The following is a 284,817-nucleotide window of genomic DNA, read 5'->3' as shown; positions in this document are numbered from 1 at the left end:
CAGAGCCGTCCGCAGGCTCTCGGCTCCGAACAGCAGCTCTGATAAAAAATAGAGCAGCTTTTCAGTGGTTTCAATTTTAATTACCAGCATCAAGGCAGCTCGCATTCTCACCAGGCTGCTTCGCACTAATTAAAGTGAGGAGGAGTTTATGGAAGGGACACCAACTCCACCTCACTCCCTCATCTATTATTTACAGACAGTAATACAAATAATTTCCAATTTAAACAGTCTGAGCTGGCCAGCAAAGAGGAGGGAGAGCGAGAGGCAAGGAGAAACTCAAATAAAGAGCAGAAACTAACAGGATCAGAGGGAAAATCGACCCTTAGTGCCCCCTAGTGGGATAGGAATCCCCAGGTCAGAGGTGCATATGTGCTAGGAAGGCCAATGAAATGTCAGACATTTATGTCTTTCAGTGACCTGGCCTGACCTGACCAATGACACCTTGACCTTTTAGTGATGGGACTGACCAGCAGCGAAAGACCATTATGAAAAATTCTACCGTATACTACCATAATTGCCTAAGACACTGCAGCGTTGCTCTTATGAGCTGTGGTGGTTTGGACCATCATTGCAGCATGCTACGGTACTTTGTCTTCTATAGGGGGAGGCACAAAATGATGACACAGACTCGGAAATTCTGACACGATGGAGCCAATAACTCCAGGTTGAAAGGGACACACAGAGCATTCACAAACAGATCCTGCCCCTACACCTTTGCCATTACCAGGTTTTACCTGAAAAAATACATGCAAATACCAGATGTTCAGCATGGCTTCACAGCTATCAATGATTTATGCCAGCAAGCAAACAAAGACAGACCCTTTCCTTCTAGCAGTACCAGTGTGGAAGGGCGGGAATCCAGCTAACTAAAGGGGAGGCTAAGAGGCAATGGGAAGACATCGCCTATGTGTTTAGACAATTTATGATGCCATCAGGGTCTCCTGGCTGGGGTTGTATCATAAGTAGGTGAACTGGACACCTCTGAGTTTGATTGTGGTCATGTGTTTGACTAGTGGTAGAGCGGTTGTTGAAACAGCGGAGTATCAATTGCTCAAAAGCTCTGTTGCCACAATGCATCCAGTTCACTGAACACACAAAAGTCCTCATTCCAAAACCAGGCAGAAGCACTGCCCTGAGTTAATCAAATATCACGAACCTTAAAAAAACAAACAGCAACAACAAACCTTTGAAAGTAGAACCTGTTTCTGAAAATGATAGCACCTGGAGATGGTCCTGAGCACCACATGAAGGAACAGACCCAAATTGCCCCAAAGTCTAGGGGTTCAGCTCTAGGGTTCTGCTTTGGGCCCTTTTATCTTTCAATGGCACTTGCTATAAAAGAGGGTCTGGAGAGATGTACCACTTTTTATAGGCTACATAAGACTGAGCCTTGTAGCACAACACAAGGCGACTGGTGTCACCTAATGGGATGTGAAACAATGGGAATGTTTAGCTACCGATTTAGAAAAATGGCTTTCTGGATACTGCATTAAAACCACCTTTCATATGCTCCCAAAATGCTGGGCTAGCCAGACAGATGTTCAGGTCACAAATTCAATCCCAACAACTCCACAGAGTCTAGACCCAGAAAGTTTCCCAAGAATAGCTGGGGTATATTCCTGTTTTGCTTCCTTCTTCTCCACCTCTTCAGTAGCAGGCAATGAGCATCACTAATCCAGAATGGTCTTTGTGTCCCCCTCTTCCCATGATACATATGTAACATATGGTGAGCCTGGAAGCTTTATGAACATGCTGTAGAATAGAAACATCTAACACTGGCCAGTGCTGGGCTAGATGGATCTTTGTTCTTTTCCAATAAAATAGCTCATAGGCTACTTCAAACAGAGAACATTTAGTATTGCTTTGCACAGTAGATGGTACCATGTCAAGGAATTATAACACAATAGTGTCTCAGTTATGTTGTTTGGTTGGGTCTTGCCAGTGTAGATGGGACCAACCAATATTACTGAACTTTTGTTATAGATCTTGTCTTAACAGGGCCCTTAAAGTTTGCCATCTGTTGGCCACTCTCTGATCCCAGTGCTATGGATGACAACAGAGTTATTCTGGATTTTTACCAGGCTTAGTGAAATCAGAATCTGACCCAGTAACTACAGGGGAAACAACTTCTGTGTAAATGAGCTTACTACAGAAAAGCATCTTCACAGTAGCACAGGTGTTGAATGTTTAATCACACAAGGCCTGATCCAACATCCATGTAAATCAATAGCAAAATTCCCATTTACTTCAATGGGAGCAGGATTAGACCCATTGCAGGTCAGTGACTGGTTCTCCTTTCACTTACACTAGCTTTACACATGTGTAATGCCTGTGACTGCATATGAAGATATTCCTGATTTATGCTGGTGTGAGTGAGAGGAGAATCAGGCCCTTAATTTCAGTTTATTGGGTGGCTCAAGGGACTACTAATGGAATACAGAGCCATTCACCTCTAGGTCACTATTTCAAATCTGGGCCAGATTGGTGGTGAGTGAAAGTCATTATCACCTGCCAGCTGCTTGGTGGCCTTTGTGAAATGAGTTGGTGGTCTCACTGTTATGAAAAAAACATATCATGCCATGAAAACACCAGACATTTTGCAGAGTCCTGGGCAACTTGCAAAGTGAATCAATTGTCACTTTCCTTTTATTAAAACAAAAATTTCATTGTGAAAATGTTGAGAATTCACTTTTGCAAAACGTGATTTTGTATCCATTGTGAACTCTCGTTCCAGGGGCAGAAATGCGGAGATCATAGTCCAGACTCAAGCACTGGAAGGGTGATCATTGGATTTGTTTGCAAAGTCTGCCTTTTCCTTTAGTGCATATCACAAAAAGCACCATCACCACTGGCCGGAATTGACACCCTTTTTGGCAATCTCAGTAGAGAAGCCGAGGACTGAACAGACATGGGGACAAACTCTCTCACCCTAACAGCAGGTCCCAACAGGTCAGGGTTGAATCCTGTTCGTTGTGGGAACCTGCACTCCTGCTGTCTGAGGTCTATGTGACAGAAGACTTCCCCTCCCAGTGCTGCCACCTTCACCAGGACTAAATAAAAAACTAGAGACACATTAGTTTCGCTGTAAACCAGGCCCCAGATTGATGGTTTCATATTACACACTGACACAAGGCAGCATAACTTCTCCTTTGCTGCCTTAGTCTCATCGACCATGGCGATTTGCACCTTGTGCACTGTACAGAGCACGCTGCTCACAGTGCCTTTGATATCGCTGAGTTAAGGGTGGCGTTCTTGGGTTTGTCAATTTCCATCACAACCGAAACTTTGTTTTAACGTGTGTGTAAGATATTATCGGAGAAATTCCATGCTAAGTGAGTGCTACTGAAATAGCAAACGTATATTAAAAGGATGGCAGTGTATGGCAAAAGGGAGAGGTTATGGGGCGCACACCCTTTGCTTTTATGGTTAGTCCAATTCAACTCACAAAAGTAAGGGTTATAGGATCGGGCCCATACTCTGCACGGGAGAGTAGTACTAACACTCACAAATGAATGAGAGCTCATGTGGTTGTATGTTTATGAGACTGTAAGTGCTGAGCACTGATAAGTTCCTCTGACTTCAACTGGAGTTGTTGGTGCTCAGCACTTCTAAAAATCAGGCCTGATTCTATAACTTTAGCTGTACTGATCTCTCAGTCAGTTCAGGGATGTGAGACTATGTGGGTGGCTTTGTGCAGTAAAACCCTGCACAGATTTACTCTCTGTGGCACTTCCGTGGTGCAGCACAGGGTACAGATTTGCACAGACTCTGGCCAAATATATAAGAGGTGAACACGTGTTTGAATTCGGCCGCATGCACAAATGCATGGTGTGTTTACGCCTGCATGTTTGTGTGCTCAAAGGAACGTCTCTGTACAGCTCTGTCGTGGGTGGCTAAATAAACACTGACATTTTTAAAAAAATTAAATGGGATGGATTGCTCATTTTTGTCTGTATTAATGGGAGATGGATTTTGTTACTTTCCATGTGGTGAAAAACGGACAAATGCAATGGCAAGCAAACACTGCCACATTGGCCCAAATCTGATGATCTCCAGAAATATTATTTAATTGTATTTTTAGATTTTTGTTCTGGTTATAAAATGTGCCTACCAATTCTCACCTAGGCACATATACAGCAAAACCAATAACAAAACAAACTTAAACACAATCTGCCAGCTAAGCCAATGTTAATGAATGCAGACGAAACATAGTCCTCCAAACTTAGTGCAAACAACTCATCTGGCCCAAGCCTGGAAAGGAAGATCAGCCAAAGTGAAAAGGTGTTTTACAACAGTTCTTGGGAAGAAATAAAAGTGCCCCTGTAGTTAGTGACTAAATGGCTTTTCACCAGAGCTCGCAGAGAGACTGAGAACTCGTCTGTGGTGCTGAAAGGTCTTTACACCAGGCCTCACACACATAGACAGAAAGTGTCTCTCTGAAGAGAAAAAGGGTTTTCTAATTTATTGCTTTTATGGGATTGTTCCTCCACAGAGGCACAAATAGCAGCGTATCAATAAAGCCAGTCGTTTGAAGTTGGATATTTCCACCTCTGTCACAGCAAAATAATTAAAAAAGGATTCACAGGATCATAAATTGCACGCCACCAAGGACGCAGCCTCTTTAACCCTTAGAGCGCCACACCATGCCCACATCTGGCCTATGCTACTCAAAGGAAAGAAACCTGTTATCATCAGCCGCTCATCCTCAAGGGGGGTTTCTTGCCTGAGAAGAGACGCACAATGGACCTGCCTACACTGTGAATGAGCTATGCTAGCTACCACATAGCTGTAGTTGGCATGGTTTTGGCCCACGTTCAGGACTGCGTGTGCGTGTGGAGTTGTCTTAAATGCGAGCAAAAGCCATGCTATAGACTAGGCTTGTTAGCAAATGTCTAGCGTGTAACTATGTTGGCGTGTGGTCAAAACGTGTTGCAACCATGTCAGCCATTACGGTGTTTGGGAAAACAGTTTCAAACACGGTTAAGAGCTGTGGCGTGGAGAGAGACCAAAAGGGCTCAGCGTCAGTCACCGGACCTCTGGCTCCATCGACACTATGGAAAGCTAGGGAGTCCAGGCTGTGTGGAGGTGGCTAGATTCTGGAATAACCAGCTTGAAAAAAACACATTAATACAAAAGCATGTTTTTCAAAACAACTAGATTTGGGTCAAAACAGTGGCCCACAAAGTTGCGTTGTAATCACACTATTCTAATTTACTCCACAGTCCAGGTTAGCAACTCTTAGTACATTTGGTGGGTCAGAGGAACTCCACTGAAGGGATTCATGATATAAAGCTCCAGTTCCAAGCCCCAACAGGTCACGGGATATTGAACCTGTCCAGTTATGTGACATGAGTGCTATAGACACACAAGACAGAATGTTGAGCCTTAGGCCTGGATGCGTGTGGGGATACATTTGCGGGTGGAAGGAAGAAAACATTTGTGTGGCAGGTTGTTGTGGTTTTTTAGTTGGGGGGGGTTGTTTTGTTTTGGTTTTTAAAGGGCTGCTCTGTTTTGCAGCTTTCGTAACATTAGAGCAAGTCCCAACGGAGATGAATTCCTGGGTAGAAAGCAAAGGAGATGAGTGCAATTTAGCACAGGGTTCTTCATTTTATTACATGGTGCTGTAATGTATCCCATGTAGCTATGCACCACATACTGTACAAGAAGGGTGGTGTGTGTGTGGGGGGGGGATGTGTCAGTCTGTCTATCGGTGACATAACACAGAATTTGCTAGAAGTCTACAGTCTTCTGACCCAATCCCCAGACAGCACCCCTGGCCTTTCTGATACCTCCGTTTAGATCCAAGGGGTGGGGGTGGAATTTGTCCAACTGAAGGCTCTTATGTAAACTCCCTTGAGGACAGTGAAGAAAAAGCCTCCAGGCGCCCCATTGAGGTGATGCAGTCACCGGGTTATTCTGAACTTCCGCTCCCCTTTTTTCTGACTACCAAGAATTCAAAACACAGATGCCATCCCTGGAGGAAGGATTATGGCAATATTCTGAGCAATGGGAGTGGACATACTAGAACTCAGTTTCCTAATGGAATAGATGTGGGGATTTATGTCTTTCTTAAAGACACATGCCTGTGAACTTGGGCCTGCATAGGTAGCTGCACATGCACCAAAGTCTTTTGGGCCTGGTTCTCTCGTGCCAGTTTTACACTGCTGAAACGCCAGTTCAGGGGGGCTACTGCTGATTTACACTAGTGCAAGTGACATCAGGATTAGCCCCATGAGTAGACAAGGGAAGATGTATTACGCTGAAATCCCAAGGTAGATGATCAAATATACTCAGGCATCCTCCTGCAAACGAATGAAGATTTGCAGGGCATGTGAGAACTATATAATCAAATAAATAAATAGTATTGGAAAACCCATGGTATAAGGGACATAACTAAGCCTAACTGGGTGCAAAGCAGTCCAATGGAGCCAAATTATGATCTCTGTTACATAACTGTCAACCCAGAGTAACTCAGCTGAAGTTGTTACATCAGATTTCTACCACTGTGACAGAGATCAGGGACTGACTCAGTGAAGGTAATTTAAACCTTAAACCCAGCGGTATCATTAGAAGGTAGAGCATAAAGGGGTGGGGCGATGCCCTACTTTAACATATCCCTTCTCACATTCTCCTAGTAATGCCCTCAGAGCGTAAGTTACACTAACAGACTCCATTAGACTGGGAGGCGAGGGTGTGTAAGTTACACATCAGTAAGTGGGCCTGAGCCTAAGGGAGTCCAGGCTAATATCAATTTAGCTGCAGATGGGGTGGGAAGAAGATGCGCATTACACCAAATAGAAACCATCAGACACAGAGACTGTGAACCAGGCCGACAAGACTGAATGGCCCCTCGGTGCAGGAGGAGAAGTGGGTTTGGAGGAGAAGGGGATAGTGAGGGGTACAGAACTCCATTCCAATCAAACACAAGCTGCAAGGTCCCAGAGCAGAAGGAATAAATAAGGAGCAAGGCAGCAGCTGAGCCATACTATGTAGCTCCCCAGAGGCAGGTGCCAGATTAAAAAAACGAGGCATGGGCTGAACAGCCCTGTCAGTCCTGGTAAACAGAAGGAATAGAGGGAAGCAATGGAAATGTCCGACCCTATGCCTCTGGCTCTCAGTTACACTGACACCCCTCTGCATGGCTCTGACAAGGACCTGAATGTGAGTGTCACTGTGACCTTACTGTAACTGAGCATCCAGGCCTAGGAAAACCCTGGCAAACACAAGGGCAACTTGAGTAAAGGAGGGGAAAGGAACAGAATGATAAAAGAAAGAAGCAGACAAGTGCAGAAGAGGAAAGGGGAGAGCAAAAGGGGATGTGGGGAGTAGTGCCCAGTGTAAGAGCATCCAGTCCTGTCCCAGCATCTTGTCTGCCTGAGCAAATGAAGGCAAAGGCTGGAGATTGGCAACAAAATTCAGAACACAGTTCAACCTCTGTATCAATCTCAGTTTTTGTGTTTCATTTCAGTTTTTCCAAAAGGTCCCATTTCATAGACTGTTGTCATTTTTCCACTAGAAAAATAGCCCAATTCTCCTATGAAAACAAGCCCATTTTCACTCAGAACAGTCCTTCTCAGAAACAAAATTTCCTGACTTTGGAAGTTTTCCTTTGGACAGGAAAAATCACTTTGTCTTGCCAATATGAAGAATTTGAAATTGTGCATGTTTTTGACGTCATTTCATGAAACAAATGGAGAGCTTTTTTCTGTATCTGTTTACAACCAGTTTTACAATCAGCATAATTCTACTGACTCTTGCGTGAGCTCAGAATCAAGACTTATGGGAATGATTTTCAAAATCTGTCTAAGGGTTTAGGAGCACACATCCTGCTGACTTTCAATGGAACTTGCATGCCAAAGTGGTGAACATTTTAATGTGAAATTTCTCAGAATGGTCATCTTGTTTTGCCCAGCTCCATCACTGATTAAAATCCGAGCAAGGAAGGACCCAAGAAAGGAACACAAGAAGCAAAAAGTGACCCAATTGCCCATGCTGCGAGGCTGGAGCAGAAAAGGGGGTCCAAGTGATGACACAATAGACGGATAATGGCTAACAGGCAGGAAGGCAATAACAGCCAGAGAGGAGGTGCTGAATATAAAATCTATAAAGAATAAGAGGAGCAGAGGATTCCAAATTCCAGCCTAAAATTGCAGTAACCAGTCATCTACGTATTAATAATAATGAACAGTAAAGCATTAACAGGAACGGAGAAGCATTTGTATGAGCGACAACCTCCACTGAATAGAAAATGGGAAAAAGTAGCCCCCAGGAAACAACCACGGTATAATCAAGCTTCGCTCCCTAAAGTTGTCTATCTACCCCCTTCTCTGCTCCAGAGATGTGGGTAGATAGACAAGCACTAGTTCTGCTCAGGCTAGCATGCTAAAAACAGCCGCGTGGCCACAGTGGCATGGGTTGGGTCTTGGGCTAGCCGCCCGAGTATCTAACCAGGAGGTCAGGCAGGACTGTGCTGCCACTGCCATATTGCTATTTTTAGTGCACTCACTCAAGCAGAGCTAGCGCCTGTCTGTCTACCCATGCTGGGAAGCGTACTCCCAGCTGCTGTGTAGATCTATCCAATGGCTTTAGCTATACAGTGGGGGCTGACCAGCCTGGACATGAAGGTCTCCTGGTGATTTTAGCCAGAAGAGGGAATGCAGGATTTCTTCGCTGGCCCAACCCTAAACTTCTTTCTCTCACTGAAGTTCATGGTCATTTTGCCCAAGTGTGGGAATTCAGGATTGATTCCCTAAAGTTCAAGGCAGCTGTGAGCTAAGCCTGGGTGTGTCATGGCAGCTACATTTCCCTCCACAGTCATTATCCTACCAGTACCTAACCTTTGAGTTTACCGGAGTGTGCCCCATGTTATGCAAACCCAACTCCTGTGTTTCTTTATCCTCCTCCTAGACAGCAGGAAGAACAACTGCTGAACCGCACAGTTGCTTGGGTAGTCCCTTTACCCCACAGTGTATACCAATCAAGGGAGTCTACATAAGGCAGAAGGAAATGACCCTATAGGTTTAGCTACAATAGCAGTTTGGAGGGTGCTGAGAGATGGAATATTCTGTCTTGTTATGAGAGGTGCAGGTGTGAAGTTTGCCACCAGCTCAGAAGGGCTGAGATGACCTAGCAACCAGCTGAGGTAACTAAAGCCTTAGTGTCACCCCTAATCTATCTGACTAAGGAATTTACAGGGCCCCATCACTGTAGTATCTGAGCACCTCATAGTCTTTAATGTATTTATCTGCACAGCACTCCTGTGAGGTACGGAAGTGCTGTTATCCCCTTAGCATCAGAACAATCAGTTTCTCTGCCTTGTAAGCAACAGCTGAGGAGGTTCTTGTGGCCAGTGGTGGGTAAAGATCCTTATGTTCAGTGCAGCTCAACCCAAAAGGCTGGATGCTGATCTGGGCTATCCACAGGTCTTGGATCTGAAAACCTGGACTGGAAATCTCACAAGAACAGCTTTAGATGGCCGCTTCCAATAGTGCCGGAAACACCAAGAGAATGAAGGCATTTTGGCATTGCTGGTTCTGGTCTGAGAAAGAACCTGCCAGTGAATAAGTTGAAAAATAATGGGGTGAGGGAGAAGAGGGAAACCACCTTTGCCCCTACTTCCTCCCTGAGAGGTTCTGTTTGACTTCAGTATGAGTCTGGGGCAGTGGCATGCTGGAAGGGGAAAGTGCTAATTTTTCCAACCCACTTCATCCACTGCCACTCATGACTTTGACCAGCCGGGAGATTATTGCTATTATAATTTGTATTGCCACAGCACCTGGGCACCCAGGTTCCAGACCAGGGTCCCATTGTGCTAGGCTCAGTACAAACATGAGGACATACAGTCAGAGTTAAGGGGATGCTACTGGCCTGCATGACACTCATAGTGGTCTCCAGCCAACACAGGAAGACCTTCAAGTTTGTCAGAGCAGAAGTGGGCGAGCCACCCCATCCATCTTCTGCAGAAGCCAATGGAGTCCCAAGGCCAAATCCTCTATGAACCGGATTTCTTGAGCTGGGGATTCCCCTGATGTGCCAGAGTGTGCAGCTGATGGAGTGTTGGCACAGCTGTCTCCTCTTTGACCTCCCTACAGCCCCCATATAGGGAGTGTTTCAGGGGCCCGGCCAGAGTGCTCCTGCGCTCCAGCAATCCCCAGCCGGCAGATGGCCCCAAGGAGCCACTATCAATGGACATGCCTCACAAATGCATACAGATGAGCACCTGCCTAAGGATTTCCTCTCAAAAATTAGTCACATGAGCCAGTCCTCAACCGAGCACATTATAGTGTGTCAGACATCCACTGGACTCTACAAACTACCCCCTTTCTAAGACGGATGGCTAGCAGGTGGGGAAATGTACAGCATCCTGTTTCATGAAGGATCTGTAAAAGGCCCAGTCCTGCTCCCATCGAAGCCAACAGCCAAACTCCCATTGCCTTGCAGAGATGCAAAAGGAGGCACCAGACCATCTCTCATTCCCATACCCTAACCATCCAAACTTGGCGCCTGAATGGAGATAGAGAAAAACAAAGGGAAAGAATAGGGGGGAAATTAATTCCAGGCGCTTGAGTGGGTTCCCTGCTCAGTCTCAGTTCGGAGCAGGTACACATAATAACAACTTTTTAATAATAATTTAATTTATAATGGGGCCCCCTACCAAGGCACTCAAAGCGCTATGCAAACAATTAAAATATGCTTACAATAAATAAACAACAATAATTAAAACATAATAAAACAGACAATATGAGAGCCAAGCCATATGCTAAACAGGAAAACAAAGCAGCATCTTTGGAGGAGAGGGATTCTCACACAATTCATCTTCCAAATCTCCTGTTGATGTTAGATTGAAATTCTCCCGTGAAGCTGTTTCTACATCTGCAAAGATTTTGGCAGCATCACAGTCATTTTAAAAAAATGGATTTTACACTGCCATAAATTAACCAGGGTTTCGCGAGGATGCAATAATCTAAGATTCACTTTAATCAGAATAAATTTCTGTCTGGAGCAATGGTGTCAGGCTTGTGTCATCAGCTCTGACTTGGGGAAAAACACACATCGTTAGTTTTGGTTTTACATTGTGCAATGTGCCTAATGAGCAAAACTTGAAGCACAAGTGCCAAATTTGAAAGAAAAAATTAAAAAGCAGAGAGGGCCAAATTCAGCCTGGGTGTATGTCCCTTGGAGTCAATGGACTGACAGCAAAGATTGGCTTGACTCAGTTTGCACAACACTGAACCAAAAAATTCTTCCCCTGGAGCAAACTAAATTCCAACTCACCAGCCCCCCCATCATAGGCAAAAGCCATAGTGAAATGATGGGCCTTTCATGGAGTGCTAATGGTTAACAGAGCCAGGCTCGTCAGAGCGAGGTGGAAGTGAAATCCAGGCTAGAGGACCCTCTTCTGAGAAAGTCTGGCTACCAGCCCCCAGAGTGTTAAACCTAGGCTCTCTTCGCTGGAGTCCCCTAGCTAATATCAACTGTTGTGGCAGCACATGAAGGGAAAATCAGCCTCTCGAACTCAAATCAGACAAGACTTTCTCCATATTAGTAAAAACATGTTTGTTGTAAGACCAAGCCAGGTACTTTTGCTACCCAGGGACCACGGGACCATTTTCTTTGGTCTGACACACCTGAGTCTGATCTCCCAGGTTTTGCTTTGAGCTTCAGGTTCAAGCAGAGCCAAAAAGTCCAAGGAAACTTCAGTTGAAAGTATGTGGCTTTGACACAAATCCTTAATCTGGCCTGAGTTCACTCAGAACTAGGCCTGGGATTTTTCACCTGGCCTAAGTTTCCTATTTGTAATGAAAGACAATACGAGGTGAGATCTATGCAGTCTGGGGCTTTGTTGCCAACATCTGGCACATAACAGCTCTTCACGTCTGCTTCCATTTTCGACTTCCAGGAGGCTCTCATTCAAGAATGGAACAAGCCAAGAATATCTGCATTCAGAACTACCTCAAGAAGAGCTTAAACCTTAGCTCCAAGTGTCCGTTGTAAAGCCCTCTCCCAGTACTTACAGGCAGAGAACTGATTCCAAGGAGGGGATGGTGCTATCTACTTGAGCACAGAATCCCAAATTACCGCATTTGGGCATTGGGTTTCCTCCCCCATCCCATCTTGGATATAAAACAGCAACTCAGAATTTCCGCTTTGCACAAAAGTTCCACCACCGTCTCTAGTGAGATTCCTCCCTTTATTTTTTCCTGCCCAAGAGGAATTCCTCTCGGACATCAGCATTGTGAGTTATTTTTCCAACTGTTCCATATGTCTCTGCAACATGGTACTTTCTTTAATCAGCGTTCCTGTAGCTGCACTGAGCCTTTCCACTCCTGGAGAGCAGTAGCTATGGAAAGTTTAACCTTCTCCTCCATAGATGTGAATGTGAGTTCCAAATCCTTGGTCTGTTGCATGTATACAGTAGGTCTATGTTTTCCTCCAGGAGCCTTAATAGCCTGCAATAATGTTTTCAGAGTAATTGAAGAGCCGCTGTCTCCCAGCGGAATTTTTTCTTATTTTGCTCAGTGGTTGAGGTGTATTCAGACTCAGGAAAGCACCTCTTGGCCTTCAGCTCTGCCTCACCTTGCGCCACTCAGAGCTAAGAGGAAAATAATCCCACCCCATTTTACGGCTGCCCTTCCCAAAAGCTTCCCTTTGCTTCCTTTCCACCAGCATGGCACATGGGTTGGAAAAGCAATTATGCAATGGACAGAACAAGCTTTGTGTCAAGCAACATCACATCACCAGTCCTTCCCCCAGAAGAGAAGAAAGGAATTGCGACAGGGTAGCCACAGATCTTCACAGAGATGGAATTAAACCAGAAGTTATCCCCAAGTAATCCTCTTCCCACATAATGAGAAACCTCCCCTGGTCATCATGATAGCAGCATTTGCTATCCCCCCAACAAGGGAGGAAATGACCCCTACATGAAACCACTCTGACACCAAATCCTACACTCTAAAATAAGGTCAGAGGAAGGACGATCCAGTGGTTATGATGCTGGCTTGAGACTCAGAGGATCTACCTTCAATCCCTTGCTCTACTCACAGGCTTCCTGTGTGACCTCAAGCAAGCCACTTCATCTCTCTGTACTGCCATTCTCCATGGGGCTAACAACATCACCAACTTCCCCAGTGTTCTGAGGGTAAATACGTTAAAGATTGTAAGGTGCTCAAACATTACACTGATGGGGCCATATAAGCATGTATATAGCCTTTCTTCCCAGGTTCTCTTGACATCCCAAATGGGACTTTTAGCCCAAGTTTGGGAAGACTCATGGTTCTTGCTGTGGAAAAATTTCATCAAATGAGAAAAAAAAAAAACCCTGGTAGAGATGGCAAAATCTGGCTGTGAGTAAAATTACAAAACTCTGTCAAATGCACCTGACATTCCATGAGCAAATGGTTAGGTTTGGAAAGTTCTTCTGGAGTCAGGATCACCAGTCCTTCCTCTCCAAGTTGCAGTGACTGGGGTCATCATGTGTGGGACAGTCCATTAGCCAGACAGGATGGTGGCTGTAATGTCACAGGACCATCTTCTAGAAATCACAGCCAGAGAGCTTCCGGCAGTGTACTTGAAAAAAGGGGTGATGCCAACACAGTGAGGGAATTTTTTCCAACTCCCAGTGAGCCAGACTCCTGAGATAGACTCACAATGGTGTCACCAGCTCCTCTTCACGGAAGTAAAACCCCAGGAGGTGTTGGAAATGTAAACACCTCTCTGTGCACTGGCATCTCTGCAATCAGCCCTCAGTTGCCCAAGAAAAGTGCTAGAATCCCAGCTGGTTAGAGACATTCAGAACCAGGCTGAACAAAGCACTCATGAGCAGCCCATCGGGAACACTCCGCATTGGGTGGGGCACAGATACATGTCTTATCCATGAGCTACTTTCTATGGGTCAGTTGCTTCCAGCTTTCGCACTCCATTCACAGGCAAAACAGGAAAGCGCCCCACAGATTCTACAAACTGCCTTGTTCACCAATCTCTGCTTCCAAGCCACTCTCCCTCCCTCCTCTCCCACTGGACTGCAGTAGCCTCAGTTTCTTAGGGAAGCAAATTGAACCCAACCACCTACACTAGCGGTCAAGGCCAGTGGCTGTCTGTCAACTTTTGGATGTTCTACCTCACTACCTCAGCTAGTGACAGGATGCAGGAGGCATCTCAGATGTTCTGAAACCTTGTCGGTTGCTTGGGGTGCAAGTGAGAAAAGGGGAAGATGCAGCAGGAGCAAGGAGAGGTGCTGGAAGCAACAGCTGCAGAACCTATTCACGCCTGGTAATATAAACGGGAAGCTAAAGGTGGTAGAATTTATTTTATGACAAATCCTAAAGGGAAATTATGCAAAGTAATAAAATAAAGAAGAATTATAAATGAGGAAGAGGAATGAGTGGAAATCGTGAATGACTTATGGGAAGGAGAGAAGGTGCAAGAGGAGAACTGAAGCAGAAGTACTGAGTTAAAAGGATAAGTCTCAGAAATTGGCTGGTGGACCAAAGAGAACTGATGGGCGGGGGGACTCTAGCCTGGGCACTAGCAAATAAGACACCCCACTAGGTCTGCTGGGTGATAGGCGCACAGGTTTGTTTGGTGAAGTTAGTAAACACTGTCACATAAGACTTCAAACTACCAAGGGGTGTGGGGCGGATGCTCTGTTCTTTTCTTGGTGGCGAGTGGCCAGAGATTTTGGGACATGTTTCCTCCTTCTTTGGCCCATAAATTCCCATCAAAGCAAGCATGAGCACTGGAACAAAAGGCCCGAGCTCCTGAACCCCCAATGGACAGTGCTTCCTGAGGAGTCAGTCCCAAAACAGCCAGGGGCAGCCTCTCTGCCTGCCCCTTACATCACCCTTCCAGCCCCCACCTGGATCCTACCCATTGCCTATTCCTGATAATGAGACCATTTCACAACTCCCATCTGTGCCTTGCAAAGCACTTTAAAAGCCGTTCTGTCCCCGGCGTAAATGCTTTTCGTCTCTGCTCCAGGGAATGCTTTAAAGAGCCTATGACCACAGAAGAACAATTTCAGTACTGCTCATAAAGTTTATCCAGAGAGAGTGAGAAAGAACAGGGCTGCTCTCGGTTTTGTTTCTGGAGAATCCTTCAGAGAGTTCATTAGCCTCAGGTGCAGGTGCAAGAGAAAGAGGAAGAGGGAAGCCCCTTGTTTAAGCCAGGGACTCTCGCAGGGTGCAGCCGATGGCAGGAGAAGCTGGTCCCAGGCCCACGGCCCCAGCTGTCAGTCTGAGCGATGAATTACATGCTATAAGAAGGTGTTGACAGGAGCAGCTGGACATCAGAGAGTGATGAAAAGAGAACAAAATTCATTCGGAGTTCAGACAGACTGGCTCGTTAGGGGCAGGGGAAGCAGAGGCCAGAGCAGGAGCACTGCTCCACCTTCTGGACAACAGGGGAGGAAGCATCTCCCAACTACTCCAGAAATCCCTTCACTTCCATCCGCTGAGGTCAGTTTCTCCGACTCAGATCCTGGGTCTGAAGAGGAGCTCTGTGTAAGCTCAAAAGCTTGTCTTTCACATCAACAGAATTCAGTGCAATAAAAGATATTACCTCTCAGATCCTGGATGTTACTTCTGTGAGGAGTAAGGTCCTTCCTAAGACGCTCAGAGGTCTGAGAAGTTAAAGATGGAACAGATGTATCATACCACACTTCATTCTTTCCCCTGCACGAGGCAAGGCAGAATTGTTATCCTTCATCCAGTCTAGCCTTGTCCTAAGCCATGGACAGGAGTTAAATTCTAGATATCTCCAAAACAAATCCAATTAAAGGGTTTTTTATCCCTCTTAGTTAAGGATGTAACTTGCAGAAATGAGAGAAATTGGGGAAATATAATTTTGATTCAAAACAATTAGCTCCGTTTTAATGCAAACTAAATGATGTGCTAAAGAGGAATTGTTTCACATCTGCTTTACATATGTACAGCAAGTGAACATGAAAAACATACAGCTAATAATTAACTGGCTTGACAATGTCCTTGTGCTGTTGAATACACTAACTGTCCCCTTATATTTAATGTATGGAGAAGTTTGGGAGCAAAGAAGTCCCATCTGAGATTACTCCTAAAACTGAAAATAACAAAAAAGAGATTTTTTTAAAGCCAAGCTACTTCTTGGCATCCAGTGAAGTTGGCAGGGAGAAAAAAGTACTAAAATTTCTCCCTCCTCTACCATCCCTCCCTCTCTCCCCCCTACTTCTTCTTTCTGCCTCTGGAAAATATAAAGCCAAATTCAGAGAAAATTTCATTGAGGTTATTCAAAGAGTTTTCATGGAGTATTTACACAAGTGCTGTTCAAACAGCCTTTGTCTGTACATCCCTTGAAATCTGCACCCAATCTTTTCAGATTCAAAGCAACTCGCTCATGAGAGACAAAGGGGCAATGCTGACATGGCCCTCCCTGGAAAGTAAATTAGCGATTTCGGACTAAACGCAGGGGGGTTTCAGGATCACAGGTTTCCTTTCAGGCGCTCACATAAATACCAGCCTGGAGCCAGGCAGAGGAGCCAGGCAAGCTTTCTAGCTGTACCTCCGACCCCTCTGAGTGCAGCAGCACTGCCCCCATTCACAACCATAGAAGAAACACCACTGCCTCCTAGCTGGAGCAGGGAAAACACAGTTCATGCCACAGTTGCTAAAGGAATATTACTTAATAACCCTAGATCCTAATAAGTGGCAGAATCCTAAATCACATGCAGCAATGGTATCGCCACTCAGCCCCAATGCACTGACTCCTGTGAGTCCTAACAACAGGATAATAGCACCAGCGTCTAAATCAGAACAGTCAGAAGCAGGGCTCTCAAAGCAGACAGAGCACAGTGCTGCCCGCTAACCAAGGGGAGTGATCACAGCAATGTCCTAACGCACCAGAGTAACAGCACTGACCCCTACAGTGCAAACTCTCATCTCACCCACATCTTCTGAGGGGCCGGGCTTTGCCCTTTACAGAAAGTAAGGGCAATTAAATATCTCCCCCTAATATCCTTCCTGTGGAGGAGGAGGAGGAGAGGCTATAAGGACCTTGGTAACATTCCCTCCGTTGATATACAATTTTCTCCCACTGGCAACCACCAGCATATTGAAAATGGACATCATGTCCCTATGTGGTACTTGACAGGAGATGCACCACTCATTTAATTAGTAAAAAGCTTTGGACACATCAACAAAACCAAGGTGGGGAAGGCCCTACCTGTCAGACATTAACTTAGGGGAGCTTTTGCCATTCATTGTGGATGATGCTTTCGGATACACAAGACATGTTTCTTCTTCAGGAGCCATTCTCTGTTGGACAGCTCCCCTCAGTGATGCTGAGCATAGCAAAAGGAACATCCACTGCTAGGCAAAGCAGGCTGGACCCTTGCATTCAGGCCTGTTTATTACAGACCCTATGGAAGTAGGACAGCAGAGGTGGGCAGCTTTCTCTTGTCTCTATGTTTGTCTCAATGTACTGAGCTTCCAGCCTAGAAGAGGGGATGGCTCACGACAGTTCACGTCACATTCTGTGTGGCAAAGAGCTGTGAATGGAGAGGGACTTTATTCGCAACGATGGGGCTACGGTACATCAGAGAACAGTTCATTTGCACCTTTCTAACCAATGTCAAACTTCAGTGACATACCAGGGCTTTCTGGTATCCTCATCAAAATGTTTATATTGTAGACAAACAGATGTCCATCACCCAACTTTTGTGACTCTCCTAAACTCCTAGTGATAGAATACTATACTGAGAAAGCTTCCACAAGAGTCCCCTCTAATGTCTGTTTGAACGAGTATTCTCCCAGCATTTTCAAATGCATGGACAATTCCCCTTGGAGTGATCACAGGAAATACATGAATTGTCAGACTGGGTCAGACCAGTGGCCCATCCAGTCCAGTAGCCTGTTTCTGACAGTGGCCACCAGATGCTTGAGAAGACAGTACAAGAAACTCTTCAGCAGGCAGCTGTGGGGTAACTCCCACTGCGGAAAAGTTTTCCCTCTTAACCTGCAATAGTCAGAGGTTGGCTAAACCCTAAAGCATGACGGTTTATATCCCTTTCAAAATGCTTGGGAGGTTCATTGGTTCTTTTTAAGTAGCCTGTGGCAATGAGTTCCATAAGCTAACTGGGCAATAGGTGAACAAGTGTTTTCTTTTATTGGCTTTGAATTTGCCACTTTTCAGTTTCCTTCTGATGGGTTTGTCATGGATCATTTAAATTTCTCTGCTTAGAGGAGTGACTTCATCTCCAGGAGTTAGTGGAAAGAGAGTCTACTATGAGGCTGCCTTGTTCCTCTTTGAGTCCCACAATCTTGGAGTCTTATTGAATTATCTCCTTTAATTCTGCTGGAGTGATTTTGTTTGTAAGTCACCTTTAGTGCAGAAGGAGTAGCCTCCCCTAGTGAGAAGATTAAAATCCCCTTACTTGGTATTCATGTGTTATTTAATGATATTTTTTCCATTATGTATTTATTTTAAAGTTGCTTGCACTGAATATAGAGTTTATGTTTTTAATATTTATTGTAGATTCCAGTTTGTTTTTCTAATTGGAATGAATTAAAAAGACAGTGGAATTTTTTAATGGGTGTTTTTATACATAGGCATTCAAAAAACCACAGCCTCATCATTTGAATTGCACAGGATAGTGGCAAGCAAGCAGCATTTTCACCACAGGGTGTATAGGAATTGCTGTCAAAGACAACCCTACCTGCAACTCATGTTCCAGGCTGTCTCTTGAAGCACCCCTATAATCTCCTTGGTAATGACTTACCATCCAGGCTAGGCTGAAAACTCCTCTTCCTTCATACAAAGCTACCCTTCATCCCAGGGACAGTTGAAATGTCTCCGTTCCACTCTGCATAGATATCAAAGCAGCCAAAGCCACAGATTGCAGTAATACTTTACCCACCCAACAGACAACAGTGACCTGCCATCTTGCAGTGAATTTGGTTCTCTGCAGAACGCTCTCCCTACGGAGTGCTGTGCTTCAACCCTTGTCCAGAGACAGCTGCAATGCTGGAGCTGTGGTGGTTGGGTGGGGTGGGGGTAAATAGGGAATGATGCCCTACGCTTACTTCTCATTGCTGCTGGCTGGAAAAACGAGACTGTTAGGAGGGGAAGAATGTGATGAAAAGGTTCCAGTGTGGCATCAATTTTTGAAGGAGGCATTCCATCACTCTCGGCCCACCTGCTGTTTCTGATCCACTCACGGGACACTCTGAGGATGTGGTTCTAAATCCTCACCCCTAGACTTCGATCCTGTGGTCCCACAGAGTACCGCCCACTCCTCAGGATCCTTCATGTGAGGGGCTCCAGATAATGCCAAGGGGGCTGAAACAATACATTAGATCAGTGGCTTTCAACCTTTTTTCATTTACAGGCCCCCCAAAAATTTCCAAATGGAGGTGCTGATTCCTTTGGAAATCTTAGACATAATCTGCAAACCCCAGATTGAAAACCACTGATGCATGCAGGGCTTAATTTGTGCTGGGACTTGCTGGGGCTGAGTTCTCAGCTTGGCAGTTCATAGCCCCAGCACCTCTGGGCTCACTCTCCGGCTGCCCAGCTCTGAAGGCAGCGCCGCCGCCAGCAGCAGCGCCGAAGTAAGGGCGGCAATACACCATACCATGCCATCCTTACTTCGGCGCTGCTGCTGGCAGCAGCACTGCCTTCAGAGCTGGGTGCCCGGCCAGCAGCCGCCGCTCTCTGGCCACCCTGCCAGAGCTTAATTTGTGCCGGGGCTTGCTCGGGCTGAGCCCTGGCACCTCTTTCTTTACAAATTAAGCACTGGATATATGGTAACAACAACATTCCATGGACCCCTTAGACACAGTCTGCAGACCCCAGGGATCTGCAGACCACGGCTGGAAAACGATTCCATTAGAAACACGGACATTACTGCTGAGATAAAGAGAGGAATGGAAGGGAGTGACGAAAGGAGGAGGTGGACTGGATAGAGTGTGTGAGAGAGCTGGAAGAAGCAGAAGGGGAAGGAGAGACAGGAGGAAAGAGGTGGAAAGAAGAAAGTAAAACACGGAGATGGAGAAGAGAGTGATTCAGAGGGGAAGAGGGAGAGGGGAGGGGGCAGGAGAGAGCGAGCAAGGAGTCAAATGAGAGAGTTGGAGGGGAACGAATTACAGAGCGAAGTGGGAGAGAGCAAACAGGTAAGTGGGACAGTGAGCCGGAAGAGGAACAGAAGGATACAAAGGTGGCAGTGGGTGAGCTGGATGGGGGAAGCCAGATGGCAAAAGAGGAGAAAAGGCCAGCAGGGAAGGAGAAAAAGACAAAGGGAGAGAGAAAGAGAAGATTTTGCCAAACTCTGCTGCAGCACCCCCTGAAGCACTGGGATGCATTTAACAGGGGGCTGGAGGAATCTTCATTCATCAGGAATTCAATTAAGTGGAATAGTCATTATTAATTTTATGGGAATTATTTGTACGGGGGAGGCTGGAGTGCGGAAAGGAATCCAGGAACCATTTCTTCTGTCAACGCCCCAGGTCAGGTAGGCTCAGGCAGCGCGATCTCACCAGTTGAGATATTAATGAGATGCCTCTAGGTGCAAATGATAGTTTAATAGGTGTTACTTAACGGGAGTGCCCCTCATCCACACACGCCAGCCTGCACAGCTCCCGAAGAATTGGTCACCTTGTTAGAATAAGTAATTAGAATGTAGGAACACTTGCTTTGACACTTTAATAAAGTGTCAGTCGTCAGCAATTTAGTATTTAATAAAAATAAAATTAAACATTTATTACTTTTTTACAGCATTGTATTTAAAATATATATTCTGCAAATTTTCAGGATTTAAAATGAACTTCTCGGTAGGACTGTGGTCCCGAAAATGGGCCCTATGAGTTATTTTTGTTTTGTTTAGCTGAGTGGGGAGGGATTTGGCTTTGAATTACAAGAGAGACAGAGAATAGGGGTGGTGGGGCTATTGGATTATGGGCTTCTGTGGGGGTCTTGAAGAGGTTCCCTCCTCCATCTCCTTAGCATTCCTTGCATTTTTCCTGGGCTCCGAGCATGGTTTTGAGCAACCCCCCCTGGTACCCTGACAGTGCATATGGGCTAGGCCCATTGACAAGATGTGCATGCCATCCAGTGCAATCATCTAGGAAGGCACCATGCAGCTGAAGGAAGGGGAACTCCCTCAAACACTGAGAAGAAATAAGAAACCTAGGACCAGCACCAAAGCTGCAACACCATAGGGCTGCAGGCCTGGCAGGATGACAAGAGTGTGTTCCACCCAAGCCTTTTGCCCTGCATTGAACCAGCTGCTAATTTAGGTGCAGGTGAGGTGATGTACTCCTGAAACCGTGCCTATGTAGGTGAAGTGCTCAGAAGCAGAGGGAAAAGATGGGAGGGGACAGAGGACCCGAGATGTGGAAAGAGTGTGGCAGGGAACTGGATACAGATGGGACTGCACTGGGTGAGAGTAAGGAGTCACAGAGCGTGCTGAGCTCAGGTGGAATTGCCGCACTGAGGAGACCGATGGGTTGAGTGCTTGGGGCGGGGGGCGGGCAGTGGGCTCAAATGGGATCATGCTAGTGACCCTGGGCAGAAGTCAAGGGAACTGGGGACCAGATCCAAAGCCCACTGAAGTCACTGGGAGTCTTTCGATCAACCTCAGTAGACCATGGAGCAGGCCCTAAGCATTCATACACAGTGGGCACAGGCAGGATGTTTATTCTTTTCTCAGCTCTCCACCTATCCATAACACGCGCAACACCAAGGTTACTGTGTGGCTCCAAAAAGCCCCAATAACATGATGCCCCTGGCACCAAACTGCAGTTGCCTCCCCGGGGAGGCTCCCAGTGAGGCAGGTGAGAGATGGGAACTGGCCCCCAACAGTTCTGAATAGGTCTTTGTGGCCCAGCTGGATGACCAGTGAGTCCTGTCTCAGCCTGCCTTTCCCATGCCATGAGAGTGGGAAGGACACCAGCAGGGTTCTCCCCCAAGTGCTGCCCAAGTACTCTGAACTGCAATGAGGGGAAATGGGGTCATGCGAACTCCTGAGCTCAGCCTCCTCCCCACCCCCACATGCCCTGCTGCCCCCCTCCCTCGGCCCAGAGCAGAGAGCCCAGCCAGTGCAGGGGAAAGGGGCAGCTTTGAAACAAGTGAAATTCATGCTCAGATCACCCTGACTTTCTTCCACTGGCCCTTATCTCAGCTGAAACAGGACAGGGGAAATAGCAGATGCTGGAAAGGAACAGGCAAGGCAAACCACCCTCTCCCCTGCCTGTCCCCCTCCAGCTGCTGAAACAAAGAGCAGGGAAGTCAGACCCTGCCCACACCCCCTCCACGGCAACAAAGGCAAGCGGCCGCTCCTGGCAGTGGCCTTGTGGGGGTGGGTGTGTGTGTGTGAGAGAGAGAGAGAGAGACATCATCTCTGTATCGAACAAGCCTGGAAAGAAGAGCCTAAGTCCCGCTCCACTCCCACATGTGCCACCTCCCCCACCCGCCCCCCGGACACACAGATAAGTGGCCTGGGCCAGTTCTGCAGGGGCCCAGCAAACACACTGCCTATATTGTGAAAAACAAGATTCGGCAAGTGAGAAAGAACAGGAGGTGCAGGAACTCCCTCTGGTTTAGGTGCCTTGGCAACATAGGGGAGGGACATTCCCTGGATATCAGCCCTACTAACAAGGGACTCCTGTCTTGGAGACTAATGAGGTCATCAACGGAAACCTAGGCAACAATTATTTAAATCTAAGCTCAACTCCTCCTGCCGGTGTGGGGCGGGGGGGTTAGGGAAGAGCCTTGGTGACATCTCCCCTATAGACGCTCCCGTGGAGTCTGTTGGAGGGGCAGAGGAGAATGTCTCAAGTCAGGGAACACCAAATCCTTCCAGAGAGGCAGGCAAATGCCAATGACTAACTGAATGGAAACTCCTGGGGTCAGGATCCCACGGAAATCAGTTTCCACAGCCCTTCGCACCCACAACCTTGCTGATAAAGATAATAAATAACATGTCAGTGATACATGCTGATGAGCAAACAGATCTTCCAAGCCAAAGACAAGGGTCCGATAGGAATTGTCATACTGAGTAAGACCAGGGGTCATCTGGTCTTGTATCCTTGTGTGTTAGATCCCTTTCCGCTATGCTTCATCCATCCTCGCTCATTAGACTACAAGCTCTTTGGAAGAGTTGTCCATGTTTGGACACTGCCTAGCATAATGGAGTCAAGCTAGCACTTTGAAAGTAGCCGGGTGGATGTCACAGCTTGGCCTCTCAAGCCCATGGGTCAGGTGGGCTTGTGAGCTTGAGCTCCAGCCCAAACCACAACGTCCACATGGCTATTTTCACAGCCCTCGCTCAAGCCCTGGTAGCAGGAGTCTGTCTAGCTGGACTGGGAGGTTGGTTCTCAGCTGTGATGTAGACATACCTTATTTGATTTGTGGCAGAGCTGAGAACAGAAGCCAGGTCTCCCAAGTCCCAGGCTAGTGCTCTAACCACTGTACCATCCTTCCTTTCTGTGCTTGACTCCATCCTTGACTTCAGTGGGAGTTTTGTACAAAATCTGTGCTTGTAGAATTCACCAACCCAACTGGTAAGGACCAACTTTTTCATAAGACACTGACATCTGATACAATCTATAATAATACTTTCCAGTTGTAGAGCTCTTTTCATACAAGGGGATCAAAGCATTTTGGAAGCATAAATTAATTAAGCCAAACAATCCCCTTCCCCACCCTGCAACAACAAAGGCAAGGTGGGTATAACAACATTGGCCCGGTAAATTGATACACTGACTCAGACTTGATGCACCCAAGGTCACACAGCAAACCAGTGACAGGGCCAGGCGCAGAATCCAAGCGCCTCAGCTCCCAGGGTCCTGTTGTAATCTTTAGAAACAACAATGCCTTCCTTTGACAATTACCCCTTTCTGTCTCTCTGTGCGCGCTTCTGCAGTCAAACGCTGGAAGTGGGCAACACCCCATCTAAGCCGTGTTCCTGCTTAAACATTTCCCAAGTTCTGAGGAGAGAAAATGTCCCCTCGGTCTGAGCTCTCAGGATGGTCCAGACGGGCTCTAAACATAGAGCTGGTTTCTGAGTCAGAGGATGCTGCTGACTGGCCAGAGAAGCCCTACGTTGAAAGAAGCTCTAGGCAAAACCCAAAGGGCCTGCGGATCAGGCCGAGAAGCATTATAAATAGAACACGTATAGGGACATGGGAGCCGAGCAAAGCTCCAATGAGAGACCCGGAGATGTCATTTGCATTTCCGGGCATGAGCTACGAGGTTACCAGGGCTGCAGTGGGAGCTGCATTTGACTGAGATCCAGAGGTTTTGTTTATATTGCCCACCATCGGTGAGTTGGGGTCAGCGGTCAGGGCTTGACACTAGGCTCCAGGGTCGGGCTTGGGGGGAGGTTCCCTTAATGGTAGAGACCGAAAGTGCCGTGCACTTGAAAAGGCTGCCACACTGTGGCTGTGCGAGGTCTGACAGCAGCACTGGCAGATCCCCTGGGAAAACCTCTCCCTGGTGTTTCTTTCACAACATTTTCCTCTCCTGGATTCTTCAGCATCCTTGTTAGACCATATTGGCGTCTGCTTTTTGCGGGGAAAGGGTAAGCAGGCTTCATCTGCCTTCTCACTTCTCTGCTCCCCCCTAGAGTGACCTGGTGTCCTAGGACGCTCTCTCTATTCACAGCCATCAGCACGTTTAATTCTGAGTTCTCAGGACATGGTTGGTAGGAAAGGACTGGTGGAAGGGATCCTGCACTTTCTGCCCCATCAACAGCAGTGCATGGCGCAATCTACAGTGGGGGCAAAACTTGCAGTGATCCCAGCACCAGCCAAACGAGGCTGCAGAGAGCCCTGCAGCTGTCGCACAATTGCCTCTGCAGCACCTGCAACAATTGCCAGCACCAGCCACAACCACAGCATCTCAGCACCAGCTGCAGTCACAGCAACAATAGACACAACCGGCACGACTGTGACAACTCCCCAAGCACCACCACTGACAAACGGCTGAAAAACCCACACGTAGAACCACAGAACCAGCAGCAAGCATCTGCAATACCTTCACTTATATCAGCAAGAGAAACACTCCCAGCCCTGCAACAACAAACCCACCACTGACTAGAGCTCTGTACGCTAAGACCCATATCCAGATGTGATTCTGGCCCGTAACCCCAATACAAATATGAACTACACTGAGTGTGTTTGGACCATGAGTCATTCCTCTCTCCCCTGCCACCAGCTTAACTTGGGAATGGTACGAGGCCCGCTGCTATTCAGTAGTTTTATCAATGACCTGGCAGTAAATACAAAATCACTTCTGATTGGTGATGTGATAAATAATGCTGAGAACAGGGCAGCCCCGTAGAGTGATCCAGATCGTGTGGTAACCTGGCCCGTTTCAACCAAAATGTGTTTTGGTGCAGCCAAATGTACGGTCATGCATGCAGCAACATGGGATGCAGGCCAGACCTACAGAATGCGGGATTGTATCCTAGAAAGCAGTGACGCTGAAAAGGTTTAGGGGTCAGAGTGGACAAGCAATGGAACCTAAGCTTCCAGTGCAATGCTGGGGCAAAACGGGCGAATGGATGTATAAACAGGAGTAGTGAGAAGGAGCAGGGCGGTGATTTTACTTTGTACACAGCATTGGTGAGCCCAGCACTGGAATGCTGCATACAGTTCTGGCGTCCACGTTTTTAAAAAAAGATGCTGAAAAATTGGAGAGGGTGCAGAAAAGAATTCCCAAAAATGATTTGAACACTGGAGCAAATGCCCGACAGTGAGCTGCTGAAAAAGCTCAATCTGATTTGCTTATTAAAAAGAAAATTGAGAAGTCACTTGATGCCAGTGTATAAGTGCCTTCCCTTCATGGGGAGAAAACATCAGGTCCTACAGCACCCTTTAATGTAGTGGAGAAAGACAGAGCTGGATACTGGAAGTCAAAGCCAGGCACATTGAATTTAGAAATGAGTCACAATTTTTTGTTTAACAGTCAGGGTGATTAACCATTGGAGCCAACTACCAAGGGAAGTGGTGGATTCTCCATCTCTTGATGTCTTCAGTTCCAGTTTGGATGCCTTTCTGGAAGAGCTGCTTTAGCTAAACACAAGTGACTGGGTTCAGTACCTAGGTGACAGGGTAAAATTCTGTGTCCTCTGTTACACAGGTCAGACTAGATGATCTAATGGTCCCGTGTGGTCTTAAGAATCTAGAAATCTATTAACTTAAATAGCCTCTCAAATAAATAATAAAATAAAAACTCCAGTGGCTACAGGTCAGCAATAAACTCTTCCTTCGTTTCTCCTCACACAGGCTATATCTACACCATAAGCTGGGGGTGTCATTCCCAGCTCTCACAGACAGATCTAGTGGCTAAACATCATAGTTTAGCTGCAGCAGCATGGGCAGCCTTGAGCGGTAACTAGGTTAGCCCTGCGGAGTGCAAACCCACCAGACATATGTACACAAAATGGCTAGCCCGCTGCTCATCACAGCCCACGCGACCACAGCGACACTATTTTTAGCCTGCTAGCTTGATGATTGCTCGTACAAATCTGCCTTTGGGAGCTTGGGAATGACAGCCCCAGCTTATAGAGCAAACATACCGAAAGGCAGAGTTAGGTTGGTTGCTGCCATTCCATCATTCTTCAGGCAGACCATTGAAGGTGGGATGTTCATTCTGCACAAGACCACTCAGAATGGCCATAAAACACATACTGGAAAAAATGCCCCCTTAGAGGGACTTGTGTTCCCCCTCATTGTGCTGTTTGCTGTATCACTGGGTCCTTATGGCCAAAGGCTACCTTCTGAGCCTCTGAATTAAAGAGGAGAAAGCCTTCTCTTGGAGACCTGGAATGTCCTTTTCCCACAGCTGACATGACACCATCCAGCTTCCCACCTCACTCTGCCAATCTCTGGGCCACTTCCAGGGTGCTATAGCACTTACTCAGTATCAACTAACTTCATTGAGGCCTGCTGAAATACTGAACGCTATTGGGCTTTCCTTCAAACACAGACGAGGGAATGGAGGGCCCAGTGATGAGAGCACTCGCCAGGGAATCAGGAGACTGAGGTTCAATTCCTTACTTCCCCGATGGGCTTCCTGTATGGTCTTGGGCAAGTCACTTAGGCTCAGATCTTCAAAGCTATTTTGGCACTCCCATTGATTCTGGACCTTAGGGTATGTCTACACAATGATGTAAGCCCAGGGTTCAAACTCAGGCTCAAACCTAACCTCCCTTCCATCTACATACAAATTATACTGTCCCAGGGCTTGGACCTAGGGTCCCAGGACCCCACAAGGGTGGAGGTGCTGAGGCGAAGTCAAGCCAGGACCCAGGGTGCAAGTCTTATTGCTTTGCAGTGTACACGCAGTCCTGCTAGACCCATTGTCTGGGAGTCCCTGAGCCAAAAGCATTCCACAATCCCACGGGCTGACTTTCTTTGTCCTCTGGACAATCAAGTGTGGACAGTCAAGTTTCCCCACACTGCACCACAAACAAAGGGCTAGAGCGGCCACATTTTGGGAGGGCGCTAGGAAGACTGGGATATAGTTGGTTGGACTCAGACCCATATAATGCAGAGTAAATGCTGGAGCCCCAAGTTGGGACCCAGAGATCATCCATTCCTAACCTGGGGTTACAAATGAGTGTAGATGCTCCAGTCCTAGCTTAACAAATCCAGGGTCTGCAAACTTGAGTCCTACTAACCCTGGGCTTACATTGCAATGTAGATGTACCCTTAGCCTCTCTCTGCCTTAGTTCCCCATCTGCAAAATGGGATCATAGCACTGCCATACCTCACAGGGGAACTCTGGGGGTAAATACATTAGAGACTGTGAGGTGCTCAGATACTATAGTAGTGGGCCCATATAAGTATAAGAGATAGATACATTTGTAATCAGATGGAAGGTACTGTGAGGTCTCCATGCACCCCCTTGTCTTCCAGCAGTTCAGCTTCCCTGTGTGGAGCTATCTGAAAGCATCACATAGGTGCTGGAACAAGGGGTCCTGGCTTGAAGTGATTTCCATCATACACAGGGTTTACGGTTTGGTTCAATGGCTCTCAGCATCCCCCACTCTACAAATTGTTCCAGTACCCCTGAAGCATCAGCTAAGATATAACTATGGAAGACGGCGTTAAGTGACACTAGCGTGAAGTAGAGGCATTGTGGGATATTGTATAATGTGTAGCCAATTGCTCAAGTACATTTGTGGTATAATATTAAAGATGTTCAAGAGACCAAATAACCAAGCTTAGCCAGAGTCACTAATTAGAGACACAGCAGTACTGTGCAGAAAGAAAAGAGTTAATATTTTACCAGTCCCCTAGGAAGCTTGTTTCTCATGCCGTTGACCATCCACAGAAAGTATGCTTCAAAACACCCCCACCCACTGCCAACTACCAATATTAATATCATAGCTGTTTACAAGCTAACCGCACTCAATACGTCACCCCAGGCTAAAATTTATCAATCAGCTTTTTACCTTCATTTTCAGGTACCATGATGTACCTTTCCGTATCTCTGGTTTGGATACTACATTCCAAACCAGTAAAGATACCTCCTAATGTGGGGCTGGACACAGAACAAAATGTATCTTGTCTTTGACCGGTTTCATATATTCCCAGTGCCAAAGCTGACTTCATCTTTGCAGGATGCTTTGGGATATACATCTTGACATGAGTGAACAGCATTGTGGGAAAGACCTAATATAATTTGATGAACATAACTGCCCAGGTGCTGGGTATAATACAATATTATAGTGGCATGCACTATGCTTATGTGTTGGCTAACAAGGGCCTGTTTAAGGAAATGGTCATTTTACCACAGGAGTTTAGCACAGGAGGGTAGAAGCACTGAGGATTCACAAGAACGGCAGGTAGATGAACACGTGTTCAGGCCCTAACCCTGTACACCTACAGGAGGCATTATTTCAAAGAGGAGCTTTGAGCCAGAACAGCTCAGTAGCTGCCCACTCTTGATTCGCAACACAACACGGCATCATTTGTCACTGAGAAAAGCATCCGCTTCTTGAATTGGTAATGCAGGCAGCCTTAGCACCAGTGGCTTCACAAGCAAATTTAGACACTTGCCTCACCAGCAAAAATTGCTGCAAATGCCTCTAGTCTTGTTTACATCTGCTGTGGGATCCTGTTAAATTCAGAACAAACCCTGTCAACGCTGACGTGGTCGCAATCAATAGAAAGAAAGCAGTTGGCAAAAAGAAATAGTGCTATTTTGCTACTGAAAGTTTTAACATTTTTCTTTTTTTCTTTTCTTTTTGAACACGCTGCCACCTCTTTTCATCCTTACACCGGGGCACTGCAAATGTAAAACTGTAAATTGCAAGACTGTGCAAATACCACTAGTATCATTTGCATGAAAATTGGTTGCAGAGAGCAATTAGCACTTCATTAATAATCAATGAAGTGGCAATTTACACATTGCCCAAAAGCAAATTGTAAATTCAATTTGGTCTATAATTGAGAATTTTGGTGCTTGGCAGAGATGGCTGCTCCAGCAAAGACTTGCGCAGCAGAGTTTATGAGTCAAGTCTCCAGTGAAGTCAGGTTCCTCAGTAATCTAAACAGAGCTTCTTCTCAGCCTAAACTGGGACCCTGTCCACAAATGAAATGAAGCTCTCAGATGCAAATTCGTCTCTGTACCCAGGGAAAACACTTGTGAATGTCATTGTCTCTAAATATTCACCTCCTCTGCACAAACACATTGATTACTGTCAGGCAACATTATTATTATTAATATGGCAGTGGTACTAGGATCTTTCCAAACCCAGAGGAAGCCTCTGTCTCGGCCCCAAAGAGCTCACATTCCAGTAGTAGCCATGGCACAAATGAGAGCTACAACAATAGCTGGGGAGACTAGACTGAGGTCTGGAGGAGGGGTAACAAGGAAGAGAAGTGGTCATTTGGGCACTGCAGCAGACATAAAGACACTCCATCTATTTTGTGCCATCTACAGCGTATCAGTTAATGTCCAGATGCCGCAAATACTCTTCCTTTACTTCTGATTTCTTTGCCTTGTGAGCATTCCTGACTCCTTTTCTCTTTGAATTTGAGCTGGTTCTTTCCTTAGGCAAAGCTCTGTCACCAAAAGAAAGTCGCTTTTATTTTCTCCCAGCGTTCTCCCTTAGGATGGATTGTGGCATCTGATAAACAGGTGCAGAAGAGGCCATGAACCCTCCAATGATTTTGTCCTCCATTTAATGCACACTGCAAGTCCTGCTTTGTGAAATGTGTCACTTTCCCATCTGAAGCCTAATGTTGTCTAATGAAACGCTACTTGGATCTTGTGGATCTTATGAAATGCTGGGTGACCACGTAATAGGGGCATTTTCCGTAATAATTTTATATTATGATTACAATGGCACCTTCCATCTTGGCAATGGATGTAAAGTGCATTGGTCCCCCTTCATGTTGCTGGTGAGCTGGAGAAGCATTTTTATCTTTATTGTACAGATGTAGAAAGTTGGGCAAAGGGAGGACTTGCCCCAGCCCACACAGGAAATCTCTGGCAGAGCTGGGAATAGAGCACCCGTCTCCCAGGGCTCAGCTCCATGTCTTATGCTTGAGAACGTCCTTCTTCCCAATCAGGATCAGCACTCCATTGTTCTAGGAACTGGAGATACCCTCTGCAAGGCACATGCCCTTCTGCCAAATTGCTCACCGTCAAAGGCCTTGACTTTACAATTGGATCTGGATAGGGGGACCGGATGCCCATGTAGAATCCCATTGAAGTCCATGGAGCGAGAGGTTCTGATTGCAGGACCAGAGCTCAAATGCATTTGCCAATGTGGCTCAGTTACCCTCAGTGAGTAAGTGCTGCTGTGAGGTTTGGAGTGCACTCTGAAGGAAGCTCCTTTGCACGTCCGGGGGGAGGGAGGACAGCTCTGTGATCAGTTTCCATCTGAAGTGGATGTTATTAGTTGGTGTAATTAGATCCCTGACATGGGATGTACACGACTTCTCAGCTTTCACCCAGCAACATCTCTGCACCCTTCTTCCCGCCTGCTCAATCCACCTTTACCAAGAGATTGAATTTACAATGGACTTGAACACATTTAAATCCATTTATTGCAAAATTACTTTTCGATAATTACATCACAGCACTGACTGTGTTGCATAATGAAATTAGCATGAGAGAAATTAGAAAGAATATAAAATTATAAGAAATATTGAAATACCTCTTTCCCCATCTATCTTAGCACAGTCATAGCTTAACTAGAAAACGAGCACTGCTCCTGGATGGGATTTGAATGCATCAAGTGTAATTTTATAATGTCTTTTGTATAAATTAATTATAATGGTTATTGCTGCTTTACATTATTAGATTGAAATTTGCCTCCACTTCAGCGCATTGAAAGCAAGCAGCACCCATTTTTCTCCACAACGTCCTGAAAGTTCTCGTGGCAAGGAGCCATTCTTAGCGCTTAGAAACCACCAATGTGTGTTCAGGTGAAAGGTCTGGATTAACACTGGCCTGCCCCTGGGCCCCAATCCCATAATCAGAGCCACAGGAGCAGACTCTTGTGCTTGTGTGCAGACCCTTCCACTTCAATGGGGTACCAAGCCAGTGCAAAGGCCTTGCCGCATGGATTCAGTTGTAGGACTGGGGCCTTTCTGAGGAACATGTCACTGAATGGTGTTGCCGGCAATAGAGTAGCTCTGGGGGGTTTAACCGTCACACAAGCTTCAAATCCTAAACCCATAATTTTTGCACCCCCAATCAATCATAGACACAAAACTGCAGGCAAAAAATCAATGGCCGACAAATGATATAACAGAGGAGTCTAACTACCTGCAGGCGCAATCAAATGGTTAAGCATCTATGTGTTATTGTTTGTGCCAGTAACTGATTACTGCCAAATTTGTTTGCAGGCACAAAATTGGAAGCTAAAAAGAGGCCCCTTTGAAAACGGTGCCATTTAAAAGTACTTTAGATGCAATGGTGAGGGAAGCTCTGGTGAGGAGAAAGAGAGATTTTGTTTCTGTAATTTTTTATGTCGATGGTTTTACATGCACAGTTTGTTTTATAACTATGTTGTTACCGGCGCAAACTGCATTTGTAAATAGCACGAGAGTAGTTAGGCAGTTGTGGTGGTGTACAAATCACAGTTTTTGCATATACAAAAACTTAGACACAGAGTTCCAATTTTGCTGCTGCTTACTCCTTGCTAGGAATTCTAATACTCAATTTGTGATGTTATTTCCACATTGAAGTCATCCAGAAACTAAAAGGTTAATGCATTATGGACTGTCGCACATGTACTGACATGTGCCTGCCATGCTCCTAGTGGTTAGAAGAGCCCGCTCAGAGATGAAACTTTGTATCAGCTGTTCTATCCTTTACCTGTAAAACCAAAGTAAGCCTAAATCGGGGTGTGCCTATAGCCCAGTTTGAGAATCTTTTGGGAAACTTTTCATGGTAATCAGCCTATATTTTCCTTTACTTGATTTCAGCCATTATTCCTAATTATACCCCAGAGGTCCCTTAATTTTGTATGGAAAAATCAAGGATGAGAAATGAAAAATATATGCAAATTATTGGTTGAATTGCTTCTAAATGGAATAGAATGTAAAACCTTTCACCTGAGGTGTCAGCAAGTCTTCAAGCAGAGCTGGTTAACATTTTTCAAATTTCAAAATTTCAATGAAATTTCAAAATAAAAAGCAATCGGGGAAACATTTCCATGAAATTTTCACAAAATGTCTTCCTTGGTGCTTCTGGGGCGGAGGGGGGCGTCTTTTTGTTCTGTGTTTGTACAGCACCTGGCACAATGGAGTCCCGGTCCGTGACCAGAGCGCCTAGATGTTGCCACAATAAATAATAATAAATTTGGATTTAAAAGGTTTGAAATTTAAAATTTTGAAAAAACAGGGGGAAAAACTGATTCCCCCCCACCCCCCGAATTTCTCCCCTTTTCCCCCTGACCAGTTCTGTCTTCATATTTATGGCACCAAGGTTCCTCCTGAAACTTTAGGTCTTTCTACAACAGAAGGGAGGGAAGCAAATGCATGGGTGAGAAAACCTCCCCACACGCCTTTCTGAATCACCCACAGCGTACGTCCTGTCGTAGTTGTAACAGCTTCCAACGGAAAACAGCAGCTTCCTGTAATGATTCCAAGGGACCCCATGTCTTACAGACTCTCCCAGGAGACGTAACAGAGAGGGAAGATAAAAGCCTTCTGCGCTGTATCATCAACCCCCAAAATTCACAGATCACAGCCTCGTTCATGAGCTGACACTGTTTTGGTTGAGAGAGAGCTCTATGTCAGCCCCTGGGAAACGGGATCACCGTATTTTCCAGTAAACGTCATAGGGTGACTGCCGGGAATATAGGACAATCCAATGAAAAATACAGGACCAAATCTATATCTGAGGGACAGTGCCCTGCACAGAGTTGTGTGTGTTGTCCACAATCACAATTTGTATCCAATGGATAACCCCTTTGTGTGACTGCTGCTGAAGGCTTTGGGAGAAAGTGTGTCCTGTATTGACTTCATATGGGATGTGGGCAATACAGCAGCAAATAAGGGCCATCCCGTGGACTAGGAGTTAGGTGGGCATGATGTTCACTAACACACAACAAACAAGGAGTCCGGTGGCACCTTAAAGACTAACAGATTTATTTGAGCATAAGCTTTCGTGGGTAAAAACCTCACTTCTTCAGATGCATGGAGTGAAAGTTACAGATGCAGACATAAATATACTGACACATGAAGAGAAGGGAGTTACCTCACAAGTGGAGAACCAGTGCTGACAGGGCCAATTCGATCAGGGTGGATATAGCCCACTCCCAACAATAGATGAGGTGGTGTCAATTGCAGGAAAGGCAAAGCTGCTTCTGTAATGAGCTAGCCCTTTTGATACCAGGAACTGGCTTGCTGCCTTGTTCCTAAACTGTGTCGGGGAGATCTCAGGGACCAGTGCCAGTCCAGAGACTGGTTGTTGAGAAACACTGCACTAATGTACTCTATTACAGGCCTGTGGAATTAGCCCCACATGCAGGCCCAAGCAAACTTCTCAACTGAGCAACATGCTCTCAAAGCCAGGAATTTCACAACACCGTCTTTCTGTTAAGTTTTCAGGTTCCAAAAACAAGCCATCCCCAGATCTGGACTAAGAAGAAAATAGTGAAGCCATTAACAATGAAGTACACCAAGCAAACCCAGCTCTGAACACCGAATGGCCTTTTTGGATGAATGCTAACAACATTAATCTAGGCCTTAGATTTCCCTGACTTCTCACTGCTGTTTAACCCTGTTCCTGTAATAACAGTGAGACAGATTTGCCAGTCAAGAAGATTGGAGCCCCCAAACCTCAGTTGGGGCTGGAGCCAGAAGCCCAGCAGTTTATGGAGCATAATAGAAAAAAAAGTTAATAAATCTAAACAGCACCTAATTTATTGATGAAGTAAGAAAGACCATTTAATGTGGAAAACATAAGCAAGATCAATAGGAGAGAACACAAATAAGTGAAGCTATTGACACATAAGTATTTTAAGCCTAATTGCAGGCATATGCACTTTCTAAGGGTATCTCACCTTCTAATAGCACCCAAGAGACTATGGGGTTAATTGATGCAGCTGTTTACTCCCGGCTCACGTGATCTGAATTGGAATTCCCTGGAGGATGTTATTAAACTAAAGTGTTTAATGAAGTGCTAAAGAGCGGAGTTTCTAATATTCTTCCTTTGAATAAAACTGAATAAAAAAGAACAAACTTCTCTTTCTGGGATGGAAATTTCAGTTTAGTATTAGGCTAAGCTGTCCCAACCCTCATGGTGGGGTGAGGCCGGCTGAGGGGTGCTCAAAGTGAAAGATCAGTTTAAATTTTTTATTGCGGTGAGGATTTGGTGAAACTCTCATATTGCTATTCTCAGGAAATTTCTCCTCCTCCCCCTCCACTTGAACATAGCTAGTCAGGAGGTAGAATCCTCTTCCGGAGCATCCGGGTAATTCACTCTCCATGTTTATTCAGTCCCAAGGTCCTTCAGACACTGTCCCTCCATCCCTGACCCACAGGAGCAATCCTCTCCCAGAGCAAATTCAACTTCCAAGCCCATTTGACTGTGTGGCCCCTCCAAACTGATTTACCACACACACACACACACAACATTATTACTCTTTAGTGAACATTCTCTTTGGGAGTGAAAAGGGGATTTGATCCTCAACTTCCTTCTCCAAAGAAAGAGAAAAGAAGGAGAGAGTGGAAAGTTGGATGGAAGACAGCAGCTGGGATAAAAATCAAGGGGCTGAAATGGTGTCAGCTGGAAGAGATACATAATTATTTCAGACTAACCTACACTCAACAGTGAATTAAATCACCTTTTCATACGCAACTAACAAAGGTATTGCATGTTAGATAAACTTCCAGCTGTATTAAGAGACACTGAGCCAGATGCTTCTCTCAGTCTCACTGGTGCAAATCTGGAGCAACTCCTCTGAAACATCAAACAACCTAGCCTGTGAGTTCAGTGGATTTACACCAGTGTTACAGAAACAGGAATCTGGCCCAATCTTCTTAAACCTCTCAAGCCAAATTCTCTTCCTTTACTCCAGTGTAAATCTACACTAACACCATCAGCTTCAATGGGGTTACTCTGTTATAACTGAGAGCAGAATTTGGGCCTTGCTCTTTTGTCGCTCCCATAAAAAGAAAACAATGAAAATATTTACTGGAGGAAAGTTGACAGGAAATGGGGAAAGGGGAAGCCTAAAGACTAGGAGAATTTCTGATGCCACAGGCCACATAAATATTGCTGCAAAACAAGCACCCAGTTTTTCATTTCATTTGAATTTTTTCCCAGATAACACTTCCCATATTCCCACCAGTCCTACTTAAACACGCGGTGGCAGGGCAGAGTCCATGAGGCTAACCAGCGTGCAAACACCATTTGAGTACAGCCAGGTTCATGCTGTGTTTAAGTCTGATTTAACTCATTTGTAAGGCCTTGGATACCCTAAAGATAGCCACTAGCTTCTTTACCCTGTGATACCTCACTATTGGTTAACTCCCTCCAACACCGATGATATACAGGCCACATCCACCTATCCCAATGGCGCAGAGCTCAGTTTATTGCCCCTCCCCTCTATACCCGGCACACAGAGAGTTCCCTTTCACCGTGTGACGGCCCCGATTTGGTATAGGAGGCGGAAGCAGCTACCACTTGGACACAACCCAGGAGACTGGAACAAACAGACCTTCACTGCAGCCTCTGAGCTCACACGGCCTGCACCCCAGCCAGGTCAGGGATTTATTTGACTGCCTGGTCCGTGCCACTGCTGGCTCTCTTAAAGGCAACAGCCAAGACGGTCAAAACTGGAAGCCTACAGTCAGACTCCTGAGACCAGATTTAAACACCGGCCTGATTCTGAACAGTGCTGAGTGCTCTCTCAATCCTACCGACCTTTGAAAATCAGACAGCTGCCCAAATATGGACGTAGGAGTCGGACTTTAGGCTCCAAGGATTGAAAACCTTGGCCACAGCATCCTTGCTGGACAGGCACATACCAATCTTATCCTGCCCCATATGCAGTGCTCACAGTCATCTCCCTCCCAATCTCTGGAGCATGGAGGTCTTGCCTCTCCTGTCATCTCCCCACCGCACCATCCCACCCTCCCAATATTGTAAGAGTGCTCACCTTCCTAGTCCTTGTCACATCCTCAGCCCTTGCTCTGCTATCCTCCCCCCACACCTGCTCTGTATATTGAGCTTTGACTTCTCACATTCCCACTTTCAGTCCCCCACACCTAATATCATGAGCATGGAGCTTCCAATTGCCCCCTTTCTTGATTCCCCATTCTACATGCGGAGCTCTCCGCTCCCCGGTTTCCATTCAGCAGCCCTATACTATGAACAAGGAAATGCTGGCCTGCAGTCCTTTGTGTGGAGGGACCCCGATAGGAAATTGCTTGCTCTGTTTGGATTTTGCATTCTGAAAAGGGCAAATGGACGATGAATCTGATGAGGCCATGGGATTTCCCTGGAGCCGGAGGGTCTGTCAGGGTTCAGCAATCAGGCAATGAGCTGATTTTTACATCAGATGCTTAGAAAATGAGAACAAAAGCACTGCCCTCCAACTTTAACCATGGAATCAGATTCTGTCCAGGGCTGCTCTGAAATTACCTCTGTCTCCAGAGCGAGCTCTTCTGCCACAACTTGAGAAATGCTTTAAAAAAAAATCAGTGATCTTAGGAATCAGTGTAGACACATCAGGTCAGTCACCACAAGCAAAAATCCCCTGTTTTCTCCATTCTAATTCTACCCCTGCCAGGAGGGCTTTGTCCCTTTTTAGAGCCTTCATGCTATTAAGTGCCCAGAACATGCTTCCTCAAAATAAAGATACTCTCCATCAAAGCAAATAAAACATCTGTATTGAATTCATTAGATGGGGTTTAGGAAGACTGGTCTGTCCCCTGTATCTATCCCCCGTGTGACAGAGCATGTGGATGGGAAGGGAGGGCGTATTTTCTTCCTGTTATTTAGGGATAATCTGTGACACACGCCCACACACATGCTCCTCTTAAAGCTGAACCCCGTTACAATCATTCCAAGGGATGCTGATGGCGGATCATATTGCTGCTGACTCTGTCCCAGACCCGGGCTGGCTTGAGAGCAAGGCAGCAGAACTGGGAGCAAGACACAAGACGGCAATACCAAGCAGTGGATGGGGGACCTTTTTGAAAATCCAAATTAAATAACAAGAGAATGATAGGTATTGGGGGGTCTGCCTCCTGAGGGCTCTGAGCCTCTGCTGACATTCGCGGGAGCTGCGTTTATGCAGCACCTCTCAGGAGTGGGCCTCTGAGATGGAAATGTTTTATTAGCCTGCGTAGGTCATCCTCCTGCCTGTGCAGAGAGAGGGGCCGATGGTATTTCCTAGTTCTTTTGTAACCCGCTGGTGAATGTGGGTTGCTGATCTTCAGAGGGGCTACGTTGGTATAGCTCCCACTGCACGAGGATTAATTCAGGTTGTAGCAGCTCATGGTTTTAGCTCAGGAAGTCCCTGGTTCAATCCCCCACATGTCAGCAGTCATGCTTTGTCCAGTCTTGTTTTAAATAGCCCAAACACTGGAGCTTCCACCACTTCCCCTGAATGACCAGGCCTCAGTCCAATAGATCCCATAGTCCTGATAATCAACCTGAACTTCCATGTCTAGCCTTCCTGCTTCCCCCACCCTTCTTGTGCCACCTTCAAGAATGTCTCTCTTTTTCTGGTGTTTGAATGTATAGCTGGTTATGTCCCTGCTTAGCAACCCCTTTCCTCAGAAATCTCTCCTCTGGCTCCCTAACAGCGGCCCTGACTCAGGGAAGCAGCACTTAATGCATAGGGTTCGTTTTAAGCATGTGCTTGTGTCCCTTTGACCTCTGTCCGGAGTCAGGTTGGTTGCTCTTCTCTACCCACTTTGTCTCCACCCTCGAACTCCATCCCATTTGACTCCATATTTCTAATACTGAGCTGTCTAGCACAGCCACAGCCAGATACAGAGGCACCATTATTTCCCTGCCCCCCCATGGAATTGATATCTCGGCAGATGCAGCCCCAGATTGCATTGCCCATGTTTGTGTTGGAAACTCGCGCCCAACTGGCTCATTCCTCTCACTGTCCTCACACGCGGTCTGGAATACTTGCTGCGAGATGTATTCACTGCCAGGGTTCCCTGCTGAAAACAGTTAGCTAGTCCTGCTCACATTTCTTACCGTCCTTTGCATTATTTCTCTGTCCCCAACTCCTCCCCATTTACTACCACCTGTGAATTTTATTGACAAGACATTTTCCTTCTTTTGCGGATCAATAACAAGGAGGTGAAATCCCACTGGGCCCAACACTGATTTATGCCTCGAGTCTTATCCTGTGCCTCTCGCTGTAATATCTGTGCTCCTCCAGCAGCTACAAAACCCCACTGCCAACTCAGTGCATGGTCACTGCTCATTACCCTTCATTCATGACCCAGCCACCGGACTACTAGGCCAGGTCACATCTTACTCCAGACGTTTATTTTCCAGTGTAGTTACAACTAAAATCAAACTCACCAACAAGCGATGTAGCATAGAACTAAGCAGCCTCAGTCAACCGGGGATCTGTAATCAGGGTGTCAACTTGCAATTGGAAAGGGGAATCTAGTAAGGCATTCCAGGCAATCTGTCTGCTGAAAGCACCAAGCGTCGTTATTACAAAAAATGATACCAATGAGACAAAAAAAAGTTACGGCCAAAAGCAGTGCCACAGAAAAATGAGGAGACAAGATTAGAAAATTAACTATCGAATATGAAGTCTTGATGTGCATTCATTGAAGAATATTTATTGGCCTGGTGTGTCTTGTTTGCCTTCATAACAAATATCATATTTTTAAATAACTGAAGTCTGTCTTGCTCTCACACCCTCCCTCTGTCTCGCTAGCTCTGTCTCTGCCTCTCTCATAGCAACTCTGACAAACCATGCGATTCTGATGGAAAATTCATTAGTTGTCTTTTTTTTTTCTCCCATTTTCCCAGTCAGCTTCGCGCCTGATCTGTCAGCCTCTTCCATCCTGATTATCTGGAGACGCCAATTTCAAAGAGACATCTTAATAGTGATGTCAACGAATTAATTAGATGTGTTAATGAGCTAAAAGCAACCCAAATTAAATTAATGCAGTAATAAGCACAGACAGCAAAATTAGCTCCAATTTCTGTAAATGATTCTGAACTGTACACAACATCTCATCCTGCTAGAACATCACCATCCCCCAAAGCTAATCAAAAACTCCAGTGCAATTAACTGCTTAATTACAAAACACACACACAGCTCATAGATCCAGCAGCAGGAGGGGTGTGCTCTGCTACCAGAGCAAGAGAGAGAATTCTCTGAAACAAACAACACAAACCTTCCCCTGCAGTCCTTCAGGAGGGGCTGCTCCCCCTCCTCCAATACAGGGGGTGGGGAGACAGCAGGGTATGGAAAGGAGCCTGAACTGAGTAAGGCAGATACATAGGCAGCTCCTTCTCTTCTCATCCTCTAAGCCAGGCTTTCCTAGTCTCATGCTGCTCCATAGCTGTTCAGTCCACAAGGAGCCCTCTTGCTGGATGGAACCAACTGTGGCAATAACCTGTGCAGCCAGGTGTACATCTACCTGAATCTTCTCCTGGAGGACGGGCCGGTCCCTGCAGCACCCACCTTGCTGGAGAACAGCATCCAGGGCTCAGGTTGTTTATGGTTTGTGTCAGAATCTTGAGTTCCAACTAAAAGCCTAATTGTCCAGCACTGCTGATTTCCCAAGGGAGGGGTAGGGGGGTGGGGAGCTGCTAATAGCTTTGCAGAGCAGCTCAGGTATCTGATTAGCTCTCATTGTAGCCAGAGAGGGAGAGGGAGAGACAGCCAGGGAAAGGAAAGGAACAGAGTAGTGATGGACACAGAGAAAGAGAAGGGGAGAATGGTGGCAAAAAGCCAGGGGGAATGAAAATAACCAGAAGAAAGCGATGGAGAGAGACATGAAGAGGGATAAGGAGGAGAGGGAGAATGAAAGGAAAAAAGGGGGAGGAATGAAAGGTTTACACTCAAAGAGGCATATGTGTTTTGCCAGTGCCATGTGGACGCCAGTCTGGAATGGGTACACCTATCGAAACCCCACTCAGTTCTGGCCAGTTCATTAGCCTGCTTCCCCTCCCAGTCCCCACACTGCTGGAATGCCTTGGTGATGGCACGATAAGCAAGTAGCCTTCTTATCAAAGAATGACAGTATTGATTTGGAGGTTGTAGTCATTAGCCCATTTAGTAAATGAGGAATATTTGAGATAAAGAGGAGGGTAGAAATTCACTGTGACAAACAGAATCTGTGTTGGGGTTTGAGTTTTCTTACCTTTTATTGCAATTAGTTCAGTCTGTTAATAAGCAAAGGATATTTTTAGTTAATTTCAGTTCCAGTTAATTGATTCAAAAGGGAAACCCAGCAACTGAGTTAATTGATCCATGCATCTTGCACAGTAACAGCGAGGTACTCCCTTGGCAACTGTCATCGCTGGGACTCATAAAGGGAAGATATAAACATTGGATGGGGGCCCCATAAAACTGCTGCTGGGGATTATGAAGAGACAAAGCATTGGGGTTTGGATTCCACACACTTGATCGCCAAAACTGAACCTTGGAGAACTGCTGCTCCATCACTTAGCTACAATAAATCCTGTACACGGAATATCATCGAGTCGTCTATTATTTCTGCAGACCTGGTGTCAGTACTATCTCTACAGATCCGTATGCTTGTACTCTATCTGTACATTGTAGTGTATGTATTAGCTCTATAAATCTATGCCTGTTGAATGCTTAGATCTCAGTGTCTCAACACGGATGGTCTTTCCTTTTTCTCATTAGTGAAAAACGTATTTCCTCCTTTTCTGCCTTGCTGTTTTCTATATCAGTCGTTTTCAACCTTTTTTCATTTGCAACCCCCCAAAATTTTTTGAATGAGGTGCTGACCCCTTTGGAAATCTTAGACATAGTCTGCAGACCCCTAGGGGGCCATGGACCACAGGTTGAACACCACTGTTCTACATGGTTTGTGAATGGGCATGTGTGCGCAAACACACAGTCACATGTGTAGCCAACGACATGTGCAAACACACTCTCCCACTGGGGAGGCAGCAATTTTAGAAGCCAGGGTGCTGGGCATTATGAACTTTTGTGAGACCATGACCCAGTGGAAACTCCACTTGAGCTGTATTTTGATTGGTGCCACTCTGCATGTAACACTGTACTAAATTTCTCCGTGGGTCTGTGGCTTCCTGAAAAACCAACACACGTGTGAACAGATCACAAAGTAAGCCATTTCCACTGAGGATAATGAACTCTGGAGGACACTGTCAACTTTTTTTTAAAGTGACTAATTTAAAAGTCCGACGTTCTGGGAGAGGGCTCTTGAAGTAGATATTTTTTTTTTATCCCTTTACAAATGTGAGAAGGACTTTTCTGTTCCACTGCTGGGTCTGTAAAGGTGTTTTGGACCAGCTCAAGAACACCACTGGACTTGTTCTGGCTAACCTTCCCTCCCCATTGTTAATATACACACACCTAGCAGCAGCCTCTTCCGTTTCAGCTTTGCTGCTGCTGCTGTCGTTGGTAAACACCCTCTTGCAGAGCAGTGCATGGGTGATGCAAATAACCGTCTACTGACCAGTGACGCTGACTAGAGACAAAGTGCTATCTAATGCACAAAAATATTTTTGATTTAATGTCTTTCAGTGACTGTAACTACAGTCGGTCCAGCATTTTCCATGATTCAGTACTTCAAGTTGACAGCACCCCTTTAATGCAAATAAATACATAGGAAGGCTTTTAGAGTTGTATTCAGAATTCCCAGCATTGATGCTCCTACAGCCATAGTGTACCTCTGTTTGACAGCGGTTTGCTCCAATTTCAAATGTAATAGAATGCTCTGCACACTCTTAAATCCAGGCAAAGAGACCACATCTTCTTAGAAACTTCTGATTGACTGCACCCACAGTTCTTCAGCCACAAGCCCCTGAATCTGCCATTGCAAATTACCCTTGTATGATCCAATCGATAGTTAGGTTCCTAGCTATCTGATTAGTATGTGCTTGGTGCACACTGAATGTGCATATTGATAATCTGGGTTAAAGCCCAGTGCAAATCTGGCTGCTGATGTTGTAGGTAATTTCCCCTAACGGGATCCAAGAGCTCATTTCCAATCACCATTCTGAAAAGCTTGGTGCTACATCACTAATACAAATTCTCATAATTCACTGTTTAGCGACCAATGATGCTTTTCTGAACAATTTCTTTCGGTACTCAGATGAACTCACAACCTCCAGATCATTCAAAGGGCAAACCTCTGGTGTGTATCAGCTAGAACTATCAAACATGGAAGGAATGTAATCCATAAATGGGATCCCATTGCGATGGGCACTGTGTGACACAGAGTAAAACATGGCCCATGCTCTGAGGAACTTGCGATCTTATTTGAAACAAGAGCAGCTAGTGATCATGACAACCAACAGAAAGAGACGGTGAGGTAGAAAGAGAAGGATTACCAAAGATAACCAAAATAGCATCACTCAGTTATACAGACAAGCTGTGCAGAATGGTATGGTTCAAAGTCATTGAAGGTTTTGTTAAAAAATAAATGTCTCCAACTGCTGCATCACCTGGCTGACTTCTTGTAGGCCTCACAGCAGAACCAGGAAGAAGGACGCTTAGGGCACTTGCCTTGGACTCAGGAAACCACGGTTCAATTCCCTGCTCTGCCACAGACCTCTTGTGTGACCTGGGCAAGTCACTTAGCCCTTTGTGCCTCAGTTCCCCATCTGTAAAATGAGGATACTAGAACTGTCCTACCTTCCAGGGGGCTTGTAAGGATAAATATGGTAAAAGTTGTGGGGCACTCACATACCAGGATAATAGGGACCTTCTAAATACCTTGGATAGACAGAAAAGGGTCTTGAGGTGGGAAATGGTTTTGTGGATTAATTCAGGGATGATGCTCCATGCATGAGGAGCACTGTGGAAGAAGCAGACGTTCAAGGCTGCCACCATTGGTTGAGGAAAGGAAGTGGAGGAGGTGATGTGATAAGAAACAAAGGTGGATACGGAAAGGCAGAGTTCTGCCCTGAGTAGCGGGGCTCAGGTTACAGGCCGCTTTGGCCCCACTGGGCTTGGGTTTTGCCCCCCCAGGCAGAGGGGCTTCAGTGAGCTCAGGCTTTGGTTCCCCCTCCTGGGGTCATATAGTTCTTTTTGTTGTCAGAAGGGGGTCATGGTGTAATGAAGTTTGAGAACCCATGCTTTAAACAATCAGTTTCTAGGAAATTTCTGTTTTACCCTTTGCTATGTCTTGCTTTACATAGGCCCTCTTCCCAAACCATGAAGCTGTCAGGAAAATTTGTGCTGCTTGGAATGGTATGAGGCAGATTCCCACACACATGTGAAGGCTGTTACATACCTCCTGAAATACAGAGCAGTGTGCCACTTACTAACTTCTTTTGCACTATTTCAATTTGTCTTCAAGACTATGGAAAGAAGCTCGTGAGCTCCTGTATTTCCTTTTGGTGCAGAAAACTAACATTGTTCTAAAGTGGCATATAATTGAACATACTTAAAAGACTTTTCGATTGAACAGTCACATCTGTACGCTTGGAAACCATCGCCCTTGCTTTTATTTTAACGATACTAGTTAAAATGGAATAAAAACAACAACTTACTTTCATGTGGATTTTAAACAGATTATTTCAACCTACAGAGGCTAGATACTAGGTAGACTGGAGCTAGAGAGAGGGAGAGAGCTTTACAACTGTGGTATAACTAAGGGCCTATTTAAAATTAGATTTTTCAAAAATCGCCAATTCATACACTTAGGCCCTGATTCCACAAAGCATTTAAACATGTGTTTAAAGTGAAGCACATGTTCAAATGCTTTACTGAATTGGGGTCTTAGCATGAAACTCAAAACATTAGAAGTATTTAGTTCTTTTGATGCATTTTCCCTCTCCACTCCTTTTTTCTAAGAGGACAACATGACACTTTGCCCATGTGGGAAATCAACAAAAGCCAAATTTTGTTAGATGCAGAGCACCTTCAACTCCAGTTGACTTCAATGGGCTGTGAGAGCATTCAGCATCCAGTGGGATCAGGCCCTAGTAGCTTTACTAGCCATCAATGCTAGACATGTTACCAGCAATCAAGACCCATTGCTGGTACTAATCTGATCACTGGAGGTTGGTAATGTTTCTAGTGGCACATGCTAGACCCATTGCTTGCATCTAGCATTGGACGTCCTGGGAAAAAGTTGAAGGGGAAAAGCAGAGTGCACTTAAATAATACCACAAGTTGCCCACATTTTAAAACACTGGCCCTCGATTCTGTTGCATATTTTTCAGTTATTTACAATGGTTTGGGCAGGTCTTTGTGATCTATAATGAAATACAGACAAAGCACTTTTGAAACTAATATATCTAATATAAGGAGATAATTGTGTGTGTTGAAACAAACCCACCTATTTCCTGATATACAGGATTTACAAACACAATTCCCATGAAAGCTAATGAGAAATACACATATAAATCTCTACACATCGAGAAGAAAATACACCCCACAAGTGCATTTCTTGAGGTTGTATTATCAATCTGCCATCTGGTTTTATTTATTCATGATTCCTCATTCTAGTACAATAATATTAAATAAAACTTTGGCTTATTAATATTTTTTAAATTAATATACATTTTAACTGGAATTTATTAACTTCCCCTTGGTTTGCCCTTTACCTGTTTCACCGTTCTCTCACTACGTTATACCAAGCTCACATGCATCTCACTATGGTTCACTCTTCAGGTCTTGGTTTCTGCTCAGTGTGCCTGGGGAGGCGCCATCTTGCTCTTCCAAGTGCCATGGAAGCCAGCATTTGTAAGATCCCTTTAACCAAACTGAAAATTAGTTCAAACCAATCCACTCACAGGCTAGTTTTATTTATCCCAGAGCCGTCCAGGCTGCCATGCGACTGCTCCAGTTCTCCAGAACTGTCCCAAGAAGGAGGAGCTGGGACATCTATAGCTGTTGTAAGGGACCCACCATCTCCTTCTACATCCTGTACATGCAGATACGTCACCTATCCCCTATAACCACTAGGAGGATCATTACATCCTCCAGGATGGTCAATCTTTACCATGCCGTGACCCCGTTTTTCCACACCAGCGCCCTCTGAGACCTCTCTCCCATTTAGCTAGGATCTAGCTGGTAGCTCCCATACACCCAGTTAGCAATATGGGAATAGCAGGATGGTTGCTACCTCTGACACCTGTTCACAACCTGCCTGGAGTCACAACCCACAGGCTGAGCGCTTCTGATGCAGACCGGTGGTGTCAAAAATCTTTTTGGTCATAAAGGGTATGTCTATATAGGCCGCAGCAGCGAACCTCCTGGCCTGGGTCAGCAGACTCAGGCTCACAAGGCTCATACTACTGCTCTCCATACTGCTGTGTAGACAGTGTTTTGAAGTTGTGGCTTGGGCTGGAGTTCAAGCTATGAAACCCTTCCCTCTCCGTAGGCTTCAGAGCCAGAGCTCCAGCCAGATCTGCAAGTCTATGCAGCTATTTTCAGCATGGCATCGCGAGCCCCACAAGCCCAAGTCTTTCAACCTGGGGGTGGGAGGGAGGCGCCCCAGTGCTGCAGATTGGGTAAAGATTTTTGACACCACTGGTCAAAACCCAAAGAGGGACCCTGCCCTTTATAAGGGAGCCTGCCCTTCCAAATCTCCCAGGTTTGATTCTTCTCTTCATTATATCGCCTGCTTTAAAATAGCACTTCCAGTATCAGCTGACTGAAATAAGAGAAGGCCATAATCTGAAGACCTTGCTCAGTTTTCACTCACTCCTTTCTCCGTCAAAATTCCTATTGACTTCAATGGGTATTTTGCCTGAAAAAGGACTTTAAGACTTTGTCCAGAGTCTTCTACGGGTCCAACCCTTATAAAAAGTACTGTCCTTCTACAGTATTGATCCATAACTGTACACAAAAAGCAATATTTTTGGGGGTATTACTGTAGAGTTCTGCAGTATTTTCTATAGGGTATTTGTCTCACATCCACAGTAATCTTTCTTTTTCCTCCATTTCTATTGAATGCTGTTTTGATCTTCTGCATATCCCTCCTGAGTTTATATTCCTTCTTCTTTGTGTTCAGTTCTCTGATCGTGGCTTCTCTGTCATGTCATGTGATTCATATTCTTAACTTGCAGAGTAGCAACCTGTCACATGCATAACCTCTTTGCACCAAAAATGATCTTTGATCTATGTAAACTCCAAATGATGCCGGAATGCTTGATATTAATATTTTTTGTTTGTATGTCAATGTTCTCTAGAATCTAATTAAGCAATGTTTTGAGAGCATTATAGATGTTTGAACAACTTGGCAGAGCAGACAATAAGAGCTATTGACCTGCGAAAATAAATTGTGCTTGCAAATTCTAAGAATTCACACGTCCACACTTCTTTATGCTAATTCTTCTGAAAATACACATTCAAAACAAGGCTTTATTTTGTAATCATCTTGGAAGGCTTAATTGAGTATCTTTTTATTCTCTTTACTTTTAGACACAGACACGGAAGGACAAAATAGAAGCACTGACGTGGCTAAAAGAAATGACAAAATAAAACAAAGAGCAGATCTACCCCAGCATTAGCAGCAGAATTATTCAATCACTTTGACCCTGTTATGACTGAATAGGTTAAATTGGCTTTGAATGATGTAAAGATTGACAGGGTATAGGTCATCCTCATACAGCTACTTACCCTAATTTGACTTTAGTAATCTAAACGGAGGTGTCAGATTGGAGTGATGTCGAGATATATATATATGCTGATGCCAGGTCTGCTGTGGGAGGGTAAGGAATTAATGGTCTACCACACGCCAGTTACAAGAATGAAGTCACTGCAGTCGCCTGCTCTAGCCTGGTAGAAATGGGAGGATAAGTGCTTAACACTTTTTAAGAGGATCCGCATGCCCACAATGGGAGTTGAGGGTGCTTAGTTGCTCTATGGATGCTCTGAGCCTGTTTGCTGAACTGGGCCCTCCAGGATTATAGAACAAACAAAGGAAGCTAAGCATCAGGGGAAACCAATGAAAGGTTAGATGGACTAGAAGAAAGAGTATAACGTACGAGGGTCACAGAGCTGTCACCAGTTGTGGAGTATTCACATCAGCACTGCCCATCCATTAACTACTCAGGCTAATGTTCTGTACCCAGCGCTTGACCCACTGGGGCATCAGGAGCATTGCTAATGAAGGTAAGACAATCAGTTCATATTTCGGAATATATCTCATCAACCTGGCATTTGGCCCCTAAGGAGCATCAGCCCCCAGCTGAGTACTGTCACTGATTTGTTGAGACAGAATTATTGCGTGAACTCTTGTACGTTCTGCCTTTCTCCAGTCCTTCCCACCAGAGCCACTTGCTGGTCAATGGCCACATGTCCAAAGGGGAAGGGGTATCAAGTGCAGGATAGCGCAGGGAGCTTAGTTAGGTCCAAGCTTACTATTTAACATCTTCATTAGTGGTCTGGAAGAGAGGGAAGCAGCACAGTGAGGGAATCGGCAGGTGATCTGAAATGGGGTGGAGTTGTACACAGCACTGAGGACAGAGTAATAACTCCAAGAGACCTGGAGGAGTCAGAAATATGGGCAAAAACCAATCATTGAGGAATGGTTCAAAAATATGGGAGGTTGTGGTTATGGGAAAATTAATACACTAATTACCTATTCAGCAAAATAGAGAGAGGACAGATAGATACTTAGGTATTTTATTACCTTTTATTCAATACTCCGAGAAAGTCCAATTACCTGGGGGGAAAAGCACACCTGTCCAATTTTTTTGAATATTAACATTTGCTAGACATACCTAGTCTGTTAAATATGTGTACATCAAGAGGTCACTCAATTTAATTAAATCACTAGAAACCACATAGGTGTAAAAATGCTCGCTCTGGAATGTGGTAACACCCTGCAAAATAGAAAGATCTGATGACTGTATTCCTGTAGAATGTCTTTTTTGAACAAAAGATAACTGTTGTCATGATTGTTTTCTATCTGATATTTACATGGCAAGGGTTTGTACACTTGTTAAAACTTCCTAAATAAAAAAAATAGAAGAGAAAGAACGAACGAACGAACAGTTCGGAAAAACACAAAATTTGGAGATAAATCATCCAAACATGCCAGTGTGATTCTGGTATGCATCACCCACGTATTACTGCAGGCTGCACTAGACCGTCTACCATCTCTTGGAATATTGAATGCTACACCAGACAAAGCACTAGTATCCGTGAAATAAAGAACAATCCCGCATTGATAGGGAAGGACTAGATGACCTGGTAGGACTTACCTATCTCTAACATCTATGATCCATAGGTAGCCTTACCCCATCCCTTGCCTGAATGCTCCCTGTTCTCTAAAAATGGGAAACCCACCGCTCAAAGCAGCACAGCACAGATCCCTGGGGCTGAAGACAAGCTGAAGATGATGACCATCAGCTGATTGGATTGCCTTCCCAGAGGAATCTACACTGGTTCCTGCCAGGCTGATCGACTGTGAGTGATTGATTGCAATCGATTTCTTGGGGGCAGACACAGATGCTGCACCAGGGGTGTTGCTGTGTTAGCATTTAGTTTTAGGGAGGACAGATTAGGAGCAAATTTTTCTAGCCTGGGTTTGACGCCCGCTGTCATTGGCCAGGCCTGAGCAGATGGAAGGAAGATTTTTGTATCCCAAAATGGTTTTACTGTGGCCCTTTGCATTAACAATTAACATTTCAAGTGAAACAACACACCGATGATCACATCCTGCCTTTCCTTAAAAGGGTGCATGAGACCCCCCCAAAGCACAACCGATGCAGTTCTGCATAGCGGAGAAAGGGGGACAGGCCATGGGAAGCCCACGGCCTGGGGTGCTCTGCACTTTTCCACAGGGCCACCTTCTGACTGCCATCAGGGAAACGTTTGCAGAAAAGCTAGAGAGCAGCAAACTCTGTCGATCCACTAGCCAAATTCTCTGCATCATAGCAGGCCGTGGCCCTACTTCATTCCGAAGGAGAGTAGCTGAGTTGTTCCGCTACGCCCTAGCTCCAAACTGGGGAAGAATATTCCATCCCTCACCTGCACAGGTTCCTGACACAGGGCTAGTTGCTGTCCAAGCTGTGTTAGCGAATACTGTCCTGCAATGTTGGGAGCAGACACCTCCGACTACCCAAAATGAATTGCCGAAGTAATGCATGTCATACGCCTTGTGAGTACAACCACTTCCTTGACGGTTCTGCAGCCTGCGCGACCACCACCAACACAGCCTGACCTCTCCTTACTAAAGAGCTGTCCTCATGGCCTACGGATCGTTCTGGCTGCTCTAGCTGATTTGGCTCAGTTGCATGGAGGAAAGGTAGTCACTTGTGCACGTGGTGGACAAGAAGATTCCACGCAGCACTGAAATTTCCATAATAAAGTGTTTTAAACATCCCACAGAGGGATGTTTGTAGTTTAGCCTTGCCCTGACCCACAGTAGTACTGGCTCCCCAGTGGTTCTCAACCGGGAGTTTGCGTACTCCTGGGGGTACGCAGAGGTCTTCCAGGGGGTACATCAACTCATCTAGTTATTTGCCTAGTTTCACAACAGGCTACATAAAAAGCTCTAGCGAAGTCAGTACACACTTAAATATACAGACAATGCCTTGTTTATACTGCTCTATGTACTATACGCTGAAATGTAAGTACAATATTTATATTCCAACTGATTTATTTTATGGTTATATGGTAAAAATGAGAAAGTGCATAATATTTCAGTAATAGTGTGGCTGTGACTTTTGTATTTTTATGTCCAATTTTGTAAGCAAGTAGTTTTTAAGTGAGGTGAAAATTGGGGGTACACAAGAGAACTCAGCCTCCTGAAAGGGGTACAGTCGTCTGGAAAGGCTGAGAGCCACTGCTTTCGGAAACAGCACAGTGCCATCTGTTGGCTGTCTCTCCTCCTTATCCAATGGAGCGAAACTTTCCTCAGGAGAAAGCTCTGGAAAGCAGATAAAGGCCAAGGAGAAGTGCTGCCTTTGCCCTGCAATTTCCGACCCTCCCTTTTCCAGATGACATGCGATGGGAATGTCCTTTCCTTACGCTGGCATTTCCCATTCAGTTGGCTTTCCCTAAGGACATGAATATGGGAGTCCAGCTTCCCTATCTCTTTCTGTGGCTCCATTACCTCACTTTGGGTTGATTCCGGCCCACTTTCGCATAGTTAATGTTTGGTTATGCCTAGGGAATGTGGGTTTTGTGTGCAGAGCTTGATGTAGTGTTTGGCAGCCGGGCAATTTCAGTAAAGTCTGAATCATAAACAGTAAGGTAGCATTGTCTAGTGGGCTCCTAAATTCTAACAATCCCTTCTTTACCACTCGGTGTGTGATCTGGGGCAACTCATTTCTCTTCTCTGCACCTCAGTTTCTCCAACTGTCAGAAGCACAGTGATACTTCCCATTCCCACAGGGCTCGAGTGTAGCTGGATGATGCTTGTTCTCTTCTAACAATCTTTTTAAGACATGCATGTGGCCCAGACAATGAGCATTCCTACTCTGAAGGGCTGGGCAACCTTGCTTTGTTGCTGTGTTTCACCCAAAAGTGACTGCTTTTAAGTTGTGCACAGTCTTCTCTCTGTGCATTGTTTGCATATCAGTTGAAGTGCTCTGGGATATTTCAGGATGAAAGGCTCTCTATAAATGTAGAGTGTATCACTGCTCAAGCGGGTTCCAAAATGCTATGTATTTTCTGTGTAAAATTTGTAACAGAATGAAGCATTTTTATTTCATTTGAAAATTTGTGGGTCATGTTGTGGTTTTCTTTTGATTCTTCAATAAAATAGAAACCAAAAGAAAAGTGTTTCCCCACCCCCAACCCCTTGCATCACCCATTCCCCTTCATTTTTCCCACTGGAAAAAGCAGAGGAAAAGGGATTTTTAAAAATGGGCGGAAAATTTCAGATTTTGATGAAAAAATTGGAAAATTTCAACCAAACTGAATATTTTTGTTTTGGTGAAAAAGCCACTTTTCATTGATATAACCTTCCAACTACAAAAATTTCAATCAGCTTTACAGGAGCTAATCCTAAAAGGATGATTGTGAGACTCCAAAGAGGTCGATTTGCATAGGAGTTGCAGGGGCTCAGTACAGCCTGGGGACAGCCAGAAATTCCCAAGTTCTAATCCCACTCTGTCAGACTCCTCTCTGTCTCAACTTCCCCATCTGCAAAAGGAGGATAATGTTGAAGTAAAAAGAAAACGGTACAGAGTTTAAGCATAGAAGTTTCCGGTTATCAGGGAATAAGGTACAGATTATCAAGGGGTGTGAAATTCGGTTTAGGAACAGGTGGCGTAAGGAATACATAATCTGCAATCTCCCTGATTGGGGGTAAAAGTTTAATGGGTCAAAGTACAGACATTGAGATATGGGGGTATGATGTCCATATAATGGCTATGTTCAGGTGTGGAGTATAATGAGTGGATACGATGATGATGATGGATCTACCCTCATTTGGTGGGATTTAACGTTCAGTGGGTTTATAGTTCCAGTTCATATGGTCCAATGGAAAAAGTCTCTCAGTCCCTTTCCCATAGTGGGTGCACGATGTCGTTCCAGCTCACACCTCCTGGTACTGTCGGTGGCCGGTGATGTGTTCGATGTAGATGTCCCTGGACCATCAAATGGTGTCCGAGACCATGAGGCGCCGCATGAGCCGTGCGTAGCGTCGACCGATCCCACAGGTCCACAGCACATGCCCGTTGCAGGGGTCCCAAGCGCCCAGGGCTCCGACAATCAGGGTGTCCATCTGCACCTTGTAGCCCTTCGCTCTCAGGGTGTTGGCCGGGGGGGAGGGCGTATTTTTCCAGCTTACGAGCTCAGGCTTCACGGAAGGCCAGGGTCCTGTTCTCGAAGGAGACCATGATGTCGATGAGGATGATCTTTTTCTGGGCCTCGTCAGTGACTACCACGTCAGGTCGCAGCGGGCTGTCGGTACCGGGGATGGCGCAGTTCACGGTGACCTCCCCCAGGCGCGGTGCGATGGCTTTCACCAGGCAGTTCTGGATGGTGTTGTGGCGCAACTGCCAGGCTCTGGAGTGGGGCTTGCAGCTGCACAGGACATGGGGCAGGGTCTCGTTGGAGTAGCCGCACTCCCTGCAACGCTTGTCTCGGTTCCCATGGTGGACGGCTCCGTTGAGCGGGATGCAGTTGAGCCGGGCACGGTGGATGAACCGCCGGTCAGCGAAACGGGTGAAGCCGCCGGCGGTGAGGAAGTGGTTGCTGGCGTCCCACTTGCTGGTCAATTCGAAGGCTTTACCCTGGTCTGGTTTATGCTTCAGGGTTTCCATGTCCAGTGAATGGATGGCTGCCTTCAGGGTCCTCTCCAGCATGCCCCTGGCGCTCGGGGTGACGATGGTGTTGTCGTCGGACCTGATCTGCGGCACCAGGACTCCCAGCTCCTGGCACTCCTCGCACCACTCCCAGCAGCAGCTGACGTGCTTCCCCAGGCGACGCGTGGCATTGAGAGCGCGGGACCACAGTGAAGCGATGTCGCGCCCGTCCCATCCACATTCGCCATCCAGGGAAACGCTCAGGAAGCTGGCAGTATCTTGGTTGGAGGGGGCTCTTCCAATCCGCTTCTTTGTTGCGTCATGGAGGGCGTTTGCTGCGATGTTTCTTACCATGGCGTCGGGACATGTCAGCAGGCAGAAGGCGTGGGATAGTACAGTACTTACTTACCCACCCCCATCACAGGGGAGGATGTTAATTAGTTAATGGCTGCAAATGGGCTTTGAAGTAGCAAAGTGCTCTATAAATGCTACATATTATTGTTATTACACCAAAGCAAGAAATGAGAGGAGACAGGGATACAGTTCAAATGAAGCTCTCTCTTTACTGATAAAATAGAGCGTCTTGAGCAGGAGGGCACTGGATTCTTAAGAAGTTTACAGTTTCCAGGGATAGAAACAATTACCACCTAGAGCAGTAGCACTTGCTGAATTACAATTAATTGAAATTTATACAAAAATAGAAAACCAGCTACATTTTATTTTCTGTGGTCTGACGTTGAGAGTGCTGGAGAGATCCAGAATAACATTTATAGACCAGACCCTACTCATCCTAACCCCGCTTAATCCAAAACCTCAATGTTCCAAAATTGGGTTGCATCATATGTTCCCCCATGTGTGTCACTTGCACACGGATGTTCTGTGCTGTTCTCTTTGGATAGCTGGAATTCTTTTCCACTCACAAAGAAACAGCAATGAGCTGTTTAATATAAAGAGGCTGTGAGTTTTGACCTAGAAACCTTAGTGTCGCTCATATTCTGTGGCTAAGGATGACTCTGGTTTGACTTCACAGGGACATTCCAAACCATCTCAGCAGGCTTCATCTGGATTGTATCCATCACACAATCTTACCTAGGGCCTCATCCTGCTTTCCAAAGGTTTCATTGAAACCAGTAAAAAGAAAAGGAGTACTTGTGGCACCTTAGAGACTAACAAATTTATCTGAGCATAAGCTTTCGTGAGCTACAGCTCACTTCATCGGATGCATTCAGTGGAAAATACAGTGGGGAGATTTATATACATAGAGAACATGAAACAATGGGTGTTACCATATGCATTGTAACAAGAGAGTGATCACTTAATGTGAGCTATTACCAGCAGGACAGCGGGAGGGGGACGGGGGGGGGGCGGAAACCTTTTGTAGTTATAATCAAGGTGGACCATTTCCAGCAGTTGACAAGAACGTCTGAGGAACAGTCGGGGGTGGAGGGGAGCAATAAACATGGGGAAATAGTTTTACTTTGGGTAACGACCCATCCACTCCCAGTCTCTATTCAAGCCTAAGTTAATTGTATCCAGTTTGCAAATTAATTCCAGTTCAGCAGTCTCTCATTGGAGTCTGTTTTTGAAGTTTTTTTATTGAAGAATTGCAACTTTTAGGTCTGTAATCGAGTGACCAAAGAGATTGAAGTGTTCTCCAACTGGTTTTTGAATGTTATAATTCTTGACGTCTGATTTGTGTCCATTTATTCTTTTACGTAGAGACTGTCCAGTTTGACCAATGTACATGGCAGAGGGGCATTGCTGGCACATGATGGCATATATCACATTGGTAGATGTACAGGTGAATGAGACTCTGATAGTTTGGCTGATGTGATTAGGCCCTATGATGGTGTCCCCTGAATAGATATGTGGACACAGTTGGCAATGGACTTTGTTGCAAGGATAGGTTCCTGGGTTAGTGGTTCTGTTGTGTGGTGTGTGGTTGCTGGTGAGTATTTGCTTCAGGTTGGGGGGCTGTCTGTAAGCAAAAACTGGCCTGTCTCCCAAGATCTGTGAGAGTAATGGGTCGTCCTTCAGGATAGGTTGTAGATCCTTGATAATGCGTTGGAGAGGTTTTAGTTGGGGGCTGAAGGTGATGGCTAGTGGCGTTCTGTTATTTTCTTTGTTGGGCCTGTCCTGTAGTAGGTGACTTCTGGGTACTCTTCTGGCTCTGTCAATCTGTTTCTTCACTTCAGCAGGTGGGTATTGTAGTTTTAAGAATGCTTGATAGAGATCTTGTAGGTGTTTGTCTCTGTCTGAGGGGTTGGAGCAAATGCGGTTGTATCATAGAGCTTGGCTATAGACAATGGATCGTGTGGTGTGGTCTGGATGAAAGCTGGAGGCATGTAGGTAGGAATAGCGGTCAGTAGGTTTCCGGTATAGGGTGGCGTTTATGTGACCATCGCTTATTAGCACCATAGTGTCCAGGAAGTGAATCTCTTGTGTGGACTGGTCCAGGCTGAGGTTGATGGTGGGATGGAAATTGTTGAAATCATGGTGGAATTCCTCAAGGGCTTCTTTTCCATGGGTCCAGATGATGAAGATGTCATCAATGTAGCGCAAGTAGAGTAGGGGCATTAGGGGACGAGAGCTGAGGAAGCGTTGTTCTAAGTCAGCCATAAAAATGTTGGCATACTGTGGAGCCATGCGGGTACCCATAGCAGTGCCGCTGATTTGAAGGTATACGTTGTCCCCAAATGTGAAATAGTTGTGGGTGAGGACAAAGTCACAAAGTTCAGCCACCAGGTTTGCCGTGACATTATCGGGGATACTGTTCCTGACGGCTTGTAGTCCATCTTTTTGTGGAATGTTGGTGTAGAGGGCTTCTACATCCATAGTGGCCAGGATGGTGTTTTCAGGAAGATCACCGATGGATTGTAGTTTTAGTAGTGATAGACTGCAGGATCAGGGATATATAATGCAATATAGGCCAGATACTGAGGCGTGGGTGAACCCTTTTGAAAAAAAAAATAGAGTGGTTTTAGTTGTCAATCATCCTTCACACGGAACTCTTCCAAGGAACAAAAAGTTCACCTAACTTTCTTAAAACGTAGATTTCATTTTCATGCCCATATGACCTTTCTGGCTGCATGTGGAAGTAGTAGGGGGCGGCTCTAAAATACCAAGAGGCAAGCTATTCTTGTGGCATTCTGGCCTGGAGACTGGAAGTAACGGAAATCTTTTTCTCTTAAGATTCCTCGATCAGTTTTATAGACCAAAGTTCAGAGATGCATCCAAATTTTTTGAGTGCTTATCTGACCTGAATCTCTGTTGCTGCCCAGAAGTTCAGGTTATTATAACTACAGAGATGGCACTGGTGTCTAGTAGTTAAAGCTGGGATCTGGGAATCAGGAAACCTTCCTTTTTATCCTCACTCTGAAACTGACTCCCCGAGTGACTGTGAGCAAGTTACTTAATCTTTTTGTGCCTCAGTTTTCTCTTCTGTAAGATGCAGTTAACACTTACTTACCTTTGTAAGTGCTTTGAGATCCTCAGATGACAAGATCTCTAGAAGCCATTATTAGTAATAATGATTATTATTATTATTCTTTTTGTAACTAAACCAGCAATAAAAATAATTTTTCAGAGAAACAAAGTACCCTGTCTCTCAATGACAGATTATGGTGATGGAAAAATTATTCACAATATGAATCTGTTTCCAGTCTATTTCATTTCAATAAATTATAGCACTGAACACTTTCACTTATATTTTTACCAAAAAGGAGCCCGCACATATATTCTCCCATAAACTGGGCTTGCATTTTTTGACTCTTTTGTAGTCTCTCCTGGTTATTACTTTAAACCCTTTCGCATTTCCGGATTATCTCCAAAATTAAACATATGTCCACTTTCTTGTGCAAACTGAGTAGTTAGACACACAGTCACCCCATTTGCAGGCCCAAATTGGTGTACGTGCACAATTTCAGTGTGCAACAGGCTGTGTCAATAATGCCCTTGAATTCTGCAATGCACAATCATTTGCTTGCCCAGTCAAAACTGGGCCATATCCTTTGAAGTGAAGAGCAACTCTCTTGCAAGGTAATTAGCATTTCACAAGATCAAGTCTGTAATTTGCATGCACAAATTGGATTTATGTGCACAGATAAGGTCATTAGACTTTGTATTTTGCCTGCACAAATTCCTTTTGGACCTGCAAAATGTGTTAGTTGTGTACATCTCATCTTTTAAAGGATGACTCAGCTGGTGTAAATCAGCATTGCTCCACTAAGGCTGGTGGAGCTAAGGATCTGGCCCTAAACATTTAGGTTATTTGATGGCAAGCATTCCTAGGGAACCGAATCTGTGTTTCTCTTGATCAGTTTTGTAGGGCTCCATTGCACGGCATTAACACAGCATCATTGCACTGCTGAGCAGAGAGCCGGATTTGTACTTTTAAAAAATAAATAATAAACAAATATGGAAATTGGTTGCTGCTCCCCAATTTGTTTGTGTCCCTCTTCCCCATTTCATGGTGAAAACTAGGAGCCCTTATGGGACAATTCCTACAGTATCACCGCAGCCTGTCCTTGGAGCTTGACATCTGATCACAGAGGAGTGGTTCTATTCTCCACTACAGCTGATGCAAATGTGTGCTAAGCATTTTCTTGTGGAGCGTAAAATACAGGAATCCCTTCACACCCAGGAGCTGTGCAATTGCTCTCAGGTACACACCCACTTACACATACACACACACACACACACACACACACACACACACTCTTTCCTATGGTCCTTCCTTTCCCCGCTCTTTCCTCTGGCTTTCCGTAGCTCCCATCTCTCAACCTACTCTCAACCTACTCTCCCTCTGCTAGGTCCCTTTGCTCACCAGCCTCTCCTATCAGCAATGGTCACCGGTCCCTCCATCTCTTTCTTCTCTTCACTGTTGTTTATCCATTAAATTCACTCCAGATGGGGCTGAGATTTTCCTCTTTCCTTCAAGTCAGGGCCACAAGAGCCGTGTGTGAATTCTACCCGTCGACAGGTGCAGGGCAGAGTGGAGCATATGCCATTGGTTTGGCAGGGCTTGCTGCAGAGCTAGCTTCTGTTAGTGTCTCCCAGGGCAGCACTCAGCTGGGACCTGGCACTGCTCAGAAACACCATCTGGCATTGGCAGGCCGGCACCATGGAACCATTACCCGAACAGGCAGCTAGGCAGACGGGAGCACCTCGCAGCTCAGCGCTGAAACTGCATACAGCAGCCCCCACAGGGCCCCTCTTAGCAGTATAATGTGGGTTTTCCCTACACTCAGAAGATGCTGCAACGCCGACAGGTTTACTTGGGCTGAGAGCCAAAGGAGAGGTTCCTTGCCAGGGCTCCAGTAACTCAGGGCTTTGATGGCAGCTGCAACAGTAGCCACTGGAGTGAGTGGATGTTGACCCCAGTTGTCTGACCAGGGTATTATATAGCAGTGCTTCATTCCAGTGTCTGCTGCTCATTTACAGGACAGCACATCTCCCTAGGTTCCTCTGCAACCCTTCCGCATTCCCTGGTGCGACGTCTGCTCAGACACTGGGACAGTTTCATAGGAGATGGAATCCCAAGGCCACGGGGACAAATGTGGATGCTTGTCTGGATACCACCCTCTAGAGCAGCGGTTCTCAAACTTCATTGCACCGCGACCCCCTTCTGACAACAAAAATGACTACACTACCCCAGGAGTGGGGACCGAAGCCTGAGCTTGCTGCTCTGGGTTGCGTGATCCAAAGCTCAAGCCCCAACCGCCCCAGGGGGACTTGGGCTTCAGCTTTGTCCCCAGGTGGCGGGAATCAGGCTTCAGCTTCAGACCTGGGCCCCAGCAAGTCTAATGCCAGCCCTGGTGACCCCCTTAAAACAGGGTTGTGACCCACTTTGGGGTCCCAACCCACAGTTTGAGAACCCCTGCTTTAGAGGGAGAGACTCCTGGGTCATGTGTCCTTAGCTGCTGACAACCTTCATTAGCAGGAGGAGATGGGTCCAGGACTGTAGCGTAAAAGGTTAAAACAAAGGCAGAGCTGGGCCCCTGAGCCTGATTCCTAAGCCAACGGATTTCAGGCAATAGGAAGGGGCCAAATTCAAACCCTGATTTATTGAGAGCAAAATAATAATCACGCACTCGGTAAGATCTCCCTTGGGCAACACCCAGCCATCCTCCTGCCCTGCGGGGCCACGCTCCCCTGAGTTCAGCTCTCTGCAGTACTCTCCGAAGCACGCTCCTGAGAGGAATGGGAATTCCTCATCCGAAACAGGACACTCTGCCTTCCTGTCGGAGCCCTGTTTATCCGGGACAATGGATCCCACAACAAGCTGTTCCTTACACGAATGGCCAAGACGTGGCCCTGCTCTGGAAGTGTGCAAAGGCTGCTGGGATGGCCCCCCAAAAAACCTGCACCCCTTCATTCATCACCCTGAGTCTTCTCTTCTCTAACACCCTCCGCCCACATTTCACTATATTACAGATAACTGGGGGGAAAATAGCCGGCATTGTTTTCATTTCCCGTTTTTCACTGCCATTCTGACCGCTTGTTGACCTCTGCCTTGCCTTCTCTGCCGTGTTAGTGGAATTCAGAGCCTGTGCAGTGCCATGGGGCATGGTCCGGTACGGGACCCACCTTGGAGCTAAGTTTGCCTGAGACAAGGCCTGGCTTTTACCAGGGACTTCCAATTGCTTGCATTTTATGCGGCCTTTTATTCAATTCAGGTATATGGCTCCTCTGAATGCATCACTGCTGCAGTTTTATTGGACTTAACCCTCCCCTTCTCAGGGCTAGTGCCACATCAAATGCAATGCGCCCATTGCCTGGGTGTCTGGATTAACCTGCGGGGCAAAAGCTGGGTGTATTCATCCTGCAGACTTATCGCAAGTGTGTGCCTCAAACGTGACCACTCAGATTCTAGGGACAGCACCAGCATCAGTAGGACATTCTCCCTACCTGAGTGTTTGGGTCTTGCAGCTAACGCCAGTACATTTGGGATTGGTCTTCCTGATCTCTGCATTTGCACTCTAAAAAAACCTTTCTAAAAAAACTCAGATATTCCTTCATCTCCCTTCTCCTTTATGAGATGTTCCCCTCCCAACACCCCCTTTGATTTGTTCTCAAAATACGCCATTTGTTCTCAAAATACGCCAAATCTCAAAATACGCAGACCATTGGGAAGGACTAGAAAGACCCATTGTTCCATATAATGTATCTTTCAGATCCTTTTAGATATGGGTTTGGCCTGTACAACTTGAACTAGATTTTTGTAAGGGGCCGTTGTCGGATAACACAGAAAGGCAGGAGGTACCCAGCCCACCACCCAATTTCTTAAAAAAAATAACCTGTTTTAATTGAGTTTTAGAAACGTAAAGGAAAAGTGTCTTGATTGTGTTGCTGGCAGCACTCGGCAAGCTTACCCGGGGAGTTCTTCTTGTGAGTGTGTCTCCCCTCCCACATGCATCTGACACTTAGCTTTTGAAAGCTGCTTGGAGCAATTGCCTTGCTGAAATGTGACATCATTTGTCACATACAGCAATGGAGACCGTCCAACATGAGAAAGTACAATAGCTCTCTCCAGAAATGGGCCCGACTCACCAACATGTTGCCTTCAGTAGAACAGTGAGTTCTTACCTTGTGTCAGCTAAGATGTGGTCACAAACAAGAGGTCAAACCCCAATGAAGACACAATAGTTTGTAGCATTAACATGAGTTATCAGTTCCAGGGAAACCCTGGGCTCTCCCCCGCCCCCACAGACTTTACCTTGACCTACGAGCTCAGTGATTTTCAACCTGGGGGTCCACAGACTATATCTAAGATTTTGAAAGGGGTCTGCATCTCCATTAGAAATTTTTTAGGGGCTCCACAAATGAAAAAAGGTTGAAGACCACTGAGCTAGCTCATGTGACAACTACAAACTGCCTTGTCTTCACTAGGATTTGATGTGCTGTTAGCTACCATGCATTTGCAAACACAAGGGAAGAACACACCTTCTTTCCTAGGGTGAACACAGCCAAAGTTTGAAGCTGGAATTGGATCCAAGTCTGAACAGCCCCTCTAATCAAGGGTATTTGGATCCAGGGTTTGGGTTCAGCTCAGGTGAGAGAAAGGCCGGGGCTGAGAAGTTCAGATATGGAACTGGATACACATTTCCTAACATTAGAGAATGTTCAGATCTCATGCTCGGATCCACCCCTTGTTCTCTCTCCTCCTGCTTTCCCACCAGAGCTGCAGACCTTTGTCAAAGATTCATACCACACGAGACCTGTACCAGACAACCTGCTGTGTCAGGAGGACATTTAAAACCTTCTATGATCCCGTCTAATGGCAAAGGAACTAAACCTCTGCTGCGATATCTCTAACACCTTTCAGAAGATAATGTAATAGCCTTGGTAGTTACATCCAGCTGACAATAAAAGCACTTGCAGTGCAGAATGATATATATCGCATTGGAAACTTAGTAGGAAATGAGTTTTTAGGGTTTCCCATTTTGCTATGGTCTTCACACATACCAGTTCACAGAGGTTTGACAATCTGATAATCCCACAGATTAATATCAATAGCCTTGAACGGGACTCCAAGACTGCACCTTTCGTTTCACATTGCACTCGCCTCCTCACTGAGTTTTCCTCACAGTCTAAACTGTGCTAACCTTTAGCAGAAGCCAAACAACAGCTCTGCACGTCTTTATACGGGGTCTTTGTTCTTTCCTAGAGGCTCCCCTGGCCGTACCCTGAGTTTCAGTTCATGTTCACTGGGTTATTGGGTTGCAGTTGGTCCATTTGCCTCAAACTCCCCCGCAGCCCAGAGAATAGGTTAACTGAGCACTTGTCTATTGCACTCAGTTCCTGGATGCCTGCTAGCTGTATAGGATGGTTTAGTGCCAGAGCCCAGATGGACACACAATCCCACACCACTCTGCAAAAATCTCATTCCTCTTTTAGCTATTGGCTTCCCCCGGCCCCTGCACACTGACCTTCCCTTTCTCATGTGTAGAGCATTCCCTTCGCCTGAGAGTTACCCATCCAAGTCTAGCCCTCTTGTGGCTGGCTCTGAGGAACAGGGGCACGGGGATTGGGCCAATGGTGGTCAACAGAAGCAACAGAAAAGTTTGTATAGAGACTCCAGTTAAAAATGAGAGAGCGATGAGATGAAGTAGGGCAGAAGGGGCAGGGAAGATGGGAAACAAGAAGAGGAGGACAATGGGGGGAAGTGGAGATGGCACAAGTGGCTCTGAAACACCGACGGAGTTTGGAAATGGACGGCAGTGGCAGCTGGCAGTGATTTCATAAAGGTCTGAGAAAACCCACGCTGGCGAGGTCTGTAATGCATCACTCTCCATCTCAGGGTGATAACCCCTCCCTCCATTTGGCCTCTGTGATAGCACCAACAAACTGAGAAGCTCATGAAGTTATTCCAGTCTCCTACCAGGCAGCCCAGAGTGAGCTTTAAAAGGTTATGTAACCTGATGGTCAGGGTGTGTGTGGTACATACCCCTCTTGGTGACTGATTCACAGAGGATCCACCTCGAGAGCCTGGCTCATTAGTTCAAGCTGTAGAGACTTGTCCTTTTTAGCACCACAGGTCCCTTGTGCAATCACCAGTGCTGGCCAACATGGTGACTGTCACAACGCCAGCCTCAGTCGTTTTCGTGAAGAACTAGGTTATGTCTACACTTAAAAAAGCTCGCTTCAGTGTAGACACCCACTACAGAGATGGGAGGGGTTCTCCCACTACTGTGGGTAATCCACCTCCTTGAGAGGAGGTAGGGAAGTTGACAGAAGAATTCTTCCATCGACCTAGCGCTAACACTGAGAGTTAGGTCGGTCTAGCTACGTCTTGGGGGGGGGAAGGGTTTCACACCCCTGGAAGACATGGCTTATGCCAATGTAAGTTCTCAGGCCTGGTCTATACTAAAAAGCAAGGTTGAAAAATCTACACCCCCGAGTGATGTAGTTAAGCCAACCTAACACCCGGTGTAGACAGAGCTAGGTCGATGGAAGAGCTACCACCTCTTGGGGAGGTGGGTTACCTACACCAATGAGAGAACCCCTCCCGTTGGCATAGGGAGTGTCTACGCCGACGCTCTACAGCAGCACAGCTATGCCACTGTAGCATTTCAAGAGTAGACAAGCCCTCAGTATATACCAGCCCTTAGATTTCCTCCACGTCCAACCCATGTCCAACCCACGTCCGCCATGTCCAACCCAAACGGGCTCCAGCCGCAGGCTAACTCACAGCCACGTAGCTGGACAGCACTACAAACAGCCGCTGCAGGTGACTCTTGTGCCTGGCAGGGGAGCAAAAAGCACCCAAAGCACTTGATCCCTCAGGACCGTGAAACCTGCCATCTTAAATACTAGTCACATTCACTTCTCATGAAATTGTAGAACAGTAAGAAGAGCATTTTAAATGACATTGCATAGGGTCTATTTCCTTTTAGTATGAGCAAATCCTGGTCTCAGTTACACCAGGATCCATCCAGAGAAAGTGTACATCCAATGGAGTTACTCTAGATTTACACAAGTGTAACTAAGATCAGAATCTGGTTTATTCCTCATGGGATGTTTTTGTCTAACTAAAGTATTCTATTTGTTCTTTGCCAAATCCTGCAATCCATACTTAGTCAAAACCTTAAATTCTAAGTAACAATCTAAGTACAACTGCTTTGAGCAGGGGATTGGACTAGATGACCTCCTGAGGTCTCTTCCAACCCTAAAATTCTATGATTCTATTAAAACAAAACCTTATTTCTAATATTTAGACTTGGCAGAATTCAATTTTCATTTTTTTATAATTCCAACTGATAATATTGATGTTTATTTTTAAGCATTTTTTAAATTTTTACTGATTTACATTTTCACAGTTGTGGAAATCATGGAAGGGGATTAGACAATAATTATTTAATGACAGGAGCGGTTGAGATTCAAAAAGTTATAGCTTTGTGACTGTTAAAACACAAATTGTCAACATCGCATGTCAAAATATACAAAGTAAATATCCTTAAATCGAATTTTAGTAAGTTCTCAAGCAGCACTTTTCTTACTTTAACTTTCTGTAAATTTAGATTATCATCACTGGAAATATTTTTTCATTAATTTGGGAGCGTGCGGTGAAATTGATGTTTATTGACATTTACCAATAAAAATCTAATCCTTCAAGCCTACTTATATTGCAGTAGCATCTAGGAAACCCAAGCCTATTGTCCAAGGCACTAGACAAACACAGAACAAAAGATAGTCCTTGATCTGAAGATCTTAAAATCTAAGTAACAATCTAAGTACAACTGCGGTTTAGCACTTGATGATGTGAATATTTCACTATGGCTAAATGACTGTTATTGGGTTGCTAGCTGTATCTAATGTATCTATCAAATATTCCATCGCATACATAGTACTGTGTATTATATAACCATGTGCCTTCAGTTATTTTGCATGCATCACACATGCACAGAGACATAGAATCATAGAAATGTAGGGCTAGAAGGGACTCAAGAGGTCATCAAATCCAGCCCCCTGCACTAAGGTAGGACCAAGTAGACTTAGACCATCCCTGACAGGTGCTTGTCCAACCTATTCTTACAAGTCTCCAATGATGGGGATTCCACAAGCTCCCTTAGAGGCCCATTTCACAGCTTAATTACCCTCACAGGCAGAAGGTTTTTCCTAACATCTAACCAAAATCTCCCTTTCTGCAGATTAAGCCCATCACGTCTCGTCCTACTTTCAGCGGACATGGAGAACAACTGATCCCAGTCCTAACAGCCCTTAACCTATATGAAGACTGTTACCAGATCTCCCGTCATTCTTCTTTTCTCAAGACTGCACACACTCAGATTTTGTAACCTTTCCGCAGAGGTCAGGTTTTCTAAATCCCGTATCATTTTTGTTGCTCTCTTCTGGACTCTCTCCAATTTCTCCACGTTTCCTAAAATGTGGCACCCAGAACTGTACACAGTACTCCAGCAGAGGCCTCACCAGCACAGAGTAGAGCAGGACAATTACCTCCCATGTCTTACATAAAACACTCCTGTTAATACACCCCAGAATGATATTAACCTTTTTTGCAACTGTATCACATTGTTGACTCATTCAATTTGTGACCCACTATAACTCCCAGATCCTTTTTCTGCAGGCCTACCACCTAGCCAATTATTCCCCAGTTTGTAGGCGTGCATTTGATTTTTTTCTTCCTAAGTGAAGTACTTAAACCTAAACTAAGTCCAAGCTCTTTAACACACAGGCCTCTATAATAATATACAGCAAGACACCTACGCAATACATCTCACCTGAGATAAAACTATCAAAAAGAGAAAAAAGAATCACAGATGCTCCACACGCGTATAGAAAGAAAGAAAGAAAGAAAGAAAGAAAGAAAGAAAGAAAGAAAGAAAGAAAGAAAGAAAGAAAGAAAGAAAGACCCCCCCACGCACACACACCTAGTGAGAGCTGTTTGCACTACCGTTTTTTAAATCTTTTGTGAGCTTTGAACGAGACCCAGTTTTCTCTGATAACCAGAATCCTGAAGCCAGTCTCTCTGATAAATATTTATCATGCCTGGCTCTCTAATACTTCAGATTAACCTCCATTCTTCCAACAAATATGTCCTGACCAATGCTCTGCCTGACATCCACATAGCCCCCTCCAGCCTCCTTCTCCGTATCCCCTGGGGAATACGTTTCCATTAGCTTCAGAGGGAATTTCCGCTCCTCAATCAGAACCGGATTTCTCCCATGCCATGTAAATAATTTAGAAGCACAAGCATGCTTGTGTGCAGCCCAGATCCAGTGCCAGGAATCTTGGGAAAAGGGCCCAACAATATTGTACCAGTCCAAAGTAATTAAAGTGCATCATTACATATAAATTTGTAATTAAACACTTTAACGTAATCATCCCACACAGCACGATTCCTGATGAATTAATTAAAAGAACTCCAGAAATTAATGTTTTACTTGTCACTATTGTTGTGCTAGCCTTAGCCATCTCCCTGAATATTCCTGCAGCGTGTTGTGAAGTAATTATATAATTACTGGGGAATGGAAAGGCCCAGAGTCCCAACAGAGGAGAAATGGAAACAAAGTGGAAATAACACACTGCAAAAGGAAGAGGCAGATCAGGTCACCGGGCTGGAGAAAAAGCACCCCCTTTGCCTAAGAAAATGGGGATAGGGAAGGAGGACGGGCCCTGACCTAGCAGACCCTATTTTCCCAGGGCTCGAAGAATAGGGGTTCCCTCAGCTATGTGAGAGGTGCTCAGCTGTGTGTGCAGGTACTGTTCACCTGGGTGCAGGGGTGTTGATTGGATACTCTTCCCTACTGTGTCTGTTGGCGTTTGTGTAGTGTGCTTTGCATTTCTGTAGGGCTCGGGGTACACTACAGGGTGTACTCTGCATTTCCGTAGGGTATGGGCATTTGTGCACATGCAGGGTTCTGGTGTGTTGCTAAGAGCTGTACTGACTGCAGTTGTCCTGTGTATTATTATTTTTACTACCATAGCCCCAGTCAAGATCAGGGCCCTGCCATGTTCAGCCCTGTACATTCACACGCTGAAAAGCAGTCCCTTCCTAAAGACTTTACAATCTAAATAGACAAGACAGATAAATGGTGGGAGAGGAAAGGCAGGCACAGAGAGGGGAAATGACTTGACCAAGGTCATCCAGCAGGTCAGTAGCAGAGCTGGGAATAGCCTCTAGGTGTCTTGAGTGCCAGTCCTGTGGCCTATCCATGCTGCCTCTGAATACACACAGTCTGAAGAATGCCCTGCATGGCTGGATAGTCCTTATTTATGGTTCCAAACACAGAGAATAAAATGTGTCTCTTCAGCCTAAAGTGACTTTCGAAACAAACTCCATGAGGGAGCCCAGTATGTGCATCTCCTCTGTCAACGGCTGCAGAAGCTCAGAGAACAAAACAACTGCCAACCTCTGCAGACAGGAGGAGTCTGCTCCAATACCTTTTACCGCTGTTCATGTGTGTGTTGCTTTCATCCCTGTTTGTGCAGTTGCCGTGTTGCATGTGTACTGACCGCAGTGGTGGTGCGATTCATGTCCTGACTGCTAGGGATGGGCTCCTGGAGCAGGGGAAGCAGCAGGGAAGTATCTTCTCCCTGTGCTCTGGAGACAGTTCCTGCAGGGCAGGCTCCTCTCTGCCAGCCCAAACTCACACTGATCTGCTCTGGCAGAAGCCAACATGGCCCGGTCACAAGTCTGGGTTTCTACCCAAACCAGGCACTGGGATCTCGTCATTCAATCGCAGCTCAGTTTCAATACTAGTAGTAACACGGATAAACTCAGGGAATGAACACTGCTCAGTAACCCAGATCTTTATCCCCACGCCCAGCCCGTTGGTGCTCGGGGGGGTCAGCACTCAGGAGCCACTTTTATTGACCACTATTACCCATTTGGCTGCAACATGGCAAGCCAGGAGCCCTGGGACCCTGGAGGCTAACGGGCTTACCGCAGCGGTGAAGTGGTTAAGGCTGAATTCAGATGGAATTCTCAGACGCAGCAGAATCCGCTGGGCACTCAGGACTATTTGGTGGAATCCAAATGGGAGATTTCCTAAAAGGACTGAACCAACAGTTCTAACTTTCTGTCACACTTAATTGCAAAGAAAATCCCCTCCTTCCTTCCCTGCACTGCTCTTCCCCTGGTCTCTCCCAGAACATGGCACCTATCAGTATGCATGTGAGGCTGGGCTGCACAGCTGACTCTTGTAGGTCACTCTGAGGCACACGAGGAACTCTGGGCAAGTTCTGGCAGGGCCCAGCTCGGGGAAGCTGGTGGAAGGGAGCCACATTAATTATTCCTCAGTGGGGTTCCCCTTGTTTTATTATTTTCAGCACCGCCCAGACATGCAGCTTCACATCCTTCTACATTGCCACCTGAGCTTCTCCATGCAATGGAGACTGTTTGCAGACTGCTAAGCAGCTCTTGGCATGGGTCTCATGTTTATTGTGTCTGGATCCAAAGGAGAGACATGCAGCCAGTAAAGAACCAACTCCTCCTGTCACCTGCCTCTGTTCTCCTCCCCCTTTCCAAATCGCTAGCAGGACAGGTAACAAACCTAGCTCACCAGTAGGACAGAGTATGGACATCTCAGAGCAAACACTGGCTGGGTCGCCACTTGGCAACAACATACTGGCCACTGTGCCAACTCCTTAAACAGCCATGTTGCATCCACCATACCAAAAGTGCAGCCCCTCCGGTATCTCTGCAAGGCAGCGAGTATGCTGGTAAAACTTTCCCAAAACGCGAAGTGTGCACCCTATAGAAGTTCCTGCTGCTCCCCACTAGCCTCACTGCTCCTGGGTTACTCCATGCATCTGAAAATGTTCATCCTCTTGGATCTTCCTCCCTGGTCTCTCTGAGAAATGGAAGGACTCTAGGTTTTTAGCGTGTTTAGCCCTGGTTTAATTTTAATAGAAATTTCTCCAAGCCAAGAATATTGCTCTGCCCTGGGTATATGCCAGGTCTGGCACTTGCCACACTATGGAAAAATCTAACTGGAAATCTGTCCTTATTGTAGTTAACAATTGGTAAACGTTAAAAGACTTTGTTCAGAAAAAGCATAAGGGATACCCAGTAAAGTGATATGACTAAATCAAGAAGCAAGGAGAGCCTTCATTGAATTTCCAGGAATCTCGATAACTCTTTTCTCATTAATTTACTCTCCCGCACATTTCTGTGCCTCCAGTCTCCAGTTGAAACACCATGATGAGGCTGTTCCCCCAGGAATCCATTGTCATCATTTTGCCATTGATTTCAGTGGAGGCAGGCTTTCCCCACTGGTATTTCTAGCTTAGCCAGACACAAGAAAGATCAGAAATCCCATGAGAAAACCTGTTCTCACGGAACTCCCAGCACAGTTTTGCAGACCAAAGACCAGGAGGTTCAGCTAGTTACGTAAGCAGCCAGACTTGATCACGCTGCCAGTTGGTTCCCTGAATTCAAATTCAAACCCTTGGCAGTTACCGGAGCAAGTCCTGGATCCTGTCCCAAAGAGAGACAGTCACCCCACAACAGGGTCTCACAGCTGTTATCCTGGAGCACCCCAATGGCCAGCCAGCCCCACCCCTCCTGGGTCTGCACAGGGATCTGGGCCATAGGGACGGTGAGGGGCTTCATCCCTGGGACCCTCACCCAGCTCACACAGCCCCTCAGCATCTGAGGCTGCACCACTTAGGGCCTGACAACCGTTCTCTCTGTCCCAGGATCTCGCCACCCCAGGAATGTCTTCATTGAACACCACCTTCCACTCCCACTGGGGGTTCGAGGGTCCTGACCCCAGGAAACTCCACACAGACATATAGGTTGGGACCAGGAGTGGGAGCGTGTCCACCTCCCCCCCTCATCCGGCTGACGGAGTCTATGACCTTAGGACCCAGCAAGGGAGCTAGACACCGGGGCTTTTCCGCAGGGTCCCCCTCGTTCAAATCTCCAGCCTGCTCAAAAGGCAGTGAGGTGGGCATCCACATCCCCCACCCCTTAACCAGGGGCAGCAATTTAGTCTCGAGGTTCCCTGCGGAACTGGCACCCCGGGGTCTATCCCCACTCACCCTGGGAGGTCCCCTATGCCTCTCCACTCCACCATTGCCAGTTCATGCTGCTGCTGCTTCTGCAGCTTTTTCTCGGGTTCTCGCTGTCTCTAACAGTCCTCTTGCTCTCTCAGACTCAGCTCCAATCCCGTCCGTCTCCGATCCTCCGATGGGGAACCCGATCGTGAAGACCCTCATCTGATCGGGGACAGGAGTCTTGGGGATGCCTGGCTACCACTCCAGCTGCTCCCAGATCCTGCTATAGCCCCATTTGGGGTCAGGAATCTGTTCCTTAGAGCGGTCATCCTCCTCCAGCTGCTCGATTAACTGTGCTTTGGTGAACTTTCCAATGCTCAACAATTTCTTTCTGCACAGGATTACAATGTCCTTCTTAAGGAGACGGTGACAGGCCATCACTCCGCTCTTCCCAAGTTGTTGTGGGCTCACAGGACTGTGTGCTCTCAGCTCCCCACGGTTTCCAGGGAGAACCCCTAGTGTGCCAGCCCTTCTCGAGGTCACCACCTCTTTGCCAGGGTCGAGCTGCAGACTCCTCCGCCCCTTGGACTGCTCGCTGCAATCCCCAGGGGAACCCTGTTACTGCAAAAGTCCTTCTCTCGCCCAGGGCCAAGCTGCAGGCTCCTCTGCCCCTGAAACTGCTCACCGCAGTCCCCAGGGGACCCCATTACTGCACAGTCCTTCTTGCTGGTCACGCACTCCCAGGGTTTAACCGCCACCCCGAAACCGCTCCTCTCTGAGCCTTCAGCACACCTGGTCCTCGTCAATCCCCCTTCGTTTTACTGCTCCCCCGTCACTTACTGCAGGAAGTGCCATCCATGGGGTGCAGTACATCCCACCGCTACCACCAGTTGTCACGGAGTCCCTGGGCGGTGCCCTGGAACTGTTCCCCATGAAGCCAGTCAGGACGCTGGGGCAGTCGCCTTTCTGTGAGCAGCCTGTCTGCAGGACACACAGCTCACACAGCTTCCACCTTCCTGGGTCTGACCTCGGAGCATTCAGCATCCTCTGCCCCTCCGTGCGCTTCCCACAGCGAGTCCGCTCAGGCGGGGCTCCTGGGGAAGCCAGAGGGTCCTGCACCCCAACTTCGCAGTCAGACGTGACTCTCAACCAGCCAGTAAAACAGAGGTTTATTAGATGACAGGAACATGGTCTAACACAGAGCTTGCAGGTGCAGAGAACAGGACCCCTCAGCTGGGTCCATTTTGGGGGGCAGTGAGCCAGACAACCACGTCTGCACTTCACTCCATGTCCCAGCCAGCCCCAACATCCAAGTATTTGTTTACATCACTCATGAAAAGTTATACAGAGGGTTGGTTGTGGAAAGCAAATATATCAATGAGTGAAGATTGTCCCTCAGTAATTGAGAATTTAGGGTAGGTTGTCCATTTAGAAAATACAATCCATGAGGAAAGTATTTCAGTTACTTTCCTGACTGTGCTTCTCATCGGCACTCCAGCTCATCCTTCCTGGTATTGCCGATGTCCAGTGATGTATTCTATGTAGATGTCCCTCGACCACCTGATGGTGACCGACACCATGAGTTGCCACATCAGCCGAGCGCAGCGCTGGCCAATTCCGTGTTCTCTAAACACTCGCTCGTTACTGGGGTCCCATGCTCCCAGGGCTCTGATGATCAGCATGAGCTGTTTACGTGGATGAAGTCAACGGTCCAAATTGTTCTCTGGGATATACCTGCACTGAAGTTGGCTTCAGCAAAGTTACACCAGTTGTACTCCAGGTGTTGAGAGCAGAATCTGACTTAATAGTACAACACATTGTTTTCTTAAATTTAAACTAATTTACACTGTACATACATACGCTGTATATCTATCTATCTATATATCTTGTGGAAAGAGAGCTACCAAATGCTCATGGCTGAAATGAAACACCAATGTAGTGTTGACCCAACAAATGTAGCAGTAACCACGCTTCAGGAAAGGCGAAGGAAGCTGCTTCACTCAAAGCAGATACGCTCAGAGTGGGACACTCTGGGTAATCCATTGAGCCATGCTGGGTATGCTACGGGTTTGAAGAAAGCCAGCTGTGCAATACAGTGCAGCAGCACAAGTGCAAGAATAGAGAATGCCAAAAGAACAGGATGATGGGCATCGAATAAAACCAGATTACACCTGTACATTGCCTCTTGCTACAAGCTAGCTTCAACCCTGGCATAAACTCCATTGATTTCATATGCTTACTCATGTGTGTGTATTTCTCTGTATATTCATCTGCATCAAAAAATATACATTTCAGGTATATACACAGACACACATATACACACTGAGTCCCCCTCTACTGGTATAATCACACACATAATGGAACTCCATTGACTGCAGGAAGAAATTTGACCCTACCCATCTTTGTATGATTTTTAATGCTGTTGGCCTTTTAATGCATGTGTAGGCCCATGTTTTTATTTGATTAGATGCAGAACACCGTACAGTCAGCTATGTGTGTGTGATTATCCAGGTACAGGAGAGAATTCACAAGTAGGTACAAAACTCTCTGTGTGTAAGCAAAGAGGCATACACAGGTGTACTCACAAAAACAATGTTTTGGCGGGATGTGAATACACACAGAAACACACAAAGTGTGTGGGAGAGAATGGACAGGAGTGAATGCACACAAGAGGTGAAAGGGAGCATGCAAACAAATACACAAGTGTGTATTTGCAGGTGAATATATACAATTATACACAGAAGTTTGTGTGTGGATACTGGCATGTGTGTATACACATGAATATATACACTGCGTGAAATCCTGATCCTATTTAAGTCAAATGGGACTTTTGCCATAGACTTCAACAGGGCCAGGATTTCACCCAGTATGTCCAAGTCCAGGGGCCCAGTCCTGCTCCCTGTGAAACAAATGACAAAACTCCCATTAAATTCAGAAACTGTCTGGGGCCTTGTATGTTATAAGGAATAGCCAGTATGGATTTGTCAAGAACACATCATGCCAAAACATCCCAGGGTTACTGGGTTGGTGGATGGAGGGAAGCAGTAGATGTGATATATCTTGATTTTAATAAGGCTTTTGACAGTTCTGCATGACATTCTCATAAGCAAACTATGGAAATGTGGTCTAAATGAAATTACTGTAAGGTGGGTGCACAACTGGTTGAAAGATTATTCTCAAAGAGTTGTTATCAATGGTTCACTGTCAAACTGTGTATCTGTATTTGGGATCCCAAAGGGGTCATTCCTGCGTCCGGTACTATTCAATATTGTCATTAATTACTTGGATAACAGAGTGAAGAATATGCTTATAAAATCTGCAGACACCAAGATGGAATGGGTTAGAGGATAGGATTAGAATTGAAAATGACCTGGATAACTGGAAAATTGATCTGAAATCAACAAGAAGAAATATGATGAAGACAAGTGCAAAGTATTTCACTTAGGAAGGAAAAGTCAAATGCACAGCTACAAAATGGGGAATAACTGGCTAGGCAGTAGTACTGCTGAACAGGATCTGTGGGTTATAGCGGATCACAAATTGAATAGGAGTCGACAATGTTATGCAGCTGTGAGAAAGGCTAACATCACTCTGGGGTGTATTAACAGGATGCCATATGTGTAACCCTTCTGCCCGTCAGAGTTGGCAGCAACAAGGGCCGGGTTCAATATCTAGGGGATCCATTCCAATAACACAATGCCAACCGGCTCGAGCCCCCACCCAGTGACCTGGGACAAATATATACCACCCCTGCTGGGCGCCTCCAAGGGGCAATACTTCCCCTCTCGCAAGCACATAGTCTGAGTGTAGCAAAAAGCCTTTTAATAACAGAGAGAAACAATGTGGCATTATGTTGGGGAAACACCACCAACAGGACTCATAACACAACCCATGAGCAAAAAACCCACCCCAAGCAAATTGGGGCATGCCCCTTTCCCTTTGGTTCTTGAGTCCGGCAACCCCAAAGTCCCAAAAGTCTCTGTCCCTGGTCAGGGCAGCCCCAGAGTTCGAAAGTTTATCTGTGGAGCTTTACCTCCCAACCTGGGTGGAGATGGGACGGGGGTAAGAGGCACCTTACGTGATCTGAAGCTGACCGCCCCACAGCTCCATAGGCCTCCGCTCCACTCCACTCGCCGCCCCACGAACTCCTTCGCTCAGCTCCGCGGCCCACAAGTAGCTCCCGCCATCCCACAAACTGCTCCACATCCCGCCAGCAGCTCCCGCCGTCCTACGCACTGCTCCACCAGCCTGTCCACAAGGCACTCCAGCTGTCCCGCAAACTGCTCCACACTATATCTCCAGGCTCCCCCACTACTTAACACAACGCTCAGTGATTTCAGCTCTTCGGTGAATTCAGCTTGTAGTAGGGGAGCCCCAGTGCTGGTGCACTATGAGCCCAAAGTGAGCTCAGCAGCCTGTAACTAGACTCCTAATGGAATCAAAATTAGCTCTGAGATTCCACAGTGGAGAGAGGAGGACGTGCAATTAGCATGTAAGGCCCTCACCAAGGGGCCCATGCCACCAAGTATTAATACTTGTCCCCATCCTCTCTCCATTCACAGAGTTTTAAAACCCATGACCCTTGCCTAGCGAGTGCTACTTAGTTGATGGTGAGTCCCTCCATCATAACAAAAGGCCAAGTACAGTTCCAAGCACAGTTCCCATAATCAGCGTAATAACAATTTATTCTTCCTGCCCCAATAACAGAGACACTGGGGATCCCACAGCAGCCAAAGTGACCATTTGGGCAGGTATGGCCTCATTCTAGGCGGGGTGGATGTGCCTATGCAAATGAGATCGGCAAAATGAAGTTCTTTTCCACAACTTCCCAAACCTCACCACCAGATGTCGGGGTGGAGCTCATCCTGACACTGCTTACATATGTAAGACATGGGAGGTGATTGTCCCACTCTACTCTGCACTGGTGAGACCTCAGCTGGAGTCCTGTGTCCAATTCTGGGAAAGATGTGGTTAAACTGGAGAGAGTCCAGAGGAGAGCCACAAAAATTGATAAAAGGTTTAGAAAACCTGACCTGTGATGACAAGTTACAAAAACTGGACATGTTTAGTCTGGAGAAAAGAAGACTAAGGGGGGAACCTATAACAGTCTTCAAATATGTTAATGGAAGTTAGAAAGAGGATGTTGATCAATTGTTCTCCATGCCCACTGAAGGAGGGACAAGAAGTAATGGGCTTAAACTGCAGCAAGGGACTTTGGGTTAGATATTAGGAAAATCTTTCTAACTATGAGGGTAGTTAAGCTCTGGAATGGGCTTCCAAGGGAGGTACAGGACTTCCTATCACTGAAGCTTTATAAGAACAAGTTGGACAAACACCTGTCAGGGATGGTCTAGGTGTACTTGGTTCTGCAACAGTACAGGGGGCTGAACTAGGTGACCTCTCAAGGTCCCTTCCCTCCCTACATTTCTAGGAGTCTATGTGGAACTCCAGAGCTCTGCCACAGATTTCCTGTGACTTCCTTGGGCAAGTCATTTAATCTCGGCCTCCTTTCTCCATGTGTAAAAAGGGGATAATACTACCTCCCTACCTCACAGGGGTGCCAGGAAAATGAATACATGAAAAGATTGTGAAGTGATCGGATGCTATAATAATGGAGCCCAGATAGCCAGACAGATGTTTGCTTAGGTCATGGATATGCACAGGTATGCACACAGGTTTGCATCTGGGTATGTGTTTGTTTATGTGTAAATAAGTACACCCACGGGTGCATATGAATATGTCTGGGTGCGGGTGTTTGTTATGCAAGTATGCATGGGTGTTTGATTGTGAACACTGGTATGTGTTTGCAAGGAGATGTGTTTGGGTTTGAGTACACAACAGTTCCCCAGAAAGCAGCTGTTTGGATGGAAGTGAGTTTCTGCAGGAATCCACCCCAGTGGCTGTGTGCCCAGGTGAGCGCTATGCTTGTATGCCTGCAACCCTGCCCGTATTTGAGGTTTTTGCCCTGTTTGCCAGAAGCACTTCCCATGGGAGCCACATCCCCTTGGAAGGGCGGGGAGAGCTGCTTCCAGGCCTGAACCCTGCTGTGTTGTCACACAAGGCACAGCTGAGCTGAGGGCCTAGGACACTGCTTGCACTCCAGAGCTGGGCTGCGTCTCCCCCTCCCTGCCACATGCACACCGCCTGTGAGATAAACCTTGGAACGGGTCTGAACCACAGAGACAGGGGGCCTTTCCTCACCCTTCCCCACTCCCAGTGGAACAATTTACCTTACGGAGCAGGTCCAAGATATTAATTAAGATAAATCTACCTCAATTTTGAGATTCTCTTATCATGTAATTTATCAAAATTATGTTAATTATTTCTGTAGGGCAGCAAAATTATTACCTCTTCCGTGTCTGATTTGTATTAATATTCATAATTTAATAATTCAGCATCCAAGCCATCTGGTTTGGGGAGCCACACTCCTTCCCCTCCCTCTGCCAGAGCCAAAATAGTCCATCCTCGCCGAGTCAAGAGCAACCCCAATGGCTCTGAATCAAAAATATGGCACTGGCTCCCCCCGCAGCTACCCTCGACTTTCGCCATGTAACTGCCCCTTCCCTTCCCTCCCCCTCTTCAAGTGCTGTCAGAAGGGCGTGCTCTTCACCTGCAAAGAGGAAGTGGCCCCTTTCCCTGGCGCTTGGCTGCGCCACCGTCACACGCATTCATCTCAGCCCGGCAGGTGAGCACAGCTGAATTGACATTTTCCACACTTTGTGATTTTTACACTGTAATTTGACATAATTAATGCCTACATTACTGCTGATAATTTAGCTAGTTAATTAAACTCGGAGGAGATAATTAAGGAGAGGCTACTGCTTGGACTGCTAATTGTTTTTGTCATTATTTTAGGGGCCTGACAGCTGCTGGCTGAGTCATCCTCTTTTGTCAGCTGACAGGTCAGGTGACTGTGGCGTCTCCGAGCAGAGGGCTCAGGGCCATAGGCGAGCGTCTCGAGGTTGTTAACGGAATCGACGGATCTACCTGCCTGCATCTGGAGCCGAGCCAACTCCAGCCTGACGCCTCATACATGCATAAGCAGCTAAGCCAGCCGCTCAGCGCTTTGTGCACAGATGGTAGGTAAATACCATCCGAACCGGACCCAGGATTTCTCCCTAGCCAGGTGACATCCGTAGAACGAGTCCCTCGGTTCTCAGCTGAAACGCAGCCGGACAAAGTGCAGCATGCATTTTCTTTTAACCAGAGAACAACTGCCTCGGTGAGCAAGGCCAGGAAGATCAATGGGGGGCACAGCAACGGGGGGCACAGCAAAGCAGAGAGGCCAGGGAGTATTATTTGTGTTGCAGTGGCGCCTAAAAGCTCCAGCCCCATTGTGCTAAGCTCTGTACAAACATATCATCAAAAGACTGTCTCTTCCCGGAGGGCAGCAGCTCTGGGTTCCTCCGAGCCCACTGCCATTCTGCACAAAGCAGAGAGACAGAGGCCCGGTAGTCTCTTCTACATATTCTCTATAGCAAGCAGTAAACCCAGCGACCTCTGGAGCTATCACTGTGCTAGGGAGCCAAGGCGGAGGAGAAGCGAAGACTGCAGCGAGATGCAGGAGCCAGTCAGCTCTTTACTGGCCTCTGGGTTCTCCATTAAGCCAGAGGGCCGGAGCATGGAGCTGGCGTTTTCCAGTGGCTGCTTTAATATGCCGTTCCTAAAAGACCAATATCTTGGAAGCACGTTGATCGCCATGCATAAGAGTGAAGCACATTTGTGTGCAATCTGTCTGCTCTCGTGGGATGTGAAGGCAGCACACACAGAGGGCCAGCTCTATCTAGCTGGCAGAGAGCTCAGAGACACCTCACACTCCACAACAGCCCCCACATGGCCTGGATGCCTCTTCCCAGCAGTACTTGTGGCACCTTAGAGACTAACCAATTTATTTGAGCAGAAGCTTTCGTGAGCTACAGCTCACTTCATCGGATGCATCTGATGAAGTGAGCTGTAGCTCACGAAAGCTTATGCTCAAATAAATTGGTTAGTCTCTAAGGTGCCACAAGTCCTCCTTTTCTTTTTGCGAATACAGACTAACACGGCTGTTACTCTGAAACCTTCCCAGCAGTGCCAGGGCTCTGAGGTAGCCGCTGTCTGGCAGCCTTAAAGGGACACAATAGTCAATTTATTAAGGGTGGAAATTTGATTTAACCCATGCATACCCTTGGATTTGAAAACGAGCCTGACCGGGAATTTCCTCTCCCTCTTTCTCCCTTAAGTTGGGCAGCTTTATGTTTTTGCTTGAACCAGCTTCATGTTTAATATAGATCAGAACAGAATTACCTGGGTTGCAGCAGGTGAAAACGAGCGCATGAAGTGGAAGCAAGCCCAGGTGATTACCAAAGAGATTGACATACAGAGGAGGGTGCTGCTCTGGAGCAAGATGACAAAGCGTTTGGCCCTGCTTGAGCTAATGGAGCCCTCCAACAGTCAGCAGATTCTTGCACCCTCAGCACTGACCACATGGATCCCTTTGCCTATCACCAGATCCCAAGAACTTTGTAATAAAGGCTTCAGCAAAAAGGAATCCCCCTCCCCCTAAATACCTAGCTACCCATGAAAGAAGCAGTGACTAACCTCAGTCAATGCACAACCGACCAAAAACCCATATTGCTTAATGCCCAGGGCTTTACAAAGAGGAGGGCTTGTAAAGGGATCACTCACTGAATCAAAAAAACCATCTACTCACTAGACTGCAGGCTGGGAACTTGCTGCTTTAACTGCCTCAAAACTGAGAAGTTGGGGAAAGGGGAGAACTCCCACTAACTACACAGGAAGTAATGGAGGGATGGAGCGTTGATCCAACCCATAGAGCTTTGAGTGACCCAGTTAACCCCTTGGTGACCTCTTTACTACAGAGGACTTGCTTTGCAGGTGAATTGGGCCCTTGCTAAGCGCCAGTGTGGGTGGAAGTCACCTGATGTGAGACTTACCAACTAATTTGCAACACTGTTGAACTTGTCCAATGGCTGCTGGAAGGTGAAATAAGATCTGCTGCTGGCAGTGGAAGGACGAGCCAAGCAGGAAGTGCGTGAGGGCCTTGGGAACACCTGGGGAGGCTACTAAACAACCCCCTCTGGGGGAGGGAGCATGCCACCCACCACACCCTCTCTCAGATCCCTTTTGCTGCAGGAGGAAACATAGGCCAGCAGCCACCTCCCAGTGCAGACATTCTCTACCAGCAGGGAAATGAGTCAATAGCAGCCTGACCCTGTGGCCAGAGCTGACGGTGTCTAAAGGGCATTGCTGCTGAGGGGAGGGAAGGAATGGGCTGCCAGCAGCCACCCACAACAAGCTCTGCTAGTGGGATGCCAGCAGCCATTTGCCTTCCTCCACACACACGCACACAGAGGCTCCCAGGGCCCGGAGAGTAGGTAGGGCCACCAAGGTGCTCTCCTTCACAGCCTGCCGGGGCACAGCCTGCCGGGGCACAGCCTGCCGACCAATGGCCAGCAAGACATGTATAGCAACGCCCTGGCCTGCGATGGAGGTTGGGCTCACTTTATCCCAGCCCCAACAAGTCTGACCTGGCTGTGATAATACACAGGATATAGGACTCAAGTCACATTAGCACTAGAGATTGGCAAAGCACCCAAACTCTTCCCTGCAGACCCAGCTGTTGAGCGGTTTGGTTCAAGGAGGCTCCATTCACTTCTGGGTTTCTTTAGTTGTATAAATCTCTCTCTCTCTCGTGCGCACACATACTGTTTCCCCCGGCTCTGCCCAAATCTGGAAGAGGAAGAGTCAAAACAAAGCATGAAAGACTAGCCGCCCCCTTCCTTTCTTCCTGGTCTCTGCTCCTCCTTCTAATCAAGCAGGCACCTTGTTCTCCCAGGCCCCTTCCTCTCCTCCTCCAAGTCACTTCTCAAATTACTTGTCTCTGGGAATGCCTTCAACTTGCATCAAAGTAGTGTGAGCAAATCAGTTACAATATTTATCAAAATTCACAATATGAACTACAGCATCTTCTAGACAAGCGTTAAACTCATCTGCACAGGCTCTTGGTTTCCGTTGCTGCTCACTGGACTGGATGCTGCCTATTTAGATGGTAAGGTCTTTGGGGCAAGGAACGTGGGCCCAGTTCTGATCTCAGACAGGTAGAAATCAGGAGTGACTGTATTGAAGACAATAGAGTTACACGGGTACAAGAGAGTTCAGAATCAAGCCCCTTGTTTTTATGCTTGCCTAGGCCCTCTCTGGTGCTTTATTGATAATAAGGAGGATTATACCTGGAGGCACGTACAAGATGATCATTAAATTATTTAAGATACACCTTAGTGAATGGCAGGTTCTCAGAGTGCCAGCACACACCAGCGTCAGAGATCCCTCTGCTCAGCACAAGACCTGGGAGCAGTGAGGCTGTATGCCACAGCCCAAAGGCTGCTCTAACTGACGCTGCCCGGGGAATTGCTGGAGCACAGTGCATTCCAGTCACATCCCTCCCTCACCTTCCACTGTGTCGCAGTTGGGGGGGCAGGGATTGGGGTGTGGATTTAGAACCAGCTGTGCCCACTCTGTGCCAACTGGAGATTTCCCCATGTTGGGGCCTTGGGGCAATGCTTAGTTGCCCACCTAGATCTGATGGTGCAGAGGGCCCAGAAGGGGGCCTAGGATCTGGCCCAGTACTTTTAATGTTAATAATCCAAGTCCCTTGACAATCAGCAGCCCTCCTTGCTACTTATAACCTAGCCACTTTGAGCACCGCCTGAGCTTTGGTTCCACACTCTGCCCCCGCTGAACGCCAGAGCTGTGTGCTTGGCCCTCAGTGCTGGAGCCCTGCTTGACATCTCAATTGGAAGATTAGGAGGAAGACTGGTCACTTCCCAACTCTGTTGAATTCCATTCAAATAATTTGATTAATCGTCTCATCCCCACTCTGGGCAATTGGTAGCCTCAAAAATCAAAGCTTTGGCTTCAAACGCTGAAAAACCATGAAGTTACTATAAAGGCTCAGCCAAGCATGGACCAGGCACTAAAGCAGAAGCCTGGAATCTAGAGGCTGTTTGCCGGAGAGGCTCAATAGTCTTTATAAATACCTGTAAAGCCAGCAGCCAAAACATACCAGACATGTAAAAAATTGCACAGGGGCTGTTTTCCTTCTCTAGCTGTTTGGAGTGGATTTTTTCTTTTCCTGCATTTCTATTTATCACAACTGAAAAAAACAAAGTATGCAAAAGTGGGTTTATATTTTTACTTTGCACAAAGCCATTGCAACCTTCCCAAAGATTGTAAGGATCACAGAGTAGTGCCCTTTTCATCCAAGCATCTCAAAGTGCTTTGCAAGCATTGGTCCCAATACTTCAGACACACACTTCGTCTGACACGAGTTAGTCCCATTGATTTCAATTAAACACACACGTAACTAGCTGCAGGAGCGCAGCCATTGGTTGAAGGTGTTTAGCCCCACAGTAACTGAGCACCTGAGAGAGTCCTCTAATGTTCCCAGTGCTCGTGATTTTATTGCGAATGGCACAATGGCTGATGTTTTTCTTAAAGTGCCTGGAGTCATGGGATTTACATGGGAACCTCAGCTTTCATTAAAAAACTGTTTCTAACCTTCGTGGTTGCAGAGAAATGCCTGAAGACGTGAACCCTAAAGTCTCAGGAACCAAAAGGAAAATAAAAAGAACCCCTAATTTATTATTTTTTAAATTCTTATGATTTTTAAGCCAATTTCATGATTTGGGGGCCGGGCTTAGGATTTTTTTAACACTTGAGGCTGGCAATATTGTCTATCAAATATGCCCTTAAGGATAACGCTCTGAGGTTAACAACTGTTATCTCCATTTTAGAGACATTTCAACTGAGGAACAGAAAGTGACTTGCCCCAGGTCACACCATAAATCAGTAGCAGTGCAAAGAATTAATCCCATGTGTCACAATTTCCACTCCTTTGCTCTGCCTCCTAAACAACAGTGCCTAGCAAAGTGTGTGGGAAGAGTCCTTCAGGGATGACACCAGGGATCAAAGATATGTGGCTTCTTTTGAATGAGGGGGTTTTCCACAGTGCAATCACATTTATTGGTAATATCCCGGTGCACAATTCACCAGTAGGAGAAGCAAATGGGATATCATTATTATTATTATTTGAATTATGGCAGCTTCTAGAGGCCCCACAATCTTAAATTAGAGAGAGCTCCCACCCCCAAACACCCACAATCTAAATAGACAATACAGAGGAAGGAAGGATCATCATCCCCATTGTATAGATAGGGACCTGAGGCACAGAGAGATTAAATGATTTGCCAAGAGTCACACAGGTGGACTGTAGCAGAGGCAGACTGACCTCAGCTCTGCAAATTCCCCATCCAGTGCTGTACCCACACAGCCATAATCTCTTGGTGCTAAAAGGCACTTGGCCAAGCACTTGAGTGGGTTTTTTTAACGGTAACATTTGAGAACTAGCCGTTCTGCTTCAAAAAGCAGTTCCACGAGATTGGCATGGGAGGGATGGGTGGGCAGGGGCAACATGTGGAGCTATTGTTACTCAGTCACCCCATATCCCAGGCAATCACTTTACTGAGGAAAGAGGTGTGTTTCAAACTCCCAGAACAGCACATCCTCCCAAAGATCTGAGAAGGGCCCGGGCCAAGATCTGATCATGCCCAGTGGTGCTTCCTTGGTTAGATGAGAGACGCTGGCATTCCCACCCTGTTCCAAAAGGCAGCCAGTACACACCGAGTAGGGTCACAATTCAGCACCCCTTCCTGGGGATTGGTTGGGTTAACATGAGCCCCAGCCTTCTCCCAACGACTGACCGTCCTCAAGGTTCTTCCCCCTTAGCACGGCTCAGTCCCATACCCTCGCTGCCTCATACACCTCCCTTCTAACTGTCATTAAGGCCTTCCTTCAGGGTGGAGTTAACGAACCACACCTGCCACCAGGAGACAGCAGGAGCCAAGTAGCCAACCCTTCCCAGCAGGATTCCGACATCCACCAACCTGGTGGATCAGCAGAAGTGGGTATGGAACGTATGAGGAGAGATGAATAAGACTGGGACTTTTCAGCTTGGAAAAGAGACGGCTAACGGGAGATATGATTGAGGTCTGTAAAATCATGACTGGTGTAGAGAAAGTAGATAAGGAAGTGTTGTTTACTACTTCTCAGAACACAAGAACTAGGGGTCATTAAATGAAATTAATAGGCAGCAGGTTTAAAACAAATAAATTGAAGTATTTCTTCACACAACGCACAGTCAACCTGTGGAACTCTTTGCCAGAGGATGTTGTGAAGGCCAAGACTATAACAGGGTTCAAAAGAGAACTAGATAAGTTTGTGGAGGATAGCTCCACCAGTGGCTATTAGCCAGGATGGGCAGCGATGGTGTCCATAGCCTCTGTTCGCCAGAAACTGGGAATGAGCGACAGGGGATGGATCACTTGATGATTACCTGTTCTGTTCATCCCCTCTGGGGCACCTGGCACTGGCCACTGTCAGAAGACAGGATACTGGGCTAGATGGACCTTTGGTCTGACCCAGTAGGGCCATTCTTATGTAAGTGCCCTGCTGAGTAAGGCGATAGTTCGGAGAAAGAGTTTCCCTTTAAATGAGAATAGATTTCACAGTCCCTCTCCCTTCTCTGCAAGCACAATGCCTGCTGGGACATGGGGGGGGGGCAGTTTTGTGGAGCCCCTTATTCAAATACTACCATCGCTGAGACAGCTTCCTTTCCAGTGGAGGCAGATCTGCCTTCTTGCACTTAGAGAATCCCCCCCCCAGGATAGGAGCACAGCACAGGGGGTAGCAGTGCTGCTCTAGGGAGGCCAAGCCTGGCGGGCGGGACTCAGGGGCAGTTATGCCCTCTACTGCACGAAGCACAGAGCTGCCTCTCCAGAGAGCTGCTTTCTGTTCCCAGCTCTGCCCTGGACCCACCCTATGACTTTCAGTACAGCATACGACCACTCTGTGCCTCAGTTTCCTCTTCTGTAAGCAAGGGGCCTCTGTAAAGTGCTTGGTGAGCTAAGCATGAAAGCATACTCCAGAGAAACAGTACATATTAGCAGCATGATTAACACAGAAGGAACACTGGTAGAGTCTCCAGCCATTCTTCACCCTCCCCTCAGCCCCCAATCTCTCCCAGTTATACTAATATCTCACTTCATTCCTTCCAACATCTTCATCCCAGCAGAGGCTGCAAAAGCCCTGCCTCCCCTGACCCCCTCCTCCTCCAACATTCACACAGACACAGAAGAGAAGGCCCCGAGCGCTGAAAGGGAAGGAGACGAAAAAGGAAGAGCATTAGGTGGAATGAGAGATAGCGAGAGCACAGCCATATCAGACGACTCCAGGCAAGATAACATGATAAATAATCAATCAATCCGTGCAAAATCCTTAAGTGCTTGATGTATCCTCCTGCAAATTGAATCACTTCTCCTACCAGGAAGTTCTCTCTTGTAAATAAATGAGAGCAGAAATGGCCCATATTGAAAAATAATGTTGTTAAAACCACTGATTAAGTTTTACACAAGCATATGAGAGCAAACTAAAAGGTTTTAGCTTTTTAATTTAAGAAATGAGGAATATGATATAATTTCAATTTGTGATGAGATAAGATGTTCTTGATATTGTGGCTTCAATTGGATTACATCCTAATGTACTTTTATAAAGTGTCAGGCTAGCTGCAGATTAAGGTATGTGTGTAATATTCTTTATTAACAATTTAATGGACTTGCATTCACTCTATCTGTCTTAATCAGTGTTTCCAGTCCACCTGGGAGATCTAGTTAGTGCAGAACCTGAAACGCCGACCTGATAAAAGAAGAACTCAATGATCTGTCAGTGTCAAAAACAAGAGGGAACCACTGATAAAAGAGTGTGGAGACCTATCTTTCTGCTCTTGTCAGCACAGCCAGTTCAAAAACTTCGCAATAGAACTTCTTGGAGCCACCCAAGGAGATCCAAAGCCAGGCTGTCATAGTGCCACTCCGTGATGTGATGAAAGGCCTGAAGGCCAAGGCCTTTGTGAACTACAAGGGACTCCCCAGCCAAGACTTTTCCAGTGCTAGAATATTACAGGGCCCCATGACAGCAACAGGAATCCCATGTCCAACTTTCTCGTCAGGAATTGCTAGCATTGCAGAGACTAGTAGGTAGTAAGTGGACTTCAAATCCGGATACTCTCTAGGGTTTTTTGTCTGCAGGGACTCTGCAGCTGGGTTCTCTCAAGGCTTCTAGCATTTCAGGGAAGGAGGGTGATCAGAAGATATGTGTTTTATTGCTAAAAGTATAGCCAATTGCACGACTAGTCTTGTGGTTCAATATTAAAAACGTTCAAGACACCAGATAACCCAGCTTAGCCAAGTTTATTGTCTTAAGACAAAGCTGTACAATACAGAAAGGAAAGAGTTAATACCATACCAAAGGGAAGTGGTTCGCTCTCTTTTGCCGTGCCAGTTCACCTTCCAGAGAAGGTGTGCTTTGAAATACACCCCCAAAATTACCTATATTTATATCAGAGCTGTTTACAAGCGAAAAACACTCTGTACATCACCCACGACTAAAATTTACCAGTCTTTTACCTTAGTTTTCTGGTACCATGGTGTACCTTTCTGTATCTCTGGTTTGGATACTACATTCCAAACCAGTTACCTGTGAAAGGTACCTCCCAACCTGTACCAGGACACTGAACCAATGTCCTCCCCATCTTTTCTCTGTCTTTGCTATTTGAATTACAAACTCTTCAGAGCAGGGTCTGCCTGTGTTTGTACAGCGCCTGGCACCCTGGGGCCTGCAGGGGCTACAGCACTAATAATAATGGAGGGCTATCTCCAGCAGGACTTTGGTACCACTGCTAAAGAGTTAAAAAGTTAAAAAGAACAGGGACTTCCATTCTGAGTCTAGGCCACCTGCACTAACTCCTCATCTCTTCCTCTGTGAGGTACATAGGTTAGGGTAATAAGGCCTCCCAAAGTGTTAATGATCAGCAATGGGACAGCGAGGCTGTATCACTACCTAGCTAGCCAAAGGCACCTCGCGCCCTGGTTCTCAGTACCAGTAGTATCAATGGGATAGTCTCTACCCACACAGCCCCATCTTGTTCCCATATTAACAGGGTGCAGGTCCATTACTAAGCATAGGAAACAGGAATGTTCGCAGGGAGAGGGAGCTGTAGAGAACCAGGGTTTAAAGAACACGCTCAGAGAGTTACAAAGCTGGCCATAAACAAGAGAAAGAGGCAGATAAAACCACAGGCTTATCGTAGCCTTTTCAAAGGGATGTGTGTGCCTGTCAAAACCCCTGCATCCCCTCTAGGCCAAGATGGGCCATACCCCCAGCTGTCATATCCCTTTGTCCCGCAGCCTTCCTATTCCCAGGCCCGCTGCCTGTGGTGTGGATACCCTCCTGCTTCCAAGGTCATCACCACCACTGGAGAGAACATCAACCCTCCAAGCTTTTCTATAGCCGCCCCTAACGCTGCTCTCCACCAGTCACCTGGGGCAGCCCCATTTCCCCATGTCCTTACCAAGTTACTATACCCACACCTATCCCTTACCTCCTGCTCACCAGGCACCCAGGGAGGCCGGCTGTTATCTCCACTCCCTCACGTCTTTCTGGAACCTTCCGTAGCCCTCAGCTCAGCAAAGCACGTGAGCAAATGTTTAAGTGCAATTGAAACCAATAGAACTTAGACGCGTGCTTCAGTGTTTTGCTGAATAGGGATTAGAGTGACCAGACAGCAAATGTGAAAAATCGGGACGGGGTGGGGGTGGAGGGTAATAGGAGCCTATATAAGAAAAAGACCCCAAAATTGGGACTCTCCCTATAAAATTGGGACATCTGGACACTCTAATAGGGACAGACAGCAGAACGGGGCCTATTAGCCATGCTGTGTATGTGTGACCCCCATCCCGCTCTAAGTTCTGGGTAGAACTCTCCTCTCCTGCATTCCCTTCCGCAATTAGGAGTGGGGTAGAAGATGAACCTCTGTTTGCCCTCTGCCCGGTTGGAGGTGTTTTCATGTTGCAAGGTCAGGGGAGAGGTGGGTGTCTATTTCACACACACCTTCCCCCAGCACCCTTTCGAAACCACCCCCCTCCCTCCCTTTCACAGTCTTCCCAACTACTGCTGCCGTGGTGGCATGCATGCACACAATGTGTCGATGCAAGAAGCCATGAGCCAGCAGCCTTGTAAATTTTGTGCAGCCAGGGGGGAAAAAATATCCTCCTTAAATCCCCCTGCGACGCGCATTCCCTGCCACACTACATTTCTGTGAGGGAAGCATCAGTTGGTCGTAGCTGCAGGTGCTCCTGCACGGGGGAGGAGCGCAAAAATGAAGTTGTTTGCGGCTTTTGATTCCATCCCTGGAATTATTTACAGCTGCAGGCAATATTAAACTATGTAGAGCAAGTGTCCTCATTTACATGCTAATTCATTTATACCCTCTGGATTGATTTCTCCAATTCATTTGCAGCCCACTAACTCTTCTGATATGAATTATATTATCACCTCCAGAATGGCAGTGGGGAAAGTGACTGTAGGAAGCCACCCCAGCCCTTCTGATCCCAGATGGCCCTGGCTGTTCAGATGCCACATGGCCAACCACAGCTTTGGCTACTAGCTGGTAGCACCCTCCTCTGAGAAAGGAAAACCACTGTGGCTGCTCAGAGAGTAAATACACCCAAATCTAAACACACACACCAGGGGAAGTCATAAAACACACAGGACTCACCAACTGGTGGACCTAGGGTTGGTCTCTTCAACAGAGACCGTTTCATGACTCTGAACAGGAGAAGGAGCTAACTAATTTCACAGAGCGATCTTGAGGTTGACCCACAGTCACTGACAGCAGAAATTCTGGAGGAGTGAGAAATGGAACTAATTCTAACCTTCCCAAGGATCTTTTGCCCTGGGCTGGGCTTTTAGGGCCTGCTGGACATAACATGCTCAGTCCATCACCCTTATGGTGAGAGAAGGAAAGAGAAGTTTGCTGCTGAGTGCTGGCTGATGGAAAGAAAGTGATAGAGCCAGTGAAGGGGAGGGAGGAAATCAGACAGAGGAGAGAAATCAGCCCTATATTAGTCTGTAGAAGGGAGAAAATGGCAGGCCTTTTCCTCTATCACAGTCATTGATAGATGCACATTAAAAGGCTCAGGCCCCTTGGACCAATATGAAATTCGTATTCAGAGATGAGGTTCTGAGGGAGCCCAGAGACAGTTTAAGTTAATAGACAAGGTTCCACTTTGGGACCATTTAGTTAATTCTTTTTAGAATATATTTGCTTTAGGAACAATGGTACAACAAACAATATGTTAGATAACATTTCCAGGTTGGTGTCCTGTTGGTTGAGTGTGTTGCCCCTGGCTCTGAACATAAGGCATCAACATTTCTTCCCACTATTGGACCCAGCAGTGATCAGCCAGGGTTTTGAGATACGGAAGTGGTGACAGGATGGTTTGCTGGGTAAAATACCCTCTTCCTGTCTCTTTGTACTAACTGCATTCAGTAACTACTACTTTGTGATCAAGAATACGTCCAGTCATGTAGAAGGTAGAATTTCACCTGGTTTTTATGTCTTGAATGAGCTGTTGAGGGGGACACCTCTGCTCATATCATTCTGGAAAGTGCTTCACTAGTTCATAAGCACTGGTTAAAATGCCTGCAAACCCTGATTCCAGTAGCCGACAGAGTCAGCAGTTGGTGGTCATCGTTAAGAAGAAGGTGTGAAGACAATGGACAAATTGCAATTATTTTGGCTGTCTGAACAGTTCTTTCCGACTGTGCCCATGAGAATCATTCTGTATTGGAATGAAGACTAGTGGGCATGGAGACCAAACAAGGAGGTGGCTATAAATGCAGCCGAATAGGGAATGAATAGACAGACAAGGGCACACACATACACATAAGGATTTTGTATTTTAAAGACTACACGAACCCTTTTTTCTGGGGCATCACTCTCTTTTGTTGCAGTAATCCAACCATCTCTATCTTACTATTTAAGCGAATGACATTTTTCACTATGAAACTGGATAGTCAGTGCTGTTGGGATCAAACCCTAAATGTCTGGGCGGTCTTGATACTTTCCCAAGGACTATTTCTGACCCAGACTCCTCAACAAAATGGAAGTTACAGAAAATAAAACATAAATTGAAAAATCTCTCCCACCACAATAGAGATGGCAGCTCATCACTCCCAGTTACACTTCTAGAGACCATTAACTTGGGAGGGCAGAGACACAGTTTTCCTTGGTAGCCTTTATTTACCACTATTGTCTGACTCATGCCCCTGCCTGTCTCAGAGGAGTGTTTGAAAGACAAGCTCTAGCCCCACCTCTCTGATCCTTTGGGGTGGGAGGAAATTGTCCTAACTGGAACAATAGACTGTCCCTTCTTAATGCTACTTTAAAGCTCCTTAGCCAGGAAAATTGATAATTCAGTCAAGTACAGTTTCTTTAAACTTCATCATTTAGCTCTTGAAACTGGGCTATTGAATTCATATAGTTCTTTGATCAAAACCAGTTAATTAAGTTATTCCCTTGATATGACTCTTATCATTTTAGCTCCAGACCTACATCACACTTACGCAAGTCACATATTGGCTTTGATATGCATTCCGTAAGCTTCCCAGACTATAATCACTGAGTTTCTATAGATTCACAACTAGCCTACCCGGTTTCACCTATCACATGTCAAGGGCTATTACTTGTAGATACTTAACATGTTAAAGAACCATTCTGAGAACCCAATGTATGCCTTCTGTGACATCACTGAAGTAAACAGATTTACATCTGGGGTGAAATTGGCCCAAGGCTTCTTCCATCAGAGTTTATCTTTAGTAACCCTTGTGGTTAAAAAACCATCATGTTTTTTAAATATTACCTGCTATACTGAATCATTTTATAAAGAACATGGAAAGGAGGCTAAATATTTATATCTCCCCAACACTTTCACGCCTGAATGTCACAACTTTATTGCGCCAAGACCGACTGGTGCCTCCCGAATATTGGGAGTGCAGTATAACTATTATAGGAAAAGAGGGCAAAGCTAAAGCTGAGCTGTAAAATGAAAGTTGAGTCAAGAACAAAGATACGTGCTGTAGGCGCCACTCTGAGGGGTATTCAGCACATTTGTTTTATTATTTTGCCCTCCCCTTGTGAAATTCTCCTGGCACTGCCTGGTTCTTTACAAATATTCCTGATGCATCATTCTGGGACAGCACGGATACCAAAAGCCCTTGTTCTGGGAGGTCGTTGGTATCTGTGTTGTCCCAGAATGATGCACCAGGAGTATTGGCAGCAAATGGGAAGGCACCATGAGGATTTCAGCAAGTGGCTGGGAAAGAATGTTTCAAAAAGTTAGTTACAGACTCTCTGTGCTAACTGCTCCCCACCCCACATCCCAGCCTGGTGAGTTCGGGGCATTTAGAGATTCAGTCTGTGCTTAACCCTGCTTTCATTTCTTATTCACCAAACAAAAAACCAACACCATGGACATAATGAGAATAAGCGTGAAGCAGTAACAGTGCCTTGTCTCACAGAAGGATACCCTTGAGATCCACAAAAAGAAAAGGAGTACTTGTGGCACCTTAGAGACTAACCAATTTATTTGAGCATGAGCTTTCGTGAGCTACAGCTCACTTCATCGGATGCATACTGTGGAAACTATAGAAGACATTATATACACAGAGACCATGAAACAATACCTCCTCCCACCCCACTCTCCTGCTGGTAATAGCTCATCTAAAGTGATCATCAAGTTGGGCCATTTCCAGCACAAATCCAGGTTTTCTCACCCTCCGCCCCCCCCCCCCACACACACACACACAAACTCACTCTCCTGCTGGTGATAGCCCATCCAAAGTGACCACTCTCTTTAAAATGTGTATGATAATCAAGGTGGGCCATTTCCAGCACAAATCCAGGTTTTCTCACCCCCCCCCCTCCAAAAACCACACACACAAACTCACTCTCTTGCTGGTAATAGCTCATCCAAAGCAACCACTCTCCCTACAATTTTACCCCACCCCCACCCCCATACACACAGACTCACTCTCCTGCTGGTAATAGCTCATCCAAAGTGACCACTCTCCCTACAATGTGCATGATAATCAAGGTGGGCCATTTCCAGCACAAATCCAGGTTTTCTCACCCACCCCCCCAAACTCACTCTCCTGCTGGCAAAAACTCATCCTTCAGGATAGGTTGTAGATCCTTAATCATGCGTTGGAGGGGTTTTAGTTGGGGGCTGAAGGTGACGGCTAGTGGCGTTCTGTTATTTTCTTTGTTAGGCCTGTCCTGTAGTAGGTGACTTCTGGGAACTCTTCTGGCTCTATCAAGCTGTTTCTTCACTTCCGCAGGTGGGTATTGTAGTTGTAAGAATGCTTGATAGAGGTCTTGTAGGTGTTTGTCTCTGTCTGAGGGGTTGGAGCAAATGCGGTTGTATCGCAGAGCTTGGCTGTAGACGATGGATCGTGTGGTGTGGTCAGGGTGAAAGCTGGAGGCATGTAGGTGGGAATAGCGGTCAGTAGGTTTCCGGTATAGGGTGGTGTTTATGTGACCATTGTTTATTAGCACTGTAGTGTCCAGGAAGTGGATCTCTTGTGTGGACTGGACCAGGCTGAGGTTGATGGTGGGATGGAAATTGTTGAAATCATGGTGGAATTCCTCAAGGGCTTCTTTTCCATGGGTCCAGATGATGAAGATGTCATCAATATAGCGCAAGTAGAGTAGGGGCGTTAGGGGACGAGAGCTGAGGAAGCGTTGTTCTAAGTCAGCCATAAAAATGTTGGCATACTGTGGGGCCATGCGGGTACCCATAGCAGTGCCGCTGATTTGAAGGTATACATTGTCCCCAAATGTGAAATAGTTATGGGTAAGGAGCTATAAGTATTGAAATATAAATGCCTAGTAGATGATTGTCCGGATGCTTACCTCAGAATTGCTTCTTCACATAGGTCATTTTAAATAACCATGGGGGAACATCAAGAGCTTGATAATTTGGTTCAGCTAACCACCTGGAAATACAGATGCTGCTCTGAACTATGCTGTCCTCTTGGGTCTAAGAACCTGGGTTGGAAACCTCACGAGAACAAGAGAAGTTTTTTTGTGATATTTTGGCACTTTGGGGCATGGGAGACCAGAGGTGTCTGTAACTATCACTCCATCTCCCTTCACCTTTAGACACACTGATTAAGCACTTTACAGCAGTTCCCCACCTCCAGCTCCACCCTAAATCCTCTCCAACCTGGCTTCTGCCACTGAAATCTCTCACTAAGGTTCTCCAGTGGCCTCTTTTAATTAATCTCAGGGCCTGTGCTCCAAAGCCTCACCTCATCCTCCTCTGTCTCAACACTGCCTTTGGCACCATTGCTTTCTCTCTCCTGCTTGACAACTTGTCCTCCCTTGGCCTTTGTAATACTGCTTGCTCCTTGTTCTCCTACTTCTCTGGCCAGACCACCAGTGTCCCCTTTTGGCAGGTCCTCTTCCTCCCCATTTCCATGGGGATCCCACAAGCTCTGTTTCAGGTCTCTACACCCTTTTTCTGGAGGATGTCATCCACTCACATTACTTCAGCAGCTCTCTTTATGCTGGTGATGCGCAAACCTATCACCCTCCAATCAAATCCACATCTCAACCTGCCCCTCTGATGTCTCCTCCTGAGTTTCTCACCATCGAATTGAAATGGCTAAACCTGAGCTCCTAATCTTTCTCCCACGCTCATCCCACTCCTATCTTCGCCCTACTGTCATCCAGGTCTTGTAACCTGGGCGGTCATCTTTGTCTCTTCCCTCCCCCTCATCCGGACTCTTGTTTCTTCCCATGCAACATCACTAAGGTCTGATTTTGTGTGTCCATCTCTCATCCAGACCCTCATCATCTCCCCTCTTGATGTCTGCAACCTCTCCTTGCGGTCCATATAAAATGCAGCTGGCCAAGGTCCTAGCCCATTGATGCAAACATGTCACCCCTTCTCCAGCTCTTCTTTCTCTACTGCACCAAGTAGAACCTTCTTGTTTTCAAGTTCAAACTTCAAGGCCTTGTATAACTCTGCCCCAGACCCATGCAGCTGATCTAGTTCCTTGGCGCTTCAGCCCCTGGTCTCAGCTACACACTGCTAGCCTCGACCCCCCATTCATCTGCTTCACCCACTACCAGCTCTGTGCCTTCTTCACCATTGGTCCCTATGTGTGGATCACCCTGCCTGGTCTGATTCCCAGAGCCTCTCCCCTTGCCTCTTTCTCCCTCCTGAAGGTCCTCTTCTTCCACAAAGCCCACCACAAACCTGATGCTTACTGGTCTTCTCATTCATTCTCCATTCATCTCCCAAATGAGATCTGAGCTCCATTTCTCTCCTGTCCTGTGCTCCAATGAGTTTGTCAGCTCCTAGGCCAGGGATCCATGAAAGGCGATTCAACCAGCCACCTCTCCTGAGCTCCTTCCCTATGCCTCCTGACCCTGTTTCCCAGCCCACGGTGATTGGTTAAGAACGTCTCCGTAGCGAGGGTTTCATCTGCACCAGGTTGCAGGTTCCATGGAGCAGGGACCTTTCCTTTAGTGTGTTATAAAGCACTGGCAGTGTCGAGACAGAGGAGGAGGAGGAGAAATAGGCATTTGGGCTCAGCTCCTCAAAATGTATTTAGGTGCCTAACTCCTGTAGGAGCCTAATTACCTTTGCGCATCTGAGCCTTGGGGCTTAGATGATAAAGAAAGAGGGAAACGCAGCCCCAGCTTTGCAGCAGGCCCCTTTCCTCAGGCCTCCTTCAGCTCACCGACTCAGCCTTTCCCTGCTCACCCCCCTCGCACCCTAGCTGCCCCCATCGAACCCCAAAGGGCAGCTATAGTGAAAAATGTAAAACCGCATCCCTTTGCTCTTCATAGACCAGCACCTCCTCCCCGTGATGGGTGATAATTTGCAAGGCGCTTATTCCGACCACCACTCCCCTCCCCGTGATGGGTGCCAGACCCACACCACAGTCCTGCTCTCATCTCCTAAGGAAAAATGGTTTAATTTGTCACAGACCAATTATAGCTTCTCATTTGTCCCTCAATGACTCCTGGTGGCTAGCGTCGAGGACAAAGGGTCCCTCTGTGGGGAGATTACGCATGGCTATTAACAAAAGGAAAAGCATCCACTGTCTCACCTTGCTGGGGCTGCTGTCTCCAAAGAGCCAGGAAAAGGAAAGGCTTGCTGACTGACAGCTGGAGGGAGGGCTCCCAAAATCCCTCCTCTCACCTGGAAGAATAGCCAGGACAAACTTGGTATTAAAATAATATTCATGCCTGGCAGATAAAGTCCCGGCTAGAAGGAGCCCCAACATGACTGTCAATAACCTTCCCTCGGTCGTTTGCTACCAGGCATGCTGTGACACTGTGCGTGATCCCAGTCTGGGGGCCTGTGTAGGTTAGGGGAGCTTGCCACGTAGGGTGTGACATGGACAGAGAGTAGATGTGGGGGGGTTTCATGGGTGAGTTTCACCAAACTGGGAGTGGGGGGGGGGGCGGGCACCTGGCATTAGTACCAGAGCTACCCCTTTAATTCAGTCCCGTTCTCCTGAGGCCTGTGCCAGGCCCCTAAGAAAATTCCACCTTCCCATAGAGAGGATGGTTGGGGTGATTCCCCTGGCAAAGAGCCCTTGGTAGAGTCAGTCTCCCTGATACCAGAATATTCCTGAAGAGCAATGGCCTGGCATTTAGAATGGACCCAGCTCTCAGGTCCCGATCCCCCATCACAGGAACATCGCACTCCCCCCTCCTTACACTTGGTGCTGGACTCTGGGTTTAGCCTTCAGGACCAAAGTGCTCCTGGCCAACAACACGCTCAAAAGTGAAGCTGGTTTCTCCAGTGATTCGGTGTCCCTACTTGCTGATGGTGAAGAGAAAGCAAGTGTGTGTGAATGGAGATGAGTCCCTCATCCTTCACATGGCTTTCTGGGAGAGATCGCACCCCAGATCTAAGGGGGACGGGAGAAGGGCTGGTGTATTGCTCAGGCCCCGTGTATGTGAGATTCTTCCCCCATGTTGATCCCAGTTGTGTAACAGGCCCCTGCCACCAACATAAAAAGAGAGGAGATCTCCCTGTTGAGGTCCTGCCTCTGCTGGGTAACAGCAAGATAAACTGGAGTGCTCTGCTTCTCCATCTCAAGCTGATTCAGGGTGCAAGACAGCAGCCAGCGGGCTCCCTCCTTCCATGTGGCTTTGATCCCAGATCTTCACTGGAAGAACAGGGGGAAGATGAAAGTCAATTTCCCTTTGTGCTCATGGCGAATAATTCAGAGAATTCCCCTTGTTTACTCTGAACCGTTAATGATCCGTCAAAAATTACCTCTGAGATTGTAATTAAAGAAACCTGCCGGGAGGGGTGGGGGAGAGGAGACAGACTGTAGGGAAGTGAGGGCTCCATCTCTAAGTCCTGATTGGCTAGAATGGGCTGTCAGCCCCACACCTCCCCTCCAGAATTCCTGTCCTGAGCCTACTGGAGTCATACACCCAGTGCAGGGCCCAGCAAATAAGGGGTGCAGAACAGCACTGCTGGTGTTCCCCTTTACATCTAGCTACAGGAAAACGAGCTGCTGCACCCTGGTTACATGTGAATCAAGATGGCAACACACCTCAGCAGGAGCCCACAGGAAACGAGTTCAAATCAGCTCCTGAAATAGCCGCAAAACTTCCAAAAAAAAATTAACCTTTCCCCTCCCCCATCCCCGTCATGGGCTCTGGGAGGAAATGGACGTGTACGTGTCCGCACACATTCTCTCTCTCTGAAGTATTTCAGACTGCCTCTCCCTTATAAGCCAATGTCTGAGCTCAGAGCTCTGTGCTTGGTGGTAGGTATCATAGACACTAAGTGGAACAGAGTTTGCAGGAAGTTTCTCCTCACCCTTCTAGTGATTCACAAGAGAGAACTAAAGGGTAACTTGCTTTGCAGCAGATGATAGGAGGGGATGTTGGGTTACATCATCATTTAGGGGGTGAGAGCTGTGGGCAGGGAGTCGCGGGAGGGTAGAAATTCCCCTCCCCTACCTTGCACCAGCAGTCCTGAGGTCGTATCCTGCTCACTTTATTCCCACGCACAGTTCTATTGCAGACAGTAGAACCGCTCCCATCAGACAGGCCCACAGGGTTCACCCCCGGGATTTTCTCAGCATAAGCTTCTAACTGGAATAAAGCTGTGTCCTTTTTTCACCTTTGCCTGTTGTTTGATTTTCCTGGGGCTGGAGCTCAGCCCTTGGTTAATCAGAGCAGGGGACCTGCTAAGCCCTGAACTCAGGCCCTGCAAGGTAGGAAGAGGAATCACTCTAGCTCTCCTGTTTTTAAAATGTAAAACTGCAGGAGTGTGTGTTAGCAGGGCCTGGCCAGTCACTGCTGGGGATGATACACAGCTAGATTGCATGAGTCTGTTTTAATGCGGCCTGCCCTAGCTGAATCACTACTTCAAACACAGGCAAAGTTTCCCCACCCACCTTTGGCCGATGTAAAGTTAGTTGTAGAGCAGCAGAAGCGTGCCTGATTCTGGCCGGACCCGACAAGGGCCCTGGCTCTGTACTGCACACAAATGAGGGCCCTGCTCCCGCGGCATTGTGGAGCTCCAGGAGGCCGTGCAGGGGCTTGAAGGTAAAAATATGCAAGGGAGTCTGCAGGATCAGCCCACGGGCTGGTACCTGGGTCTCCCCCACTGTTCTCTGAAACCACGCATCGTAGCTCTCACAAGATGCAGATAGGTCAGGCAGTGCCACGGGCAGCCGTACTCACGCCCTGCCTATTCCCCCACCCCTTTGTTATCGAAACGAAGGCTCCAGCATCTACGGTCGGGAAAGCAAAGAACATCTGTGCCCAGTGGAAGAGCTGCTCACACCCAGTGGGGTTCTTGCTGCAGGATTTCTACAGTGGTCATAGCACTTATGGACCATTTCACCGTCCCGTCCTTTATCCAGTCACCGGGGTGCCACTGAGCACAATGTAGATTGCTCTGTGGTGCTGGGGACAGGACGACCGTGTTTTTATCCCCCAAGCAAACCCACCGCAGGTGCCGAACGGCAGAATTCATCACCGCAGGCTAGTACCCACCACTGCAGGGGCCACATGGCTAGGAACGCCGGCACCAATCTCACAAGCAACACGCTGGAACGAGATCCAGGTCCTCCAGAGGTGAGAGCGCAGCCTGTGCTGGCATCAGATTTAGGAGCCGAAACGAAATCCCTACAGCTGGAGATCAGTCGTGTCCATCAGGTGGGATTTGTAAGGGGAAGAAGGGCCTGGGGTAACATTAGCAGCGAGTTACAGCTTAGCCAGCCGAACGCCCCGGCTGTTGCCCCATCACTAGCCCCAGAGTAGAACGGACACGTGCCAGCAGCCCGTCCTACAGGAACTAGCTTTGGGACCAGCTGTTTGATGACCTGGAATTCCATGCAGCCAGTCTTTTCACCTGCTTCTGTAACTGCCACTGGGGTAAAGGCAGGGGTCTGTATGTCCCTCCTGCCATACCATGCTTCAGAGAAACATAGACAGGATGGCCCATTGGTGCCTGCCCTATTCAGCCGAGCCCTGGAGCATCCAGCTAGGTATGTGGTGTAGATAGAGTAGGACCATTGCTAGAATACTGGGTGCTGGAGACTGAATCCGGCATGGCAGATCACATCCGGAATCCGGCCTCTGCTCTGGTACAGTATCCAGTCCAGGCAGCTTCGGACAGGGGAGTGAAAGGGCACTGCCTGCAGAGGCCAGAGTGAGAGACTCCATGATTCTGGAGAGAAGCCATGTGCACAGGGAGGGTGCGGGGGATCCTGGACACACCACAATACTCTGACCTAAACACAAAGAACTCTCCAGAGTGTTGAGGAAACTGAGGCAGGGAAACACGTACGGGTGTGTTTAATATTTTGACTAGATCTATGTATTTCTGGCAATTGGTAAAGTGTAACTGTGCTTACAATCCTGTGCAATGTCACTCGGTTTGCTTCACTCTCACATTCCCCTCAAGAGGTGGCCTGTAAGCACAGAATGCTCACATGGCTATGGGGGGAACTTGGGGGGTCAACACTCATCCCACGGGCTAGGGAGTTGGACCACAGGGTGTCAGTACTCAGGATGGGGTGCTAGACAAAGGATCTACTGAGAAACCCCAAGCCAGGGCCCGTGCCTGGATCCTGTCGAGAGCCTGCAAATTTAAAGCACCCAAGGTGGGCCCCAAACACAAGCGCCTGGAGAGAGTCCACCCAGGGGGAGGCCAACCTGGGCTGTCTGTGACCGAACGTATAACAAACCGATGTAGGAACAGCAGCTGTATCCTCCCCATAATATTGTAAATAGCGAAACAGGGACACTACACCACTGAGTCTGGGCAAAGCTGGAGCCTTGCCACACAAAATGCCAATGTTGTATATTGGGCATAAAGTGGAACAACTTCATCTGTAATGCAGATGTTTATGGTTGCTCCGGTCTACACACTACTGGAGCCTTATGCTTTTTGGACATGTCGCAAGAAGGCCACCAGACATTCCAGCGAATGCCATTCTCCAGGTGGCTTGTAATATCCAGGATAAAATTCCACCCAGCGAGGGGTGGAGGTGGCCCCCCCTATTACATGGGTTCAGGAAGTCTGTTCCAACGTTGGACTCTTGGGCCATCAATCCCCTGCGGCTGTGCAGGAACAGACCAAATGGCGAACGCTCACTACTGCTGACAGTTTGCCTAAGCATTGAAACAGCAGCATTACCCTTTTGTTTAATGACCCAGGAGAGCAGGGGTCCTACGGTAGCTGCCTTATGCCTCCATTCTCCTCCTTGGGCAGGGCTCCCCAGCTCAACTACTGTCCGTTTTCAACATGGTAGAAGATTAACAGCGACCGAGCAATTAAGGTTTGTGCTGAAGCAGGCAGGGAATTTCCAAGGGCACGGGCCTGAAGGAGGCAGTTGCCCAAGTCCCACTGAAAGCCAGCTAGATGAGGAACTCCTTCGAAAATCCCAGCCTGACACATTTATAAATTTTCTGGAGAAGGGGGGGCGTGAGCCGTAAAATGGCAATGCTTGCAGAACCCCCAAAATTCTGTAGGTTAGTCATGGCCAGAAAGGAGGACAAGGGCCTTTGAAGGGATTCTGCACATGTGCCCTCTCCCCTTCCCAGAGGGCAGGTAAGGGTTTGGGGTTCTTATACTAGTGCCCCAGGCAAGCCCCTTTATGGGCTGTAGCGGGACAGAGGATTTTTGAATTTAATTGATGATTTGCAGAGGGCAAAAGCTGACCAGGAGCTATAGCTCAGTAGGAGTGGAGCAGGTAAGTCCATGCCAGCAGCTGGGGTATTCCTATCCTCCAGCATAGCTAGGTGTGAATGAAACCTTCTCTCTTTCACCAACAGAAGCCCGTCCAATAAAAGATATTACCTCTCCTACCTTCTCTCTCTCTAACTCTCCTTTCTGTGGCTTGCACAGGCCTCAGCCCTACAAAGACTTAGGCAGATGCTTAATTTTATGCGGTGAGCCTACTTGGAACCATTAAACACTGGTACTATTCACCCTTGTAAAGTACGTGCCTAGTTCTTTGCCAGGTCAGAGCCACAGGCTGTACCGTGGAGCACAGGATCTGGATAGTGGGACAAAAGTCACAGCTGGGGGCAAGCTGTTGGAATTCTTGTGCCTTACTGTGCTCCTAGGGCTGTCTCCTAACCCAGCACCAGCCTTCCATCCTATTATTGAAGGAGTATTCACACAAGCAACTTTCATTCTCCAGGAAAGAGAATTACGGCACTTTTCTAGGTGAACCCTTCAAGCCCCTGCGGTTAGCAGGAGATAAAATGAATCGCTTCTGTGGAAACACAGGCTACAGGGCAAGATACATGGTTAGAAATGGACCTACAGGGTTGCATTTACCAGATCTGCTTCGTTTGATGTAACCATCATTTGGCTACTGTGGTTACAACAGACATAATACATCTCTGGCCAAACAAGTTGGATCCAATTTTGCCTCATGCTCCATCAGCCAAAGCACCAGCTACAGTCTGGTTTCCCAGAGCTTGGCTTTGGGGATAATGGGAGAAGTAGCAAGAAAGCAGGTGCAGCTTTCAGTCTAGGGGTGGAGAAGAGGGAGACGGGGACTTGTAAATCAAGTCAGTGAGGAATGAAGGCTACAGAGATGTGCTCACCCCTGATTATGAAACAGCAGCAGCAAAACACGCTCCAGCCCTGACGAGAGGAGTTACTATAAAGGCTGCGTTGGGCGATGTACAATTTCACTAAGTGGACTGGCCGATTCCTGAAGAGCAAAGGTCTCACAGGCACTACCTTCTCGCCCACTTGTTCCTAAGATCAGCATGAATTTCAGACCATCGCTTTAGTTTCATGTGCATCAAAACAGCTCTTCTCCACCCCCTCCCGTTTCAAGTTACCCTAGTGCCTATGAAAGGTGCTAGGAGGAGGGAACCCTCTCTGCACAAAAGAGAGGCAAGGGCTAGCTTTCCCTTCTCGATCCCCCGCCAGCACACTGTACCCCCATCCCGGGAGGAGGGCCAAGTTCAATCATCACAGGCTGTTCAGTCCTGGCTGATACGGACGTAGTCCCATGTCCCGCAGCTCCACCACACTCACATCACAGGGCTCCAGGTTTTCCTCTAAAATTTTATTATTTATTGAATAGAAACGTACGCAAATATAAAGTGAATCCCCAAATGCCGGCGCTGACTATACAGATACAGCGCTCACTGTACAGGAAAAGCATTAGTACTTCCTGAGCAAATCAGCTGTTCACCGCCTTGGGCAAAGCAACCTGGTCAGAGGACCAGACTGCCACCTGGTGGAGATGGAGAACGTTACGCCACCATGCTTCGAGGCACAGGTATCAAGCCGCAGACTTCCATCCTGAGAGCGTGGCAGTGACCACCTTCCAATGAGAAAGTCTCTCTTTGATGCAGGAGCAGAGCATCCTAAGGAGATCCATTGTGATGGAGCAGGGGAATAAACGCAGGGAGATTCCAAGTGCTATTGGGGATCAAATTAAGATTTGTAATCCCTCCTCCCCGTCTTCCTCCACGGTGCCCAGCGCCCTGAGTGACAGAGCTGTAGGCCGGGTGTGTATGCATGTCGGATCAGACGCATGGCTACAGTCCTTTCCTGTATGTGCAGAGAGGAGGGGTGAGGAGAGAGGCCTTCACTTGAGACTCCTTCAGCTCAGCAAAGACCTCCCTCCTCGGCTGCCTTCTCCATCCCAGCCTGACTGCAGCAGACTCGGACCCTGGGGAGCAGCTGGCTCACCATTAAAAGAGCCTCAGCAGACAACTGTTTACCCCACTAAGAGAATGTGGCTGGGGGAGGGGTGGGCGGCTCACCCCCATCGTGCACATGGGCTCCTGAGTTACCAACTCATTGCAAGAGGTTCTGCTGCCACCTTCAGAGTGATGGGCCATAGGCAGCGAGAGCTCCACTTTCCAGCCCAGTCTCCAGGATAGCAAGCACAGTCCTGCCCCTTCCTGCGGAGGGCGGCAAGGAATGTCACGTCATGGAGATGCCTGGCCCAGACAGACAAGCACCCTGTGGTTTGGAAAGCCGAAGTGCTGCTGAATGTCCTGCAGCAGCCTCTCTCCTCAGAGCCCAGCGAGGGCCTTCCCGTCCCTAACCTTCTCCCCATGCGAGCCAGGTCCCCAGCACTGTGCCCGCCCTCCCTTCCTAGTCTGTTCATGCTGCGGCCTGCAGCTCCTGATGCTGAGAGGTCCTCCGTCCCTGGTGGCCCATGGCGACTCCTGGCTCCGCAGGGCAGGTCTGCACTGCAATAAGACACCCATGGCTGGCCCGTGGCAGCTGACTCAGGATTGCAGGGCTATAAAATTGCAGTGTTGACATTTAGGCTCTGGGACCCTCCCCCATCATGGGGTTTCAGAGCCTGGGCGCCAGCCCAAGCCTGAACATCTACACTGGAGTTTTATAGCCCATGAGCCCGCGTCAGCTGACACGGGCCAACGACAGGTGTTTTACTGCAATGTAGACACCCTTCGAGCTTCCAAATGTTCGTGGAGCAAACGTACGCTGGAAGGGAGGGTGCGGAACAGCTCCCCCCTCACATGCCCATTCAGTGGCAGGGGGTGGTCAGGGGGCATCAGAACTAGTGTGACCAGAGAGCCAGCGAGCTAGCAGCCAGGGAGAAAATCAGCTCTACTCAGCGGAGTGGGAGCCAGGCCAGTGCTGGGTCAGTGCAAGGCACAGCACAGAATTCAAGCAAGAGTTCCCAAGTCCCAGTCTCCTGGCAGAGGCTGCAGCTCTCACTCAGCTGGGTGGGTAACACCTCGAGCCCCTTCTAGGAGGAGAGGGGAATCACACTGCCCCAGCAGTCCTCATGCCCTGAATCCCCTTCTCTCAGGGCAGAGGAGCACTGTCTGACTCCAGAGAAGCAGCGCTGGGGAGGGACCATCTTCTGGATGCCATGGTGCTCCACATTGCCATGCAGGGAACTTCACTGCTGTGCTTTCTTCTTGCTTTTCTGCTTCCATATTTTGGACCAGCGGAACTTGCTTTTCCTCTTGTTGGGCTCCTGGCTCTCTGGAGATGCATCTGCGGGAAAAGAGAGAGCACAGAGCATGAGGTCCTGGTCCTTACTGAAGCACAGAGCTGGTCAGTTACAACAGAGAGTGCCCTTACCCAGCTTCCGGAGCATGTCTGCCAGCATCTGATCCTCCTCTAGCTCTCTGGGAAGGAAGAGGACTGTGTTAGAGACGGGTACCAGGAATGCAGTGAGCCAGTACCCCGCGCTCCCAGCGGGACAGGGAAAACTCCAGAGCAAGCCACTGAGGGCTGCTCCTCTGCTCTGCCACTGTAGGCCAGGGGTGACACCCCCAGATGAGTGCCCTCTCCATTGCTTGCCCTCGCGTGCCCCCGAGGGTGTGCTCTACATTGCCACCCCACCTGACAGGGGGAGACACCCTTGTAGGCAGCAGCAAGCAGACAGAAACGGGCAGTTCTGTAATTGCCCAGGTCCCAGTGTGTCTGCGAGCTCTGGGCGGCAGAGGAAGCTGGTAACACTCCCGAGGGCCCCTTGGCCAAGCAGAGAGCAGACAGGGCCTCCAGTCTGCATGTGGAGCGCAGCAGGAGACATGGCTGCAAAGGAGTGCACACGGAAATATTAAAGCCAGCAAGACAAGCACCAGATTAACCTCTCGGCCCTTCCCCTGTGCAGGAGAGGGGGGTGCTCCAGGCAGAGAGCCATGCAGCAAGCCAGCACTTCACAGCCAACCACCAGCCACAGGGGAGTGGGTAGGTGGCAGGGCCTACACAAAGCAGCTTCTCCACGCAGAGCGGGGCTCCCGTCAGCTCCAGCGTCTGCCCATAACCCAGCCTCCATCAGGCACCTGCTCGAGGGGTGCTCAGAAAGCTCATGGGAGATGCTCTTCCTCTATCCTCCCCCAGAACAGCCCTTTCCCCCTGTCCCCCAGAAGATTCGGTTTCCTTCCCACTCCACCGCGGCGCTGCTCAAAACCATCCTGAACTTGCCAGAGCAAAAACATCTGGCTACAGCATTTTAACCTGTCGCTCTAAAGTTCCAGGGAAAGCCCCCGCTGCTCCCAGCCAGCTGCTGGTTGGGGCCGGAGGTCAGGGTGTTTGAAACCCCCGCTCCCCCGAAAAATCTTCTCCCTGCCCCCTCCGCAGCCCAGAGATGGAGGTGCCCCAGTTATTAACACCCACCACCAGCAGCCCTGCGAATCTGCACCAGCACAAAGGGTTCAGGATCCTGCAGCTCCCAGTCAGGTGCTGGGGGGGGGGGGCAGGGCGGGGAATGCAAGCGTGGCCGGGGGGCTAGATCATCCAGACTCAGCACGTTCTGGGGCGGAGGTCTCTGTAGAGGAGACTCGTGGGCCCGTTGTCCTATTGGTGAGGTGTCAGTGGCATAAATTACAGATCAAGGCGAGACAACTGAGTGAGAGTTACAGGGTCTGGCTCCACCAAGGGCTCCTGGGGAGGCCAGGCCGCAAGCTAAGAGGAGCCCCTAGAATCCCAAGCTTTGCCAAGGGAGACATGGGGGCTGTTCTCAATAGAGATGGGCACAAATCAAAACCACAAACCCAGCCCCCACCCCCCAGCTCTGGGATCATCCAGCTCCCAAGCTAAACTTTACAGCGTGATCCATGCTCTTGGCTCATACAGTAAATGGAGGGTTCCCAGGCTCATGCCCTGGAGAAGGTTTCCCAACTTCTCAGCTCCCTATCCCATCCCCCCAATCCTTCCATGGCGCACTGCTCCTGTCTCTCCCTTTCCTCCATCCCTCGCTACCGACAGCTTCCGTTCTGTTCACTGCCCCATTCCTTTCCCCTCCTGCGCCACACTGGGAAGGGACATGGCAGAGGGGGAACTACGCAGCCTCAAACCTGACACTTTCTAACCTTCAGATCCTATTTGTCCTGGAACGAGGAGCGGTGGGATACAAGCAGCCTCTGTCTTGCCTTCCCCTCTCCCCACTGCCCTGGGGTCCTGTACCTGAGTCTGTCCTCATCCAGACATTCCACGATATTGTTTCTGTCATTGACGGTGTTCAAGTAGGAGTCCAGCAGCTCCTTCTCCCGCTTCTTCTCCATGTAGGTCTTCTGCTCCTCTGTGCAACACAAGGGGAAATCGGTCTCAGCCATGCTACTCGGGCTCGGTCCACGGAGCCAGTGCTACGTTACTTGCATGCTTGTTGTGCCAGACACCCGGCCTCTGTGCTATAAGCAAGACACAGGCCTACCTACAAAAGCAATAGGTTCCTCACAAACCCCCTGGTCCCCTCCCCCAGAGGCACTGCTCTCCCCCCTGGGCTGGGTTACATGGAGGGGAGGTCAGGAGGCCCTGACAGCCTTGCTCATCTTCATTAATTAGCCTCTTACAGTTTGTATGGCAACTTCCGCCTTTTTTATATATATATATTTTCTTACTATATGTTCCATTCTATGCATCCGATGAAGTGGGCTGCAGCCCACAAAAGTCTGTGCGCTAATAGAAGTGTTAGTCTCTAAGGTGCCACAAATCCTCCTGTTCTTTCTGCAGAGTAGAATCCCAGCAAGATGCAGAGACAAGGGCTGGCACAGAGCTGCTCACGTGGGGGATGGCAGCCTTGCTGGGACTGCCTCGCTTACCTGGTTTGTCCATTAGGCGCCTCAGCTCGCTCTCGATATTCCACTGCTTCTCCTCCAGCTTCTGCTGTTTCGATCTGCAAGATCCCAGAGAGGCAATAGGTGATTCTCCTGCCTCACCCCGAAGCAGGACTCTCACACGCGGCTTTGGAGCTGGAGGCTGCTCTCCAAACTATCCGGCAGGACTCAGGAGAGGACCCAGCCAGGGCGAGGGGGCTCCTGGGCTGTCCCACGGCACACAGATAAGCGCTCTCTCTCCTAACACCCAGACATGGGGCTGGGGGGGGGGGCCCCATCAACCCACCCCACCTGTGAGCGAGCTCTGCCTCACAGCACCCCAGTATAGTACGGATTGCTTCTACTGTAGTGATGCCCCATCAGCTAGTACCCCCAGCTGCTGGCAGATATACAAGAGATTCCTTCAAGCCTTCCTTGTCTCTCCCCGTCCCCCAATAAGTCCCATTCTCCAGCCCCCAACACTGCCGGGGTCAGCTCACTGTCTATGGGCAGGGCAGACTGCCCAGCTTTCTGGTTGTACTCACTTGTACATCAGCTCTGACTCCAGTCTCAGCAGCAGCTGTTTCTCGTGGATCAGTTTGAACCAATCCACCATGAGAGCATCCTCTGAATCATCTGCAGATGAGACAAACAGTACGTCCACTCCCAATGCACTGACTACAAGAGTCATCAGTGACCATCCACCTAGGACAGCTCCAGATAACCTACGCTAGTCACAAGTAGCCTCAGATAGTTGGTTATGTATTGTTCCCATCACAGATTGCTCCTGTTACTCAAGCTATAGACAGTGAGCATCACGGGCAGATGCAAGTAAACTGGCCAAGGACTCTCCTCATAGGCTGCTCACTTCACCTTCCATGCAATCTGCCCCTCTGTGCCAACCTGAACAAGCTTATCAAGTATTCTGACAACAGGGATGGCCCTGGGCAAAGTCCATGACAGACAGTCCAATCTGGATTCCCTAAGACAGGTCAGGAGCAGCCTTTCAGTTCCTGAACTTCACTAACCTTCGGTCACTTGGCAATAGAGCAGCAAGTTCCTGGAACAGCGTGCCAGGAAATGGACAGAGCCAGTTGGAATTTCTTCATCCCAGGGTTTTATCAGGCCTTACATTTAAGCCATCTCAAGGGTCCTACACACTGCTTGAGCTACTAGGATCAAAGCCACCAGCCCAAATGCATCTGTAGATAGGACACTGACCATGGGACTCTAGACTCATCCCTCCCAACTCTAGCTGAGATGGTCTCTCTGGCCTCCCTTACCTCCCTCACAGTCACGCAGATGCTTCTCCATATCAACTCCCTTGAGCTCCAGCTCATCCAGCTGCTTTTCGATCTTTCGCACCTTCTCCTGGATTTCTTCCTCAGGGATGTAGTCTTCTTGGAGCTGAGGGACAAAGTCACAGGAGGCTAGAAACTAATACTACCTGCTTCCCGCATGCCACCCATCAGCCTGGGTGGAGCAGGGAAACAACAAAAGGAGACAGGCTGGAATGGACCATCTCCCCCTGGGACCACATCCTGGAGGCACCAAAGTCAGAGAAGATGTGGAGCTGGTAATTGGCAACACAATGGGCCATGCTAAGAAGTCACATAGATCAGCACGGCACAGCCATCACCAGCAGTAGCATCTACCAGTCATGATGCAGCCCCTTCACCTCATCTATAACCCAGCCGGTGCAAGAAGACCTCAGCCGTAAGATCAGCAGTGAAAAGGAGGGGGCCCCAGACTGAACTGAACCATAAAGGCAGTCTCTGGGGAAGGATCATTATGATAGCCTTGTTTTGCCACTCCACCATACCTTGGTCGGGGATGCCACTTCATCGCTCACAAGGCTCTGGAAGATTTTTGGAGCTGGCGGTTTAACTAGAAATTAAAAAAAACACAAACACACACACACACGATATCACCTCTGTAGAGCAGCCACTAGGTGATTAGATAGTCAGAGAGAGACAAGGTAGGTGAGATCATACCTTTTATTGACAGGTTTCAGAGTAACAGCCGTGTTAGTCTGTATTCGCAAAAAGAAAAGGAGGACTTGTGGCACCTTAGAGACTAACCAATTTATTTAAGCATGAGCTTTCGTGAGATGAAGTGAGCTGTAGCTCACGAAAGCTCATGCTCAAATAAATCGGTTAGTCTCTAAGGTGCCACAAGTACTCCTTTTCTTTTTACCTTTTATTGGACTCACTTCTGTCTGCCCAGTAAAAGATATTAACTCACCTACCTTGCGTCTCTTATCCTGGGACCAACACAGCTATAGCAATGCTGCAGACAGCTACAGAGGATCCGAGACAGGAGCAGATCCAGTTCCATCCAACAGAGGGCAGCAACGACACACACACACTTCAGCCAGCACAGTGCAACAAGCCGCTTCTTGCTACTGTCCATACCCTACTGGGATCGGCCGTTTCCCTACGCTGGGATCCACGAGCCCTGTACTAATTCCCTGCTCTCAGTCCGTCAAATCATCGTACGCTGCAGCACACTCCCTCGGTAGCCAGTAGACACCCAGTCCTCTAGAGCTAAACCTGACGTGGTTCTAAAGGGGCCCAGGACAGCCCTGGCCCGGAGTGGGGGGTTATAAAAGCCCTGCACTGGAATGAATGCCAAGCTTGGTTCTGAGCAAAACCGAAACAAATTTTCCCTCCGCCTTGTATAGTTCCCAGAATATTTATAGTGACAAAGAATTAACAAAGGGCTGGTCAGAAATATTGGACTCTCGCCGTGCAAGTGTCACTGTACCCATCTTACTGGCCTTTAGCAAAGAAAGCAAAGCTCGGATCAGTGCACTCACAAGGAAGGTGCAGCAGAGACCAGGATGGGACAGATGGCCCAGTGGTTAGGGCATTAACCTGGTCATCAGGAGACCTGGGTTCAATTTGTTGCATGACCTCGGATTAGTCATTGGAGTGTGTTTACACAGCAAGACACCAAGCCTGGATTTACAGACTTGGGCCCTCTCCCTCCCTCCACTCAACCACTCTCCTCCCTGGGCTCAGAGCCTAGGCACCAGCCAGGGCCTGAACATCGACAGAGCGATTTGTAGCACAAGCCCAAGTCTGTAGACCTGGCTCTGACACTCCTCCCCCATGGGAGTGGCGGGGGGTTTGCATGGAACACGAGACCAGGAGGCATGGACGCCTTAGAAATGCGGGTGCTGCTTAAAATCCAGCCGAGAGAAGACAGCTACCAAAACACCCGCCCGTCCGCAGGGAATTGAATCGCACGCACTGTTCTGTGGCTGGTGTATGAGACTAGCACTCCTAGCTATTGTCACAGTCAGCACAATGGAGTAGGAAAGGGTGCCCCGTACTGCTGGGAGCTCACTGATCGCTTGCTAGCCCATTCCCTACACCATCGGCAGGGACAGTTTTGACTTGCCACGTCTCCCCCTGCAAGTTCCAGGAAAGGGCGTTAGTCATCCAAATTTGTTTGTGATTGATTAGTTGCCGTCTTGCCGGCTCCGGCCTCACACGCTGTGGTGCTGGGGGACATCTAAACACCTAACCAGACAGCGCATGCGCAAGCGGGTGGAAAGACTGAGCTACCTATAAAAAAACCTCCTGCCCACGAGCGGGGGAGGAGTGCGAGATTGGCAAATGCACAAGGAGACTGACAGAAGAGACCCACTAAAATAGCCTGGGGGGCCCCCGAAGAGCAGTCACAGAGCCCGTTACTGGAGCCCCAAACACACAGGCCTGAGACCACAAGCTAGGGTGGAGCTCGAGGGCAGCTCTCAGCCCAGCCCGACCCTCAGTGGCGTGGGTTTCCTGGTTCTACTGCTTCTTCGGAGTCAGGGGGGAAGGAGGCGGTAACTGACCCTCTGCTGTCTCTGCACTACTGCTCACTCTGGAGCAGCATTCTGACACGGCCTTGCGTCAGGTGGTTTTCCCTTCTGGGCCCGGCCCCGTGCGCTGCCTGGCACTCACCCCTTTATGAAGGTTCCTTCTGTGGGGAATGTCCTGCCGTGGGCAGCCTGCCAGTGGCGCTCCACAAATGAGGTGACCTAGCTTAGCGAGAAAAACATCTCCCAAGCAGCCCCCTTGGTGCAGCCTTTGCAGCGCCTCCCATTAGGGAGGAGAGCCCCACAAAATCACCTCTGCCTACGGGCTTGGAGCCAGAGCAGCCAGTGCATGCAGCAGGTCACAGGAAGACACAGCATCCCATTAGCTTGGCTATCTAATAGTACTGTACATGCTGGAGGCAAAACTTCCACCCCAGGATCCCAAAGCACATTCATTCAGGGTCACAGTCTGACTGTGATGCAAGGTTTATGTCCATGTTACAGACAGGGAGACTGAGGCAGAGGCAAGCTAAATGACTGCCCACAGAGATCAGAGTAACAGCCGTGTTAGTCTGTATTCGCAAAAAGAAAAGGAGTACTTGTGGCACCTTAGAGACTAACCAATTTATTTGAGCATGAGCTTTCGTGAGCTACAGCTCACTGCATCGGATGCATACCGTGGAAACTGCAGCAGACTTTATATACACACAGAGAATATGAAACAATACCTCCTCCCACCCCACTGTCCTGCTGGTAATAGCTTATCTAAAGTGATCATCAAGTTGGGCCATTTCCAGCACAAATCCAGGTTTTCTCACCCTCCACCCCCCCACACAAATTCACTCTCCTGCTGGTGATAGCCCATCCAAAGTGACAACTCTCTACACAATGTGCATGATAATCAAGTTGGGCCATTTCCTGCACAAATCCAGGTTCTCTCACCCCCATACACACACAAACTCACTCTCCTGCTGGTAATAGCTCATCCAAACTGACCACTCTCCAAGTTTAAATCCAAGTTAAACCAGAACATCTGGGGGCGGGGGTAGGAAAAAACAAGGGGAAACAGGCTACCTTGCATAATGACTTAGCCACTCCCAGTCTCTATTTAAGCCTAAATTAATAGTATCCAATTTGCAAATGAATTCCAATTCAGCAGTTTCTCGCTGGAGTCTGGATTTGAAGTTTTTTTGTTTTAAGATAGCGACCTTCATGTCTGTGATTGCGTGACCAGAGAGATTGAAGTGTTCTCCGACTGGTTTATGAATGTTATAATTCTTGACATCTGATTTGTGTCCATTTATTCTTTTACGTAGAGACTGTCCAGTTTGACCAATGTAAATGGCAGAGGGGCAGTATTGTTTCATATTCTCTGTGTGTATATAAAGTCTGCTGCAGTTTCCACGGTATGCATCCGATGAAGTGAGCTGTAGCTCACGAAAGCTCATGCTCAAATAAATTGGTTAGTCGCTAAGGTGCCACAAGTACTCCTTTTCTTTTTGCCCACAGAGAGTTATTGGCAACGCTGGAAACAGAACCCAGGTATTCTGACTCTTAGCCCTGTGTTCTAATCATAAGAGAAAACATTACCTGCAACAAAGGAGAGTGTGTTATCTAGTATCAACCACAGAATGGAGACCTAGAATACTGGGATAGACAGACACGATTAACGAAGGGGTAATAAAGTTAGCATTTGTGACCAGTCAGCTCTCTGTACCAAGCGATTTGGAAGCTCTAAAGGGACTCTCTATCTAGCCTCTAGAAAGGAGGTTTGAACCTCTTCCCTAATTCATAGCTCAGGACCATGCGAAAGGAGCGCGGCAGGTAGTGGTACAGGAAAATGCCATCTGCCTTTTTGAAAGGACAATACAGAAACTGGCTGGAGCAGAGGCCTGTAGATTGGCCTATGCAATGCCATCTCGGAGACTGGTCAGTATGCTATTGAAAGGCAGCTATTCATCATCGGAGTCTCTGTAAGCTCCGAAGGCCATCTCCTGGAGAAGCAGCATGACCAGTTCAGGTTATTGGGCTCAATGGGAGGGCTTTAATGGCCTGTGATGTGCAGGTCAGACTAGATGATCTGGTGGTCCTTTCTGGCTTTAACCTCTGCGTCTGAAATGCATCATGTTGGGAAGTGGGAGTAGTGGCCACCAAGGTGTGTCTAGACATGAAAGCTGAAACAGGTGAGCCCGTGTACACTGGACAAAAATAGTATGTTAAACAGGTGCTAGCGGACATATGTTAAAAGCCTAATGAAGACAGGGCAGTTGTAGTTTTAATGCATGATAGCTAGCGAGGTCAATCCTTGAACCGGGGTTTCTCTCAACCAGCTACCACAGGCTAAAAGATTCGAACACGTTAGCTAGCTTGTGTTCCCTAACACATTAGAGAGACGGCTTTTTTCCTAGCGAAGACAAGGCTATGGAGGCAGGCTTGACAGCAGAGAGCTCTGGACACAGCAGGGAATTAGTATCTCACTTGCAAGCACTGCTGACAGGCTGCCCAGAGGAGAAAACGGCTTTCTTGAGAAGGACTCTTACCTGGAGCAGAAACCCGCTTTGACTGGCTTGACTCCTTCTCCTTGGCAGGGACAGGAGGCTCTCCCCATTTTCGCCAGTCATTGAGAAGATCCTTGTCAGGGATCAGTTTCTTCTTTTGAGGCAGCGCAGCAGACAGAACTAAATTAAAAAGCACAGACCCGGTTTGGGTGTGAAATGCACCAGGCTTCAACCCTCCCCCCAGCAAAATGAGCCAGTCCCTGTCAATCCCCATCTCTAACCTCCAACTAAACCCTACTGGTAATCCCCTCCTCTGCTCTTAGCTCTAATGCCATCCCAGATCAACAGCAGTACTGGATACACTCTTCACAATCTGAAGAGCTACAGACCCCTGAACTACCCTCCATCTAGTTTCCATGATACATACAGTTCTACAATAGAACTTTTCTCCCCAACAGCTAGATCCCCACAAAGCAGCGTCGGGCTCCTCTGCTGTGCACACCCAGTGTTTGCTTCGGAATAACGGTAGACGTAATAATGTCCCAGATGCTGCGCTGATGGGCACGTCAACAACCACATCTTCAATTGCAATCAAGACAAACCCACAGCATCACTGGCCGCAAGCGTTCCATCTTCTACCCCACCCCAGCACACGCTTCAAAAAAAGCCAGGACACATTTGAACACCCGCCCCCAACTAAGAAGTCAGATCCCTTGGCATGTGCAAAGGGTGGAGATGGAGACGGCAACTAATCAATCACAAATTCGGATGACTAACACCCTTTCCTGGAACTTGCAGGGGGAGACATGGCAAGTCAAAACTGTCCCTGCCGATGGTGTAGGGAATGGGCTAGCAAGCGATCAGTGAGCTCCCAGCAGTACGGGGCACCTTTTCCTACTCCATTGTGCTGACTGTGACGACAGCTAGGAGTGCTAGTCTCATACACCAGCCACAGAACAGTGCGTGCGATTCAATTCCCTGCGGACGGGCGGGTGTTTTGGTAGCTGTCTTCTCTCCCCGGGTGGACTTTAAGCAGCACCCACATTTCTAAGGCGTCCATGCCTCCTGGTCTCATGTGTTCCATGCATTCCTCCATTTTTTCAGTCCCAGGGACAGCAAGATGGGGAAGGGGAGAAAAAAGTAACAGTGCAGCAGGGCAAAAGAAAGGGATGGATCCTGGCTCTTGAGGATTGAAGGGTAAATCCCAGGACCACTGGGAGGGTCTCCTTCAGAGCACTAGAGGGTTTACTGTAAACTGCTGCCAGGCCCCAGCTCCTTGCACTATTGTCTCTCACCAGCGCCATGGCTGCAGATAGTCAGGGCATTACAACCCCGGACGCTAGGGCCAACATGGAAGTGATTCCAAAGCAAAGGACATAACCCCCACGGAAACGGATTAAAACCCACCATCCACAGCAAAGATGCACCAGAGCATGAAAGAAGCCATGGGACCATGAAGGGAGGACGACAGTGGCCAAGTGGCCTCATCTTCCCATGCACACAATTATACAACTAGACAGTAGCCAAAACCTTGCCTCCCACCCAGCTAGGAGCAAGAGAGATTACATGAAGACTGGCTCCTCTTCCTCAGTTGAGGCTGATCCTGCCAAGTGAAGATTGGGAGACAGCCTGGGGTGGAGGAGGGGAAGCCAAGGACTGAATTCTCCCCTTGTATTTCTGGTATCCCACACTCTGGCTGTGTCTCCCAACCCATCATGCCACTGCCCTGGATGGCTGGAGAAAAGGTTGGCAAAGCTCCCTCCGTACTATGTTTATAACCCATCTTACCAGTGTCCTTATTTGTTGGCGTGGCAATGGATGAAGGTGATTTCTCCTTCCCCTGTGCTGGGCTCAGGGCTATGTTGTTCGTCACCTTGGAGCTGTCCACAGGTTTCTTAGGAACACCCTGATTGGAGTCTCTGCAAGGGAGAAAGATACAACTTAGAAAGTCGTATATCTGCTGGGCTTCGGTCTTCAGCAAAGCTCCTGACTCCACCGTCTGTGATCTTCCAACAGAAACAGGGCCCAGGTCCCTCAAAGCAGTAAGACGGAAGATTCACCCATTCCAGGTGCAGTGAGCTGGAAGGAGATCTCCTTCCCCTCAGCCCTGCCCATAAAAGCAAAAGCCAAGCAGCTCTTCTCACTAATTCCCTCACTCTGTCACAGTAAGGAGTTAAAAACAGAAGAGTTTAATGCCAGAGTTCGGGTCCCTCACGCATGCAGGCTTCTGACTGCACAGTGGAGCTAAGACATTCCCACACTCTCATACGCTCACCACTGAAAACCGATGGCTCTGGGACACTCACTTGTTGGCCACTGGCTTCAATATGGATCGCCAGGAGGCTGGGTTCTCAGACTTATCTTCATTGGCATTCACTCCTCCTATTGGAAGAGAAACAGCAAGTAAAGAAACCTACAATTGACCCAACCAGCTGATCTGCTACAATCCAGATCCCTCCCTTTGCAGACCCAGAATAAGGGAATTCCAAGCTCCTTGTGGATCTTAGGTCATGATAACCCCTGAGCTGGCTACTTCGATTAAATGAGCCCAGGACAAGACCACACAATTGGAGAATAAATTGGTGCTCTTGTTCCTACTGCATTCTACGCCAGCTGCCCATGCCCCACAGGTGAGAAATAACCTGTACAACATATATAGCACCTAGGATCCCAAAGCACTTCAAAACCTATACAGAAACTTCTTTATTCATGCAGAAATGCAGCCACACAGGAGATTAACTCGGGCAGCTGTTTAACAGTCTACAGTAATGCAAAACTGACCACTTAAAGCAGGATGTGAAAAATATGGTATCTCACTTGAAACTTCAGGAGAAACTATATGTAGGTGGCATATAATTACTCAGGACAAGGCTCAAAATACAGGTAACTCTTCCAAAGAGAGACATACAATCATAAGGGGTCAGGATATCAATTTTATGTTTCATCCAGAGTACGACACCTGCAGCAGAACTGGGCTTAAGACACCATGCTGAGTTGCTGGTTCAATACTGACTTGGAGGACCGAGTGCCACCTTCTAGACCGCAAAATCACCACAAGGGTTCCTGGGAGGTCTCCTGTGCTCAACTAACTTGTGAGATCTCACAAAATCACAAGCCAGTGTAGTAGGACAGCTAGGACACTTCAAACCCCAAGACACCCCAAGACAGGGGTGGAGGGATAGCTCAATGGTTTGAGCATTAGCCTGCTAAACCCAGAGTTGTGAGTTCAATCCTTGAGGGGGCCATTTAGGGATCTGGGGCAAAAATTGGGGATTGGTCCTGCTTTGAGCAGGGGGTTGGACTAGATGACCTCCTGAGGTCCCTTCCAACCCTGATATTCTATTACATGACTCCTCAATGAGTGAGACTGCTCCAGGCTTGCCCCGGAGGGACACCACAGATACTGTTCTCCTGGGGCAGATGGATCCATGTTGTGCTAGCTGTCCCAGAGCTCAGACAGCTGAGTGTGCGTTGGTGACGGGTACAGATGAAAGCGCCAGGCTTGGTGGTCCACTTCTTGTCTCGATCTCAGAGAGCAGAGCCCAGGAGCCACACTTCTGGTAAGAGGGGAAATTCACAACATGTGTAACACCATAACCTAGCCCCCAGAACCACGTAACAAGTCGCTCTCACCTCTGGTGTCCTTCCAGTCAGGCTTACGCCCTGTGTCGGCAGGTCTGAGGGTGGCCGGGCCCTTCTCTCCATTCTGCGTGGCGGCCCAAACTCCCACCTTGTTTCCTGGACTTTTGGATGAAGGTTCAATGACCGCATGCTCTGTTTTTTTTGTATGGCCTGGTTTGTTGGCCTGTATTTTGTGATCAGGACTCTGCCTGGGGGAGACAGTGGGAGAAAAGCTGCCAAAGCAAACAGGAAGAGTCTTGTGAGCCTTTACAGAGAAAGTCATCTTTACTGGCCTCCATTCCAAAGATCCGTCTCCCATGTGCCCCGCACAGTCGATGAAAGGGAGAATGGAAAGAGACCTGCTCTAGCTACTCCCATGGTTTCTCCCAGCCTCCCCTCCCTCACAGGAATAGATGATTGAAAGACAGAGGTTCTTACCTGCTGGGCAGCGGGGAACCACTGGAACGGACCCCTCCTGGCCTGTCTGCAGTGGCATTTGATCCAGGAAGAGCCAGCGTGAGATGTTGACGTGCTTTATCCTTCTCAGTGCCGCCTGAGTTTGCCCCAGAAAAGCGTATGCCAGAGGTGCTTTTACTAGCTGCCTGAGAGGGAAGAGGAGGAAGGCCTCCATCTTTAGTAGCCGGCGATTTGGCAGTCAAAGACTCTGAAGTACCCGCACTGGACTCGAAGAACTTCTTTCGGGCTTGCTGCGTTTTTGCTCCTGATGCTGTCCAAGAAGGTGAAGTGGTACCTTCATGGCAATCTGATTTATTCCCAGCTGACGAGGACCATGGAGCATTTAGGCTTTTGGGACCAGAGCTAGAACGGCTGCCAGCAGGTGACCTGGATGGCATGGTGGAGCTGGGGGAATCGGAGGTGGAACTGGTGCCTTTGTTTAACTGACTTGATTTCACCAATACCTTTTGAGGATCTCCTGAGGTCATGGTAGGTTTGTTCTCTATGCTACGTGGTCCGGAATTCCAGAGACTGGTTGGCTGTTGGTGGCTGGTACAGATGTAAGTACCAGGTTCGGTCCCGGTTTTGTAGGCCCCAGACTGTAGAGTGTTGGAACACTGTTTGCACCTATGGACAGTCGCAAAAAAAAACCTCCAAACTATTAGGAAACGTTCTCCAGAGAATTGGGTGCCACCGAGATGAACTCAGCAGCCAACTGCAGGGGAGACATGGACACACAGGACTGGGAAGGGCCATCAGTGCAAGGAGCTCCACGTAAAAGCCAGACTGCTACCAAAGGGAGCAGTGTGAGTGCCATGCTGCCCCCATATGCCACGCTGCAATACACACCCATAAACACCAATAAGAGTGACCCACTCAGATCACCACCTGTCAGAGGTACAGATGACAGTGAGCCAGTGCAATGGGCTTCCCCTGGACATGGATGGTTTTACCACATCAGTGTCATAACCTAGGCCCCAAGAGGAGGCTGCCAGTAACATCTGAACAAGGAGCAGTGTACGTTCCCTAATGCTGCAAGTCAGGCATACCCCACCAAGCCGGCTCTGAAGAGCCTTTCTATTGTCCAAGAAGCAGCCATCCTAGTCTCCAGAAGTTCTCTGTAGGTGAAACACAGCAAGTCGCCGAGGTTAACAGGCAGCTGGGCAAAGGGAAGAACTACACAGCAGCTGTGGGAGGCTCTCTGTCCAGAAAGAGGCCAGGCTGACCCTTCACTGGGCGTGGACCCTGCCTCCCCGCCCCTGGAACTCTACCTGAAGCAGTTCCTATGATAGAGCTTCCCATCGACCAAGTGTCGCTGAACCAGGTGCACGTGATTCCCACAGATGGCACAGCTGCTGCTACGAAGATTACCACTGTCTACCAGGATCCTCTTCTGGGGAGAGAGAAAACAGCAGCAGCGACAGCCATCAGCCCAGTACGAAGCTGAAAACATGCCAGGCAGTCTTGTCTAAACTGGACCATTCAACAGCAGCAAGCAAATAGGAAAAAAGTTATCTACAGGGGGGACTGAATGGCTCAGGAGCCCGGCAATGGGACAAGGAGCCTTTTAGCACAAGGTCCCTGGAACAAATCCAGCCCTGGTTGACAGCAGCCAGAAGCCACTGCCATCAGAACGCTATCTGGTGGCAAATCTAAAACGATATAAGTGGTCCCAGTTAAGTTCCTAGAGGTGCTAATACCATTTAACAAACCCACCACCACAACCAGGACTAATCAGGATCCTTGCTGACAATCTCACCAGCAACACCAAGGACCGGGTGCACCGTGGAGAACTTGGTTATTGCCATGTTTTGCTTCTTTTGTTAAAAGATAAGAGGAGGTGGATTCTCGCTCTCTTTGGTGTTATAAATCTCTGTCACTAGCACACCTGTTGCAATGCTGCACATGATTAGGGTCTATACCACCACATTCTAGTGCTTGGCATCATTGTGGCAAGCCTCTAGATACCCCACCAAGTTTGCTCTTGTATAGACGGTAGCATTTGTCACTACCCTGGACTCTCGGTACAAATTAACGTATTAGGACATACAGCATTACCCTAAGGGCAAAAACACATCAGTGTTGAGAGATTTTATGCTCCCCCTTCTTGCCACCAGACAGCACACACCCCTCCCTGGGCTAATTTAATCACCAGCACAAAGAGCATCTAACTCAGGGTACAGAGCCTGGATCTATCAGTTGGGTGGCATAGCCACTAGACAAGCAAGGAGAGTCCCAAGTCCAATTGCCATCTGATTGAACATGAGCTTGTTGGTAACCATGCAGATGCCCTCTCACCAGTGGTAAGTAGGGCCTCCAGGTTTAATCCCATAATGGGAGAGTTGGTGGATCATAAACAGTGGGTCAGGACTCAATCCCCAGCTGGCTGAGGCCTTCTAGCCTGTCATGAGTGTCTCCAACGCCTACCAGCTGGTTCAGAGTAGGAGAATCCTGTTTTCTTACCGATGTCACTGGAGGATTTTCCTTTGGCAGATCCTGCCCTGGACGTGCTGGGTTTATCTTGGCTGCAGCTGGTGGAGATGCTGGTGAACTTATAGGAGTCAGCTTGATAGGTTCCGAAATGGCCTTTTTCCCAGGTGGCTCCTCGCTCGATTCAAAAGTGGGACGCTTGATTCCAGACAGGCCTCCAACTGGCATAAAGGACAAGGAGCATAAGCCAGAAACATAGGCCTGGAAGTGATCTGTATTACAGTAATGTCTGAAGGTCCCCAGCAGGCCCCACTAGGTACTATATAAACACAGGGAAACCTGGGCTTCTCCACAAGCTTGCACCTGAATTTGGGGCAAGATGCAACAAGTGAGTTAACAGAGGAGAAGGAGGTGCATCCGGCAGTGGTAGCTGCTGATCCCTCTCCGTCTTGGAAGCGGCTGGGACTTTCTTAAAGGGCCATTTCTCTTGGGAAATTTGATGGAGGGAATGTAAAAAACACCTCTCCCCCAGGCTGGGCAAGTTAGTGGCCTTCAGCATGTCTATCTTGGGTGCTTATAGAACCCCCATTACCAAAATATGTGAGTGCCTCATAATCTTTAATGCATTTCCCCTGTGAGGTAAGGCAGTGCTGTTATCCCCATTGTACAGATGGGGAACTGAGGCCCAGACAGGCTGAGTGACCTGCCCATGGTCACACAGGAAGTCTGTGGCAGAGCAGAGACTTGAACTGGGGTCTCACAAGTGCTAGGGTAGGCCCCTAATCACTAGCCCAGCCTTCCTCCTAAAGTCAGTAGGCTTTTCCATGACAGCGTGACCAGAACTGGGAGGCACCATGGGAGCCACTAAGCAGAAACAAACAGGATTTAATAATCAAAGACTTGGGATGCATTCGCTAGATACGAGAGCGATTTCCTCTCTCTCTTCCTTGTTTGGGGGTGGGAAGGACTCCCTAAGGTTGCAATAAGCAGGGAGGGGAAAAGAGAACGGCCAAATGCCCCCAGAACTCCAATCAGGAACAGGGAACAACTGCAGGACAGCCCCCGGGAGGGGCAGGGCTAAGTTAGCTTTCCAGTTTGGTTATGACAAAGCCTGACTCCAAGTGGTAGGGCTGCTCAGCCATTTAGGCCATCCTGCAAGTGTGTTCTTTTCCCTCCACACCCCCACCCCTTTTTGAACCATATAGTTCTTCACGCTCTCTGTGGGACACAGCAAAGAATTATTCTAGCTGCAATTTTGGTTTTAAAGCCAAGTGAAGGAATAGCCATCTGAAAAAAAGATTCCCGAGAGAGCTGTAAATACGCCACGAGAGAGGGAGAGCGATTCATGGAGCAGTATGAAAGTGGCCTCCTGCAGAGGAGACTTCGGCAAGCTATCCAAACAAATAGCAAGTGCAATTTCACCGCAGGGACCAGCAGGGCCACAGCGAAAGGTCTAGATTCAAACTTCCCACTCCCAGAACCCAGTGCAAGCAAAGGGAACTTCAGTCCTGCTCTAATGTCAGTGCACAGCCTCAGTACATATTAGCCATTCCCTGGTCTCAGGATTGCAAAGAATGACTGGCGTCAGTGAGGAATATGCAATAAACAAGACACAGAAGTCAAGGGGTCACTGCCGCTGGACTTCAGAGTCTGCTGTGTGTCAGAGGGCACATTCCCCGCACGCCTGTGGGTTTGGACACACACACTTACCCCAATGTTCTCAGCGCAACTGAAACATTTTGTAGGACGCTGGAGGGTACAGAAATGTGATGTGTTTAATGATGTGGTAGGCGAGTTCCCCTGGGGGTGGAAGGAGAGACCCCAACCTGGCACAAAGCCCACCGTGCTGCACAAGCACTCTGGCTGGCGTTCACTTTTTGACATGGATTTAAAAACACGAGACAAAGAACGAAGTGGAGGGTGGAGAGAACATTCAGCTATTTGAAAAAAACCTGGTTTCATAATCCAGATCCACATTCTCCAGCTGGAGCTCTACCTTCCTAGCCATTCACACCCCAAATGTCACCTCTCCAAAATGTCCTTTGGAGAACCCATGAGTTTGGCTTCTCGTATTATTTCATTTGTAATAGTTCAAAGCCAGATACAAACCAGATCTATCATAATGTGCATGTAAATCCCGATGGATGGTAGTTAACATACACTCGGTTATGTGAGAATAATATTCTCTGAAGCCCTTAGGCCGAGTCTACGCTTAAAAGTTTTACTGTGGAACTATGTCAGCTAGGGATGTGATTTTTTACTGACGTAGCTAAATTGGCCAACGCCCTAGTGTAGATGCAATTATGCCGGTATAACCATGCTTACATGGGGATAGCCTATACACTCAGCTCCCACAGGAGCTTTTTGCCTAGGCGTGTCAACACTAAATTTCAGTCTCCAAGTTTCACATAAGCCCGTTTCCTGGGTGCCTGGGGAAGGTGGGGTGCATGCACACAGGAGATTTTAACAGCTATCTGATTTGCTTAAATGTTGACTGCTTCCTCACTGCAGACTGGTGGGCCTGGGTGGGAGGACCAGGTGGAATTCCATCCTGAGCAGGGTGCCTGGCACACCAGGGGATGGGCTACTTACTTGGTGACCGTCCATGGAAATAGTTATAATACTGGGAGACGTAGGTGAGGATGCTCAGCCTGTCTGGCACCCTCAGAGCCACCATATCCTCAGCATCCAGCAAGGCAGGAATGCCCAGCTGTTCTTCAGCCACTCGAAATGCCTGCAGTGGGAACAGAAGGAACAGGGTCTGTGCTAGCCCAATGACCGAAGCTGTCAGCCATCCATTAGGAGAAAGGTAAGGAAACACTGTAGCACACAGGCCCCTATTCCTCCCCGGGGGAACAGCTGGGCTAGTTCAGCTCCTACATCATACAGCTGTTATGGGAACTCTGACAGTCACGACTTCCAGCCACAAGATTGGGAAATTCAGGCTGACAGCCCAAAATCCAGCCAGACAGGCTGGTCCCAGCTCATTCCACTGGAACTCAGCTGGGTTTCTCCTGCTCTTCCTTGGGACTGTTTCGCTCTCTGTATACGTGTATGTGCCTATTTGCAGATAGAGAGGTTGCAGCCCCACTGAGCCGGATGTTATGGGTCTGGACCTAGAGGCTTGGCTTGCAGGTTTCAGTCCCGTTCTTAATGCTCCCATTAGTGGGGTTTTGGTAGGTAGTGATACTTGGGTCTTGTCTACATTGCAAGCTAGTGCACAGCAAGCCTGCGTGTTGTAGATTCACACCCTGGCTTACCATGCACTAACTCGCCACATCAACAAGCCCTTGGTGTTTATACACCGCTTTTCACTCCAAAACCTTTACAAACATTAAGCTTCACAATCCCCCCCGTGAGGTGAACGTCATTCCCTATATGACCAACAGGCAAGCTACAGCAGTAAAAATGAAGCCACTTGGCTAAGGCCGCAGACGGATCAGAGGCAAAAGTAGAATCAAAGACTTTCTGGCTCCCAAGCCTCTGCTCAAATCATGCATTTCTAATTCGGATTAACAACTTCGGGGCTGGTACCAGGTACCTGGGGCAAAAATTGCTCACCGGTGCTGCCCGGTGTACTAGTGCTAGGGGGACAGAAGGTAAAGAAATACAGAGCGACTTTCTTCCAACACTGAACAAGAGACTTCATTGGACCCAGGAAAAGAGCAATATCCCTGCAGCTACTCTGTCTCTCTCTGCTTCCCCGCAGAGCTTTGGCCAAGGCCCTTCTCCATCCCTCCTTCCTGGCTTAGAGAGAGAGAGCTCAAATACCCTCTCTGTTGGAACATCCCCTTCATAATACCAATGAGAGATCAGCATTTCAAAGAGCCAGACACAGGGCTACAGCCGAAACAATGGATGAAAGTCTTAAAGACAGAGTCTAACTCTACGAGAGCCCTTCCTGTCTGGCACAGTAATATAATGGATCTGACCTACAAGCCAGCTGTCCCTGTTTAGGAGAGACAAACGACTTTTTTAACGAGCCAACTGCCCTATTTTTCATTGGGTCTTTCCAAAAACTCTTTAACTGGATGGTCAGAACACAGGCTTACCGCCAAGTAGTTATGGCGGCGTCAATTGTCCCAGGACGCACTGACACGGACAGGCCGTGCGATTGGTACGTCTACACTGCTGGTACACGCTCGTGCCAGGAAACAAAAAGATGCTGGTGGGGGACACACCTGTGTTTGTTGGTACTGGATCAGCTCAGAGCAGTACAAAAAGATACATAAAGACAGCTGTACTTCGCGGAGATAGAGCCTAAGAGGGGAAAAGGGCCTTCTGCTGAATCAGTGTGGTCAGTGCCTGCAGCACGGAGGGGTTCCTTGGCCCTCTCCCTTCCTAATACGGAGATCTAACAAGATCACAACCCACGGTGAGTTGCCACTATTCCAACTAACAGCCTGGGAAATGAGGGGCTTAATAATAATATTTATATAGCACTTTTCACCAGTCGATCTCAAAGTGCTTTACAGAGGAAAGAAGTGTCATTTTAGAGATGGGGAAACTGAGGCCCAGAAGTGACTTGCCCAAGGTCACCCAGCAGGCCAGCGGCAGAGCCAGGAATAGGTCTCCTGATTACCAGTCTAGTGTGCGCTCTCTCTCTCAATTAGACCGCACTGCCTCCTAGTAGTAGTGAAGGAAAATGAACAAACATCTTCCCCTTATTTACATATTTCACTTCCAGTAACGAAAAACAGCCTAACAGATCATTTTTGGCATCTGGTAAAAGCCACATTCTTCCTCGCCTCAAGACCTTGTATGGAGAGTTTCAGACTGGAACAGATTTTTCCAGTTGTATAATAAAGCCCCCCGAAAAGAAGCCTATGAGCAGCGAGGCAGCAGCAGGATCTGAACAATAGCAGAGGAAACAGCTGTGAGAGAAGTTAGTCCCATACGTGTCCCAAGACAGTCACAAGCTCAAGGAGAGCCAGTCTGGTGGTGGAGAGAGGCACGGGTTGCCCACCCGCTCTGTGTCTTATTAGCACAGGGACACGTTACCTTATAGCAACAGGAGAAGGAGGGAGGAGAGACTGAAAAAATAAAGGACATGAAGACGGAAGAGACCAAGAAATGGAGAAAGACACAGAGGGGGAGACAGACATGGGAGAGAAGAGACAATATGGACCCGGTGAGCGTACAGACATTTTCATTAATAAAACCAGCTGAGGCAGCCTGAACAGTTCATTTCACAGAGAGAAAGAAAAGAAAAAGAAAACAGCCAAGTTCCTCTGTGGAAGGGAAGCCCTCAGCCATGCACAGGAAGCTAACAACCTCCAGAACTTCAGAGCATCCTTGCTGAGCATCTGTAAACGCAGCTTGATGTGAATACTAAATGGGGAGGAGCGACTTCATCAGCCTGGCACTGCTATAAGCCGGTGGCTGGTACCCAGGAAAGCCTGCTATGGTAGTGCACAGCACCCACACAGAAACAAGAGAATTACCTGACTTCCCCTTCAGGACATGTCCTAACGTACAGGAGTGGAGACAGAGAGGAACAGAGCGTGAAGGTCTGATGGAGGGAGAAACAGGACGCGAAAGGTTGAGATGGTGGAATCGAAAGACTCAGACATGACTTCCAACCCCACATGAGCCCAGAGTTTTAAGGAGAGGACTCTCCATCTCAGGCACAATGCTGCTGCTAAGTCATAATTGAAACACCCTTACTAATTCCTCCGCCCCATGCCGCCACGCTCCCCCATGATCCTCAGCGTCTCTCACTCACACACACATTGCTTGTCCCCTGCCCAGCAGCTCACATTACACTTGGATGTGGGGGAAACCTGGGGCAAAGGCGGGCAAGGACATCAGGGGACAGTTCCCGGGGGAGCAGGATCAGATACACATGGTGTGGGGCCAGTGACTCAAACTGGACCACCACCTCTGCTGTCCTGGCTGCAGGGCCATGCGTCACCCGAAAAGGAGGTAGCTGTTTGGACTCGGAAGAGAACAAGAGACGTGTTTGTTCACATCCCAGCCTCACTCTAAGCGGCAGTGAAGCGAGCATGGGCCAGTGCCCGCCCTGAAGGGAACAGCAGCTGTATCTGCGGCCCATCTTTTATGGGGGAAGGCAGGAAAAATTCCTTTCTTCAAGGACTCATCCCACGCTTGGCTTTTGGAGCTAGCGCAGGGAGTGGGCGGGTGACCTGAGCTCTATTCCTTTATGGAGGAAGGAGGGAAAGCGCAGCCCCAGCCTGACCAGTTCCCAAGCTGGAGTAGCAAATCCAGCAGGGACAAAGGCTCTAGAACTGCCCCACCTTCTCTCAGCACATAACTCTGCAGGGAGAGAGGTGGGGGGACCCCCTTACCCTCTCTTGCCTCAAGCTACCTACCAAGTCCCCTTCTGATCTCTTGGAAGCAGCACACAGCCAGTACATTAATGCACCTCCTCCCCGGGGATTTCTCCCTCCTTCGACCCCCAGCCCTTCTGCCCCAGTCTCTGTGGTCTCCCAGCTTGGGCAGGCAGAGGGGAAGGGGGGACTTTCTGACTCCCAGCAAGGGAGTCCACGGCCACACCTGCCCGACAGACACACCAGGGGCAATGGGGAAACATGGGCTCGCTCCTTCATTACACAGAGCACACCACCCCCAAAGCCTGGCCGAGACGGCTGTGCAGGGAGCTCCAAAGAGGACAGGAACAGGAGCCATCCTACCAGTACCTTTACTGAAGAGCCTGTGGCAGAGGAGAGCTCAGCCATCCCCTTAACTCTCTGCTCCCATACCCCAGCCCGCTCTCCATTGCAGAGTACCTCCTGCAACTCCTCCTCCAAAGGCCCCACAGTAGCATGGCTAGTCTCCACTTGAAGCCTGAGCACTAGCTGGGTTACCAGAGAGACGTCCTACACGCCCTGGGGCAGCGCTCCCAGCCCTGGCTGCCCAAGGCACAGAGCACATCCTTAAAACCTGCTGATTCGGGGAGCAGCAACACATGCTGCCATTCCACCACCAGCCGGGCCCCTCTCTCTCTCTAGCAGTCAAGCATCTGCCTCCTCTACTCCTTGCAGTGGCATCTATCAGCACTTCACATGCAGAGAGCTGCACGCCCCACGGCCCTTCCAAAGTGCCTTTCCTCGCTGCTTGCTCCATAAAAGAGCTGCCCCGCACTGAGAAGCCGGTGAGGATGGAGAATCCGCAGGCCGTTCCATTGCACAAGCTGCCCCGCTTTTCATGGCGAGCTGGCAGAGCACTCAGTGCTGGGAGAAGACAAAGCCCCTGTCTGGGGATCCCTGTCTCAACAGAGGTGACAGGGCACAGGCAGTTAAGAAAGCTGAACGGCCTTACGGTGCTTTACCATAGCCGGGGAAGTTGGAAAATGTTTGCTAGAGTCACCAGAGCAGAGGCACGTAGAATAAGCCGGCGGGTCTGAGTGTGTCATAAACACGCTCCGTTCCCTGAGTTACTAGCGGTTAACTGTGATCTGCTCCAGGCATGGGCGAGTAGCAGAGCACCATGCAGAGACCACCATGCCACAGGGGAACTGGGGCTGCCCTGGGCACAGCACACCGTGGTTAACAGCAGAAAGCAGAACTGCAAATCCCACTTACCAGAGAGTTGTTCTCATAAACGTTTTCCTTACTCAGGACGTTGAAGTCTCTGAAACACGGAAGAGGAGAAAGAGTTTAGCTGGGCGTCGGTAATCCAGAGCACGCCCCTTCCATTCCAGCTCCCCGAGACCCTCGCAGCCTGGCTCTTTTGGAAGAGAGTGGCAGCTTCCTTCCTGCTTTGGCTGCCACCAGACATACCCCAGCAATTCCATCGGAGGCCAGGTCTACACTACAGACTTATATCGGTGTAACCCCATGGCTCAGGGGTGTGAAAAATCCACACCCCTGAGCAATGTAGTAATACCAACCTAACCCCTAGCGCTACGCTGGCGGGAGCGCTTCTCCCATCCACATAGCTACAGCCTCTCGGGGAGGTGGATTAACTACGCCGACGGGAGTAGCATCTTCACTAAAGACAAGCCCAGAGGCCCCTGTTGGTAAAGGCACTCCAGTATCTCCTGCGGACAAAGGTGTGAGCTCAGCACGGGAGACCCCACCAGCACAGCTGGGACTTCCCTGCCATCTGCGACTGGAGCACCGTTTCGGCTCCCTGTCTTCCAGGGCTGGCCATGCTGGCCACCCCACCCTCAGAGTGGGCTATGCCACGCCAGCCAAACATCGTGTACAGATTCACGGCTTCTGCAGTGCGGGAGAGGTGAAGGCTTTTACCTGCTGCCTTCATGAAACACTTGCTCCTTCCCCACACCCCCAAGGATCACTGCTGCCAGGCAGGACACACCTCTCGTATTTGTATCATCATCGCTGCTCCCTGAGGCACAGCATTCCCCTAATGGTCACATGCAGATCCCTGTGCCAGACCCAGAACTACCAGACCCTCAGAGACTTCCAGCATCAGAAGAGCCTTGGCTCCGGTCCTCTCTTCCTCCAGCAGCCTTGGCAGCAGGAGTCATCCCCCTCCTCCAGGAAAGCTGTGAATATCATGCACTTCTATGATACATTCACCTCCTGTGAGCTCATGGAGCAGCAGGTCCAAGTTCTGGATTCAGATCCTGTCTCTTCCCCGACCCCGTTCTCTGCTGTTACATGCTCTACCAGACTTGGGCCTGAGCAAGAAATATTTTCACCTGCTGTACAACACGCAGATTAAGAAAGCAGAAATCATTTTAGAAATCGAGTTTGCTTTCTATCAACGATCAAGCTACAGCTGAAAGATAGAGCTGTTGCTCTTCTCAACCTGGACAGTGGCTAGCCAGAGCCATTTTTATTACTACTCAGTTTCTCTCCAGTTATCACCATGCTACAGTTTTGGGGCTGAAAACATGCAGCAGAATGTTTATAGCATGAAGGGGAACTTCTCATTAATTACAAGAGAAAGAATTATTCATGTGACATTTTGCAAAAAATGTAGGCCAAAAACTTGGGTTTTCTTACGTTCTCAAACAGCCTTCCCTTAATACACACCAATTCACCTCACAAACTCACGCAACCGTTTCTATTTAAAGGGAATAAAGGACAACTATATGAAAAATCCAGGATAAAGCTGCCACACACAGTTCTATTTATAGCACAAATGCATGAGTTTATATCACACACAGGATCATTTGCATGACTGCTACTGAAAATATGGGACAAAGTGTGTCCTTTATATACTTAATACAAGACACGAACATTAGGCAAATAAGGGATGTCCCTTAAAATACGTGAAGGACAATCCCCTGCTCCAAACTTACAGTGAAATTTGTCCTTCAATAACAGAGGGGTTTGAAAAACACCAGTTGCCAACTTCAGATTTCAAACAGATCAGAGTGGGCTGTCTTTTAAATAATTTCCTTTCATCCAAGGCACAAACCGCCACCTCTTCTCTATTTCTTTCATCTGGATCCAGGGTCCCACCTTCCAAGCAGAACTGAGAGTTCACCCCCAGGAACTGGTGAGCCAGGCAGATGGAGAATGAGCTTGGGTTTGATGTCAAAATCCCACTTCTGAACTCCCCCAAGAAGTGCATAAAGACAAGGAGCAAGCCAGAATCCTCCACCCGCCAGGCTGGAGTAAGACTTGCCAAACCATCCCATTCATTCCTTGTCCCAGTGGGCTCCTGGGTGGGGATTTTCCTTCCTTACAATAGTGGCTTAAAAGGAGTATTTTATTTATTATTCTGCTCTATTAAGGAAGCAGACTGTATCACTGAGACAACAATTAAAATCATCCCGCTTCACCTCAGACAAACCATATGGGTCCCTCCTGCCCCCAGCCCAGGGAGCCAGTCAGTTACAATCCCTTCTCTCGCTCCCGCATCCCCACGCGAGAGCTTGGATCACGCCAGTCGGTACAACTAACACCCAAAATGCCAATGAAAACAACAAGCAGCTCTGTGCCATGGATAGCAGCATGCACAGCCAACTCTCCCCTCACTGCAGGCTGTTTTCTGCTCACACCCCCAGGAACTGCAAAGATAAATGTAAGATGAACATCAAAATCTGCTAGACTGTGGAATAATCTGCCAAAGGGACTCCTCGCTTGAGTCATTCAAAGCCAGGCTAGACAAAGCATTTAAGAATATACTGTAAGGGAAAACCCCAGCATGGGCAGGAGTTGGAGAAGATAACCTAGCAATTGTTTTACATCTCCAGCTTCTCTGATTTTAAGGAAGCTTGACATAGTGCTGAGGAGAGAGAGAGCAGCAGCTCAAGGAAGGTGTCCTCTCACAGCAAGTCCAATTAGACTGCACAGAGCAATGGAAAGCACCACAGAGCCAGGGCAAGCCCAGGCTTTGCTCTGTATCTTTCAACCTGCCAAAGCACAGATGTGGAAAATACAAAAAAAAATAAATCTCCGTGCCAGAGGTTTAAAATAATGCCAGATTCATTGATTTGGCATCAGTCACATTCCCCGTCACCTCCATGTCACAAGGCTGCATTTCTGAATTCCATTTACACCAGTGAAAGTGGAGACAACATCAAGGCCATGTGGGATGGAGCCTGGAGGTAAGAATTTGGGTTTCTCTCTGCTGAAGGATAATTGAAAAATCCGCTTGCAGTTCTCACTGAAGAGAATGTACACAGCCAGGCTGTTTGGCGATTGTTCCACATAGAGAGCCTCACTAAAAGGCACCTCTCCTCTTCATGCCATGTACCCCAAGCACTGTTTCTCTCATTGGCTAGTCATCTTAATGGCTAGTTTTATTAACAAGATTACATCAGATTTTTCCCTAGGGAGTTGATCTAGCTAATGCTCTTTCTAGTCTGTAGTATCAGTTGCTCTCTGGATCAATTTATCTATAATCTTACAGGAACAACATGAATACAAAGGGAGAACTAAACCGGACCACAAGATTTCTCCACTGAGAAGGCAAAGGAGAACTCAGTTCATTGGGAAGCGAAGAGATGCATTTACCAGACCCTGGTGGAAGGCTCGGGGCAGTGGGGAAGAATGGAGTTTGTTCGCTCAGGAAAGTACAATTTTAAGCCCCTGAACAAAGTTTTCATTCAGCTGGCTGAGATGGCCCCGCTCCCAAGGAGCTACTCCAGCCCTATCATCTCCAGCTTGCAGCGTTTGTCATGATCCCTCCTTAGCACATGTGTTTCCATAGGGAAGATCCTGTCTGCTCCTGCAAGCCAGTCATAGGATGCAACAGCACAATGGGATTCTGCAGCTGCTCACCTTGTGACTGAGAACAGGAAGCAACCCAAAGGCTGCCTGTGGAGAAAGGTCCAGACAATGCCCCGGGTCTCTACATGGGGTTCCCTGGGAACAGTGAAACCTTCCCAGTTCAAAGGATCCCTTGCAAGTAGTAAAGGCCCTATGACAGCAGAGGAGAAACCTGACCTGTTCCTGCACAAACGGGACTGTCTCTTGGCAGCCAGCTCTTCCACGCAGGACATGCTTGTGCTGGCTACAGCAAGGGCAGTGGAGCCCTAGGTTTCTGCCCATGCACACACACACACCCCCTACACACACACACACTCCTTCAATCAGCCACCAAGCTACTGGCAAACCAGCTCAAAGGCCATGGAGAATCAGCTACAGATAAAAAGACATGGGTGAAGCTCAACAAGTCTTACTTTGCTTAGGGCTCTGTGCGGCCTTGGCAATAGCCCTAAGCAATGGCACCTAAAATGCAAAGCCCAACCTGAACAGTGCTGAACTACAATCCATGCTCATCCTTTAGTTTGCTATGTAGAGGGACAAGTATGGATGAGGTAATATCTTTTACTGGAGCCGCCCAGAGAAACGGCTTCTGGGAGGACAGAGTCTGTTAGCCTCTCTAATCTAGTGGCTCCAGGAATGCTTTGGTTTGTTGATTTTCCAGGTAACAAGGAAGACAAGCAAATTGTATGACTCTGCACTTATATGCAAATTCGCTGCCGCAGTCTGATTGGGCTCCCCTTGCCCAATCCACTCCATTCCTGTCTGCCTCCTAGACTTGCTGTCCTCTATGGAGCAAACTCGCCTGGCTGCTCTCATTCCAGCTAGCTGATAACAACCATGCTAAGGTCTCCTGGAGAATAAGAGCAGACAGATACTGTTCACGGCTCACCAGTTCCAGCCATCCAATTCTACGCAGCCTGCAGCCTGCCAGGGGATTCCATACCCCCTCTAAATTCTCATATGCTGACCTTTTAACAGTTAAAAGAACAGGAGTACTTGTGGCACCTTAGAGACTAACAAATTTATTTGAGCATAAGCTTTCGTGAGCTACAGTTAGTTAGCAACCCGAGAAAGAATATCACCAATGGGCAGCAGGGAAGAGGGAAGGAAAGACGACAGAGCTTAATCAAAACCTTTCCACCAAAACGTCCCTAAAACATCTGGAATTAATACCAGAGAGCACGAATGACAGAGCACAGTTTCTCTGCTTTTCCAGACTCACTTATCAGTACAGACTCAAAACCCACTAACAGGACTAGCAACATATCACACCCCCAGCTGATGCCAAGGTGAGAACACTGCAGAGTTCACATCTTGGATCCTGCAGCTGGGAAGCTTCACCTTCTTCTGACAAGAATAAATTAATGCTCTGTATTCATTCCCCACTCAACATGGGCACAAACCTGCCTGGAGCAGTGCATGGACTGTGTATACAGGACGTTAAGAAATCTTAATCTATTGGAGTGAAAGGGGAATTTAATTCCAAATTCATTCAGTCCTGGGTTTCTTTCCTAACAAAGTCCAACATGCCCTAGTCTCCTAGAGCACGTGGGGAATGCAGTTCTAGTTGTATGCAGGTTGCCCAGTGCACAGAGCATAGAACCTCTTGCCATTGCTGCCTGACCTCAGCTAAATTTGGAAGAAGTAATCTTTCCCTTCACATGTTTTCTGGCAGGAAACAGGAAAAGGGAAAAGACGTTATATCAGCCTCCCCACCGACCTATGGACTGCAAACCCCAGAACAGAAAACCGCAATGTTGTTAAAGCTTTGCTGACTGCCTGAAGTCTCCTGCTACTCCCCATGCCACCCGGAGCAAGAAACTCCCTCTCCATAGCATACCCCCGGAGCTAAAATGTCATCTGTGTAAGCCAAGAGAAGAAAACATGTTGCAAAACAATCTCTGCAGATTTACAGATCAACATTCAATCCGTGATTTATAGACACGAATTAGCTCTGTTGCAAGGTTACCAAGCTCACAGATTTGCAGGAATTTAAAAAAAAAATCCAAGCTTCTGGAGCTTCCCATGGCCTCCTGCAACTTCCGACACCAAGCGTGTAAAGGTATCACCTCCACCCAGCAGCACCTTCACCTGCCAGTCGTACACCAGCTGCTTTGTTGTGTGACTCTGCTATTGTTAATATGAACAGGGAGACCAGTCCCAAAGGCCTTGTCATAATTTCACCTGCACTTGTCTGTCTGAGCACGGCTGCACCTGAAATGCTCTGCGGCAGAATTAAACCAAAAAAAAAACAGGGAGCAATCACAACAAGTGTTTGCAGCTTTAGTGAACAGAGAGATTTATTTAAAGTGTGTCTATCCCCTGCTTTAAACATGCAGCCGAAGCATTATTTGTACCCCCTGGACTGGCCAACAGGGAATTTCCCTGGAGCTCAGGTAGCCAATCCCCTGCCCAAGCGTCCATGTTTGATACGGTGTGACACCCATTCAATACAAGGCCAGCTAGGACGTGGCTAGGTCCTTTCTGAGTGTCCGGAAGCCACATAACCTGCTGCCACAGGCATTTACCATGTCACTGACTCTGGATTAAAGGCAGGCAGGGGAACATTTAGAGTCCTGCAGAGAACCTCCAAGACAGTAAACATGGTGAGGTGGCAAGAAGTAAACAGAGCAAGGCAATGGCACCTGATCAAATAATGGAGGAAAAACTAGTTTCAGAAAAAGAAAAGGAAGACTTGTGGCACCTTAGAGACTAACCAATTTATCTGAGCATAAGCTTTCGTGAGCTACAGCTCACTTCATCGGATGCATGTTTCAGAAAGGTTTCAGAGTAACAGCCGTGTTAGTCTGTATTCGCAAAAAGAAAAGGAGTACTTGTGGCACCTTAGAGACTAACCAATTTATCTGAGCATGAGCTTTCGAAGCTCATGCTCAAATAAATTGGTTAGTCTCTAAGGTGCCACAAGTACTCCTTTTCTTTATGTTTCAGAAAGACTGCCATGGACTGGGTGGCTGCTCCTGCCGGTCAAACAAGTAATTCATTCGCTGGTGACAGCCTCTTTAAAGCACAGAAGCAAAGTTCAAAGAAACCCACAGTCACAGGAGAGAGGTGAGCGGGGATGGACGGCCACTTCCTTAGGTTAAAGCAAGAAGTGAGACACCTGTAAGAGAGGCTTCCCCACAGAAAACTGAACAGACCACATAGGACAGCCTAGGCAGGAGGGCACAGTCCAAGGAATCGGAGAAGAGCCCCAAGAATAGAAGAGACAATCTAATTCCTTGCCAGATTGACATGGCCTACCACAGGGGACCCAAGTACTCCCATCAATGTGACAGAGAAATTCTCTCCCTGCCCCCCGGCTTTGTTCTCACACTTCTTGTGTTACTAGCCTTCAAGCTAAAATTACACAGTAAAAAGAACCCAGAACGCAACTTCAGGGGCAGCACTCAGCCCTTCCTTTCATAATGCAGCTGTTGAGTCAGACACCACCAGCAGTGGAAAAAGAAGGCAAGACCTAAACCCTATGGGACAGCGGTGTAACAGGCTGAGCAGCCTGGCCTCCTGGAGATGCCCTTAGTGCATAATGAAGTCACTGGGAGTTGAGGGCTCCCATTCCCTCACAGGATTGGGCTCTAAATCGGCAAACAAGCAATTGGTGACAAGCAGGCAGCTACTGAGCTCTGTCTGTGGGCTGTCGAAGAGCTCTTCTGAAAGCAGCCACTCACTCTGTGTTTCCATGGAAGAGGCCATGGGATGGGGGACGGAGAAGAGGCAGTCAGTGGAAGGAGTAGTTTCCTTCCAGCATGGCTCCTTTCAGCTCCCCAGCATGGAATCCTGCCTGGAAATTCCCAGGGTTTTTGTTGTTGTTGTTGCTATAAACTAGCATTTATTGGCCAGCTAATAACTGATGAAATTGGCATTTGGCACAGCATGGAAAGTGGAGCCTAAACAAACATTAATTGCAAAGAAGCAAACATCTCCCAACTGGCGTTTAAACTTGTTTAGCAACAGAAGGGACATATTTTAACTGTTTACAGCTCAGCCCCAGCCTTTCGCCACTCGCTGAGGAGAAGAAAGGAGTGTGAACGGGGAGAAACGAGCCATTGGCTCGGAGGTTTTCTGCTTTCACGACAGCACAACTATTTCAGTGCCAAAGCAGAACACCATCTAACCAGGGCTGGAAGGTTTGTAGCATTGTAGACCAGACTAGGTGGGGGAGGGGATCTCTTTTATTGGACAGACTTCTGTTGGTGAGAGAGACCAGCTTCAGGTCTGAAGAAGAGCTCTGTGTAAGCTCGAAAGCTTGTCTCCCTCACCAACAGAAGTTGGCCCAATAAAAGATATCACCTCACTCACCTTGTCTCCCTCATAGCCTGGGACCAACAGGGCACACAGCTTGAGCGTTCTATTATGCCAATGCAGCTAGCCCCCAGTCAGCAAGCCCCCAGCCACACAGGCCCCCCAAACACAAGGTCATGGCCCTGCAGCAGGCCCAACTGGACAAGACCAGGCGCTGCCCTTAACTGGACACAAACTCCTGCGCTAGGCAAATCAGACACCTGGACTGAGCTAAAATAGCTGCTAGCACCTCAAGGAGCTGAAAGAGATGGCACTCAGGACAGCGCTCCCACCCCATAAAGGCCACAGTGCTCAAGGGCCGCCCGAGTCACAGTTAATGCTTTGGGACACTACACTCTGACTCTTCCCCCATTACCATGGTCCTCGAAACCCAGACTCACATGCCAACCCAATCTCCCTTGCCCCCGTGCAATAGGGCAGGACAGAGAATTAACTCACAACCCAATTTCTTCCAGCAGCCCAGGTGGCACTCAGGTGGGTACTATGCACTGAAGTTCCATGGGAAAGACCATGATACCTAGCACAGAAAGACATGCCTGCCGCTCCCTGTCCAACACTCCAGCCAGCCAACCAACCCTCCCGTCCCCGTGCTACAGAAGAGAGATCCAGTACTGAGTGCTGAGAAACATAATTGTGCATGGCTATTAAGTCATTCAGTGCATGGACCTGCCAGGATTTTCTGTGGGGCATTTTTCCAGTCAAGTTTTAAATGACTCTTAAATTTAAAGGAGGGAGCAAGCATAGCTCAGTGGTTTGAGCATTGACCTGCTAAGCCCAGGCTTGTGAGTTCAATCCTTGAGGGGGTCATTTAGGGATCTGGGGCAAAAATTGGGGATTGGTCCTGCTTTGAGCAGGGGGTTGGACTAGATGACCTCCTGAGGTCCCTTCCAACCCTGATATTCTAAGATGAGCAACCATTTTTATAACCTCAGTTCCATGACTCCTCAGTGTTTCTGGCATAAATAATTTACAAGTGAGAGGACACCAGATTTCCATGGGAGGGAGACAGAATTTGGATCGAATGCAGGAGAACTCCTAAGGCAAGATACTAGAAGGAACCAACTCAGAGGAGAAGGGGCACCTGAAGCTCCCTGTTACTCACATGAGGTCTGGTTTGTGCCGATGAAGAATGGCACAGAATGCCAGGCCGTCCCGGAAAGAGGTGGTCATGTTGGTGATGCTGACATCCCGGTAGCCTTCACACTGCTGCTTGCACCACAGCTGCAAGTTTTTGATGGCTGCCATTCTGGATAGCGGGGCAGTCAGAGACAGGGGTTAGGCAAGTACAGGAGAGGCAAGCCAGATCCCTGCTGCGATGCTCCCAGTGGAAAATCTGACATCCAGAGCAGCACTTCGCGACGCCAGGAACTGAAGAGCCCCAAACTCCACCAGCTTGGTTCTGTGATAGACCCAGACCCTTCACCTGCTGCAAAGTGCTTTTGCTACCAACCTCCCAGGCCGCTTCTGCGGGCAAGAAAAGGTATGCTGCAACCAGCCCCCGCCACTGCTGGCACAAGTCCTCCCCCGTCGCTGCTGGGGATGAGTGTAGGCAAGGCTAGTTCCTGCCCCTTTCACGTCACTGCGGGGGGGGGGGGTGTGTGCAGGAGATGCTGGTGCAAGACCCTCCCACAGACACTGCTGGGGGGGGGTGTGCAGGCGATGCTGGTGCAAGACCCTCCCACAGACACTGCTGGGGGGGGGGGGTGCAGGCGATGCTGGTGCAAGACCCCCCGTCACTGCTGGGGGGTGCCGATGAAGCTGGCCTCAGCCCGGCTGTGTCTAGCGGAGGGAGCCCGCGGCAGCCCCAGAGCGTGTCAGGAGCTTCCCGACTCCCAGCCCCGGACGCGGGGAGCCGCCGCCGAGTCCCGCTCGCCGCCCAAGGCGCAGCTTGTCCTGCGGCCCCGCTCCGGCGCCCTACCCCGCCGGCGGGTCCCGGCTGCAGCCTGCTGGGTGTGCGGGAAGGAGCCGAGCCGCGGCCGGATCTGTGGGGAAGAGGCGGGGAGAGCGCAGGGGAGGAGCGGGGGGAGGGATCAGGGCGCCCCCTCGGCCGGGAGAGAGGCCCCTTCTCTGGGGCAGGGGGCCGGCCCCACTCCGCCGAGCAGGGTCGCGGGGCACGCAGCAGCGCCGGGGGGGAGCTCCAACCCAGCGCCCCCGGCCGTGTGCCCGGCAGAAGCGCCGAGCGGGCGGGGCGGGAGAAGCCCCAGTGCCCCGACCCGGCCCCCCCGCAGAAGTGGCGGGGGGGGGGGCAAACAGGGGCAGTGCCCCGGGAAGGGTTTGAAAGGAGCAGAACGGGGGCAGGAGCTCCTGGAAGGGCCCCCCACTTGCTCTAGCCCAGGGCCCCAGGAAACCTTGATCCACCTGTGCAGGCCAAGCCCTGCCAGGGAGCGGGGGTGCTGCTCTCTGGATATGCTCGTTCGTTGCCCTGGTTGACGCCCAGAGAGCGCTGGGTGCAGGCCCTAGCCCAAGCCAGGTGGAGACCATGGAGCTGCAGAACCAGCCCCCCGGGGCCTAGGTGAACCGACCTAGGCAGGGGAAGGTGCTTTCCTCTGGCTCATAACCGTGGGCGAGGCAAGATCAGGGAGATAGCTCACCAGATCCTGGAGCTAGCACAGCTGTTGAGCTGGGCTTTTTCTAGCCTGATTTGGAGCAAGTGTAGAACTATCCTCTGGAGCCGCATTAACAGGACTCAGGCAGATTTCCACACATGTATCCCTGCTCTCTTCCCTCATGCGTGAGCGCAGAGGACATCTCTGCCATAAAGCTGCGCAGGGCAATTGTGCAACTAGACAGAGATGTGGGGAACGATTCAGATGGTGGGTCAGAATCCTTAAATGAGTCTTCTCTTTGTCCTGTCCTCAGGCTGCTTCCCACCACGTCCCTGCACGTGTGATTGCCAGAAAAGTAGTGCTCAAGCAGCTAGCATCACAGGAGATGCTCCAGCTTTTTGAAGCTTTCTGCCACCGTCACAGGTATGTAGCCTCACTTGATTATCCTGTCTCCGACTCTGGTGCAGAGCTGATGAAGGCAATGCCATATAGCTGATGTGCACCAGGTGGTAGATCGACTAGGGGGAGCCAGAGCATATGGGCGATAGGGTCATTCTCTACTCGTTTGCCATAATTGAACGCTTGTCTGGTTGGATGACAATGTTAGGGGTTTAAAGGTGGCAAGACAAGTTAGATGAGTGAAAAAATCTTGAAGCCAGTTTCCACATCTGTCCCCTGTTCATACAATAATCCATCTGCCCATACATTTATGCATCCCCTACCTGCTGATTTTTCAGCAGAGTGACGCCTGTTCACTCCATGCGTGTTTCCAACGAAAAGGCATGTCACAGTTCCAATGCACATGCACACCCTGAGCAGCCCCACTGTAGAAACTCGACTGGTGTGCATCAGAAAGGAGCCTCAACCAATGCGGCAAATCTGAACACTTCGGCTCAAACTTAAACTTTGCGCCAGCCTCTCTCTAGTGTATGTGTATCATTGCCTTAGCACGCTGAAATCCATGTACGTTTGCTGTTGCCGCGGTAGTGTGGCGAGTTCAACAGGTAGAGGCAGCCTGCATTTCTAGTTGAAGAGCAAGCACTCTCTTCCAAACACTACCTGCGCCTCCCGGCTGCCTGGTCAGCCTGCAAAACCCTAGTAAACTGGAAGCTGCTGGCGGCGCTGGGTGATGCAGGATCAGGGTAGGAAATTTAGGGAAGAGGATGTAGCAAACAGAAGCAATTTATATCAGAGCTGGGAAGCTACTGCTTCCACTGCACAATACAATTGGGTTTAGGGGGTAGGGTCTAGAATAGAGAGGGAGGGAAGCTGATAGAATGCTGTAAAAACATGCCATGATAAACAGCTCTAGGGTCCATTCATTGTTACCCTGCCCTTTGTGTTGTCATTTTTGCCAGTGCAGAGTGGATGTAAAGTGACGACTTCTGTCTCCTTTGCACTGGTGTAAATAAAGAGTACTCAAGGCTCAGCACAACAGCGAATTGAGCCTGGAGGTCTCAAACCAGCCACCTGAATGAGGCATATGCCAGACAGCAGCTCCAGCCCCATATTAAGGACCATTGCGTCTCTCATGCTGCCCCACAACTGAATGAGCAGAGCCTTCTCTGCTAACACAGAGCCTAGATCAGGCAGAAGTGTGTGGGGACAGCAGCCAGAGTGGGCTTGCTGCTTCCCAGACACAGCTGCACACGAGTGCAACTGACAGCAAATCTGCACCCAGAAGAGAAGGAGCTGTTGGATGCAGGAACATAAAGGCTAGCGCCTGAAAGAGAATTTTACAAGGGGTAGTTGCATCTGAATTTAGGCCATTTTTTACACTCAGTCAGCAGTTAGTGACTTGATCCCCCTTCCCAAAGGTACGGAGTTCCCAAAGTCCCAGTTTTGGCTCCACTGTGATCCACAAAACTCCCTCCATCCCCATCAGTACCTAAACTCTCTTGGCACCTAAGTTTTCAGGGTAAAAGTTCCCTAGGTTTCTGCCTTTGGGCATGCACACTACTGCCTCCCTCTAGGCATCCAAATGCCTAACTCCTGCCCCAGCCCTAGAGTGATTCACAAACTGGGGGAAGACAAGCATTTGGCTGCCTATGTCACATGTGGGACCCAATCGGCTGGATGTGCTCAGAGGCCACCTACCTGATCGGGTCCCGTTCAAACGCAGGTCCGAGGAGGAAGAGGAAGTGGTGGTGCCACCCTATAACGGTTAGCCCCAACCACTGGACTACAGAGCCATTCTCTCTCAGTGCATCTTCCACTGAAATACATCACTGGGCCAGAGAGAGAGAATGGCTCTACAGCCCAATGGTTGGGGGACACACCTGCTCCAATCCCTCCTTCAGTATAGAGCCATGCGAACAGCTTCAAGAGGAGAGTCTGAGGGACCCTCCTACATTAGAATAGCCCCTGGCTCAGTGGTTAGAGCACCCTCTTGAGACAGGGCAGATCCCTGTTCAAATCCTCTCTCCTCCTCGGGCTAAGGGGGGAATTGAACCCAGGTCTCACAAATCCCAGGACCTTGCTCTATAACCAGTGGGCTAAAAAGTTATAACACTTCCTACTCCATCCATTTTATGTGGCACGAGGCAGGTGCCTAAATCATTCCCACAAGAAATGCCTTAGGAGCTTGACTCTAGCAGACAAGTTCCTATTTGTGGAGCTCCAAGCAGAGAGAGGCACCTCCCTGCAGTCCAGACTTCGGCACCTAGGTGAGAGGACAGGGCTTAGTACATTCCACTGCATTGGCATCTTCCATTAGCTAGTTTAGGCATCTCCCTGCATAGCATGCTGGCTTCGGTGGTTAGGCACCTATCTCTCCTACTGCAGCGTAGAGATGCCTAGGCACCTAATTCAGGTTTTGTGGAGCACTATGGTGTTCCTATGATTTTCTACATGCGTAAAAGTTAGGCACAATACTACTTGGCATTGCAATACCTAAGTCCCCCTTTGTGAATCTGGGCCTTGGTCAGACGCCTTCAGCTGAGCCTCTGCCCCAGTGTGTTACACCAGGGGTAGGTAGGAGGAAGGGATGGTGATCGTTAGCATCAATTAACATTATCAACTTAAAAGAAACAGCTGGAAAAGCAAGGAACTCACAAGAAATGTATTTGTATAGTTGACAAAGCAGCAAAGGACACAAAATAATGCTTTCGTCTAAGAGCTGCCTATAAATTAGGTATAAAGAATTAATACAGCCAATATAATATATTAATGGCATTTCTATGACATGATATGGATAATATATATTAATATATAAATACCTTACAAATAATTCACAGTGTGTTTCCATTTCATCAACAATCACCAGCCAACGTATTTACTTTATGGGAAGGATTATACATTTCATTATAAACGGCTTGCTGGGCATGTCAGCAACTTTTACATCTCCATTCACTTTATTATTAATGGCTTCCTGAACAGTAACAGCACAAAGATGCACACAATGCAGTATCAATATTTGATGTGGCATCTATAGTCTCCCATTTATCATTTATAACAGGCTACAAAAACATTATAAAACATTTATTCCACGTTTATAGATCATTTTATACTAAAACAAAGTTGTGTTATAAATACATTATTAATCCTGTGTGCCATTTATAGGAATCCCTTGTAATAAGGCCTGAGCATATGTTGCTCTACAACTAAAACAATCAATAGACTGTTGGGGCTGATTGGAAATATTGCACCCTCTGAGCCAGCTTTCTAGTGCTGCGTGGCTTCGGCAAAGGAGCAGAAGGTAAACATCTGTTTCTGCTCAGGTTATGCTAGAAATGAATCAACCCTTGATAAGGTCAGTCAGAAGAAATGCAGCATAAAACCAGAATTGTTTCACCCCATTGGACAGGTGTGTGGCAAACAAAGGTGCGGTTTCTGGGCAAATGTTAACAGAAACTTCCATGGCAGAGAATTCTGGCCCAGTTAGATCTAGATTATCCAAACCAATTCTTAACCTCCATTTTCTTGCAAACCTGCGAAAGGCAATGGTCACATTACTGTGGACATTAGGGCATCATACTCAGTCCTCTTCAGGGAGTTTGGGAAGTGCAGGTTCTGCCGTACCGAGGAGGAGGGAGGCGACAGATGTAAAAAGTTCACTTGTGGGATTTCTTTTTTTTAATTCAGTGAAAACAGGGTTTTGTGGAGGTGAGCATTCCCCTGCAGTGTTTGCTGCCCAGCTATTGCAGCATTGGGAATGTGAAAATTAATTTAGCCCTGCAACCCCAGGGCCAGTAGAGCCCAAACATCTACCCAGCAATTATATAGCCCTGCAGCCCAAGTCAGCATACGCAGGTCAACTGCAGATCTTTAACTTCAGTGTAGACATCGCCTTCATCACCTAGTCTAACCTCCTCTATCACACAGACCCTTAAATCTCACCCAGTTACCCATCAAAAGATGGAAAATCCACCACTTCCCTTGGTAGTTGGTTCTAGGCAGTGTGGACTGAGCAAAATTCAGGTTGGAGACACTCACTGGTACACAATAGGCATTGGGTTCCTATTACATGGTAATGGTGGTAGCAATAACATATGAGAGATAGTAAGCTCATACCCTATTATTACTAATGATTCAATAATATTGTGTACAAGCGACAAGTACTTTGCTGTGGGCCTCATTTGTCTCCATGTGCTCTTTTGGTCTAAGTTCCATTTTCCTGTATTTGATGCCAGACCTTTGTAAATGTTGTTTGTCCCTGCTATGAAAGTCCAGGGGTGCCTGACTTCTCCAATGCGATGGAGTTCATTCCACAAAAGCACAACAAACACCTGCCGAGATTCTTTCCTAACACATGCCCATAAACAGTTTGGAGGACTTGGAAACATTGCTGGCTAGTGCAGCCGCAGTAGCCAGCCACAGCACAAAGCTATATATCTGCTGTCACTATTGACCAAAAATGCTTCACTTTTAACTCATCATCTTCTTAGTCCTAAATAACAGCACGATCTGGCAACCATGTGCCCAGCATACCCTGAATGTCCATGACTGCTACGGACATCAGTTCCAGGCACATCAGTTCCAGACTGTCTGCTGTCACTCCTTAAACTCATCCCAGTTTCCATACACTTTATCCCAGGGCTGCCTACTCTCCTGATTTTATAATTCATCTTGCAATATTTGGTGCTTTTGTAAAAGCCCTAGCTCTAGAATCCTGTGATTACCCGAGAACCTCAGCTTTCATTATAAAACGTACGTTTCTAGTCCTCTTTGTTGTGGACGAAACCTTGGAAGTGTGACCTGAGTGCATCCTAAAGGCACAAAACCACAAGGCTATGATTTTGGGAGGGTCCTGATTCTTTATTTTTGAACATTCTGGGTTAGCAATACTGATATCTCGATATATCTCAAGACCTTTGGACCCAGGGTGAAAATTACAATTTGCTGACATGTGTAAGAGGAAGTTATCTCAAGGACAGGAAAATCTTATCCTACCCATGTTGCAAAATTACTTGGCATTTAACAAGTCTTTGTCTTCTCTCAGTTGGCTTATATATATATGGCTGTTATTTCTCCCAAGACTAGCAGGGGCATGTTTTTCTTATGCTTTCAAAATTAATGACTTATTTTAGATTAAGGAATCAAAACAGGAAGAAAGTATCCATGAGAGAAGAGAGTGTGTGCGTCTCCTCTGTAACATAATAAATCATCTGCGCCTTACCAAAAGGCGGCCAGGCTGATTCCTCAGATATTTAAAAGGCCCGGGTCAGAAAAAACAAAGAACAATTTCATAGCTCCGCACGCCACTTCAAAATGCTTTCAAACCAATCACTCATGATTGAGGCCAGTTTGCGGTTTTACCTGTGAAGTACCTGGAGAAAAATATAAAATTCAAGTTCAAACATGACTTCACATTGAAGGAAGCTGAAAGTGAAATAAGATACACCCAGAGGATCCACTTGTGTCAACCTGCAAATCCCTACGCTGGGTGCATTGGGGACGCTTCTCAAGAGGAAATACATCCCCCAACCTTGGAGTAAGGAATCTTGAGCATCAGGAGCAAGTGACGCTGTTATCCCGGTGCGTAAAGTGATTTCCCGTCAAAATAAATAAATAAAAGTATTTCACATGTGGGGGTGGGTCTCTGATCCTCACACCCCCAGAGCTCCCTCTGCCCCTAATGGTGAATGGGCCTGTCTCCACTCCTCTAATACCATTGCCTCTTCCCATGGCTTCAAGAGACTTCAACTGTTGCAGTGAGGTCAGGGACGAGACAGTCACCCATTCCAATTCCCTGGGATAGGAGAGTCCTAAAGTATCAGGTGTCCTGCAAATGAGGTAAGCAGGACATTAAAAGGGCCCAGAAATTTATGGTGGGGTTGCCACAGGATTATGCTGAGTCATGACTCAATGCAACAAGTTTGACAATTTATTTTAAAAGGTGACAAGCCCAGACCAAAGGTATTAGGGTCCCTCTCCGACAGATCAGACAAATACACAGTGATCTCTGCACCGTCAAACAGAAAGAACACTCCAGTTACGTGAGGATTCAGAGATCTTACCTCTGCGTATCGCTGAAACAGAAAATGAAAATTGAGTTTTCAAACCAGAACATGTTAGGTTGGGTGCGGTACCCTCTCCTTGTCATGGATCACCATGGGAACATGCCCCTCCCAGTTTTACTCTTTCCTTCAAACTGGTTTGCCACTGCCATCCTTTGATTTTTTCACCTGTTATTAGTGAAGCAGAGAGTAAAGGCTGGTGAACTGAGCTGATAATGTTTGTCAGTGATTAGATAGCACTTTCCCTCTTCAAGCCATGCTACAGACATTAACAAATTAACCCTCACAGGCCCAGGCCATGTGGGTAAATGAGTGTTATCCTTGCTTTACATACTGGAAAAAGAACTATGGCTACACTAGAGAGCTTACAGCGGCCAATTAATTAATCTGCCCCCACCGAGCAGCAGCAGCTATCCCCGCAGGAGAAGCCCTCCTGCAGACGTAGTGCTGTCCAAACCAGCGCTTAGGTCAGTGTAACTTATGTCGCTCAGGAGGGTGGCTTATTCACACCCCTGAGCGATGTAAGTTATACCGACATAACTGGTAGTGTAGACATAGCACAAGTTAATGGACACAGCATTTCCGGTTATGGCTTATTAGAACAATCTATAATCCACCAACCCCCCTTTTGTCCTGTGACTGCAGAGGTATTAGCAGGCCACTTGCTCTTGAATGGTCCCTTAGATAATGTGCTAACTACTTATGCTAAACAATCTGTTTCACCCTGCATTTAGCTGTGATGGTAGCTGTACCTTTCCCAGAAGAGCTCTGTACGGCTCAAAAGCTTGTCTAAGTTGGTCAAATAAAAGATATGACCTCACCCTCCTTGTCTCTCTCCCAGCACGTCAGCAGCAGAGCCATCGGTAGACATCAGGATTTCCTGGTCTCCAGTCTGTGGCTGCCTAGGAGACCATCATGTAACTGGCATAATACCAGCTTTAGCCATTTTCTCCCCATGTTCTTTTCTCTACAAACCTCCAAGTTGGAAGCCAAAGTCTGAAATGAATTATTTCTAAACCAAACACTGTGCCAGCAGCACAGTGCCGGGAAGAGCGGACTGGCAACCTCTAGAAGAACTGGGAAAACTCACCTCTTTACAAATACCGCGTGCCCCTGATGCATTCATCTAGCGGCATTGACACCAGCTTTAGAATGAATTATCCATTTTGCTTTTCCAGCTGGAAGGCGAATGGAGCTGTGGCAATACTGGGAACTCTGCGTTGTGGAAATAGACCGGGGAAGGAAAATGAGCCAAGTGCAGAGATATTCAAGTTAAATTTCATTTACTGGTATTCGATTGTCAACTCTTCAAGGCAGGAACTGCCATCATCTTGGGTCCTGTCCAATGCCAAGCATGATTTTAGAGAGACAAGGTGGGTGAGGTAATATCTTTTATTGGACAAGCTCCTGTTGGTGAAAGAGAGAAGCTTTCGAGATCCATAGAGCTCTTCTTCAGGCCTTCTTCAGCTCCATGGAGCTCAAAAGCTTGTCTCTTCCAACAGAAGTTTGGTTCAATAAAAGATTTCATCTCCCCTACCTTGTTTCTCCCTTATCCTGGGACCAACACGGCTACAACAACACTGCAAACAAGCATGATTTTGACATTTTTATTCAGATTTAAATATCCAGGCATCATCTAGGTTACTAATGAAAAATACATCAAATCAAAACATCAGCAAATCCAAGCCAAAAATAGCCAGACCACAGAATCACAGTGAAATGATGATTAATCATATATTCATGCTTGTTTAAGGCCAGAAGGGCCTGTTACAATCCTCCAGTCTGACCTCCTGCCAGGTCATAAGATATCACCAAGTGGTTCCTGCATCCAGCCCATAACTCTGTTAAGCTAGAGTCTATCGTTTAGAAAGACAAGTATAACAGAAAGCCCTGGAGTTGAGGTCCACTCGAAAAGCCTTTTTCTATTGACCTCTTTAATAGATGGATAAATCCCCACCATACCCAATTAGCAAGAGATCAGATCCAGTACCTTGTATCAACCCTAGCTCTAAACTACAATCCAGAAATTTCTAGGGAAGTCCTGTCTTTCCTGGCAGGGAAAAGCACAAGGGACATCTATCAACTTATCTGGCCGCATTATCTCTGAGCACCCTGTAAGGTATTTATCCTCAGGACCCCCTGGTGAGGTGGGGAAATGCTATTATCTCCATTGTACAGATGGAGAACAGAGGCACAGATACACTTAGGCCTAGATCCTCAGTGGTATCTAGGGCACCTCAGTGGGAGCTATACACCTAAGGATCTGAGCCTCAGGCCTAGGGTAGTCAGGAGTCTGGTCAAAAGGGGACCTGACGGGGTCCAATTAGATCTACTGACCAGACACCCAAAGTCCAGTTACTGCAGGCAGGGAGGCATCAAGTCATCACCCACGCCAGCCCCTACTCAGCCAGGGCCACCTTCTACCTGCGTCGGGCAGGTGCAGCTCCCAGCCCTGGCTTCGCAGGCAAGTCCCTCCTGACATGGGCAGAGGTGGGGGAGAAAGGGGAAGAGTAAAAGCAATTGGAGCAGGGGAAAAGAGGAGCGAATGGGGGCAGGGCCTCAGGGCAGGGGTGAGAATAGGGTGACCAGACAGCAAGTGTGAAAAATCAGGACACGGGATAGGGAGGGGGTAATAGGCACCTATATAAGACAAAGCCCAGAATATTGGGGCCATCCCTATAAAATTGGGACACCTAGTCACCCCAGGCGGGAAGGAGAGGTTCTGGCACTTCTGCTGGAGTGTCCCGATTTTAAATATTACAAAGTTGGCAAACCCTACTCAGGCCTTGTCTTCACTATGAAAGAAAGGCATGTTCATAACCCAAGGTAAAATCCTGGATACCTAAGCACCTAAATACCTTTGAAAATCAGGCCCCCAGCCTTTACATTAACCAGCTAACTCATGTGGAAATTACCAACTTCCTGGTCTTCACTAAGTGCTCACCTCAAGTTAGAGAAGGCCCAGTGTCACATGGGAGAAAGGCTGTGGTGGAGCAGTAGCCTGAATGCCATTGCCCCAAGTCCTAGGCTAGTGCCCGAATACTTTCTCTTGGTCTCAAAAAAGGAAAAATGACATTTTACCAACATGTGCCATGAACCAGACAGTTCCTTTGGAAGTGGAAGGCAAAGAGTCCTCGCACTGAGAGCGGAAATTCACATAGCTCAGGACACGTCTACACTTAAAATGCTGCATCGGCACCGCTGTACGGATGCAGCTGTAGCACTTAAAGACGACGCTCTAAGCCGACGGGAGAGCGCTTTCCCCATCAGCACAGTTAATCCACCACCCCGAGAGCTTCTCTGCCGACAGAGCTGCCTACGCGGAGGTTCAGTCAGTATAACGATGTCACTCAGGGGGTGGATTTTTCACACCCCTGAGCGATGTAGTTATACCAATAAAGGTCTGTAGTGTAGACCAGACCTCTGTGTGCCCTACCCGATCTCAACCCTGTTCTGCGGATGGCATCGTTAGAGGTTTATCTCCCCTTTAAAGGCATTTCCAATAAACCCTGGAGAGCAAAATCATGATTGCTTTAGATGTTAAAACTATTGATGTAAAAAAAGGGCAATTTTATTACTTTTATGAAATGTTTTTCATTATTTGCATAATTGTCAAATGCTAATAAGACAATTAGCAATTATTATAACATAATAATGAGCCAGCAATAACTGGCCTATTGTATTTTAATGAAATTCTTAATTGTTGCTGGGGGGTCCAGAGGTTCTTTTGTCCAATCTCTTTTTCCATTAGAGACGCTGTTCACATGAACAAGGCGAGGAATAAGGGGAAACGAGAGCAGCTACTGTGAAGAGGCAGAAGGGAGTTCTTATAAAGAGGTAATTTTTATTTAAAATGGAGAAAATGAAACCTTTGGACTTAGCAGCTTTAGGATCAAGTTAACCCCTCCCCTACCCCAAAATCCATCTTCATGTTTTGACTTTCAAAAGGCATCATCCTAGGAAAACATTGCTGTCAGGTGACGCAGGTTGAAAACATATCGAGGGGGGCGGACTCAGGATGGTTCATGGGCCTAATGCTGGCAGAAGTATTTACAATGGTAGCCAACCGTGAATAGATGTCATTCTCTGTGCCAGCCAAGCTGCCTTGAGCTTAGATATCACCACACTAGGCTATGGCAGGTGGTGAACAGACCTGTGGGAGTAGTTCTCTCTCTATATATATGGGGCATATAGGAAGTGAAAGAGGGGCTCTCTCATCCCCTTTCTGCGCACACAGAAAAAGGTCTTTTTATCCCTTAGTTAGAGTTAGAATGAAAATGTTGGTACCTTTAAACATGAAATCCCAGTTTCCTGGCTATTACCAGTACCAGGTGTAATTTACGTGGAGGGTACAAAGGAGAGCAGCCTTTACTTTCCACTTCATCACATGGCATCTGTAGCACTGATAGCACTGTGATCAGGCAAAGGGAAAGTCACCTTTGTCCTAGTTCCCCTCTCAGAAGTATGCTTCAGAGACAGCTGCGCTCTGAATCACGAAGACACAGACACAGCTCCTGAGTTAGTCATTCCCCATCCACGGTTCCCCTACAGCTCATTCTCTGCAGCCCCCAGTGTGTATCAACAAGTTTTGGTACCTCTGGAAACTAGTCCCTTAAGCTGCCACTCCTAGGCTAAAGTCCACTTCCAGTGAAGAGACACACCCCAAATACGCACTTCAGAGAGTGAGCACAAGAGATACCCCTTGCCAGATACATATGCTAAGAAAGTCGCACAAACAGCAAACACCCACGTACACAAGTCACCCCAACATACACAGTGCTGAGAATGACACAGCACACAACACGTATACTCTACAAAACATACAATATCAGTATTGCCAACCCCAAGGGTTAAAAAACTAAGAGTCAAGCTCCCCCCCATCCCCAAAAGAGAGAATTTTTAAATAAATAAATAATTTTGAGGTTTGTTGTGCTTATCTCTTGGTGTTTGAGCCTTTAGGGGTTGTGTTTTCAAGGTTTTCTCCACAGGCTAGAGATTTAATTTTTTTTAAAAAATAAAAGCTGAGAATCTCATGTAATAACATGACTCCAGGAGATGGGACTTTAAGAAAAGCAAGTATCATATGACTTGCAATCAAATCGCAGGAGCTGGCAACACTTCTCCTATAATCCCATGACCGTAGGAGCTGGAGCTTTAGGAAAAATAGCAAATATCATGAGATTTGCAATAAAATCATGAGAGTTGGCAACACTACAAAATGTAACATCTCCACACACCCCAGGTACTGTATACCCTTCTCCTGTGCCTACAGAGCTTTCTATGGAACAAGCTAGTATGGGAAAGAGAATGACTCAGAGCGCAGCTTTCAAAGGAGCCTCAGCCCCATCTCTACTTTTGTACATCATCACCGACATGAACATTTTGGTTGTGTATTAGCTGTCACACACACACACACAAGCAGCAGAATTTCCATTTGTAAAACCCCTTCTGTGCTGGATGAGTATGCACAGGTGGGATTTGCCTGCCCTTGCCCTCACACATGCAAGTGACTGCCTGGGCACAAAGGGAGGTCAGAATTTGAATATTTGGCCAACGGACAACTAATCAGACGGAAACACCATTCAAACGATCGGGGTCGGTCCTGAAACAATGGAGTCGATGGGATTGCCCCTGCAGTTGTACAGCAGCAAACGTAGCTGGCGTGAGTGTGAAGAAGCAAATGCATCAGAACAGCCACATAGCAGCACTGGGAATCCGAGGGCAGGAAGAGATGGGGGAAGTAAGATGAGATGTCAACAAAAGGACTGAAGCTGAAGCAGTGGTTCCTATTATTTATTAGCTGTATGGAGATAGTGCCCCACCAGGACCCCTCTGTGCTAGGCACTGTACAAACACACAACCAAGAGACAGCCCCTGCCCTGCCGATTGTCGGAGAGCAGCCTTTTGACTGGGAAGAGATTCATACAGGCAGGGCCATCTTAGCAGTAAAATCTGGCGTGAATCTTTTCCCCAGCACACAGATTCCCCTGAAAGGAGGCCCTGAATGGAGACGCTTGCTCATATGCTTACATGTGTGTGCCGGCCTGCAAACATATGAGTACTTGCATGCTGACAGACACTCCCCTATACATGGGCACACGGGCATTTACATGTGCACAGGTAATGAGCTCTGTTATCATTCAGCCATCTGGCTCTTGGGCACTGAATGCCACTCATACAGCATGTGTATCCTGCAAGTAGCGTTACAGGCTGCTCTGTTGTCATTGCTCAGCTCAAAACTTTCCTTTCTCCCATCAGCTCTGCCTTTGGAAACGTATTTCTTCACTTCTGCGCGCTGGGCAACTTGCGACAGGAACACATGATTCTTAGCCCACGTCTGACTCATATTCCTGGCCTAGTGTCTTTGCTCTCTGATCAGTGGGGGACAGAGAGGGAGTTTCCACAATACACCGTGTGACTCTAGAACAGTTCTATGAACCAGTTTATTTTCTAGGACTTATTTGATCATCATCCAACAGGAAGAAAAAGCAAATCACTTTAAAGGCAGCAGCATCTCTAATAATCCAATACTTCTGCTCCGCATCTGACACCAGAAAGCTGGTGGTAGAGACCATGAACAGGGAAGAGTGCCAGCTTATTGAGTCTGGTTGAGCAATGTATTGTGCTTCCTCTTTCATCTCTTTTCATCTTACTTTACTTCTCATGCCCCTTTCCATTCATCACACGATCATGAGCTTCTAGGGGACGGAACGGTCTCCGGTCCCCACAGCCAATGCAGAATTGGCCCTCAGAGTACAGTCTGTCTCCTCTGTCCGTGGCTATGCTGAAGCATTTTGACCAGACTGATGGGAAAGAATCGATGGGAACAAAGGGGCTCACCTTCCCCCCCGCCCACTAGCCCTATGCTAGGACCAATGACATTGGCTCAGCCAGACTGCAGAGAAGTCAGACTTTTGTTTCCCTTCCTCATCCTCAGAAGCTGCTTCAGATACTCACCACAGCCCTTTACAGACAGTGGGAGGACTGGAAGGACAGATGCTATGCCTCTGTCAAGCAGCTAGCTCTGGTTAATACCAACCCCCCACCTCACGACACTCCTCTGCAATCTCCCGCACATCAGCACCTCACAGCGTTTGACTAGAAACAAACGTCCAGCCGCTGGTGAATTTAGAGGAATCATGGTCTCCCCCAGCACACACAGCTCAGGCACCTTCTAAGGAGCTAAAAGAAAAGGAGGACTTGTGGCACCTTAGAGACTAACCAATTTATTAGAGCATAAGCTGTAACACCTGGCAGAACCTCAAGGCCCTCTAGTGGTCGTGGGAGGTATAGAGGGGAGGGAATAGCCAGGAAGCCACAAGGCACCGAGTTGAACAATGGAAAGGGACCCTAGCTCTAGGGTGACCAGATAGCAAGTGTGAAAAATCGGGACACTTTTTTTCCAGGGGGAGGGATAGTTGCATATATAAGACAAAGCTCCTAATAATGGGACAGGCCTGACAATATCAGGATATCTGGTCACCCTACCTGGCTCTGGACAGCAGGTGAGAACTCCACATGGTCCCAAGAGCCATGCTACAGTGTGAAGAGCAGGAGTCTGCCTGCTTCATACTTCTCCCATTCTATTGCCTAAGGGCTCCAAGGCCCCAGCTAAGCATCCAACAGTGTGCCAACCATCCAGGATTGCCTTGGACTCTCCAGGAATTATTCTTTAATTAAAGATTATGTCATGTGATGAAACCTCCAAGAATACATCCAATCAAAATTGGCAACCCTACCAAACACAGGCTCATTGGATCAGAGCCTATGACAAAAGTAGCTTAATTTGAAGAAGACAACCCAGAGTAGAGAGGTGACATCCCCCTGCTAACGATGCGCTAATGCATGTGTTCTAGTGAAGGGATCCTGAGAAATAAGCCTGGAGAAGGGGATGGATCTGTCCCTGGTCAAATATGGAAGGATTTTAACCAGGGTATCTTAGACCCAAAGTCTCTGCACATGCTGTTGTCCCAGTTGAGTGCAGGTGCTGGGAAGTGTAATGCAGATGCCAATCAGAGAGAAAGGAGTTCAGGCAACAGCTACCAAACAGGGAGGCACCAAGGGTGATCAGAGATGGACAAGGCTGGACAACAGCCCTCAGTGGGCTTGGGAAGCCCCTATAATGCCTCTGATGCTCCCTGCTCCATTCATGGTGACTATAGCCCCCTGAAGAAATGGATACGGTCTTTGTTTGGGAGCAAAGGTCCAAGGCCCAGAGGTTGGAGAGGTACGGGAAGGGGGACTGATGTCAGGATCAGTTTCAGGCACTATCCATGTATGCCCAGAGCTCTGCTGGGTCTGGTTCTGAGTCAGGCTGCTCTTGAGCTGCAGTGGGGGTCAATTACAGCCTCATACTCTTGTGCCTTGACCCACAAGCTGGGGGTGCTGCAGGAGCAAATTTCCTCTGGCTGTGGCCGCCCCGGTGGCCTCAGCTCCCCTGCACAGGGGAGGTCCAGGAGGAGGCTGCCCTTTGGGGCCAGTGCTTGGCCAGTGATCTGAGTGTCCTTCCAGTGTTCCAACTCTAGAGCTCTTACTTGAACCTTCGATTTCCTGGGGGGCTTGGGGCTTCTTGTGTCCTGAGGCAGACAAGTCTCTAGTGAGAGCTCGGTCCAGAGCTCGTCCCTGCAGTTTCAGTTGCCTCCTCAGCTTCGCCCTGCGGTTCTGGAACCAAACCTAGGGAAACCCAAAGGAAAACAGGCATTAACTAACCATCTTTTTGCCTGCTGCACTCTCACGTGCTGCTGGCAAACTGGAAAGCATGGGGTTTATAAAGCATCCATCCTGCATCTGTCTCCCCAGGTTCCTCTGGGGGAGCTGTAGCTCCAGGAATCCAGACAGAGATGGTTATACAAGTGAAGGTTTTAAACCAAAACAGAAATTTCAGGTCATGTCACATAACAGGGAAAAATCTCATTGCAGAAGTGTCCCTCTAACGCGCGTAATGCTCACAGCAGATTTCTGAGCTGTCCGCCAGTTCTAGAAGGAGAATCCTAATCCCCTTTACCCCCTCCACCAAGGAACTGGACACTTTCACACGGGCTCCCTGTGCGCCACTCCCTCCTTCACGACCTGGGGCTGCAGAGAAACCAGGGGACATGAGCAGCTCTCTTACTCTGAGCCTGACAATGGGTCTCAAGCCTCATTTCCCCACCCCAGACCCTCCAGAAATGGGAGGGATCCATCACCCTTGTTCTCCAGAGACATGGTAAACAGTGGCCCAGCTCAGATCAAGGCAGCTGTCAAAGCCGAGGTGAAGAGAGGGGAAACACAGGAGAGAGAGCAGGGGCCATGCTGGGTAGATCCCACAAACACACACTTTCCCCACCATGCAGCTGGGCAACATCCCCACTTCAACCATTTCCCAACCCTGAGAGGAGACGGATCCTTACTCTAGCTCTCCCCCATGACCTGTGGCTGCAGAGTTACTACTGCCAGAGCCAACAGGCAGGCAGAGCTGAGCCCAACGTCTAAAGGTTCCCTCCCACCTCTTACCTTCCCTGGTCCGAGGTGGGTTCCTCGGGCACCAGTGCCAATGGGGCTGGAACATCGACAGGGCTGGGAATAAGCACAGCGAAGATCAGAGCAAACAGGAAGTGACAGAGCTTCCTGCAGCAAAGTCCTAGCCCCCTGCCCAGCAACCCGAGAGGCTGGGTTCAATGAGCTGCCCTCCCAGCCAGGAGGTCGGGGAGAGAAGTTCATTTTAAGCTCTGCAGACAAGGGCAAGATGCTATGAAACACTAGCCTGGAGCGCAGTACCCCGTGAGCATCTGGTACCTGAACCCTGGCCTCTATCAGGTCTAGCCGGAGGGCTAGGGCCTCCCTCATGAAGACGTCAGGGTAGCGCGTGGTCTCAAAGGCTGATTCCAGCTCCTCCAGCTGCCAGCTGCTGTAATTGGCTCGGGCTCGTCTCTGCTTCTGCGGGCGAGCTTCCTCTGGAGAAAAGCCACAGCGACTCCAAATGAGCTAGTACCACTCACCAGACCAGCTTAGGGGCACAAAGCGTGGGCGGTACACTTCACTGGGCACCATGCTAGCCCTGCCCCCTCCACTGGGCACCGTCCATCCCTCTTCACCACCAGCCCCTGATGCAGAATTAGCTCCGGGCTCTCCCCGGCACAGCCTATCCCGTTACCCAGGGCCTTTGTCTCTCATCATCGCGACAGAGACCTTTCAATCAACCACGTGAGGAGAGGAGACCCCTCAAGAGACTTGCTGTTCAATTTATTGTAAGTCTAAAAAGCCTTCCACTCCTCAGTGTCTAGATTTCATTCAGCTGATTTTGTCTGGGCTATTTCACGTAGTGTCTGAGCGCTTCACGATCTCGAACGTATTTAGGATGGGATGGGTGGCCCTGAGGTTCTCATCGGTTTAGCGGTAGTGCCCTGGAACCCCAGCCAGGGACCAAGACCCACCGTGCTAGGGGCTGCACAAACATGGAACAAAGAGATGGCCTGCTTGCACTTGGGAGGGTGTTACAGGATAGCTGGTTCCCATGGATACACGGAGCCCAGCTGGACCAGAACAGATGCACCCAATCCAGACAATTAAAGAGGCTAAGCTACACCTGGGCCTATCACGGGCTGCTTGTGGCAGCTGGATTGAGACAGGCTGCGCCTTGGGGAAGGAAAGCCACACCAGAGTGGAGCTAACTCCTGTGGTGGGTCCCCAGAGCAAGGGGTCAGGGGCTCATGGAAGCAGCCCTGGGGCTGTTGCTCCAGCAAAACTCAGACTGGGAAACTGCCAGGAGCAAGACAGCCTGAAGCCTGAGGCTAAGAAATGAGTTAAAAGGCTGTTTTCTGGTTGTTCGCTAACCTCTGTTAAGGAAATAACCCCACTTGTAAAGCCTGGGCATGGCAGCGTGTGCTCTGGGGCTGGCCCGAAGGGCTGGCCCGGGGGAAGATGGGCACCTAACACCACCAGTGAGCACAGCCGGTTCCTGGGGCCAGTGACATCTTCATCCCACATACGATGCAGAGTGGAGAAATCTTTTAAGGCAGGGTGGGGTTTATTTGGGGGGGTTATTAGCACTATTTTTTGTATCCTTCCACTTAGTACCCGGGGTCCAGCTAGGTAAGGTCTAGAGCAGGGCGGGCAAACTTTTTGGCCTGAGGGCCACGTCGGGTTTCCGAAATTGTATGGAGGGCCGGTTAGGGGAGGCTGTGCCTCCCCAAACAGCCAGGCATGGCCTGGCTCCTGCCCCCATTCCCTGTCCCCTGATGGCCCCCCTGGGAGCCCCCGCCACCAGATCCAACCCCTCCTCTCATTCCTGACCACTCCCCCCCCCCGGACCCCTGCCCCATCCAACCACCCCTTCTCCCTGACCTCCCCCAGAATCCCTGCCCTGACTGCCCCCCGCCACCCCATCCAACCCCCCCTCTCCTTCCTGACTGCCTCCCCGGGACCCTTGCCCCCATTCAACCCCCTTGTTCCCTGCCCTCTGACCGCCCCAACCGCTAGCCATGCCCCCTGACCACTGCCCCGAACTCCCTGCCCCCTTACCGCGCTGCCTGGAGCACCGGGGCAGGCAGCCGCACTACCCAGCTGGAGCCAGCCACGCCACCGCGCAGCACCGAGCACCGGCTCAGGCCGCGGCTCTGCAGCTGTGCTGCAGCTCAGAGCATGGCGCCGGCAAGGGAGGGGCCGGGGGCGAGTCTCCGGGGCCAGGAGCTCGGGGGCCGGGCAGGAGAGTCCTGCGGGCCGGATATGGCCCGGAGGCCGTAGTTTTCCCACCTCTGATCTAGAGGGAGGGGATAACAACAAACCAACACATTTTAGAAGTCTCTAAACTGAACTCTTCTCCTACACAATCGCATCACAACGATTTTAAATTCCGGTATCTCGGGACCTTCCAGGGGCTCAAAGCAAGGACTGTGCGTCTTGCTGGAAACTGGGGAATTTACCCATCCCCTGGGGTCCCTTCGTCTAGCTTACCTGAGAAGTCCCCCAGCTCCCCCAAACCTGCGTCTTGGCTTGCCAGCAGCAGTGCTTGTTTGCAGGGCTCCGGAGGGCTGCAGGGCTGGAAGAGCTGGTAGCTGAAAAGGGGAGCTGGGAGGAAGAGGCTGCAGACAGGAGCGGATGCGAGCTGGGCTGAGAAAGCAGGGCCGTAGAAGCGAGATGCAGCCGGGAGCGAGGACACCATGTATTCTGAGCCGAACATCCTCCAACTAGGGACACGAGCAGAGCTGCTGCACCTGGGTGGAAAGGAGACAGGTGGAGGATTCCTACTCTTCTGGCCCGTAAGAATCCCACTCATCCACCGGAGGGGAAGGGGAATGTGAAAGAGCTTTGCCCATTGAGGAGACCTGACTCCAGTTATGCTGCAGTCCAGATTAACCAGGGAGACATTGTTCCAGTAGCCAGATGCTGCAGAGAAAGGAGTGAGAAGCCCCAAACAAAGATACTCTGGAATGACTTGCTCATGGGAAACGTATCTTCCTGACCTCCATCAGCTAGTGGTGGGTCGTGCTCTGAAGCAGGAGGGGTTCTCTTTTGTTGGGGGGGTTTGGATAATGGGGAGAGCTGGCTTAGAAGCCTGAAGACCACAGGGTTTCTTACTCCTGAAGGAGACTTCAGAGCCTGCTGTCTGCTTTCCCACTCCCCCAAGGGAGCGCACCAGCCACCTTCAACAAGGCCAGAGGGTTGAGCAGGATTACTGCACTCAAAACTCGAATGAAGGATTGACATTGCAGCATATGGCTCATACTGATGTCCTGGTGAGCTGGCTGGCTCTGCCGGGGAAGCCATAGCTGGCTCTTGAAGTTGGGACAACCAGACTTCAAAGGCTGATGGTCACATGCAACCACAATGATCCAGACCTCGCTCACCTGAAACTCCTGTGGAGGGAGCATAATCCTGTTCAGCTCATGGCTGCCAGAGAATCATGACTGCACTACACCCTGCTTGTTTGTCGGCTCAGAGGCAACATCAGAATAGACTCCCGATACTGCAATATTCAGGGCCCAGCCAAAGCCAGTACATGTGGAATATTAAAGGTGAAGAAAGATCTCTTCAGCCTCAGAGCACTTCTGGGGTCAATTCAAGGTTTCTAGCAGGGAGAGACAGACAGGCCGGTTCTCTCTCCAAACCACCTTGCCCATCCCTAAAGAAAACCATGCCAAATTTTTGTTTTGTTACTTACATAGCACCTACAGCTGGCTAGATGACTCCAAATAGTCACTCAGTAGTTTACACTGTGACCACAAAGGAGCCCAAACTCCACCCTCCAGCAAACCCCACTGACATGAAATTCGGAGAGGATAAATTACCAGTGCGATTTTGGTAATTTGGGGGGGAGGGGAAGAGAAAGAGGGGGGAAGAGAAAGACAAATGAGTTCGTCTGCACAGGCAGGGGAAAGGAAATGCCCCTCCCCAAAGCGAATTTCACCCCTTCACTCCTCAGCATTAAGTGTACATTGATATTCCTGAACATTTACCATGCTGAGGAGAGTAAAGTCCCACTCCAGAACCAACAGGATCCCCTCTTCCCTTAGCACTGCACTGAACACCCCCTTTTTGAGAGGCTATGTCAGCCCCAAAGGAGGGAACAGCCATTAGGAACATGGCAATTTTGACACAATTTGCACCAGACTCTGCTCCAGAGGAGTCCGAAGTCACAGAAGCTGTAGAGGAAGATGAATTTCAATGGGCAAAACACTAGAAATGCCCCCCCACCTCACCCCCACTCTCAGAGCACCTTTTCCCCACCGAAATCCTCCCCATCTTACCTGCACAGAGTGATTCAGAGATCTGCAGAGCTGGCTAAGTCTTGGACAGGTGAGTTCAGGTGTACTGGAGGATTTGAGCTGTCTCTGTTAATCCAGGTATGTCCAGGAACAAAGTGGAGATTGGTCCCCACCCTGCTATCTTTCCCCCCAAAAAACTAAATGTGAGGTTCCAATTAAATTACTGTGGTGGTCGGGGAGGGGTCTCTGCTGACCCAGTCATGTCCAGTGAAACCGAGAGCTGGTCTGGACTTTCCCAGGTGTGTCCATGTAGGAGGCAAACTGCAGACAGTCTCTGATCACCCACTTGTCTCCAGCAGGTGTGAAATAAAGAAACTTCTTACCTGAAGCCTCTTTTCCAAGGCCCTCCTTTCCCCTCCCCTATTCAGACACTAAATTAACTTCTTCACTTCAAAGAAACTCTTCAATCAATTAGAGGGGAGCGTGAGCCGGGATTGAATTTCCAAGTAAATATTCCCACTAATGGCTCCCTAGCAGTGACCCAGAAAAGCTGTCTGCAAGAGGAGTTCACAGAGCTCTCTCTAAACAGGAGACAGGAAGAACTGCCACCAAGATTTCAGCTGAGCCAAATGAGACATCTGAAGCTATCTCCACTTTACATGGTATCATGTTCACTATGGAGGGAGAGCCCCAAGCTTTCCAGTCAAGAACAGATTCTCCTGCAGCTCTCCTGTCTCCCCATTTGCACAGATTACTCTAAATTTCTCTGTTGGGAACACGGAGCAAGGGAATGAAATCCCACAAAGCCAGGATATTCTGCCTTCCAGAATTACCCCAGGCCTAAGATTACTGGGCATTTCTCCTACTGTTTATTTCCAGCTGGATTTTGCACAGCTTCTCCAACAGCTACGGTATTAATTTTGCTCTTGTGGATTTGCAGGAAGAATTAAAAAAGTAACTAATGACAGTGTGTCCCGCAAGAACAAACTGTTAGTGACTAGAAATGAAGACAAGAAACAGCGGAGACCAGAGCTCATTGGAGCAGGGGGAGAAGAAACTCAGAAGTATGAATAGAGGACTGAGAGCATGGTTGGCTAGAGGAAGCAGAATCTGAGAACAGAGGCCACTGGATTACAGAGGCAAAGGCCTGGGAGCAGTTAGAGGCCAGGGCGTGGGTGCAGCTACAGCCCCCGAGGTGTTTGTGACTAGAGATGGGAGACCAAAAAGCAGCAAGCAACAGAGAACGTGGTTTAGGCTGGCGAGGGCCTAAGAGCTAGATGCAGCCCAAGTCTATGGAGCAGACACATCTGGAGACAAAGGAATGGGAATGTGACCAGGAAAACAAAGCCTGTGGAAACGTGCCTCAAAATGCTGGGATGGCTACAGCAGGAATACAGTGTCTTGAGCCTGAGGAACTTGGTCTTTGCACTATTTGGGTAGTGCAGCTTAAATTCTTGAGGTCTCCAAGATTAAATGTGCCAGCACCTTAGGGAGCACACGAGAGCCTTGCAGGCTGTCTGGTATCAATCTTCACGCTGCTACAATGACATGCCATAGCTACCCGGACTTCTGAGGCTCCCAGAATTCTAGAGAGGGCTGGGTCCAGGAGCCAGCAGTTCAGGTTTGATTGATCATCATACAAAGAATTACCCCTCCCTTTTATGGCGAGGGCTGTTGTCAGTGAAAGATGAGACTCTGTAGTGACTCAGGCTTACTTCTCTCAGCTGGCTCCGCTGGGCTAGTGATTCCCTCCAGAACTGAACACGGGGCTCAGAGCCAGCAAGCAGCTTGCGAGCCTTTCCCCAGAAAGTCCCCTAGTCACGGGGAGGCACAAGGGTTTGTTTCTCTCTTGTAGCTTTCCCTTTCCGAACTGCCACGCCACCCCACCTCCCTTCAGGGTCCCTTCCTGCCAGCCTTTGAAAGTGGTTGGGTCACATCCCTGGAGCTCGGAGAGTGCCCTCTCGCTGGGTCGGAGTTTGAACTGTAACCACATCCCAAGTGGCACCTAGCTGAGAGCAACTAATTCAGTTACTTCCATTTACCAAATTGATGCCTCCCCTCCCCAGCATGGACACCCCACTGCTGACAGACGGATGGCCTCTCTCTGTCCTGCTAACTCCAGGCCACCTAAGAGCAGTACAAGATAGTGCCTGTTTAGAGCACTTTCCTCCTCCCCCCACTTCAGCTCAGTTGCCAAGGAACGAATGACAGCCCTCAGCTGACCAAAGGAAGCTGGTCACATGCCCACTCTGAGCACAGCTGCAGGCTTCAAACATGCTAGGTGCTAAACAGCCAGGGAACAATTGATCCACCCCATCCAACTAGAGGAAATGCGTGTGGTGGCCTGAGGTGTAGACACAAGTCAGGTTGTTATGCAAGAGCTCTCGATTACAGAGATCTCCCCCTCCCCATCTCTTGGCCCATTCCCCGGTTGTTCACCCCACTTGGCTCCCCCACAACTCCCACTGTATTCAGAGCAACATCTGTTTTCCCGGACACCATAGGCACATGGTGGTGCTATCAGCCTCCCAGTAGGTCTAAACAACCCACTTCTGGCCATGGGGTGATTTTAATGTTGTACCACATACAGGATTGGGGAGGGGAGTGAAGGTTGGATACCATTCCTGGCCTAATTAGCCCATAGAATAGTCTCCCAAGGGAAGCAGTGGGAGCTTCCTCATCTGGGACGTTTCCAAGCAGTTAGAGAATGAACTTGGGCATGTTCTGTAACAAAGGATCTTGCAGCAGCAGGAGGAGGAGGGGCCAGGTGACCTAATGGATTGTTGCCATTTCCCATGGCTCGGAGGTGGAGAACTTCGAGATTTCACTGATAAAATCAGAACAATGGACAATTTCTTCTTCCCTTCCATGGGCAAAGCCCAGAAGCCAGTGCAGCCTGGAGAAGGGAGGAGAGATTATCCTCCTGAGCTGTAACAGCGCTTCAATGCAGGAAATACATACTATATTCTCTGCAGCTGCTAGGTCAGGCAGCTGGACTGATTGCAGTTTAGCTCCTTGTTCCCCTTCAGGAGCCTCCTCTCTACTAGGACATGTGCCTTCTTCAGGCAGGAGGGGATCCCAGCTCTAGCAGAAACACACCCTGAATGCAGAAGCGCAGAGCTCAGAAGGCAAAGCAAAGAACACCAAAGAGCAGAAAGTAACCTCCTCCCAAAGTGGTGGTCCTGAATGACAAAGACACAAGTGGGTGGAAGAGACAAGCTTTCGAGCTTTGGTCTCTTCCACCAACAGAAGATATAACCTCACCCAGCTGGTCTCCTCTCATGTCGTGGGACCACTATGGCTCCAACCACACTGCAATGGATGTAAGTGCTGAGCACGCACCATATTGCAACACCCTAACTCTGCACGGGTACTTTCAGTCAGCTGAAAGCACGGGGAAGCTGCAGAGAAAGCTCTGCTTTGAAGCCAGTAAATCTTTATAGCTTGAGGGATCACACTCCACTCACTGGGCCTTGGAACCGGCTGGAGGGCAGTAACTGGGGCACAGGCTTGTACGAATGGCCAGCCACCAGCAGAGTCTGAACTACCGCTGTCCAGGGCAATGCCTGAATGATTAGCCCTTGATTTCGTTTGGATCCTATTGTGGGCACTGACGTCTCATTCTGAAGCTGCAGTGGGAGTGAACGATCGAATAAAAACTACGGTTAGTTTTCTCGAGAGAGAAATCATCACTGTCATGGGAAGCCTTCGCTGCCGTGGCCTGCTGTTTGCAGGAGGATATGTAACCCCGCCATTGCTGCAACAATGAAGGAGCGATACCTGGTCTCCTGGAGAAGGAATTTGCCTTTCTTTGAAAGGGGACAGGCTGAAAGCTGAGCTGGGCAACAGGGAGTCCTGCTAATCGGGGAGGCTTTAGAAACACTGAACAGAGGGAGCAGGAATGGGGGGAAAGGGAACAGAGGGTAAGACAGTTGTGGGGGTGGAGGGGGGATACAGCAGGAAGGAGGCCATGGCAGACTGGAAAGGACAGAGCTAGGAGATATGGGTGGGGAAGAGGGAAGAAAAGGAGCAGAGGAAGGAGAGAGAGAGAGAGAGAGAGAGAGATGGGGGGTGCTGCAGGACAGGACTGAGATGGATGAGCAGAGCTAGGGCAGAACTAGACGTGCTAGGTGTGCTATAGGACTAGAGGAAAAGTTGAGGGGCAGAGAATTTGCACCCTACTTTCCCTGCCACCCTGGCTGTAGCCCATCACACCACAGCTCTAAGAGGCTTTAAAAGAGAGGAGAGGGACAGAGCCAGCCTCAGCTGTGCCTGCCTCAGAGTTTACCATCAAACCTGCTGCTGTTTCCATGTCAGTTTCTCTCACAGCCTCCTTCCTAAGGCTACATCTACACATAAATCACTACAGCAGCGCTTCAGTGCAGACACTCCAGTGACTAGAGGGCTTCTCCATCGCTGTCGCTAGGTCAATGGAAGAATTCTTCCATCGACCTAGCACTGTCTACACTGGGGGGGAGGGGAGGGAGGGTAGAATTTACTGGACACCATTAAATTAGACTTGAATAAAGACTGGGAGTGGATGTGTCATTACACAAAGTAAAACTATTTCCCCATGTTTATTTTTCCCCCCTACTGTTCCTCACATGTTCTTGTCAACTGCTAGAAACGGCCCACCTTGATTATCACTACAAAAGGTTTTTTTTTCCTCTCTTGCTGGTAATAGCTCACCTTACCTGATCACTCTTGTTACAGTGTGTATAGTAACACCCATTGTTTCATGTTCTCGGTGTATATAAAATCCCCCTACTGTATTTTCCACTGCATGCATTTGATGAAGTGAGCTGTAGCTCATGAAAGCTTATGCTCAAATAAATTTGTTAGTCTCTAAGGTGCCACAAGTACTCCTTTTCTTTTTGCGGATGCAGACTAACACGGCTGCTACTCTGAAAGAAAAAGTGAGACTTGAAAAGACCAGGAGACAATCAGAAAACATCCACTGTATCGGATGCTAAACATGTTTGCAGCATTGACAACCTCAGAGGTGAGACAGGCATCCTTGAAGGCAAGACAACAAATAGGAGATAATGATGGGAAGCCCGACAATAACCATCAAATGATAACAGCAGAAAACCCCAAGATTAACACCACATAAGGACTAATGATTGCAGGATGACATTGCAAAATGCATGGACTCAAATGGGAAGTTACAACTATAAAGCTGGGGTGTTTTGCCATGGAACTCTGGGTTCAGTCCTGCAAAGCCTTGGAGCATCGGATCACAATTGACAGAGCCCAGCTCCTCACTCGTGCTCAATCTAACTGGCCGTTAGATTCCCTCAAGCTACAACAGACTGGTAACTTTAAACAACAACTGGCAGGAGTGTGTGTGTGTGTGAGCACGTGCGTGTGTGACTGAAAAGCATATGCTAACTGTTGTATTTTCAATAAATGCGGTGTATTTGCCTTTGCCCCCGAAAAGATCCTGTGTGTTTCGTATGAGCATAACATCCTCACTTCCTCCATATGCATATATTGTTTCATACACGCTCTCATTGTTCTTACTTATAGCCTTCCCCTCTTCTAGAATCAAACCTACGTGTTTCTGCCAGGAAGTTCTCGAAATTCCTCACTTTCTCACTCCATATCTTTCAGACAGGTAAATCTTATTTTTGATGTTCATTATTCATTCTTTCCATATGTTCAAACCATCTTAACTTTCCAATTATTATCCTGTTTGCAATTTAATTTTAACATTTATATTATCTTCTTATCCTAACATTAATTAATGTTCTATTAATCAATGTTCTCCAGCACATATTTCTCAATAAAAGCATTCCCACTGCATTTATTTGGGTTTCATCCTAATATCACAAACTAAGTATATACCTGTGGTAATGGAATTTATATTAATTATTTTTATGCCTAATTTACAGATGGCAAAGCGAGGCCCAATTGACATATTTATCAAGCAGAGACATCTGGTTGCTGAACACGCAATTCTGAATCAGATGACGCCAATGTAAATGAAACCGAAGTATTGTCAACAAAAAGAATTCATACTAGCTTTACTCAGAAATAGACGCCTCATACATTCAGTTCAGTTTTGTAGCCACAAATGATGATGGACTGCCAAAACCGCAGTGTGTTCTTTGTGGTGATGTGTTGGCTAACGACGCAATGAAGCCGTCAAAGCTCAAGAGGCATTTAAATACAAAACAATGAAATTAGTTCAAAGCCGAAAGAGTTCTTCAAAAGAAAGCATGTTGATTTAAAAGGACATCAGAAACAGATCTTTGAAGTGTCACACATAAATACTTGTGCTTTGCGAGCTTCTTATAAAGTAGCGCTTTGCGTTGCTAAGGCTAAAAAGCCATACACAACTGGTGAGACACTAGCGATAGGTGGTACTAAAGATGTTTGCATGGAAATGGTGGACGAGCCGGTGGCAAAGAAAGTGGCTCAGGTGCCACTTTCAAATGACACTATAGCTCGACGAATTCACGATCTGGCTGACGATCTGGAAGATCAGCTCATAGGCTAGATTAAATTAGCAAAGTACTTTTCTTTGCAGCTTGATGAATGTACAGATGTTGCTAATACAGCAATTCTGATGGTGTATGTGCGCTTTGAACATGAGGGTGATTTGAAGGAAGACTTTTTGTTTTCTGCTTCACTACCAACAAAAACAACTAGTTCTGAAGTGTTCAAGAGTGTGAGCGACTACATCGTTAACAAACGTGGGTTGGATTTCAAGTTTTGTGTAGGCGTATGTTCTGATGGCGCTGCCGTGATGACAGGACGGCATTCTGGAGTCGTTACCCAGATTAAGGCACTTGCACCCGAATGCACGTCGACACACTGCTTCCTTCACCAAGAAAGTCTTGCAACAAAAAAAACACGTCAACAGAACTAAACAGTGTGCTCAGCGAGGTCATAAAAATTGTGAACCATGTAAAGGCGAATGCTTTAAATTCAAGACTATTCGCTGCATTATGTGATGATATGGGAGCTGATCATAAACAGCTCCTATTGCATGCCGATGTACGTTGGTTATCGAGGGGAAAAGTCCTGTCAAGAGTATTTGAGCTCCGAAACGAGCTTGCCGAGTTTCTTCATGACAAAAACCAATTGGTCACAATTGTTCCGAGATGTGGACTGGATAGCCTAGTTGGCTTATTTGGCTGATATCTTTGCCATCTTTAACAATCTCCATGCAGGGAAGGATGGCTTCATGTCTTACAATGGCAGACAAGATCGACAGACAGAAACGAAAGCTAAAAGCATGGAAGAGTCGAGTGTCAAGAGATCGTTATGACATGTTTCACAACTTAGCGACAATCATCGCCGATGCAGGTGAAGACCTTGATGTTACATCTCTACGAAATATCATCAGTGAACACGACAAATTTGGCAGAATATTTTGAGTTTTACTTTCCAGCAGAAGAAGATCCATGGAAGACTGGATGGATCTGAAATCCGTTTATTCCACTGAAAGATGACTTAACGGTCACTATGGAGGATAAATTGTTGGAGCTGGCTGCTGGCTAAAGATTGAAGATGAGTTTCGAAACTACAACATCACTTGCTTCCTTTTGGATAAAAGTGAAAGCAGAATATCCTGAGCTTACTGAAATTGCTCTGAAAACTCTTCTCCCATTTCCTTCAACGTACCTCTGCGAGACTGGCTTCTCAACCATGAGTGTTATTAAGACAAAGTACAGGAATAGTATGGATAGTCATTCTCCATTGCATGTGGCAATGTCCTCAGTTAAACCACGACTGGATAAACTGACAAAGAAGCAGGCTCACCTTTCACATTAGTAAAGGCTAAGGTTTTAACATGCCTATTATTATGTTAATACATTTTTTATAATATCTTTATTAGGAGACTTTGCTGGTTTGATTTTTAAATATTTTTATTTGTATTGTAATATTGTATTATTTGTTTACAAAATAAACAAAATTAAAATGTCTGCCAACTTTTATTGTATTCATTATATTGTTTCCGATATAAATTAATATTACTACGAATGTTCAAATAATATTTTCTTGGATCATAAACGAATAATATTCATTTTATAGTACCCGCACAGACGCATAGCCTTTCAGTCTGTCTTCAAAGTATTTAAATGGGAACATCTCCACATGTACGCCACACTCCCATTCCAATTAATACAGTGAAGAATGTTAGTTTTTCTGATCTGATGTGCTACGTGCCTATGCGAAAATGATAATAATGTGGTACAAATATGGTACCAGTCCCTGGCAAATATGGACCGGTTCCTGGCACATTGGGGGAAAAAAACTGCCAGTCCGCCACATCAGATAGTTTGAGAAGCACTGCTCTAGGGGACAGTGAGAAAGTGCTCACTCTCCCTGCTTAATGGCTACACTAGACTGTCTCTTCCCACTAACCTGCAAAAGCAAAAAGGCCTGCAGGCTTTTATAGGATTTCTGCCAGCTGCAAGCAAGGAGCTTATGGGACCACATACTGAGACCCTTGTTCTGGAGCAGATACACAACCAAGCCTAGGTACACAAGCAAACTGGAGTGCAGCCGAGGTATGGGCTGCTTAGCCCAGAGTGACTGCATGAAGGACGGGGCTGGTGTCCTGAAATCACAGGCATGGATGCAAGGACCAGAAACCACAGGATGGAAAGGGGGCTGGGGGAGGATGTGCAGTGAGAGACCTGCAGGGAAGACGGGAGAAGGCTCTCTCAACACAGAGTCTCGCTCCTCAAATAGGAAAGACACATGGAATGTCTGGACCTGCATCCCCTTTTCCCACCATTGCCCTTTGGTCCTGACTGACCACGTCCTCTCAAATCCACCTGGAAATCCTATGGGCACATGCAATCCTAGCTACTCAGGCTGGTGAGTGGGCGAATCCTGTCCCCGGGAGATCCTGAACCCAGGAGGGCCATGCTTGTGTGTCAGTGAGGGAGCGGGAACTGTGTGTTTCCCCAGGGCGCCCTGGGGCTAATGCAAGAATTGAGCTCCAGCCCCAAGGCAGAGCAATAACTGAGCAGCAGCAGCTCTCTCCAGTGCTTGGAGGCAGGAGAGTGATGCTCTTGCCCCTTCCTCTACCTTCTGCTGGTGTGGGAGGAGACTAGAGACCTGCACCTTAGTTCCAGTCCCTGCTATGATCCCCAGGGAAGCAGTCGGGGGGAGGCTGAAGTGTTTCTTGGCCCTTCCCCTTTGGGCGCTAGTCCAGTTGGTCCCAGAGACTGGTATCCCCCTCCCTGCTGCCAATGCACATCAGTTCTGATCTGAAGCACCCAGCTCTGCCAGTCTGGACCCCCAGCCCTACTACTGCTCCTAAAGTCCGATAAGCGTCACCCCCTACTATTCCAGTCCGGGGTCTCTCCTTGGGACACTGCCAGTTCTGCAAAGCATTTGCAATGGCAGAGACTAAAACAAGACCACCGCCCTCCTTAGGCTTTTACAATGGTTCCACAGTTAAACCCAGACCCCAGATCAGGTGGAAGTTTAATGCATTAATTCATTGCAGCAGGGAGCCCTTGGAAAGATCCTTATCCACTTCCATATCAGATCCAGCGTGGGGCTCTTCTCGATGGGTCCCCGGGTAACAGATAGTCATAGCTCTTGGAGACAGGGTAGCATTCCCAGTTGTGTGTTCTCAGACTGTCTGTAACTGGATCCCCCTGCACCAGGCTGTCTGCATTCAGTCCCGGATCATTTACAGAGTAAAGCTGAAACATCCCTTCAAAAAGCGACTGGGCTGAGAGGGAGGAGGGAGCCCAATCACTCAGGCATCAGACTTCAAAGCAGGAAACACAGTCAGCAAGGGGCGCTCACCTCCAGCAGCGGTTGGCCAGAGCAGCTCACCCCGATGGAAAAGAGCCAAGGCAGCATGAGGCAAAGCAGGCAGGTGAGCAGGACACACACAATATCCAGCAACTTCTCCCCTGTCAGGAGGCAGCTGGTTTGCTCAGAATCTGGGCCAGTTAAAAGCCTCCTAGTCACCTGTTAACCAGCAGTTTACACGTCACTGATACCACAGCACCCAGCGACAGGCTGAACACGACAGATGACCGGATACCAAACACTCCTGCTTTCCCGGGGCAAGCAATTCAGCTTGGATTGCCTCTCACGGGACAGGTTCAGAAGGATTTATCTACTGAACAAACGTATGGTTCAGACGCAGTTTCTGCAGAAGCGTTCATGTGTACAGACCTGGGATATAGCAGGTAAAATGTTAGTGGTCTATAAGTCACTGAGCATCTCTCCCTAGCCCTGCGTGTCTGGTGGCTGCCCCACTTGGGAGGGGAGTTCCCTTCTGGAGCTCAGACACTTCTCTCCAGGCTGACAGCACTCAGGAGGCAGCAAACTCAGCCCACGGGCTTTCAAGGGAGCCGTCCAATCCTGTGGCAGTGCCTCCATAAAAGCTCAGTGCCACAAAGCAGAGGCTCGAGGAAGCTGGTTTGGCACCTGTGCCTCTCTCTAGCGTTTTTGCTCAGAAGAGACCGTCAGCCCAAGGCAGACGAACCACGGTGGTGATTCCACTGTGGCCATCCTGGGCTCCTCCAGTAACTACCTATCCACCCCATTTCCAACAAACGGAACCATTGATAAACCTCTCCCCTCACTTCTCTACCAAGGGAGCTTTTAGATCACTCTCCCCAAAGCAGAGGGCTTTACAAGGCCTGCAGTGGATAGCGCTGTCAGTTTAGCTCAGCTCTGCTACTCCCTCTTGGAGGAGGGGAGGAGAGAACCAGCTCAGCCGGACAGAGATGAAACACAGTTATAAACAAGCACTGATTAAAAGGCGGGCCAGTGTCATTACATCAGTAACGCCGTCGCTAACCATTTTAGAACTGTCACTTCTCCCGTCCCAGATACGAGGGGTTGGGCTGCAGGCCCATCATCCCTGCATTCCACTCCAGCGGCAACATACTCCCCGCCTCGAGCTGTCTTGGCACTTCAAGGTGCCTCGCCTTCAAACCTCTCGCACAAAAGCCCCCAAATTAAAAGCACCGGGAACTCAACCTGAACATTAATACTGGCATGCATTAGTGATCCTATTAGTCCCCAGCCGCAGCAGCCGCACTGCATTCCCAGCCTCAACGACAGATCGCAGCTGGAACATCTAACTCAGTATTCTCATAGGCTCCAGTATTTATAATGTGTCCATCACCGTAGGATCTAGGCATGGGAGGGGTTGATTCAATGGAATGCACAGAAGGCAGCAAGTCATAAGTGATGCCTCTTATTCAGTGAGATAAAGACGAACTCCAGCTAGGCTAGAGGGGCTGCCGCTGTCCTGCCAGATCAAGTGACTGCACCATTCACATCCTGGCCACCCACGTTTCCTCTCACACTCCCTCCACCTCTGAACTAACTTGCCGGTCTCGAAAGGGAACAGTTCAAAGCCAGGCACATGCAATGCAGCTGCCCCCCACTGCACTCTACCAGCAATCTTGTTTGTCCACACACCCATCTCTGCCAATGAACCCAGAGTGTGGCCAGGAAATACCTTCTGCTATTCCAGACTGGGACACCTGCAACATGGCTGTTTGCCAAACACACCTGGGAGACCCCTTGTTTCATGAACAGAGGCAAATTAGCAAATGCAACCAACAACATGGTGTTTGTTTTCGCCCATTTCAATGTTTAATTCATTTGAACAAAGACTTTGAGATCCAACTCTGCATTTGGGATTTTCAATGAACCCTTTCTGCAGGGGGGTTCAGGAGTGGGGTACAAGCTGACCCAGTGCTCGGCCAGTGTATTTCTTACTAACCTCCTCTCCCTCTTGCTGTCACCGTCCCCAGACATTCCCACTCCACCTGACACAAACCACTCTGCAATGGCTCCTCAAATCCTGCCCTGCAGCCTCCTGGCTATTCCTGACCTATACCACTGGGGGAGACACCTGCTTAGTGTGATGAACTGTGAAGAGGTTTTAATGATGCTCAATAAAGGGACTAAGTTCAGAATAGCCAACAGATTTCATCTGTAACCTTTCAGATGCGAACCCAGGGCATTAATCCCACTGTCACTGAGACCCTCAGGAAAAAAACATACTATTTTATTGACTTGATCTTCAGCTTGTTTCTTCACTTAATTTATTTCTAGTTAACTGTTACAGCCCCTTCATTGGTTGTAAAGCAGAGGCTCTGGAAAACAGGAGTACATTGCATCATGAATTGATGGCTCTAATCTCTTTATTTAAAAGCCCAGGTAAGAGACTGATGGGCTGTGGTTAGAGTTGTCTGGGGTTTTAGATACCTCCCCCGGCTTTAGCCTTCTCTTAGTGGGTTCCCCTCCCCTGTGAACTCCAGCCAGTGAAGAGAATTGGGTGAGAGACACCAAAGGTGCCTCACATTTTCCCCAGGGCACATGAAAAGATGCCAGACTAACAGCAGTGGAGAGCGGAGTCTTCTACTTATCCTCAGAACAGGTAGAGAAAAGGCAGGGGCAGTACAGGCTTCCCCACTGCGGCCTCAGCTCTGACAGAGGGAGAGTAGTTTAGGTGATGTCTACACCCGAAAAAAGTGCTCTTAACTCTGGTTAGCTAACTTGGGTTAAGAACACACTGTTTTGTGCAGTGTAGACGCACCCTGAGGTCTTGGCTTCTCTGCTGAGAATACTAACAAACGAGCCAACTGCGTGGTGCATCCTTGTCAATGAGGAACATACTTCTCCCACCAGCGCATTTCATTGCCCAACAGCAACCAGGGCGCAATGACCATCTCTACCACCTGCAGACCTAGAGGTGAAAGGAGCCATACCTTAGTCATTACTGATTACACTGCGTTAAGCCAAACTGCATTGACACCATTCCTGGGATATGGCAAGAGACCAAGGGGAAGGAAATAGGACCGCCAGCATATTAAGCAGAGACTAAGATGTGCTTAATTGTAAGGGGAGGGGGGAACCTACTAGTCTCTGCTCCTCCCACACTCCTGTGGTCATGGGTATCCACACTGAAGGACCAACCCACACGGCCAGCCCTCCCACCTGGAGATAAGGAGTCTGCCTGCAGGGATACTGGTGCACTAAGTAAATGGCCAAGGGAAAATGGTTGTCGGATAATCAAAGATGCTTTCTGTGTATACTCTGCTGCCATGGAGGGGTTTCTGTGGGCGTAGCAAGGCACCCTTTGTTGACATACAAAAATAGTAATGAACAGCAATCCCTAATGTGGCAGCTCTGGCTGCCACGGCCCAAGCACAGAAGGTCAATCTGGCAGAGGCTGGGCCCACCTCCATATCCTCCAGAATGGTTTTCTGCTTGTGCAGCAGAAGGAACAAACAAACGCTGCTGGCAAAGGGGAAGAGTCCACTTTGGCTGTAGAGGGCTGCAACTAGGTTTTCTGTAAAAGTCCCGTCTTGCGGAACAGCCGTCCAAAGGAAAGACGGAGAGAGAGCCTAGAGAGGGACTCGGAGAAGGACCGAGTCTAACGCAGAAAAGCAGTAATGCCGGCAGGGAGCCTAATAGGAACTAGAAGAGTTTTAATTTAAAAAGGAGTCACAAACAGTAACACTGAGTCTCTTGCTCTGTACAGATTTCTGTGTTCCCTCCAACATGCAAAGGACAATCCAGAGGTCACAAGCTTAGAGAGCCCCCTGGCAACTCTCCCTTCCCCTACCCCAAATGCCATGGTCTCCTGGATGTGAGGTGGTGATTGAAGTCATAGCCACTGCCCAACAGGAAGTGGTAAATACCATCCAAGATCCCAAGGATGTGGTCCCTTGTAATACACCATGCTTAGAAGCCCCTTTGCTCCCACCGAAGTGATGTCCTAAGTAGGATCTATCCCTGTATTCCTTCAGTCAGACCCCAGGCATGAGCTCTCCTTCTGCTTAGGCTGGCCTTCCACGATCACTCTCGCTTGTCCCCCCCAGCCCACAGGCTGGAATACAAAGTGCTTCTCACAGCGATTCAAGTCAACTGGACAAATCAGTTCCTGGGGCATCGATGTTCACATCATGGCTTCCATATGCAGAACCTTCAAGGCCTCTGAAATCTGCGAGCTGGTGTCTATTTGTCCATACATCCCAACCAGAAAGGCCCTGTGCAATAACACTGCTGCATGCTCTGCGAAGGGGAAAAGAGAAGGGTAAGAGAACTGGTCTAACCAGTCCTGACTTGCCAGTAACTATCATACGGCACAGAGGAAGTGCTAGGACTAGTCCCAGCAAGAGAAAACACCAGTGCAGCGGAACTAAGTTTTAAACTTTCCAGATGGGGAAAGGCAGTAACTACACACCATCACGCCCAGGCATACAATTAACACTCCAGACAAGTATCTGATGAATACAAAGCTCCTTAACTCAAAGAGGAAAATTGCTACATGATCAGAACTGTTAGAGAGAAGCCAATGCTGGCAACATGGGGAGTCCCCGCAATAAATTCCTTCCGTGGCGTTCAGAGTGAAGCTGCCACTGGGCAGGCCAGGAAATAGCACCGAACCAAGCACCAACATCTAGCGAGAACTTCCCAGGAAATTCCAGTTTCCAATACAGACACAAATAAATCCGACACTGAAAGCAGTTGAAGGAGATTCTCTGGAAAAATCAGTTTCCAGCCTCTCACGGCTGAGTGTGCAGCAGCAAACGCAGAAGCCTAGACCTACCTTGGCAGAGAAGGGTGTATTCAGGAAGGTTTCTCAGCGCTGTCTGCACCACCTCAAAGTCTCGGCTGCCAAGGCAGTACATGAAAGTGGGGAGGAAATCAGCAGCAATGCTGGGAACAAAACATAGCACCGTCTTAGCATCCCCACTCTTAGCATCAAGGGAGCAAGAAAGAGTCAGAGCCGTACATAGGACAATACAGGGCACATGGCTGACAGAGGAGGAAGTGACTCAGGAGAAGCCTGACATTCATGGATATCTCCATTTCTCACCTGGGGTTGTTCTGAATTGAGCGCAGAGCCAGGCTGAAGGCCAGATTCCGGCAGGACTCTTCTGAAGAGCTCATCAATCTTTGCAGGTTAGTCTGAGAGGAGACAAGGCTGATCAGCAAGAGATCCCATGGCGACACTGAGAACAAGCACTTCAGGCTCACATTACCACCTGTGCGGCACTGCTCCAGCCCGCTAACCATCTATCCAGCAAGTTAATGCTGAGCCAGGGTCACATGCAGGGGATTTCTATCTGTAAGAAGGATCAGCCAGTTGTGAATGCTTTAAGCATCCAGAGGGGTTTTTCTCTTGCTCTAAACAGGACAATTGGATCTACATCCATTTCCCTGGTCCCTCACGAAGTTTTTCCTGCAGAACTGTTCCCCTTTCTCTCTAGACTGATATTACGGGGTGACAGGGACCCAGCGTAATGGAGAGAAGGAGAGGGGAAGTGTGTGTGCGTGTGTGTGAGAGAGCACACGTGTATAAATGGCTTAGTGCACACACTCATGTAGCAGTTGAAGGCCTAAACTAACTGAGAAGGTAATTCCTCACAACTGGCCTACCCACAGACACCATGATAATGACCTGATAAAGCAGAGGGAAAACACCACCTGAATAAACTGTGCAAGGTAGACTCTGCTGCAAGGAATCCCCCATCACAGCAAGTGAATTTCCAAAGGCCACTTCTGGGCTACATATACTCACAGCAAAAAAGGAGAGAATTTCTGGTCTCCGTCTGGACATCTCATCAACATCACTCAGCACCTCCAGGATATCTGGGGGGAAAGTCACAGATGGAAAAGGGTAAACCTTCCTTTCAACATAGCGGAGTCCGCAAAGCTCCAAAAGGAACACTTGTCTCAAAACACAAGAGTCCTCTGCTGAGCTATAAAGTCTTAACCTGGCATGCAAAGCTAAAAGACAGAGATGATGCTTCAAAGAGGACCTTAGAAGGATGCTGTGTACTATGGATCAACACCTCCAGAACTGCCCCAGCAGAGGCCGCATTAGCTGCTAGCATTGCTGTCTGTGGCAAGTTTCAGTTCTGGATCAATTTCAGTTGTAACAGAGATTGATCTTTATATAAGGCCTCATACCGCAACATCATGACAAGCAAATCTGCAAACCATGCACACGTAGGGATCCTGTTCCCTATTTCTGAGTTGGGCAGCAGTGGGCTAACCCCACACAGTAATGTCCCAGATCAGGATAGTGAAGAATACTGGATGTAAATGATATTAAAAGAACCTTAGAGAAGCAAACTGTAGCTCCCTAGGATACTATGCTAACAGCCTGAACTTCTGTGGAGAGCACAAGGGGATTTTTGATAACCTAAAATGGGGAGCCGGAACTTTAAATGTTATATCTCATCCAAAAAGACGGCACTTCCAGCAACACAGCACCCCAAACGCTGTGCTGGGACACTGGTTCAGTACTGACCCTTAGCAAAGTACCACTCAGCGAATCAACCACATCACTTCCCAGAGCACCTAAATTGTCCTGGGAGGTCTCCCATCCAAACACAGAACAGATTCAACCTTGTTTAGCTCATGAGATGCATACTGGTTTTAGGAGATTTGCAGCTTCTCTTACAGGGACTGCATGGTTTAGAAGACTATAGGCTATGGTTTCAATTCTAGATGAACTTGTCTGGCTGCTGGTGGTGTCCCTGCACAGGGCTCATGGCTGCAAACCAGCTTCTCCTGTCCCAGCCAAATACTAGTTGAGCTGATTTTTGTCTATATGCTTCCTGTAGTTCTGGTCTAACATTCTCGGGAAGTGTGGCTAGGAGCAGCTACCATGTTCCAGCCAAGAGGAGGTGGGTAGAGTGATTCCTGTCTGTAAAGTCTATGAGGTGCTCTGGGAAAGCGGTCTCCACTTACCCTCCACAGTCTGGCCCCTGGAGAGTCTCTTCATGTATGGGGCCATTTCCGCTGGAGTGAGGGGAGTGAAGAGGGACACACTGACCAGGGGCAGAGAGCCGGCGGCTGCTTCATCTAGGACAGAGAGAAATAGTTAACTCCCAGGCATGCTCTGCACATTTAAAATGAAGGTGAATCTGGCATTCCCAGTCAATGGATTACATCACTGTCTACTGTCCCCTTACCAGGGCATCTGCTCAGAGAGGAAAGGGAGAGGTAACTATCCTTAGCCCCTGTAACACCCACAGAATTTCCTAAGGGACAATCCTATCAGAAGTCAGGATGATGTCTATGAGTAGGGAAGGAGCAGATGTATCCTTAGGAGATCTTCCTGAAGGGCTAGCCTGAAGACAAGCAGAGGAGAGCAGACTCCCTAGCAATATATACCTTTGGTGCTGCTATTCCACTGCATTGGGAAGCTCCGAGAGTTATAACAAGTGAGAAGTCAGTATTTACCCCTTCCCAGGCACTGGTTTCACTACTGCTGACCAGTTCCTCACAGGAATGTCTATGAGGACACAACCTTCACCCTCAGTTCCTTTCCTTCCCCCCTTCACTGTCCTATTAGAGCTGGGAGTGCAGAGCTCAGACTGAAGTCCACATAGAAGCAACAGAACTCCAAAACATAGCACAGGGGTGGGGATCATTGATCTAGCCCAAAGAGTTACACACACTCACCATCCTTTTCTTCTTCAGAGCCTCTGTCCAAGACACCACTCTTACTGGGCAAGCTTAGCCCAGCCAGGAGAGATTTCAGCATCACTAGGTCACTGTTATCTGATGACAGGTCACTATGGTGAAAGAAAAGGCATCTCTGGCATAAACCAGCAACAATCAGCTCAGCATCCGGGAGTGAAAAGGAACAAGCTGAGGGTACATGTATGAATGTGAACGTGTGGGGAAGAGGAACAAAGATTAGTTTCAGTCACTGTGGGAGAAGGTGAATAAAGGGTAGAGAAGGAGGAATCAAGTAATGGACAAAGAGGCGTCAACAGACGAGACAGAAAACAGACAGTAGCCAGAACTGCTGAAGCAGCATGGCAACTCCAGCTCCCTCCCTCTAGGGGGGGCCAAAATATATTGTCCCATGTACTTGCAGATGGGACCCTGTATCCACTAGTCTGGGGGAGAACTCTGCTGCTGCCTGCCTGGTAATATGCAGTGTCCTATGTGTGCGCGTTAGGAAACCTAGGTTCTATTCCTGGAGTCTCTGTGAGCTGCAGCCAGTCTCTTAACCGTCCTGTACCTCATTTTCCCATCTGTAAAAGGGACACTATTGCTCATGTACCTTTTAAAAGCACATGGAAATCTCTAGGGAAAAGCACTGTAATAAAAGCTCAATAGTAACTTTGCTCTTGTTGTTTCCTATCTGGTTAGGAGACTGTGACTCCAGCAATTTATTTATTTTTAAGGTGGACAGCAATCCCAACAGATGGCCCTTTGCCTGTGCATCAGCAAAAACTACTGAATTTGCTGGCAGCCAAGTAATGCCAGGTAGATGGGCAATCACAGCGGGGGGGCACCATAGCAATGGGAGTAAGGTCAGAATAGAACACTTACTGGAGCGGGTCAGAATGTTTCTGCAGGAAAGACACAGCAGCCTGGGCATTGCACGTGATGTACTTGTGAATGAACTGGACGAATTTGGTAATGAAGGCAGCCAGATGACGTGAGGACTTCCTGTAATTCTGGAGGGATGGAGGGAGACCACACTTAACCGAAACCACTAACACCCAGGGGAAGCCTGAAAGTCCACGCGTCCTTCCCCTCCCCGTTTGTGCACATGTATTCATACAAGCGCACACAGTATACACACATGTAAAGTGTGACACACAGCACCCTGAGATGGTCAGATACCAACTTCTCCCCCTAGTAGTTGGCTGGCTGTATGCAGTCTGTAAAGGGTAATGTTCTCCTACCAGTAGCAGGCGAATGAAGGAGAGAAGACAGTCCCATAGCGCCCCCTGGTGCTCACTCTGGAACACCTGTGGCTGAAGCAGCTCCAGGATCCCCAGGACATGGATGAAGAAAGTCAGGTGGTTCTGTTGCCGAAACTCCTGGAAATTGAGATGTACCCGCCCATGAAGCAGAGCTGCGATCATTGGCAAGTGTCTGAAATGCAAAAGTAAAGCATTAAATTCCAAAGCCCTTCCAGAGCAACTGTGTAACAGAATCAACTCTAAGATATTCAGCTCATCCCTCTCCTCAGCCTCTGCAAGATTTCATGCTCTGATCCCTATGTCCACGACCAGACAAATTCCCCTTCCCACCACATTTCTCTTCTTCGCTGCCCACCTCCAAAAGACTCCTCTGCTAGCAGAGGCATCACCTCATCAGGAGAGACAGCCAGCAAACGGCTTAAGTGGGTCTGCTGCTCATAGCATTTCTTTTATACACAGGAGTATGCTCCAGTGCTATAATCAGGTTTGCAGTGGGAATGTCGTTCTCGTTCTGGGGTGAGTGTTAATACTGACACAGAGGTCCAGCTGAAAAGGCTCCAGCCACTGGCCTGGTGAAGAGAAGGGCGAGAAGGGCAGTACCTAAGCAGAAGGATGGGGTGAGCCACAGCTAGCTTCCTGCATGCCATGTTGGCATCCCACACACGGCTCTCAGCTGACTTGGAATCGCTGGCTTCTGCGAGGAGGGTGATGAATCTGTGAACCAGGGCATCAAGCTAGAAAGAATCATAGTTGATAAAACAAAGTTCAATGGCTTGAAGCTGGAGGAGCAAGTCTTCAGCCTATCGGTGGGGTTCCAAGTTTCCTTTTAAGTAGGGAGAGGGTTAAAAAAATTATATTTGATTTTCAGGTAAGCCATCAACCTTCCAACTAGCAAGGGATCTACAGTCCCAAGTCCCCCATTTTTCCCATCTGTGAAAGCAGGAGCTGAACATTACTGCTTCTCATATAATAACAAGGTGCCTAACATAACCTGGGAGAATGCAGGCGTGTTAATTAAGCCTTTATATCACACAGGAAAATACCTGCAGTCTTTATATTGCCGGAGTTTAGACAAGGACAAAATGTTAAAAGTCCAGTGTGTTCTGGAGTTAAGGGAAGCAAAAGATGGGAGCTCCACATGGGATCAAGATGAAGAAGGTTACAGTCCAAGGCAGTGTGTTTGTTCTTTTTGCAACCTGCCTATCAACTCAGCTCTCATGCTCATCACATGGATTTAAAGAACAGAGAAGCATACTCTGTTGCCTCTATGTCCCTTTACTCCTTACTTTGCAGGTACTGCTGTCTGCAGCCCCTTCCCTGGTCAGCAGTGTCTCAGGCATGGGCACAAGGAGCTCCGGCAGCTGCAGGTAGAGCTGCAGAAGAAGGTCCTGGCAGCGTTTTCCCACTGAGCTGAAAGAGAAAGGAGATGACAATGCACGGTTACATTCCTAGGCCAAGGAGAAAGTGTCTGATGCAGATCAGAGGCCTTAATATCCACACTCCGCTCCTCCCCAGCTGCACATCCTAAACAGCTAGAGGCAAATAACTACAACCACCGCCGTACTGCTGACTTAATAGCACTTCACTCTGAGATAGCCTCCTTAGAGCTGCCTGCTTTTCAGAGCAGTTCCACGGAGCTTTCCAGTGAGACTGCCTCTGATTCTCTAGCAGAAAGCACTGCAATTGCAAAGCTGCCACTGGGCATATGGCAACCAGTAAGTCCCTCTTAAAGTCCCAGAAAGCAGAGTTTCTGCACAACATCAGTGTTAAAAATGCAAATCCTACCATCAAAGAGTGAATCCCTCATTTAAAAAGTAATGAAAGTAAAAAGTGATTATACAAAATGGCCCATTCTGACTTAGCACACCTGCTCTCCACATGGCTGAGTCACATCCTGGATCAGCAGGGGGACAGTCCAGATAACCTAGAAAGTCTTTTCCAGCTCTACCATAGATGAGTCCAGGATTTAGATTGGCTTGATTTACTGACATATACGTGCTCTCTTTCTGTTAGCACTGCAGAGCCCATATAGCTATACAGAGCAGGCTGGGCTCGATTCCGCCTTCAGCACAATCATCAAAAGAGTCAGCTCAGTTCCAGCTGCAGAATGGATTACCAGTGATGATTTCACAGGTAGAGAAAACATCACTTGACTTCCAGTTCTGGGGAGGTGGGAGGGTGGATGCAGGGCTGGCAGCTAGAAACACACTTTTTGAGTTGTAAAATGGAGCAATTCGATCTTGAATTACAGAAAAGACACATACAGATAACCAGAGTATCACATTCAGAGTCAAACTGTTTCTAAGCTGACACGAAGGTAACATACTGGGCAGTTTCTAGATGCATTCTGAAATGCAGCGATCCTAGCAAAGCAGCCTTGGCAAGCCTCATTTGGGTCACGTGGCTGCCCAAATAGCCACCTAAGTAACTGCTGAGTGCGATGGACTCAAGGTTTGTTCGTTTCTGCATCCTCACCTGCTGCCCCACTGCTGGATACAGCCCGTCAGATACTCTGTTACTTTTTTAATACTCTCTAGGTCTCCATGACAACAGCTGAGCAACAGGGGTAACCGTGATTGGATGAGCGTGCAGGAGGCTTCCTCTGTATTCTGGCTTCTGGTTTCGGACTCAGCCAAGATCAGCTCAACCAAACTGATCAACTCTGATGCCTTTAACTGGAGCACGAACTCCTCTCGACGTTTCTGTAACGGTACAAACACTCTCAAGGTGAAGCCAGGGGCAAGGGCTGGCCAATAACCTTAGTCACACACTCTCAAACAGGAAGATAATCCTTTACATGACAAAAACTCCCTTTGTACCTCGCTTAAAAATTGCACCATGCCCAGGAATGGGAAACCAGGCAAAATATAATCCCTCTCCCTTCCCCCCCCCCAAAAATGAGGGGCTTTGCACCTCCCTTCTCTACCCCAATTTTTCACAATGCATCTACTTCCATCCCTTGGCATCTGGCTAGAAAGAAACTGACAATTCATCCACTACACAAACTTGGACAAAGAGCTCCCCACTGGGGGTAGCTTGCACTTCCCAACCCAAAGGGGGGAATTATTCTTTCACTCCATCTGTACTTGCCTACCGGACAGTTAGTTCTGCAAAGATGTAGCTACGTGGCTACATTTTCACTATAACTCTTAACAGTCTCTGCAAGAGCTACAACCAGACGCTTGTTTTGTTGCAGTGAAAGTTTTACATCTGGGAAAATTTACATTTATTTGTATCAGTTCTGAACCAAAACTGTGAATCACCATCTCCATGTGCAACTGTAGCACAAGAGATTACAAACGTGCTGGAGTGCTGGCAGCAAATCTGCTATTATACACCAGGGTCCCCCAAGACATCATGGAAAACCAGGCCAGTGTGAAAAGCACATCCCCTTCTCCCATCCTGAGAGGGACTATGAAGGATTTAAACCACTACCTGAGGAGTTCTCTGGTCCCTTCCCTGCCAGATCCGAGGGATGTGAATACAGGCCCACAAGAAATCTAAGGATGCAGTTGGGTCAAACCTGCCAGAAGACAGAAAAATTTCAATGGGTTCAACAGTAAGTTTGAGATTCAACAGCAAGTTTGAGATTAGAGACCCCATAGCCCTGAGTCGATAGAGTCTACAAATCACTAGAGCTTTGGAAGAAGGGAATGTCTGCAAATATAATATTGGTATCTGAAAGACTCACCTTTGCTCCCGGTTTTTGCAAAGCAGAATCCTGATGCACTGGTGCAATGTTGTCCAGCTGGACTGGTGAGTTAGGAGAGCCAACAGATATGGGCGAAAAGAGGGCACCTGAGACCCAGAATAACCTTTAGTCTGGAGAGAACAGGGAGAGATGGAAGTCTGAATCCATTTTAGGACACTTAAGTAGAGGGGGTAGGAGTAGCAGAGGGCTCAGATACACTTAGAACAGAGGATACAGATTGTGCATGGAACATGAAAAATTGAGGACATAGGATTAGAGCAGCAGTGAAGCCTAACAATTAGAGCAAGTGATCAGAACCCAAGACTGATGAGTTCCAGTTTTGACTCTGGCCCTGCATGTTCCTGGGCAAGTAGCCCTCTCCAAACCTCTGTTTGCCCATCTGTAAAATGGTGAGAAAACCTAGCCGCAGATCTGCTGTGGACTAAGTAACTGATAGCTGTACAGTGCTGAGAGAGCCTGGGAGAAGGGGGCTACAGAAATGCCAAGATTCCAGGATGGCAGTGACATGGAGTGCAAAATCCCACCCGGAGAAGAATTCACTACAGGCCCTCTTTAGAGACAGACTGTGCTGCTCTGGAATTGGCATCACTGTGTATAGCAGTGGTCTCCAACCTTTTTATGCCCAAGATCACTTTTTGAATTTAAGGGCAACTCAAGATCTACCCCGCCCCTAAGAGAGATCCTCTAGGATTGACCAGTCGATCGTGATTAACTGGTTGGTGACCACTGGTGTAGAACGTGCTCTTATCGGTGGAGCAGAACAGACCCCTTCTCCCACTAGCTAGTACAGTGGAACAGACTGAGGGATTCAGACTTGAAGGCTGCAGCTCAAGAAAGGGGCTTCAATTTAAGATTCATTCCTGGCTGAGAGATTCGTACCGTGTTCCAGGAGAACAGCAACTTTTGCTGGAGGTCTGGGCAGCTGCTGATTACTTCAGGGTCCAGCATCTCCAGCCAGTCATTGAGAAGGCCCGAGGAGGGCCCTAGACGAGCAGCTTCAGCACTAAGAGCACAGCACAAATATCAGGAAAGGTGCCACAAAACCAGACAGAGTGACCAGTACCAACCACCCCGAGACTCACCTGCTGCTATCCAACTCCTTCTTCACAGGTGTCTCCTCTTTCTCCTGGAGCAGCAGAGAGCTCACCACAGCAATTGGTCTCATGGCAGGGAACCTGGCTGTGGTCTCAATGGTAACCGAGAAGAGGACAGTCAGAAGCTCCTCCATGTAAGGAGACTGTGTTTCAATCAGACCTTGAAGGACTAACAGAGGGAGAAAGAGACTTCTCTCAGAGGCTTTGGGAGGCAGTGTGAAGTTGGTGAGCCAGATGATTGTATCTTTCATGAAGCAGGTTAGTACTGCACTCCCTTACAGTGAATCTCAGTGAGAGACAGGGCAGTCTAGGAACTTTCTACAGAAGTTATGGATACTCTACTATTCACTAGGGAAGCAGAACCCAGCATTATGCACTGTTTCTCAGTTCCTGTCCCTGTCCCAAGCAGCTTATAAACCAATATGACAGAATGCAACAAAAGGAGGTAGAATGAGACAGGAGCAACCTTCCAGTAGGTCAGAACCCTTGATCCAGGAGAGCAAAAGCAGTCTCCCCAGCTCTACACTCCAACTAAGCAGTGGAGCAAGCATGCACATCTCTGTTCTGTCCCCAATACCAATGGCAGTTCCAGAAGGCAGGGCAGAAGGATAGCCATACCTTTGCTGATGAGTTCTGGCTCCACATTACACTTCTCTCCAGATTTCAGGGTTGCCATGATGGCTCGTACAGTGGAGCTGATCACATCAGGGTCACGACGGAATGCCAATGCTTCTGCCAGGTGCAGGAACCCACCTCGAACTGCAGGGAATCACAGCATCAGTACCACTAAGCCACACCAGGGTCCTCCTTTAATCATTCCGCCAGCCTTGCTGTGGCTTCTTTCATACAAACACTTCACATGACTCCTCTTTCTAAGAGCTTAACATCTGAAACCTGCACACACTAGCACTTTCGTGCCCATCAAAAAACCCCAACAGAGTGCTGGGGCCGGAGTCACAAGCATCTATGGCTAGAAGACCCTATGGTCAACCCAAAGGCAGTTAAGTCCAAACCTCAAGCTTGTACTTTTGGCTGTGCTCTCCAGATCCCCCGGCCTTGGAACTCTGGCTAGATGATGGACAGCAAAACAAACAACGGCATGGAACTGTTTCACCTTGCAGTCTCTTGCCAGTGTTAAATCAAGGACAACTACATTCACATCATCAACTCTGATATCCACAGTCCTGAGATTTCCCACAATCCCACTTGCCTGCTCTCTAAGAGGCCATCAGCTGATGGGCCTTCATTGCAAATTATCCTAATGATTAATCATTTTGGCTGCCTCCTGTCCCTATTAATGTCACTCGAACAACATGTGGACATGAGCACAACCTAATCTCCCCCTTTCTTTTTTACTCTTGGGCATTTCTATATAGCTCTCCACATGCTGAAACGATGACAACCCTCTCCATTTCATTCTCAGAAAGGGGGTGGAAAAACAGCCACATTAGACTCAGCATCAGGTTCTGATTTTGACCCTTCTCTGCCCCACTTTGTCCATTCCGAGATGCACACTCTGCTTAATGCCTCTTACCATCACTGATCCTATGCCTTGAAGAGTACTGCACAGCAAAGGACTTGAGCTGAGCACGCAGAGGACCATCTTCCACAGCAGGATTCTCCAGCCATTGCAGCATCTGCATGAGGACTTTAAAGAAGAGCGAGGAGAAGGCGGTGTCTTGGGGTACGCAGCGCTGGGGAGAGAATACCAAAAGTTACAGGTGTAAAGCTAGGGAAGGTGCAGCTGGGAGTCCTGGTGGTGGGGATTGTTTGTACGAAGATGACAAGGCGATAACGCCCACAGCATGCATGGGCACATACAGCAGACAGGCTACCTGGAACCCCAGCTCACTGAATGTCAACTCTGTGACCTGCATCTCCCCATGCACATCTGGAAAGACTCACTTGCAAGGATACAGAACAACTACATAGATCTAGTTCAATGCCTTCCTTCACTAATACAGTATATCTCCTAAGGTAAATCTCTCCCTGCTCTGAAGGCTATTCTAGGGTGTTCCTGTACTGCAGTTACTAGTCCCCAAGAGCAAGGCTGCCAGTGCTACAGGCTGCTGGTTTTTTCAGAGGTCTGAGCTTAACTGCTCCCTTCCCCTCTGCCCCCAGTTCCATGCTAGACAAGAGCCCACTCCCACATGGCTCACCTGGTACTGGCACAGCTGACGCAGCAGTGGGCAGGAGATAAAGTGGTTTCGGTGCATGGCCATCACCAGAGCCCCGCTATGTGGAGAGTTCATCAATGCTGCCACTGCCTGGAGAAGATGCACTGAAATCCCTGTCACCTGTGTGTTCCCTTGGCGGATGCGAGCCAATTCCTGACCCAGTGCCTGCTGTAACGCCAGGGAGATGGGGCGCGGGTTCGAATTCTGCCACCGGGGATCCGGGTTCAGTGGGAACAGCTGACAGAAAATTGAAAGACGGCAAGCTTGTACGAGAACAAACAAACAAAAGGACCATCTGCACGATAACAGCCACTGCTTCAGGGAATTGGTTTACATAGGGTTGTTCCTTGACATGGAGACGTGGCTCTGACCGTGTACACTAGAGGGGACCTAACAGTACCTGCTTTCCAAATACTTTAGTGACCTAGGGAGGAACAGGCAAAGCAGTGTCTTATAGATCAAATAAGACTACTGATACTAATATCCTGCATTTACACAGCAACTATTGTCCTAGGATCCACAAGCACTTCATAAATATTACCAAATTAAGCCTCAGAGGTAGAGCCACACAGATAGGGAAACTGAGGCACAGCAGTTAAGTGACTTGCCCACAAAACTACTAACAGTGGCAGAACTAGGTCTCAACCTCATGCTCTAACCATGAGATCTTTCCATCAGTAATTCCATTATCTTTAAAATAGCATGGCCTCCACAACCAAAGACTTATAACTCCCTCCTTCCAAGCACTGTGAAAGCAAGAGGCCAGAGTTCATCAAACCAGGCTTAGAATGTAGGCGTTGGGTCTGGAAAAGGCACTGCAGCTGTTGGGCCCGGGGATACAGAAGGGAGTAGCTGCAGACAAACCTATTCTCTAAATAACAGATGCAGTAGCAATACCTGAAGAAACATGCCCGCCAGGTCATCCTCAGGACCCAGGACCCGGATTTGAGTCAACGCCCGGATCCTACTCTGTCCTTGTGGGGTCTCAGGACTAGTTTTGGGCTTTGGAGTGTCAGCACCATCTGCAGAGAGATTAAAGGAACACTGTCATAGGCAAGCGTCACCAATTGGGGCCCAAATGAAGAGATGTGCCCCAGTTTTATAGACCCCAAACTGGTAGAAAGGTAAACAGCAGCCTTTTCTCCTTAGACCAAACATGAGGAGCTAAACAACATGGAGAAAAGAACAAGGATAGAATTTGTTGTAATAAAATCCTCCAGAGAAACCAGAATTCCTCTCCTAGTCCAGGAGTGGAGATAGGGAAGTTCTAGCTGGGGGTGGTGTCCATTGGTGGAGAAGTTTGTATGAAGGGGACTGATCTCCTTTTTCAGCCTGGGAGACGCCTGAAGGACAACAAAGCAACCCACACTTCAGAAAGACAGACTGGAGCTGGGCCTCACAAAGGCTGAGGTGGAGTATTGGTCAGTTCTTTGTTGTGAGAGTGATTAGTGTATGTTGCGCAATACCTCGGCATGCTGGCAGGGAAGTGGTGAGCAGAGAGTGGAAGGTCTGCCCCCCCGTAGCTCCTCTCTCATGCTGAACCTCCACAAGATGAGCCATGTAATCTGAAAAAGGACAAAATATGAAGTTGGATACAAATGCTGCCATGTGCACAGCTCCCATTCTGCAGGGAATTTACACACCCCTCCGCATTCCAAGTAAGCAGAGAAACCCCAGCAAGAACAAACCCTGTTTCACAGACAGCCAGAAATCACCCACAAACAATCCCAAATTTCTCACAAGCTAAGCTAGAAAATGCTACACCCTTGAGAAATACACTCCAAGCCTACTCAGACAGGTCCCTGTGGACAGCCATGGCTGCTAAGGTGGCCTTGACAGAGGTCAGGCTGAGCTATCTTGGAACCTACAAGGAAGCTGCAAAATGATTCGAGCTAACAAAGGAGGATTTAAACAGCAGGTCCAGAAAGAGACAGATTCCTAGACAGCCTAATCTTAAGATCTTACTCTTGTCCATGATGTTCTGCTCCAGCGTCTGTGGGTCGTGAGACACTGCCTGATCCAGGTACTGCAGGAGTTTACTCATACTGGAGACTGGGATCCCAAAGGACTGAACAAAGAGAAGCAGTTGCTGCGGTTCCAGATCCTGCAATGCTGAAACACGCAGACATGGCCAGTCAGAATCCTCAGGTTTCTGAGTCACTCACACATAGGAGCAGGATATGTTCGTGAGCAGGTCCATGTGGTTTTGGACACGCCATCAATGACACCTTTACTAGCAGGGCTGCACAGGACCTAAGCCAACACTGACAGCTGCTTATGGGTTTCTCTTTGCCCTGTACAGACTCTGCACATATTTTCCTTCTTATTGCATCCTCCAGTTAATTCACTCCAGGGTTAATTTGATCCTCCATTTAATTTGATCAAAACCTCAGGAACCAAATCATCTGTATTAAAAATAACTGCCACCCTCTCTGTTGATGGCCGCGGGCAGGAATTATTGAATAATTCAATCACTGGCAAGAGAGAGCTGTCATTTAATTAGTAAGGAAGGGACAAAACCTCTGAATGCAAAGAACAGACAGCAGTGAAGAGCCACGTGATGCTAAAAGATGCAGCTATCCGTTATATTATTCAGGCACTGCTACTGCCATTGTAGGCACTGTCGTGTGCTATGCAAGCTGTGATATGCACTCACCCTAGTGGTCAGATGTATGTTTTCTGCAGCTTAATTTAGCCAAAGGAATACAAATGGATCTGGTTTAAGTAAAAGGAAGGTCCTCTAATTCCACAGCCCTTGCTCCCTTTAAAATAAATGGTAAGGCTCAATAGTCAAGCTGGCAGTACAATCCTAATAAGACTTTAGAGGCCGAACAGTTCCCCGGCCTGGTGCAAATGCCAAAACCACAGCCAGTGCAAGACAGGCATGGACAGAGCTCAACGGTAAGCAGAAAGAACAGCCTGCATTGTGCCAGGGGGTTTGATATTGGAGTCGAGAGCTGCCTAGAGAAGGCTCCTCCCACCCCCCTCGATTGAATGCTGCTGTTTATTCACCTTCCACTTGGATTGAACTGCAGGAGCCTGATGCTAGTCGGCAGTCCTTAAATGCTTTATACTAGTCCCCATGTACCAGTGCACCCCTCCCCCCAGAAAAGAAAGGGATTGAAGGTAGACAACACAGAGTAGTATATAAGGAGTAAGTGAAGAGTTTACACCAGTGGTTCTCAATCTATTTACCACTGTGGGCCACATATGCAGCTCTCTCTGGGTTATGTGGGCTGCATCCACACAATATATATACTACCTGTATGGCCCTGAGGATATCACATGGGCCGCCGCTGTGTGCTGACTGGCCTGCACGTGGTCTGGGGGCTGAGAACCACTGGTCTACACACACGTCCCCGCTTGGACTAGCCCAAAGTCCCTAAGTCTCTGTTGGAGGGCAATGGAAGCCCTTTAGCAAACAGCCTAGTGAAGCAAGGCAAGAGGCCTGTGCTTGGAACCTCTCTGCTGCAAAGAAAGAAATCCAAATCTGCTAACAGACAGACACTCCCCTCTATCCCTCCACTCATCTACAGCACCTATGGGATAAAGACGGCTGAGACCTCAAAGGAGCTGGGCTAATTTTTCAATGCAGCATTTCCATATCTTTCATTGGCTTTGGCAACCCAACCCCCAGCACGTGTCCCTTGGGCCCCACTCACCTGCATCCACTAGGCGAGGGACCTCGGAGCGGATCATGCGCAGCTTCAGCCAGTCAGGAAGCAGCAGGGCCTCCTCTGAAGTGTCAACAAGAAAGGCAGTGGGGAGGGGCTTCTTCTCTGGGAACCAAATGTCCAGCAAGGCGCAAAAGTCACCTTCCCCTGCTTACCAGAACAGTTACAAAAGTTATTCCACATGCACATTATACACACTGATATACCCCACCCTTCTCAGTATAAACCAGGTCACTTCCTTGTTAAGAGGCCGCGAACCACCATTCTGCTTCAGCAACAAAAGACAAGCTTAAATTGGATAAGAGGAATGTGAGCCATATGCCAAATGGTCTGACTCTCACGCTACACTGGGGGAGAGAATTCCCATCAGTAACTTTAAAATTGGATGCTGCCAATAAAAACAATGTTCAAACATAACCCACTGAACCGAACAATGGATTTGAAATGTTCCCAACAGCTCCTAGGATATTTTGGGTTACTTGCTGAGCAGAGACTAAGTGCTTAAATCAAATAGAGAAAAAAGTAAAACGTACGTTTCTTTATAACCTTAAGAGGCTCGCAACACATACAGCAAAACAAGAATTTGTAAGCCCTGCATTCCCTGCCCCATACATATCCGCTGGTTGCACATTACCAACCTTGAGGTGGTCCCAGCGTCAACAGAATGACCATCGCATGGACCACAAGAATGTGCATAGTGGCTGTTTCCCCACTACTCCAGCGAAGGAACACCTGATCCTGGGACTCAGACTATAGGAGGGGAAAGAAAATAAGTAACCATGAAAGAGAGTACAGAAATAGGAATGCTAGGAGAGATAGAGAGACGCAGAGAGCCGGAGGGAAGAGAAGGACTCAAAGAAGATTGAGGGAGATGCTTACCCAGCTGTACACCTCCTCCCCTTCCTTGCTCTGGCGCATGCGCTTAACGTAGCAAGAGAAGATGGAGAGCAGAGCAACCAGCACTGCTTCTGACTCAGCACAGTATGAGAGTTTCGAGAAGAGATGAGACATGATGGTGGAGCGTTCCACTATGAGCCTGGCCACATCCTGCAGGGAGAAAACACCTGTGAAAATCTTCACACAGGCACTCCTGCTTCACTCCCTAGCCCTCTCCAGCTTTGATTGTGGGAAAAGCTATTTGCCCACCTGGTCCTGCCCTGGATCAGTCCACTGGTCCATCTTGCTACATAAGGGCCACGGGGACGTTACGGATGGAACTGCAATCTTTGGGAGGTGGGCAACACTGGAGCAGGTGTAGCACAAATCATCTTCCTTACTTAACAACTGCCCCCTCTGTTATGGCATATCCAGATTTCCATACACCTATAGCACAGGGAGTGTTACCAGGTTTAAGTCAGATGGAAGGTTTGTCGTGGTTGTTAGAAAACTCAGAGATCCCATGATTTTTGTTATATTTTAACAATCGTAACTTAAGACACTGGGCATGCGCGCACACAGAGCCTGGAGACCAGCCCACATGACTCCCAGGAGGCAAAGAACGATTCAATAGATTCTCCATAAGACCTACGTCCCTATCACTGGGAGATCACCAGGGCAGCACAGAACCCCCACAAAAGGCAAGAAAGTGCTGGCAAGGTACCCTTTAAAATCTGTGAACAATGAAAGACGCCAAGTACCCAAGATGGCCCAAAGGATATTTTAAAAAATTCAGAACTCCTCTTTGTTTACTACAAAATGTGCCTGACTTGTCATGTTGTTATGCCTCACTCCCAATTTCCCAACATTTATCATATACCTAGGTATTAATGGCAAACACTCTCCAGCTGGGTCCAGAGACTGCACTCTCTATCAGGGTTGGGATTTTTTATTTTTTTTAAACCTATCTATAGTCTCAAATTCACCATACTCCTGCGAATGGCTATCCACCTCCCAAATCAGAAAGTCACATGTAGTCTGACTTCCAATGTGAGACACTTGAAAGAAACAAGACACCCCCGCGTGTGACTTGTAAACTCATTAACAGGTGGTTAGTTTGTACAGCAAGTCTCTGGCTCAGTTACGAGCCTGTGGTCGTTACAGCGCAGAGAGGTGTGAGATACAGTGTTTCCATGTGATCACTCAATCCCTTCTCTTACCAGAGAGAGGTCATTGTGCTGCCCCTGATCCTCTATGGGGGCGTGCTGGGATAGGTACACCAAATAAGCACTGATGGTCTGAGGATCGGTCTCCATGTGGATGGCCTGGAACAAGAGGTTTTCCAGTTAGTGATCATTAGACAAGAGCAACAAGCAGTAGCAAATTAGGGAACATCCCTTATCCCAATATATACACACATCCCTTTGGTTCAGTTTAGCATCAATAGGGCAGAGGACACTCTGCCTTCGGAGCAGGCCACTCCTATCCCTGCCCCACCTCCCCAACACCTCCAGTTGCTCCCAGTCACCTTTACCTGTTGCAAGGCAATAGATGTAGTTGCCCTAACACTGTCAAACAACGGCAGCCTCGGCAGGTCTCTTAGCAGCCATTGGTATCCCTGCAGGAGCTCAGAGTCACCAGAATCTTCCTCCATAGGGTGCTCTTTTTCCTCTCTATCACGCAATCCCCCTTCCGACAGCACCAAGGACAGACCCTGCAAGGAGATGTACAATGGACAAAGCCCATGTATATAAAACAACAGCTGGGTGAGCATTTTCATACTGTACCATAAACCAAGAACCCCAAAATGAAAACAGAGCTTCAAATTCCATCCACTAACAACCTGAAGGTGATGTGTATGCATCACAGGAAGAAACATGGACTCTGGGTCACTGGAACTGGCCATTTGTGTTTTAGCAGCAACCAAAAGAACTCTCTACTTAACAGTTACCCTGGGAGAGGTTTCAGACTACTGTACCCAATCACAACAATCAACACAGAACATGGGAGGAGAGCACGTCTCTACTGTCCTCATGGTACCAAGTATGTTCAGAGAAGTCTGCAGTCAACAGCAGTTTCCCCATTTACATTCTATTGGGAGTACCCCAAGGACAACTGATGTTGATTTCCCCAAGAGCCCCAGGATCTGCAGTCTGGATTCTGCACGCATAGGATCTGCATCTTAATCCCAGCTTAAGTGAACATACTCAAAAGGACATAAAAAGAAAAACCAGCTGCTGAACAGAGGTGGTGTTTTAACAGCAAACAGCAACAATCAACTTGGTACATTTAGGGAGATCTTGAGGTAGGCTACCCAGCAAGGGTGGCCTCCAATACATATTTACTATATTGTACCTGGACAATCTGCTTGCTTGGAAGGACAGGACTCTGCAGCCCTGTCTGAACAAAGCACCAGAGTCATTTGTGACATCCACGAAACAGGAGAGAAGAGTTCAAATGGACAAATGAGGATGGAGCAAGGTTCTTGCCTTTAACTCAAGGGCAGCATGCAGAAAATAAGGAACAACAGCTCCATTCAAAAGCCCCTCCATGCCCAAGTGCTGTCTGAACCACGTAAGTGAGAGACTCTGCCCATCATCCCTGGAAAACCCAAACCAGTTACTGTCTGTTCTTCTTACCTTCATGGCCAACACTCGGGAGGCCACCTGAGAGGAACTGAGGCGCCGCAAGAAGTAGTCCAACACCTCACAAGTGGTCTGCTCATCAGCTCTGGGGCCCAGGAGCAAGTCCTGCAGGCGCCCAAGCAGCTGTCTCTGCTTCTGCTGTCTCTGGAAAGAGAAGGTATCCATCCAATGAGATCATATCAGAACCAGGCCACTCAAATACCTGAAGCAACCAACCCAGGAGGTCACTTACCTGACGTTTCTTGGCACGCTGCTCTTTACTTTCTCCCTCCTCCTCTTCCTCGCCTGAGGCAGATTCATCAGCAGCATCATGCAGCAGGAACTCACAAAGACATTGCACTGGAAGAACATCCAAGGAGCCCTCACTGGACTGAACCAGGTCTGCTAGCCATGGCATTGATTGGGACGAGGCCTAGGGAACACGACAGATACAATGAAGGGCTGGAAAATCCAGGCGTTCCTGCACGTTTACCATTGCACTGACTGGTAAGCATCTCCCATTAGTTCTCAAGCAGCAGAAGGCAACCCCCACACTCCAGGGGAGAGAAATAAGCCACTTTTCCTTGCATTTGATTCATCTCCTGCTTTCTATCCCTGCAGATCCCATAAACCCAGGCTTCAGGCCCCTGCATTACTGAGATACCTTCCTGCAACATGCTTGCTCCCATGCTTCCTCAAAGCTCCAGAGAAGCCAGTTCCAGTCTCCCAGATCCTCAGGAAACCCACCTGCCTCTGAATGATGTTGAGGAGAAAGTCTGGGTGGCGGCTGCGGCACAGGAGATGTCCTAAGCGGAGAGACTGATTTAGGCTTTTCACCTGCTCCAGGACATGTGGCGGAGGTCTGCGTGGGGGGCCCCTGCCAGAGAAACAAAGAGGCCTTACACACAGCTAATCCCACCCTCACAAAGAGACAGACACACACTGGGTCATCAGTGCATAAAAGCCACACATGTGACAGAAGGGGTAGGAAGCAGTCCAAATGGAGAGGGCACATTGTATTTGCCCTACACGGCCACCGAATCCTTTTTTTCCTTGGCCAGTCACCACTACTCTACCATAGCCCACCTGAAAGCCTCTGCCTGGAGCTCTCTGCCTCCAAGTGAGATCTTCAGCCTTGTTTCTTCCTGTCTGAGGATGCCACTACAAGGGTGGGAACTCCCTGATTGTACCAGAGTGGAGAAGACTACTCACTGGGGGTCCAGACTGGTGAGCTGGGACAGCAAGAGGCTGCTGCTCTCTGTAATAGTCTGCTTTGTAGATGCAGCAGCCAGATGACCCTCAAATGCAAGAATTTCCTGCTTTTCCCGCTGGGATATTTGGAGCTCACGATTAATCATCTCTGTGCGGGTCTCCTCATCCGTCAGAGTGCAGGGGGGATAGGAGTAATTACTGGGAAGAAGAGGCACAAAAATTATTTGACCTTCTGTGCTATAAATTCTGTGCTGAGCAAAGAGTCAAAATGCCACAATGTTCTTGGTTCAGTCAGACAGCATGAAAACACTAATGGGCCTTCCAAATGTGGATGAAAAGCCACGCCCTTTCCAACAAGCCATGTCCCATGCATCCCTTCCTCTCACAGAGCCTGGCTTCACTGCCGATCTGTGACAGCTAAGGGAGAGGTCCTCGCTCTTTCTAGGCTCAGCCCAGCTGCTGTCCAGCAGGTTTCACTTCCGTAAGCTTTGTGCCAAACCTCATCTCCCCCTACCCCTCAGACAGAGAAAGGAAGAAGCCGTCAGGTGCAAACGTGGTTCAGAAATCCGTTCTCTTCAGGAGTGGGATGAAACTAAAAGAGCTAAACACCACTCACTTAGTCATGACCATTTCCATGAGCATCTTTAGTGTGGGATACTCCTCCCAGGCAGCCAACCCTGCAACCCAGAAGAAAAGGGCAGTCAGGGGATTAGACACCCAGTCAGGATATTTGTGTGTGCACAGAGCATACCACACTCCCTTCCCATCCCCGCAGAGTGCAAGCACTCGTTCCCTCACACATACAAACAGAACAGGCACTCACAACTAATCCCCCTGCTCACACTATGCTCCACTTACCATGTGATCCAAATTCCTTTTAGACCCCGAACCCACAGAGCTCTGCTTACGCAGCGCATATGCATCAATGTGGAGTCATGCAACAACAAAACCTAGCCATCCTCATGTGCATCTACAGCTGAGACAGCAGGAGTCAGCAGAGCTCTCTCCTGTGACACATCCCAGCTGTGCTGGTGCTCAGAGAAGTGCTCATAACTCACCAATGTTTTCAGGGTTGAATGCGGCCACTACCAGAAGGAGAGGCCAAGCCTTCCAGTAGAGGGTAGAGATGGCTAGATTTGGAGGCTGATACCTGAAAAAGCCATTGACAGAACCAAGTTATTTGTATTCAGAGTTGCCTGTTCTAATCACTAGACCAGCGGTTCTCAACTTATTACACATTGTGGGCCGCAATGTGTTACCTGGGCCGCAGGGGCCGGCAGCCCTGACACCGACCCTGCTGGGTGGCAGGGCAGCCAGGAATCTGGTGTACCCCTGCACGTGGGTGGGCCTTTAGCACATAACTGAGCTGGGCCACAGTTGTGCTAATTGGGCCACATGCGGCCCACGGGTTGAGAACCACTGCACTAGACACATTGCTTCTCTGCTTAGCTTTTTGCATTCAGCATTGTCAGAGTCCTGCAGGTATATCAGGTGAATACCCTGCTCAAGTGAGTGAGCACAGAGACCTGGAAGGATCAGCAGCAAATACCCACACCGGCATAAATTTCAGAGCTTCTCCACAGGGAAATTCCGACCAAGTCCAGTCACTGGGAATCAGCTGCAGGGTACAGAGCCCACCCACTGCTCCCCAGAAATTCCCACCAGAGCAAGACATTATTACAAGTTTACTCTAGGGAAGGGTTCCAGTACTCTCAGAAACAAGGTGAACATGGGCTAGAACTTTGCAACTCCGAGTTTTGCATCTACAAGCCTCACCCTGGGGGCAGCTGGATGTTCTCCGGATGATGGTAAGTACACAGATTTAAGACTGCATCGATCAGCTGGATTCTCTCCACCCTCAGAACCTCTACATCTAAAGTGGGAAGAGAACGAACAGGTTATAGACATGGGTACTTGGCTGATGTTTGCTTAAGAACTATGCTAATAAGCTGTACTGAAAGGCTAACCTCAGATCATAGAATCATAGAATATCAGGGTTGGAAGGGACCCCAGAAGGTCATCTAGTCCAACCCCCTGCTCAAAGCAGGACCAATTCCCAGTTAAATCATCCCAGCCAGGGCTTTGTCAAGCCTGACCTTAAAAACCTCTAAGGAAGGAGATTCTACCACCTCCCTAGGTAACGCATTCCAGTGTTTCACCACCCTCTTAGTGAAAAAGTTTTTCCTAATATCCAATCTAAACCTCCCCCACTGCAACTTGAGACCATTACTCCTCGTTCTGTCATCTGCTACCATTGAGAACAGTCTAGAGCCATCCTCTTTGGAACCCCCTTTCAGGTAGTTGAAAGCAGCTATCAAATCCCCCCTCATTCTTCTCTTCTGCAGGCTAAACAATCCCAGCTCCCTCAGCCTCTCCTCATAACTCATGTGTTCCAGTCCCCTAATCATTTTTGTTGCCCTTCGCTGGACTCTCTCCAATTTATCCACATCCTTCTTGAAGTGTGGGGCCCAAAACTGGACACAGTACTCCAGATGAGGCCTCACCAATGTCGAATAGAGGGGAACGATCACGTCCCTCGATCTGCTCGCTATGCCCCTACTTATACATCCCAAAATGCCATTGGCCTTCTTGGCAACAAGGGCACACTGCTGACTCATATCCAGCTTCTCGTCCACTGTCACCCCTAGGTCCTTTTCTGCAGAACTGCTGCCTAGCCATTCGGTCCCTAGTCTGTAGCTGTGCATTGGGTTCTTCCGTCCTAAGTGCAGGACCCTGCACTTATCCTTATTGAACCTCATCAGATTCCTTTTGGCCCAATCTTCCAATTGGTCTAGGTCCTTCTGTATCCTATCCCTCCCCTCCAGCGTATCTACCACTCCTCCCAGTTTAGTATCATCCGCAAATTTGCTGAGAGTGCAATCCACACCATCCTCCAGATCATTTATGAAGATATTGAATAAAACCGGCCCCAGGACCGACCCTTGGGGCACTCCACTTGATACCGGCTGCCAACTAGACATGGAGCCATTGATCACTACCCGTTGAGCCCGACAATTTAGCCAGCTTTCTACCCACCTTATAGTGCATTCATCCAGCCCATACTTCCTTAACTTGCTGACAAGAATACTATGGGAGACCGTGTCAAAAGCTTTGCTAAAGTCAAGAAACAATACATCCACTGCTTTCCCTTCATCCACAGAACCAGTAATCTCATCATAAAAGGCGATTAGATTAGTCAGGCATGACCTTCCCTTGGTGAATCCATGCTGGCTGTTCCTGATCACTTTCCTCTCATGCAAGTGCTTCAGGATTGATTCTTTGAGGACCTGCTCCATGATTTTTCCAGGGACTGAGGTGAGGCTGACTGGCCTGTAGTTCCCAGGATCTTCCTTCTTCGCTTTTTTAAAGATTGGCACTACATTAGCCTTTTTCCAGTCATCCGGGACTTCCCCGGTTCGCCACGAGTTTTCAAAGATAATGGCCAGTGGCTCTGCAATCATAGCCGCCAATTCCTTCAGCACTCTCGGATGCAACTCGTCCGGCCCCATGGACTTGTGCACGTCCAGCTTTTCTAAATAGTCCCTAACCGCCTCTAGATGAGTCTACTGTCACAGGCTTTGATTGTATCATATGGGTTTGGGAACAATCAAGATGTTTATGGAGAAATCAGGATCAGGAGCAACTTTAAGTAAATATATATTGAGTTTTTCAGCTAAAGATGGGTTTTAAGTTCTTTGATTAGGGAAAACATTTTTCAAACTTAACAAGCACTATACTATTTACTTCTACGGAACAGGTTTAGAAAAAAAATTAGCAGTAAATCCATTCAGTAGTTTAGGAGTTCAGAGAAATGAAAAATGCCCTTTTTCAGTCCAAGTCTGCTGTCTAACCTTTCTGGGCCCCTCTAACTTACAACTGTTTCAACACGTGAAATGATGCAGCATTTAGAGCATTAATACTTTGTGACAGATTCACCAATGAAAATGTGGTCAAACAATAAAGTCTAGTTTTTTCACCTTTTAGACTTTTGTGTTTACTGCCCAATCTCCAGCATATGCTATGTGCTTTAGAGACATGCTTTGGCACCACCCTGAATTCTCCCCCAGACACATTTACAAACACTCAACACATACAGCTCAAATCATATGGTTATATTCATCTGAGTGACAGCCACACTGACAGAGTTCTTAAGTACATCTGGTTGGCCAGGTGATTTGTGAAGGTGATCTGTCACAAGTCAATATTGAATATGAGCTGTAAGGCCAAAAGAATACTTTAGTAAATCACCTTGACTATTTTTTTTTTTTAGGGCTTAGAATATTTTTAATTGACTTTTGTGCTCTACATAACAGTTAAATTACTGGCTGTAAAAACATTAGTTTTCTCTGGGTAATAACAATCGCACTACTTAGCCCATACACAGCCAGTAATTAGCAAATAATAACCCACTGTGCAGGGGTGTTTAGCTCCATTTTGCAGACAGAGAATAGTGCAGGGAGGTGAGTGACTTGCCCAGAGACAGAGAGAGAGCCAGTGGCAGAAAGTTCCTGGCTCCTAGTCGTGTGCTTCAACAACTAGATCAAAACGCTCTTCCCAAGTCTAATGCAGATGCACTTACTACCTGCTCCAACCATTCTGAGGTAGATCAGGGGAGCAGTGGTACACGTGCACTGCAGACTCTCTCAGACCCACATGGAGGGGGGACAGGAAGGTGACAGGCTGCCCACTCTCAATAGGGCGGGAATTGCTACGTCACCAAACCATTTTTGCACAGCATTCCTACCGTCTGCTTGCACAGCTGCCGCCCGCTTCACCAAGTGGTCAGCAAGCTCCATGGCATCAGCAGGGCCGAGGGGAGACCGTGACAAACCAATGACAAGGATCCGCATGAGCGTGTCTTCAAGGATAGGCACCTCAGAGCAGAGGCGCAGGAAGAAGCTGGGAATGAGAAATAAAGAGAAGGCAGTGACCCACTGTCCAAAGAAAGGGGAACCTTTCCTGATCGCAGCCTGGGGCTGGGCTCGTATTGCTTGGACGTGGAACCAGTGCCCACAACCCCTAGCTTAGTCACATATGAGAACAAGCCCCCTTCCAGAACACGGCTTAGTTTGCCCCCTGCAATTGAACTTTACAGACTTAGGCAGGCAGGCTTCAGATCCCCAGCACCACACGCAATGCAAGGCCATTCTCTCTGCAGTCACAGCACCAACTGGTGTGGGGATTGGGGGAGGAGGAAAAGGGACAGGTGGAGACTGGAGAAACCCCATCTTCTGAAAATTCCGACAGGGACAAGGAGACCTCTGCTCTGCTGATGTTTTCAAAGACAGGAGATATAAAACATCCTTATGGAGAGCTTAGTTAAGCACCATAAATGTCTGATTTCTCCTCTCCTTACTTCCACAGCTCTCCCCATGGAAACCCAATCGCAAATGAGGTGCATGTACTTACTTGCGGTCACTCTCAGGGGGCCAGTTGTCCCATTTGTAGTAGGTCTCTGGCTGCTCTGTGAACAGCACCTTGTGAAGACTACAGAGAGAGACAATAATAAATTCTCAACTTTCGTTGAAACCCAGTGTATCTTTCCCCGGTGTGTGAATTGAGAGGTGGTGGATGGAGAGCCGTAGAGACTGGAGCGCAATACAATCCACAGAAGAATATATCATACAGGTGAGCTTCCCCACACTGCTAACTTGTCCCAACTCTGACCCAGAAGGACTCCCTCCTCAGGCAAGAGGAAAGTTCTGCCAAGACTAACCAGGGGAACAGTTAGTACCAATTGCAATGGCGATGGGTGGTGCGATATGCAGTACTTCCAAGGAGACCCCAATAGCCATTAGGTGGGAACAGATTTCAGTTATTAACGACTTCAGCTGATCTTTTGGTCCCATTACAAATGCCTCAAACCATCTAATCCTCTGTAGTATACTCTTGCCTCCAAGGGCAGAAAGTGTCGGAGACAGAGCTCTATCTAGTCTCCACTCTGTACAAGAGCTTCCCTATCTAGGGACCTTTCCCTCCATTATCAGATCAGATCAAAACACAGGTCCAAAGGGGCTGTTTCCTTGACAGCATAATTGGAATGGAAATACTGTTGAAATACTATCAGAAGCCTTTAGCGTTAAAGTTTGTACAGAAGTGCACGTGAAATCCCGAAGGGAAAGCAAATCCATCTCCCTACCACTAGGCAGAGCATTCCTGCTACTTGGCAGCTGTGGGGGAGACACTCCAGTTGTCTCTACATAGCATGTTTAGTAGAGTCAGTAATGTGACTGGGGGGGTTTCCAGAGCAGGTTTGCTAGGAACCGCTCCATTCAACTGAACCTCATACCAGTGCACGTAGTCCTTCGGAGCCAGTTTGCTGATAGATGGAACCACTGTGTGGAGCCACCAGACAGCATCTCGCTGGATGGCAGCAATCTGGTTCTGGAAGGAACGCAGCACCTCCAAGTCTGAAACAGACATACACTCAGGTCAGGAACTATGCACGTATTTCACAGCCCCCTGGGAAGCTGGGGTGTGACTGTTATGAACAGCCATCTCACAAGCAGATAGCTCCAAGGAATCAGCAGTGAATTACCTGGAGAGGCCCAGCACACGAGACCAGCTAACCATCAGCACCCACCACTATTATAGCACACACATTTGGTAGCGGAGGGGGCTTTCTGGTACCACCGTTGGGAACTAGAATAAACCCGGGGACATTTTAGCAGAAATGCAAGGCTAAGACAAGGACATGCACAGGCAGCAGCTTTCCTGTTAGCCCAGATAGTTGGCTCTCAAGTAGTTTATAATGTTCACAGCTGCTCCATCATACAAAAGCCAGATTTCTGAACTGTTCCCACCACGCCAACTCAGTCCCCCTTTTCTCCTCCTAGTACATGTCTCCCAGCCACTGTTTTCTATGGCTATTACAAGCACCTCTGCTCTGAGTGATTCCCAGGGTTGACTGTGCATCCAGCTGGTAGATTTACTAAGATGTGGCCCTTCATACCCCAACTCCACCAGCCAGAATTCTCGGGGTCCTCTCCTACCCCCAGCCTCACTACTCCCAGCTGCAATGTTCCCCCGATGCCACTTCTGGATGTTCTCTACCCCACATGTCCGATGTTCAAAGGAATACAGGCTAGGAGGCTTACTCTTTTTCTCTCCTTTGTCCCATGCAATCCCAGCCTCCTTCACCTGAGCCGTGATGCCGAGCATCATGGAGACAGCCAGCAGGTCAGTTATGTGGATGACAAACCGCTCCTAAAAACAGATCACTACGGTTGATATCCCAGCTGCATCTGGAGGATGAGTGTCCATCATCCAAAGGTGCACCCGCTGCCAGAGATGCCTGTAAAATCATGCAGGGTGGAGAGGCAACGCAGGGGTGCCAGTGAGGGGATATTGGGCCAGGAAACAGGAAGGAGGGTTCATAAGTCCAAGCAGCGTGGATAGGAAAGAGGGACTGGAATGTGGCCACTAAACTGCAAGAAGCAGTAGCCAAGCCATACATACAAGGAGGAAAGGGGATGACGCATGTCCACCTGAGCAATATCATGGGGGAAATAAGCAAGAGAAGACAGCAGGTAAGCCACGTAGAATTGAAGGGAGAGCAAGAGAGCACTGCATGGAGGGGTCAAACTATTAGAGAAGGGAGAATGCCACAGAGTCCCTCAGAACACTAGCTGGAGTGCTGGGATGAGAAGCAGAGGTGGTATGACAAGACGAGGTGGTACCTTGAATTCCATGTCTGTATACTGGGCCTCCTTCCGCTCCTGCATGAGCCCCAAGCAGAAAGCCTGGAAGTTGATCTCATGTTTCGTCTGTTTGATGATCTCTCGCAGCAGCGCCCGCGAGGCCCGCAGGTAATCATCCTTATTAGTCAGCAAATCCTGGAACACCATCGCCAGGAACTGAGGCCCCAAAAGAGAAGCCCTTTAGCACCCAATATCCAGGACCAACATCCATGGACAGAGACTAGACACACTGAGTCCCTGCTGGTGTTATCAGCGCACCAGGGCCTGAATGAATTCACTGGGGAGCTCTACTGGGAGAGCCACAGTCAGGGAGGTTTCTCCTGAAGATGACAGCACTGTTAATTACAAAGACACATACCCAAAGTGTTCGGGAATCTGACACTGCCCGTGCACATTTGTTTCAGACAAACACTGTACACAGATTTCCAAACCAAAGGAAATACCCACGCAATTGGGGAGACTCCATTAAAATAAAGATCCAGTTCAGCCACTCTCCCCCTCAGGTACGTACTGATCACACACGCAACACCTGCAAGGCTCCTGTCCCTACCTTTGGTGCTAGCTCGGAGCTGTGCTGTAGCACTGTGTAGAGAATCTGCATGTTGTTGGGGTTTCTTGCATTTGAAAGTTCATTGAAAATCACAAACTTGACCATGGTACCCAGGTTGTCCCTGTGAGCATTCAGCAGCTCTCTGCAAGGGGAATCCAGAGTTAGCAGAGCATCCCATGGACCGGGGATTTCTTACTATGGGGCATACAGTTCTAGTCTCTCAACTCACATAACAAACACAGTGTGACAAGAAGGGAAGACACCGCGTCCTCCAGCAGAGAGAAAGGACTGTCTGCCAATCAATCACTCAGTGACACTCAGAATCAACATGCCCTCAAGAAGGGATTTTAAGAGACTGCATTCAACCAGACCTCCCTTCCAGTTCTTTAAACAGAAGCTGGCTCCCTTTGCAAACATTGTACTGCACTCAGACTGTCACACGCTCCTATTAACTTGCTTACCTGACACACAACATGTAGTGGTTGAGAAGGACTTTGGGTTTGAGACGGATTTTGATCAGGTTGGAAATGACTTCCATGTCCTCAGACCCATGTGTGTTGCAGTTCATACAGACTGACATTAGCAAGTCCTGGGCTGGTCTGGTCAGCTATACAATAAGACCAGAAAGAGTCAACAACCAACCGCTATCACACACAAAGTCAGAAATTCCTGGTCCTACTGGTCTGGCCTCCAGACTAGATACAGTGTAATTACAGCCTTGATGGTCAGGAGAAAATACCACCAACACTCTTACCTTTGGGTTCTGCAACCACATCTCAAGCCTCTGAACAGCCATCAGCCGGACCTCTTTATAGCCACAAGTAGCCGTCAGCAGTCGAAGGAGGTTTCTGGAGACGTTATCCATTGGCTGCCGCCGGTTGAGCTGGTCCCGTAGCATATCCAAGACATATTCTTCCACACTCTCCGCGAGGTCTTCGTATCTGAGGCACAATAATCCCACATTTGCTCAGGTCCAGACTTTTCCTTTACCTAGTATCTGCTGAAACACCTCCTGCACATAACCAAGACCTGGAGAGCAAGGGCCACTCAACAGCACGGACAACAGAACACTCTGGTATCCAGGAGTCGGCACAAACCAATCCAACGTCACTGGGCAGTATCTGGGGGAGACCGTGTCTTTAGGGTGTGCCACAGGAGAGCTGGTTGGGAGATGTTCCCAGCTATCAGCTTTGCGAGAGTGGTTTCTGGATTAGGAGTCTGCACAGAGAGCTGCAATGCCAAAAGGCTCTGTGATTGGGGAGGGAAGGGGCACTGTACCTGGGCATAAGCTGTCCCTCCTGCTCTGGACTCATCTTCTCCTCTGCAATCAGCAACTCACTCTGGCTATCTTCCTCCTCTGCCATGGCGGGGTGGGGGCTACTCCCTACAGACAGATCAACACACAATCATGAATGGACATAACAACGCCTCAGCAACACCCCTAGCACTCCTAGACCATTCACTAGCACTGAGAGATTCCGCTCCAAGTAGCTCCCTCCAACAGCCTCTTCCCCAGAAGTCCTCTTACCAGCGCCTCTGCACTGGTGTTCAGCCACACCTTGTCACTGCTTTCCCCACAATCTTCTAGGTGGATCTTCCAGTGTGTTGCAGTACTTAGAGGAGCTCTCAAATCCCATCCATTTCCTTCCCAAAAGTGACCTTCGGCCCTGGTAGTCCTTGCATCCCTCAAGGGGAGGAGTGGGCACTAGAGAGCAATGAGAGGTGCCCCATCTCACCAAATAGAAGCATGCTGCCCAATCCACATAAGCCCTAACTGGGATCTCCTCTGATGAGCTGTTACTAGACTATCAGGCTAAAAATATCTCTAGGCTCTTCTCGACCACCTCCTTACCTGCACTAAGGTCACCTCCACTGCGGCCAACTTCCCCATGCAACAGCATGCTCTTCGGGGGCATCTTTGTACTGAAGGCTGTCTGGATGTTATCCACAAACGTCTTGCAGTGAGGGCTGTCCACCCAGATGCGCTCTCCAAGCGAGTCCTCAATGTAAACCTGCCAGGGGCAAGAAGCAGAATATAAATGGGAGCAATGCTGACATTTATCCATCTTCAGTACTTACGTGGCCCGATCACCGAGATATGTGCATGCCTCACAATCTTTCACGTATTTATCCTCCCCACAGCCTTGTGACATAGGGCAGGGCTATTATCCCTGTTGCACGATGGGGAACTGAGGCCCAAAACACTCACCCGAGGTCACACAGGAAACTCGTGCGGGGGCAGGGAATTGAATCCAGGTTTCCCAAACCACAGGCTAGTATCCTAACCACTGGCAAATCCTTCTTCCCCTAAACTGTGGGTCTCCCCGCTTTCATAGCTAGATGACATCAAAATATTTAAGTCAGCTACTGCTGCTGACCTAACAGACCTGGCTCTGTAGCTCTAGCAGCAAGAATTTTGTGCTTTTAGACCCAGAGATCATGGGTTCAAGCCCCACGGACAAACCAGCCAGGAACACCACTGCACAAGGATGCGCAATCAGGGGAGGCAGCATATCTCAGAAGGGAGAATAGGAAGGCTAGAGAGAGGCAGGGGAGGAGCAGCGTCGCAATGTTGAATGAAAACCTAGCTGCAGACCTTTGTTTGAGAAACATGGACTTCATCCTTCACAATCTTCCAACGCAGCCACCGGTCCTGTTGCATATCTGCCCCCACCTCAGACAGTGACCTCCTTTTTTCCATTTCCCCACAGCAATGACCCACTCTCCCCTCTACAGCATCACAGGGTAGCAGCAACAAGCCCTCTGCTCCTCTCCAATGTCACCCTGCCCTCCCCTACGTGGTGACAAGCACAATGACATTGGCCCCGCCCACCATGGCATCACCCAGTGGGAGTGCTCTCCCCTCAGCTACCATGTACCTTGACAAAGATCTCTGGCCAGTTCTCGTCCTCCTCGTAAGCCGCCATAAGAAGGTTACAGGCCAAGACGGACACCAGGCTGTTCCCTTTGGCTTTGAAGTTGATGGAGGCATCTCGCCGGAGGAGGCTACACAGTGCCTGGAAGATGTCAGACAAGAATCAATCCCTCGAAAGATGAAAACAAGGGAACACCTGTGGGTGACACTACAATGTTCCATAATATTTGGGAGTTGTATAGTCAAAACCTGAAGAGAACCTTAGGCCACTGCCTCTGTATTAGTCAGTGACTACTACTCCTGCAGTAAACTAAGTGGGGGGAGGTGTGACACCCTGGCAACCCCTTATTCACCACTGTCCTACAATTAGGCTATGTTTAGTACAAAGTATGCCTTGTTAGATATCATTCTAAAAGTCTTGATCTGGTAGACATTAATGTCTTGTTGAATTTATGTGAAGTTATGAAGTTTGGCTATGTATGTGCTACTGAAATATGTTGCGAGGTTGAGAACACCCACAAGCAGCCTTTCAGGTAGACCAATAGGAAGTTCAAACAATGTTAATGGCTTATTGAGGAAATGCACACAAGCACAAGGATTACCCCAGGAACTGCGTACCATACAAACCTCTCAGAGATAGCACTACACAACGGGAACTGTTTGACCCAGGTCACAGCAAAAGTGCTTTCCAGCAAATTGGAAGAAGATAGAAAAGGGGGAAATGACATCATGACTGCACCTCACTCTCCCTACAATAACACACCTGAAAGTATCGGAGGAAAAGGACTGAACTGCAGGGTGAAGTGCTGGTCCCAGGCTAAAGGGATTTCTAGCCTGTGTATGGAAACTTGGTGGACTGCTTGTATCATCAGCCAGGGTGAGATATTACTGATTCAGACCCTATCTAATACTATAGACTTATTTTGAGTTTTGTTTTATTTCTTATGGTAATCTACTTTGATCTGTTTGCTCTCATTTATTATCACTTAACACTTATTATCCTTCTGTAGTTAATAAATCTATTTTATATTTTACTTAAAACATTGTGTGTTGTTTGAAGGAGGATAAATCTCAGCTCATGAACGAGAGTCGGGGCATGTCCACTTTCCTTTGCAGAAGTGGCGGACTGAGTTATAAATTCATACTGGTTGGGTTTTGACCAGGGCAGGATGGTATAGCTCTGGGGTCTTAGGCTGGGGAACTGTGAGTATTTTGGCTGTAGCCTCTCTACTGTGGGTTCATGAGTGGCTGGCCAGAGCATTCATGAACACAGAGGGGTGTGGTCCCTGCCTGTGGAGGTTGGTGTGAGTGCAAACTTGGAGGGCTTTGCAGCTTGTCACGATGTCACAGTTCAAGAGGGAACCTAGATTGGTGAGACAGAGGGCTCAGCTGTACCTCAGTTCTAGGTGGCAGACCCTAGACACAGTAAAGAGCTGAGAGAAGGAACACACAGAGCAACCCATCACACAGTTCACAGTTACAGTTGTATTCATTCAGCCCAATTCTTGGCACCAGGGCAAATGTCACTGTGCTAAGAGGCTGCAGTGCCAATCCAGGGGAGCCCACTGTGTTCAGAAGTTGTCAGCACAGCGAGGTAACATCACATCACACTCGTTAATCAAAACGAACACAGCTCTCACCTCAATAACCCCCTCGGTGGCAAATATATTGGGTTTGATTTTTGCCAGATACATCAGACTCAAGTACAATGTGGGATCAGGCTTGGCTCTGTTCATTTTCAGTTGCTTTGCAGCTCCACACAGCACCCCCTCAATGCGGTCATCATTGCCCTCTGCCTCAGCTGCTTCAATCTCATCCACCAGCACCGTGGGGACAACTGCAATCACAGACAAACAGCTGTCAATACTGATCCTCATGCAGCAAAGACATGTCCTGGGAGACTTGAACAGAGTGGAATGGTGCCCTGGTCACTTTTTTCCACCCATGCAAGCTCTGCTGAAGACTCCTGTTCCCTTTTGCTTGTATTCCTTGATCTCTCTCGCTTTGTCTCTCTTTCTGCTAGAATTTAACCCCATTATTGTATCAAACACCACGGAGCAGAAAGACCTTCTGCAAAAAGACATGCAACATACAAGCCCCCAGAGCTTTCATTAAAGTACACAACTGCCCCCTCAACACATTAGTTACACAACAAAGAGCTATAACATGGGGTCAATGACTTCCCAAGGAGAGACCTTTCAAGTGCCGGTATTGGACATCCACCTGAAGTGAAAAACTAGATGGAGCAGTAAGTATAAAAAGAGAGAGGGGAAAGAAGCAGGGCCAAAAGCAAAACACTATGCCCAGACGGGGGAAGGATGAGAGAGAGTTGAGGAGAGGGAATCCCACCCGGCACTACAATGTCAGGGCGGGAAGCCTGCAGAGAAAGTGTGCCTGCTTTGCACTGAACACAGGAAGATGTTAGTGTTACACTCCCCATGAGCCTTATGCCAACAGTGGCATCACTGGGGAAGCACATGGAATTCCCCAAGCACCAGCATACAGACCCCAGCGAAAAGGCTTCTCAGCTCAAGTGCTGAGTAGAAGAGCAGGACATGACTATACCCCCTCTCTCACAATCACACAACTCCCGAGCAGAAACCAGAATGTTGCTTTACCTTCAATTGGAATCACAGACGGTTCCTTTATTGAGGGTGAAATGGCCCGTTTCTCAGCCACTGCAGCCTCTGCCAGACGTCCTAGGGCACTCAGGGGAGGCGTGGAGCAGAGTTTGGGGCGTTTGGTCAATCCCGTCAGGCTGGATGCACTAGATAAAGCAGCGGACCCCTCCCGTTTACGCTCAGAGGGCAATCCAGCTGGGGCTGGCTTAAGCAGTGTGACAGCAGCTTTAGAGTCATTGGCCTGGCCTTTTGACCCCAAGGCAATAAAATCTCCTGGTGGCGGATGAGCTACAAAAGGAAAACAGAGATGAGACCACAAAGTCAGAAGTCCCCATCCCCTCCCTTGAGCCACAAACCCACCCAGTGCCCTGGGCACCCCAGGCCTCAGGACAAAGCAATGCAGAGACAAAGCCACGGCAGATTTCACTGGAGGCTGGCACCAGGGGCAGGGCTCACAAGCAGCTGCCAGCCCTACTGGGAGGCCTGGAGTTTAGGCATCAACAGCCCCACTGAGCCACCTAGCTGGGCTCGAGGCACTATAAGAGCCTCCCCTTCTCCTTCCTAAGCTAGCGGCCAGTGGCCCCGCTCAACCCAGGCTGCCGTGATGAGACCCACCACGCTAGGGCCCCACGGCTCCTCCAGGAGCAAGGCCTGGCCGACCCCTCTGCTGATAGAGACTGGGACTCACCCGAGGGCTTGGGCACCGCGCTGGGACGGCGAACCGTGGCTGGCTTCGGGCGATTCATGCCGCCGGGGCCTCCGCGCCGCAGCGTCACCTGCAGGGTCTGGGAGTGGAGACAGGGGATGGGCGAAGGGCGAGGCTATGGCTGATACAACCGCCCCGCCCCGGTAACCCAGCCCCCTCCCCCCCCCGTAACCCCGGCCCCTCCCCCCGCGACTCACCCAGCCCCCCAGTAACCCCCTCCATCCCAGCCCCCGCCCTGGTAACCCCAGCCCCTCCCCCCGCTACTCCCCCGGTCCCTCCCCCCGCTACTCACCCAGCCCCCCCGTAACCCCCTCCATCCCCGCCCCCGCAACCCCAGCCCCTCCCCCTGCTACTACCCCGGTCCCTCCCCCCGCTACTCACCCAGCCCCCCAGTAACCCCCTCCATCCCCGCCCCCGCCCCGGTAACCCCAGCCCCTCCCCCCGCTACTCCCGCGGCCCCTCCCCCCGCTACTCACCCAGCCCCAGCCCCGGTAACCCCAGCCCCTCCCCCCGCTACTCCCGCGGCCCCTCCCCCCGCTACTCCCCCGGCCCCCCCGTAACTCCCTCCATCCCCGCCCCCGCCCCGGTAACCCCAGCCCCTCCCCCCACTACTCCCGCGGCCCCTCGCCATTCATCCCCCCACCTAACCCCGGTATTCACCGACCCCGCCCCCAGCCCCGCGCTGCTCCCAGGAGGGGGGGAGGGCACCTGAGTTGCACCCACCTGCCGCTCAAAGCCGGGCCCGTTTACACCGGAACCGGAAACGGCTACTGTCGCCCTGGGATTGACCCGGAACCAAAACTGAGACTGCCCCTGTCCGACGACTCGATGGCTCCGGAGGGGCTCGGCGCCACCTGGCGGCGTGACGGGGGAACCGTCCCCGCGCGTCGCCACCGAGCGTCCCGCCGCAGGAACTGCCTCCGCAGCCACGCACCGTCCCCGCACCCGTCACACACGAGGGCTGCCCGCAGGTGACGCCCCCTGGTGGCCCGAGGCGTGACCTACACCCCGCCTCGCCGCCAGCCCAGGGCAGCGGGGGAACTGCACCCACCCGCCAGCTCCGCAGCGCCACCTGGTGGGCAACAGGAGGCACCGCCCCTCTCGCTGCACGGCCCCCGGCGGCTGGACGGGGGGAACCTCCCTGGGCACCCACCTGAGACTGGGCAGGACAGCGGCCGGGGCCAGGGAGCCCATGCATGGCCCAGCACCGGCCGCACTGTGACCGGAGCCACCGCCCACCTCCTGTCATAGTAGCTGCAGGACAGCGCGGGGGCCCCGGTGTACAGGGGGGCCCCGGTGTACAGGGGGGCCCCGGTGTACAGGGGGGCTCAGCTGGCGGAGGGTAGGAGGGGTCTGGGGTGTAATGCCCAGCTCTGGCAGACCTCCAGGTGCCAGCATGCTAAACATAGCAGGGTGACAGGGGCGGGGGCTTGGGCTCGCCCCCCGACTGCAATCCCCTCCAAGATCCTGGGGAACGTACTCAGGTGGCTATTCAGGCTGCCCTGGCCCCGTGGGCTGGCACGAGCAGTGCTCTCACGGGTACATCTGCCCCCACGAGGAATCACGCCTCTCAGCTGCAGACGTACCCTGAATGACTTACCCAGGATCACTCAGGGACCGTGTGACAGCAGGGAAGTGAACCCACAGCCTGGCCTCGGACCAGCCTTTCCCTGCTGCACTGGGGCTGGCAGGGGAGCTTGCTAGGGTGCATTGCACAGTACTGCTGAATGAATCTGCACAATCCAGGCTTCTCCCGTCATTTCCCCTGCTCCGATCTGGGCACATATTGCACAGGGCAGAGTCTGTTACATGCAGCCTCAGACCAGGGCGGCTTCATTATTATTGGAATCAAGGTTGTACCAAGACCCCCATCAAGGATCAGGGCCCCCTTGTGCTGGCACCAGGCGGACCTGCACTAGAGACAGCCCTGTCCCAGGGGATGCACCGGCTGCATCATGACAACACACAACAGGCAAAGGGGACACACCAAAGGGGGCGGGGGGGAAGTCACGGTCATGGGATGGACGCAGCCAGGCCCACATGGGGCACAGCAGACAGGTAGGGTGTGCAGTGAATGCCAGGACAGACTCACCCTGCCCCAGAAACAACAGCCAGACAGCAGCCACCTCTACTTGTCTTTATTCATCCCGGACAGAGCGGCACCAGGAGCGTTCAGGGGCCTTTCCCTAACTTCTCCCAGCACTGCCACCCGTGTCACAGCCAGACCCGGCGTGGGGCGGCTCTCAGCTTCCTTCTGAAAATCCCACCACTGTTGCTAGCGCTGAGGCTGCTCCCGCAGTGCCATGGGAGCCTGGTGGGCCGCCATGGAGCCCCTGTGTACGCAGTGCTTCCCTCCCTCCCCCCCGGGTGCTGCAGTACTGTCCGTAATGCAGGGACATCTGGCTGGAGGAAGGTCAGCGCTGACGTGGCCTGCCGGTTGGGCAGTATAGCACACCCCCCACCCCAGCGCGCTGATGCCCTCTGGGATGCACCGTGCCAGCAGGTTGTGAAAGCCGGGTCACAGGAGACGTCGCTGTGCTGCTGGTGTCAGGAGACAGGCGAACAGAACGGCTGACCAGAGCCTCTCACCAGGCCCCAGAGCCACAGTCCTGGGCATGGGACAGCCGAGTCTTTAAACACAAACCCTGCGTCAAGGGCCAAGGCAGAGAGCATCTTCGGCAGAGCTCGGGAGCGTCAGCAGGGCAGAGTTTTGGCTCTCGCTGCCCTGCAGGAGCAGTCCCCTGGGGACAGGGAGAGCCAGGAAAGGCAGGCTGAGCTCGGGCACAAAGCAGCTGTGGAATCCAGTCTGTGTCCAAACCGATGTGGGCAGGAGGCAGCCCTGAACAGGGACCCGGAGCCAGCCAGCAGTGGCACAGAGCGGCACCCCACAGCCAGGGCCTTGGCGTGCGCATGGATGCCCAGAAACTCCTCCCTATCCCCACCCCCGCACAGAGACACATGGACGGACGGAGAAACCTCCAGAGCCCAGCTCCAGGCGCGTGCGGCAGTCACAGCCAGCGGATGGAGAATCCCTGGCTGAGGTTGAGGTTGAGGTCGCTCACCGTGAGAACCTGCAGTACACGGAGAAACTCAAGCTCAAAGTGGGACATGGGGGCCCATGCAGCACACAGCGCCGGGCTGGGTGCACCCCCCCCCCCCATCACAGCTGGAGCACGCGCCACGCTGCCCTGTGATGTAACAGCTGATGGTTTGGGGCTGGGGGGGGGGGCAGAGCAGACGGGTGCTAAGGGGCAGAGCAGGGCAATGGGCTAGAACAACCTTCAGCATCTGCACCTGCCCACTCAGTGAGCACTTCCAAGTGCTGTGCAAACAATGAGCTGAGCTCACAGCTCCGCTGGAGAGGGGCCCATGCAACTAGCCCCCTGGGGCACGAGGCACAGCGAGCCCGGCAGCGCTGGGAATGGAACCCAGGCATCCTGACTCCCACTGCCCTGCTCTAACCCCTAACAGCCCTTCCCCGCTCCCAGTTCCCCCGCTCGGCGCACAAGCCCAGTCCAGAGCAGGGAGCAGCACCATGTGCTCTGGGTAACTCCCAGACCGGGGTCTCGGAGGGCAGGGCCAGTGGGGTGAGGCCAGCTGCCAATGGGCAACAGAGGAGGAAGCTGAAGTGCCTGTCCTTCTGCACGTCAGGACTGCAGAACAGAAATGTGCCCCTGTCAGAGCCAGAGCAGAGTGTGCGGCTGGAGGAAGGAGCCCGTCATCCCTGGGTGGGGGAGGGCACGTGGGGGGCTGATGGGGAAGGAGCCCGTCATCCCTGGGTGGGGGAGGGCACGTGGGGGGCTGATGGGGAAGGAGCCAGTCATCGCTGGGCAGGGGGAGGGCACGCGGGGCGCTGACAGGAGAAGGAGGCGAGTGTCGCTGGGCAGGGGAGGGACATACCAGGCGCTGGCGGGGGCTGAGTTACCTGGTTCTCCAGGTAGGAGAAGGGATTCTCTTTGCCGTTGACGGTGACCCTGCTGGGCTCGTCCCGGACCCCATAGACACTCAGCACATCCACAGTGATGTAGGTGGCTTCCACGTTGGCGTGAAGGACAGTGGAGGTGAAGATGTTCTAGGCGAGATGCCGAGAGGTGGGGCCTGCTGTCGTCCAGACTAAGTGGACGTCGGTAGCCACGGCTACAGCACCTGTACCCACACCTGAGGACAGCCCCCGCCCTCCACTGCTCCTGTTGGCCACGCCCTGGCTATCACACAGTCACCTCCCCTCCCCACCGCCCACGTGTGCAATTCGGGCTGCTCTGCTTCCCAGCCCCTCGGGCACTGAGACAAGCACACTGAGCCCAGCGCTGTCCAGCAGAGGGCACTGGTCACAAGCCCCAATCTCAGCTCCCCCAGCTGGCCAGGTCCAGAGACCCGAGTCCAGAGACCACAGCCCCATTCAGGCAGGAGGATGCTGTACCATCTGCACCCCCACAATGGGCCAGGTGGCTCCAGCTGCCTGGGGCCAGAGCAAGCCTGTGGCTCTGGAAAGTCTGGGTGGGGGGTAGCGCATTCCACCCCCGAGCTGGGGTCCCCTACCTGTGTGACGTTGAACACCAGGTAGGAGTAGTCACCCCTCTCGAAGGTGTCCAGGCTCTCCCCGTCATCCCAGAAGAGGTCCCCCCAGGCGCTGGCATTCTGGGACAGGGCTGCGATCAGGTGCAGGGAGTTCCCGCTGCTCACCCAGGTGGTGCTCCCAGGTTTCTGGGGTTCAAGAGAGCAACTGCTGAGACCAGGCACTCCACTGAGGGGGCCCCCCCTAGTTCTCCAGGTGTAGAGGACCGGGCACGGGGCAGGCCATGGCAGTGAATACGCCACAGAGTGGAGACAATGGCCCAGACAGCACGGATCCTGCCCCCGCCCTCCCACCAGTTTGTGCCAAGGGAGGCATCTCAGGAAAGCTCCTGACCCTGACCCCTGAGGAGCGTCACGTTCTCGGCTGCAGCACGGAGACCAGCCCTGTAAGGGCAGCCTCCTGGTGCGGCAGACAGTCCCGCGCGTCCCGGGCAGGGTGAGCGACTCTCCTGACATGCCCTGGAGCCGGGCAGCAGGCAGCCAGACGCAGGGATCTGGAGCATGGGACGAGGGTTATTCCTGTGCCCTGGGGTGGTGCTCCAGATGCAGCAGGGGGAGCAGCCTCACCTGGGTGGGGAGAATGGCGCCCTCCCAGATGTGCAGGTTGATGTGGTCCAGCGGAGCAGCCATCTTCAGGCTCTCCCCACTGCTGTTCACAGAGGAGCCCTGCAGAGGCAGTGAGAGACACACAGAGTGTAGGCAGCAGGGTGGGCAAGAGGGAGTGGCTGTCTGTCCACGGGTCTGGAGACCACCCCCTCCCCGAGGCCACAAGCACCAGCCAGGCCCATATCCACCATACATAGGGGGCAGGGGGAGAGCAGGCCACGGGCACTGGCCCTGGGACTCATACACTGCACAGGCCACGGACACTGGCGCATCTCACACCCACCACACACAGGGCACGGGGAGCACAGGGCATGGGCATCAATCCGGGGGAGCACAGACATGGGCATGCAGAGCAGGGGGCATGCAGACCATGGGCACCAGCCCGGGGCTCATACACACACAGGGCTGGGGGAGTGCAGAGGTGGAAGCAAGGGTGCAGAGCCGCACGGGGCGGGAGGAGAGCAGAGGCAGGTGCACAGACGTGCATGGGGCACAGGGAGCGCAGAGACGCACGGGGCAGAGGCAGGTGCACAGAGACGCACGGGGCAGAGGGAGCGCACAGGCGGGAGCACAGACGCACACAGGGCAGGAGGACACGCTCAGAAACGAGGCAGTGGCCATAACCCTTTCCTGCAGTCTCTGATGGTGGCAGTGGTGCCCACCGGCTGGTCTGCAGGTGACTGTCTGGGAAGGACCTTCTCCGACCCTCCGATTCCTGCTCTCCTCAAGACCAAGCCCAGGGGACAGGACAGGAGGCTGTTGCGAGCTCCCATCCCAGGGAAGAGCAGATCGACAGGCAGGGCAGGTCAGAGGTGCACTGGCCACTCCTGCCCCGCTCCCTCCCCATCCCCTCTGGCACAGGGACCCACGCCTGCTCTGATTTCTGATGCAGTCGGCACCCCGGTTGCTTTCACAGGCTGCAGGGCTCTGTCAGATGAGGGGCCCTTTGCAGCCAGGGTCTCCATAGCCCTTGGGTAGGGAAATGCACAAATCCATTGTCCCGCCTCCCAGCATGCACTGCTCCTTACCGTGTAGTAATCGTACCACACCCCTCTGGGGAAGTAGCCAATCACAGAGTCCACTCCGGGCTCCAGCACAGGTGTCACCAACAGGCTCCGCCCCCACAGAAACTGCTTGTCAACTGAGTACGTGATCACGTCCTGCGGAAACCTACAGCAGGAAGAGGGCGCCTCGGAGCTGACCTGCTGATGCCACTGACCTCTGGGCCCTGCAGCCTGAACGAGGCCAGTGCCCCTGAACCTCAGCACCAACAGGGGGTAGCAACTGCCTGTATTAGCGGCACCACAGTCTGTGATTTCATGCCTGCTTGTAGATCCATGGCATCAGCTTTCATGGATCCTGCCTGTGGGTAAGAAGGGCTGGGGCCAGGCCCACCCACAGAAAGGAGTGGAGGGGCCCCATGGGTCAGAGAGTGCCTGCCAGGGGAAGGGAGGGGGGCTGTGTTCACCTGGGGGAAGGGAGGGAGGCAGGCATGCCCACCAGGGGTCAGGAGGCCATGCCCCGCTGTGGGTCGCCCGTGGGGCAGGAAACCATCCAGAGCGGTCAGAGGAGTTTCTTACTCGAAGAACAAGGGTCGAGCGACGGTGTGGCCCTGCAGGTGTGCCCGGTGGAAGAGCGTGTAGAGGAAGGGCAGCAGGGCGTAGCGCGTCAGCAGCACCTCCTTCATGGCCGTCCGCGCCACTGAGCCGAACGCCACCGGATCCTGGGCCTGGGCAGGCCAGACAACCAGAGTGTCAACAGGCAGGACAGACGGACAAACGGGCTCTACCAGGAGTCTGTCCCAGGGAGCTGCAGAGAACGGACGACCAACACCCCTTGACCGCTCCCAGCAGCAACCATCCCCCTGTCCCCAACTAGCAGCGACCTCTCCCTACTGCTCTGGGCCCTTCCCCCATTCGAATGCAGCTCTCTGAGGATGGCATCAGCCCTAGAGCCCCCATGGGTGCTGCGGTCCCTTGGGAGGGAGCCTCCCGGTTACCTTTTCATTCTGGGTGTTGTGGTTTCGGGCGAAGGGGTAGAAGGCTCCGAGCTGCATCCAGCGGGTGCATAGCTCCTCCGAGGTGGTGCCGGAGAACCCACAGATGTCTGCCCCAACCAGCGGGATCCCAAAGAGATTGAAGCTCAGCACCCCTGCAAACACAGAGGCATGGAGTCCAGAAGCAGCCAGGGACATCTGGAGAGGATCTCCCCGATCCTCCTCGGGACAACACTCAGACCGATGCGCTGTGCTGTTCCCTTGTACAGACTGCGACACGTACATGGCTGGGAACATGCCTGGGGGGGGGTTACCTCTCACCCACCGCAGGACCAAACAGCTGCCACGATGCCTGCGAGCTGGCAGCCGGCTCCCATCGCAGCCAGTCCTGGAGCTGGGAGCAGACTCCAGACCCTCGGCTGCCCTCCCAGAAGGTAACAGCGAAAGGCCCCATCTCAATTACAGGCCAGCGATAAGGTGTAATTCCCCATGGCTGTTTAATGGAGGAGCCGCTGCCTAGCACGTGGGAAGGGAGGAGCCAGCACGACCAGGGAAGATGCAGGCCAGTCTCTGGGGGCGATTCTGTCCCCAGCGGGTGAAGTCTGGTGTCTGAGAGGCCTGCCTGTTGTCAGGAGAGCCGCTCACCTGGGACTGACCAGTACATGTCTTTCCACTTGCTCCTGTTGTCACCGAGCCAGTGTCCCGAGTACCTGCCCTGGCTGGGGAAGGTGGAGCGAGAAATCACAAGTGGGCGCTTCCCTCGGATCTGGATCAAGGCGCTGAAAGACAAGGTGGAGACTTGGGTACCGGGAACAGACGGGGGCAACTGTGAGACTCAAAACAAGGGTACAGCCAGTGCAGTGACTCAGGGCAGCAGCCAGCCCCTGCTCCACACCCAGTGCGACTCTGAGACCCAGCCTGGCAAGGCGAGGAAACCGCCGGGAGGAACCAGCCGCCCCAGCCTCACCAATGGGAGCTGCATGAGGAGGACACAGGTCTAGGGCAGTCCCAGGATTTCCCTTGTGTAGCCCCAAACTCCATGAACCGGAGAGGTGGGGGTACTCTCCCCTTCACCAGCGCCTGAGGCTTCGGACTCTGTTAAACTCCCGCCCCTGGGCTGTGAATGCAGCGTGGGGGGCCAGAGCATTTCACCCCCAGCTCAGGGGCTCAAACCCCAGCCTGGAGCCAATGCGTTGGGAACAGACCAGCCTCCTGTGGGCGGGATGCCTCACGCTGGTGTCTCGGACACAGTTCTGTGGAGCCGCTCGTTGACGCAGGGCTTGAGCCTGCTCACTGGAGTCGACGGGCCGACACACACGCTGGCCATTACCTAGCTGTGGCTTTGGCTTCCATCAGCCCGTAGAGGTTGTGGAGGTTGTAGTGCATGGAGGCGCTCTGCTTCGCCGAGGCGCACACGGTCTTTGCAGAGAGGGAGCTGCCCAGCACAGCTAATGGGGAGGGAGAGAGGCTGTGAGAAGAAGCTCTGTGCAGCACGGCAGCCAGCAAACACCTGCACCCAGACACAGGTACCTGCGCCTCACACGCTATTCAGTAGCCTCTGGGCCAGCTCTCCAGGCCGCTCGCACGGCACCAAGGGGCTAGGTGCTGGCCAGCAGCAGCCAGTCAGGAACCCCGCAGCAGCATAAAGCCGGCAGAGCTGGTAACGGTCCGTGGGCCAGCTGTCCCCCTGTGCGGGCATATCAATGGTTAGGTTCCTTAGTCAACACTTCAGGGCTAAAACTGGTCATGCAGGTGTCTGAATACACAGTTAGGTACCTGTGTTTGAAACCTGAGCCCATGTGCACAACCCCGAGTGCTGGGAATGCCGTGCTACAGGCATGTCAGAGAACAGACAGCACACACACATATACACACTTACACACCTGCACACCTATACAGAGGCTAAAACCTATGGGCCACATGAAGCCATGGTGTCGGTAGGCCCAGCTCCCAACGGAAGTTACACCTGCTTGCACCAGCACAGCCTGTCTTTTATTTCCCTTCTTACCGGGCATGTAGGGAGGGTTATCGAGTTTCCCTGGGGAACAGCCATCCACCGACCCGTCCTTGAAGTCGGATGGTTCATTCATGTCCTAGACAGAGAAAGTCAAGTTGAAATTTCATTCATAGGGTTTTGGTGATTATCAACTGGGAGCTGACCTCTTCTCAGAGACCAGACGCTGCTCACCTACACCCCTACGGGACCAGCCATGTGGCCAAAGCAACAAGGACCCAATGGGACCTCTCCACGGCTGTCCTTGCTTCTTGAGCCATTCAGAGCTGGAGTCCTAATCCACCCCTGGACTTGGGAAGCCAACTGCATCGTTGGTCCCGACCTGTTAAAACTCCAGCATGTTCAGTACCTGGAACAACGTGCAGCCTGGCGCCCTTTTATCCAGCGCAGTGAAAGCGTACACTGGACACGCACTACATGTGCCTCTCAGTGTATATGTGCCTTCAGGGACACAGAGCTCATCAAGGACAAGGAAACTGGAAAAACAGGAGCTCAGAGAGGTACAAATGCTTCAGGGATAAGTGAGACATGCACTATGCTGGTGGGAGCATGGGGAAGTAGCTTGGAGAGCCCCTGCCTTTGTAGCTCAGACCCAACAGAGGTAAGGAGGAACTTACGATCCAAAGCCCATCAAAGGGGACACGAGCATGGAAACGGTTCAGATTCTCCAGCCACCACTGGTAAGTGTCCGGGTTGGAGAAGTCAGGGAAAGCAGTGAAGCCAGGCCACACCTATGGAAAGGCCAGCAAATAACACTTTCTGTGAACCTCTCATCGGCCAGCTGCACCAAGGAACAGAGCGCGTTCAGGGTATCACAGCCTATTGTACACCTGCAAAGATGGCAGTCCAGCCACCCTCCACCTGTTAACACACCACTGACCTTCCTATCTGCCACTGGTGGCTGGAGCTTGAGACTTAGCCTGGTCCACTTTTGAAATTTCACCTTCTCCCCTGTGGAGAAGGTGGAATTTAAAATGCAGATGGTGAACGGGCAGCTTTTTGCTGCTGAAAAGCCCATTTGATTTTTCAAGTTCTGCTTGAATATTCTAAGGTGCCAGTAGTAACAATGGGACCAATGTTTTTTTAAATATGGGGCCTGATTCTTCCCTGCCTTGCACCCTGTGTAATTGTTTACACATGTGCAGAGCAAGCACAAACTAGGTGTAAAGTACCACCATACTCTGAGTGAGTGAAGAGTCTGGATTTCACAGCACTTTACACCCCCAGGGAATCAGGCCCATAATTTTTAGCTTAACGATCATCTGTTTTTCTCCAGTGCCTTTCAAACTTTCTTAAAGTACTTGAGAGAGAAAGAGAGGTACGCAGTAGGAGCCCACAATTTATAAGCCTGAGATGAGCTGGATGAGAAGTCACAATGGACTGTAGGTAATAAATGGAGCAACTCCACAGATTTGCTCACCAGGGGCAATATTTCATCATTCCAGAAATAGGGAGAAATGTAGAGAATCAGACTGACAGTTTAGGGCCACACAACAGATTCTGACTTCACTTGTGTTCATGTGACTCCACTGATTTCCAAGAGGTCACCCTGGAGTCATATGGGGGTGAGATCATAATCCGGCTCAGTATTTTCCCCACACGGCCTATTCAGCTCTCTTTACAGTGATGTCAATGGGAACTACATTTAAGAGAACAAGGAGAGCTTCAGGCTCAGAGCAGACAGTACGGAAAGGTCACTGGACCATTATTTTTATTATTTTCCCCTTAACAACACTAGGGGTGAAATCTTGGTCTCACTGAAGCCAATGGCAAAACTCCCATAGACTTCTGTGGAGTCAGGATTTCACCCGAGTTGCACCCCTCTTACCTGTCCAATCAGCGTTTGCCCCTGAGTAGTATTTATGAATATGCCACGTCTCAAGCCTTCATCGTAAGGCCAATAAGAGCCAGGAGGATTAGTGCTGCTGATCCCAGGATCCTGGAAACATATGGACAGAAGGTTACACTCTCCCTGCAGTGTCCCTGAAGCCTCACCAATACACCCCGGTCTAACTCAGAGAACAAATGACTCATCCTGAGAGCCCTGGCCCACCATATTAAGGTTGACGAAAGCTCACATGTTACTGCCAAATTGACCAAGAGGAACAGAAACTTGCTGCAGCATTTCCACTTGTGAGAAAGAATGTTGTATAAAGTGTCACTTCTCCAAGGATCAAGGGTTGGGTTATAGATAGATTTTTTTGTTGTTGGCGGGGCAGGGAGGGAGGAAACGAGGGGGAAGGCCCCAAAAGTCCAAGGACAGGAAGCATCATCTCACAGCAATGCTGAGTATATGGCCAATGGAACAACAATTAGTGGAATCACTCTGTTAGACCAGGGGTTCTCAACCTTTTCCATTCCAGGACCCCCAGTTCCATCAAGCTGGGGTTTAGCTGGAACCTGCCTCCCATTTACCAGTATAAGAGGGGCAGGGAGGTGATGACCGGGTCACAACCCCAAGGTTGAGAACCCATGAATCAGACTGATTGACAGATAACTGCATCAGTGTCTCCTTGTGTGATTGAGACATTGGGAGGTTTACACACAGAGCAGACAGGAAGGCAGCGGGATAACACTGGACCTGTCGCTAGAGCTCCCCTGCAGAAAAGGGGGAAATTCCAAAGGTCGTGCTTACGGATTCCAGTGGGGGTCCTAGCCACTCCTCCCAAGCAGAGGCCTGTGTGAGGCCAAGAGAGGGACAAGGGTGTGTGTGTTAAAAAGAAGGTCACAAAAGTACCTGATGCTCTTTCAGGCTATTGCTCAAAGCCAAGCATCATACTTGCTCAGAGGGTAAGGCATATGCTAAAAAACAAAGGGCTAGATCCTCAGCTGGTGTAAATCAGCATAGCTCTGTTGGCATCAGCACCAGCTAAGGCTCTGTGCCAAAATGTTTATCATTGAAATAGACAGAAGCAACTCTTATTGTGGGGAGCCTGACACCCCATGGAGCAGCGAGTAGCTCCTGCTCTTGTTTGTATTTGCGAGGTGAACACAGAATGCATCCGATGAAGTGAGCTGTAGCTCACAAAAGCTCATGCTCAAATAAATTTGTTAGTTTCTAAGGTGCCACAAGTCCTCCTTTTCTTTTTGTGGATACAGACTAACTGGGCTGCTACTCTGAAACATCTCACATGCAGACTCTGGCTGCATCTGCCTGAAGTTTTAGAAATGAAAACAACCCCAGTGTATAATTGAGGAAGAAAGTCAGAGAAGTCAGTATACCAGGATGATGACGTAGTACTGGCCATGCTTGTGAAGGTCTTCCACCAACTGCGGGAGGGTGTCAAACTTCATGGGGTCAAAGGTGAAGTCCCGGTACCCTTCCATGTAATCAATATCATTCCACTGAGCATCCTGCAAAGAAGAGATGCAGAATTGCATGGTGTGGAAATGCTTCTGTGGAGCTGCCTAGCCTCCCCTGGACAGCAGGTATTTATTTTACCTGTGGTATCTGATAATTCCTCATGGCTTTCACAATCTGCCAGGTTTCATTGCTTGTCCCATAGCCCCAGCGGCACAGATGGAACCCCAGCCCCCAGAATGGTGGCATGGCAGGGAAACCTGGAACAACACAATTGGAATGGAGACAATGACGAGCTTGGCAACCCTGATGGAGGCGGTAATGACTAGGGCAATTCTGAATGAGAGGGAGGCTCTGGTGGAGATGAGGAAGAGGCAACATCCCTGGTGGCGGAGAACATCACGATGAATCTGGTGAGACAGGTGCTAATGTCTAAATGTGACAGCAATGGCAGTGGATGGAGATGATGGGCATGTCTAAGCATACAAAGGAATGGTTATTCAACAGGCTGTCTTGGGGGTGAGATGCACAGGGAATGGCTGGGGTATTGATATTTACCTATCACCTGCTGGTACTGCTGGATGACCATGTTGGGATCAGGACCCAAGAAGATGTAAAAATCCAGAACTCCCCCAATGGTTCTCCAGGTCAAGGCAGGAGCTGGTTGCAGAGCCACCTCTTTGGAAAGTGACAGAATAGAGACAATGAAACAGTGGTCCAATGGCTAAAGCATGAAATGGGGTCAGAAGTCCAGACTCGAATCATGACTCTTCCACAGACAAATGTGACCATAGGCAAAAATATACGTCTATAGCCCCGTCTCTCAATTCCCCATCTGTAAAGTGGGAGTAATAGCACCTCTGTATTGCACCGGGGGCTCTGAAGGCTTAAAGGCTGCAGCGTGACTTGGTATCACTGTATTTCAGGAGCAACAGACGTGCAAAGGATTATTACAAAATCTGTTTTCTAGACCTGAAAGGTGTGGCGCTCTCACCATTTCCATTCCAGAACTAAGCCCAACAGTGCTTTCTGTCTCGATAGCGTAGAACCCATTCCAGAGCTCACACAACTGAATGATAAATTAAGAGCTGAATGTGAGAGCGATTGTCTGTCGGACTGAGGGCTTTGCTGGAAAGGGTGCACTGTATGTGTAAACTCTCACACCTCCGATACAGCTGGCGTGTTTTCACAGCACTTCCCTGCCCAGTTATTCTTGGGAGTTCTGTTGCAATAAAACATACACAGGTGGAACGAACATGGCACTGGTGTCAGGAGCCCCATAACATCAGGGTCCCAGGTGGCACGAACAGGTCACTGGTGTAAAGAACCTCACAGTGTCCGTGCCCTTGCTGACATTGGCCTGGCGTGACCATCAGGAAGCTCACCCTGCTGGAGTCCTGGCTGGTACCAATATGCCATCGGTGAGCGGATGCTTACAGTTCTGGAGTCCCAGCTGGCATGGACAGGCTGCTGCTTTATAGCAGCTCTCTGTGGAAGCCACAGCTGGCATCAGCAGGGTACCACTGTGAGAAAAGCAGCCAGCAGATTTATATCCCTGCCTGCACCAGAAGTCGCACTCTCCACGTAGTTAAAGGGCAGATATATTAGAGGAGAACACGGCTGGACCAGGGGCATGAGAGAAGCTGGCTTTTCAGACTACAGTTCAGCAGCTGCCTGTGTGGTTAAACCGCTCGACAGTTGCTAAAGAGCCTAAGTTTAGCCAGGAAACAGATGTCTGGCTCAATAAAGGGGCATGAAACCACCTCTTTCTCTTTTACTGCTCCTCTTTGCCCCAAGTTCCTGAATTGCCACCTCAGGTCAGCCCTCCCAACCTGGCCAGCTCCAGCTCCCAAAGCCAGCAGGTCCCTTTTCTAATGATAGGAATAGCACCAATATCTATGAGATGCCACCGTCAGGGCCTGCAGGCTGGTAAAGCAGGGGGCTTCCCTCATCAGGCCCTGAATGCCTGCTCCACCCCAATGTAGCATAAGAAAGCACGTACCCATTGCATTGCTATTCAGGAGGAAAACACCATGAGCAGCTCCCCCTTCCTCCATCAGCAGGTAAAATGGGTGAGCTCCATAGAGGTTGTATGACTCCTGCAAAACAGAAGTTGTCTGATAAGAAACTTGTTTTCAATATGTCAGGGTCACCCAAAGGAAGGCAGAATGGATAACAAGGGAGGTGTCTTAGGAAGGAGAGTTATGAGCCATGGGGAGCAGTTGACAGATGCCTTCTGGACCCTCTTGGCTCAGCGTGATTTAGACCTTGGCTAGGCATGTCAGTTCTGATCACCAATATGTAGGAGAGTCGTGATCAGCCTGGAGAGAAAGGGGCAATGGGCACCCAGAATCATTGCAGAGTTTGCATCTGAAGGCCAAAGGGGCTTGGGGTATTTCAGCAGAGAAAAGCAAAAAAAAAAAAAACCAAAACGGAAGCTACTGTAACAGAAGGGATCAGTGATGGAGTGGGACAGGATGAGCTACAAAGGGCCTTCTAGAAGGCATCATAAAGCAAGGGAATTATGCATAAGTAGGGCTGCCAGGCACAACGACCATACTTCTCTCACAGTGGCAAAGATACAAATGGCTGCCATGTGAGCCCATGGCAACAGATTAAATAAATCCATGTACAGGACACAGTCATCTTTAAACAGAGCTAGAGGGGAGTGAAGGACACAAACGTAAAATGGGGCGCGAGAAACCCAAAGGGAAAAGATGTTTCCTTCCTATGTGACCCAAGTTTGCTGTGTCTCAGCTCCATCCCTAATGGCCCATGTCCCACACCAAAAGGAACTCTGCTCAGCTGAGGAGTCTCTATTAACACAGACCCCAGACTAAGCTGGTGAGGTGATTCAAGAGTCCTCTGCTGCTGAGTGGAGAGGTCGCCTTTGAACCTGGTCGCCTTTGACCCAGCATGACCTTCCCGTAACCCTTCAAGTTAACCACAGAGAGGAAGGGGGGAAGCCCTCTGGATGTTAAAAGACTTAGCAGACACATTCTTAGCCTGCCCACATCTCACTGTTACTCGGGGTCTAAAACACGCATCAGAGCTGTGTCTTCCTCAGAAATTCACCCAGCTTTGCTGAAGGAGTTGCCAGTAGTCAGACTCCACCCATCAAACTCCCGAGGGAACTGGGAAGCAGTAAAACCTCTGTGCACCATAGTGGCACAGAGCCATTCCCAGAAGAGGGGTGTTATCTGCTCTAGAGGGGAGAGGACGGGCTGCCAAACCAGCACAGGAGGGGACTTGCTACACCAAAACACAGAGGGGTCATGTGTCTGCTCAGAAGTAACCTGATGCCGGGTTCTGAGCTGGGCTATGGAAGGAAGCAAACACAGTTCTTGTATGTAAGGCAGCTGTGCAGGTTGGGCCTGTTCCCCTGAGGGGAACCTTTGATGGGCAACAGCGGAGTTGAAATAGCAAGACTCTGGCCCTGCACGTATCACCGAGGGGACCATAGTACCATGGGAGGGACATCCCGGGCCCACAGCGTCAGGGTGGTCCAGTTCAGGCTGTGCAGGAAGCTGCTCCGATGCTCCCCGAGGCCGTAGAGGAATTTTGAAGGGAGGACGGTCGAAATCTGGAGAAACTGGTCAGCGAAGATCAAGGGAGCCACGGTTGTGTTTAACCTGGACGAGTGGCGGGAGGGGAGTGAGAGAAGATACAAAAAGTGGGCAAGAAGCAGGGTGAGGGACAGAGCAGGAGCAAGAGAGGACAAATATCATTAAAACAATGTCAGCCTGCTCCTCTGCTGCTGCGAATAGCAATCACGGCACCTTCCCTCCAGGATCTCAAACTACTGCACAAACTAGGTACCTTCTACCCCTGGTGCACAGACTCCTAAATTCTGTTACAAATCCCATGGCTCAGCAATTTGAGTGAACTCTCATAACCCAGCCAAATGCAGAGCCAGGACACAACCTGGCCCAAAGGTCAGCATGACTCAGTCTGATCCAGAGATTAGGTTTCAAGTCAAGGTGCGAAAGTCTCCTCGGAGATTATATTTAAGTCTCTAAGCTACAGAAACAACACAGGAGTGAGGTTTCCTGATTGTCTAACCACCAGCAAACTACTCCGAAGAGGACCGGTTTAGCAAATACACAAAGTTTTAAGCAACAGTAAAATAAGGAAAGGGTGGTGCATTTGAGGTGGAGAGCAAAGCAAAGAGCTCTTCTCTAACATGCCCCGTCCTGCTAGAACTGGCCACATGCTTAAGGCTGTGGGCAGGTCACAGAATGGATCTGTACATACTTACACCAGGACGGCATTTGGCCCTTCCCCTGGCAAATCCAGTGTGTGTGCGTGTGCGAGAAAAGAGCCAGATTTACAGCCCTCACACTGATTTCTTCCCCAGATTATCTGGCCTCAGTCCAAACTTGCACCCCACAGGCCATCTGGTGTGCAGCGTAAAAACAATCCCACTTAGCACTTACACAATGCTTTACATTTGGAAGGCACCGGACAATCACTAAGTCATTAATACATTATGCAAACAAGCACTTTGTAAATGCAGAAGGACAAACTCTTCTCTCCGTGCCAAGCCACATCATGACCACATTGACCAAGTTCCCAGAGTCAGCCCTGCATTCTTTCTACCCAGACCCAGGAAGTGATGTGCTCCTCTCTAGGTTCTTATGCGGTGCCCATCCCCATGGTGTCTGAAACCTCGGTTCTTGAGGAAGGAGGAAGAGGGAGATCAGCTGTCTCCCCCAGCCTAGAGGGCATGCTGACACAGCAAAGCTCATGTTCTTCCCACCCAAACACAGGTGAATAAACCAAGCAGGTGGCGGACTTGGTCTTAGGAGAGGAGAGAGACAGTTCCTTCCCCCCTCCTAGCCTCAGCTCTGTGGTGCCCCCACAGGTGGAGCTAACGGGTGGGGTCAGCTGCTGAAGTTGGAGAGAGAGAAGAGGAGGGGGAACTCTTACAGCACAGTGCCAGAGGCTCTGCGCCTCAGCAGCAGGCCAAAAGGCTCCTTGGAGAACTCCAGGCTGTATATGGGATTCTCTGCTCTCTTCATTGCCTGAGGAACCTCCAGGGGGACTTCGAATCGAGGGCTTGTGGAATCCGTGATCTATAAAAGGGGGAAAACATGCCTTACAAACAGCGAAGCAGGAGGCAAAGGAGTGTTTAATTGGCTCAGAGGGGCAACCTGACAGCAAGCTAAACTCAGCAAGAAGACAGCAACAGCTAGTGCCAGGGGGTACAGCTGCCATGTCTGGCTTGACCCTAGACTAAGACATGAGATGGGTTCTATTGCTGGCCAGGGGCTGGTGTCAGCCTGCAGAGACCAGGGGATTTAGTTAGCCGGACTGAGAGGCCCTACCTGGGACCCTTCTAGGCATGGAGGCCTTGAAGGGAAGGGACACACACACCAGAGAAGGCAACTCACCTTGATGTGTAACCGAGTATCTGTTTCAAACTCCACGCTCAGCTTCAGCCTCTCAATGTCTCTGGGATAATAGGCCTTCACCTTCCTCCTCAGCAAACCCACCATTCCCAGCTCAGTCTGGTTCAGGCTCTCCAGGGTGTAGCTGGGGAAGTCAGGGGGGTAAAAGCACCAGGGCACTCCACTCCTGCTCCCCAAAGGCTGGTCACGTTCAATAAAGCAGCACCCCCTGCTCTCACAGAGCTCTTTCGTCACCACCACGTTCCTCTCAGGGTAGCAGTCAAAGCGGAGAGGCTCAGGAACAATGCTGCATTTCTCTAGGGGTGTCTGTCCACAGTGGCCCCCAGATGCCTGTCTGAGCACCCACATGGTGACTCCACTCAGCAGGCCAGCTACCATCAGCAGCAGGCCAACACCCAACCACCAAGTGGACAACTTCCAAAGGTAGGGCGGCTTCCCATCAATGCTCTCTTCTTCAGCATAGGATTCTGTAGGCTGGGGGATGTCTGTTGCCAGCTTTTGGTAGGACTTCATCTTCCATGTGCTAAAATGAGGGAGGGAATAAAGCACCAAATGAAGGAACTGGCAGAGAAAATCCTACCCTACTGATGAGGAGATTCTTCCACAGGAGAATAATCATCATGAAGAATAAGTGATATCAGACCATACCATAGCCCCGAGGTTGAATTTCCCTGCCTTGTCTTGCTGCCTGCTCACTGTTTTTCATAATAACTTTAGAGCAACATACAATCCCTGCAGCTCTGGTCATTGGTCCCTTTGCCGTAATACTTGCATTGTGCGGAACATACAGAATAACTCTTGACTCTGGAGATGGGTTTGAAGGTGGAAAACAGGACCCTGCCCTACTCGATCTGCTGCTCAGTGCTTTGCCTAATGTAAGTCCAGGCCCTGCACAGGTTCACAGGGTTGGGAGAATCTACCAAGAGCCCTCCCGTACACATTGTACAAGGAACAGCTGCTGTTTAAGCCTGCATTCTCACTGAGCACCTAGAGAAACAAAGAGCACTACCAGCAGAGGTAGCTAGCCTCCTGCACAAGCTGACAGACCAAAGCCAGGGAAGTGGTGGGACACACACACACAAGCCTTTCTAAGGATGTTGCAGTTGCTACTCCAGTGAGTGCTCTCCAGAGGTATTCCAGCTATTTCTGAGTTTAGGGAGCGATAATGTTTCCAGGGTCTGTTATATGGGCTGAGCCCTTCTCCACCCACCCTACCACAGCTGTGGCTTTCTGAGATCCTTGTGAGGTGCTGAGCACACTCAGCTCTCATTGAAAACAATTGGCATTGAAGATCTCCAGCCCCCTGGAGTACTGGACTTTACATTGTAAAATCTTTGGGGCAGGAACGTGCCTTAGCCTCCATCCCATTATAAATGACTAAAGAACTATTTTGGAAATCTCACATACAAACATCTTCTCTGGGGCCTCCTTGCAAACAAAGAGCCTTGCTGAGCTGCCACTGCAGGAAAGGGAGAGATCTCCCAACACCTTAAACTACAGCCATTATTTCTCTAAAACATAGATTTGCACATATACTAATTCAAACGCTTTTCACACCAAATCTGCATTCTGCAGGCAAAACAAAAGCACAGAGAAATTACTTTTCTTGATGTACAATTAAATATTTTATTTAATATATACACTGCAGTAGCACCAAGATGCCTCAATCATGTCGGGCCCCATTGTGCTAGATGCTATACAGCCATATAATAAAAGACAATCCCTGCCCCATACAGCCAAGCAGCTTTATTTAATGCATATTCCCCAAGACACTCAGGACCACCTTGTCTATTGACTCCATTAATACAGCCATATGCTGATGCAAAACTCTGCAGCTGTGTGTGCAGATATTTGCATGAACAAACTGGTTGCGAAAATGCAGTAACCTGATCCATGCACCAAATGCCCCTGGGCGCAGGGGTTCACAGGTGCAAACGGACTTGGCCTGCCACCTCAGTGGAGGCTGGTGGAACACAGGACCCCAAATTGTTATTTGAACGGATCGCTATGAACAGTTGGTATTAAAAATCCCCCCTGCCAATGCACTGGGCCACCATTTCTCTCTCTGGAAATCCCTGCTGAACATACTTAGCTATTTTGCTCTCCCCTGCCTCTGATCCGGTGAGAGCTAAGAAGCTTACATACACCTGTCTCCTCTTGACATTGTGGTTTCAGGAAGACAGTGAGGTCTCCCAGCTTGCAGCACTTTGTGCCTGCTGTACCATAAACCTCCTAAAAGAAGCCCCGCACATGGGCTCTACCACTTCAGTCTATTAGCAGCGCAAGCATCCTAACTTCCTGTACATTTCTTGAGTACCTAAGAAAGTTAGATTATTTCTACCTGAATGCCTTTTGTTTATATTCAAAGTTCTAATAAAGCCATATTCCTATCAATTATGTCATACCAAAGTTTATTAGGAGCTTTTCTCTTCTCTGAGTTCAGTGGGAGTTTCTAGAAAGGATTTCAAAGCCCACTACAAAAATGGATAGGCATTATTATCCACATTTCACAGATGCACAGAGAAGTTGTGGCTTAGAATCATAGAATCATAGAATCATAGAATATCAGGGTTGGAAGGGACCCCTGAAGGTCATCTAGTCTAACCCCCTGCTTGAAGCAGGACCAATTCCCAGTTAAATCATCCCAGCCAGGGCTTTGTCAAGCCTGACCTTAAAAACCTCTAAGGAAGGAGATTCTACCACCTCCCTAGGTAACGCATTCCAGTGTTTCACCACCCTCTTAGTGAAAAAGATTTTCCTAATATCCAATCTAAACCTCCCCCACTGCAACTTGAGACCATTACTCCTCGTTCTGTCATCTGCTACCATTGAGAACAGTCTAGAGCCATCCTCTTTGGAACCCCCTTTCAGGTAGTTGAAAGCAGCTATCAAATTCCCCCTCATTCTTCTTTTCTGTAGACTAAACAATCCCAGTTCCCTCAGCCTCTCCTCATAACTCATGTGTTCTAGACCCCTAATCATTTTTGTTGCCCTTCGCTGGACTCTCTCCAATTTATCCACATCCTTCTTGTAGTGTGGGGCCCAAAACTGGACACAGTACTCCAGATGAGGCCTCACCAATGTCGAATAGACGGGAACGATCATGTCCCTCGATCTGCTCGCTATGCCCCTACTTATACATCCCAAAATGCCATTGGCCTTCTTGGCAACAAGGGCACACTGCTGACTCATATCCAGCTTCTCGTCCACTGTCACCCCTAGGTCCTTTTCCGCAGAACTGCTGCCTAGCCATTCGGTCCCTAGTCTGTAGCGGTGCATTGGATTCTTCCGTCCTAAGTGCAGGACCCTGCACTTATCCTTATTGAACCTCATCAGATTTCTTTTGGCCCAATCCTCCAATTTGTCTAGGTCCTTCTGTATCCTATCCCTCCCCTCCAGCATATCTACCACTCCTCCCAGTTTAGTATCATCCGCAAATTTGCTGAGAGTGCAATCCACACCAAGGCTTGGCTTGCCCAAGGCCACATAGTGAGTGACAATACCAGGAATAGAATCCTGGTTTCCTGACTCCTAGTCCAACATCTTATCCATAGGACCCTGCTGCCTCCCCTATATAAATAAGATAGACAGATATAGACTGACAGGATATACCCCTGTGTCCACACCCCACACACTACTGGTAATCATCTTTGTGAGGTTTCATTTAAAAACTCATAATTTGCAGGTCATTATTGTCTTGAAAATTGGGTGTGGCAACATTGTATGTGAAGTTATGAGATGCCACTGTATGTTGTTATTAACACATGTTCCAAACTGAGGTTGCAAAAAGAGCTGACTCAAACAAAGGAATGTGTGCATTGCTTAATCTGCATTTAACCAGTAAACACACTCATCAAACTGGTGAGGAAAAAGCAACAGGGAACATCCTTCTCTATAGACTCTATCTCCTCAATCTCAGCTGGAAATGGCTTTCAAGAGGGGGACTGACACTACAAAAAGGAGGGATAAACACTCCAAGACACCCCCCGTCCCTGCTTATTGCATTCATGACACCAGAAGCAACGAAGGAAGCATTTGTTGGATTGGAAAAGGGGTTCTGACCTAAGGAGTTTGCTCAGTAAAACTGTTGAAAGCATGTGATGAGAAAACTTTGCTTTGAATTTAACATAGTTTGTTAAGTTAAACACTAGTAGAATTTTTATCTTTATTTTGTAACCATTTCTGGCTTTTATGCCTCATTACTTGTACTCACTTAAAATCTCTCTTTGTAGTTAATAAACGTGTTTTATTGTTTTATCTAATCCAGTGTGTTTAAATGGAAGTGTCTGGGAAACTCCATTTAGGGTGGAAAATTATGTGTATATTATTTCTAGTAAAGCAATAACGGACTATAACCAAGGCTGGTAAGAGCCAAGGTGTGGCTGGCTGAAGCTCACACCCAGACATAGCTGGGACTGACTTGCATACTGGAGGTTGTTTGTGAGAAATCCAGGCTGGAGGCTACAGCAGCAAAGCATTGTAAAGGGTCCCAGGTTAGAGGGCAGGGATGACACAGCTTCTCATTAGTCTGGATTGTACCTTGATATGTCACATAGACATATATAGCTACATTATGTATTAGCTACAGATGTACATACTACAGATGGGCCTGAGTCACAGATGGGCCAGATCCAAACTTCCCTGAAGTGTGGGTGCATTCAGATCCAGATTTCTGCCTGGGACTCCTTTCCAATACACATGTACATATGCTCGCTTGCTGAAATCAAGTACATAATTTTACATTCTCCACCAAGGCTCTTCTTCTCTGCTACATTCAATGTAGAATACAGATTGAAGAGCTTCTTTCTGTTCATTAACAAAAGCCATCAGAGTCTAGAGATTACTATGAAAATGCAGAAGCCCTTCAGATTAACTGTGGATTTCCCTGTGCAATATGAATATCAGAACAAACAAGCCATAAAGTAGGGGCTGCTGTGAATTGGTCACTTCACCTTGGTGTGGAATTTCAGGTTTAAAGCCATCTGTAGACTGGCCCCAACAAGGAGAATCCTCTGCTGGACAGCTGAGCAGGTGGAAGGCTGCTTTGTGCCACTGCACTAATACAAAGTAGCCTTAGCAGAGCTGAAGATCTGGTCCTACGCCTTGAACTGTGCTACTTATTACTGTGTTCAGAGATGAATCTCAAACCATGCTGGACAACCATTTTCTGACATGGCTGTAGCTAGCCAAACCCATGCTACAAGCTACTTTTCTCTACATAGAGGCTAATTCTCCACTGCCATGTATCTTATGTAGCCATTTACACCTGTGTAAAGTGAGCGGAAAATGCTTCTCTTCTGATAAATGGCTGCACAGGAGTAAATGGCTACACAAGGTGCAAGACAGCGGAGAGTCAGGCTCATAGGGACAAAGCCTGACCTATGAGTGTCAAAGTGCCTAATAGTCAGTAGATTCAACTCCTTGAGGATACCACTCAAGTAAGAGGATCCTCAGGTGATGGAGAACTACCACAGTGGCTCCTACGGCATCCTGCCTCCTAGCTGCTGACCTGGAGGGTGTGATTGGGGAAACCAGGGTATGCCTAGGGCATCCATGTGGGCCAACATTCCCTATCTGCCAGAATGCCCCCACAGGACTCTGGAAGTCAGCCTACTTTAGATCAGCCATGCTGTGGCTGGGAATGACCCAATGCTCAATGGCCCCATAATGGGGGAGCACAAAGATGACTAAAAAATTGCCTTTGAACCCTCAGCTTGAGCTGTATGTATGCTCTTTAGGCACACTCCAGGCCTTGGACCATGGTCCGTAGCATGGTAGTTAGTCTATTGCAGTTTTTGAACACGCTTTGTAAACTTGTGAGGTTTGACGGCAAGCAGCACTGATCCTGTCTTAGGCAGTAGCTTTATTTTAGCAGTACTAGAGCTTTAGCCAGCCTAGCTAAGTCAGTTCAAAAAGGATGTGATTCTTAAAGTCCTGGGATACCCAGGAGAGGAAAAGAAGAGAAGCTGAGAATCAGCTCCCTGATTTTCTGCCTCAGCAAAGCTTAGAGCAGCCTAGGGATGCTGTAACTTGTACTACCTGACTACAGGTCCACAGGGACCACATATCAGCAGGGGGACAGTCAATGCACTGTGATAGCCATTTCCCCACCCTGCTCTCAATATGTCTCCTAAAATAGGGCTGTGAGGAGGGGAGGTGTAGGAGCTGGGTATGCTGGCTCTGCACCTGCTGGAGACTCCCCTTATTCCAGAGGAATCCCCAACAGAAAACTTGCAGGTGGTTTCTGCTCCTTTGCACCGCTTGGGTAGTGCAAAGGGAGTGGCACAAGGCAATGAGTCTAGCTTAAAATATTAATTGTAGCCTCTTGATCTTTTTTTTTAAATAATATGTTTGGCCCGCAGGTTGAAAAGGATTAATATCACTGGCTTAGACAGACAGTTTCAAACATACGAGACCAAGTGCAGAGACAGATTGAAAGTCTGATTTTAAAACACTCAGCCTTTCATACGCTCTAGTTCAGGGGTTCTCACCCTTTTTTGTTCTAAGCCCCCCCCCCGACATACAATAAAAACTCCATGGCCCACCTGTGCCAGCCACAACGATTGCTTTTCTGCATACAGAAGCCAGGGCCAGTGTTAAGGGACAGCAAGCAAGGCAGTTGCCTGGAGCCCCATGCCACAGGGCCCCCCACAAAGCTACATTGCTCAAGCTTCAGCTTCAGTCCTGAGTGGCGGGGATGAGGGCCCCAGGCTTCAGTCCCAGGTGGTGGAGCTTCTACTTTCTGCCCTGGGCCACAGTGAGTCTAATTCTGGCCCTGCTTGGTGGACCCCCTGAAACCTGCTCGCAGCCCCCTAGGGAGCCCCGGACCCCTGGTTGAGAACCACTGTTCTAGCTAACAGTCCATGATATTTCATCATCACAGTCTAAAACTAAGTAGATGTATTGCTATTGAGGTCTCAAAGGTTGAGCACATTGTTGATATTGGATTCAGTTAGGGCAGTGTTGCCAAATCTCAGGATTTTATTGAGCTGCAGCCTTAAAGCTCTCGCTCCTTAAGTCATTGACTACATGAGACTCTCGCTTCTTTAAAATGAAAGCTGTTTCTAGCCCTCATGGTTATGGAGAAAAACTTAACATGAATCCTAACAGCTCAAAAAGCAGAAGACAAATCAAAAGAACCCAACATTTATTATATATTAAAAATCTCATGATTTTTGAGACTTGATTTATAATTTTTTGAACACTAGGGATTGGCAATATTGATGACATGGTTATAGGATAACTGGATGAACCCTGCTGGCCACCACTGTCATTTCAGAGTCTCTTGACTCCAGCAAATAAAGAAAACAATCTATTGTAAAATTTCACCCCTTTCTATTATTGCTGTCCCAGATTGTATCTTGTCTCTCTCTGCTGCTGTAGTTGCTCATAAAAGGAGGGGACTTAAAATTTTATAAGCACTATACAGAGATCTCCTTTTCTCTTACTAGACTCCAGTCTGATATATAGCTAAGCTTGGCAGAATTCAATTTTTTTTAAATATAATTTCAACTGATAATATCAATATCTATTTTTAAGCATTTTAAAATCTTTTTATTGGCTTAATTTTCACAGTAGCACAAAATTGTGGGTTTCATGCTTTTTATTTCAAGTTTTATCAATTTAAATTTTCCCAGTTGTGGGAAATTCGGGTGGGGTCAGACAATTATCTAATGACAGTAAGCACTGAAATTCAAAAAGTTAAAGCTTTATAATTATTAAAACACAAATTGTCAACATCACATGTCAAACTATATAAAGTAAATAGCCTTAAATCAAATGCTAAGTTCTCAAGCAACATTTTTCTTCCTTTGCCTATCTGTACATTTCAATTACTTGTGGAAACTTTTTTGTCCGTGTGCTTGTACCATGATATCGATGGTTACTAACACTAGCTGATAAAAAATATAATCCTTCCAAGCTTAAATATAGTGTTATATGGTAACTGGACACTTGTATTCTCCTCTTGTGGACTTTAGTATTGCATAAAAGTCACACTTGAAACTCAAGGAGGAAGTACTTTGAAATCCATGTGACTGAGAAAAAAATTGAAACTGAAAGCCATTTTCTCCTCCATTGCCAAAAATATAAGGAACAAGGATACATCACAAGATCTCAGAAATAATATGAGAAACTTCTATTAAAAAGCAAGGAAGAAAAATTGCTTAATTCTAGAAGATGTGAAAGAGATTGTTATTATTTGACTAGGTGCTTGGTGCTGTACAATACACAACAATAAAGACAGTCTGTTCCCTCTGGACCTTACAGTCTAAAAAACATACACAGATGACAAATGGCACTGGAGAGCCCAGATGAGAATAAATTTAAAGGAAACCCCCTTCTCCATATTGAAGGTAAACTCACTTATTAGTTTCAGAGTAGCAGCCGTGTTAGTCTGTATTCGCAAAAAGAAAAGGAGGACTTGTGGCACCTTAGAGACTAACCAATTTATTTGAGCATAAGCTTTCCTGAGCTACAGCTCACTTCATCGGATGCATGCATCCGATGAAGTGAGCTGTAGCTCAGGAAAGCTTATGCTCAAATAAATTGGTTAGTCTCTAAGGTGCCACAAGTCCTCCTTTTCTTTTCACTTATTAGTATTGCGGAAGAAGAGATGGTGAAAACAGCTTCACAACACATGACAATCAGCCACTACTTTAGAAATGAACAGTGCTCCTAAATATTCTACAGAAGCCCAACACGGCTGTGCAGCTGCATCCTAGATTCTTGAAATGGTAGCCTCCCTTTGGCACCACTTACCTACCTTGCCGTGCCCCGTACAGCTATCTTGAACTCAGCCCCCCTGGGCTGCCAAAGGGGATGATGATCAGCACTCTAAACATTGCATCTGAAATGTCCCACGCTCCCTGAGGTCTGAAAGAAGTTAGGCAGAGCAGGCACCCTGCAGTTTACTGCGTGGGGGGCTTTTCAGGCAAGACCTTGTATGCCCGAGTTCTGCCAGGACGTTAGGGGGTCTAGGGCATTTTTTTTTTTTTTTGGTACAGGACAGAGTTTGAAGCAAATTGCTTGTCTCTGGCCACCCTGCGAAGCTGCTACCCGCCGCCCCCCCGCCCCAGAGGTGGCTGCAGCTCCGCAGGGCGGGGCGTGCAGGGTTAGGGACGTTCCTCATGGGGGCGAGCAACACAGGACAGATGTTGGGCTGTCTCACACCACACTCGTCTGCCCCACCCACACTACCACGGGAAGGATGCCCCGCCCCACTCTCCTGCCTCCACTGCCCCTCCCACCCCCACCCCCCTTGTACCAACTGCACTTCCGCATCCTCCTGCCCCCCCGGGCCCCGGGCCCCTCCTGCCCGGCCCCTCCCCCACCCTCCGACCCCTTCCCTCTGCGCTCTCCCGCCCCGCCTGTCTCCACTCCGGCTCCTCCCCCTGCCGTATCCGCGCTCCATGAATGAACGCGGTGGGCGCGGCCAGACGACGCGCACCGACGAGGGGGCGTGGCCAGATGACGCGAGGCGTGAGGCGCGATCCCGGAAGCGGCCCGGCCCCTGGTTGGTCGGCTCCGGGGCGGGGGGGGCCCCGCGCTTGTTGTTGTTCCCGGGACTCGCACACACAGGGAGGGCGGCTGAGAAGCGCGTCCCCGCCACCATTCCCCCGCGCCGCGCGCGTCCCCGCCTCCACCGCCACCTCCCCCCCCCGGGCGCTCCTGACAGGCCCAGGTAAGACGCAGCCCCCGGGGTGCGGCCGTCGGGTCCGGCTCGGCTCGGCTCGGCGGGGTGGGGCAGGGTCCGGCCCGCGCGGAGCCCTCGAGCCGGGCAAGGAGCGGCCGGGCACTTTGTAGCAGGAGCTGGAAATTCGCTGAGTCATCATCGCGTGGGACACGTGGTGTCTGTCCACCCCGTTCCGGGCCGGGCCGGGCCGGGCCGAACCGGACCGTGGTGCCGCGTCCGGCTCCGCGCCGGGGGCGGCGGCGGCTCTCACACACGTGGCTGCCCCGGACGGGGGCCCCACCACGCGCTCGGCGCGGGCGGGCGGGGTGAGAAGCGGGCGGGGGCGCTGCGGGGTGGGGGGCGCACTGCCATGGGGCGCGCCGGCTGCGAGGGGAGGGGCAGGAGCCGGGGTGGCTCTGACCAGAGGGCAGTGGGGCTCCGGGTGGGGTGTGAGAAGTGGGGGCCGGCCGGCTTGGCATTGGGGGGAGGGGCTGGGTGCATGGAGTGTGGCACGAGGGCGAGAAGCGGGATCTGGGCCATTAATGAGGCTTGGTGAGGGGTCGCGGATGCTGCCCCCTTCTCCCGGGGATAGGAGGGGAGACGAGAAGGAGCTGGATGACAGTAGGGAGGGTACCAGGAGCATTTGAGGGGCAATCATGGCTCATAGACTGCAGGTGGCACAAGGGTCTTGGGGAGAAGAGTGCAGAAGTATATGGGATTAGCACTCTCCTGGTGGGACTATGTCAATGGGGCATTGGAGCAGGAAATCTGAGCAGAGAGGAGAGGTGAATGGAATGGATCAGAAAGATTGGGAGGGTCTTAGGATCAGAGTTTCCGGCAAGATGAAAAGTGGAGTCTGAAATGGTCTTTTAACTAAGGAAGGGGTGCCTGGCCAAAGGGGCATTGGGACAGGAGACTTTAACTAGGCCAGAGACCCCAATCCCCCGCCTATCCTCTCCAGTCTGGAATAGGGGAGAGAGAGCGCCTGGGCAGGCATGAAGGAGAGTAGAGAGGGATGGTAGTTGGGAGTGAGGCTATGTCTACATGGCACTTTGGGCATTAAAACTTTTGTCGCCTAGGGGTGTGAAAAGCACCGGTGTGGACAAACCGATTTGTCAGTGGGAGAGCGTCTCCCGCCGACTAAACTACCACCCCTCGTTGGAGGTGGTTTTATTTTGTCCTCAGGAGAGCTCTCTCCTGGCAACAAAGAACAGCTTCACTGCGTACCTTACAACGGCGCGCCATTGTAAGGTGCGCAGTGTAGACATAGCTGGAGTGAACACAAAGCCTGAAGGGAGTTAATGTTTGGGCTGGAAGGATTGCATCCACTAGAACAGGCTGTAGTGTTAGCAAGCTGTATGATTCAGCAAAGCAACTTTTCAGTTAAATCCTTCTGAATTTAGATAGTGCTGCTGGCGTAACGGCTCCAAGTTGTGATGCTTTTTCTGAATTTAGCATTTGTGCATAGCTCATCTCTGAATGATTTTATTCTGTCCCCTTAAAGAACCCATGCAGCCGCATCATCAAGCATTCGAATGACATGCAAAGGAATCTCTATGCATGCATGTTGGTGGCACACAGGAAGTACCTGAGGAAGGGCAACTGCTAGAATTCAGATGCTCCTGTGAACCCTACTACTACTACATTAAAGGAAACTGCACATCCCTAGATACTTTTGTAATTCTTTGCATTGTGTTAACCATGACAAATGAACACACCTTCATGTGACCTCTTGGGGTGTTGAAACCCTGTGTAAGGCACATGTTGCGTAATCACCTGCTCCACATGGCCACCCATGAGACTGAAAGAGCCTCCTGGTTTAGACATGGTTGTAGTAACATAAGATGCCTTGCATTTTGAATCAGAAATGGCCAGCAGTCCTCGCTACGGACAACTGGCATGTTTTCTATCACTGGGAAGGCCAAAAGCTTAAGCAAGTGGAGGAGGGGACTCTGTACCCACATTGTAGTGGTGGTTCTCATTAGCTTGTGCCATAGGACAAGTGTACAGATTGTCTAATTTTGAATGGTTCTTGAACACGGTTCTAGCAAACCGTGCCCTCTGAATCGGAGTTCTAAATATGACTGACTTTGAAATGTAAAGAGAGCATTGAGAATTCTGGGTAAAATCAGTATGGGTCCACAGTTCCGAGTGGAGCAAGGAGGATCTGGAAACACTGATAAGCAGGCATCCCTACTACTGGCAGTTTGCATCTCGGTGGTCTTTATCCTCCCTACAAAATACATTAGTTTGCTTAGAAAAGAGGTTTTTCTGGGCTAACAGTAATATTCTGTGCTGATGTGAGAAATGCAGGTTTGGTTTCCTGCTCCACTCTTTTCCTAGACTGGCTGAGAATGGGGATTCCGAGGATGCAAAATGTTCCCCTCCTGAGCGGAAGGAGATGCTTATTAACAAACCCCACAATCCTTTAGATACATAGAGTTGCACGTAGTCTCATGTCTGGCCTTTGGCCTGATGAATATGACTCTGAGGAGGGCTACACCTGGAAAGGGGAAACATCTGAAAATGGTCTCCAGCAGTTCAGAGACCACACCCTTGATGAAGAGTGAGCGGGGAGGGGGACTTTAACATTCAGAGCATCTGCTCTGCGGTAGATTTGCCTGGTGACTGTGCAGGATACATCTGATCACTTTGGATTTTTAGACAGAGATGGTAAGGGTGGGGAAACCTTATTCCTCTATCTTCTTCAGACAGGGAAGGAGATGGCACAAGCTAGAGAAACATCCCTGCTGAGGGGACAAAGGAGGGGGGGAAGGGAGGTGTTCTGAACCTTAAAAACATGATTTAGTCAACTTTAGAGAGATCTGTTGCTGCTGCCAAGGGCCATTTCCTCTATCTCCCTCCCCACATTCCTCTGTGTGTTGCTTAGTGGAGAAGGGGCCCTGTTCTATGGATCCCAGCAGAAAACAGGCCAGGAGATCTCAAATTGGGAACAAACCCCTTTGGGCAAAGGGGCTTTACAGAAAATGGAAAGGGCTCCATTAATTGTCTTGACCTGTTTGCCCTCTGGGTAGCTCCTCACTAGAGCAAAGCTGGGTCTGCGAAGAAGAACAGAGAGGTAGTGAGCAAATGCTCCTGTCCCACACAGTGGGAAAACTGCATCCCTTTTTGTGGGATTTTGGGCCCTATGTCTTTGGAAAAGGTGCAGCCCTGCTCCCAACACCAGCCCAGCCGGTATGTTCCATTATGCTGCTGCCATGGCTTAGTATTTAATTTATTTACCTTGCTGCTTTCGCACTGATGGAGTCGTGCTTGTCGCCTGCTCTCTTTCTCTCCCCTTCCGTGTGTAAACTAATGCAGAGACGCCTGCCTCCTCTTGTCTCTTCCTAAAGATGATGGACACTTTTATTATCCAATGACAGTGCATAGTCTGGGCAGGGCTGAGGGGGAGGGAGAATTAACCCTGTGTGTACCTAAAGAGATTCTGCCCACTGTATTTTCCACTGAATGCATCCGATGAAGTGAGCTACAGCTCACGAAAGCTTATGCTCAAATAAATTTGTTAGTCTCTAAGGTGCCACAAGTACTCCTTTTCTTCAGAGAGAATGTGGAGGATAATTATTAATGAGGATATGGTTACAGAGTGCAGGGGCTGTGCTGGATCCAGTTAGCAGGACCCTTGGCAAAATTTGTCAGGGCTTTGCTCTCACACTTTGGCTTAATTGTGCTAAATGTTCTTTGAAACGTTAGGGTTAATGCAGACCCCACCGCAAAAGTGCAGCATCTAAAAAATATGGAAGCAGAAATCCGCAAACTCTGTTTCTAGTGTCTGAGGGCTGTGCACTTTGCAAGTTTCCCCTAATTCTGTGCCTTAGCCTCCATTGTTTTTGCAACAGATTGGCAGACTTAGACATTACAAAATGTATGTCTTTATTGAATTAACTGTAAACGATTGGTTCAGTCTACATTGTCAGTCAGTGTTCAGGTGCTCTATTGAAAACGTGTAACTATATTGGAAGTTTGAGAACTGAAGGTGGGACGCCTGGGGCTTTTGGTGGCTGAAATGGCATGGTGTGCAGTTTTGTTTTGATTTTTATCCCACAAACATACCTGTACTTTGAGTATTTCGTAGCTAGATGCCTGCTAAAACAGTGCTAACTCTCTGTTATCAAGAAATCCCAAGCTCAGGACCCTATTGAGATGAATAAGCCTCTCGCTTTTTGCTGAGCGATTGTTTCAGGCTGTCTAAAGCCTCAGGCAGGTAATACTGCATTGGTTCATGTTTGGAAGATGTTCTTGTGACTGTAAAGCCTGGAAACTCTCCTTAATGAAAGCCATGATCCTGCTGCTCAGTTCTGAAGCAAGAGGTAGATCTGCAGCAAATTCCACTGGCTTGCAACATATGGGACACTGCATAACAGTACTGTTATCTCTCCTCCTTGCTAACTATCACTATATAGGCTGAGAAAGATGTGATAGAATAGTTGGAGCATAGGATGACAGAGCCATAAATTCATAAATCCTAATCCCAGTTCTGCCATTAAATCCCACTGTGGCTGTGAACAAATCACTTCACTGTGCTGGGCCTCAGTTTCAGTGTCTGTAAAATGGAATATTTATTTGCCTCTGGAGCTGGTGTGAGATTTAACTGATATTAGTAGAACATTATTTATCACTATATTTTATAAATGCACATGAAATCAGAGCTCTGTACCCTCTTTATATCAGAAGCTGTCTGCAATACATCTGACCTCAGTAGCTCCCAGTCTCCCCTCCCTGAAACTCCAGGGTCTCTGTAATGTGACACACAGGCACGCTCTCATGATACCCTGAATCCTCTGCTCTGTAACCACAAGGGCTCTGCAGCATCTGACTCAGTTGTTTACTAAACCACTGAAGACTGTCTGATCCCTGTCCAGGCTTCCCCAGAGAGAGCCTCAGAGTCCTGTCCTGACAGCAGTCTGATTCAGTCTGAAGGTTTCTGAATCTGTTCTTTGCTTCTGGATGCTGGTTCTGATCCATAAGCGAAATGGAAAGCTGGTTAGCTGGGTGAGTGTTCTTGTGTAGCTTCTCTCTAGAACAGTAAACACAGTGACTCACCCCTCCTGTGTGTCTTCTGTCCATTCACATAGAAGTTATTGCCTCATGTATGCTTGCTCTCTGTGTGATTCACATCATCCGTGTATCCTTCTCCCCTTCTCTGTTACAGATGAATGACAAGTGTCAGTCTGCCTCTCAGTGTGTGTGAGGATTGATAGAGCAGGAGGAGGACTTGTGAATGATGGAGGGAAAGATACTCTCTGCATTCCACACTGCAGTGTCTTGGAAATCTATGCTATGTCTCCAGGGGACGGAAGCACAGGGCTTAGGGTTTAAGCATCTGTCATTCCCTCACCTGTCAGACCTGATGTCCTCCTTGGTGGATGTGTCATGTGGCCAGCTTTGTAGGCATGGTTAACTGACGTGACCATCTTGCAGGTACGGCATGTGGAGGTATGACGGTAGGGATTGGGTAAGTGTGCTTTTCACTGGATGAGAACAGTTGTCAAATTGAAATGCTCTGCAGGGGCCAGGAATAGCGTGGCTATTCAGCTTCTCACAGCAGCAGCCAGGGCAGTCTGTCTGGCCTCTGGCATAAGGGCAGGCTGTTGGCTATGGATTACTCATTCATGGTGACTAGCCACACTCCAGCTCCAAGTAGCCAGCCTTTTAAATCTTAAAAGAGACTTACAGGCAGAAGCAGGAAGAGCCAAGAGTTGAAAATAGCTTGTGGATAAACGGAAAGTTTGGGTAAGTCACAGAACAATTTCATTGGAAATGATCTAGCTGGATTTCAGTATGGCTGGACAGGGTGTATTCCTAGCATAATCTTCTGTGCTTAATTGAGACTATTGATGATTAATTGTCAGATAAAATTGAGAATTCCTTCCTGCTTAAACTGTACGCCTCTGTCTGCTCCTTAGGAGGGGAAAAGTTGTTGCAGGTTTGGGGTGAGGGTCATATAGTCTCATATTACTGTACGTGCTGCTTCATGTGTGAATGGAAGCTAAAGAACTGTGGTGCTTCCTACTGGATAATTTATGTCCTTGCCAATGCTCCCTTTTGTACTAAAATGAGTTTTAACATCCAAGGCTATGTATGAACTACAAACAAGTGCATCCATGGCTGCTGTTAGCTACACAGTGACTGCTGGTATCTAACCCCATCCTTTGAAAAGTGCTTTGGAGCACTGGAGTGTGAAAAGTGCTATTCAGACCAAATTCTGATCTCATTTGCTGTGCTCTTCTCACACAGCAGTGCTGCCCCACCTCATCCTACTAGTAAGGGTTGTCTTGGTTGAGTGGGTGGGGAAGAGGAGAGCCCCAAAGGAAAATAGTGGGTATTGCAGTGTGTGCCAAACTGAAACCATCAAATGTGTGATCCTGGGCTGAATAAGAAGAGCACTTCAAGCTCTCATGAGGATCCTGTAAGTCAGATCAGAGCCATCTGGGGGTCAACTGCAAGGGTGTTGACAGAAGTGGGGCTGGATTTCCAATTAAGCACAGTAGGCACGTGCCTAGGGGCGCAGGCATTCTAGGCGCAACTTACCTCTCTAAAACTGTGTGCAAGATGAAGGTCAGCTGTGGGTGGGGGTGCTGAAGATGCTGTGCCCTAGGAGCACATAAGGTGTAAATCCGGCCCTGGACAGAAGTGCTGTGGGATAACCTTATAATAAAAACACTAGCACTGTGGTTCTTTGTATACTTCCAATAAAAACACTTGTTTTTAAATATAAATGAGAAACACAACCTTATAGAAACACTTGTCCCTTTACCAAGGGCATAATAATACTTAGTACATATTTATATATCACTCAGAAATGTGCCATGCGGCTTACAGAATAAAAGTTGTAACGGTCCCTGCTCCGAAAAGCTTGAAGTCTAACTTGAGATAGGAGGCTGCAAATGCAGTTAACAAGGAATAGGGAAAGAAAATGTTTATCGTAATAAGATCACACATTTATATAGAGCCTTGCAGACACCCCTATAAGGTATGTGCACTGGACACCATTAAAAATTGAATGTTTGCAGCACTGTGTGTACCTTTTTACTAACGGGTTTTCTGGGTTTTTTTTCAGTCTGTGTACAGGAAATGCCACATACTATAGTGTATTTAACCACTTGTAGATGATAAATAGCCATAAACAGCACCAACTGTGTAAGTATTCCCCACCCACCCCCGCTATACAGATGGGGAAATTGAGTCAGAAGTTAAGTAACTTGCTCGAGGCCTAAGAGTGCATAATTGTCTGTCAGGGTTACAACCTAATTCATGGTACTAAGTCTTGTTCAGACCACACCACGTGATGATCACCGGCATAAAATAAATTTATCGTGGGATATTCAGTCACTCGAGTGATCCTGGTGCTTTTAACAGTACTATATTAAACTCTCAAGTAGGAGTCTGTTCTCAAATAGCAGTGGACCTTGACTCCAATGTCTGTGTTTGAACCAGTATTTGAGAATTGATGCTTATGCAAGAACCAAATTCCTGTGTGGGGTCGTCTTCCAGATGCTGATTTTTGCTTATTATTTACAGGTAATCTAATGACTGCCACCTATAACACTTGTAACAACCTGGGCCCTTGTTAAATTGTTGTGTGCACTAGAGCGCCTGGTCTGGTACCAAACATGGAGGAGTCTAGGACCTTCCTCTGAGCAGTGTGGAATGTAAATAGAGATCCCTTCAGCAGACATCCAGCACAAAGCAACAGGTGACCAGAAGGGGGGTTCATCACACAGAGACGCAGGAGGCTTTTAAAAATAAGCAGAGTTACTTTGGGTGGCAGACTACCCCCAACAGTGATCCCCGGGGAAGTCTCCACCCTCAGCACTTGCTTTCCACAATATTCCACATTTCTTCCCCTCTCTGAGCAGCCAGTGGAGTGTTCAGTTTTTCCATCGACTGGTGTAGAAAGTGCTTTGAAGACTCACTGGGTGAGGATCAAAAGCCTTTTTGTGTAATCGGTGGGTGTGACCGAGTCATGTTCTGCCCCCTCCCCCCTTCCTTTCTTGACTTCCCTTTTCCGTTTTCATTGGGCCAGGTGCCGGGTGTGCCCCTTTCCTTGCAGGGATTGGGGGGTTGCGGAGGGAAGGAAGGAAGGGTTTCTGGGTCTGTGGGAATGTGAGCTCTAGCTCTCCAACTCTGTAAACAGCTGGTGACTCACTGCATAGCTATGGCACCAAGTGACTGCCAGGCCTGAGGCTGTGTGTGCGCGCGCAGGCGAAGAGAAGGGGGTGCAGTGTGTTTTCTTTATACATGGGCAACTCGCTGCTCCTTTTACTCCTTAGGGCCATTTGGCCAGGTCTGGGAGCCCTTCCTTCTTCCTGTCTGTGCTTATGATGTGTGTTTGTGTCTCTGGCTTGAGCAGGAGCATGCTCCTGCTAGGCGTAGTTAGTGAATACCAACTGTGACTGGGAAGTGAGGGAGAGGAGAACTGCAAAGGGGGAGAAGTGATGTCTGGACAGATGTCTGCGTGTGAGAGAGAAGACTCAACCCTCCCTCAGGCTTCTTAGTTGTGCTGCAAGTTTTGTATTTCACATAGAAGAGAGGTCAGACTCCAGCTTCACACCCATCCCTTTTCCCCCTCAGTAAGTGGTGAGGTGCCCTCCCAGGTGGGTTTGTGCTACTCAGTCCATGATGAATAATGACCGTTTGTCCAGGGCATTTTTAGTGGGCTTTGCTGAGTCTGCTCCTGCTGCCGGGGAGGAGGTGAGAGTAGCTGGCACTGCTGTGAGGATGGGGTGTAATACGACACAATGCACCACCCTGTGTGGTGCCGCACAAAAGACACTGCGTACCAGTCGCTTTAAGTGGCCCATTCATCATGAAGCGTCTCTCGCTGGTCTGGCTCGTGTACTGCGTGATAGGAGGCAGTCGGGTGGGGGCGAGACATGCAGATGGAGAGATACTATCTCTGTCTCAGGCTGACAAAGAGATGAGGTGCTTTATTGAAAACATTCTGCAATCCAGGGAAATGGTTTTACTTTGTGATTTTGTTCTTTGTCTTTCCTCTCCCTCAATTGTGTGCATGTCACATGATGAAGTATCTTGACTGGTACAATTCAAGCAAAAGCAGCCTGAACTGAGACAGCCTCCTTTACCCGCACAACTCCCTGTCACCTCCTGCACCCCACTTTCATATGCCCTTGGACCTCCCACCTCCAGGGTTGTTTGCAGATATGAATGAGTTTGTTTACTCTCTGACGACCTCATGATGTCTTTTCACAGACATGACCTGAAGTCATCATTGCTTTTGGGCTTCTCTGTTTCCATGGTTACTGGCTCAGGGTTGGCTACTTTCCCAAGGTCACCATGGCAACTATCAGAAGGGAATCATGCTTGGGATGCTTTGGCTGTATTTTTCATCAATGATTAGAATGTGTGACACGATGCAGACGTGGAAATGGGATGGGGAGGGGGGCAGAACTCCCGCCAGACAGTCTGTGTGTTCTGTACACCCAGCACCACTGCAGCCTTTGAAATCCACTCCAGCTGCTCCTTGGGAGGGACAGACTCTGTGTCGGAGCTGGAGCCCTCGCACCCTCCCCAGCTTGTGTAGCCAAGATGCTGGGGAAAGTATAGGCAGATGCTGTGATGTCACAGCTGCAGTGCCCTCTTCTGTGGTAGGTACATCACGAACAATCACTCTGGCAATGTCATCTCTCCAACTTGGTGGGTGTGAAGGTTCTGGAACAAGGTCCCCCTGGACGGATTCTCTAAAGCCCTGATTGAAGGGGAGAAGTTAGCAGCGAAGGTGAGAGTGAAGGGCAGCTTCTCAGCAGAGGACATTCTTTGTCAATGGATACTCCTCTAGGAATATCAGACAGGTGACTTCTCGCAGCCTTAGGGTGAGACATGAAGCAACAGTCCTGATCTACCAGGAGGCACAGAAACTCGCCCCGTGTCTTAATAATCGGTTTTGCCTGCTTTTTTAAAAGTGATATATTTGCGGTGTCTGGGGCTAAGGGTTAGTAATGGAATACCTTTCTTCCCCAGGCTGCTGGTTCAAAGCCAATCCAGGTCAGTAATGACCAAAATGGGAGGGGAGCGGTGGCGGCGGCGTTCCTGTCTGGTGGCTTTTTCGTGTCTTTTGTGAAATGAGTTGATAGTCTTAGTCCAGTCCCTAACGGCTGGATCTGTATATCTCAAAACCCTCCACAGGGCAGATGAAGAACTGACCGGCTCATGGAGACTGAACTCCCCTCTAGCCCTTAGAGGTGAGATAGCACATTGCCACAGTAGTGTATGGTAGCCAGCACAATTGCTACTTGAGGATGGAATCCAGTATTCATCTACTTCCTCGCACTTTTTCTAAGCAAAAATATTACCAAGAATTTAAAACAAGCCCCATTTAACTTCAAAAAACCAAAACAAGCTGTATTTACATGTGGCACTTGCTGGCAATACAAAGAAGACCCTCCCATACGTGGCTGGAGGAAGACACTCCTCTCTGAATCCTTCTGGTGGTCCTAAAGGTTGATGGGTCACTATGTCTTGAATGTTGGGTCTGTTTCCTTCCCTATTCCCTTTGAAAATCCTGTTGTGTTGTTTTTTCCAGTTGCAATTTCTGACCAGTTCTGTCCAGGAGACCGTGCCCAGGTTATGACGACTAATCCCAAACCGAACAAGGCATTAAAGGTAAGGCTGTGGTGGGAGCCTGGCTGAGATGATTCTGGGTAAATGGGATGGGGTCAAGGAGCCATGCCGATAGTGTCAAAAGCCATTTATTCTCTGTGGGGTTCTGCTTGCAAACTAGTGTGTCAGAATGCTTCTTTGGTATCAGCCGGGAAGCACTTGGGAAGAAAGGATAGAGGGGCACTGATGATATAATGGGGGGCGAGGGGGGAAGACAAGAGTCTCCGGGATTGCGCATAGACCAGAGTGTCTGTGTTGGTATTAAGGAGACATGTCTAACCAGGCGGGGGTTGAGGTGTATTGACAGCATCGCGAAACGTATGGTCTGCGGGTGTGAGAGACTGCTGCTACTAGGGGCCCATGCACCTTGATAAGGAAGCTGCAGATTTGCAGAGGTCTTACCTATAGATCTGAGTAGGCAGTGAACTCCTCATAGACACACTTGCCTCATGGCTTCGATGGCACATTTGCTGATGAGCCTGTTAGAAATCCCTTCTAGTGTCTTGAGTCTCTCTTCCAGGTGCCCTGCATTCTCTGTAGACGTTCTTTTTACCCCTTTAAAGTTCTGCAAATAACTATGGATAAAAAACAAACAAATAACCTCTTAAAGGTTGAGAGAGGGAGAGTTTCTCTGTCTGCCTCATCTAACCTCCCTGTACCGTGGCCCAGTAAATGGGCCTGCAGCCTTACCACTTCAGGATGTGGTCTTATGAGCTAAATAGGGTTGGGTTTGGATAGTATGTGGATGGGAGACCTTCAGAAAAGAAATGCACAAGGTGCAGGAGGTGGCGGTGTTTGTTTTGGGTCAGTACTGACCCAATGCCTCAGCATAATCCTGCAAGGCACTGTGCTGCTGGAGATAAGATGAAAAGCTATGGTCCTGACCCCTTGCGATAAAGATCCTGTGGCACGTTTCAGCTCAAACAATTTTACTCCAGTCTCCCTAAAAGTCTCCTTGTAGTTTTATCTGGATAAGAAATCCATTGCTGTATCCCCCTGCAAATGGCTGTGTAATGTTCTAGATATTTTCTGCCAACTCCCATCACAGTGGTTTGTACGCCCTGAAGATACTATGCTAAAATATCTGCCATGTGCCACTGAGTGGTGGCTGCATTTCAGTGGTATGAATAGCCTGTAAAGTGCTTTGGGATCATTCTGTCTGGAGAGGTGCTATACGAATATAGTTACATTACTGCAGGGTAGCATAGTTGCTTTCTTGCTTTAGCCAGGATGGCTGCTTAATACCTGGTCAGGTTGCTTGCTGTTGACTGTTATCTCTGTGAAATTGATGCTTGTAGGTAAAGGAGGAGTCGGGAGAGAACGCCCCAGTGCTGAGTGACGATGAACTCGTGTCAATGTCCGTCCGGGAGCTGAACCAGCACCTGAGGGGTCTCACGAAAGAAGAGGTCATCCGCCTGAAGCAGCGGAGGCGCACGCTCAAGAACCGGGGCTATGCTGCCAGCTGCCGCATCAAGCGTGTGACACAGAAGGAGGAGCTGGAGAGGCAGCGGGTTGAGCTGCAGCAAGAGGTGGAGAAGCTGGCCCGAGAAAACAGCAGCATGAAGCTAGAGCTGGACGCCCTGCGCTCCAAGTACGAGGCGTTGCAGACCTTTGCTCGTACCGTTGCACGGGGGCCTATTACCCCGACCAAAGTCGCCACCACTAGTGTCATCACCATTGTGAAATCAGCTGAAATCTCATCCAGTTCTGTGCCATTTTCAGCAGCATCCTAGTGCCCTAGATGGGGGAACTAGCAGCCTTTCGGAGGGATGCGGAAAGGGCTCTTATGCACCGTTCCAGAGTCCTTGGTCACTTCAAGAATTGGCATTTTAACAATTCCTTCTCTTTCAAAAGTGCAAAAAAAAGAAAAAAAATCTACAAAGGGAATGTAACTGGCTGCTCCTCCGTGAACTTAGTGGTTCCAGGAAACTCTTGTGGCTGGGATTTGAGCTCTGTACCTAGTTTGAGCTTTCTCTTCCTCCTCTCCCTGCCTCCCCAACCCTCTTTAAGCTGTGGGCAGCTTCTCAATTGGGAGAAGATACTGGAGGAGCCTTCGTCGTATTCGTGAATGATGTTCAAGAGCCAGCTAACAGATGGACTGTCGAAATCTTGTGAGGTGAATGTATAGAGAAGAGTTTCCTTCAGTGGCATCCAACTCCTATTAAGAAGTTACCTCACCCCACCACCACCTTCATCTGTCATAGCAGTGGCAGAGAAATAAACTCTGAAGCAGAGTGCATTCTGCCATGCACTGCGGGGAGGAGAGGAGGGTTGGTTATACAGAGGGGTAATATGTTTGGGTCAGACCACACCAGTTAGGAAAAACCTTCCTGTCTTCAGCCCATACTGGTTACCAGTTTACATGTTTTAATGCACCCCATACCTGTGTGGCCTATAAAGCTAAATTGCAGCCTCCCTTATACAAAGCCAAGTCTACCAAGAGCTCCTTCCCCAGGATGTGCCTGTAAATTGGGTATATTTATGCAGTTTATTTCTTCCAGATGATCCACAGGTTTGTAATAGTGGCATATTCAGGGTTCCTTGACCCTCAAAGGAGGAAGGCACAGTAAAATTTAAGAAGGGAGGTATGTTGGGGGGCATAGAGAGAAATACTAAAGTATTGCTGGACTGAGGCAGAGTAGGTTGCCGTGTGGGGGAAGTTGTTCTTCTGGAAATCAGCCCTGTGGAAAGGTGTTTCCGTAGAGCATGCTAGAAAGATGTGTTAAAAACACTGAAGTAATGAGAGGGCCAATAGTACATGTGTAAGAAGATCAAAGCCAGCAGAGACTCCTGGATGACCGAGGTAGTGGTGGTTAAAGCCTTTGCCTGTTAGAACAGTAACCATCCCAACCTCAGGGGCCATGTACACTAGTCTTTGCCAACAAGAGATGGGGTATGGGATGCTGGGTGGAAGCTGAAAAGAAGAAAGATTCTTAACCTGATCTCAGTTATTAAAGCTGGGTTCCAAAGAGTAGAAAAACCTATAGTGTTTTGTGTTGGGAGGGTTGAGAGAACCTGTCTGAAGACAACCCTGAAACTCAACGTTTCTTGGGGGTGTGAATTATCCCGGGAGATGCATGGAGGGCAGGATTAGAATCGGTGGCTTTTGGGGGATAGTAAAATTGGGGTCGAGAAGTAGGGCTTATGGTTCTGAAGGACAGTTGGGAAGAGGTGGATCAGCAGTGGGCAGAAAAGAGGAAGCCAAAGGGAGAAGAGTCCACTCTTCTTTAACAGGACTGAAAAGACATTCTAAGTTTCTAGGTCAGATTGTAAATAACTATGTTCATGTTTGTGTGTTTGAAGTAGGAAAGAAAAGGGATTGCCTGGTGTTCCAGAGTAGGTCAAAGATTTGTGGGCTGTCAGATGCCTGTTCTAAAGCAGGTGAGAAGAGGTTGAGACTCCTGAAGTTTAAGGTGACTGGAGGAGATGGCTGATGTTCATATTCAGAAGAGTTTGGTAGATTCGTGTTCCAGAGTAAGGTACAAAGGAGAAGATGGAGAAAAATGATTGGTGTTCTAGTTTAACTGAAAAGGATAAAGGAAGATGCTTGTATCATTGAAGAGGACAGAAAATTAGCATCCTAGACCAGTGTAGGATACCGTTTGTGAAGTCATCTTGTGTCTTGAATAGCAAGAAGAATGCACAAGTTTAGTGAAGCTCTGTCTTTCTTCTAAAGACAAACACAAGTTGTTGTTGGCTCACTTTTATCCAGTTACTGGGAATCTCTGGGTTTCCCAAGAAGGTACTTAAGTCAAGTAGTTGGAGAGGCAGAACCTGATTCTCATTCAGTCCTAAACATCTACACTGATGACTTTACTGAGCCATAGAATGTGTAAGAGTAATGCTTCCTTGATGGCTTTTACCCCACCAGATTAATCTCCTCCTGGAGGAGGCAAACAGGAAGTTACCAACAAATATAGTTTGGATGGTATTTAGCTCCTCCACTTCCTTACCACCTCCTAACAGGCAGATTGATGTCCTGATACCAGTTATTGGCTCCCCCAGCAGAAGCTGAGGAAGAGAAGAGAAGACCCTTTTCATGTTCTGTAACTCAAAAGTATTTGGAAACCTTCCCAGATCTTTAAGGTGCCACCATTAATACAGGCAATGTTTAGATTCCTAGCACTGTTGGGATTTGAAAAGAGAAAAACAGAAAAATATCCGGTGGACTTGGAAATGACTGAATGTTCCCCATTTCTATAATAGCTCTATGAAAGTCTTGACATTCCTGAACAGATAAGACCACCACCCCACTACCACCCGGGGCATCTGTCACTGCACCAAGGAAATGAGATCGAGACAGGAGTGTAATGGGGAATTTATACGTAATTCTGTGGGGTTCTCTTGCTGTTGGAATGAGATGAGGACTAGATCTGAGTTCTTTGCTAGTACTTCCATTGTGGCTGAGCATTTTCCAGTTCTCAGAAGTGTGCCAAAGGCTTGTCCAAGTGATTGCTGATTTAGTGCTAGTAGGCGCGTAGTCTCTGATCACTCAATCAAGAATGAGACCTGGGTGTTATTAAAGCTGATACCATAACCATGGTAGGTAATCCATATTGGATATCCATAAGGACCACGTGGAAATATTTAAAAAGAGAAATAAATATATATATATATATATAAATATATTATATACATTTTATCATACAGATTTTTCGTAATTTTTTTTCCAAGTTTGATACTGTAAATCTTTACTAAAAGAAATTGCCAGTCCAGGGCTCCTTGGGTGGTGATTTGGGGGGACAGGAGGCATGCTGGCTAACTTCAACAGGTGGGTCAGAATTGCAAGGTAACCTAGAGGGAGTAACAATCTGAAAGCTGCTCACCACATTGGAGAGACAACTCCTTCTCCCTTCTTCCTCTGGGGTTTGTTTCTGTTCCGTCCTGCACTTGCAAGTCTGATGCCCAGGGCAAAAGCCACATGAGGGGAATTGGGCCAATGGTTGCAGAATCAGTAGGAGAGCCCTGTTGAAAAGGAGTGCTTATTTCTCTTCAACCCTCCTTCCACTTCCTGCTTGTCTCTCCTTATTGCAGTAACTAGGGCTCCTTTCTTGCCCCTCTTATCTTGTCACACCACCACTAGAGGGAAGCAACGAGCCTTAATTTCATGAGGATTAGGTTCCAGTTCTGAACCCAGGCCCAGAATTTTCCTCCGATACCCACCTGTGCATAGGAACCACAGTATGAAGGTGGGGACATTAGAAGCAGCCAGTGGTATGTCCCCAACCCACAGTTGGGGCGTTGTGGGATGTTTACATTGGGCAATAACAGGTCCTTCTTATCAGGGGCTTCTCTGTGCTCCTGTACGTGCATTTGTTGTGCTCCTGACTGGGAATAGTTTCCCACTAGAGAAGCATCGGAGCCCTTTGAAGCAAGTTAGCGTCTCTGCTCTTGCCCAGCTATATCTTCTGCCTGAGGAAACAACATTTAATGAGCAAAAGGGTTGTGCGTTTTGTAATGCCACATCTTTCTGGGACAGGTGAGGGAAGGCAGCAGGCAAAATGAATAATGGCTGGGAGGGGGCGAGGGAGTGGGAGTGGCAAGGTTTATGCATTTCTGGGATAGTGGGACATTCAAGCTACAGTGCGACTCAAAGCCTGAGGAGGAGGCATTTTTTCTCTTTCAGATCATTTAAACTTTGTCATGATTTCATTTAAAGAAAAAAAACTTTTGTAATGTGGGTTTGTTTTCCTTTGTCATCTGTACTTCAGTCTGCTGGGGTGTTTCTGTAGATGGTGGGTCTTTTGCTTTCTTTTTTTTTTAAATGGTAGATCTTCTGTTAAGTTTATCACCAACTCATTCTATCCTCTGTGGTTATTCAGTAATTTCATTTCAATATTTATTTTGCTGCTTTTTTTATTATAAAATAAATTATTGATATACCAAGTAATGTGGATTCCTGTTTGTAAGGCGTGTAGCCCTGTGTATGTGTCCACCATGGTCTCTTGACAGCCACAACGTAATTTATTGCTGTAAATTTAGCTGCAGTGACTGGTTTTTTGTACCTTTCCAATAAAGCATTTTCTGGTTTCAGAGTTGTGCTGGTGTATGGTCAGCATTTTGGAGCCTGAATTAATCTTCAGTAGAGCACTTTCCTTAACCTAATCTTTTATTTCAGCCTGTACGTTATATAGCTTGCTGGGGCCTGCTATTAAAAAAAAAACAAAAAACAATCCTTGCCTTTAAAAGCCAGGCTGGGCATGTGCCAGTGTTACTCTGCTAAGACCTGGTGAGGAGTTGTAGGAGACCCAGGTTTCTTGACCATGTAGCAACAAACTATTTACCCCAGTGCTAAGCTGCTGATTTGTCAACTCACCTCATCTCAAAGCCATGATTTAGGTGCTTCAGGGAGCTAGCGTGTACTCCACTCCCTTCATAACCAGCTTCCCCACTGACAATTTTTGGTGCCCTAGTCATTTTGAAGTGGCATCTGGTTCAGCATGTTCCCTGGCCCGCTTGCTTCAACTTTCATGATTCATCTGGAATTGACTCTGTGTGTGTGTGTTCGTTCCTCTGCACCAAGCTGCACTTTTTGCATACTCACAGTGGTCTCTAGCCATGCAGTCTCTACCTATAGTCAACAGGCATTGTTTGTACTTTGATGGGAAGAAGCCCCCCAGGAACCAGCATGTGCTACCACTGCAATAGGTTGTATTCTTCTTTCTCAGTCAACAGGGACCCAGTTAAAGTGCTGCCAGTACGTTAGCTGCTCTGCAAGACGGCTCCTATCCTGGAGAGCTCGCACCGTAGAACGGGTTTTCCTCAAACGTGTGTCCCCACCTTCCCTGTCTGTCTGTGACTACCTAAGGGCAGCACTTGCACCTGGGGAAAATATTTGATAGTTTAAACCTTCAATACGATGCCGGGGGGTGGGGGTGGGGTTTGCTTTCTTTTCCCCTTTCCCATCTGTTTCTCCAAACAGCTGGTACCCTAAGCACTAGCTGCCATAGGTCACAGACCACATTTTAGGAACTGCAGTTACAGAAAACAGGGTGATTGAGGGGGTCCCTTTTAATCCCTTAGTTCATTATTTGTAGGTAGCCTTCGGAGGGAGTTGAATGGAGGTTAGGCACGTGTTTAATAGACCAGGGCATTAATTAAAAAGGGGAGTTAAGGCAGACTTGATCAGAGGAGTACTAAAGCTGCATAGGAGCTTTAGGCCAGGATAAGCAGGTTAAACATGCTAGTGGATAAAGACACTTCAGTGGGGTGGCTGAGACACACGTGATGTGGCCTGAACGAGGAAGGCTTAGTTTTTGGTAAGACCCGATAGGAGCACTAGAGGAGTCAGAGTGGCTGGGGTGGTTGATGTAGAAGTAGATTCTCCCCCCACCCCCAAACTCCTCTTCTTCTGACCCAGCTGTTATGTTGTGAAGACAGGGACTAGATTCAGTGACCGTTCAGTGTAGGAGGAGGATGCAAGCCTGAGCGGATGGCTGCAACATTGAAGGAGTTAACTTCAGATGACCTAACTTGCCCCTGGAGTACCAGTCAGAAGTTCAGCTCCTGCAAAAGATAGACTAGTCCCTTCCCCTGAGAATTGCAGGGAAACTGCTACAACCTGCAGGAGAGAAGCTTCAGTAGAACAGGGATGGAAGGTAGCTGCCCTGCTCTGTAGGGACCACGCTGGCTTTTAGAGGAGTATAGCTCTCTCTCTGCCCCACTGTGGTAGTCCAATCATACAAAGCCACACCCAACTCTAAGCTTAAACTCCCTTAATTCTCTTGGTTTTGCTCTGTTTGTACAGTGCCTAGCACATAGTAGTGCTAGGCATGGACCAGGAGTGTGGCATGCTACCACAATCCTATATCCCTTCCCTAAAGAGCGTACAATCTAAATAGTGGGTATTCACCCACGAAAGCTTATGCTCCAATACGTCTGTTAGTCTATAAGGTGCCACAGGACACTCTGCCACTTTTACAGATCCAAACTAACACCGCTACCCCTCTGATACTTGACGCCATGCAAGGCACTGCATTTAGCCGTATGGACTGGAAATCCATCAACCTCATGAAGAAACTTGCACAAGTACAGACAGATACCATCTTCCTTTCCAAAGGCAAATGGATGGACATCATACCAAACGGACTGAAGGTGAAAAATCCATTGCTATCTACATACTGCACAGATCACAGTGAGAGATTATGTCACACGCTATCCAAGAAACTGAGGAACCACCTGATCAGCATCCTATACAGAAAACAGGAAAACATCAAAAAAGAGCTCTCCAACCTGGAAACTCATAAATAACCAACCTTCCATACAAACGGACTTTACTAAAATAAGACAGGAGATCTACATTACACACTTCCTCTCTACAAAGGAAAAGACTGTAAGCTGTCTAAAATCCTACTTGCCACATGGGGCCACAATAGTGGTACCCCTAACTCATCCAACAATATCGTCAATCTATCCAGCTACACACTCAGCCCAGCAGAAGAGTCTGTCCTATCTTGCAAAAAGAAAAGGAGGACTTGTGGCCCCTTAGAGACAAACACATTTATTTGAGCATAAGCTTTCGTGCTCACGAAAGCTTATGCTCAAATAAATGTGTTAGTCTCTAAGGGGCCACAAGTCCTCCTTTTCTTTTTGCAAATACAAACTAACACGGCTGCTACTCTGAAACCTGTCCTATCTTGGGGACTCTTTCTGCCCTGCCACCCCCACCAGCATGATACAGTTCTGCGGTGATCTGGAAGCCTTTTTCCGCCATCTCTGGCTCAAAGAATACTTTCAGAATAACACTGAACAGCACACTGATACACCGATACCACCCCCGCCAACAGCACAAGAAGAACAACTCCACATGGACGACTCCTGAGGGTCAAAATGACAGTCTGGACCTATACGTAGGATGCTTCCGCCGACGTGCACAGGCAGAAATTGTGGAAAAACAACATCGCTTGCCTCATAACCTAAGTCGTGCAGAATGCAATGCCATCCACAGCCTCAGAAACAACCCTGACATTATAATCAAAGAGGCTGATGAAAGGAGGTGCTGTTGTCATCATGAACAGGTCTGACTACCAAAAGGAGGCCGCCAGACAACTCTCCAATACCAAATTCTACAGGCCACTTTCCTCAGATCCCACTGAGGAATGCACTAAGAAACTGCACCATCTACTCAGGACACGCCCTACACTAACACAGGAACAAATCAACATACCCTTAGAGCCCCGACCGGGGTTATTCTGTCTACTACCCAAGATCCACAAACCCGGAAATCCTGAACACCCCATCATCTCGGGCATTGGCACTCTCATTGAAGGACTGTCCAGATATGTAGACTCTACTCAGATCTTTCGCCACCAGCACTCCCAGCTATCTCCGTGACACCACTGATTCCCTGAGAAAACTACAATGCATTGGTGATCTTCCAGAAAACACCATCCTAGCCACCATGGATGTCGAGACTCTCTACACAAACATCCCACACACAGATGGAATACTAGCTGTCAGGAACAGTATCCCTGATGATGCCACGGCACAACTGGTTGCTGAGTTCTGTGACTTTATCCTCACACACAATTATTTCAAACTTGGTGACAATATATACCTCCAGATCAGTGGCACCGCTATGGGTACCCGCATGGCCCCACAATATGCCAACATTTTTATGGCTAACCTGGAACGACGCTTCCTCAGCTCTCGTCCATTCACGCCCCTTCTCTACCTACGCTACACTGATGACATCTGGGCCCATGGGAAGGAAACCCTGGAAGAATTCCACCACGATTTCAGTAGCTTCCACCCCACCATCAACCTCAGCCTGGACCAATCTACACGGGGGGTCCACTTCCTAGACACCATGGTGCAAATAAGTGACGGTCACATTAACACCACCCTATACCGAAAACCCACCGACCACTATGCCTACCTTCATGCCTCCAGCTTCCATCCCAGACACACCACACGATCCATTGTCTACAGCCAAACACTGAGGTACAACCGCATTTGCTCCAACCCCTCAGACAGAGACCAACACCGACAAGATCTTCACCAAGCATTCTCAAAACTGATACACACAAGGAAATGAGGAAACAGATCAGCAGAGCCAGATGTGTACCCAGAAGCCTCCTGCTGCAAGACAAGCCCAAGAAAGAAACCAACAGAACTCCACTGGCCATCACAACAGTCCTCAGCTAAAACCTCTCCAACGCATCATCAGTGATCTACAACCCATCCTGGACAAAGATCCCTCACTTTCACAGGCCTTGGGAGGCAGGCCAGTCCTCCCCCACAGACAACCCGCCAACCTGAAGCATATTCTCACCAGCAACTACACACCACTCCATAGTAACTAACTCAGGAACCAATCCATGCAACAAACCTCGATGCCAACTCTACCCACATATCTACACCAGCGACACCATCACAGGACCTAATGAGATCAGTCACACCATCACTGGTTCATTCACCTGCACGTCCACCAATGTAATATACACCATCATGTGCCAGCAATGCCCCTCTGCTATGTACATCGGCCAAACTGGACAGTCCCTATGTAAAAAGGATAAATGGACACAAATCAGACATTAGGAATGGCAATATACAAAAACCTGTAGCAGATTTAAAGGTAGCCACCCTGCAGCAAAAAAACTTCAGGACCAGACTTCAAAGAGAAACTGCTGAGCTTCAGTTCATTTGCAAATCTGACCCCATCAGCTCAGGATTAAACAAAGACTGTGACTGGCTCGCCAAGGACAAAAGCAGTTTCTCCTCCCTTGGTGTTCACACCTCAGCTGCTAGAAGCGGGCCTCATCCTCCCTGATTGAACTAACCTCGTTATCCCGAGCCTGATTCTTGCTTGCATATTTATACCTGCCTCTGGAAATTTCCACTACATGCCTCCGACGAAGTGGGTATTCACCCACGAAAGCTTATGCTCCAATACGTCTGTTAGTCTATAAGGTGCCACAGGACTCTTTGCTGCTTTTATTAATCTAAACAGAGAAGGTGAGACAATAGAGGGAGCCAGGAACAGGGGAGAGCATAAGGGACTACCCCATCTCAGAGAGCATAAGGGAGCTGTAACCACACTTCTCATTATGCGCCTCGGGGGGTCCACTACCAAAACTGTGATGTATAAAGTGATAGGCAAATACCCCCTAGGACTTGAAAACGGGGGTAGCTCTTAACAAGGTCCGCTGTAGAGAATATCCACACACGGCTCTGGGTTTTAGATCCCTAGCCCTGGTGGGTAAAACACCAGTGGACTGAGCTGTAGTCCACCCCTTCTTTTGGAAGGGGCAGTAAAGGTACCCCAAAAGTTAGGAAGAAACAAGTCTTGCAGCTCTGGTAGTCATTGTCTGCAACAAGGTGCCCTCCCTGGAACCTGCCTCTGGCTTTCTCCAGTCACCAAGACACACTGGCCAAGCCTGGGGTTCAGCTCTAGATTCATCTAGGGCAGGGGTGGCCAACCTGTGGCTCCGGAGCCACATGTGGCTCTTCAGAAGTTCATTTGCGGCTCCCTTGTGTAGGCACTGACTCCGGGGCTGGAGCTGCAGGTGCCAGCTTTCCAATGCGCCGGGGGGTGCTCACTGCGCAACCCCTGGCTCTGCCACAGGCCCTGTCCCTATCCTTCCCGCCCCCTCCCCTAGAGCCTGCCATGCCCTCGCTCCTCCCACTCCCCCTCTGAGCCTCCTGCACACCAGGAAACAGCTGATCCAGAGGTGTGGGGAGGGAGGGGGAGGTGCTCCTCAGCGGGGCTGCCAGTGGGCGGGAGGCAGGGGGAGCTGATGTGGGGCTGCTGACGTATTACTGGGGCTCTTTGGCAATGTACATTGGTAAATTCTGGCTCTTTCTCAGGCTCAGGTTGGCCACCCCGGGAGAGGGGTTGTTTATTGGCATAAGAGCCTGGGACTCATCTGCGAGGAGAGGCAGCATTCTGTTTAAGGTGTTTCCTAGGTCTTTGTTCTCCATACATGTTCACCACTCTTTCAACATTGAAATTAGGTCACCCTAATGAAAGAGCAGCAAAGAGTTCAGACCGACCCCAATCATTGTATGCAGTGGGTCATGCCTGCTGTTTAGGGGCACAGCAGCCACGAGCATTCAGCCTTACACACAGGGCTGCTGGAGGCCGATGGCGCACTCTTGACTTTGGTGGTACATCAGAGCGCGTTCTTTGAGAACAAGAGCTGGCCTACACCTAATACATGAGGGCTTGGCCACGCTAGACCATTGTCATGGTCTGTAGCAGGGACTTGCACCTGCTGCCAATAGAGATGACTGCCCTGGAGTTCAGACTCCATGCAGGGATGTAAGTTTATATTCTTGTGCAAGTCTTTATCCTAGCACATTAGGCAAGTGCTTTAACAGCTGTGCTATAGTCACTTTTGCTATCTGTCCGCACCCCAGTGGTTGAAGCAACCAACCTCTGTCCCAGATCTGACATAATTACCCCCCAGCCAGCTGGGGTAGGGAAGGCCAATGTGTTCCGCTCAAGTGACTTCTTTGCTCATGTTGCTTCTTTGATGCCTGTGCTGTAAAACCGAACAGCTTTGTCAGTATCCGCACAGGGCACCTTGTCATGCCTGGCAGCTGCTCTCGTCACGGAGCTGGAGCTAGACCTAGACAGGCAGGAGAATGCTCCCACCCCTCCCAAGACTAGATTTGCTGCATGCAGGAGTCCTACATAAGGCTCTAGCTATACCTCCCAACAGGCAGCCTGCAGGAAGCCGCTTCTCCAGCTGAGGAGGCAGAAGCAGTGCTGGAGATAATCGGAGGGAGCCGCCAGACTGTCTCAGCTACACGCTGCTATTACAGTATTGCTATCACAGGCTTTCAGCGAGACGGGGAAGCTTCTCTGATCAACTCTGTTTACTACTGTCCGATCACTGCTGCCGAACGCTGCTCAGCCCAGTTTGAGGTTGGGTGTAACCTCTCTGACAACTCCAGAGCACAAGAAAGGAGGTAGAAGGGATGCAGAGGAGAGCACTGTGTTCTTCCAGCCTGGAAGAGGTGATGTGAAAGCCAGCGAGATGGGAGGACTCCCCATCAGAGCCAGGGCATCATGATACATTTTGTCCACGCAGGCATTCCTAGTGCCCCAGTTGCCATAGTGTCTAGAGGCCAATGCGATGCTTCTGAATTTATGAGCGTCAGTGTTGGATGGCAGAGAGCTGCTGGATCACATCAGAGACCCTCCCCGCCAGATGGGTAACAAGGCTTTGCCAAATGAAGCGCTCACTGGAGTGGTAATAGAAACATCCATTTATTAGGAAAAACAAGAACCTTATAAATAGTAAAATGCAGGATTGTTAAGTTACAATTTCCACTTCTCAGGCTCAAGGGATCTCAGAGCTGGGGAAATGTCAAGATTTTTTTTTTAAAAAGGGTCCACTTCTAAACCGAACCATAAGCGTTAACTGTACATTTATTACATGGCAGCAATTTGAGGCACTAGAGGTCCTTTTAAGACACACACAAACTGTCCCCTTCCCCCCCATGAAGTAAGACAAAGCGATGCCAACACCAAATGAGTTTCCAGCAGTCATTCTGGTAGGAGAGTGGGAGTATAGACTGAAATTAGTACGGTTGTCTTCAAAGATCTAAAATACAGGTCTGGTGGGATGTTATAGGAAGGTTCACAGAATGAGGTGCGCTATCTGCTGCTGTTCAGCAGAGGGGAATTAATCCAGCTGATCCCATGTTAGGACATTTGTCTCCCACAAATGGCATTGTGCAGGTCAACAGCAAGAGGACACAGGCCTATTTATATTTCACTCCACAACTATCCTAGAACAGAGCCACTCTGTCATTTAGGTTCCCACCTCTGTTCACAGAGAGGACATGGCCTCTTTTATAAAGGTGCCCGTGTGACCCTAACAATAGATTGGTATGTGATCAGTGTAACCCCAGTAGGGCAGATCTGGGCAGGGGTTTGCACGCACACTTCCCACAGATGGGTCTGTGGTATTTAATTTTTGTAAATAGTTCTGGTTCTCTCCAGTCTCGATGAAGCCAAGTGTAGGCATTAAAATAAAGCTATTTCTTAAATTTAAGGAGGGGAGCTTAATAGCAAATGTTTTCAAGAAGTATCATTTCCAGTAAGTGAATTCCTAACCCTGCCAGTCACAGTTGTGACAGTTCAATTCCCTGAAAAGCAATTTAATACACCCATTGGAATCCATTTCATTTTTGATCCACTCCAAGTGGATCATAGTCCTTTTAAGACACAAATAAAGAGGTTTCCCCCTCCCAGAAGCAGGACAGGTGGCAGCCGTTGAATTTCATTTTAGCCTCTTCTTTGGGGATTATTAAATTTTAGGCAGGTAGGTACCAGAAAATAGCTCATTCATTCTCCCTCCCTCCCTTTCCTACAAGACTCCTGAGATTCCCCCAAGTTTTAACCAAAATAAACTTTGGTAACTTTCAAAATGTCAGAGCAGGAGGAGATGTGCAGCTGACTTCCCAGTCTGCTCTTCTCCCCGGGGGCTTGAGAGCCGTTAGTCTTTTTACTTAGGCCAAGAGTCACTAGAGCAGAGTCATGGTACGCAGAGCAGTTCTCTTCCCCACCTTGCCCTTGTTCATCGGTGAGAGGACGAGCTGGACTCCAGCCTCCATCTTGCAGCACTCGTAGGAACTCTCAGGAGTCCTGGTTGCTTCCTGTCACATCATTCCCACAGCACCGATACAGATGCTTGTCGTGCATCAGAACACGGGCAGTGGGGCAGGTTGGTGGACAGGAACCACTGAACGACAAAAGTACAGGGGCCTAATGGGAATAGAGAAGAACCAAATCTCCAACATCAGCAGGGACAGGACAGCAGAAGTCAAGCACAGTTCAGCATCCTACCCCTCTCTGGTTCTTGCTTCTTTCCTTCCAAAACAGCAGCTGGTCTTGGCTTCTCTGGTCGAGATCTGTTGCTCTCTTTTGGCTCCAGTCAGATTGCAGGGACAATGCGGTTTTAAACATTGCCCGGGCCGCTGTCCTCTCAGCTCTCACCTACAGGTCATCGTCTGAGAGCATCAGCACTCTCTTCTCAATGGTTTTGCTTCTTTTCCTATTTTGCCCATCAGCTTGGGGTGCCGTGTGCCCAATCTGCCCAGGAGCTTTTGTCTCCGCCTCCTGCATGGACTGCTGAGTGTATTGCTGGTATGTGGGGGAGAAGTTGTGGATAGCATCCTGGACAATGTCCTGCGGGCTCATTGTCTCCTTCAGCCCGCTAGAGATGCTCTGCATTGGGGCCACGTTTGCTGAAAGCAGAGAGACTTGTTATGAGTGATCCACTTTTAAAAGGAAGTGCCTCGCTAGGCAAGGGAGATGGGAGGGCAGGAGGGACCAGACATAGAGGTCCTGAGCCTAGCGATGTAATAAAACCTCTGGCCAACAGGAAATGAGTCCCAACGTGCAGCAATCAAAGCACACTGGACACGTTTAATTTTTGAGTGGTTACAGTTTGATATGCCCTCGTAGAATTGGAGATGAGTGAGTGGGTAATGTGCAACAGAAAGGGTTAAATCCATTGCCATCTAAATCCATCCACAGGTGAAAAGTTCTGTGTCATTGTTAAATGGACAACTAGAAATGTGGACCGAGATATCCCTTCTATACTCCAATCCTAGCAAAAAATGAAAGCTTGGTGCTTTTCTTCAAGCCATGAGCATAGAATCATAGAATATCAGGGTTGGAAGGGACCCCAGAAGGTCATCTAGTCCAACCCCCTGCTCGAAGCAGGACCAATTCCCAGTTAAATCATCCCAGCCAGGGCTTTGTCAAGCCTGACCTTAAAAACCTCTAAGGAAGGAGATTCTACCACCTCCCTAGGTAACGCATTCCAGTGTTTCACCACCCTCTCAGTGAAAAAGTTTTTCCTAATATCCAATCTAAACCTCCCCCACTGCAACTTGAGACCATTACTCCTCGTTCTGTCATCTGCTACCATTGAGAACAGTCTAGAGCCATCCTCTTTGGAACCCGCTTTCAGGTAGTTGAAAGCAGCTATCAAATTCCCCCTCATTCTTCTCTTCTGCAGGCTAAACAATCCCAGCTCCCTCAGCCTCTCCTCATAAGTCATGTGTTCTAGACCCCTAATCATTTTTGTTGCCCTTCGCTGGACTCTCTCCAATTTATCCACATCCTTCTTGTAGTGTGGGGCCCAAAATTGGACACAGTACTCCAGATGAGGCCTCACCAATGTCGAATAGAGGGGAACGATCACGTCCCTCGATCTGCTCGCTTTGCCCCTACTTATACATCCCAAAATGCCATTGGCCTTCTTGGCAACAAGGGCACACTGCTGACTCATATCCAGCTTCTCGTCCACTGTCACCCCTAGGTCCTTTTCCGCAGAACTGCTGCCTATGCAAGTACAGCCTATGTGGAAGGTAGCAGGTGGGCAGCATGTAGAGATACAGCACGGTCCAGATACAAAGGGTGAAACACCTCTTCCAACAAAAGGATAAAATCCATCTCCTTGCATGCTGCCCACACCAAGCCAACTGCTCTGACTCTGCTCTTCCCAGAGATCATAGGCAGGTCAATAGCCAGTGACAGAAGAGGATGCTCTGAGCAGAGTAAATCTTTCTCTAAGTTTCCTAGGAAGATAGGAAGCCATCCCTGCAGGATGCCCATCCCACAGCACCATTTAGGTGAAGGGTTTTGTTTGCCATTCCTGGGGGGAGAGGAACAAGAGGCCAAACTAGCCCCTTCCCCATCTCCCCCCCCCCTTTTCACTCTCTTGCACATTCGGCCTTTGGAGTTTGTAAAGGACCCAAGGCCACAGAGCACACCAAGGACCAGCCAGATACCTCCCCCTTATAAAGAGTCCAACTCCTTGAAACCACTGCCACCTACACCACAGGACCCCAGGGCACAGAGGCCCTGGACCAGCAGCAAAGGCTGGATGGGAAGTCTTCTGAGGCTATGCTGCTCCTTGAGCAGCAATGCCGGTCCTTACTGGAGCAACACAAGGCTTCCCTGTTCCCATGGGCACCCAGTGTAGTAACTGCAACATTCCCATCTCTGGAGACAGAGGCCAGTCATGGGATTTAAAGTGGAGTTTGGGGCTTGGCAGGAGATAGCCCACCAGCTTGGTTGAAATATCCCTTATAAAAAGGGATGCTATTACAGAGAACAACTGTCACCATTATTACAGCAGCACCCAGGGGCCACCCTCCATATCAGGGCTCCATTGTGAGCAGCAGCCATGTCTTCATAACACAAGAGCAGGCAGCCTAATTCAAGGCAAGAAGCCAGGACAACAAGCAGTGGGAGGGAATGGGAGAGGGACTCCATGACACATTTCAAGAGGTCAGCTTCATGCACAACTTGATGAATCTGAATCCTTTTTGACACCGGGTGTTTCCTGACAACATTATCCGTAATATTAACAATCCTCTGTCCCAGCAATCCCTCCTGAGAGGGCTCTTCCCAGCCATTAGCACTGCCTGAAGGCATCATGGGGAAAAGAGCCTAAAGGCAGGATTTAACAGCAGAGAGCCAAGTAGCTTTTAAGGCTCTTTACTGTTCAACTGAGAACAGGATCCCCTCATTGCTTATGTGCCTGGGGCCCCTCGAGTGTAGAGAAGATGGCTTCAGTTACCTGTTGAGTTTTCCTTCTTCTCTCTGTATACCTGGCAGGTAAAGGCATAGCGCAGAGCAATGGCGGCAAATAGCATCTCAATGCAGATTATGAAGTTCTGGTAGCCGGCAGCTACCGTCCCAGCTCCCACCTCCTTCCCATCAATGATTTGGACTTCAGGGATCACCCCACACTTCTCCAGGATGGCCAGCAGCATCCCTGTAAAGAGACGCAGAAAGGGGGTGAGTTCTGGTTCAGGGCGTCCAGTAGATTGTACAGCTACCATGGGTCCTTCTGCTGCCTCCCAACTCATTGGGTGGAGTGATCAGGTGCTGGGAGAGAAGAAGGGCCGTCCTCCTGGAGACCCCAAGCCCTAGGACCCACCTTGCCAGAAGGAGAGGAAGATGATGGCCTTGATGGTGAGGAATTTGAGGACTGGCTCAAAGGGGCGCAGGAGCTCCAGGGTGGCAAAGTAGAAGAGGAAGAGCGCGTACAGGGCCATGCTGACAGAGAAGTTGTAGATGATGGTGATGTAGAGGTATCCACTGTGAATGCTGAAGAGAGGGAGTTACTGAGCTGGGCTGCTGGAACTATGCCCAAATCACAGATCACACTGGCAGGTCGCCAGGAACCTACATGGGACAAGCTGCAGCCACTCCTCATCTGTGACACAGAGGCTACCCGGAGCCTACAGAGAACCAGATCATGAGGGAGTGTTACATACTGGAACTGATTCTCTCCAGCTGCAGCATCTCCTCCACACTTCGGATAAAGGCACCTGCAGCCCTATTGCAAAGGGCTGTGCTTGGCTGGGTCACAAGTAGCATACAGAAACACAGGAAATTGCTACCATGGTGGCTCACTAGGCTAAGGGCTCCTTGGTAGCAGGATGGGAGGTTAAAGGCCCAGAAAGATCTTGGTCCAAAAATTAAAGTGCACAGCTAGAACAAATACAGTGGGTGGAAACCAGCCACAGTCTAGCCCTGGAGTTAAAAGAAGTGTGCGAGAGGCCCAGGTTTGTGTATCTGGATTAACAGCATAAAAATCTTCCCTTGATTCCGAGGCCTCGCCCCCTACTGCACATCTATGGAAGGCAGGCAAAGCCCTCCTCACCTCAGTACACGCCCCCCCACAACCCATGGCCATGGTTACCATCACAGGGCTTAGAGCTCTTGGACATACCATTTCAAGTTCACGCACAGGAAAGGGCAACAGCCCATCTCTCCCCATTCCAAGGCTTGTCTGGGCCCTGTTGCTCCTGGGAGTTAAGATTTCCATAGACTGCAACCCCCTTGAGCATTCGCTGTGCTAGGAAGAGTGCAATGGAAGAGCGGAGAGGGGGTCCCCAGTACAGTACGGTGCTGATCCAGCAGCCCCAAGGAAGAGCATTTAATTTCCCCATATCTGGTTTTCTTGTCCCCACCACTCCCAGAGCAGCCCCCTTTGACAAAGAGTGCCCTGGGGATTTGGGAGGGGGAGGGGAAATGCCTTTGCCTATTCTTAGAGGAGAGGACTGATGCAGCCATCTCAGCCCAGGGGCAATGGGCTGTCCCATCGCCCTCGCATTCTCACTTGAAGTCACCATCGTGGTATTTCCCGAATGCCTGCAGGACAATGGTGAGGATCGCCACCAGGGGCTTCACAATACAGAACTGCAGCGTCGCCTGCAGCAAGAGAGAAAAAGACACCGTGCTATTTCCAGCTCTGTGTTCGAGAGAGATCCCACCACACTCCCACCGGAGGTACTTGCTGTTCTCCCAAGAGCTGCTGGGACCGCAGTACGCACAGTCCCACTCCACCTGACCCCAAGAGAAAGGAACTGAGTGTGTACTGGTCCCCGCCACTCCCAGGATGGAGGGCAAGGAGCTCTGACATTTGGGGAGAAAGAAGAAGAGAGAGATTCCTCCCTCTCTTCAGATAGGGAGCAAACACTTACACCACTAGCAAGGGTGGCCAGTGATATGGAGTGAAATAGACCAGCCCTTAGCAAGTGGCATGTCTGCAGCCACAGTGCACCTTACTGGCTGGATCCCTTCCCCCACATGCATCAGCCTTCCCTGGCATCCCAGTGAAGTGCTCCAACCCAACCAATCATCTCCCCCACCTGCCAGGTCTCTCTGTGGCCTTCCTGTGCCAAGAAATCCAGTCCTATCAACTAAAGCCTGCCCCTCATCAAACCCCCAGGAGCTTCCCCCTGGGCTCATTCATGAGCAGCACAGTAAGGAAGCAGGGCTGTAGCCCCATGGGATTGTCGTGAATAGCAGCAAACCCATTTAGGATACATAACTGATAACTGAAGTTACCCTCCCTCCAGCCTAGGGCAGCACCCGCACAGATATGTGCCAAAACTTGCCTGGTGGTAGGCACCTTGGGTAATCAGTACCAATAGCTAAAGGAGCCTGGGAGGACTAAAACAGGATCTAGGCACCCCAGTGGGAGGGGACCCTGACTCAGCAATGAGTCAAGAGGCAGAGCAGATGACACCAAGCACAGCTGATTGCTGCTGGCTCGGTGCCTAATGGGCTGGGTGCGCTGCCTCACTTTGGACGAAAATTCAAAAACTCAGGTGCAGGAGGGAAGCATGAACGCCTCCAGAAGGCGGCAGCGAAGAACAGCCTTCCCAGAAAGACCCCTACAATTTGATGGACCAGGGCTCTCGTTTAGCCTTAATCTACGTAATATGAGCTAAACAGTCCAGGCCAGAGACCAACCTGCTTGCAGAATCTGAGGAACCCAATGGAATAGGACATTCCTTGCAGACAGCAGGTCCCATAAAGACAACTGGACCTAGAATCAGAACACAATGAGAATTGGTGATGTTGGCCCTAGAGAGAAAGCCAGTGAAGGGGGCCAAAGAACGGGATAGGGACTCTGACTTACGCGATGGGCTTCCCCCGGATCTCAGACATGATGGTGCTCTCCCCTCCCAGGTACTCAAAGCAGAGGCTCAGGAAGCTGTAGATTACAAATGCTGACAAGACAAAGATGGGCATGTGAGCAGTGGATTGACGAGGCAGGGAGGTACTCATGGAAGGGCTACGTACATGCTACACATTAGTATTATTAGCTGCTTTCTGGTAGTTAACCGTGTCCTGCCTTCTGAGAACAAACTCCCCCGTCTCCTCCTGACGATGTAACAATCGCAGTGGGAGAGCTCTGTGGGTGGAGCTTCCTGGACTGGTCTGACCTGTAATCAGCTCATTTCCTTGGCAGCTTGGAGCTAGTTGAATTAAGTTTCATTAACAAACCCAATTTGGTATTTTTCCCCTTTCACCTTCAGACTCTTACTCCAAACAGTATAAAATGCAATGGTGTCAACCAACCAACAACTTAAACTCCAGTGGGCTTAGGGCTCAAAATGACCCAGTGTCACCTACTTCTTGGCTGAGTCCATCCATTTCTCAAGGACTCAAACCTTCATTTTACAAATATTGCATTTCTGCCACAAATGGTTGCATTAAAAAAAAAAAATTTCCGTCCCGATACAATGTGGATAGACAGTGCTGTGTTCCTGAGCCTGCAGACAAGTTAGAGCTCTGCGAGGTGTGATGGGTCCCTGTTCATAGGCCTTTTTGCTCCCTGGCTGGACTCCCACTGGGCTCTCTCCGCCTGGGATTTGATTTCATTTAGATGCATGCAAATGCTAAAAGATGGTGTCTGTTCATTGACACCGGGTGCCGTTGTATTTAAATCATCATACACAAAACTCCCAAAGCCCGTAAGTCCAGCAGTACCATTTAACATAAACCACTCCCGGTGAGCCAAGCAACTTAAAAACTTCAAACCCCCTCCCCTAGCACAGCCAGCCAGCTAACAAGCACATGCAGCGTGACTGGGTCTCTCAGAGGTTGCAGATGAGAAAGACCCTAGCAGCTCATCTAATCAGGCAGTCAGCTAGCCTGGGAGGGACTGCACGGTATAGTCCTGTTGAAACTGATCACCGAAGAGGGAGGCAGTGCCCTCCCACCCCCAGGCAAACATCTATTAAACTGCTGGAAACACAGACTTTGCTCCTGACATATTCTGAGCGTATTGATTGCATAGCAGGGAGTCTGACCTCTGGGATTTGATGTGAAGGGAGAGGCAGCTGGCAGTATCCACCCTTGGAAAAGGATTGGAAATATTTGCCGTTTGATGAAACTCTGGCACAATCCAGAGACGAAAATTCTGTTCTTCAGAAGTATTTGAGCCACAGGGATAATGGAGCCTATGGCCGTTTTATTCCGTTTTGTACTTAGCCATCTCTGGCAAGGTACTGCTAGCTGCCCCAAGTGGAACTCCAGAGGTAAGTAGTCACCTCAACCCTCCCCTTCAGTTTGGTATGGAATTTTACCAGGGGCTCCCAGGAACCTTCATCTCCCCACCCTGACTCGCAAGAGCCTTCTCCAGTGCATCACTGCAGCTTAGGGGCCCATCTCCATTCAGCACCAGCTTTGGTGACAGGGAGAGGAGTGGGTGTTGATCGTTTCCATTGGTCTCTATGACAACAAACTCAAGAGTTACTATCAGGCAACCTGAAAACTCTCCCTGGGTTCCCTCTTGGACCCTGAAACACTGTGATCTGATTTGTGGGTGGGGCGGAGGGGGAGATGCCAAGTCACGCTGATGTGCCATCTTGCCTAGCTTCCACTAGAGGGGAGAGACAAACAAAACCCTTGTGCCCTCCATCACAGGTTCCTCCTGCACCATTCTCCTCCCAACCTCTACCACAGATGCCACCCCGCCTTGCCCACCTTCATAGCAGTCACGCACAGAGTTGAAGTACACATAAAACTGGTGACTTCCAATGAGGAGGAGGCTGAGCCAGGAGTCAAAGGCGTAGATAGGCACAATGAAGAGGATGCGGATAATATAGCGCTGCTCGTTAGGAATAGTGTAGTTCCTCAGGTGCATGTAGATCTGGGGAAAGGGAGAGACAATCCGGGCAATGTAGTGACATTAGGCCCATAAGAGATACCTGCCGAAGAGAAGCCGAGAAGCAGACGTGGCAACAGGCCATCAGGCCTCTGCTTTGTGGGTGCAGAAAGGAGCGTCCCTATGTGGTTTTCCAGTCTTCATCTCCCTCCTGCCCACTTCTTGCTCCCTGAAACAGATCTACAGTGAGATCTCTTGACGCCTGAATCAGAATCCAACCAGATACCCTGCCAGACTCCACCCGCCACCACATGGTCCTTGCAACCTGCAGGAAGCACAAAACACATGCTGCCAAGACATTATGCAGAGGAAATCAGAGACTAGCATTCCTTCAGGGAGCAAGTGTAAGTGTGGGAGGATTAATCCCATTGGCTAGAGGCACAAAATCTCCACACAAAGTACTGCCCACACCTCAGTCCTACCAGCAAGCACCCTGCTATTCCAGTCCCAGTTCCTCTACAGCTTCGCCAATGCAAACCTGACCTGTCACACAGAATATAGAAGATGAGGGTTGGAGCACATCTCCTACTATTTCAGCTTGGGACTCCTAAGCAGCAATTACCAAGAGTACAAGAACTTTGCTGATCCGGGGGGAAGGGGAATTCCACACCACGAAACAAGTGGGCTGAGATCAAATAACTCATTTCATTTGTGACCCCAATCAATTTTAAATTTGGGTCTGCGGGGTGAAGAGTCAGTGTGTCTACCCCACTGCACCACTTGGCCCAGGAATTAACTGCCATACAAATACTAACGCTGGGCCACATTCTGCTTTCAGCCACACCAGTGTAAATCTGCAGTAATTCTACTGATTTCAGTGGAGTTACTCCAGATTTACACCTACATACCGAGAATTGGGCTCTGGGGACAAATATTTCAGTTAAACCCCCAGAGGACACATGGCCTCAGACAGCAGGTGTCACGTGTTGTTAAGTGGGGAATGGGGACATTAGGAAATCCAGGCTCCCCAGAAAGGAGAATGGAGGACACTCCCTTAACCTCAGAACCGCTGATACTCTAGGAACTGTTACAGCTTCCCTCTGGGGTAGGCACTTCAGATAAACACAGCGAGGAAGGCCATGCAGGCAGCCGCTCAGGGGAGCTGAAGGACAAAGTCTGCTCTACCAAGCTGTTAGGTTTGAAAAGGCTGGACTCATCCCTCCCTGTAACGTGCTGGTCTGAAATTGGCAGAGGCACCTGCTGTAGACACTATAGAAGGTGGGAGGCCATAGCCAGGAGACGGAGATGCTTCGCTGGAAGTAAGGGAAGCAGTTAGAGACAAGGAAATAGTCTGTAACTAGCTCAGGCATGGAGGCATTCAAGAATCCTGAGATTCAGTTGAGGTCCCGAGCAGCTCCCCTTGCCCTACCTCCCCCACCCCCACGTGTGCACACACCCAGGTCCAGGGGAACACCCCTCTCCCTGCAGAGCCCTGCCTTTACCTGGTGGATAGTGAGAATCAGTGCCGACCACACAAAGATTCCGGAGATCACCTGCGCTGCCGAAGTGGTCAGGAAAATTTGCTGGCCATCTTGGGAGTAGTTCTGGAGGGTCCTGAGCAGGGAGTCGTCTTTAGGGGAGAGATGGCTGGAGTCTGTCAGAGGGATGATCCTGGTCTGCAGCGTGCTGCCAGCCATGCTGGTCACGCCTACACCACCCTCGGTGGGAGCGGACATGCTGGTGTGTGTGGTATTGCTCATCTGGCAGAGAGGAGAGAGCAAATGTAAATACAACGAGGAAGGCTGTTAGAGAACAAAGCAGCAGACAGAGAGGGGGGCAATGAGCAAAGGTAGAGCAGTGAGCAGCAGGAGGAGGAGGAGTACCAGGAGTCAGTATGAACTGAGCACAGAGGGGCTGGGGGAGCAAGGGGTGGGGAAGCACAAGGACAGGAGAGAGGAAAACAGCAGGGGAAGCACAAAGGGAAATACTCAGCAGAGGGGGCAGATGAATAGATATTTTTATTCCCGACATCCTTTGTCAGATCAAGGTCTCGGCTAACATTAGAACCTTTTCCCAGTAGCCTTCCTCTTGAAGCAGGGATTTACTGAAATGCACAAGAAACTCTGGAAGCCTCTTTCCTGGGCTCTGCCCACAGGAAGGAGTAAATATTGCGCACAAGGCAGTTCCCTGGGTACTTCTAGCCAGACTCTCATGGGCATCATAGGGCTCTTGCAAGAAAACTGGTTCCCATCAGACTGCCAGGCCCATTGCACAGGCCACATAGCCCAAAGAAGCAGTAGCTTTTGGGTTCTTATCCAATAGGGAAGGTCACCCACCATCACTCAAGAGTCTCTTAAAAACCAACAGGTTTCAGAGTAGCAGCCGTGTTAGTCTGTATTCGCAAAAAGAAAAGGAGTACTTGTGGCACCTTAGAGACTAATCAATTTATTTGAGCATAAGCTTTCGTGAGCTACAGCTCACTTCTTCGGATGCATAAAGTGGAAAATACAGTGAGGAGATTTATATACACACAGACCATGAAAAAATACACATTGTAAGGAGAGTGAACACTTAAGATGAGCTATTACCAGCAGGAGAGTGGGGTGCGGGGAGAGAAAACCTTTTGAAGTGATAATCAAGGTGGGCCATTTCCAGCACATTTGCAGGAGTTAACAAGAATGTCTGAGGAACAGTGGGTAGGGGGGAGGGGGAGGAATAAACAAGTATAATAATTAGTATAATGACTCAACCACTCCCAGTCTCTCTTCAAGCCTAAGTTAATTGTATCCAATTTGCAAATTAATTCCAATTCTGTAGTGGCCAGGATGGTGTTTTCAGGAAGATTACCGATGGACTGTAGTTTCCTCAGGAAGTCAGTAGTGTCTCGAAGATAGCTGGGAGTGCTGGTAGCATAGGGCCTGAGGAGGGAGTCTACATAGCCAGACAATCCTGCTGTCAGGGTGCCAATGCCTGAGATGATGGGACACCCAGGATTTCCAGGTTTATGGATCTTGGGTAGCAGATAGAATACGCTACCAGCACTCCCAGCTATCTTCGAGACACCACTGACTTCCTGAGGAAACTACAATCCATCGGTGATCTTCCTGAAAACACCATCCTGGCCGCTATGGATGTAGAAGCCCTCTACACCAACATTCCACACAAGGATGGACTACAAGCCGTCAGGAACACTATCCCTGATAATGTCACGGCAAACCTGGTGGCTGAACTTTGTGACTTTGTCCTCACCCACAACTATTTCACATTTGGGGACAACATATACCTTCAAATCAGCGGCACTGCTATGGGTACCCACATGGCCCCACGGTATGCCAACATTTTTATATTTTTAGAACAACGCTTCCTCAGCTCTCGTCCCCTAATGCCCCTACTCTACTTGCGCTACATTGATGACATCTTCATCATCTGGACCCATGGAAAAGAAGCCCTTGAGGAATTCCACCATGATTTCAACAATTTCCATCCCACCATCAACCTCAGCCTGGACCAGTCCACACAAGAGATCCACTTCCTGGACACTACAGTGCGAATAAACGATGGTCACATAAACACCACCCTATACCGGAAACCTACTGACCGCTATTCCTACCTACATGCCTCCAGCTTTCACCCAGACCACACCACACGATCCATTGTCTACAGCCAAGCTCTACGATATAACCGCATTTGTTCCAACACTTCAGACAGAGACAAACACCTACAAGATCTCTATCAAGCATTCTTACAACTACAATACCCACCTGCTGAAGTGAGGAAACAGATTGACAGAGCCAGAAGAGTACCCAGAAGTCACCTACTACAGGACAGGCCCAACAAAGAAAATGACAGAACGCCACTAGCCATCACCTTCAACCCCCAACTAAAACCTCTCCAACGCATTATCAAGGATCTACAACCTATCCTGAAGGACGACCCATCACTCTCACAAATCTTGGGAGACAGGCCAGTCCTTGCTTACAGACAGCCCCCCAACCTGAAGCAAATACTCACCAGCAACCACACACCACACAACAGAACCACTAACCCAGGAACCTATCCTTGCAACAAAGCCTGTTGCCAACTGTGCCCACATATCTATTCAGAGGACACCATCATAGGGCCTAATCACATCAGCCACACTATCAGAGGCTCGTTCACCTGCACATCTACCAATGTGATATATGCCATCATGTGCCAGCAATGCTCCTCTGCCATGTACATTGGGCAAACTGGACAGTCTCTACGTAAAAGAATAAATGGACACAAATCAGATGTCAAGAATTATAACATTCATGAACCAGTCGGAGAACACTTCAATCTCTCTGGTCACTCGATTTCTGATCTCAAAGTGACTATCCTTCAACAAAAAAACTTCAAAAAACAGACTCCAACGAGAGACTGCTGAATTGGAATTAATTTGCAAATTGGATACAATTAACTTAGGCTTGAAGAGAGACTGGGAGTGGTTGAGTCATTATACTAAGTATTATACTTGTTTATTCCTCTCCCCCCCCCCCCCACTGTTCCTCAGACATTCTTGTTAACTCCTGGAAATGTGCTGGAATGGCCCACCTTGATTATCACTTCAAAAGGTTTTCTCTCCCCGCACCCCACTCTCCTGCTGGTAATAGCTCATCTTAAGTGTTCACTCTCCTTACAATGTGTATTTTTTCATGGTCTGTGTGTATATAAATCTCCTCACTGTATTTTCCACTTTATGCATCCAAAGAAGTGAGCTGTAGCTCATGAAAGCTTATGGTCAAATAAATTGGTTAGTCTCTAAGGTGCCACAAGTCCTCCTTTTCTTTTTAAAAACCAACCAATCACTACATCATCTGCTTCTTCGCTTCTACTGGGGATGATGCCCAAAACCCCACATGAGCTCAGTAGAACCACCTTCAGGAGCGGAGCCTCCTGTACACAGAGTCAGCTTTGTTCCCTGTCTGTCCATCTCTGCTTCATGCACACACTTCCTGGTCTTTCCTCCTACTCTTCCCTGTGCTGTCCTGGTAGGGGCTTGTCACACGTTAGGGAAGGAAAAAAGTCTCTGACCTGCTGCTCAGGGTCCCCTATGATCCATTTCCCTTGCCAGTCAGGCTCAGCGATTTAAGGGAGGGAGCAATGACCGGTCTCAGTCAATCAATAGAACCTCAAACCCTTTTCCACTCAGAGACAGAGGTAGAACCTTGCCGATAAATCATCAAGGCACCAATTGCCCAGGAAGAAATTCCTGCTGACACGCTGTGCACACATCACCATTGCCTTGGGAATGGACTAGCAGCATGAAAGACTTGTGGCTGCCTGAAATTTTGGCTCCCTTCTCCTCGGTGGTCTAGCACCAGGAGTGAACACTGGTGCTACCCTAGAAGCCAGAGGACTGGCACCGCCCATGGCTCCCAGAGCCACAAGCCAAGCAAGAATAAAAGCTACAACCATTTAATGGTAGGATATAAGAACAGGAATCTCTGGCAAATTACCCACCATTTCCCGCAAGATTCTGAGGGCATAGAAGATCAGGGAGCCGACATGGGCTCTCTGTTCAATCTCTGCCCATCTCAGATGGTTTCAAGACAGCAGCCTCAGGGCCAGGTGACACATAAAAAATCCTCAGGGAAAGCAAGGTGGCCTCATTCCACTATGGTTCTAAGACACAAAGGGCACCTTGATTCTGCCCTTGGCTGCAATTCCCATTGTGTCTATGTATCCACGATCAAACTGGAATTCAGGTCTCATTTTTAACACTTAAAATAGCTGTTGTACCTAGCTGTGTGGTCAGTGTACCATGCACCAGCCAATGTCCTCCAACCCAGAGCCAGCTGCATTTCAGTGGGGCTGCATCTCATAGCTCATCAAGCACTTTGGGATGTATGTAAAAATTCTATTTTGCCAACCCTGGAGCATAGCAGAAATCTCTCAAGACTAGAGTCCTGCAACCTAGCTGGGGCACAGCAGCCCTTTAGAAAATCTCCACCACCACCAATCACCACAACAGAGTCAGGTCAGTGTCTGGTAGGGTTCCCCTTCCCAAGCCAGACCTCATAAAGGCAAAGAACAAAGTATTTCCAGAGCAAACAACCGTCAGCATGTTCTAGGCACCACGTCCCCCATGTCTTGGCACAGAGAGGACCGACCTCACAATACACTTCTTTTGATGCACGGCCTCAGACCCAAAGGCCTCCAGACACCCCAGCTGCCATCTTTGGCCTTTCATTTCTTCAGCTAAACTGCTTGTGCAGCACCTTGTATTCCAGGAATCCAAATAGTTTAACAACACTTAGATTTAAAAAGAGTCTTTAACAAGTTTCTCCCATAAATGGATAAACTAATAGATTTCTCCTTTTTCCCCATTAGCTGCATCTCCCTGAAGCTAACCCAGAAGTTTTGTTTGCCAAAACTCCTACAGGCTTGTGGGAGGAAAGATCCGTGTTAGAGGTTGATCCCTGCTATTAATAACTATTTAAATAATGATAAAAGAAAGAATTCTCCACGCAACCTCCTTTTCCACTCCCCGCACAATTCCTACCTTGCAGGAAAGGAAATTCAGATGGTGTCAAGCCAACAGCCACATGCACCAGTGACTAAAAATATCTCTTCCCCCACCATTGACAGGGGAAGGGCTGGGTGAGAAGAGTTTACATGTAAGTGGAGAGGTCCCAATTGCAGGCGGTGTTGCCACTCACGTTGACAAGGGCTCATAGTTCACCCCCAGAACATCTGTACCTGGGAGAGGGAAAGAAGAGAAAGAAAAAGACAGGTGGAGTGAAGGAGAAGATCGAGTTACCAAGCAGTCACCTGACTGCCAGCTTTCTCTGTGTAACAAAAACATTGTTGGATTCACAGCTCATTTCTAGCCCCCAGATTCAAGGGAGAGCAGGGAGCTGTCCTTTGGACAAACTGATACACCAGAGACCCAGCCATATAAACATTAACAGGATGGCACAGATAGCACGGGATTGGTGGAAATGTGGAGGAGGGAGTCAAGATTTTGTTTGGTTTTTAATAGCTATGCCCTTCCTTATTTGCTTTGTGATCAGCCCTGGAACAGCCTGGTACAGTAGCTGTGCGTTAGTGCTTGGACAGCTGGTGGCGGCCAGGCTGGGTCCAACCCCTCCTGCGTCCTCTGGGAAGGAGTGAAGCAGTTTTATGAAGCAATCCAAATGCAGACAATATTCCACCACGGGGTGGGAAAGCCTTAGCACCTAATCTATGAGGCATTGGTATAGCCAGCAGGTTGTGATGACACAGGAAGCAAGAGAGCCATATTACTATCTAGTCCTGTTTCTTCTATCTGCAGTGAGTCAAAGCAGGAGATGCACTGTAGATATCTCGACCCAGAAGACTTGCCCATTAAGGCTGTGATTTATGGACTGTATTGTAGTACCTAGGAGCCCCATTCAAGGGCCAGGACCCCAGCGTGCTAAGCGCGGTACAAATACAGAGCAAGAATGGCAGTCTACACAGATTCTCTCCCCTAAGCAGCTCAGGAACAGCTCCCACCCCTTTATGTGAACACACGTCTGAGACAGGAAGGCCATACGGGATGCAAAACCATTTCACAACCCAACGCCTGCTGGGAATCTGAATGGACAGCCTGAACTCCACCAAGCACGGTCTTGAGAGCTTTGCCAGGCACGTAAGGATGCTAAAAGCAGTCTTGAGACACAGAGAGCTCCTGCTCCACCAGTTGTACTGCTGAGTTTCTGCCTATTTATTTGAAAACTGCACACCGGTCGAGAGTCCCAGGGCAGCTCTATGGCGTTTTGATTTTGGTCACTGAGTCGCACACTCAGAGGGGGGAAAAACCCCTCAACTCTCCAAAACTAAACAGGAAGCCACCTTCACGGCCAACTGACCCTAAGCACTTTGGCCCAGATCCTCAAGGTATTTAGGCTCTACCTTCCATTGAAATCAATGGAAGGTAGGAGTCTAAATACTTTTGAGAATCTGGGCCTCCACCTTCCTGCCTGCTCTCCAAACACTCAGCTTCTTGGATTCTGCTCTTTATTGATCCAGAGCCAACTGAAGTCAGTGGGAGTCTTCCCATTGGCTTTGGCTCAGAGACCTTTCAGGATAATAGACTCCTTCCCAATTGATGATGGGGCACTCATACAGGGCTGTACAAATGCAGAGAGTTCTACAGTTCAATCTGAAGAGCACCATAACACAGAGCACTTGGGTGCGCCTTCCATCATGGCTCATCAGACTCCTAGGGAGGGTGAGAAAAACTTCTGAGGCTTCTTATTAAAAGCCAAGATGACTCACTCTGATAACAAAATTATTCAAGAGAGATGCATCTCCCCAGAAAGCAGGGAAGGAATAGCATCATGAGTGGCCTGGAGAAGAGACAAAACAGAACAAGACACTCTTAAGAAAATAGGAAAGGAAAATGTTGCTGTCAGGCCCCAAGACAACACAACATGCCCTCCCAATCCTCCAAATGCCCAAGAACATTTGGGAGGCAAAGCTGTAGGTATCAGGGCAATTAACACATGGACAAAAAAAAAGCTCTGACTGAAGCGTGCCAAACTCCAGATGTGGTTCTACTCTGAAAAACAACTCTCAAAATGGCCTGGAGGGGCTCCATACTTGTATCTCAATCAAATCTGATCACTTTACAAGAGGAAGGAGGTATTTTTCCAACAGCCAGTATCACAAACTCATCCAAGGCCCAGGCAGTCCAGCTGGGTTATTTCCTGCTCATGAATCACCTCCTTTAACAAACATTATGCAGATCACATCCTGCGCTCACACCTTTGCGACTTCCGCTGCCCCAATTAGTCTTCGTTACAGGTGCATACGTGAAGCATGGCTGCAGAGGAGTAACGGAGCAGAACTGGACCTGTATTATCTGCATCACGGGCAAGAATGGGTGAGAAGGAAAGAACCCAGCCTGCCAGATGTCAAAGTGATCTGGGTAAGACTGTCAGATCTTGGGTTCATTGGGCTGGTAGTGAAGGGATTGGGGGAGGGGAGGTGAAGGAGGCACTTTTCACTCATAAGATGAGAAAAAAAGATTTGGAATCATTGACACGTGACAACAATGGGAACCTCCCCCCCCCTTCCATTTTAAGAGATACTTAGAGCAGAATGAAAAGGAGGACTTGTGGCACCTTAGAGACTAACCAATTTATTTGAGCATGAGCTTTCGTGAGCTACAGCTCACTTCATCGGATGCATACTGTGGAAACTGCAGCAGACTTTATATACACACAGAGAATATCCGATGAAGTGAGCTGTAGCTCATGAAAGCTCATGCTCAAATAAATTGGTTAGTCTCTAAGGTGCCACAAGTCCTCCTTTTCTTTTTGCGGATACAGACTAACACGGCTGTTACTCTGAAACCTGTCATTAGAGCAGAATCACACTTTCAGAGGCTCCAGCACCCAGCATCGGTAAAACAATTAAGGCCTACATAAATGCCAGTTTTGTTAGTCTCTAAGGTGCCACAAGTACTCCTTTTCTTTTTATAAATGCCAGTGGCCTTTTCAACCCTTTGGGGTTAGTTTCGGTTATAAGTAAAATGTGTTTGGTCTCATCCTACTAACCATCCGCACACACCCCACAACTGATTTGACACAATTAGCAGACTGCGCCTCAGGACTGACATACCCAAGTGCAAGTGGCAGCTTTTCGTCTGCCCTGGGAGCCTGCACTGAAGCAACCCCCTGGGTGCCTCGCTATCCATTGCTTGGGTCAGGGCAAATCTCCAAAGCAGACGGGCCTCTAGTCCCAACTCCATCACCGTAGGCCAGCCCCCATCTTCACCCACTGTGTCAGGTTCTTAGTTCCATTCACTCACTTCCAACTTTTCTTTCCTAACCTGAAGGCCGGACCAGGCCATGGAGCCAAATGGAAGCCACAGGAGGCCCCCTGCCTCAGACGTTTCATCCAACAACCGGCTGAAATGGCAATGTGATATTTAGTGCCACCGGCTGTGGAGCATGAGCTGAGCTCTGTGGAGATAGTAGTATGTGCCCCTGAGGCATCAGGCCAACTCTCCCTTGTATTCAGCCCTCATTGGAGCCTATTGTAGATTCCTGCTCTCCCTCTTTAACAGGAATCGTTTCTCTACCACCCCACAAAGCATACATCACTTCTTGGCCCTTTCTCTATTCTCCCCCCACAAAACTGTTTGGAACTGAACCCCTCTGGCTGCCCTGTTAGGATATGACTCCTCCCTACCCACAACTTGTACCACACAGCTAGAGGCCCAATCAAATGCCTTGGGCAGAAGGTTTAGGCCAAATTGCCTAATCTTAGCAGCTGCACACTGGCACATCAGCTGCTCTCTGGCTTTGATCTTAGCCAGCTGATGGAAAATGTTGTTATCAATAGGTTTTATTAGCTTTCCTAGCCCAGGCTGAAAAGGAGTAGGAGCGACAGTCAGGAATAGCTATGATTACACAGCCTTCAATCCTGCTGAGATTACTGCTGTTGTAGGACTTAATTAACAGTTTATAACAACACTCATTAAAAACAAAAACCTCTGCATAGTGCCGAATTAGAATTCCCAGCTCTGGAATGTAATTAGATACCAGCTGTGCTGGGTAACTGGTCATTTCCAAGCAGCTAAAGACCCATTTGCTTCCAAAACAGAACACAGAACAGCGGGAGAGTTTGGGAAGAGGCGAATTGATACAGCAACTAAGCAACTCATACCCTTGACAGATCATATTAAAGCCCACATCTAATGGAGGCCAGAGCTTAAACATGTCAAGCTATAGGTTTCAGAGCGGTAGCCGCGTTAGTCTGTATCAGCAAAAACAACGAGGAGTCCTTGTGTCACACTGAATCAAAAATTCCTTCAGTGTAAACCACCACTTTATGGAGAGCAGTAGACCATAATACTGCATACCCCAGTGTTCAATCACAACTAATATCACACAGCAGCTAACTCATCCCAGAATAAACAAATCCAAAATACAGATAGCTTCATTTACAGGGGTGACCCAAGGACAGAACTTTCTCTTAATCCTAACGGGGAAGGTCTCCTTGAAGTGTGGTCTAGTATCTTGAACATGGGATTGTGAGCCAGGATTTGTGAGTTCTGTTCCCAGCTCTGCTTCTAACTCACATGGCCTGGATCATCTGTAAGATGATTATAATACAGGTTTCACCTACCTCACCAAGCTGCTGTGAGGCAAAGTTAGGGTTTGAGACCCTCGGAAAGAAAGCACGACATGTTATTCAAAGTCTCCCCATAGATGCCTTCTGGTTCTGATGAGTCAGTGCAACTGAGTTTCAGCTTTGAAATTTCAATCTCTTTTATACTGTACATTAAAATGAAGTCTACATGGAATACAGCTTATCAAGGCAGGATATTACTCATGCCTGCAGCTTGCACCTTAATTGCACCCTTCAGAGTTGGGAAGGATAACAGAACTCCCATCAATAAGCATCGAGCAACTAAGCTGTTCCTTGCTCAAGCAGGCAGTTTTTACAAAGTATCCTACCACTGAATGGAGAAAAACCAGTCCTACTTCCCACAGAACAAAGCAGACACTTTCCACTGATGAAAAAGAACATGCCATTCACCTGCCTCAGTCTTGCTACACTGCAGTCACATGACCTAGAAGGAAGTGCCCTTTAACCTACTACTAGACAAACACCAATGTAAGTGAAGCACTAGATGTGCCCTACCCCAAGCCTATATTTGCTATAGGATAGGATTGGAAAGCTCCTGTCAAGCCAGTCACCAGCAGAAGCACTGATCTTTCCTCTTAGGAGACAGGTCGAGTTAGCTGGGTTTCTATGCTAGTCTCTGCCATCATTTTCAGGGCAGCCCATGACATCTTCATCCCTAAACAGATCCCATGCCTGACTGGTGAATGGCATAAGAATTTAGGGGCTTGTCTTCCCCAAAGTGCTGACTGCAGAGGCAAAGTCATCTCAGCCACAGGGATCATCATCCAAAAGGAAGCCAGCTCTCAGGACTGGGTGCATCGTAGAGCTGGGTGGGAACTGCAGGCCAGGCATAGGCATCCCTGACAGATCTGTATGAGGGGCCCTGCAATGGAGCTGTGGAGAAGGTTGCTGCAGATTAGAAGCAAGGGGCATTGGCGGACCTGTGGGAGGGGTCAGCACTGGACATAGGGGCCGGGTGCAGGTCTGGACCCAGGGGCATTGTCGGAGCTGCAGGAGGGGCCAGCACTGGCCACGGGGGATGGCTGCAGGTCCAGACCCAGGGGCATTGGTGGAGCTGCATGCAGCCCTGGTTGAGGAGCTGGAGAGCGCTGCACGTCAGGATGGAAGTTCTCTGCTGCCAGGGTACCTGCTCCCTGCATCCCCCAGGTGGTTAGTTTCCAGGCCCCAGAGGCACCCAGCTCAGGCCAGACTGCACACAGGCCCCCACCCCTCGGCCACAGAGCCAGGGGGTCCACCCCTGCCATGGCCCAACCACTTTCTGGCTGGTCCACACACACCTGAGGGGTCCTCTGTCCCAGCTCAGGACGCTGCTCACTCGGCTTTGGGGCTCAGGGGCCAGGCTGCTAGGGGAGGGCCCCGAGAGAGGAAGAGGAGAGTCAGGCGCTGGTCGGGGGGGACGAAATCTGTGTCCCCCCCTTTCAATAGCGCTCCGCAGCCCCTGCCAGCCTGCACTATCTTGGAGCAGCGCTTCCCCCCACACCCCCATGCGCGCTAGATCCGGGAGGGGGCAAGGGACCCGCCGGCCCAGGGCTCCCCCTGAGCCCGGCCGCCTCCACTTACCCGCCTGAGCCCCAGCGCGCCCGCCCCGCGCCTTGCTCCGGGAACCGATGCTCTTCGGACTCGCCCTGCAGGGTCCCTTGGCACCTGCCACCCCATCCCACTGAGCGCCTCCCTCCCCGGCACCTCCACCTGCCTTCCCCCGGAGACTCCTCCCCCCGGGTCCGGTCACCGCCCTCTCTCCGCCGGCGCAGCTTCTCCTCTTCGTGGCACTTTCGGGGGAGTTCATAGGTCTCTCCTCCAGCTCCGCTCCCACAGTGCCTACAGCCCTCCAGAAACTCCTGTGCCGCGCACAGATCCTGGCCGGGCTCCCGCCTGCCTTGCCCCATACTGAGACAGAGCCCCCCCCGGTTATCGCTACTCGTTCCCACCTCCTTCGGCGCCCCGCTGATCGTGCCTGGATCCCTTGATAGCAGACAAGGCAGGTTTGATTTCCAGCCTCCATTTAAAGAGTTGCAGAACTTACATTTCACTCTGCCACTGTTCCCTGCTGTTCGATTTCACTCCTGGCTCAGAGCTCCTCCCCTCCAAACACCTAGGCAATCATAATCCCTGCCCTGCCCCACGGATACTACACCCAGCAACCCCTCCCAAGGATGCCCCTTCGTTGTTCCCATGCTTGCCTACCGTATTTTGCAACAGTTGGGGATCTCCTAGTAGATCAGTGCATGATAGCTACCAAATCGCGCCTGGCTCTGGCTACTACCTAGGAAACCACACGGAATGCCACTTGCACAGGGGCCAGCGAATAAACCCAATCTTCACTCTGTAGGCGTGGCAATATGGTTTGGAAAAGTTGTAATTTGTTCAGGGTTTGCAGAAGCACAATTCTTGGCCCTTGCAGGGAATGGTATGACAAGCAGATAGCTTGCCTTGCAGAAAGGGCCAGGGCATTTGCTGTTTATTGGGGCACACACCTGCCTTTGAGTCACAGTGGTGCATAAAGCCCTGATGGATTCTTTCACACCCATCACCTGTCTCCAACTTAAAACCTGTAGGGAAACAGTAAAATACCAGCTTAACTGACTGCCACTTTAAGGACCAGCCAGTTGGCTTCCAGCTTCCCAGTCTGCCTGCAAAGGTCCAGATGTGGTGACAAACAGCATCTTTTAATACCGATGTTGGTTGACCCTTTTAGCTTTTAGGCAATTAGAACTGATACTCTCCAGAATATAGTGGTACTATTTTGTATGGTCATGGTGGGGGTGCAATTCCGGTTCAATTTGCAGGATGTCTTTATTCCCGGAGCTGGTAGTGGCTGTGAGTAAAGTAGGGGCACAGTGTTCAAATGTTCAGTACTGGGAACTGATTTGTATTTTTCAGTGGAAATCCCTAAATCAATACAGAAATAATATTGACAGACTTTAGGGCTTCCAGTCCTCCTTGGTCAGAAGAACAACAGGAAAGAATGAAAGTGGGGAATGTAACATAGGAGGTGGGGGGGACTCTTAGGATTATGACACAGATGCAAACCCCATGGCTCTGAAAAATATAATTCTGAAAAATGCAATTAATTGTATTTCCCTTAAGGGGACACTACAAGCCTGAAGCTTTTAAACTTAACTTAAAATTACACTTCCTGATACACAATCCTTTCAACAGTATGTGCAGATATTTGAAAAAAAATATTAAAAATGTGTAAGGTTTTTCTACTCCTCTACTGATGTTTATATTTATAAGGGTCCTTTCAGCCAGGGAGAAACTGACTAGAGCCCCTGTCTTGCAACTGGATCTAGGTAGGTGAGCCCTTGTGCCTGTATGTAGCCCTACTGAAGTCAATGGGGCTTCAAGGCAGACACAAGCATTCACCAGTGAGGATCGAGCTGCAGGATCAGGGCTTGACCTATTCAGTGAAGCTCATCATCAAAAAATAAACAAACTGAAAAAAAGAGACTAATATTTTGGTTTGATAAGTTCTTTCAGCGACAGCAATGTTAAGTGTTACCCGTCATTACGGTAGGTACTATATTTCAAAAAAATATAATTTTCAAGTTGATGGTTTCTCTTTAGTGGCAGAAGACAGGGAACCCCACCATGGTATTAACTCACTCACACTGTCAAAACTTACAACTCTTTCTCACGGACCCTAGTCAAGTGTCAAAATTCATCCCTATTTTAAACTGCTTACAATTACCACTGACTTTATTCTGACTCCAAATATTTAATTTAAACTGATCATGGGGAATAAACAGGTAATATTAAGCATTTGCCAATGTGTATTTTTTATTCATTCTACATCACATTTTATACTTTACAGCACAGTGTTTCATTGTTACATCGCTTGAAGCCATTTACTTCTCTGGACACTGCTGCAAAGCCATATACAGTTTTTCAAATATACATCCCCCACCCAATGCGATGGAAATGAAATTTCATTTTGTGTTGAGAAAAACATTCTAACTTCACTGCTAACTGCATGGGCTCCAAACCCAACAACAGCAGCAAAATCTCCCAATGTTCTACATAGTAGAGAAAATTTAATGAAATCCTCAACAGGATCCAAAACCAGCATAAAGGCATGTTTTGTCCTTTTAAATAAACAGTAGTAGGTCAGTGACCCAGGATCCCTTCCTTGCATCCAGACAGCCCAGCTTCACCACACTTGGCAACTTCGGATCAACTCCTGCAGTGCTTTTATTCCTTCCATGCTCTTGTCCTTCAAAGCTATAGCCAGGAGAACAGGTTTGTTCCCAGCTTCCTGAGACACAAATGTCACCAGGTTTTTAGCACAAACATGGATGAGGGGCTGAAAAGCAAAAAAACACAAGTCCTTCAGTTGAGAGAATCTTCTCACCCTATTCATTCACTATTAATGGAATGCTCCTGGAGTATCTTTTTACTAAGCATGGTTTCAGAGTAACAGCCGTGTTAGTCTGTATTCGCAAAAAGAAAAGAAGTACTTGTGGCACCTTAGAGACTAACCAATTTATTTGAGCATAAGCTTTCGTGAGCTACAGCTCACTTCATCCGATGAATGAGCTGTAGCTCACGAAAGCTTACGCTCAAATAAATTGGTTAGTCTCTAAGGTGCCACAAGTACTCCTTTTCTTTTTACTAAGCATATTAAGGACTTATCTATACTGGGCTGAAACTGGATTTGCTGACAAGTAAATGTAAAGACAGCGAGGTCTTTACATTCACCACATTTGAAATGGTATTTAACAGCCCTTGGTTAAAGCCCCAGAGTGATTTTGATAGAATAATGTAGACTTTTTTTTGAAAAAAGGTGAGGCTAAGGGTATTAGCAGGAGAAAAGGGATACAATTCCCTTTAATTGGGGTTTCTCTAACAAGTATGCCCAATTTGTCCAGATCTTACTTACATCCATCTTGCTACATATATTTATCTGAAGTTTATTTTTGTTTGGTTTTGTTTCAACACTGGTTTGTGGGTTTTGGCAGCATGCATCACCACGAAAGGCTAGGCAGGAAGTACTTCGTTCTCATGTTAATCAAAGTCCTCCTCAAGGTCATTTAGATTAATTAATTAACATACAGTACAAAGGAGCAGATAATGGACATGTATGTAAGACTTGGGGAAATGATTTCTCCCATATGTAACAGGAAAAGCCACTAATTAACATAATGACAGGTTTCAGAGTAGCAGCCGTGTTAGTCTGTATTCGCAAAAAGAAAAGGAGGACTTGTGGCACCTTAGAGGCTAACCAATTTATCTGAGCATGAGCTTTTGTGAGCTACAGCTCACTTCATTGGATGCACAGAGTGAGCTGTAGCTCACAAAAACTTATGCTCAAATAAATTGGTTAGTCTCTAAGATGCCACTAGTACTCCTTTTAATTAACATACGGTAATATCAGAAACTGAATATGCTCTTCTGCTCCATTTTGACAAATGCACATCACACCAAAGCTGCAACCATCCTGTCTACAGGCAGACACAACACGTCCCACATGAAGGAAAGAAAGCCTATTATTGAAGGAAAGGAGTACTAGTGCCACCTTATAGAGACTAACCAATTTATTTGAGCATAAGCTTTCGTGAGCTACAGCTCACTTCATCGGATGCATAATCGTAATCATAATCGTAATGCATCGATGAAGTGAGCTGTAGCTCATGAAAGCTCATGCTCAAATAAATTGGTTAGTCTCTAAGGTGCCACAAATACTCCTTTTTTTTTTGCGGATACAGACTAACACGGCTACTACTCTGAAACATAAAGATGAGCTGCTAAGAGGATCAGGAACCTGTCACATTGTTAAGGGTTTTTTTTGTTTTTTTATCCTGTTTAGGGTTAGCAAGCAACAAAAGACAGTTCTGACTGCACTGCAAAACAAAGTAATCTTGCAGTATGCTGTAACTTTATATTTAGTGCCTGTCTAATTGATGTTTTCCAAAATATATTATTGTTTTCTCTTGTTTCTGTAAAATAGTCAATGAGAACTCATTTTAAGCCAAAATGAATTGGATAATTGACTTATCTAGGGCAACTAGTGGCAAGCACAGTTGGGGAGCAGGTAGAAAGCTGAAGTTGATTATGAGAGGCAAAGGTTTGGAGAAAAAGAAGTGGTGGGATGGAAAACTGACTGGGACAAGCACCTGAGAAAGGCTAGTGAAGGCCATTACACTTGCCCCTGAACCACTGAAGTCAACGGGAGCTGCAAAGCACCACAAGAATAACCAAGCATGAAGTGACAGATCCCATATATGCCTTCAGTGTAGATTCAATTAGACATTTGTTATGTTAAATGCCAGCTGAATGCCCAAGCTTTATTGATGAACCACTCCTCCCTAGTACAGGATTCTTTAATCTTACCACTGCACAACTACACATCAGCCGCTTAGCAGCCTGAGCAGGCTCGAATTTTGAGCTAGTAAGAGATTCACCCTCAATCTTCAGGGCTACATGCTCTGCTTTGTACCTCATCTGTACCCAGCAGCACTTTTGTGGTGAGTGAAGGTTTGCTGATGTCATTGGCTATTGTGCTGGGGTCCACAGAGACGAGCGTTCCCATCTTCCCATACTGCGTCACCACCACAAGAATGGAGTTGGAGAAGGCAGTGCACACCACCTCTGTTGGGACACCCCTCACCACCTCCTCTCTCTGCTTTGAAGTCACAATAGGTTTTGCTGCCATGGCAGAGGTCTTCATTGCTGAGTAAAATAATATATTAGTATTACATATAAAAACATTAACTAAGGGCCACAAAAAGGCTGAACATTTTCATTAAATTTAAAATACCTGTTAAGTTGTTTTAATGATATAAATATGCCCAGAGATGTAAGCAACAGGTGCAGCTGTATATAAATAATCAGGAACATCTGATGCCTGGGTGTATCTGACTCAGAAGTGAATTTTAACTGCCCCTCATTAAAGAGCTACACTTAGGCTACACATACACGTTGCTATTTATAGGTTTTTATGCCATTCATAGTTTGACACTGATTACAACTGTTTTTGTGTCACATACAGCAGATCATATAGTCCTATTAGTCTTGGATCCTGACTCCCAGAGCCGAGGTCTCCTGGTTCCTGGTCCCCACTAGAGCATGGTTTCTCTCAAGCAGTGGCGTAGCCAGCATGGGATATTTGGGTGGGCACCGACTTCTGGTGGGGAGGGCAATTATGGGGAAGGGGAGTCTGGAAAGGCACGAGGGATGGGGGCCCGCCTTCCCTCACCCCCTGCAGCTACACAATGGATGGGCCCTCTGGCCAGGGGCTCCCCAGGGCCCTGGGAATGCACCCAGCTCTGGGAGGAGAGGCTGCTCTCCAGCGCGCACAGCTCCCGGCTCCCTTCCAGGTCCCACTGCCCTATGCCCGGCCTGGCTCCCCCAGGCAGTGGGTTACCTTTTCTGAAGATCTCCTCTACCGCTACCGGCCGCCTGCTCGCTTGCCCTCCTCACAGTGGCGGCTTAGCCAGCCACTGGGCCAACCTGGACCCCTGGAAAAATGGGTGCTCCCGTGCCCCCACCCGCTCCGCCCATCCAACGCTCCTGCCAGGGAGCGGGGTGAGCGTGCTGGGGCTTGCCCCGCTCCACCCGACCCCAGCAGGAGTGCCAGGTGGGCAGACCCGAGCACGACCTGCACCCCCAACCCCACTCCCTGGCAGGAGTGCAGGGCAGGTGGGCAGAGCAGGGCAAGCGCTGGGGCCAGCACAGAGCTAGGGGTGGGCCTGAATGCTAAATGGGTGGGCTAAGTGTCTACACCCCTGCTCTCAAAATGGACCAAATCCAAAACCATTTTGCCAAACTTCCCTACCTAAATGTTGCGGCTTGGGACAAAACGGGGCTAGTAGAAACCCCCCCCCCCCTTCTTTGGAGCCTGGCGTGCCCAGGCCAGTGAGTCCCGTTTTGCAGCCGTTTTACTTGGACCGAAAATCCCGGGGGATCGCTGGGCTGGTCACTCAGAGCCACCATTCGCCCCGTGTCTCCTCTGTCCTCCTAACACCAGGTGCCCCCCTACGGGCGGCGGCTGGGTCGGGATCACACCACGACTCCAAATCCCGACTGGAGCCAGGCGCAGGCTCGCACCATGATCCCACCTCCAGACTCAGGGCATGGGCAGGGTCCCACACGGTCCTACCCGGCGGCTGGGCCGTGGAGCCCCGGGCAGGGTCGCGCCCGCCATGGGCCCAGCCAGCTCCAGCGCTCGCCCCGGCCCGAGCTCGCCGGCAGCGGCAGCCGCAGCCGCCCCGCCTCCAGGCCCGGGAAACCGGGCGCCATAGTAGGGGCCTGGGCCGTGCCCGGCTGGGAGGCGAGACCAGCCCGGGGCCCGCCCGGGAGAAGGCGGCGACCGAGACCAGGGCCTTCCCGCAGCGGCCTCACCCTGGCAGTTCCGCCGCGTCCTCCCCTGTCCTGCCCCGCGGCTCCCTCGGTCATCGGCCGCCGCGGCTCCCGCCCCGCCCGCTCTCCGCACTGGGCGCCGCCGCTGAGTCACTCTGAGCCCGCCGCATCCGGCCCCTCCGAGCGGGGAGCCGCCCCCACCCCGTGCGGCCCCCCCAGCGGGGAGCCCCCCCTACATCCGGGCCCCTCAGAAACCGAGCGGGGAGCCGCCCCCACCCCGTGCGGCCCCCCCAGCGGGGAGCCCCCCCTACATCCGGGCCCCTCAGAAACCGAGCGGGGAGCCGCCCCCACCCTGTGCGGCCCCACGGAGCGGGGAGCCCCCCCTACATCCGGGCCCCTCAGAAACCGAGCGGGGAGCCGCCCCCACCCTGTGCGGCCCCACGGAGCGGGGAGCCCCCCCCTACATCCAGGCCCCTCAGAAACCGAGCGGGGAGCCGCCCCCTCCCTGTGCGGCCCCACGGAGCGGGGAGCCCCCCCCTACATCCAGGCCCCTCAGAAACCGAGCGGGGAGCCGCCCCCTCCCTGTGTGGCCCCACGGAGCGGGGAGCCCCCCCTACATCCAGGCCCCTCAGAGAGGGGAGCCTCCCCTCACCCCGTGCGGCCGCGGGGAGCCCCCCCACATCCGGGCCCCTCAGAGAGGGGAGCCCTCCCCGTACTCCTTCTGACCCCCCAGGGCCTCTCCAGCCCCACCGAGATGGGAGTCCCCCGCATCTCTCTGGCCCCACCCAGCGGGGAGCCCTTCCTGCATCCAGGCTCCATCCAAGCAGGGAGCCCTCCAGCCGCCCTGCATCCTGGCCCCAACCAGCAGAGAGTGCCCCCCACTTCCCTCCTGGCCCTATCGAGTGGGGATCCTGCTCCTGCACCTCCCAATCCCATCTCTCCCAAGCCACACAGAGCGGGGAAGATCTCCATGCACCCAGCTCACCCTAGCCCCCACACGTAT

General features: G+C 48.8%; 7 protein-coding genes and 1 long non-coding RNA gene across 28 annotated transcripts; 2 read left to right on the top strand and 6 right to left on the bottom strand.

Moving 5' to 3' along the window:
- Positions 1–99,804: 99,804 nt before the first annotated feature.
- Positions 99,805–134,642, bottom strand: MICALL2 (MICAL like 2). Of its 3 annotated transcripts, XM_073362038.1 has the most exons (18): positions 133,676–133,764; positions 125,384–125,573; positions 124,645–124,693; positions 119,693–119,834; positions 117,134–117,321; positions 115,942–116,063; positions 114,653–115,297; positions 114,227–114,447; positions 112,900–112,975; positions 112,382–112,512; positions 110,636–110,773; positions 106,110–106,174; positions 105,571–105,694; positions 104,833–104,923; positions 104,294–104,367; positions 103,659–103,773; positions 101,829–101,875; positions 99,805–101,741 (listed from the first exon to the last, which is right to left on the bottom strand). In XM_073362038.1, exons 4-18 carry the CDS (start codon positions 119,775–119,777, stop codon positions 101,644–101,646), a joined length of 2,220 nt encoding a protein of 739 aa, XP_073218139.1. In that variant the 5' UTR covers positions 119,778–119,834; positions 124,645–124,693; positions 125,384–125,573; positions 133,676–133,764; the 3' UTR covers positions 99,805–101,643. The 3 variants fall into 3 exon arrangements, with proteins under 3 accessions (XP_073218139.1, XP_073218138.1, XP_073218137.1); XM_073362037.1 differs by lacking the exon at positions 125,384–125,573 and having other exon boundaries at positions 114,227–114,423; positions 133,676–134,642; XM_073362036.1 differs by lacking the exon at positions 125,384–125,573 and having other exon boundaries at positions 133,676–134,641.
- Positions 134,636–163,116, top strand: LOC140918198 (uncharacterized). 3 transcript variants are annotated; one of them, XR_012161104.1, is made up of 5 exons: positions 134,636–135,542; positions 140,648–141,095; positions 145,329–145,414; positions 160,789–160,876; positions 161,154–163,116. It is a non-coding gene; the product is annotated as an uncharacterized lncRNA (long non-coding RNA). The 3 variants fall into 3 exon arrangements; XR_012161106.1 differs by having other exon boundaries at positions 160,146–160,876; XR_012161105.1 differs by lacking the exon at positions 140,648–141,095.
- LOC140918197 (uncharacterized) lies at positions 147,358–168,580 on the bottom strand. 3 transcript variants are annotated; one of them, XM_073362041.1, is made up of 4 exons: positions 155,302–168,580; positions 153,509–153,768; positions 151,352–151,509; positions 147,358–150,250 (listed from the first exon to the last, which is right to left on the bottom strand). In XM_073362041.1, the coding sequence occupies exons 2-4, from the start codon at positions 153,732–153,734 to the stop codon at positions 149,927–149,929; spliced, it is 708 nt and encodes a 235-aa protein (XP_073218142.1). In that variant the 5' UTR covers positions 153,735–153,768; positions 155,302–168,580; the 3' UTR covers positions 147,358–149,926. The 3 variants fall into 3 exon arrangements, with proteins under 3 accessions (XP_073218142.1, XP_073218141.1, XP_073218140.1); XM_073362040.1 differs by lacking the exon at positions 155,302–168,580 and adding an exon at positions 154,402–155,177; XM_073362039.1 differs by lacking the exon at positions 155,302–168,580 and having other exon boundaries at positions 153,509–155,177.
- Positions 168,581–168,681: 101 nt separating this feature from the next.
- On the bottom strand, positions 168,682–204,566 carry INTS1 (integrator complex subunit 1). 2 transcript variants are annotated; one of them, XM_073362033.1, is made up of 48 exons: positions 204,499–204,566; positions 203,758–203,854; positions 203,067–203,357; positions 202,089–202,285; positions 200,453–200,590; positions 199,426–199,585; positions 198,852–198,957; positions 198,328–198,514; positions 198,035–198,180; positions 197,574–197,715; positions 197,003–197,179; positions 196,421–196,529; positions 195,613–195,733; positions 194,733–194,810; positions 194,068–194,222; positions 191,100–191,196; positions 190,382–190,473; positions 189,940–190,000; positions 189,324–189,521; positions 188,859–188,988; positions 188,365–188,544; positions 188,127–188,276; positions 187,022–187,201; positions 186,708–186,812; positions 185,491–185,658; positions 185,250–185,361; positions 184,600–184,761; positions 182,903–183,049; positions 182,404–182,502; positions 181,835–181,959; positions 180,920–181,174; positions 180,295–180,454; positions 179,379–179,519; positions 178,749–178,929; positions 178,546–178,669; positions 177,646–177,776; positions 177,390–177,477; positions 176,430–176,656; positions 175,241–175,364; positions 174,555–174,688; positions 173,934–174,126; positions 173,575–173,702; positions 172,693–172,805; positions 171,976–172,089; positions 170,798–170,868; positions 170,093–170,184; positions 169,823–169,932; positions 168,682–169,284 (listed from the first exon to the last, which is right to left on the bottom strand). In XM_073362033.1, the coding sequence occupies exons 2-48, from the start codon at positions 203,813–203,815 to the stop codon at positions 169,169–169,171; spliced, it is 6,573 nt and encodes a 2,190-aa protein (XP_073218134.1). In that variant the 5' UTR covers positions 203,816–203,854; positions 204,499–204,566; the 3' UTR covers positions 168,682–169,168. The 2 variants fall into 2 exon arrangements, with proteins under 2 accessions (XP_073218134.1, XP_073218135.1); XM_073362034.1 differs by having other exon boundaries at positions 184,600–184,758.
- Positions 204,567–205,898: 1,332 nt separating this feature from the next.
- Positions 205,899–234,691, bottom strand: LOC140918192 (lysosomal alpha-glucosidase-like). 4 transcript variants are annotated; one of them, XM_073362020.1, is made up of 20 exons: positions 234,595–234,691; positions 221,661–222,201; positions 221,197–221,342; positions 219,734–219,899; positions 218,270–218,366; positions 216,826–216,945; positions 216,409–216,527; positions 216,189–216,320; positions 214,795–214,905; positions 213,584–213,697; positions 212,961–213,045; positions 212,283–212,400; positions 211,598–211,731; positions 210,956–211,107; positions 210,537–210,685; positions 209,985–210,126; positions 208,918–209,016; positions 208,315–208,479; positions 207,701–207,847; positions 205,899–206,846 (listed from the first exon to the last, which is right to left on the bottom strand). In XM_073362020.1, exons 2-20 carry the CDS (start codon positions 222,189–222,191, stop codon positions 206,784–206,786), a joined length of 2,790 nt encoding a protein of 929 aa, XP_073218121.1. In that variant the 5' UTR covers positions 222,192–222,201; positions 234,595–234,691; the 3' UTR covers positions 205,899–206,783. The 4 variants fall into 4 exon arrangements, with proteins under 4 accessions (XP_073218121.1, XP_073218122.1, XP_073218123.1 ...); XM_073362021.1 differs by lacking the exon at positions 234,595–234,691 and adding an exon at positions 230,439–230,616; XM_073362022.1 differs by lacking the exon at positions 234,595–234,691 and adding an exon at positions 230,443–230,616.
- MAFK (MAF bZIP transcription factor K) lies at positions 231,160–248,024 on the top strand. Of its 5 annotated transcripts, none has more exons than XM_073362029.1 (4): positions 231,160–231,360; positions 232,856–234,546; positions 241,913–241,992; positions 243,288–248,024. In XM_073362029.1, the coding sequence occupies exons 3-4, from the start codon at positions 241,957–241,959 to the stop codon at positions 243,720–243,722; spliced, it is 471 nt and encodes a 156-aa protein (XP_073218130.1). In that variant the 5' UTR covers positions 231,160–231,360; positions 232,856–234,546; positions 241,913–241,956; the 3' UTR covers positions 243,723–248,024. The 5 variants fall into 5 exon arrangements, with proteins under 5 accessions (XP_073218130.1, XP_073218131.1, XP_073218132.1 ...); XM_073362031.1 differs by lacking the exon at positions 231,160–231,360 and adding an exon at positions 231,368–231,677; XM_073362030.1 differs by lacking the exon at positions 232,856–234,546.
- TMEM184A (transmembrane protein 184A) lies at positions 242,357–277,574 on the bottom strand. Of its 4 annotated transcripts, none has more exons than XM_073362027.1 (10): positions 277,077–277,157; positions 270,895–271,091; positions 265,874–266,131; positions 264,251–264,416; positions 262,398–262,488; positions 262,229–262,304; positions 261,090–261,181; positions 259,902–260,071; positions 259,539–259,736; positions 242,357–242,564 (listed from the first exon to the last, which is right to left on the bottom strand). In XM_073362027.1, exons 3-10 carry the CDS (start codon positions 266,129–266,131, stop codon positions 242,539–242,541), a joined length of 1,077 nt encoding a protein of 358 aa, XP_073218128.1. In that variant the 5' UTR covers positions 270,895–271,091; positions 277,077–277,157; the 3' UTR covers positions 242,357–242,538. The 4 variants fall into 4 exon arrangements, with proteins under 4 accessions (XP_073218128.1, XP_073218125.1, XP_073218127.1 ...); XM_073362024.1 differs by lacking the exons at positions 242,357–242,564; positions 277,077–277,157 and adding exons at positions 255,189–257,190; positions 277,540–277,574; XM_073362026.1 differs by lacking the exons at positions 242,357–242,564; positions 277,077–277,157 and adding exons at positions 255,189–257,190; positions 277,445–277,485.
- A 1,697-nt stretch (positions 277,575–279,271) lies between these two features.
- PSMG3 (proteasome assembly chaperone 3) lies at positions 279,272–284,010 on the bottom strand. Of its 4 annotated transcripts, none has more exons than XM_073362014.1 (3): positions 283,857–284,010; positions 281,953–282,185; positions 279,272–279,819 (listed from the first exon to the last, which is right to left on the bottom strand). In XM_073362014.1, exons 2-3 carry the CDS (start codon positions 282,181–282,183, stop codon positions 279,667–279,669), a joined length of 384 nt encoding a protein of 127 aa, XP_073218115.1. In that variant the 5' UTR covers positions 282,184–282,185; positions 283,857–284,010; the 3' UTR covers positions 279,272–279,666. The 4 variants fall into 4 exon arrangements, with proteins under 4 accessions (XP_073218115.1, XP_073218118.1, XP_073218119.1 ...); XM_073362017.1 differs by lacking the exon at positions 283,857–284,010 and adding an exon at positions 283,615–283,830; XM_073362018.1 differs by lacking the exon at positions 283,857–284,010 and adding an exon at positions 283,574–283,594.
- Between the last annotated feature and the right edge of the window lie 807 nt (positions 284,011–284,817).

The sequence above is a fragment of the Lepidochelys kempii genome, chromosome 10, assembly GCF_965140265.1.
Source record: "Lepidochelys kempii isolate rLepKem1 chromosome 10, rLepKem1.hap2, whole genome shotgun sequence".
In the NCBI taxonomy this organism is placed as follows: Eukaryota; Metazoa; Chordata; order Testudines; family Cheloniidae; genus Lepidochelys; species Lepidochelys kempii.
The sequence above is the reverse complement of the archived record's forward strand: the minus strand, read 5'-3'. Positions and strand labels throughout refer to the sequence as shown.

Excerpts from the sequence above, each read along its gene's own strand:
- MICALL2 (XM_073362036.1), bottom strand. The coding sequence starts at position 133,818 with ATGGCAGCCATCAAAAACTTGCAGCTGTGGTGCAAGCAGCAGTGTGAA. Across the intron at positions 115,298-115,941 it reads TATCATAGGAACTGCTTCAG|GTGCAAACAGTGTTCCAACA; the intron begins GTAGAGTTCCAG and ends GACTGTCCATAG. Across the intron at positions 101,742-101,828 it reads AGACATGCTCCGGAAGCTGG|ATGCATCTCCAGAGAGCCAG; the intron begins GTAAGGGCACTC and ends CTTTTCCCGCAG.
- LOC140918197 (XM_073362039.1), bottom strand. The coding sequence starts at position 153,830 with ATGAGTGGGATTCTTACGGGCCAGAAGAGTAGGAATCCTCCACCTGTC. Across the intron at positions 151,510-153,508 it reads GGAGCTGGGGGACTTCTCAG|AGGAAGCTCGCCCGCAGAAG; the intron begins GTAAGCTAGACG and ends GCTTTTCTCCAG. Across the intron at positions 150,251-151,351 it reads TGATAGAGGCCAGGGTTCAG|GTTTGGTTCCAGAACCGCAG; the intron begins GTACCAGATGCT and ends GGGTTTCCCTAG.
- INTS1 (XM_073362033.1), bottom strand. The coding sequence starts at position 203,815 with ATGAATCGCCCGAAGCCAGCCACGGTTCGCCGTCCCAGCGCGGTGCCC. Across the intron at positions 174,127-174,554 it reads CACCCCATCCTTCTGCTTAG|ACACTTGCCAATGATCGCAG; the intron begins GTACTGCCCTTC and ends TTTGCATTTCAG. Across the intron at positions 173,703-173,933 it reads CCTTCATTCGCCTGCTACTG|AATTACAGGAAGTCCTCACG; the intron begins GTAGGAGAACAT and ends CCATCCCTCCAG.
- LOC140918192 (XM_073362020.1), bottom strand. The coding sequence starts at position 222,191 with ATGAAGTCCTACCAAAAGCTGGCAACAGACATCCCCCAGCCTACAGAA. Across the intron at positions 213,046-213,583 it reads CCTTTGATGGGCTTTGGATC|GACATGAATGAACCATCCGA; the intron begins GTAAGTTCCTCC and ends TTCTCTGTCTAG. Across the intron at positions 207,848-208,314 it reads TGGTGTTCAACGTCACACAG|AACATCTTCACCTCCACTGT; the intron begins GTAGGGGACCCC and ends CATCTCGCCTAG.
- MAFK (XM_073362028.1), top strand. The coding sequence starts at position 241,834 with ATGGGTCACTATGTCTTGAATGTTGGGTCTGTTTCCTTCCCTATTCCC. Across the intron at positions 241,993-243,287 it reads AACCGAACAAGGCATTAAAG|GTAAAGGAGGAGTCGGGAGA; the intron begins GTAAGGCTGTGG and ends TGATGCTTGTAG.
- TMEM184A (XM_073362024.1), bottom strand. The coding sequence starts at position 266,131 with ATGAGCAATACCACACACACCAGCATGTCCGCTCCCACCGAGGGTGGT. Across the intron at positions 262,489-264,250 it reads TGTGCGTGACTGCTATGAAG|CATTTGTAATCTACAGCTTC; the intron begins GTGGGCAAGGCG and ends TTGTCTTGTCAG. Across the intron at positions 261,182-262,228 it reads TCCTCAGATTCTGCAAGCAG|GCGACGCTGCAGTTCTGTAT; the intron begins GTTGGTCTCTGG and ends CTCTTGCTGCAG.
- PSMG3 (XM_073362014.1), bottom strand. The coding sequence starts at position 282,183 with ATGAAGACCTCTGCCATGGCAGCAAAACCTATTGTGACTTCAAAGCAG. Across the intron at positions 279,820-281,952 it reads TGCTGCTGGGTACAGATGAG|CCCCTCATCCATGTTTGTGC; the intron begins GTACAAAGCAGA and ends TTTGCTTTTCAG.